Source organism: Amblyomma mixtum, chromosome 2 (assembly GCF_055824585.1).
Source record: "Amblyomma mixtum isolate Tamu chromosome 2, ASM5582458v1, whole genome shotgun sequence".
In the NCBI taxonomy this organism is placed as follows: Eukaryota; Metazoa; Arthropoda; class Arachnida; order Ixodida; family Ixodidae; genus Amblyomma; species Amblyomma mixtum.
In genome coordinates, this window is record NC_143013.1 from 251,054,904 (window position 1) to 251,323,202 (window position 268,299).

At 46.3% G+C, this 268,299-nt stretch overlaps 10 protein-coding genes across 17 annotated transcripts; 6 read left to right on the forward strand and 4 right to left on the reverse strand.

Moving 5' to 3' along the window:
* The first annotated feature begins 12,732 nt into the window (after window positions 1–12,732).
* Window positions 12,733–51,263, forward strand: LOC149363508 (uncharacterized). Its single transcript, XM_089568564.1, has 15 exons — window positions 12,733–12,849; window positions 16,318–16,470; window positions 17,313–17,573; window positions 18,481–18,637; window positions 24,136–24,264; window positions 26,970–27,503; window positions 28,733–28,802; window positions 31,202–31,321; window positions 34,292–34,408; window positions 36,194–36,274; window positions 37,344–37,442; window positions 38,904–39,108; window positions 48,478–48,639; window positions 49,429–49,566; window positions 50,244–51,263. The coding sequence occupies exons 1-15, from the start codon at window positions 12,733–12,735 to the stop codon at window positions 50,379–50,381; spliced, it is 2,481 nt and encodes an 826-aa protein (XP_089424690.1). The 3' UTR covers window positions 50,382–51,263.
* Window positions 51,264–51,803: 540 nt separating this feature from the next.
* On the reverse strand, window positions 51,804–75,199 carry LOC149363509 (thialysine N-epsilon-acetyltransferase-like). Of its 2 annotated transcripts, none has more exons than XM_089573508.1 (2): window positions 75,066–75,199; window positions 51,804–55,002 (listed from the first exon to the last, which is right to left on the reverse strand). In XM_089573508.1, the coding sequence occupies exon 2, from the start codon at window positions 54,947–54,949 to the stop codon at window positions 54,461–54,463; it is 489 nt and encodes a 162-aa protein (XP_089429634.1). In that variant the 5' UTR covers window positions 54,950–55,002; window positions 75,066–75,199; the 3' UTR covers window positions 51,804–54,460. The 2 variants fall into 2 exon arrangements, with proteins under 2 accessions (XP_089429634.1, XP_089429635.1); XM_089573509.1 differs by lacking the exon at window positions 75,066–75,199 and adding an exon at window positions 74,375–75,014.
* Window positions 75,200–75,266: 67 nt separating this feature from the next.
* LOC149363510 (WD repeat-containing protein WRAP73-like) lies at window positions 75,267–82,503 on the forward strand. Its single transcript, XM_089573506.1, has 13 exons — window positions 75,267–75,448; window positions 75,530–75,625; window positions 75,725–75,781; window positions 75,878–75,994; window positions 76,611–76,787; window positions 77,665–77,754; window positions 77,858–77,992; window positions 78,087–78,164; window positions 78,277–78,343; window positions 78,431–78,565; window positions 81,335–81,418; window positions 81,550–81,657; window positions 82,295–82,503. The coding sequence occupies exons 1-13, from the start codon at window positions 75,380–75,382 to the stop codon at window positions 82,396–82,398; spliced, it is 1,317 nt and encodes a 438-aa protein (XP_089429632.1). The 5' UTR covers window positions 75,267–75,379; the 3' UTR covers window positions 82,399–82,503.
* On the reverse strand, window positions 82,474–98,505 carry cpb (F-actin-capping protein subunit beta). Its single transcript, XM_089573507.1, has 7 exons — window positions 98,355–98,505; window positions 97,576–97,665; window positions 95,938–96,059; window positions 92,776–93,031; window positions 91,088–91,204; window positions 86,876–86,941; window positions 82,474–84,155 (listed from the first exon to the last, which is right to left on the reverse strand). The coding sequence occupies exons 1-7, from the start codon at window positions 98,463–98,465 to the stop codon at window positions 83,979–83,981; spliced, it is 939 nt and encodes a 312-aa protein (XP_089429633.1). The 5' UTR covers window positions 98,466–98,505; the 3' UTR covers window positions 82,474–83,978.
* A 311-nt stretch (window positions 98,506–98,816) lies between these two features.
* Window positions 98,817–144,924, forward strand: Pitslre (cyclin dependent kinase 11B pitslre). 4 transcript variants are annotated; one of them, XM_089573502.1, is made up of 17 exons: window positions 98,817–99,169; window positions 100,283–100,410; window positions 102,754–103,025; window positions 105,771–105,949; window positions 110,404–110,510; window positions 111,375–111,524; window positions 118,214–118,447; window positions 118,516–118,551; window positions 126,389–126,541; window positions 129,304–129,519; window positions 132,140–132,261; window positions 135,564–135,791; window positions 136,264–136,371; window positions 139,025–139,141; window positions 139,623–139,771; window positions 140,180–140,369; window positions 144,712–144,924. In XM_089573502.1, the coding sequence occupies exons 1-17, from the start codon at window positions 99,045–99,047 to the stop codon at window positions 144,814–144,816; spliced, it is 2,619 nt and encodes an 872-aa protein (XP_089429628.1). In that variant the 5' UTR covers window positions 98,817–99,044; the 3' UTR covers window positions 144,817–144,924. The 4 variants fall into 4 exon arrangements, with proteins under 4 accessions (XP_089429628.1, XP_089429630.1, XP_089429629.1 ...); XM_089573504.1 differs by having other exon boundaries at window positions 98,818–99,169; window positions 126,389–126,466; XM_089573503.1 differs by lacking the exon at window positions 118,516–118,551 and having other exon boundaries at window positions 98,818–99,169.
* Window positions 144,925–173,698: 28,774 nt separating this feature from the next.
* LOC149363513 (uncharacterized) lies at window positions 173,699–216,370 on the forward strand. Its single transcript, XM_089573510.1, has 23 exons — window positions 173,699–174,055; window positions 175,296–175,415; window positions 176,502–176,639; window positions 178,038–178,166; window positions 178,265–178,404; window positions 179,674–179,806; window positions 181,123–181,325; window positions 183,182–183,365; window positions 184,025–184,147; window positions 185,266–185,394; window positions 187,741–187,992; window positions 189,358–189,537; window positions 197,825–197,953; window positions 198,627–198,755; window positions 204,726–204,851; window positions 206,253–206,381; window positions 206,465–206,590; window positions 207,395–207,523; window positions 208,499–208,627; window positions 209,493–209,618; window positions 212,041–212,181; window positions 212,264–212,312; window positions 214,948–216,370. The coding sequence occupies exons 1-22, from the start codon at window positions 173,851–173,853 to the stop codon at window positions 212,299–212,301; spliced, it is 3,138 nt and encodes a 1,045-aa protein (XP_089429636.1). The 5' UTR covers window positions 173,699–173,850; the 3' UTR covers window positions 212,302–212,312; window positions 214,948–216,370.
* LOC149363514 (cation-dependent mannose-6-phosphate receptor-like) lies at window positions 209,460–251,708 on the reverse strand. 3 transcript variants are annotated; one of them, XM_089573514.1, is made up of 7 exons: window positions 251,488–251,708; window positions 251,067–251,242; window positions 250,811–250,920; window positions 249,426–249,571; window positions 246,530–246,656; window positions 243,344–243,465; window positions 209,460–209,607 (listed from the first exon to the last, which is right to left on the reverse strand). In XM_089573514.1, exons 1-7 carry the CDS (start codon window positions 251,649–251,651, stop codon window positions 209,565–209,567), a joined length of 888 nt encoding a protein of 295 aa, XP_089429640.1. In that variant the 5' UTR covers window positions 251,652–251,708; the 3' UTR covers window positions 209,460–209,564. The 3 variants fall into 3 exon arrangements, with proteins under 3 accessions (XP_089429640.1, XP_089429641.1, XP_089429642.1); XM_089573515.1 differs by lacking the exon at window positions 209,460–209,607 and adding an exon at window positions 238,836–242,464; XM_089573516.1 differs by lacking the exon at window positions 209,460–209,607 and having other exon boundaries at window positions 238,836–243,465.
* On the reverse strand, window positions 213,374–216,660 carry LOC149363515 (uncharacterized). Its single transcript, XM_089573511.1, has one exon. It carries the CDS (start codon window positions 216,562–216,564, stop codon window positions 213,466–213,468), a length of 3,099 nt encoding a protein of 1,032 aa, XP_089429637.1. The 5' UTR covers window positions 216,565–216,660; the 3' UTR covers window positions 213,374–213,465.
* On the forward strand, window positions 216,887–227,681 carry Drep4 (DNA fragmentation factor-related protein 4). Of its 2 annotated transcripts, XM_089573513.1 has the most exons (7): window positions 216,887–217,260; window positions 217,650–217,770; window positions 220,194–220,261; window positions 220,325–220,391; window positions 221,318–221,394; window positions 221,964–222,238; window positions 226,487–227,681. In XM_089573513.1, the coding sequence occupies exons 1-7, from the start codon at window positions 217,078–217,080 to the stop codon at window positions 226,761–226,763; spliced, it is 1,068 nt and encodes a 355-aa protein (XP_089429639.1). In that variant the 5' UTR covers window positions 216,887–217,077; the 3' UTR covers window positions 226,764–227,681. The 2 variants fall into 2 exon arrangements, with proteins under 2 accessions (XP_089429639.1, XP_089429638.1); XM_089573512.1 differs by having other exon boundaries at window positions 216,888–217,260; window positions 220,194–220,391; window positions 226,487–227,671.
* Window positions 251,709–251,966: 258 nt separating the features above from the next.
* Window positions 251,967–258,591, forward strand: IntS1 (integrator complex subunit 1). Its single transcript, XM_089573517.1, has one exon. It carries the CDS (start codon window positions 252,095–252,097, stop codon window positions 258,476–258,478), a length of 6,384 nt encoding a protein of 2,127 aa, XP_089429643.1. The 5' UTR covers window positions 251,967–252,094; the 3' UTR covers window positions 258,479–258,591.
* Window positions 258,592–268,299: the final 9,708 nt, after the last annotated feature.

Sequence of the window (268,299 nt, forward strand, 5' to 3'; positions counted from 1 at the left end):
GTGCAAGGAAATTAAGTGGAGAGGCTGGGTGGGAAGAAGAGAAGGATCCGAAACCTCCCGCACAAAATATCAGTAACCATCGCGGTGGCGACGATGGCGAGGAGGGCAATATAAAGAAATGAGAACAGCGTGTACCGCTCAGAGCTTTTCTAATAGCCTCGACAGCAAGAGCCTGCACTACACAAGGGCTCGCTGGTTCGCCCTCTGGTCTCACCGCGACAATTCGCTGCGCCCGCCACGAAAGTTGTAAGCTCGCCGGATACCTTCCAAGGCCCTCGAGCTGCTGAAGCTGTCTCAGAAGAAAAACTGCAAAACTATAAAACTGCAAGAGAGAGGCACCGACGAGAGTTGAACAGGCGGCCCGACTACAACAGACACATACACACACAATGGTTGCCAGGAACGGACATCCAGAAAAAGTTCAAAGACGACATCGAAGCGAGCTCCTGGAAGAAGGAAAAAAAAAATGGTGGAGGCCAACTCAAGAGGGAAGGCATCTTACAGGCGCCGGCCATCTGCTCAGCGTCAAGCCCTCACATGTTGCGGAATGAAAGTCGGACCGACCGACCGCTTCAAAGGCGCTGCACAGGGAAGGATTGGAAGAAGAAAGAAATTTCGAAGAGAGAAAGAAGAAAAGAGAGGAACTGGAGAACGCAAAGTGGGCGGCTCATCTTTTGAGGGATGTGTCAGAAAGAAGAGGCGCCGAGCTGGAAGGACGCGAAACAAAAGGAAGAAGGTCCTGGAAGGTGGAAGGAAGGAGAGAGGGGGGGAGAAACAGTACGAGGGGGGATGAGGGATTCAAGGGCGCTTGTTGGAGAGTATAGAGAGAGACAGAGAAAGTGGGTGGCTCAAATATCGCGCCGCCAGAGAGCCTCAAGATTGAGAGCTCAGAAGGAGATCAACGAAATCCATAAACGCTGGCGCGTTCCGGCAGGAGGCTCAAGAGGGGAAAAAAAAGAAAAGATAGAAAAAAAAGCGAGTGAGGAGAGAAGAGCGTCGCGCTGCGAGTGGTTTGAAGATTCGCTTGGCAGTAAGACGGGAGGTATGTCTGGAGAACCCTGGACGGCTCTGGATAGTGCGAGTTGAGAGCAACAGAAGGGAACATTGCGAACAAGCGACGGAGCGAGCGACGGAGAAAAAAAGTGAAGATTGACAAGAAGAAGCCTAAGCCAGAAGGAGCTTGTAATGGTTAAAGTTTGCGGAAAGACTAAAAAAAAAGTGAGAAAAAGCATGGGAAGATCCAACAGGCCCCGTATTTGAGTGAACGTTTGGCAGAGGAAGTGGAGAAAGAAGAACAGATCCTCTGCAACCACACCGCACGGAGAATTCATATCCGTCACAACCGAGGAACGCGAGCTGCAAGGCGCGGCGCCAGGCCCCTACCTCGAAACCCCTTTCGGGCGTCCGCATATATGTTTTTGCACGGGCTCAGCTGTTTGGTCGGGATTTTTGGGGTACATCGCGAAATCCGTCGACATGCGCTGAACTCACTATCAAACCAGGCAACATGCGAAGAAAAGACGAAGAGAAAAAGGACTAGAGAAATAGGTATAGGTTGCGTCGAATTCAACGAAACAAACATCACTCCATCTGCTTGTAAAGATAAAAACAAACAGCGATGAGAGAAGGTGCAGCTAGGGCAGAACAAAAAAAAGATGCTGTTCTTCAAAGCGGAGCAGCGGTATGAACAAAACGACAAAGCGCGCCCGACCGAGCGCCGCCGGATCGGCGAATCTGGAGCGAAGCAAGTACCGCTATAGGAGGAGGCGTAAAAATGAAGATGATATGACGGAAGGCAGAGGGAACGGAATCGTGCGATAAAATGCCGGAGTCAATATTAGCATACCAGTGTCCTTTGTCTCAGTTCCTTTGGAAGCAGCGGCCAAAGTAAATGAATAAACGAAAACGAACAAACGGGATTCCAAGCACTCGTATGAAAACACCCACACGCAAATAAAGTCTGGAATAGAGAAAGAAGCAAGAAAAAAAAACAGGAGGTCTTCGGCGTTCCTTTCATTGTCATTCCTGTAAGAATTTCCTCTCCCACTCTTTTTGTTTCACACTCGCCCATTCCGTTTCACTCTTTTCTTGTTTTATCACAAAACAGGTACCGTAGAAGTTTTTTTCCTGTTTTTGTTTTCATCGTGGTTTTGAGAAAGCTGCAGGCGCCAGTTCCAGGCGGCGGGAAAGGGCCCCAACTTGCTTGTGTTGCGTGTCGGAGAACGTCGAGTCTTTTAGAAAACGCCTCTCGCGCGGATCGCGAATTTCAAAGAGGCTCTGAACCCTCTGCATTAATACACGCTGCTCGGAGGAGAAGACGTCAACGAATTACGACTCGCGAGTACTTTCATGCGAAGAAAGTTGATACGGCCGCTTCGCTTGAAACTCCCTTTCCTTCCAGTTTCCCTCCCTTTCCCACTGGACGCGGTCATGTTCCGTGAAAAAGCGCGCACGAATGCAGTTCTTCCTCGCGAGGCAAAGATATGGGCTTTTTATTAGCGTGCGTAATAGGTGCATGCCGGTAGCCTCTCGAGCGAGGAATATTATCCATTGCGCTGACACTGCTCCTGTAGTAGTAGGAGCGCGTCGTATTCGTGAGGCCAGATACCTCCCTTTATCCGCTATAAAAATTCAGCTCCCCGCTCTGTATGCCCCTCTATGCGTGTCTGCCTACGCGCGGAAGTGCCTTAAATTTCCGCCGGATGGGCGGACGAGAAAACAGAATTTGCTTCGCGAAAAGTGCGTCCGTCGAGGTATGCAGGGAATTCAAAACGGCTGCTGCAGATCTGAATTCTAACGCAGCCACCTCTTTTTTTGGCTGGGGTTCTTCCGAAGTCTATGCGTGAGTGTGTGCGTGTTGCGTGCATACGTGCGTGCGTGCGTGCGTTTGTTCTAAAGCCTGCTATATTGGACTTTCTTGTACCAAGGACGAAAATGCAAAGCTCCAAAGATGGCAAAGTAACTGCCGACTCAGCCATGCACTGTGTGCGTTTTATAAACTTGTTTCGCGTCCGACAAGCTGCGTTTTGGTGCCCTTGCCCGAGCGATCGTCCCTGGAGAAAAAAAAAATTAGAAAAAGCATAATTGATGTATTCAACATAATTTTATCAGGTGTCAATTAGAAAGTGATAGAGCGGAAGCCGACCAGGGTCACAAGCCTTGCACGCTTGCTTGCTTTCTTCCTGGCTTCTGTTCTTATTTTTTTCTTTCTTTCTTTGTGTCTTTCTTTCGCGTACTTTCCTTTTACAGCGAGAAGATATTTAAGGAACATTATCCGGGATAACCGTCAGCGAAATTAGTTCGAGAAGACGAATAAGGCGAGAAGCCATTTGCAGTCGCTATCCCAATGCACATTGCTCGCCTAACATAAAAACCCAGCAACAGCCAAACCAAATATCAAGTTCAGAAACCAGTGAAAGGTTCTCGCTGAATAAAGCGCGCCAGTTCATAGCTTAACTGGCAATCCTTTCTTCCTTTCTTTCTTTCTTTCTTTCTTTCTTTCTTTCTTTCTTTCTTTCTTTCTTTCTTTCTTTCTTTCTTTCTTTCTTTCTTTCTTTCTTTCTTTCTTTCTTTCCTTCTTTCATTCTTTCTTTCTTTCTTTCTTTCTTTCTTTCTTTCCTTCTTTCTTTCTTTCTTTCTTTCTTTATTTATTTCTTTCTTTGTTTCTTCCTTTCTTGCTTTCTTTGTTTCTTTCTTTCCTTCTTTCTTTCTTTTTTTCTTTCCTCCCTTCTCTCTTTCTATCCTTCATTCTTTATTTCTATCTTCGTTTAATTGAATTGAATTGAATTTATTTTTCCAGAACAACTGGAAGGATTTCCAGGCAAAAAGCTGCTTTCGCAGCTTGACTGGGCCCGGAAAACCGTTACATACAGTGGCTTAGACTTTTAAGGTGATTGAAATAAACATAAACAAGATACAACAAAAGGAGAACAAAAGTACACACTATTTGAATACAAACAATAAAATACACTTACAATGAACTATACATACATTAAAGCAGAGTACACACATCAAGTTGTATAAAATGATCAAAAATTTTAGAACATAGTGCATCTAGAGAATCAGAAATACATAATGAGTGCAAGAAAACAAAAACATCACATATCAACAAAATACCGTCGCAATTTTTGGAATCTGAAATCTGTGGTATGTTTATATTTGTTAAGTACATGCGGAAGATTGTGTTGCAGTGTTTGTAGTTTATAATTAGTCCTAAAATGAGGAACAAACCAGGTATCCGTGCTGCGGGTATTAGCTGAGGTATGTTTAGTTTTTAAGGACGCTGTTTCTGTAATGAAGGCCTTGTAAGAACTATTAGAAAAATAAAACAAACGTAACATCCGGAAGTCGTACATGTGGTCAATGCTGATGATGTGATATAATGGAAAGAGAATGTTTGTTGGGGATAATTCTTTCTCTCTCTCTCTCTTCCTTTCTTTCTCCATTTCTTTCTTTCTTGATTCCTTCGTTTTCTCTTTCCTTACTTCTTTCGTTCCTTCTTGCTTCGCCTGTTCTTTGATACCTTCTTCCTTCAATGCTTTCCTTCACCCTTTCTTTTTCTCTCCTCATTTTTCTGCTTTCTTTCTTTCTTTCCAACTTCCGTTGCTTGTTTCTTTCTTTCCAACTTTCTTTCCTTGTTTCTCTCTTTCTTGCTTGCCTGCTTTAACTTTCTTCTCCCTGCATTTTTGCTTACTTTCTTTTCGTTCATTCTTCCCTTCTCTGTCGCTACTGCGCGAAGCTGCCAAGCGAAATCTGCGCTCGTTAATGCTCATAACTTGCCCTAACCTCCGCTTATCTCGGCCCGGTGGCACATTCCGGGGCAACTCTGATCACCTAAACTAAACTTCGTGAAACCCTGCTTTCGCGGACCTTCACCATGTAATTAGTTTTGCGAAAGTTTTAACTCGAGAGGCGGTACGTTAATACTGACCGCACGACCGGACATACACACAGAGGTGGCAGCCTCGGCAGCTAACGCTGGAGCCTTCGATGCTTCTTTGTTCGTTATTTTCACACTGTCTATGGATCACAGTAGTTGATTTAGAGCCTCGTTGCCTCATATTTTCTCTGCTCAGATTAACGCGCCTCGTGAGAAGGGGCGGAACATTGTTCTCCGACAAAAGAATAGACACCACATTCCTTTATATTTCTTTAGGCATTGATCAAAGGTGCGCCGCGAAATTAATTATTAGAGTGAATTCTCTCCAAGCAGGAACTCCCGAAGAGACTATACGCGTATGGTGGGAGAACGAAATTATTCTAAAAACAAACAAGGAAATGTACAACGGCTCATAAGTCACTAGAAGCCATTTTCTGAATTCTCAAAATCTCGGTCATTGGAGACGACGGCACAGCTTGATTCGTAAATTTAAGTAGCAAAGTAGTAAAAAAAAAAAGAAATTAATCTGTGTTTCATACGTGGAATTTTTTCCGTGCCCAGTAATTGTTCGTTTTCGTCGAAATGTAATGAATGGCAGGAGGCAGCTATACGGAGTGCGTCGCTTGATTCCCCGCTGTTGTTATTTTAATTGTCCATTAAAATTTAATTTAAAGATCGATCTTTGTTTCCGCCATTTGTAAATGTCCCAGATAAAAGCCCCCTGCGCAAGATATGGGCAGCTCTTCGAGAGCTATAGCCCTAGTTCCGGAAGTTAATAGTAATACAAGTATATAAATAACGTGATACAACTCGGGATTAGATTAAAAGCGCACTTTAATATGTACTCAGTTGTGCAATTATTGTGCAGTTATCGTGCAAGAAGGAGCTTCCACAGTAAAATTGCGACTAGGGTAAAAGATGTGGAAAAGTCAATAGTTTATATCTATTTGTCCCGCTGCTGTTCCGCGATTGGAGAAAATTGTGACTTTACAGCGTCACTAGTAAGGCACGCCTACCAACGACACGCCGCTTCACGTGATGGACACAATGAATGTTGCAGATAATGTTTTTTTTTATATTTTCACTATAACGTTGTTGCTGCATGTCAACTTCCGTGAATAAGACCGCACACCCAACAGGTTTTATACATATTGCCACCACCAGGGATTGTACGTATACGTATACACGATTCCACAGGCGTAACATGGGACATCTGTAATGAGCGGTCGGCTTCGATGTGGTCACGGCACCACCCGACATTAACTTGAACATTGAAGAAGAGCTTTGTGTCTGGCAGTCGCTCCTAATCAAAACTACAATGGATACCCGTAAAAGGACGCTGACAGACATGCAATTAGCTTATTTCTAACTTTACATTACGTTTAATCCTCTTATAAGGAGATACAAAGAATCTCAGAGGAGTAGCCCAGAGCACAGAGTAACCTTCGCTGTCATCACGAATACCACCATGCAGTTGGCACCGGAACACCTCTGCTGCTATTTGCGAAACGACGCGGTGTCTCGACTTCCGGGCAAAAGAGCGCGTGATTGTTGTCCTGGCTCCACGAGGGATTAGGGGCAGCGAGCGTGTCCGCCCGGATGCCCGTCTCTCGCATGCCCCAGCAGGGACGTGAGCGGGAAGGGGGGGGGGGGGGGAGTAAGGGCGAGCTTCTCGACCAAGACCGCGTCAGAGCCGCTCCTCGTCCCCAGCTAGACGCGCAGTGGGTATACAGGGCGCTATTAGCGCGACCGGATCGACTCCGGAGCAGCGGCGGCGGGTAATCCTCGTAGACGGAGCATCCCGTGTTCCCGCGACGAAATGGGGATCGAGGAACATTCGCTTCCGCGAGACTTCTCCCCTCGCACCGTATACGAATGGCTTCACTCGGGTGGCTGCGGTGCTCGTTACAAGAGACTGCGACCACGCTCACTCCGTGGCGCTAAGTCGTCTCTTTCTTCACTCGCTGAGATCGGTGTATGGAGGTAGACATAAGCCGAGTAAGCGAAGACGTCAGCGACGTTGGAGTTAGGTCGGGTTTATTCGCAGTCAGCTCTGTTCAAGGACGGTTGGGTCACAGCCGTTAAGTATGCGTGTGAGACTAACCGTGATCGACCCGGGTGTTAAGACTGCACTCATGCAACAACGCGCATTTTTAATTTCAATTATTCATGTCAATTTGCATGAGAATTAAAGCAGCCAGCTGTCTCTGGAAGGAAGAAAAATATAGGGAAATGCTTTAGTGCGCTAGCTCTTATAGAGTTCCCCGAATTTAGATTGATTGATTGATTGATTGATTGATTGATTGATTGATTGATTGATTGATTGATTGATTGATTGATTGATTGATTGATTGATTGATTGATTGATTGATTGATTGATTGATTGATTGATTGATTGATTGATTGATTGATTGATTGATTGATTGATTGATTGATTGTGGCAGACTGCCCACCTGTCCGCCGGGTTGTGGGTTGCTGTTGTTGTTGTTGTTGTGACTGAGAGAAGGATGAAAAGGAAATTGCACCGGCCTGCCTACTGGCTCGAGCCAAGCCAACACCGCTGCCACGTGCAGATAGAGGAGAGTTAAGAGATCAGAGGAAAGAGAAAAGGGAAAGAAAAGACGCGCGTCGCAGCAACAACTGCGTCCGCCGGAGCGGACGCTGCTGAAAAAACAGATAAGCGGCCGAAGCCGCGCTCGCCGAAGCGAGGACAGATATGCAGGATCTGGCAATGACTCCACGCTACCCAGGTTGGCCTGCCTTAGACGGGCAGTCGCATATGCCCGTCTTCCTTCGCACGGAGGATCTTTGGTTGTGGGCAGCCTGGCCAGGTGTACATATATACACAGCTGGCAGTTGTGATGACGTCACAAGGTCACGTGATTGATATGGCAGGTGGACGACAGTGAAGAACAATGATCCCACAGTGCTAGCGCACCTATTTCGGATTTGGCCTAATTACGCCAATCGACCGCCACTTTTTTAAAGGCTGTGGTGATGAAAGGGGTAACCTGGTAGCTTAATCTAAAGTGACCAATAAAGATCACGTTATAAACTTTCCAACCATATCAACACCTTCGTTAAAAATTGACAATCTCTATGCTTTCCTTGTAACATGACCGTTGACTTAATCCAAAAGTTTATCGTAACAGATCCATCATATCTTATGCCTTGTCTTTTTAATCTGGTTTTAGTCACATAAGTTGGTATCACTGGGTGATTTACTTTCGCTAGTTGAAACGAGAAAAAACACGTTAAAAGGGCGCGCGCATTAAATATGACGAAGGCTACAGGCAGTGTCCCTCAGCTTAACAAACGTCGAGAAAAGTTCTATAGATAGGCCATACATCGCACGAATGGATGACTGGCCACATGCACAACTGTTCTGTGGTTTGTTATGTCGAGGGAGTGCTTCGCAGGTTTTTATCGTTCGTGAACGTCGCCTTCCTGAATGCTACTATAAATAAAGCACGTCTCGTCACCTTTACTGATTAGCCATATTGCTCAGCCTTCAGTCAATCACGCAAAGTCTTTGTGCACGAGCAGTTTTCTGCATGCGGCCCTAGATTCTAATCACATCAAAGAAATGGTCTTGGTTAAATCTTGTTGACATCGCAGTTATGTTGCCATGAGATTTGTAGCTGAAAATAATTAAACAATATACAGGCTTTGGGGGATGAAGCTTTGAGCAAGGAATGCTCTCTCGTGATTCATGAGCAACATAACTTGCCAACCGTAAATAAATGTCAGTCCCAATCCGGTAGTACGTATTTTACGAAGCAAAGCTTCTCAGTTATGTTTTGTTCTTTTCGAGAATAGCAGTAGCATTCAAATGTGCACAATCTATATATATGATAAAAATTTATGATATGAACAACTACTTTCTTGCTTTAGTTTTCCTTCTTTTCGCTTTCATACCGTCTTGCAACCCGCAGTGTACAGTGGGTCACCGATCTTTATCCAGAATGTATAGGCTATGATAATTTTGGCCCACAGACATATTGCAATTATGTTTTGATGCAGTCCGAACTTTCGCCTGAATGCAGGGTGATCTCCAGTGCACGAGAAATTTTAAAATGTTTGATGTATGTGCGTAAATTACAGAAACCTTGTTGACCTCATCTATTCAATGCATGCCTCTTCGTGTTTCTAGCACTTCGACAAGGGCTGAGAGGTGCCTGAAAGTACTTTACGTAAAGGCGCTAACTTTCACTTTGCAGCCCCCTAAAACGTGCTCGCGCTGACTCCCACCTTTATTAAAGCTCTTCAAGAGCCGAGAAACGATGCGACTTTAACCGCACTTATTCGACGACTGCGCAGGTTCTACACAAGCCTCTTTCCGTGGCTGACGTACCCGCGATTTCGTTGTCCAGTATATTGGACAAATTTTCCATCGTCTCGTCTCAGCGATGTACGCGTTTTCATCTCAGTAAAGCGCCAATTTCTTTTCCAGCTGGCTTCCATCGCCAGCCATCGCCGAAAGCAGAGGCCGTTATTCATGCAGCCACACTCCCAACATCGGAGCTACGCCCACTGCTTCCTAAACATTCACCGACACTGCTATCCCATCACATCAAAGCCAGGGAGTGCTGGTAAAAAAAGGAAACAGAATGCAAAAAGAAAACACCGGCCATTCGGTAGCGGACCAAGAGTAGTCGAGGCAAATGCTGATCGCCCCTTCTGCTTCGCTAAGGGCTAAGCCAGTCCAGACGCTGCGCCAGGCGGGTTGCCTGCATGAAGATCGGCAATTTCCTTAGCCAGCATCCCCTACAGCCAAAAAGGGCCCGCGAGAAGGTTCCTGTATAAAACGCCGCCACGTTCTATTGTGTGTGTTTATTTCTTTTCTTTCTTCGAGGAACGTGCGCCTCGCCTTCGGTGTAAGCTCTCCCTATTAGATCGAGGGTACCATGTTCGTATCCGTGTTAGAACTCTGCAGACGCCTTGTTCTCTCCTTGAGGCTGGGCTCGGTTCCTTATTTGCATAACGCGAACTCAAGGGAATGCTCGGCATGCTAAGCAATCTTACATTTTTTGTTGTCGTTTTTTCTTCCGTTTGCTAACGCCCCGGATGCGATAGTTGTGGCCCGAATATCGCTTGCGCATGGCATATATCCCTGAAGGCTGTGGCAGCTGCTGAGCTGTTCCGTATAATTCCGAACTGGTCACGTGGCTTCCTTGTCTTGGCATAGGCCGTAAGTAGTTTCCGTCTTCTCGTTATGTTTTCTTTTCTTTTTTCGTGCTCAGTATAATCTACAAATAGGGTACCGTTATGTTCAGGTTCCGAGTAGTGAAGGAGGTATGGCCACTGTTACGCTGCACCACAAACGTGCCTACTGAGTTTTTGCTGCCATTACTCCAACAGCTGCTGCAAAGCTGATATCATCACGGTCACTACAACTTCTTGTAATGCAATCACTAACACGATTTCTGCTAGAGTTATGGTACTACCACTGCCGATACTACTAATGCAACCTATATAATGCTATAAAGAGCCACCAAGGCTTCCGAACATTTGTAACGCAAAAAGGGAGGTGAGAAAGAGAGGAAAGAACACAAAGACGGAAGGCAGAGAGGTCAAGCGATGGTTAACTTTTTAGCAAAGACCGCCCGTTGTGGACCCGTTGTCCCATTTATTCCAAACACTGTGCACTTGAAAACCGCCCGTTTTCGACGTTCCCAGCATCTCAACTCCTTGATACATGAGCCTCTCCTCGCTACAGCGGATTTTCAGCATTTGGCATTCCTTTGTAGGGTCCGTTTATGCAGCTCACGGCTTGCGCTGCAAAGTACGAAGTCTGAATCTTTCTTTATGCCGATCGAGGTTCTCTCTGTCGAATATTACTGAGTCATGCGGCGATACTGAGAACTCAACCAATTTGTCTTCTCCTGCCAATGGTTTGCTTCGCTGAGAGGAACTTATTTGGAGACCCCCCCCATCAGGGCGTACTCTTTCTATTCCGGTTCTCCTCTCCGTTGGTGCAAGCGCCAGGGAAGGACATGTCCTGAAACCAGCGATTACATCATAGCGCCAGGGAGATTTCTTTGTTATTTGCAAATTTATAAACTGCATTATTTTAAGTCAAAGGCTAACCAACGTTTGCCTAACTGTTCTAGTCAGGCAAACGTTCCTGTTCTAGTTTGCAACGCAGCCTGGCCAATCCCCCACCGTGGGTATATGCCATTCTAACAGAGGTCAACAGTGACAAAAACCAGAATGGTGTTCCGGTTGGCTACCCTGTGCTTGGGGAAAGGGTTGAGGGGATGTAAAAGGGAAAGAGGGAAGGGGTGAGGAACACAGTCAAAATGTGTCACACAAGCATGACGCCCTCAGGTAACAAAACATTGCTTCGCAGGCGTTGAGGGATAAATCTGCTGTGGGAAATCGGGGAGAACACAACGCATGCCGAAAATATTTACTGGAGATAGCGAAGCGGCTTTAATAACGTAGTTCGAGAAGAATGGCGTGAATACTGGTGCGTCACGAATTTCGTTGATAGCTAGTGTACACGAAAAAGTGCGAAATAGGCGCTTTGCACTCGTTCAAACCGCAGTAAGTCATTTTATCTTAGCGTCATTGCCTCCGCGATCATGCGGTGCGAACAAGCCCAAGTCACCATTCTTCTGGACACGCAAGCTAGTGATAATGACCGGTCAGAAAATAAAAAGGGAGTGCAGATAATTATTCATTGAAGACAGAGGGCCAGGGAAGGGGAGGTGTAAACATTAATTGATGTCGCTGATCTTATCAGCGACGTGCTTCCAACGGAGCAAGCAGATAGATGGAGAGCCTAATTAAGCAGCAGATGCACAGAATCTCGTTTGAAGAAAAAAATAAATAGAAACGTAATCCTCGTGTTACTTCCTGTATTTTTCGTGTTGTGTCTGTTGTTATTAGGGTTGTTGCACTATTTGTATTCCCTCGTCGCTGCTATAGACTCATTTATTCGCGAAGCTCAGAGAAACGTCACGGATGTCCTGCAGGCATCGCGAGTGCAGATTCTTATATTTATTATCGCCTGACAGAGCCGCCGTGTGGTTGGCTGTGTAGGCAATTCACTGTCAGTGCTATTATCCTGCGCAAAAATCTAAATAGCGAGCAAGGGGTCACCCTTATGAAATTGCGATTAAATACTTAAATAAACCCAGTCAAATTCAGCTCTATGTTTCCAAATTTGTACGATCCGCATTGTGCCTTATGCGGTGAAGTGGCTAACTTATATCACATGGTATGGGCATGCCAGAAGAACCCACGTATTCCAAGAAACGATAACCCTATAACTGAGAACTGGGAATCGGCGCTGTCCAGCTCACATTCGGAAGACCAGTTTTCACTTACGCTGGTGAACCTGGCAAGAGCGGCGGCAAGAGCTAATGAGCTCCTGGAATGAGGGACCACCAAAGTAACTGCGATTTCCTCTGGGTGCTAAACGTTGTTGTTGTCCTCTGTTGGAGTGGCACGTACCCAAAGTGTGGGAATTGCTCAACATTTTTCTTTCTCTCTCTTGAACCTCTTCTTTAGCACGGCTACAGTGTATTAGAAGTAGACGATTCGCATTTGGCTTGGATTAGCTTGGCTTCTGTTAGCATAACTCTCGATGCTAACAGCTCTCCTATAGCCATCCCCGAGTCTTCGGCCGAATCAGAAAAACAGATCCGACTACACAATTTAAATCTAGAAAGTGGCATGGTGACAATTATGATCGCGATGATGATGTGGCTGCAGCACCACTGACAGCACAATTAACCATCGCGGGCGCATGAACACGTGCCTCAAGCGCCTCGAGAGAAAGAAGAAGGTGTGGTCCGCGCGCATCCCGGGACGCGAGCCAGCGGAGACCTCGCCCGGACCCGGCCATGCTGACCTACCCGGAGTCGACGGACAGCCAGAACCGGCGTCTGCCCAACCGGATTCTCTGCAGCTACGTGGCGCCAGTGTTCCTGTCGCCCATGCTGGTGATATCCGACAACCAGGCGAGAGGGAGTTTTTTTTTTTCATTATCGCTGTCGTGACGACACGGCATTGAACAGCTAGCTGTAGTCGGAGAAATCTCAAGAACGAAGCAGCAAACGTCACTTAAAGAAGGCGTCGTGGTCAACCGCCTTGCAAGTGCTAACGTGGCGTAGCTATAGCGCAAGGCGGTAGACCAGCGACGTCATGAAAATTGGTCGACGCCAATTGCTGTATGGCCTCTTTTTATGGGCATTTGCCTCTTCGTTCTCGAGTGGTATCCGACTACTGCATTGTAGTCACTTCGCTTTCTGGCATAGATGCATTTAGCTTGATATCGCGTTATATGGGCGACTTTTTGGCTCTTCGAGCCTGCATTCGTTTCAGACATGCGCTGTCTCGCTCAAAAGTCCCAAGACCACAGGGTTGTGTGTTGAGAGGCGCAGTGGGGCGCTTTAAGCATATTCGAAAGTATAACGTTCCCAAAGGATGAAGAAAACAGTTCTCACCCTCCAAACATATGAAGGTTCATGGAGTCTAAGTGACGTGCTGCAGGTTCCGGCACCAAAACCTGTGGCCTTGGGACTTTTGACTTAGGCTGGAAAGATAATACCGCACTCAATGTGTGTTCAATCACGCGGTATTGGGTTGGAGCTCAGTTCGCGAGAGCCGAGGTTTTCACCTGTCTGCTGCTGGGAAAATAGGCATTCATCAGCCAATCGAAAGAGTAGAGTCCACTTTGATGTCCGCGCGTATTTAGTGCTACGTATAAAGGCGCATGAGAGAGAACCGGAGTGAGGTCCCTACCGGTGTTTTGCAATGCCTTACATGGCCGGAAATATGCCAAGAAGATGCCACCCTGTTGCGTTAAGGAAGCTTCCATGCTGCTTTGTATTTGGTAGCTGCCACTGCTTGGTATAAACATCAGTGGCTAAAAGAGGAGTAAGCGGCAGAAGCAGCAGCTATATGTTTGGTACACTCTAGACCGAAGACCTCTCCCAATGAGCCCTGCTCTGCTCCAGCCACGTATACCCGAACCCCAGAAAATGTCCCTTGTCTCATATTCCCTTCTGACTTCTGGCCGTTACCAGCTACATTTTTCATCGTTTAAAATCCGCGCTGTTACTGTAATAAACCGTCAGTTATTCATCGCATAACTCATCTCACCCAAGTGCACCTCCTTGTGTGCATATTTGACAGTACATGATTAATGCCAGCTTCATAGCTTCATAGCTCAATAATGTCAGGAAGAGCCGTTACATGCTTTTTAGCTTTGCTCGCTTGATTAAGCTGCCGCTCATAACTCGTGAACGCCCGCAAAACTCGTTTGCCGACTCCGACACTTTCTTATTTTCTTGGCAGTTTCTTTCTCGTGGTTAAGATTTGCGGTCATAACTTGACCTAGATACGTGGATCCCCTGCTGTAGGAAGATGGTTGCGCTTGAGGATTACAAAACACACGGGACCGAAGAAGGGATTAGCATGGACAGAACAGAACACTTCAGATAACGTTTGTGGTCGTCTGGCTGATCTTTTTTCTGGTCCTGTTGCGTTTCGTAATCCTCAAGAGAAACCATTTTTCAGTAGTAATGGCATATCATCTAGTCCACGAATAAGGTCTGCTGAACAGTGTTTTCTCTTACTGCTTCTATTTCCTGACTGCTAATCGTAAACAGCAGCTCAATTCCTAGACTATAGCGCACACTTATAGACCATTTTGTAAGTATATTGTACTGTCTAAAACGTTTTGAAAGTGATCACTTCAGGCTTTTCCCAGTCGGATTAAACTCCACGGGCACGGTTTATTTTCTCAAGAACGCTACATTGAATACATGAGCTTAGCTAGACGAAGGATTTTGCTATCCTGCACCATCATGTTTGTTGCGAACTAAATGACGTCACGCCAGGAAAAGATTATTGGTCTATTTCAGCTGGAACGAATTTGATAACCTTCATATCCCGTTAGACTGCACGCATGGACCTCAGTTCATCCCCTGAGTTGCCTACCAGAGCACTTTCATTTGAAAATTGGAAGCTTCTAAGGTGTTTATTATTCAATCCTACGTGGTTATTCTGCGTGAAACGTACCAGACCTCAAAACTGACTTCCGCCAATTCTTTTTAAAAAAAAAAAAAAAAGAATAGTTGGAGGTTGTGTTCATGGAGTTTCAACGAAGTATTTTTCTGGAAGCTAACTTTTTCCTCTCTAGAGCGTTTTCTTAAGTTTCCACGAAGAAGCAAAAGTTGGTTGGAGCTAAAAATTTTAAAATCAAATGCGAAACAAGGTACAATGACCAATCCTATTTTAGAACGCTTCACTTCTGTTGATCTTTCATCTTATTTTGTTAATGAAGCCACGCAACCATTCTCCGCGTTTTCTTGGTTCTGTAAAAAGCCCTTAAAAAAGTGACGCTTTAACAAAATTTTTACATAATCGTCGTTAACTTCTCGGCCATAATTTTTGTTCACTTTCACCAATTGCTGCCGTTTATGCTGAAAATGCTTTAAAATTGTTAAACAGAGTTCATTTTAATATAAGTGCTTCCAATGTTAGCAAAAAGTGACTTTTTACTGAGATTCAGACTTAAATTAAGCATCAATGCCCTCCAGGTAAAAATACTTGAGACAGCTCATAATACGCACCAACTTCGTTGCTTGTAAGTCATAAATTTTAATTCCAGTAAATATAGCTTAAGGCGAGAATAAAACCCCAAACTGTGGACACAATCTCATGACAGTAAGGAGGTGAATACCAGGTAAACAAGAAAAAAAAGCGCCTTTCCTCTGAAATTAGAGGCTGGAAGAAATGACGGGGAGCCTCCGCGATCCAGCCTCTTCATGACGCTCGTCGCAGTGATGTCACATCCATATTGTATCCTCACGTCACGCTTGCGACGAGCAAGATTAGACAATCTTTGGCTTACATTTACTGTGTCCTTTTCAGCAGCGATAATATATAGTCTACTTTCGGCAATATCTTTTATTACCTCATTGCCCTGTTAATCTTTTGGCCTCTTATAATTAGCAGCTGTTACCTGTGACGTCAGGATTAACAGCCAGCAAACAATCTCGTTCGCATGCTCTGTTGTCAAAGACGCGGTTTACCTGTGCAAAAGAGGCATAAGAAAATTTCTGAAAGTAAGTCTCACAAAGCGCAGCCTCGACTTCGTTGGTTTCAAACCACTGGACTACACGTTTTTGATGAATTCACACTAGTCTTTTCCAGTAGAACAGTAAAAATAGATATTTGCATCCCCCCCCCCCCCCCCGGCCCCCCACCCCACCCCTCCTAACCCAATGCAGACCTAAAGTGCACTAACATAACGCTCTTTGGCCAAGTTCATTTCGCGCCGTTAAAAAAAAAAAATATTATTGTCACCATCATCGAAATAAGTGAGGGTAGCTTTTGTCCAGAACTCCTCCCATGGACGGAATGCCTATAGCCTGACCCCGTACAAGGCCTGATAGGCGACTGGGCTTCCGCTGCCGCAGGAGGCGGTGCGGTACGTGTTCTGCGCCTGCCTGATGGCCGTGTACTGGGTGCTGGAGAGCGTGCCCTTCGTGGCCCCGTCGCTGCTGCCGCTGCTGCTGCTGCCCTTCTTCGACATCATGCCGCCCGACGACGTCGCCAGCGGATACGTCTCGGTGAGCGATACGGATGTATAGGAAGACGTCCGGGAGATTTCTTGTAGATTTTGAGTCGCTGTGGTACTTCTCAGACCTCCATCTGTTAGTTGCAACAAATCGGTTCTCAAAATATTGGGCCGAAACAATTAAAAAAAAGCAAACCGAAGTTAGCTTTCGACCAACCAAGGACGTTACCATGGACCCCCAGTTGACGCTATTGACATGGTGCAAACCACCGTACGCACGTAGGATGATAAAAATGGTACCTGTTATCGACAAACCCCTCATGAAAATGGCTCAACTTACCCTAAAGAAACCTCAAAATTTTGCCGTCGGCAAGCGCGGAGCTCGTAATGTCACAAGTGCATTGTTTTCCGCAGAAATTGTTTTATATGATGTGAAGAAACGAGAAACTTTAAAATCCATGTGCTGAGCATTTAAAACTCCCAGGCATCTCGCCCCATCACGCAGCGAATAACTGACAGCAATAGTCATCCCTAGCCCTCCTCCCCTCTCCTCCGCCTCTATGAGTGCACCCTCTTAAAGGCCAACTTGTACCACGTGACCACCCCAGGCTGTGCGCACTCGAAAGCATCCACATCCGACTCTCGTGTCATTTATGGCTCCGCCCCACTTCGACAAGATTATCTTCGAGGAGGTGAACGTGGGAGTTCATTACAACGCCCGTTATTTCAAAAAGTGTCCGGCGTTGGCATATGAAGCCTCGTTGGAGATAAGGCAAAGTGGAGAGGGCGATTAATGTTCGGTTAATGCGTACATCCGAAGTGAGAAAGCCACCACGCCTTTTCCTCGCTCTGTAACCTTCCCCTCGTCCTCTTTCGCTGTCCCCCTTATCGCAGGAGCCTGTGGTGTCGCTGTTCCTGGGCCTGAGCTTCGCGCTGGCGCTGCGCCACTTCACGAGCCTGTACACGCGTGCCGCCTTCCTGCTGCTCCAGGGGTTCGGCACCCGCGTGCGCTCCCTCCTTCTCGCCTTCCTCAGTTGCACGCTGCTGCTCACGCAAGTGCTCGGGGCGAGCCTCACGGCCGTGCTCATGGTATTCACCGTCGAGTGCGCCATCGCCGAGGTGCAGAACGACGTCATCCGCGAGGAGCAGTTCAAGGTGCGCTGCTGCAAGCGCTCCACTGACGTCTCTTTCACAAGTATAGCTTTCGACGTCTCCAAAGGCATGATGTATATAGCCTACAGGCTTCCTGTGAACACCGACATCTAACTTCGCTCTTTCAAGTTTTCAATACAAACCTGAATGCTAACTACAGGGCTAAAAAGTTAATTATTATATTTTAGTTAAATAAGCCACTGAAGATGGCAATTATCCTTTCACTTTGTGCCTGCCTTGTCGCATAATCAGCCAGATAAACGCTTTTGTGTGCAGTTCGTCGTTTATTTTCTTAAATCTGGAAAGTCTAATTTTGAACACCCTGTATGACCAATTTGCCACAGCCGTACAATAGAACATGCAACTATTGCCTTATTCCGAATTATCGGATAGACTAAAGAACGAGTTGTAGGAAGTTCCAAAAAAGGCTACAAGATTTATCTGCAGCAATTATACACTGACTGACTCACCCACACACCTAATAAACAAAGCCGGGTTAAACACGCTGCAAAAGCAAGCCCAATAGTAATTACTTTTTCCATTAATTAATAGCATATGCAGAATAAGCAAGAAGGAATGAGACAGCGAGAATGCAGAACGGAGGCAAGGAGCAAGATAAAAAGATAATTAATAAAAGAAGGTTCAGGGAGGTAAACAAAAAACGATATAATGACAACTTGCTCCCACACTCCAAGCAAAAAGTAGTAAAAAGGGAATAAGCCGTCCTCTAGCTCACTCTCATAAAAGGGAGTGCTCTAGAGAACACCTTTTTTATTCCAATAAAAGGCGTATTTGTGTTTAAATTGTACTACCGGGCCAGAAAACGCCCCGCTTGCAATGTATGCTACTGTAACACACTCTGTACTTCTTCACATAGCATTCAGTCCCTCCATACCTCCCTCCTACGCAGGCCTACGCCCAGAAGTTCAGGCGGCGCTTCTCAAGCGGTGCGGGCCTCCTCGCCAACCGGCGGAGGACGCGCGTCGAAGAGCCCTCGTCCATATCTCGAACGATGCACAGGCCCCCTGCCGATCAACGGGAGCGCCTCTCGTCGAGGATTTTGAGAAGTACGTACTCCTCGGCCCACTACTCGAAGAAGCCCTTCTCTTCACGAGGCTTACGACAACACTCGCTTTCCAGAGCAAGCGAACGCCCACACGCACTCTTCACTCCCTAAAGGAACCGCTTGTAGTAATCCTTTCTCGACTGCGGAGGCGCGCGCAGAGTCCTCGAGATGCTATAAAGGAACAGCCTTTAATCGACATCGACATCGCGCAGCTTTCGTCGTTGTGCAAGAACGTCTCTTGCGAAGACGCCAGTGTACCGAGGTTGCTGTTGCGATTTCTAGAACAGGTGGACTTTATTCTTTGTTATTTATTCGAGACATACCCCGCTTTGCCCGAAGGCGCTTCCTCGTAGGAGTTGCAGCTTTAAAACAGCCACACACACCAACACACGCACTTTACATAGCAGTACAGATTTGTTTTTCTGGCAAGGGATTCAGTGTCTTGACGATGCCGAAAAACAAAACGTGTGCGTATTGCAAGGACCGTTGCAAAATGCATGTCTGAGATTTCGCTGAACGAAGTCTGAGGACTTGGCAGCCTTTATAACAGCACCATCAACACGAGCCTTCCACAAATGGAGATTCTTGCTGAATTTATAGGGAGTCTTCTGTCATACGGTTTGCCTCATATAGCGTACTGCGTTTCGTTAACACGCCACAATTCATTAACTATTAAGTATGAACTATTCTGTGAAGCACGTTCCAATCATGATAGAATGTACGAAGATTTTAAGGCAACGGACAAACTGCAAGGCGTTCTTCTAAGCAGTGCGCAAACAGCTGCGTTATTGGCTCTGGCTAAGTTTGCGCTGTAGGTGTAGCTTCAAAATGGAGCACCGCTTTTATAAGACTCAATAAGTAGAAAATTGTTAGCAAATGCTGCAGGCAATTTCCTTTTCTGCTACTGACCTGATTTTTATTAGTTTCCTCGTCTATTATCATGTGCGCAAGACGGGTGCGCCTGACAGGAAGCAGGCTATGTTATATTTATGATAACTCCTACACCTGTTGTATAACGTCCCATTTTGGGAATGGAAGAGCCAAATTACCTGCGTGACAGATATTGGCTAAGCTTGCGTACGTTGCGCCGACTGTCCTCTTTTTTTGTCACCTGCCGTACTAAACTTCATTACTTTGCGTTTCGAAACACCTTTGCAACAGCTATGAAATTTTTAAAAGATACTTTTTTCTCTTCTTGTGTGTTCTTAATGAATGACAACAGAGCAGTGTACCTTTCTAGAGCATTAACCACAAGTGAGACGGCAAACAAACCCATTCGTATGGATGGTTGCCATGGTGAGCGCTTACGTTGATGCAGCGCGTGCAGACGACTTTCTTTCACAGCTTATCCTTTTGCAAACTCAAGTTTTTAAGCGTAAGAAGATGAACGTGGACTCCATGGCAGAAAATTGAGCACAAAATAGTTCTTTAGGCGTTTTTTGTTCAACTTTTCAGGCAAGTACTTCTCTAATTTTTCCCATCAGGTTTGACAGGTAACGTATAAGTCGGTAATTGCTCTCAAATTCCGTTGCCACGCTACACCAAAAAAAAAAAACGCGAAAGAATTTTGCTTTTTTTTTCCTGTTTCACTGGGGTAACCTGATTACAAAACCTGCTTTGGGAAAAAAATATCGTTATGTAAAGCCGTCGGCCTAGATGACAGGACTTGGCAGAGCTCTATAGGAAGGCTTTACAGGATGGCGAAAGCTCTATAGGATGGCATTAAGTCTAGAGCAAGCGACGAGAAACGTCAATTTTTCTGCTCTATAGATGGAGTTCCGTTATTGCCGTGGAGATTACGTACTCTAAACAGGATGTTTTTTGAGTATGTCTAGGTACGTATTTATCGTTTCTGTTCTCGCGCTTTAAAAATATATTGATGTGTCCCCTAAGGTGTTATAAAAACGCAACAACCTTCCATCGACGTTGTTTCTCGCTGGGCGGGGAGCCCATATTTCGAACCACGTGCAAGGACAAATTGCTTCCGGCCGTAGTCTTCTTCGCTTTCAGTTTATGAGCCTTCACGAGCACCACATGCTTTTAACTGGTATCACAAAAAAAGAGGTATTCAAATGGCTGGGTTGGGAAGAGTTAAGGATAAACGGTAGTAAGTAACATGCGATTTGCTGACGACATTACGCAGATAACTTATAAGTTAACTTATAAGTTAACAGGTAAGTTATCAGTGATTCAGGGAAGAATTGCAACGCATTATTTAAAACTTAAATGAAGAGTCAAGGTGAGATTAAGAATTAATACACGAAAAATAACAATATTCACTGGTCTTGGGAGTGAACAACAGTTTATGGTATTAGAAACCGTGAGGGAATATACTTATCTAGGGTCAATAAATGCTCACCGCAGGTCCGGACCATGACAGTGAGATAGCTAGGAGAATAAGAATGAGGTACAGTGCAATTGGCAGGCACTCTTATGTCATGAATAGCACCAGTGGAGTTTAAATTTGGAGGCTAGTGAAAAGGCCCGAAATTAAACTGAGAACAACGCAGTCAGCTCTGGATGGAAAATTGATATAGGCGACGTTAAGAGAGAGGGGACAGGTAGAATGGGGTAGGAAACAAACGTGAATTATATCATGCGTTAGATCAAGAAGAGACAACGGTAATTGGCAGGACTTGTATAGCAGCCAGTAGATATGTTATGTTCCATTAGAGAGAGAGAGAGAGTGAGAGAGGGAAAGGCAGGGATGTTAACCAGAAAGGATTCCGGTTGGCTACCCTGCACAGGGGAAGGGAATGAGGGGAATTAAAGAGGAAAGAGAGAAGTAAAGGGAAATAATCACAGTCTGTCAATCAAGGCAGTCGCTCTCAAAAAGCGAAAGAGTGCCTTGTAAGCCTTGATGGCAGCTGACTGTTGTGGCCACGGACCGATGATCTTGGCCTCTGTGAAAGGGCGAGGGTCCAGGCGGTCCAGAGCACATCGCAGCTTATGTCTTTCGGCTACAAAGGCAGGGCACTCACACAAGATATGGGTGATTATCTCATCACAGGCGCAGTTCACACGAGAAGGGCTGTCGGCAATCGCGATCCGGAAAGCATACTTATTCGTGAAGGCAACACCGAGCCATAAACGACACAGTAGTGTTGCTTCACGACGCGCTACATTACACAGAAGACGGAGGCGCAGTCCAGGGTCCAATGTCCTGAGGCGACGGTTGCACAACTCTCCAGAGCTCCACGCTGAAAGTGTGAGCTCCAGCCTCAAGGAACGAAGCCCACACGCTGCGTCAGCTCTCGTTACGGGGATATTAACGGGGATTCCGTCATTGTGGGCAGAACGGGCATCTTCGTCAGCCTGGTGATTGCCATGAATGCCGCAGTGGCCCGGCAGCCACTGGAAAATTATGTCATGTCCTTTCAATGTGGAACAGGAGTGGGTTCCAAGCAAACGAAAACTTAGCATGGTGCGGCAAATGTCACGTGAGCATATGATATTAGGAAGGTAATGGAGACAAGGTGCTCAGGGCTGGCGCAGGAGAGAGACAGATTGAAGGTAAATAGGAGAGGCATTTGCACTACAACGGAACACAGCTGGTCCGATGATGGCAAAAGAAAGAAATGTATTTCTGGTATTGTGCTAATCTGTAGAACACAATGTGACGTTTAATATTTTGTTTCATTTTTCTGGTTGTTGGCGTTGTACAGGGTCTGTTCTGAAAGTAGTAGGACTGGTTTTTTCCTGGGCGAACGGGCGGACAAGAGGCGGTCTGTGCATACAGGATCGTTGAAGGGGGATATTGGGAATGCTGGGGAAAATCGGCAGTCGGCTGTCCGCCGTTGAAGAGAGCAGGTCGCTTGTACTGTGAAACCCTGTCGATACACCTCGTCAGGCAGAATCATGGAGCGTTTACTGGATCAGCGATACGCGATGAAATTTTGTGTAAATCTTGGTAAAACGGGCAAAGAGACTCGCGACATTATTAAGGAGGCCTACGGTGACGCTGCCATGGGTATATCAGGTGTTTTTGAGTGCAACAAGCGGTTCCGAGAAGGTTAGGAAAGATTGGAAGACGACGACCGCTCCGGACGCCCTTCGACCAGCAAGAGCAACGAAAATGTGTTGCGAGTGATACATTTGCTGAACAGTGATTGCAGGATGAGTATCAGAATGATTGCTGATGACTTGAGCTTTCCTCAAACTCAAGTTTTTGAGATCGTGACAGAAAACTTAGCCATGAGGACAGTGTGCGCGAAGTTGGTGCCGGGAGTGTTGTCACAGGAGCAAAAGGCCAACCGGAAAGTCATCTGCCAGGACCTTCTTCATCATGTGAATGAGGACCCTGATTTTTTGCCCAGCACAAGGCGGCAACGCTGCCTCAGGCCGCCTACAGCCCCGACTTGGCCCCGCCAGACTTTTTCTATTCCCGAGAATAAAATCGACGCTCGAGGGGAAACATCACGGATCGGTAGAGGCGGTTCAACAGGCCGTGACTAGGGAGCTAAACAGCATTCCGGTCCAGGCGTCCCTGGAGGTGAACGAAAAGTGGAAAACTCATTGGCAGCAGCGTGTAGGCGCGGAAGGGTGCTACTTCGAAAAATTCAAATCGTTTGTACTATTCTCTTGAATAAATTTTATTAAAAAAAAATCAGTCCTACTACTTTCAGAACAGACCATGTATAACTAACATATTTTCATCTGCGTTTTCCTCGGCTTTCTTTCAGGCCCTAATAAGTCAGTTTCCTCGGTATACTTCAGTCTTTAGTGAGCTTTGTAAACAGTACGAATAAAAATATAGTCACTGGCTGCTGGCACTGTCGTTTATGCGAATACTGGACCTTATTACATCCTCATCAGGACAAAGTTTGACTATGCAAAGCTATGCTCAAATCCAAAATCACGTTTGCCATTTCGGAAAACAGCTCCTGAATTCAGAAAGCTGTTCAGTCTTACGTAGCATTTTGTTACTGGCCAGCTCACGGCCATGACAGTGGTCATCGCAATAGTGAGTGCAGCTGTGTTCAAACCGTCAGCAATGGCGAACAATCCTCGCATGCCGAATGGCTTTACGACTTAGTCTACGATTTTACTTTAAGCGGAAACTAACACAGTGTGTGCCAATGAGTCTGTCTTGTTTGTTTTTTTTTGTGTGTCTGTGTGAGCGAAAGCAGTACTTAACACGGTTCCAACCAAAAATCTTGTGTGAAGCTTGACCTTGATTGTGACCTTACTTAAGACGGTTCAAACCAAGAATCGTGAGTGAAGCTTGGCCTTGAGCGTGATCTTGGCCAACCTAGAGAAATAAAATAAATATTGCCGCGTCTTGGTTCCAAACCAGCTACGGCGCGAACGTATCAACTTCGCTGGCCACTGCACGAGAGCACTATGCTATCGCCGCAGCCGATCACGCCTCGTGTTAAGCTAAACACAAATCAAAACCATGAGCCAACCGGCTAAATATGCTTTGGCGCGTCTACTCGGTTTAACGCCGTTAAAACCCTGCCACTTTTTTTTTATTTTTCTTTTCTTACATCGGAACAGCGATCGCTCTGAGTCCGGACGACGAAGATGGGTACAGCTTCGTCGTGGAACCCGTGGCCATGCCCGAGCCGCGCGTCTTCACCGTGACGATCGACGACCCCCCGGAGAAGAAGGCCAGCAAGACGGGAGGTGCGCCTCATCGGAGCTTGTGTCTGAAGTTCTAGAGATGTAAAATTTCAGGAAATTTTGAATGCCATGAAAAAAAAAACATTTTTTTCAGGGTTTTTTTACGAAAAATTTGAAATTTTGCAAAACGTGACAAAAACAGATTTATTTGCAACAGCACAACGATCACTAATAATTCTCCGAAGTTAAGTCGAATATGCAGTTATAAATGTTATATTGTGAAACAAACTTCTTGTTCTATTGCACCGAAAAGATAAATAATGACTTGCACTTCAGGCGAATATGGAGATATAAATAAGATATTTGTGGAACAAACTTCTTGTTCTATTGCACCAAGAAAGGGAACATGAAAACTGATATATCACTCCATATCGGACTCAGAGTCACTGTCGCTGGATGCGGCACTACGCGCAGCAGCATGGATTGAAGCTGTGTCCACAGCTAGGTTCGACTGCACATACACAAGCTTTCGAACGCGTTCCCCTAAAAGCCTGTTGCGAATCCTTGTATGGACGTTTCAGCTGGCGGATGATGGTGGTATCTGCAGCAGTCGGCAAGCAAGACGGGTTAGCGGCTGGTTGGTGCAAAGGCCTTGGCACCAGGTAGATGGGGCCACTTGCTTCGCTGAAGCAAGTGGCCCCATTGTACTAAATGTCTTGTACTAAATTCCTGAGGATGTCCTGTACTCTGCTACGTTGGAAATCAGGACGCTAGGCTTGTATTTGGCCAAAACCGCTTAAGTGCACAGCAGCCGATGTTACTTATGTCATGTGTGTAGCGCTGTAGAATTTGCAGCCATTTTCTACTTCAGCCGTGAGTTCAAGTATTAGTGTGTTTTTAAGTCAAACCTGGATCTTATATGTGACCTGGCCTTCAACCCGCGTACTCGCAGCACGAACGTTTTAAAAGCACTACCTGGCACCGGCGATGACTACTGCTTTCCCATCGTTCAAAGATGCGGGCTGTAATGGTTTTCAAAGCAAAAACGAAAACCTAAACTAAAAGCAAGCAATCATAAAACCTTGAAATTGCATTGTGAAATTATCGATGTTTCTTTCCATTTTTTCTCGTCTGAAAACAACGAAAAAAATCGTTTTTTTTTTTTTCCAAAATTGCAGTGTTTTTTTCACGCCTTCACATCTGTAGTCTGAACGCTATAGCGTTAAGGGTCCCGTTCAGCGGAGAAGCCAGTGTAGTTGGCGTTGGCGTGTCGCGAAAACTGGTGCTATTCGAAAGGCTCGTGACGTCACAAACATAACTTTGCGTGGGTAATTTAGACACCCTACAACGATCACACAGTACAACAGTGATGGCGTCACTACACAATTTCTCATTAGTCTGCGGTTGGTTTCCCTGCGGCTGAGGGCAACTGCTGGCTGCATTATTCGAGATTGTATTTTAGCCGAGCCTGTGTATATCAGACCCGGCTATATCGAAGTATTGTTTATATCGAACATTCAGAACATCCGCTTGATAATCTCATGTAAACACATAGCACTATTGTTCGCGTATATCGAACTCGCGTTCTGCAGACCATTCGATATATCGAACTATGCGTTACGCCCTTTAAGTGATGCTTTTTTCAACTGCGCTCTTCGAATCCTTTTCACGCGAGTAGAAGTATATACTGCGCAGCCTTGGGCAGCTGCTGACAGGGCTGGCGCTGTGAAACCGCGTGACGAGATGAACGTGGGGAGTACTGGAGTATAACCTGCGGTCTCTTGTACGTACTTCATTTCCATACCACATCGTTGTCATGCGGTGAAGCCGACTTAACTAAGCTCTCGGAGCGACACTCTCGTAGCATGCTTCGCTGCCGAAGTATTTGCTGATATCAACATTTTAATGAGACTATTTCATGTATGGTGTACCTGTAACAGGATCAAATAACTTATGAAAGGCAACGGCCAGTTCGGAACCATCTTCAACTGCATATTCAATGAGAAGCAGGCTTGGCGTAGACACGCCTGGCGGCCTGTGTGCTGCTAGCATGCTGGGGGGCAGCAGGTCGCTGTAAGAACGCGTCAAGCATGGGTGCAATGTATTATTGCCCCTAGGTTATAAAAAAGCTTTTTCATTTTATTTTATACATCGAATTATCGACATATCGAACTATTTCGCAACCCCCTTCGAATTCGATACATCTGGGTTCAGCCGTAGGTGGTTTCCGGGGCCTTATCTCGAAAGTTTTTCTTCAACTTTAATCTGAGCGCGGCCGAGAACGGCGGTGATTCTGTTCTGGACGGCCGCTGAGCGCTATAGCCGCCTAGTTGTTCAGTTCTTTGTCGGCGCAAACCAGCCCAGTAAATAAATCGTTTCAGTCCCACGCTAGTCTGATCGTACTTTATCCATGGCGTTGTCATCTGTCGTCGGGAAAAATAAGCTCGCTTACGCAGCAACAGCCTTCCATTAAACTAGAACAGTACAGCGAAATCTGGTTAGTTAAAACTCGCTTATTTCGAATTTCCGGTTTATTAGACCTGGCGCTGTGGTCAATTCATAATCAGATGTATTAAGAAAGTTCGATGGGGCTCCGTCTATAACGGCATACGCTGTAAGACAATCCCAAGTATCTCTCATTTGCTGAGTAGTCAATGACTGTATGTGACTGAAAGTGTTCTCTTCCTATTTCTTCGGTTCTTCGTCCTGTAGAGGTATGCTCACTATGAGAGGCACGCATTCTAATTCTTGAAAATTTAACTACGCAGGCCAAGCGGCCCTCAAAAAGATAGCGACTACTGGCACGGGCTCAGACACCAGCTCACCGCTGCCATCGGACAAGGTTTCCCTGACAGCCAACGCCGCGAAGCCCAGCACGAAGACACCCACGGAAGCTTGTTTCGGTACACCCGGAATGAGTTCGCTGACGTCCGCGGGCAAAGGCGGAGCAGGCGGAGGCAGCGAAAAGCCCAGGCGACGAGGCACGGTCCACGTGAACCTGAACCTGGACAGCGTCCCGAACCCCCTGGCCAAGAACAAGAAGCGTCCCAGGTCGGCGTCGACGTCGAGCGTGGTGGCCTACCCTTCACCGGTGGACTCTGAGGTCAAAAAGGCGGGACTCCGAGACCGCAAGATATCCATCTACGAGCGCGGCAAGACGCTGCGGCCGGGAGAGGAGGACCTCACCGAGGCGGTCACCGGCGAAGGGAAGAAGCTGCCACGGAAGAAGAGCTCCCTCTACACCAACATTCGGGAGTTCGTCAGTAAGGCGCCATGGTCGCTCACTTGCATGCCTTTTATGCGTAGCATATTGCAATCACTCAGTTCAGCCCTTGGGCGCGGCCGGGCAGCCACCAAACCACGTGAAAAAAAAAAAAGACGCCTGAGCATGGTGGCGGTTGCCACCGCCCCGTTTCAAAGGGGGCGCTCCTATCCATCCATCCATCCATCCATACGTTACGGAGGAAAAGCTGCTGAGAAAATGGAGTGCCGCCAAGCAATACCTCGCGCAAAAAGACCGCGAAATATGCAACGCATTCTTGGCTTAACCAAGCTAAGCCTGGGCATCTTTTTTTCTATACGACGGTAGCGTGCAGTGTGCAGCTTGGACAGAGACAATGTCTCTGTCCTCGTTACGTGTATACTATGGACAGTGGAACAGCTCTGTGGACACAGGGTCAAACAGGTCCCTATGTATGTCGTCCCTATGCCCACATAGTTTCTTAGCACTTAATGCCAACGACAATGTATGGGCATGGCAGCCACTCTGGAGTATGAGAATTAAACCCGCTAGAGGGGTCACAAAGCAGCTTTCTTCGCATAAATTCTTTACTAAACGTCAAACCTGGCTTAGCTCTTCAGAACAAAAATACTTTTCCTCCCTTGTATTGATGGTCAATGGAATCGAATTAGAAATCTAATGAATTGTAGGAAAACTGATAGAATGACGAACAGGGCTGCATTCAAGACCAACTCGATTGATGAAAATTGAGCGCATAAGCTGCACGACTCATTAAACTGTTCGGGAAAAGCCTAGAATAGCAACAATTCTTACTGCCGCTCTTAATGCATGGCGTCCAGCGCGTCCTGATAGGAGAGGGTTGCAAATGCATTGCTACAGCACCGGTCAAGATTTTTTGAATAATAGTCATCATCAGCCTGACTACGCCCACTGCACGGCAAAGGCCTCTCCCATATCTCCCCGCAAGCTTCCGAATTTCATACACAGTTTTAGCACAACGTTATTGTGGATACTGCTGCAGTATACCGTTGACGCTAGCCAGGATTCGCAGATGGCTCTCAACAACGGTAGCGATGGTATACGTGGCGCGAGAGTGTGTTAGCATACCATACGGCGTCCGCGGTTACCGCACACCGCGTCTGCCAGCCTCCAGTGCGCATGCGCAGACGGCCCCGAGGCGCCATCTGCAGTGACAGCAGATGGTATGCGCTAAATGCTAAAAATATATCTGCTATGCTAAAACTCTCTGACATTCTAATTATCTCTCTATTCTTTCTACCTTTATCGCAGAGCGACGGTTCACCACGAGCACCTACGTTGACAGCACCTATCTCCAGGAGCGGATTGCCTGGGAGAAAGAGTGAGCGCGCGCAAATTAAACACGCGGCAGGCGCCCTTCGAAGGCTCAAGTCTCTGAACGCACAGTGTGATGTGGACTTGAAGTGGATTTCTCTGTGGCAATCGCCAAACGCGCGGAGGATCCCGGGTTATTACAGGTCGTCCGGCGTGCCGTTCCATCATTTCCGAGAACTGCACATACGTAGACACCTAGATGCAATATATTCGCGTTTTGCCCTTCAGGTAGGCGGGCGACGACAGTTAGCGGGTGGGAGATGGGAAGAGCAGGTGAGAAGTACGCACTGTGGCTAAATCAATCTGCCTTATCTCTGTATGGATGCTAGAATCCTGCACCGTTTATGAAAAAAATGCGAAAACGGATGAGCAAAAATTCATAGAGACACGTAATTAAAGCATGTGTCGGCATTGCGACAGCATTAAAACTATCACTTTCCCAGATGTGACGTCATTTTCGGTCTGATGATGTCACTTTCCTTCAGCCAATTGGAATGCCCCGGTCGGGTGACGTCACTTCCCTCCAGCTAGTAGGAATGCTCCTGTGTGGCGACGTCACTTGCCTCTAGCCAATCAGCGAATTTTGCTTCCGACGGCACATCCTTTTCCCGGTTAGGCTTCAGACAAACATACATACAGACATACAAACAGCGCACCAATAAGTCAATGGTATCAATATGCTTAGTTTTAACAAATCGCCAGAACTTTTCGGGGTAGGTGGAAATAGCGCTAGTAATAATGTTAAAAAAATCATTTTTTGCGCTTATAAGTACAAACGCGAAAGCCCTGTTAGCCTCGCGGTAGGCCACCGATCTCTCATTACTGCCAAACTTTTTAGGCAACTCGGTAAAAACACTTTATTCTATTTGATGTTATTTTTAACAATAAGAACTCTAACAATAAGAACTTTAACAATAAGAACTCTAACTCACTCTCAGTAACGTCGGGCGTCCCACAGGGATCTGTGCTTGGCCCACTACTGTTTCTTATATACATTAATGATCTGCCTTCAAATGTAACATCTAACATACGCATGTTCGCTGATGACTGTGTACTTTATCGTGCTATTCTTACCACCGTTGACCAATCTTCTCTTCAAAATGATCTTAATGCCGTTCAGGAGTGGTGTAATAAATGGCTAATGGAACTTAACCCACGTAAGTGTAATCTTTTGTCCATTAGCCGTCGCCGTAATCTTTTAACCTTCTCTTACGTAATATCTGAAGTTCCCGTACAACTAATTCAATCATACAAGTATCTAGGCATAACTATTTCTAGCGATTTTTCTTGGAGCCTGCATGTTACTAATATAATATCGTCAGCAAACAAGACATTAGGTTTCCTAAAGCGCCATCTTCATCATGCTCCCCATCATGTCAAGTTATTAGCTTACAAGTCATTAGTCAGGTCCAAACTAGAATTTGCGTCGCCCATCTGGAATCCTCATCAAGCATATCTCATCAATGCCCTCGAATCTGTTCAGAATCGCGCTGCACGTTTCATTCATTCATCCTACTCTTATGACATCAGTGTTTCGTCCTTAAAAACAGCATCCGGAATATCACCCTTATCGCTCCGCCGTCGCATTGCCAGCATGTCTTTATTTCACAAATTCTTCCACAGCCCTATGCACATCGCACCTTATATTCTTCCACCCGCACGCATATCTCACCGCACCAGCCATCGCCTACAAGTTGCCCGTCCACGATCACGCACCGTCACTTTTTCTAATTCCTTCTTTCCTCGTGCAGCCGCAGACTGGAACGGCCTTCCGAACAACGTTGCCATCATCACTTGCCCAAGTCTTTTCACTGATAACGTAGAAACTTTCCTGTCATTGTGAATTTGTGCTTTTACTCTTGCCACCCCTTATGTAACACCCCTTTTAAGGGGCCTTTAAGGTAATAAAATGAAATGAAATGAAATGAAGTACGAATTGTACCACGGGGCTTTTTGGTGAGAAGAGACATCTGGCGGCTACGGCAGCCAAAAATCTCTAAGTTTAGTGCTTCACTTCAAATGATGTGCTTCAGAAGATGGCTCAAACATGCATGAAGAAGTTCAGAAAACTTCGGCCTCATTGTCGTCGCGTCAGACTCAGTGATTTCAGCGCCCCCTCTTTCTGCATTGTCCTAAATCTCCCTTCTCTCAGCATTATCTAGCAGCGCTATCTTCCTGCGATTATTTATTCGCTTCCCAGATAAGCATACTAATGCATAACTCGGTCATAGACTGAGAAGCATGGTAAAGTAGCAAGCGATACAACAGCGGATCGTTTATGCAGAGGTAAGGGGAAATTCTCGAGTGGCCAAGCTAAAACTAATGGGAGGATATCGGAGTATGTGGGAGGTTGCTTGTTAAAACCTGAGCGGAGCCCTCAGTTAATGCCGGGGATGCCCCTTTCAGGAGGTACACCACCATTCAGAAGGACCTCCTCATCGGCATCGCACTGACTGCCAGCGTCGGCTCTATCACCAGCTTCCACGGGAATGACAGCAACATCGTCCTGAGCAAGTACTACGGCACGTAAGTCTTTCCGTCTCATGTCACAACGCATTGCAGCATTGAATTCGCACATGGTCCCGTAGAAGGAAGGATGTTCTGCACAAACAAACAAGACGTAGTCATGTTCACGGCAACCGAGAACATTCATATTAAAACGACGTGTTTTTGGAAAGGATAAACGGGCTCATTCCGTCTTATTTCCCGCGTGACGATGAAGTTCTTGTTTTCTTCCCTGGGAGCTCGGAAAACAATGGAGGTCGATTTGCGCAGTTCGGCCCACAGCGAATTAGGTGCGCCAGCAGTTTGGTTTACACTTCGTTCTGGTGTTAACATCCAGTGTTCGCGGATGGCATTTGTTCAAATAGCAGTAATGGGTTAATGTCCACATATGAGGAATTTGTCATTCTCTACATTCACAGATCCCCGAGAGTCTTCCTACCACTCCTAGCGCAGTGGTACAGTGGTCAGAGGATGCGCCACTGCCACTGCCCTTCTATATGGCAGGTGATGTAATGGATGGGACTAGGGTTGCTTGGGTTAGGTTGCGACTGCGGTGACTCTTCCCGAGCAGCCTTTTACGATTAATTGAGCTGTCGCCTGCCACAAAACAGGCCTCAAACAAACGCACAACGGTTAAATGTGGTGAATGGCCACTATGAGTTTTAGCGCACTAAAAATGTTTGGTAAACAACTGAATATCGATGTCGTTTTCATCACCCATCACTGCGACGTGTGGTAATCAATTCCAGCTGCACAGTAATCTATGACACTACAGGAGAACTGTCGCGTACGAGTACTGTCTCGAAAGCACGAGCTGATGGGCGAGTTGGTTGTACATGATATGATTGAAACAGCGCAAGGCCGAAGGCCAAAAAAGAGAGCAGAGGAAAGGAGGAAAAGGACAACACAGCGCTGAACTAGCAACTGACATTTATTTGGCACGCTGCGCGTATAAATACATTCAGACACCAAAATAGAAAACCACGCATAGAGCAATTCATGCACCAGGATCCCTGCAAGCAAACACAAACTAAGAAGTGCGATTCAGGAAGCGAAGTTCTTTTTGTGATAAAGACACTGATGCAGCACTTACACATGTATCACCATACTTCTTGATATTCGAAGCCTCGATAATTTCCCGGCAAAGCTGGTCTTTGTTCCTAGCAACAACTCGGCAAAAATTAAACTGTGGGGTGCAATCACATTCACGGCAATGCATGCTAAGGTTACGAGACTCTTTGTTACCTACATTGTTGCGGTGCTGCCTGAGCCTATCATTTAAGCACTGTCCTGTCTGGCCAATATAAAACCTATTACAAGTGAGAGGAATGGAATACACGACATTTTTTTGACACTTCACAAATTTGCATTCATGGTTTTTGGGGCAATCGGGGGAAGTTTTCCCTGGGTTGTTGACACGCGTACACAAGCTAGATAACTTAACGGGGGCCGAAAAAACAACATCCACTCCGACTCTTTTACCAACACAGTGTGTGCTGGTCCTTCGAGCCTAGGGCCAATAAACCGTTGCTACCTTACAGTTCCGCGCACTCGAAGCTTGTTAAAAGAGGAATTGTCATGTCAAGCTTCAGGAGTGCACTTACAAAATCCTGTCTACATCTAACCGAACGCAGCTTTAGTAACCAGGTAGAGAGGCTTACTGCTAGTGGCTATCCGCTTCGCGTGCTTTCTTCTGTGGCCGAAGTTTTGTTGAAGAAACTGTAATGCTCCGCCAGTTCTGAACGTCAAACAAGTAAGCGAGTAGCAGCCATTCCCTATATCCACAAGATATCACATAATTTGAAAAGTGTTGGTAAAAGAGTCGGAGTGGATGTTGTTTTTTCGGCCCCCGTTAAGTTATCTAGCTTGTGTACGCGTGTCAACAACCCAGGGAAAACTTCCCCCGATTGCCCCAAAAACCATGAATGCAAATTTGTGAAGTGTCAAAAAAAATGTCGTGTATTCCATTCCTCTCACTTGTAATAGGTTTTATATTGGCCAGACTGGACAGTGCTTAAATGATAGGCTCAGGCAGCACCGCAACAATGTAGATAACAAAGAGTCTCGTAACCTTAGCACGCATTGCCGTGAATGTGATTGCACCCCACAGTTTAATTTTTGCCGAGTTGTTGCTAGGAACAAAGACCAGCTTTGCCGGGAAATTATCGAGGCTTCGAATATCAAGAAGTATGGTGATACATGTGTAAGTGCTGCATCAGTGTCTTTATCACAAAAAGAACTTCGCTTCCTGAATCGCACTTCTTAGTTTGTGTTTGCTTGCAGGGATCCTGGTGCATGAATTGCTCTATGCGTGGTTTTCTATTTTGGTGCCTGAATGTATTTATACGCGCAGCGTGCCAAATAAATGTCAGTTGCTAGTTCAGCGCTGTGTTGTCCTTTTCCTCCTTTCCTCTGCTCTCTTTTTTTGGCCTTCGGCCTTGCGCTGTTTCAATCATATCGAGTACTGTCTCGTGTTCGCCAAGCAGTTTCCTATATCATTATACTTGCTCGTATTGTGTGTTGATTGGTGTGACATAGCGAACGAGCTAGTTGCGTCGTCCGCAGCAAATAAAAATGAAAAGACGGGTCACGAAGAACAAGGAGAATGCTAATAATGCTCTAATTCGTGTGGTAGCAACCAGATATGATTTGGTTATTGCTCAAGCTTCAGCCAATAGGCGGAAATATAAGACAAATGTATGTTTTCCACGATCTCTCTGCCAAACAAATTTGTGTTTTCTACCATCTGTCTGCCAATTCGTTCGGAGTGATTTCCTCTCTGCGTCAATACGCATATTTCGATTTCGCCAAAATGCGTATCGTGGCACCTTCAATAACTACGCAGGTGAACACTGCTTTTTATCAGGAAAATCTCATCAACCACTGTGCACATTTCTCGAGATAGGGTGTGGGACTACATGGATGTGTATTGACTTATTAATAGCATCTTCTAAGTGCGGGCTTTAACAAATTGTTTCCGTTCGCACGCAGCAACGGTGACCGCAAGGAGCTGACTCTGACACGATGGCTCCTGGTCACTTTGCCAGTCGTGGTCAGCGCCGTTGCCTTCGCCTGGAGTCTCCTCATGATGGGCTACCTGGAACGCTAGTGAGACGCTCATCACTTTCTCTGTACCGGTTTCATTCGATGTCACTCCAGAATCCCCCTCTTTTTTTATCATTTTTTTTTGCTGTTTTATTCACTTACCCATGATAATATATTCTGTTGAATTGAATGCATTCGAGAAGCAATTTCAGCTCGCTGGATTTCTAGCCTGTGAACGCACTGTTAGAGTACAGAGCAAACAATCTGCTTCCTAAGACCGGGTTTCTTCCGGGGATTAGAAATGGAATGTGCACTGGTCGACATGCTAAGAAGTACCTTGTAGCCCAGGCCCACCGGCCCGTAAATCTCAAATCCGTAAATCCCTGACCTAGATTCTTAAGTCCCAGACTGTAAGGATCGATAAGAAACCCAGCTGAAAACAATTCTTCTGGTCGGAATGTTAGTCAACGGACTGAGTCTTTCTGCCTTTCCTTTGCTCAAGTCCGTGTTTTCGAAACCAAATTGTCTCCTTTCTTCTATCCAACAAACTACGACGTCATTAGAGAAGTCGGTATAGAAAGGTGAGGCCAGATGAAATTCTAACTTCCATTTACGGCGGTCCGCAGTGCGTTTGCCTTGAAGTAACAAAAAAAAATGTTTGTTGCGATTTGTACTTGTTTTCACGAGTGCAGAAATTCAATTCCGGGGCACAGTTTTTGAGTTTGTGCTTTCTTCTTCTTTCGCGTGCTCTTTATCTTATTCTTGGAAATCGAGAATTGTCTCGTAGGTGCCCGTAAAATGACGTTGTCTGTCATTTGTGCTCACGTAGTATGGCCTCGCTAAAGACAGGTAGACTCAACATGTGGTATGCTGCCTAGTACACTTGCGCAATCACTTGAAGAATATCTTTTTTGCCATGCCCCGTGGCCCTTAATATTTTTTTAGTGATTGTGATTTACCAATGATAACTTACGCTACTCATGGAATTCCACCATAGTAATAGGGTTGCCTGAATATATGTGGGGGTGCCCTCCTCAGACTCGAAATTGCCTTTTCGAAAATGCCAGGAACGAGTGCTCTAAATCATGGCAGAAGCCGTCGGAGAAGACGACGCAGCGTCATAACATCTTTTATGAACACGTCTATGAGCACGTTGACTGCCTATTGTTTTTTATTTGTTTTTTTTTTCTGGTCGATGGTAGGCTCGTGGTTCGTCGAAGCAACATCGCAAAGCTATCAGGATAGCAGTCTCAGTTTTCTGCTCTCATCGTGTATTTGCTTGAGACAAATACATGCAGGTATTAGGAATACAGAGAGATGTCCCAACTCTGGATAGGCTAATGAATAAACATTAACGCATTATATCAATGAAAAGGCTAAATTGAAGGCACGTGTGCGCAGAGGCTATGGAAAATCAGTCGCGCTATTAACTGACTCCATAGCGCTTTTCTTCTCAGACCTAAGGAAAATAAGACTGCGACAGTGGGATAAACATCAGAGCAATGAGATCGACTTATTTCGTCGCACGGCTAATGCAATAGATGTGTGCGTAGCACAAAACCAGACAAGAATCTTCCACCGGTACCTTGTCAAAAATTGCGTTTCTGTTCTACACGGGGTATTTGTTAATGGAATAGTGTTTGCAGAAGTATGTCATCGTTAAGATATTCAGAAATAAAAAGCACTTCGCTGTCCGTTTATTCAGCGGACATGCTGAATTAAACAAGTAAAATCCTGCGATGTATATTTGTTCTAGTCCGCGTTTCCAAATCCGACACTGCTTTAATGCTAGGCGGCAGTGCATAGCCCAAAGGAAAAGCGTTCGTAATTGAATTCTTTTCCTCCCAGCGATGCTGACGAAGACGAGGACGCCAGGTACGCCATCAACCACGCTCTCAAGCACAAGTACTACGAGATCAACGCCTTCAGGTAAGCGGCACTGGGCCGTGCTACCAAAATCTTTGACGGAAAGCTACTAAAGCCAATACGATAACCTAGCATTTACCATCTGTTTCAAGGGAAGACGTATAAGAATTTTTATTGTTGGATTGTACCTACAAGGTAAATAGATGGCTGTTCATGCAGTCTCAATATTGTGTATATGTCTTTCGCGATAACACGGCAGTATGCCTTTCAGCCTTTTAGGGTCTGGTTTGGTTTATGGGGTTTAACGTCCCAAAGCGACTCAGGCTGAGAGACGCCGTAGTGGAGGGCTCCGGAAATTTCGAACAACAGGGGTTCTCTAACGTGCATTGACATCGCACAGTACACGGGCCTCTAGAATTTCGCCACCATGGAAATTAAACCGCCGTGGCCGGGATCGAACCCGCGTCTTTCGGGTCAGCAGCCGAGCACCATAACCACCGAGCCGCCGCGGCGGCTTTTACGCCTTTTAGTAGAGCACTTGTATTTCTTTCGAAGCTCTAAATCTCTAACATGAGGAGAACCTTCGTCCTAAGCTTTCAATATTTTACTCCGTCAACAGTATAGCTTTCTTTCAGCTTAAAACTGTGTTCTGTGTGTGTCCAAAGCTTCCACCTCTCAGTGGACCTAGCGAATCAGAGAAGATGAGGGCTCCTACCTGGCATTATCCAAACGCGGAAGGTGCCTCCTTCAGAGCATCTTCCAGTGGCTGCACCTCTGGGCGCCCATTATTAAAAATGCATCTCTAAGCTAAGGGTACTCCTTATGCTTTCTAGCACAATTTGTCAGAGCATAGCGAATGCAAGATGCTACTGTTTAAAGCGTGCATATCAGACAACATCTGCACGTCATGCATTGAAGAGAACGCTGTAACATGCTTGTTTGGGGTGGTTCCTACTGATGATTCGAGTATTTTCAAGGCTGTTTTCTCTAGTCGCCGCGAGAGACTGAGAGCTGTTCTTTACTGGCTTCATGAAATGTCATGCTATGTCTTAACATCGTTCATCTCACTGCATGAAAATGGAGTTCCCAAGCACATACACCTTAAGACTGCGCGGCACAACGTCCTTCGCAGCTTGAGAGACTGCCTGATCCTGATCATGACGGTGGCCTGGTGCATCAGCAAGTTCGCGTACGCCCACGAGGAGACTCTGACGGAAGACCGGGTCTTGCAGTAAGCAAACTATCCTGCGCTTTGTTGGTCTTCGAACGTGTGTCCTGGAATGAAAAAAATGAAAAAAGAAATGACAGAGCATGACGCTGGTAAAACCAGCCCTCTCAAGCCGGTTCCGTTAAAACTGATTCCCTTCGTTATTCTTTTACCCAAGTGGTGAACAAGACCCAAGGATTGGCGATTCCCGTACTTTTCCTGCATGATTCCCAAAGCTACTGATGCAAGACTTCGCAATCGAGGCGCGCTCTAACAAGACACGGTCTCAAAATTCCACGTGATGCCGTGTCATGAATAGGGGCCGGCGTGAGGCTTCTTCCCTGTTAAACTCCTTATAACTGTTTTGGCTGTAAAACAACCGTAGAGCAAACTGGACATGTCCTTCGAAAAAAGACGAAGTACGTGAAGTACGTACGTTTCCAGTAGCAGCTGTACTGCTTATACGTAGGCTGGAAATTGGGGCGAAGGGAGGGAGAGAGAGAGAAGGTTGTGCTAACCCCGTGTAGCGCCATCACGGTGCTGCCGAGAACGCTTGCACATAAAGAAGAACGAAATTAGGGTTTATGGGGGTTTAACGTCCCAAAACGACTCATTTTATGAGGTACACCGTAGTGAAGGGCTCCCGAAATTTCGACCACCTGGGGTTCTTTAACGTGCACTGACATCGCACAGTACATGGGCCTCTAGAATTTCGCCTCCATCGAAAATCGACCGCCGCTGTCGGGATCGAACCCGCGTCTTTCGTGTCAGCAGACGAGCGCCATAACCACTGAGCCACCGCGACAGCTGGGGCCGCTTTTGGTGCTATTGAGGTGGTTTTATATTTTTGTCTTTCTATAAGCGCATTGATCTTGAAAACTTTGCAGGCATGCTCACTTGCACTTTCAGGATTCATCGGCCATCATGGTACTTCTTAGATGCCCCCGATGCGAAAAAAATTGTCGCCAAATTAGTACGCTATACATTTGGTCCGAATAGAACAGTAGCCCATCAGAGGGTATTTGGGCATAGCTGCCGCCGCCGTGAGCAAGAAGATGGACAGGACCGCAGCGGTGACCTAGTCGTTAGAGCATCCGCCTCGCATTCGGGAGGTGCGGGGTTCGATCCCCAGTGCCGCCGGATACCCACCGGTGATACAATGGGTACAAGCTTTCTCCTGGCCTGGTGCTCGGCTTCTTCAGGGGGAAATGCTTGCGAAATTAGCCCTTGACCCCACCTTGAGACAAGGAAAATACCTTGTGCCATGGCACTCTTTGGCGCTGAGATGCCCTTACGCCATAAAAATTCAGTATCATCATCATCATCAAGATTGGACAGGGCACGTATGGGAGTGCGGCCGCCGATTTCTCTCTGAAGTCAGTATATTAACTCTCTGGTTTTACGTCTCGACTACTAATAGCGGCCACTCGAAGAGTCTTGCAGTACACACGCCTGACATGCGTCGTGTCTTGTGCGCATGCCCAGCGCTCCCACAAGCACGCTGGTGGGCGAAGCTCTGTTCGTGGCCCTGTTCGCACTGCCCGGTGAACCGCTCGCTCGCTGTGGCGGGTCGGGCGACGGCCGCTCCTCCCCCAGCAGGCTGGTCAGCTGGAGTCGCCTGGTGTCCACCATGCCCTGGGGAGTGCTCATCGTATGCGGCGGCGTCCACAGCATGCTCATCGCCTCCAGGGTGCGCTCCGTCCTGTCCCCGTTATATGGAATTCTTGCGAACAACCAAAAAGCGTCGGAAGCCATAAAATCCTAAAATCCGCACCCTACTCCCTCCATTTTTACACGGGTTTCGAGTACACAGGCGTCAATGCAGAAACTCATTCTAGGGCCTGCAGCCCACATTTTAGTGGACTCAATGTTGCGTCAACGCTGCAAAGCTGATTTGAATAATAGCGAAGACTCAAGCTCACTTGCACCCTAACAAAGATCATATGTGTGTTTATACCCAGTGGGCACTAAAATTCCCCTGGATGTCCTGTGAACGTTGTGTGGACGTCCATAGGACGTCCAGTGCAGTTTCGATGACCGTTGGGTAAACGTACAGTTACAGGTGTGTCCAGAGATTGGGGAAGGTGCAAAGGAGGAAGTGCCCAACCCTTAAAAGACATGGCAAAGGGGCGCAAATTTCGTACTACATTGTTCTCTGCTACCCAGAAGACCTGAACTGGCGCTACCATGAACTTTAACCTCCCTTTACGGAGAGACCTGTGCACGCCTATGCGTGCAGTATAGATATGGGCACGTACTGTGCATGCAGCTTGGCTGTGCTGTAGTGTGAGTAGTCCTCATTATTATTGATTACTGTGACTTTTGAAGACGAGAAAAATGAATACAAGTAGTACACGAAAAGAAAGAAAATATTCTGGATAGAATACACGGCCCCACCTGTGTCCTCACTAATCCCACGCAGTGGATACGCGCTATTTATCCCCCGAGAGCTACAACTACTACTACACGGCCCGATTTTCGTGACACCTCCTGTGGAAAGAATAGCACAGAAAAAGCGCGATAATCCGCCTTAATTAGCAAGCGCGTTCGGCGAGAACGCATTTCTCCAGCAGTAACACGAAGTGTTTTATGGGTGTACCTGTCTTTTTTTTTGTTTTTTTTTTCGCCTGCACGGAGATACGGTCCTCTGCAGGCGGAATCGAACGGCCGCCGTCGAGCTCACAAAACATTCGCAGCGGCCAAACACCAAAGCCACTGAGCTGGGGGGAACATGTAGACTACTCTCAATATACTGTTAGACCAAGGGCAGACGTGCCGCCGTCCGTTGAACCATATATCTCCTTAACGCGAACTTCCGAATAGCCTGGCTCGACGCTGTCGACATTTCAGGCACAGAAGGCCAGCTGCTTCCGTTGGGGTACTAGTTAGTTCGGCCGCTTCACCTAATCTAACGTTCATTTGACTTCATAACCTCATAAGCCTCCCGCAAGTATTGACAGGAGAGACACCGTGATCATAAATTTTTGACGGCCACGATGTTCCTCGCCATAACCGCATGAGTGTGTGACGTATTGTCGCTCTGAGACGCAATTTATCAAGGCCAGGCGATCAGCACCGCATATTGCTCTCTTCCTACACAATCTTTACTGCAGGATAATAGCAACAGTTCGTCTGTAACGCTGGTCACGTGCGCAACAGCACCTACCGGTTGGTCCCCCATACACAGAGCAGAATGATATATTGAACCAGAAACTGGGAGGACCTGCAGGCTCATAATGTCTTCTGGATTTTATCAGTCGATGGGAGCGATGTCAGAATATGCGGTGTTCGTTTATTTTTTGCCTTTTAGGACACAATAATTGCATTGAGTAGTTCACAATTGGTAGCGAGGTGCTGGAAGGTGTAAGCGAATACGTCTACTTAGGGCAGGTAGTAGCCGCTGATCTGGATCATGAGAGGGAAATAATTACAAGAATAAGAATGGGGTGGAGCGCATACGGCAGGTTTTCTCAGATTATGAATCGTAGTTTACTAGTGTCCCTCACAAGAAAAGTACACAACTTCTGTATCTTACCGGTACTCACCTACGGGGCAGAAACGTGGAGGCTGACAAAAAGGATTTTGCTTAAGGACAACGCAGCGAGCTATTGAAAGAAAAATGATAAGTATAATGCTAAGAGACCCGAAGCGGGCAGAGTGATTGAGGGAACAAACGCGGGTAAATGACATCGTTATCAAAATCAAGAGGAAGAAATGGGCTTGGGCAGGAAATATAACGCGAACGCAAGATAACCACTGGTCCTCACCGAGATGAGTGTATAAATAATGGCATATTCTGGTAGTTGGCACCCTATAACATCAATAACGAGGGGTCTGCGCCCGGTTTAGGCAGGAATTTATATTTTATTTCGGCGCTAAGAGTCGCGTAAAAAAGCATGGTGGCGACCCCAAACGTTCATTTTGTTCAAGAAAGTGGTAGTCTTTCTTTGTAGAAGCATAAGTGAATATACTACGTACCATTTGTATGCCCCAATGTCAGAGAAACGCACGTTTTGTTCTAGTAAACTGTAGAAGGCGTACCGCTCGCTTTTTCTGTAAATCACATGAATATTTATAGTTACACGTACGCAAAACGCAGGCACATTCCCACTTTTAGTTCAGCGTATGCAAGCAGAGACGCAAAAATAAACTCCGCCTATAGTGGCGCCATCTGGTCGTCAGGACGGGAACCATTGCTGTAAACAAACCGACTCTCCACTTAAGCCTAGGAGCGGCAGAATCGTCACTCTAATTATTAAAATAAAGCAAATTTATCTCTTATATGTTTTCTTATAGGCGAGATGAGACGAAGCGAAAGACAGGCGCCCAATTTATGGCCAGTGAACGCACTGAAAAAGGCAGCAACAACGAGAATTCAGTCCGAAGCGAGAGGTCCGGCTTCGACGGGCGCCGCCATGTTTGTCGCCGCGCGGCGGAAATCCAGATGGTTGCCAGATGAGACTACCATCTCATACAGATGTGTTCCCACATTAATAAATTCTATTTTAAAATGTTCTACCGCACTCCTTGGCACCACAGCTGGCTAAACGGTAATTTGAGTAAAGAGCTATCGGTTGCCGCAAAGAAAATATGGTCGATAAAATTCAGTAGACTGACCCTTTAAGCGTAACAGAGCGGGTTCCAAGAGAAGGCAAGCGTAGCATGGGGCGGCTGAAAATTAGGTGGGTGGATGAGATTGAGAAGTTCGCGGTGATACGGTGGCCGCAGCTGGCAAAGGACAGGTTTAATTGAAGAGACATGGGAGAGGCCTTTGCCCCGCAGTGGGTGTAGTCAGACTGACGATGATGATGATGAATTGCATTTACTCGACCCTTGGTTGCAAGAGCTGAATTAGCAGGCTAAGGTTGTAGACGAGAAAATTGCTCCTTAACGCTCCTTTAAGTGAATATCACTTAACCGTCCTGACATTCTGCGTAGTTTGGCAAGAGGCATTCCTCAGATGAAATATGCCGTATAATATACCTTCATGGAGCGCCCGTACAGACATGTGCGCCGTTATACTTGTCGTTTGCTTGCTGGTGCAATAAGCCCATTGGTGCACAAAATTAAGAAACTGAGAAGTTCCGCTCACGAAGGAGCAAAAAAACAGTACTTGTAAAGAAAGACGCAGCCGCTAGGCTAGACGAATTCTACATGTTCCAATGTTCCAGTGACAGTTTTTGTTTGAGCTTCGATTCCTGTTACCAGCTTTCATAACGCGTACAAGTTAGCGGTATGCACTATCTATTTTGTTCTTCTTGCATCATGAACAGTTCAGCACGCCTAGACCACGCTGTTAGAGCTCGGAACACGGTTATTTGTGGACACGCAAGCAACTCCCCCCTCCCCTCCGCTGTTACTTCAATGCGGTAACAGCGGTACATGGTACAGGGAGTTCTGCAAACCACTGACGAATGACGAAGCGTTCTAAGCAGAACGCATTAGTCGCGGAGTGGGCACTAAAGCGAGCAAACATTGAAGCTGCACAAAATAATTTGTATGTGCATGTTAGGTGCGCTACATCGGACCATATTTGAACACCAACACCCTGAGGCGCTATTAGTAGAGTTACTTTTCGCGGCTTCGGTGTATAACTCGATTAATGCATACACTTTGCAGGAACATCTACACGAAAGCATGAATGGCGTTAGTTGCACTCACAATGGATAAATTGATAAATTGGTTATTGAAGAATGGAAATGGCGCAGTATCTGTCTCACATATCTCGGCGGACACCTGAACCGCGCCGTAAGGGAAGGGAGGAAGATGGGGGGAAAGAAGAAAGAGAGCAACACCATGTTTACAAACACAGGGGTCTCGCAGACGCCGGAGACGGGGGGGGGGGGGGGGGGGGGGGGGGGGGTATCGTCTGCGCTGTCGTCTGCTACAGTGCGCGGTTCGCTTTCGTTCGCTTGTCCTGTCGTTTGCGGACTCCTTTTCACGTAGATCTGTCTAGGCTGTCTAGTTTGAACTAATGTATAAGTAGGCAAATGTAGCGCACACGGCGGCATGTCGGCCTCCACGAGAAGCTTGTGCGATTCGGAGCAAACACCCGGGTGGTAGAGCGCTTGTTGGTGATACGACCGGCTTTACAACGCACATTTATCGTCACGTTTTAAAGAGAAAGCTGCGAAATGACGACGTATACTCTGTCACACTTTTCTTCAAAGCGGGTTTATGGGTTTACGGGGTTTAACGTCCCAAAGCGACTAAGGCTATGAGAGACGCCGTAGTGAAGGGCTCCGGAAATTTCGACCACCTGGGGTTCTTTAACGTGCACTGACATCGCACAGCACACGGGCCTCTAGAATTTCTCCTCCAAAGAAATTCTAGCCGCCGCGGCCGGGATCGAACCCGCGTCTTTCGGGTCAGCAGCCGAGCACCATAACCACTGAGCCACCGCGGCGGCTTTTCTTCAAAGCACTCGTCAGCTGTTAACGAGGGCCTCCTCTGTCAGTGCCTGCGCAACGAGAAAAAAATTAGAGGAACATATTTTATGTGTTTCTACTGATCGCGCTCTGGCCCGGTATGTGATACGCACATGTGTCACGGTGTTTTAAAAATGCGTCACCGTTCAAAACAGACATGGCAGTAATTGAATTACCGTATTTTCTGGTGTATAAGACGCGGCTTTTTTTCAAAAATTTTGCTGGTCCGTCCTATACAAGGGTGCGTCTTATATGCGAATTTTTCGTTGTTTTTTTTTTTGCGAGTTCAGAAGTTACTCACGTTCATGTTCAAGCTTTTCCGCCGAAAAAATATCACTACCAATAACGCGGTTGTAACACGGTCAATACTTCAATACCGGGACGGCCGTGCGCAACTTTTTTAGGTGAACTTTATCATGAAACGGCGGGGATGACGACTTCCGGGATCACAAACATATGGTTGTTTCGGAGGCCCCAAGCAAAAGTAATGTGAAATGCCAAAAGTTGGCGACAATCGCGCTTCTCGCCATTGTCAAGAAAAGCTAAGACAAGCCGACGTTCTTTTTTAGTCAACATTTGCAACATTGCTCTGTAGTGCGAAGAGAATGTTTCAGCCGCGTTGCCTCCAGAAACGGGTGAACTTTTTGATAGCGCATCTGAAGATGAAGACATCGATGGTTTTAAGTAAAACTAAAATGTTTTTGTTATGAACCTAGGGAGAGTTCTTTCGTTTTCTTTCTTTTTTGCTAAAACATGGGCGGCTATGGCGCGAGTGTTGCCTTTTTCGGTCACTTAGCGTTACCTAACAACTTCTCACAGGTACGGTGCATTTCGCAATGGTCGCGCAAGCGTGTTTAATTAAGCCTCGCTAGCATAACTGGGTAAATTTGGGTGCGTCTTATACACGGGTGCGTCTTATATACCAACTTTTTCAATGACAGTCTGCATTTATGGCGGGTGCGTCTTATATAAGGGTGCGTCTTATATACAGGAAAATACGGTACTTTGGGTTGGTAATTTTGAACAAGAGTAATTAGTTACTTTCAAATTGCTTTCATTGAAATGTCCTACTTTTGTATGTGTGGCCAAAGCTGTGGTCTCGTCGTCCCGGTAGGGCGCCTCAAAGGCAGGCATGACGCGCGGCGACTGGGCCAGCGTTCGGCATTGGCAAGTAGAGTCAGAATTAAGTACTTCGACTGTGCGTTCGAGACTGCCGGTGTTCTCCGAACTTTAGTCGGGTCGCTGCCTGCGGGTATTAAGGCGAAAGCCTTTAATGCCTCATACTGTCGTTAGCAGACGCTGTCGGCAGCCGTGTCGACAGACGCGTCGGCAGCGGTTTCGACAGACGCGTCGGCAGCCGTGTCGACAGACGCTGTCGGCAGCGGTCTCGACAGACGCGTCGGCAGATTTGTCAGCCTTTCGGCGTCACTGCTTAAAAAGAAACTGCGCCGAGGGTGGGAATCGAACCAGAGCCTTTGGCATTTGAAGAGGAGACGCTAACACTCCGCCACGAAGGCTTTTTTTTGTCTTTATTGCCTGTTTTGCCACGAAGGCTCAAGGTTCGAGCATGAATAAAGGCGCATCTAGAGAATGCATGGGTTTCATAAATAAAATAAAAGAAATAAAGTGAAGGAAAGGAAAAATAAAAAATAAAAATAAGAAAATAAACAAAAATAAAAACAAAATGAAAATGAGATATGAAAATAAAAGTAAAAACAATAAAAATAAGAAAACGAGCAAAAGAAAAAGTATGAAAAATAAAAAATAAATAAAAACAAACAGTGCGCTAGGAAACCCTTTCGCCTTGCAGCAGTTTAGAAAGCCAAAGTGCCCCCTGAATTTTTCTGTGGGTAGGTAGGACACGTCTCGCGAGCGTCCCCCAAGCAGCAAGGCGCCCAAGAGGCAGTAGCGCATGTCAGCGTTCAGAGCTAGACAGGAGCACGCAAAAGCACTTCCAAGGTTACGTCGGCTAAAGGCAAGAGCGGCACCTCCGCTCGTTGCCACGGGGAGCGGAGGGGAACAGAAATGCACGGTACATGCAGTAATTCTAACATTTCAGCTAGTTGGTGCAGCACCTTGGAAATAGCAGCCCAAAAAGATGACGGACGTAGACAGAATAGACACCACAAGAAATGCGCATGGCGCGAACGTTACCCAGCGCAGGCTGCCGGGGTCGATTACTAGTACCCTCGAAGCAATAAACTACCTTCTTCGGAGGCTTGAAACAGTGTGAAGGCAGCATTCGGCAGCGCCGCTAGTTTTGAGTGCAATGAAAAGTGAAGTGTTTGGCCATGCTTCTGTTTTCGTTGTTCTGTAGGCATTCTTCGTAATAGCCCTTTATCTTCGTAAATGAAAGAGGGAATAGATAGCTAGCTGGGATGAAAATTGGCGGAAGGACCGAAAAAAATTACGCAGTGGCTTAGCTCTGGTTAAGCCTGGATATACAAGCGAAAGGTGCAGTTGTGCTTGGTTTGACGTCATGGCTGTCGCAGTTGGCGCACCATGCACTGGGAGCCCCACGATAACGGTGGAGGCGTTCGGCTGTCCACACACTGCCTGTACGGAGGAGGAGACGCGCGTGTAGTGAATACAGTGCTGTCTTAGAAGGTTGCTTTAGAGACATGTACTTTGGTGTCCATTCCTTTCGAGTGTACACCAAGATATGAGAGACACGCATTTCCTTTTCTTAAAACCAATTTTCATTTCATTTTCCTTAAGGCCCTTACGGCGCGGTTAGGGTTAATGTTGGTTCGGGTATCCACCGAGATATGAGACAGGCGTCGTTTCCTTAAAAAAAAACCAATTTTCTTTTCATTTTCCTTCCCTTACGGCGCGGGTGTAGTTTCCTGGAGCACTGTTTGTCTTTTATTTATTGTTTCATTTGTGCCGCTTGTGACGTCACTCGGTTTTCGTGCATGCGCAGCTGTGGCAAATATTGGCTCCGACGGCTCACGCGAAGCGCGGCTGTGGGGCGGGTAGTGAAGCTTTTCGCTTCAAAAATGTGTGCGTCCGGTATATCCGAAAAAAATTAGCTGCGGTTCAATTACTGCAGAACCTGGTTAGAGAGCGAAAGCTATGGCGTATCGGGCAACTATAAGCTGCTTAGCGTCTGTAACGTTGAGTGCGTTCCGGACACTGGATAGGCAGCGCACCCACCCTGAAACCCTGGCAGGTGTCAGTTAATGGTTGATCGCGAGAGTTCGCTCACCCAATGAACGCTGCGGCCTATTGCAGCAGTGGTGGTGGTGGGTGGCGAAAACATTTATTTAGAAGGGACAGGAGGTATGTTTGGATCAGCCCGTAAGGGACCGATCCTTACAAACACTAGGTGGAGGTCCCTAGCAGTCCCGCGTGTCTGCCTCCAACGTTGTCAGCGCTAACGCATGCAGCCCACATCTATATCTCTCTCATCACCCCACATACCCATAAACGCGATTAAGGCGTCCACTGACCCAAGGATCCAGTTATGCCCACTTCCTTTCCTAAAAAGCATCTGAGTGTAAAAACATTGTCAACGCCAGCGCCAATGAACACAGTGAACGCCGACGGCCTGTGGTAAAATTGGCGAATTGGTTTTTGAGGAAAGGAAAATGGCGCAGTATCTGTCTCACAGTTTGGCGCACACCTGAACAACGCCGTAAGGGAAGGGAGTAAGGTGGTAGTGAAAGAAGAGAGAAAGAGGTGCCGTAGTGGAGGTCTCCGGAATACTTTCGACCACCTGGGGATGTTTAACGTGCCCTGACATCGCACAGCACACAGGCGCCTTTTGCGTTTCGCCTACATCGAAACGCAGCCGCCAACCGGGGTACTCCGGCTCGGTAGATCCGGGTCTAGCTTCAGTACCGCGTTTCTGCCACAACGTTTTCAATGCCAATGCATGCAGCGCACATTTGTCACTACGCCACGTAGCTTAAAGCACGACTGAGGTGTCCATACTGGCTTTCTGACTTCTTTCAGTCTCTCCGACTCACTTTCCATATCTGCCGATGAATCCCGAGCCGTCCCTTCTAACATACGATGCAACGCCGGCTCCTCCTATGTTGCAAAGCGGTTTCACCGGCTCCTCCTCTGACGTCATGCCAGGTGGCGCGGCGAGCGGCGCTGCCAGCTGCGGCGGTTGGTAGGCAACGGCTGAGCTCGCGGTGTGGCCACCGGCCACAGCGAAACGGCGTGAATATGGCCAATGTAGCTCTCGCTACAAAAATTCAGTTTTGTCATTACCTTAAAATGTATTTTTAAGTCGGTAATTGTGGGCGCATTGCTTTGGCGAGCTAACTGTAGCGGAAATGCGTGTAGCGGAAATGCGTGTTTCGAGCCCCAGTAGACGACTTACCTGAAGGGATAATCATCCACAGCACCAGCACTATTATCCCCATGATTGCTGCCAGGTGGCCTGACAGAAATGCCTTCTGCAGCCGATTAAGCGAGAACGAGTCAGAAACGGTTTGTTTCGTCCGTCCGTCCGTCCGTCCGTCCGTCCGTCCGTCCGTCCGTCCGTCCGTCCGTCCGTCCGTCCGTCCGTCCGTCCGTCTGTCTGTCTGTCTGTCTGTCTGTCTGTCTGTCGGTCTGTTTGTTTTCACGACGGTCTGCGCGGGCGTCCAGTTCGACATGTGGGTACTGCGGACTCGCAGGTGTCCGGCTTCTCGGCGCTGGCAGGCAGCCTGGCCCGGAGGATGAGCAACCTGGACCCGGTGACCAACCAGTTAGTCCTGACCGTGGCCGCCTCGCTGCTCACCGAGGTGGTCAGCAGCACCACCACAGCGGCGCTGCTCGTGCCCATCGCGGTCTCGCTGGTACTATGATGCACACGAGTCTATCCTGCCCGCAGGTTGGCATTCACGCAGTGCGAGCCCGCACAAAGCAGAGCATCTTCATCCAGCCCTCCATCAAGCATTCCGAACGAATCCCCCGTTGCGTCCAGTCTATAGTAACCATGATTTCTGCCGTGTACTTTCCAACCTCATTACAGCAGCGATGCAAACATAGCGCACGAACAGTGATGACGGTATGGCGGAAATTTTATCGACAGCAATGGAGCGATTCAGAAAGCAGGTTTTCAGGCAACCTTCGATTAACGCTGCCCTCGGCTAGATGGTTCGTGGTTTGAAACGGTGGTAAATGACATCGAGAAGACAAACACGGATGCGGGAGAGAGACAAGGGGCAAGCGCTAAGCCAAGCTTGTTCCTTTGCGCCAGCGCAAGGGACATGCATTCGGCGGAGAGGATTTGCGCAACTAACAGGGCACGAGGCCTAGTGCTTGTCCCTGTAGTCCCTCTTCCGCATCGGTGTTTGGCCTAAGGCCGTCTCACCCATACACAAGTTTTGTTGAGCTATAAAGGGTACTCAAGTAACGTCACCAACCTCACTTCAACCCCGTAATTGAGTTGCAGTGGTGTCGCAGTAGGCGCTGCTGCCATATCAATTACCGGAGTTGGCTTCATTTTCTGAGGATGGCTGGTGTTGCGAATTTTGATTGATTGATTGACTGATCTATTGATTGATTGATTGATTGATTGATTGATTGATTGATTGATTGATTGATTGATTGATTGATTGATTGGATTTGTTTCCTTCGTGCAGGCAGAGCAGAGCCACGCCCACCCACTCTACTTCGCGATTCCCGTGACGGTGGCCTCGAGCACGTCACTGATGACACCCATTGCCTCGACGGCCATCACCGTGGTGGTCTCTTACGCCGAGATCAGCATCGCCGACCTGGTAATATACTTCAGAACCGCGGCTCTGAAACCGTTCTCCCCGTGTGCACGCGAAAAAAACGCGATGACAGAAAGTCGACCGATTGCTACTATACTGTATGTGCAATCTAGAGCACAGCGCACCCTATAACGACGAAGTTAGTTAGCTCGAGGCGCATGCCACCGGCTGTGTGCACGAGGTGGTCACGTGATTGCGGACGCTTTTTGGCGGTGAACACTACCACGCGTTTGCCGGTAAATTTCACTTTAAACGCTAGCGCTGTCATCATCATCATTATCGCCATCATCCTGAGTACGTTCACTGCAGGACAAAGGCCTCTCCTATACCCCTCCAATTAACTTTATCCTGTGCCAGCTGCGATCACCTCATTGCCTCAAACTTAATCTCATATGCCACCCTTTCTGCCGCCCCCTGCTATGCTTGCCTTTCCTTGGCATCCACTCAGTTACCGTAAGAACACCAGCGGTCGTCTTGCCTTGGCATTACATGCCCTGTCCAATCCCATTTATCTCTCTTGATTTCGACTAGGATGTCGTTAACCCGCTGCAAACCGTCACATATTCATCTGCTGCAAAAGTAACATATAGCAACAACTGGTGTCGGCGTTTATGAAACGTCTTTTGTCGTACGGATGTCAAGCCGAAAGATGCTCTCACATTTGCGCCGACTCTCCGCAGCTCGTTCCGGGGCTGATGATCAAGGCGTTCACGGTGACCTCCGTGCTGCTGTCCGTCAACACCATAGGGGAATACGTCTTCAATTTCGAGCGCGTCTTCCAATCCATGCCGGCCACCACGAACCATTCGCGCATTTAGCCCATCGTCCCTCAGAACTGCGCAGTTAAAAGGGCCGGGCATTCACCACTCGCGAATTTAGCGCCGTCAGCGCTCAAGACTAAATGGAAATATGTGACTGGACACTAGAGACTCACGTTTTAAGTTTACCATTTACAGACTGTCCTAGAAAGTAGGCCATCGGTTGCACCTAACCTATCCTAATGTAACCAATATATTTCTGCGCAAGCATTGTCCTAACCCAGCGCAAGCCGAAGGATTTAAAATATGTATATCCTTTGTCAAAAGTAAAGAGCTCAGGAGGCCTGCTTTTAAGCCGTAAGGCTCGCTTAGAAATAGTGGAAGTTCTTCCGGACGGATGAGGACAAGAGTTCTGTCACCTTCCTAAGGTTTAGAATGCTATACTGAAGCATATTGAGCTTCACAGCATGTCATCAAGGCAACGCCTTGGACTCTTTATTTTGACGAACGATATGCGTGTTGAAGAAATGAAATATACAGGTAGCATCACGGTGCATTGCTGCTTTGCCATGACTGCCAATTATTTATCGACTTTATGCAATAAATGTTTTCAGGTGTATCCCTTGTTCTTCTCAGGCGAGGAATTTAAAGCATTTTCAACTACATGTTCCAGCTTAACTAATCGTTTAAGCGATTCTCAAATCCGCACCTCAAACCAGCGGCTCTTACCGCATCAGCGTACTGGATACTTACTCCAATCACTTGTATATCAAGTTCCTGTCATGCAAAATAAATACGAATAACTACGTGTTGATTTCCCCGGGGAATTGTGCATAAATGTTAGACATGGTTATTCGCTAAGAATATTTTTTTTACTCTACGTGCTGCTGCTTAGTTTTTAGTTATATTCTTTCTCTTACTTCCTAAGGTATTTTAGTGTTGATTGCGATTTTAAGAATACGTTATTTTTGTAAATAAGCTCTTTGCTGAACTGTCGTCTACTGATGTATGTATGTATCCTCGGCACACTCGACCAGTCGGCGACTACTTTATCGCTCGGATGTCTCCCTGCCATCTAACGTGTAGTTGGAAAATAAAATACGATTGTTAAAAAGAATCTCGACATTTTTTCGCGTTCCTTAGGGCAAGCAGGTGCTTTTGTTTGATTGCTTGTTTGTTGCTTGCTTTTACTGAACAAATTATTTTAAAGATACATGATTAAGGAATTCCTTAACAATCGCCTTGCAGTGTTCACATGCCCAGTGGGACGTTAAACCCCATAAACCAACCAACCAACCATATTTATAGTTGTTCCAAAATTTAAAATTAAATAGAGAAAGAAAATTTTAGCATGCTTTTCTAGGATTGGCATATACAGGTATTCTGTATAACTGAGGCGGGTTAGTTTAATTTGTCAACAGCTTTAAATGCACTCATGTTTCAAAACAGTTTCAGACCATCAAAGAAAAACTGCGAATGGTATAGTTTTGTAATAACAGGTTTATTGCTCGAAGTTGTTCTTGCGAGCTCCGAACAAGTGTACAATATTGCAAGAGCCCAGGAACGTTGCTAGTACGTGTAGCGAACAAGAACGATTGTTATAAAACAGAATTCACAAAACGACAAGGACGTGAGAAGAAAAGACGTTGATTGAGTGCTTACTTGCAATGACTTTTATTTAGCGGCGCGTCCGTATTTACAGCATGCGGCAGTATTGCGCATCCTTGCAAGGGCCTACTTCCCAAGTGATGAAGAATGAAAGATGAATCAGCTTTTCAAAGTGCTTAGCCTGACGTCCTGGGTAAAATAAGTCAACTCTCACCCGAAAGCCAGAACGTACAACTGCGTAAGCGTTCTTTCAATCTCTTTTGCAAACTGACTTGAGTGATCTTTCCCTGGTGTCAAGCGGGGCACTTTAAAAAGCTGGCAACACAGCGCTTACTATTCATCGCTGGAGCTAAGCGGCAGCCACTTATAAGCACGCGCAACGCTGCCATGAAGTAATAAATTCAGATTTCTAGCAAAATAAGTGTTCGCCGTCTTTTCTTATACACGTCCTTTTGCAAGTCTTATTTTTTTATTAAAAACTCTGAAACAATCTCCACTTCTAAACAAGCACGACAACTTTGAACGAAGCCGTTCCGGGGTAGTGGGCAGTCTCTCGCAACTTGCACCAAGAACTTGTAAAAAACTGAGTCGTAGAATGCCCCGAACTGAACAAGGGCACCAACGTCTCGCAAGAGGAAAAGGGATCAGATATTTAATTAGGTGAGTCGTGGCCGGGTTGGTGTCCACCAGACTGAAGGTTAAATACAGCTGTCGTTTATTCAAACGCATATCGTGAGCTCTCGTTATAGTCCTGAGACAGCTCTCTCCAAATCTGAGTTGTCTCAATAGGCGACGCAGCATGTCACTAGTTAATGGCTGTAAGAGGAGCAGATATGCGCAAAACTGTGACTATCACTGGATCTATATTTCGTCGTACTTTACAGCCTAGACGATGCTGAGAACTATAGGCGGCAGCGGTTGACGATTTCTTCGTCCACACCTGCTTCCCCACAATGCGAGCCCTCTCCGCTTCTTCGATTCTGAAGCATTGTAAGGCACTAATGCTTTTCTCAGAAACTTACAGGTACATGTCGTTATTTACAGCTAGCCAGCCTACGTTCACAGCAAGAATATGGCCCCTCCCTTTAGCCTCCAATTAACCTTGAGCTGCGCCAGTCCCAGCCAACAAACCACCGGTTATGTTACGCGCATCACACGTCTTCAAGTTCTTCGCTAATCTACCGCACTACACTCCAAACCCGAATACGCCCTTATGGGAGTAAGCTAAGAAAGTGCACTAGAGTACAGCTTACTCCGCTCCGATGGCCCACCACTTTCATACCGCTACATTTTCAAGCGTTGCACACAAATGCGCACCTACCACATTAACAGTTGATTACCTGTCGCAAGTAAGGCACGTTGGGGTGCACGTAGTCCGCTGTGCGACTGCAGCGCTTCTTGTATACGTGCTTCCACGCTCTACCCCATAAGATTGCCAATCTCGTCGAACATTAAGCCTCTGGTGTGCTCTATCGGACCAGAATGCCTATAGTCGCATGCAAACCGCATGAGACCTGCCGCACGCAAACTATCGTTCACAGAGCAAGGAATCGGAGCGATTGCGTTCCTGCTCAAATGAGCACTACGAAGTGCAAGCACACCCGCGGTCAAAAGTTTGTGGAAGGTTACTATGTCGTATAAATTTATTGCAGTAAAGGCATACTGTCCCAGATTTAAAGGTACAGTGCATAATTTGCAAAACAGCAAGTAGGCTCCGCATATTTTTCTGCAAGGTGTATGAAAAGGCACGAAATGTTTTTTTTTTTTTTTTTTGCTAAAATTTCCCTTCATAAACTTGCATACGCGAGTGCTCGGGCTTGAATCCTGCCCAGCCCAGCAGTCTGTTTTGAAATTACACGCGGTGCTGCGCGCGGCTACGTGCATGCTCTTGGTTTTTAGAAAGGATAAATACAAGATATCCCGTGAGCGTCAGTGCACGTCAAAGAATCCCAGGTAAATCAATTCATAGCGCTCAGTCGTGGCTCCTCTTTTTCTCCCTGCCACCTTTCGTTCCCTCATCCATCCCTTCACTCCCGGCGCTCTTGAGGTGTCCACCGAGGGTGAAATAGTTACTGCGCCTTTCTTCTCATAAAACAACAGTATTTGTACTTCATGCGTACTGCTACATCGGCGCTATAGTCGGACACAACTTAAGAATGCAGCGACTTTTCCCAGTCAAAGGATCTCCTTCCATCCAATGGAGTCCACAGATTCTCATGACCCTGGTAGCGTGACAAAGCAGGCAGTGGTAGGTGAAGAGTGATAACCCCTTCCCTCTATGGTCGAGGATAGACCATTCTCCCGATTGTGGCGGCCCCCCCCCCCCCCCCCTTGCATTGTCAGGCTATCGGGGTCATGAGACTCGGCCGACGCCATTGGCTGGAAGGGGATCGTTTTACGGGCAAAAGCCGCTGTTTTCTTGAGTTGTATCCGACTACAGCAGCAGCGACACATGAAGCGTCCTTCACTTATCTACTCCATGGCGTGGTGCTATGGGACGGCCCCTCTTGGCTTCGCGGTTCCCACACACATCACACGGGTACGTCCCAGGTCAGCTTGTAATGCTGGAAGTTGTAGGCGGGCGTCAGGTCCTTGGCTCCGCGCTTCGCGTAGAAGTCCACGGCCTCCTTGTTCCAGCCGAGTACCTCGAGGCGGGAGGCGTCGCATCCCTCGCGCAGTCCCTGCTCGACGACCGACTTCCACAGCGCCACGCCGATGCCCCGGCGACGGTGCGCAGGGCGCACGTAGACGTCCTCCATGTAGGCCACCCGCTGCAGCGTCACGGCGTCGAAGATGACGAAGTAGAGAGCATGGCCCAAGACCTCCTCGCCGCCGTCTGGCGACGGAGCGACGGCGAGGTTAACTCTGGCCCACGGGCGTTCGCAGTCGAACACGTCCCTCTGGAGGCCCTCCAGCGTGATCTTGCCCGGCGGAATGTCCTGGTACTCGTTCAGCTCGGCCATGAGGTTCAACACCGTCTCCGCGTCTTCCCGCCGGGCTGGCCGTATGTGGAAGGACATTGTACGCTGCACCCTAGCTTGAGCCGACTGCGGCTACAGAGTGGCTCCTGCGGCTGCACAGAGAAAGTAACATCTCCTTATTGTATCTCCTTTCGTCTTATCTTTTTTTTTTTAGTGACGGACAAGTGTAGGCCACACAATCCGCCAGCAAGCAACGCGCTATCATTTCTGGAGTCGCAGGACGGAAACGAAAGAAGCGTGTGATAAACGACCGTCTTCGTTAACTGCTACACATAGCTCTGGTGCGCTGATAAACCTCGAGCAGCCTTGACCGTTTCATGCAAGTGTCTTACTGGAGATAAGGACGCAAGTGACACGTGTTTGTGGTCAAATTGAATTGTTGTCATTTTGTTGACAAACTGAAACACATGTGAAATGCATAAAAGCTTAGGCTTTTACAGAAATACCGGCGCAGCGCCCATGTACGTATACATAAAAGCCGTTTAATAGCTTCGCACACGGGCAGAATCGTAAGACAATACAACCACGAGGAACCTTTAGTTGCATGGCGTCAGCTAACCAGGGGCCCAACCCAAGTCTCTTCGCACACAAGGACAGTTCTGAACTCGTACAAGCTGTTACGGATCGACCAAACGGCAGTGGCCAGGCCATTTGCAGAAACAACGAAACAGTGACCAATGGCGACCTTTTTCCATCTGAACCGTTCGGCTCCTTATTAACTGATTCCAGTTCCCACAGCACTGCATGATTTTATTGAGACAGGACGTTGTACATCATGTAAATTGCCTGCTCGAAGACTGCCGCAAACTGGCTCAGTGAGCTACACAGTACGCTGCGCTGCAAAGAAAAGCCTGTTTCGACACTCTCGGTCTTCTCTAACATTAAAGCCCCACCCCTTCGTGCACTGTTTGTACACAAAGCGAAGTTCAAACGTTGTCTCTGTACAACGTGAATTTGGGCAGTTCCAGCTCACCCAAACTCTGCGCTTCCATGCACTACCTGTTACAGCTACCAATACATAAAAATTGCACTTCAAACACTTCATCGACCTGTGGTCTGAACATACCGTGTGAACAAACACCCCTTGCATAAACAAAGGCGGTGCTGCGGTCACAACCGGTGAGTGCCGCAGCCGGAAAGCAAACGCCAGCAAGACGCGTTTAGGCCATCGTTACTCGGAGCACCGATATGTGATGTCCACCTGCGTCACCGGAGGGTTTTCGCGCATGCGCAACACGAGCCAGGCAGTGGCGAGGACCTTTCAGAGCGTCCATCTTTTCAAACCAAGGCACGTTATTTCACTCGCCTCTCCTGCCGTCGCACCGGTCACCGGTATTCAGGAAATATGCGTCGTCAGTGATGATGGCCAACAGTAACGCCGACGCAGATAACATGCCTTGCTTGCTGAGCTATGCGGGAGTTTTCGCTGTACCTTGGCGATGTTTCCTTCTCAGGTCGCGCGCCAGTGCTAGCTCAGACACGTCGCATTGAAAATGTTTTTTTCCGCCTTGTCATTCCCTTCTCTGAAAGATGAACGTGCTCGCGGCATTTTCACCACTGCCCAGCTCGTCCTGCGCATGCGCGCAACCTCGCCACTAACCCAGATTACTATAATCAGACTGTGATCCCTGGCCTAAAGGACATCGATAGTTTCTGATAACAAAAATTGGAGGAACCACTTACGTTCCGCTTCAAGGGTATGGCGCGATAGCGTAATGAATTAATTCTCATATATGCAGTAGGTCGTTCTCTACTTTAAATTCATGCACCCCTGTGAGTCCTCATATCCCTTCCTGGCGCAGTGCTGCAGCAGTTAAGCGATGCACCCCTGCTTTCCGATGGCAGGTGCTCCAAGCGGTGGGCACTGTACGGCCCAGGTTGCTCTTTCCGGGGACCAATTATTAATTTAGCTGCCACCTGGATCTGTGAGAAGTTTGCTTCTCACTATCCGGCGGGCAGGTTGTGATGACGCCCCAAGGTCACGTGACCTGGGTGGCCCACCTGCCTCCTAGGTTGCTCCCTCGGGACCACCTACCAGAGCCATGCCCATGATTTTGGTTTGGTTTGGTTTGGTTTATGGGGTTTAAAGTCCCAAAGCGACTCAGGCTATGAGGGACGCCGTAGTGAAGGGCTCCGGAAATTTCGACCACCTGGGGCTCTTTAACGTGCACCGACATCGCACAGTACACGGGCCTCTAGAATTTCTCCTCCAAAGAAATTCAACCGCCACGGCCGGGATCGAACCTGCGTCTTTCGGGTAAGCAGCTGAGCACCATAACCACTGAGCCACCGCGTTGCGAAAGCAACACTATGCGAGTCGCCGAGCCCTTTCGCGGAGCTGACGCAAGGCTATACTGCGCATGCGCGAGGACGGCGCACAGCTGGCGCGCCGCCGCCGTTATTTTTTCATTTATTTTTCATTTACTTTGAACTGGCGTTAAGCCTGGCAAAGCATTGCTGGTCCAGGCATCCTCTCTCTTTCTTTTATGCTTTTTACCTTTTCTTTTAGAGGACCAATAAAAGGGTAAAAGGGGACCTCTGCCGCCGCCGCGCTCGCCACTTGCGCATGCTCAGTAGCGGCGCATAGCTAGCGTGCCGGGGCCGCCGCCGCTGCCGCGCGCTCTCCATCGCCTCTCTCTCTCTCCTCGTTGCTTACGCAATCCTCCAGGTTTAACCAGGGCTAAACCCCTGCCAATTTTTTCGCTCACACTGCCGAAACCGGCAACGCCGACGCCGGAGTTTCTGGTGAACGGGGCCTTTTAACGCAACAGCGTTAAAAGGCCCATGGGAACGATAAGCTTAACGTCGCTGACAGAGCGCGACACCCGGCGTCGTTGACAGAGTGCGACATCCGGCAAGCTCTTCCTAAAGTCTTGCCCGCATGGAGCGTTTTGCGCACGCGTAAACGTGCCGCGTGTGAAACGCACGCGACCGTTCCGCCTAACTAGCACTATCATTGGCGCCCTTCTCGCGCCCGCTTCTTGAACCCGTAATAAGGGAGTAATTACATTCTTGAACCCGTGATGGCGCAAGTTCAGCAGCGCGGGCACGTGCGTTTCAAACACGGCGCGTTTACGCGTTTACGCTCCATGATACGCGTCGTCCAATGGCAGAAAAGATCTCTTCTTTTGTCAACTTAAAAATTTCCATGCCATCATAAAGGAAAACCGGACTTTTCAACAAAATAAAAGAAGCCCTTTACAAAGAGGCGGAATTTTCAGCGTGCTTTAAATCAAACGTGGGCCGCAGGTTGCCACTTTGGATCAAAATTCCATGCCGTGTTCGAACCTGCGTACTTTCGATTTAGCAGAATCATATGCTGTCATCCGCAAAAGGAACGGTTATCTGCTTGTTTATCGCAACTACGACATCTAGTGTGCATACATTCCAAATGCGGCATTCCAAACAATTATACATGAAACAAAAATTATTGAGAAGAGACGAGAACGAAACTAAATGCCCTTTCACCGTATCAGCGTGTATCCTGTAGTTGACAGCGGTGTTCAATACTCAAATACTCAAATCAAATCATTTTATTTAGCATTTCTTTCAATACAGAAATAAATGCAAGGATAAGAACAAAAAGCTGCTTCTCGAGCAGCTTGACAACGGTTCTTACCCCTTGTTTTCTCTTGGCAACGGATAACAGCAGAAATAATACAAAGCTGCGATTAAAATTGTACGAAGATAAGAGCATGTAGTATACATAGAAACTGTAAACACAAAATATATAGTAAACACAAAATACATAATATACATAGTAATTCCAAACAAAAATGCTGCATATTAGTAAAAAGTAATAATACTGGTTCAATGTAACTGATAGACATGGATTCAATAAGACGAATACTAATACTTAATCACCAATATTTTGCACACTGAAGAACATCTAACGGCGAAATTGATATACGGCTATACAGGACTAAAAACATTTCCTGCTACATTTGCAGGCATAGAAGCACAGACCACAGTTTTACCACAGACAGTGTAATGCAGCCACCATTAAAAATACGTGCACAAAAGGCTGCAATAATAAAACAAGATTTCAAAACATTGACGTTACCTCCCTAAATTGTGAGTGAACAAACACTTAAGGTGTTGTTTCGATAGTGTGTGGATGTCCGTGTTTGAATTATGATAGTTGTTAAGTAAAGTAGGCATAATGTATTGTAGTCTGTTGTGACCATGATTCGTGCGGGAAAACGGCACCAACCATACTTCTCTTGTTCTTATATTGTACGGCACCTCGGGTGGTTTTGTTAAATTGCATAATCGTAGAAAAGGCATCCGATTAAATTTCAGGGAATATTTGTATTTTAATAGGGCATTCAGCTCGTACATATGTGTCACAGGAACAACACCAAGTAAGGGGAACAGGTCACTTGTGTGAGCGTCGTATGGAACATCTGCTATGTGACGGAGAGCTCTTTTTTGTAAAAGAAGGAGTTTGTTGATGTTCGTTAGTGATGTAGTTCCCCATACAAGATTACAATAGTTTAGGGGAGGATTGAAAATAGCATTATAAAGTAGCAGCTTTATTTTGAGTGGAAGAACTTGTCTAAATCGGCAAAGTATCCCGCAAGCCCTGGCCAGACATTTAATCACACAGCCTACATGGATATCCCAGATCAAGTTCTCGTGAAAGGTGACACCGAGCGTTTTCACTTCCTTTGTTATTTCTATCTTCTCAGATCCTAAATAGAGATTAAGATTACGGTCAACAAATTTTTGTGATGGCGAGAAAATGACAGCCTTTGTTTTTTTATTGTTTATTGCTAAAGAATTAATTTTGCTCCATTCTGACAATTTATTCAGGGTAATATTTCCAAATTTCTCGAGTTCCGTCGTATCGTCACATTGAATGAAAAAGCTCGTGTCATCTGCATAAATTACCAAAGAGGCTTCTGGGGATACCCGTGTTATATCATTAATGTATATATTGAAGAGTACCGGTCCGAGGACACTGCCCTGTGGTACTCCGCATGCTATGCTTCGTAATGTGGACTGCTCTTCTCCGATAGAAACGCATTGTTTTCTGTTTTCTAAATAAGATCTTAGGAGAGCAAGGACAATGCCACGAAAACCGTAGTGCTCTAATTTAGCGAAAAGAGTTTGATGATTAATTCTGTCGAAAGCCTTTGAAAAGTCAACGTAAACACCTAATGTTATTTTTCTTTCTTCGAATCCTTTGATAATGAAATCTTTTTGGGTTAGAAGAGCCAGTTCCGTAGACATATTTTGGCGGAAACCAAACTGGCGCTCCGACAAAACATTATGCTTATTACAAAATGACATAATCCTTTTACAGATGACTTTTTCAAATCCCTTTGAGATAACTGGCAGCACCGAAACTGGGCGGTAGTTCGAAAGCTCATTTTTGTTTCCAGATTTGTACAGGACAGTCACTTTAGCCCTCTGCATGTTCAATGGAAAGACACCAGTGGCTAGACACACATTGAAAATATGGGCAATAACGTCTACCAGGAGGTCGACAACAAACTTAATAGGCCTGATTTCCAGCCCGTCTATATCTCGTGCTTTGCTGTTTTTGCAGGACATAAAAACTGAGTGAATTTCCTGTGGTGTAATAGGTTCAAAAAAAGCAGAGTTTGCATTAGGTGCACGTAAAAAGAGTTTTGCATGTTCATTATAGTTGCTATTTGCAAGAGTTGTGAAGTATTCGTTAAAATGAGATGCTAATTGCGTACCAGTTAATTGCTGATCGTTGATTGTGATTTTCAGACTATCATTCTGTTTTGTGCCTGGTTTCAATAAATGATTTATTTCACGCCATATGAGGTCACTGCGGCCAGATGCCTCATTAAAAACATGTTCGTAGTAATCTTTCTTAGATTTCCGCAAGAACTTCGTCACTTTATTTCTGTATTTTTTAAAAGCAGAAAAGTCTGCAGGATTTCGAGTTTTCACGAAATGAAAGTACATTTCATCTTTTTCGCGTATCATTTCGAGGCACTCATCTGTGAGCCATGGCTTGCGAATTTTTTTTGAACTCTTTACTCTTTTCACATGAAAACAACTATCGTAAACATTCTTAAGGACAGTCATAAACGTGTCATATGCTAGATTTCCATCTGTGCATTCATATACAGAGGTCCAGTTTGTGCATTCCACCTGACTTCGAAAAAGATTGAGAGTTTTCAGGTTAATATTTCGTGTAAGAAAAGACATTGGGGGATTGGCACAGTTTTTCAAAACACTATTTTGTTTGCAGATCAGATAAATTGGCAAATGATCACTTAGCTGTGCAGCAACGACACCTGATTTGGCGCACTCCGTTGTTTTGTTTGTGATAAGCAAGTCAAGAAGACTTTCAGAACAGGAGGTGATGCGTGTGGGTTCTGTTATGACGTTACTGCAGTGAAAGGAATCTAGAAGTGTTTGAAACTCATGGGAGCTGGAAGTATCTTCAAGAAAATTTATGTTACAGTCGCCACCAATAATGAGATTCAATTGATTGGAACATGTAAAGCTTAATAACTTATCTAGAAACGTGAAAAAGAGGTCAGGTTTACCGTCCGGTGGGCGGTATATAACGGAAAAAACGCAAATACTCGCAGGAACATGTATATATACATATATATATGAGAGAAGCCAACAGCCACAGAAACCAAGGGACACACGGGATTTTTTAATTTATTGTTTTTTATTTTGTGGTATTGATCAATTTAGAATATTACTGAATATATATATATATACAGTAATATTCTAAATTGATCAACACCACAAAATAATATATATATATATATATATATATATATATATATATAAGTTGGGGAAGTCACATTGAAAAACTTAACAGATTTATTCAACGTTTCGACCAGGGACTGGTCTTTTTCATATATATATACTTCCTACACGTCCGATCTTCGACTCAATGCCATGGATATATATATATAGATCGGACGTGTAGGAAGTGCATATATATATATATATATATATATATATATATATATATATATATATATATATATATATATATATATATATATATACCGGGTGTCCCAGATAAATGTAACCAAACTTTTAAAAAAGGCGAAGTGTCCTAGTCCAGTGAAACCAACTCAGGGTTGTTCGTAGTCGCGTGGCCTAGTCTTGAGTATTTTTTTCGCTCTTCAAAGTTAATTAGTTACGTTTAATTAGCTAACTTTTTAATTATTAACTTCAGGAAGAAAGTGTCAATGCAAAAAGTTTTAGATCACCTCGAAAAACCGCTAGTAGTGCTGATTCCGTCAAGTTACGGTTTACGTCGCTTCATTTATTGGCCTTAAAAGAAAGTTGTCACGTGACCAGCTCTTCGCTCACTTCTCTGCCCCAATGTGCACCCAAAGTCTCATCTAGGAGAGGACTTCAAAAAAATGGATTTTATTCTTTAAGGCGCGTCTTGGCACATTGAAGAGGCACAGTTGTCATGTGGAAGCTTTTTCTTATTGTGCGGGTTATGGTTAAAGGCCGGTAAAAAAACTACTTTACGTAAATATTACTTTGCTGCAAATGTCTCAGTAAGCTGTTTCTCAAGCGATCTACAACTTTTCTATTGACACTTTGTTCCTCAAGTCAATAATTAAAAAGTTAGTTAATTAAGCTTAACTAATTAGTCAACCTTGAAGAACGAAAAAAATACTGCAGACTAGGTCACGCGACTCTAAAGAACCCTCATTTGGTTTCAGGCGGCGAGGACACACCGTGTTTTTTAAAAGCTTGGTTACATTTAGGTTTGGTTTTATGGGGTTTAACGTCCCAAAGTGACTAAGGCTATAAGAGACGCCTTGGTTACATTTAGCTGGGACACCTGATATATACACACACTTCCTACACGTCCGATGTTCGACTCATTGCCATGGATTAGTGAAAGCCGATATCTTTCCGAATGAAAAAACAAATAAACTTGATATCTTTTCTTCTTTCCACCCTGCCAAGCTCATCCCGTTATTCAAATTTCGTCATTCCCTTTCCCCCCTTCATTTCCAAGCCCGCTGCATGGCACAGAATAAAGAGGTTCTTTTTAACGAAACAAAATCTTTTTCATTCGTTACTGGGCCAAGCATCCTAAACCAACCTAATTAGGAGGTCCGGCGCGGACCTCCATTTTTTGCATAAATGATTAATGTTATTTTCCTCTCTTTGCAACGGCGAGACTGCCCTGTAAACATCGCTTTAATTCCTGTCAGTACTTACATGCATTATTCAAAGCGTCCGTGTGGCACAAGGAACAACCGAAATTGTATTTCTAAAAGAGCGAAGTACACTCTTTAGCAAATTTTATTTTTTTGGCGAAACAAAGTTGAGCTAACTTTTAATATACTACCAGAGTCATCCTGTAAAAGTATTCAAAAACTCTACTACAAGTGCACGCTCAGGTTGTTCTGTGCAAATACGTTATGCTAAATATAACCTTGCAAACACTTTAAAGGTAACAATATTTCGATCCACTGGAAGAATAATGCTCGCGATAGGTCGAGAGGCAGCGAAGCAACAAAAGAAAGAGAAAGGAAAGAACGAAGGAATGAACGAAGGAAAGAAAGAAGTGAATTCTACGTACATTCATTGGCAGGAGCTATATGCAGCTGCTTACATTTTGTTCTGATCTTGATATTAAAGGGTATAGATAATGTTTCACATGAATGGGCGTATGCGTCAGAAAAATTATAAGCTTAGAAGGACTCCGTGGGAATAAAAACAGTATGCTCCCAACAAAAGATAAAGATAGCAATGTTATCGCTATACACTTTTACATCAGGCGAGAAAGACTTCTAAACGCCTCCTCTCTAGACTGTCGCAAACCGGTTCCGCTGCCGTTTCCACCGTGCTACCGCCAGGTACACACAGCAGTCCAGCGAGCTGGCCCAGGAAGCCCCCAATGAAGAAATCTATACCACTGCATTCAAATATGTACCCCAGCCAAACTTCCGTTTATGTATCCTTTTTTTTTTTGTCGCCTCCAGAGCTGTAGCGATGCCATAAGTGCAATGGTAAAGAAAAGCGCCTTTTCTCTCTCACCTGTGGAGGGGCGCGTTATGTGATTCGCCTCGTGACGTTGCGTCAGTCCAACCGCGCGACGGGAACCACACGCGAGCGCAGGAGCTCTGTGGCAAAGTTCCTCGACACGACCCTGCTGCTACTGTCGCTAATTGAGGCCAATTCTCGCCCACTTGAGAGGGTTACGACAGGCCACAGCCGCTCGCTTCTTCTCCCGCTGAGCCCTCAAGGCAGCCCTCTTGCCGAAAGCGGGTAACAGAAACGCAGAGGGGGTAAGTTGAGATTCCCTCTCTGGATCTTGTTGAGGGGAATTTGGTTGATGATAATTGTTGGAGGATGCTTGTCGTCTTGCAGATCCGAATTGCTCAATCACATTGCAAGAGGACACTTCTGGAGAGGTTAACTTTTTATAACAATTAAAAGCACAAAGGAAGATACAAGCAAGGAGAAAACATATTTACACTTGACTGACTCGACGTGCCGAAACCAGCCCTCGGTCCTGCCGAAACAGCTGGTTTTAAACCCTATGTCCCCTCCCTCGGTGGGGAGAATAACCAATCAGGTAGCTGCACAAACATCCACCCAATAAATTATTGGGGAAAGGAAAACATCACCAATCAGCAATTTGGAAAGGATAACACAACCAATCAATGATTGGGGAAAGAAGGTAACTCATCGCGGCAAGCACTGTACACATATATGTACACTTTCTACCATCACGATTTTGGAGAATGGTGCTTTCCTGATGCAAGCTTCGCGAACACTCTCACTTTCCCAACGTTCGGTTGACCCAAGTTCAAGGAAAGTCACTTCAACCCATCTGTTCAGCATCGTCGCTCCTCATGCCTGCAGCTAGCGTGGCAATATACTGTTGACCGCGCTTCAAGCTGTCAACGCACGCCACTGCAGACATGGGACAAAAGCCACGCACTGTGACGCGGGTCCGCCTCGCCGCAAGCACGGGCACACAGGATGCGACCTAATGAATCCGTCCCTGAAGGGAGTTTGACCTTTCCCGTAATCCTCCGCTATCCGGCGCCCCCCCCCCCCCCCCCCCCCCCCCTTATCCCGCTGGGTAGCGAGCGTGACACACCCCCTACTCTGCAGTTGTGCGGAGGGCACAGGAGAAAGAACGTAATGGGCAGTCCACTGACGCGAACCGGATGCGGCAAAACAAAGTACAGCACCGCGAACTTCACTGGGTACACGTTCTCAAATAAGTACTGTTCGAACTCAATCCTGGCAACATTTTATAGCGACGTCCTGGCATCTGATTCTCGACATTTGTGAATGGAAAGATTCTGATAACAGAACTTTGACACTGCTTTTGCTACGAGATGGCCTCCTCTAAGTTCTGTTATCAGAATCTTTTAGATGTTTCTGCAGAGGTTAAAGGTTTCTTGTCTGTTATCCTGATGTTGCTGCTTTTTTCCACGTGTTGGGTTAGGAGCGATAATGCGATGAGTGTCATGCCTGAGCTGCAGTGTATGTTTAAATATGCCACCTTTCCATGTAATAAACAGTTGGTAGTGTGCGCATGTGGTGTCCCCTCTCTTGTTAGTGTCCTTGTTGCGCCGCAGTTCATTTCTTCAGAAACAGGGACCTCACATCGATAAGCGGGTTGAGCTGAAAGAAAAATGAAAACGCTAAAGAAAGCTAATCTTTTCAAGAAACTGCTGTGCTTTCGCCATCCTCGAGCAACCCATCCCCCTGCCGCCAAGATTGCATCCCCACTTAAGCGTAGACTACACGATCATAGGAGACGCACTCTAAAGCGCCTGCTCTCGCTGCCCAGGTACATCTTATGTCTCAAAACCATATGGGCAATGCTCTAACGGGCGGCTGGTGAAAAAAAGATAATAAAAATACAGTAGGCCTTCGCTCCAAGAAAGCTACTCATGTAGAAATTCTGTGCGGTGTCATTTTGCGCGAAATTGTTCGACGTGGTGCGAAGCGGTAGGCTTGGCTTGAACATTAGGCGAATTTGCGCTACTCACTTGGTTCACCACGCCTAACGCCTCGAGACGTTATGTAATATTTGGCATGCTGAAGGTGAAATTTTCGGCTGACACCACCTGCGAAGCGGCATCAGCCGATAACTGCGATATAGGGTGATTGTGCTGGTTTCTCTTTTTTATATAGCAGATACCCTACTAGGGTCGGAAACAGCGTTTCAAGAGACACTAGCCCTGATTTGACCATCATAGGAAATATCCTAGACTACGAATGGTCTAACATCGGGGAGCAGTTCGGAAGTGACCACTACGTAATTCAAACGCAAATTAAACTTACAAGGTTCAGCACAATCCAGAGAAAGACAAAAATCACAGATTGGAAAAAATTCCGTGAACAGTTGGAGAATGAAGCCGGAAGAACTGCGATAACGGACATCGAAAAGTGGACCAAACGACTACGGGAGGCCCACAGAGACAATACTACAGAGCTAGAGGTCACCGATGAATTTCCACGTGCGGATAAACGATTGCTACATCTTTGGGAGGCTCGTAGGGGACTGACGAAAAGATGGAAGAAACAAAAACATAACAGGAAATTGAGACTCAGAATAGCTCAGATCAATAAGGAGATAGAAGACCACACTGCAAACTTACTTAGAGATAATTGGCACCAAATTTGCAATGAACTAAACGGCAACTTGGGTAGCGCTAAAACATGGGCGCTGCTCAGGCACCTCATAGACCCGACAAAATCGAAAAGAGAAAACAGCAAAACGATAGAACGTATCACGCACAATTTTCAGGGAACGGACGCCCAGATTACAGATTTTCTTTGGTCCAGGTACGTCGGAAGCACGCAAGTGCCACCCTGCACCATGGTATATTCAGGGACAAGGAACTCGAAGCTGGATGAACCGATAAAAGACTACGAGGTATACGCGGCTGCCAGGTCATTCACAAGGAACACAACACCGGGAAAAGATCAAGTAACAAATGCAATGATCAGAAACCTCAGTGATGACCAAATCGAAAGCCTGACTGGACTAATCAACGAGCACTGGGAAAGGGGCACGGTCCCGGCGGAGTGGAAACACGCTGAGATTATCGTGATACCTAAACCAGGGAAAACACCCAGTTTGGAGAACCTTAGGCCCATTTCACTAACTTCATGTCTCGGTAAACTATACGAGAAAGTGGTCAAGACTAGACTGAGCATTTACATGGAGGACAACGGTCTGTTTCCGGATACCATGCTCGGGTTCAGAACGGGGCTCTCCACGCAAGACGTGATGCTCCAGTTAAGAGACACGGTACTAAAACAAATATCGGGCACTCGAGAAGGCGTAATCTTGGCCGTAGACCTCAAGGGGGCCTTCGACAACATCGGCCACAATGCCATTCTCACAGAACTCTCGACAACAAACTGTGGGGAAAGGATCTTCGCATACGTAAAGGCCTTCCTGTCTAACAGAACAGCAACGATCGGCATCAACAACATTAGGTCAGAAAAGAAGACGACGCCAAACAGAGGGACGCCACAAGGATCCATCATCTCACCTTTGCTCTTTAACATAGCAATGATTGGATTAACTAGGAGACTGAAAAACATCAAAGATGTAGAACATTCAGTTTATGCGGACGACATCACAGTGTGGACGACAAAAGGATCGACGGGAAACAAGCAAGAAATACTGCAAAGAGCGGCGGATGAGATCGGTCAATTTGCTTTATTTAGCGGGATGCAGTGCTCCCCAGAAAAAATCAGAATTTATTAGACTTCACAAAAATAAAGAGGACAGGGGAACGATAGAATTAGAGATAGATGGACAACCCGTAAGAAGGACAAATAAGCTTCGCATCTTGGGAATGTGGCTGCAGGAGAAAGGCAAACGGGACCATACCATCCAGCTCTTGGAACACTCCACGAAACAGATATGCAGGATGTTAAGCCGGATTACGAACAAGAGAAAAGGGGTGAAGGAGCGAGATGCGTTACGGATCACTTCTGCGCTCATCATACCGAGGATGACGTACGCGCTTCCGTACCTACAACCTAACAAGGGGGAAAAGAACAAAATGGAAACATGCATCAGAAGGGCGTATAAGCAAGCCTTAGGCGTCATGACCTGCGCCTCGACAGAGAAGCTGATGAACATGGGGGTGTACGGCACCTATGAGGAGCACAGCGAAACCATGCTCAGATTTCAAATGGAAAGACTTAAAAGAACAGCCGCTGGCCGCGCACTACTGATCAAGCTAGGATACCCGGCAGAAGACGAGGGCGAAGACAAGACAGACATTGACAGCCAAATTAGGAGCACTTTCTTGGTTAAACCAGTGCCCAGAAACATGGACCCGAAGAACCACGAAGGAAGACGGGCGGCGAGATCATTGGAGTTGGACAGGTTCCTAAAGAAGAAACAGATGGTTCTGTATGTTGACGCGTCCAAGTACAGAACGAAGGAAAACGCTAGGGTGGTAGCAGTAGTGAACGCCAATGGGAATATAGTTACTGGTGCATCAGTGCGCACAAGGACAACACAAGCAGCGGAAGAGATCGCCATAGCTCTAGCCCTGACTGAAGCCAATCGGCAGGGACTGAGTTACTGGATAGCCACGGATTCTCAGGCTGCAGCAAGGGCGTACAGAGATGGAAGGATCGGCCGAAAAGCCGCGAGTATCCTCTTCGAACAAAAACAACACAGACATGGAACACAAACAACACAAACATTCAACACACCATCATTTGGGTCCCTGACACTGGGGTTGAGGGAAATCTCATGGCAGACACCGTTGTCCGAGGGTTCACGAACCGGAGGGCGGGTTTGCCGGTGGAACCCTTCAGCACGCCAGAATCTTACGGGGAGGGAATAAAGGCGTTGTTGGGAGCGCGCAAGAAGTACTCGACTCCGGCGGATATCCTCGACAGAGAGCAGGCCACCACGCTCAGACGACTACAAACAGACACCTACCCAAGCAGAGCCATGTATCACAAAATGTGGCCGAACAGATACGCGAAAGAGTGCGTGTGGTGTGGGGGCTACGCCACAACGTACCACGCCACCTGGGGCTGCGAAAAAAGCCCTTTACTACCAAAGGTAAATAGCCCTAGTCTAGAGCAGTGGGAGGCCCTCCTGGCTGACTCCGACCCAAGCACTCAGCTTATGCTGGTGACGAGGGCCAAGGCAGCGGCGGAGGCCAACGGTATCCTGGACTAGGGAAGACCGACCACTGTAGCTCCACATCTATCTATCCCCATCCCCCTACTCCCTAACTCTTCATTTTGAAAAAAAAATAAATAAATAAATGTTTTTACTACTACTACTACTCTCTTTTTTATTTACTTTCCAGTGGTGTCACGCGTTCCAGATGAGGTCAGTCAGGAGATTGCAAAGCAACGAGGACGCCATAGCGTTGGCACAGGCAGACAACCACACACAAAAATTGTCACACACGAAGAAAACGAACGCGGACACTATAAGCAATAGCGCTGACTTCAGCACGTGTGATGCTACAAGCACGTGCTCGAACGCAGCAGAGGACGAATCACAAAGGTGCTCTGCACGTTCCAAAACGTTAAAAAGCTGCAACGTTTTCAAGGAGTCTCTCTGTGGTCACCTCGTCAGGATATTGTGCACTCGTAAGCGGATAAAATCTGCATTTTATGTGCCCCTTTGCCAAAAGTAACCGAGCAATAGGTTCTTGCTTCTCAACCGCACAAAGGAGCCTTTACGGCACCCTCAAAAAACGAAAGATGTCAAAACGTGAGTACAAGGGCTCACCTTACCTTACTCAGAATCAGAGCTTAAGTGCTGTCATAAGTGTTTCGCTACGCGGCAAAGACTGTGGGGTTAAAACTGGGGAGATAAACACGTTCTCCCCGTTTAAGCGCGGCTGAGCCAGTTCAAAACCGCGCGGACCCCACCCCGTGGTCGCTTACGCTACTGAGCGCACGCCGACCACGGCGGGCCGTGCTCTACGGGAACAAAGGAACGACACACTGGCTGACACAAACAAGGCATTTATTGCTATAACAACAATAACGCCAGCTAGCAACAAAATACACTGAGGAATCGAGGAAGTCCGACTCACCAGCACGGCTACGAGCGAACGTTCGCCCACGCTAGGGCAAAGGGATAAGCTCCGAGGCCAGACGGGACGGGGTGGCGGGAGCAAGTTCCGACTACGAGGCGCCCGCGGCCAAGAGCGGAGCTTTGCGCGTGAACGTCCACACGCTATCCTGTCCCAGGGAGAAGAGAGCTAGCCTTCCCCTGCGCGCGAGCGACCAAACACGCCATCCGTGGCGCTGCTGTCGCTGCGACGCGAGCGCCCTCCCCTGTTAGCTAGAGTAACCAAACTAAAGGGAGTGCTTTTCGGGGGCAGCTAACAACAGTGGGGTGCAGTGCGGGAAAGTGAACGCAGGGGCGAAGGCGTCCCCACATCCCCCCAACCTTAAATAGACCCACGCGCCTGCAAGTTACATGCTATGGAGGAGTCTCCTGGTCTTCATGCACTTGAGGCAGGTCGTGCAGCGGAGGTCACGCCGACAGAGTGCACGCAGTCTTCCGCGGTATTCCGAAGGCGGCGTGAAGGTCTCCGCTGGGACGACTCGCATGGCCCGCAGGCCCGCGAAGAGGAGGGCCGGTTGACCACTGCAGTCCAAGATTCCGCAGTAGTCGCCAGGGCAACAGCAGCCAGAGGTGGCTGCTGTCTGGTCTCGCCACAGCTGCCCCGGATGGATGCGGCGAACAGGATACAGGCCGCTCCGTCGCAGCAGGCGGCAGCGAGACGATGTGCACAGGACAGCAAGCCGCAGCGGCTCCGCTGGATCTGAAAGATTGCCAAAACACACTCCGCATGCCTTTAACGTAAGTCACGGGAGGGGAAACGGTGTACACAAAGGCCTGGTGGCTCAATGCTCAACTCGCTAGCAAAACGTGTCGGGCGGCCGTGCAACGCAAAGTTCGAGTGAACAAAGCCCTTTCTTGAGTTGAACGAGAATGCTCAGTTCATGCGAGGTTAAAAAAAACGGGTGGGCCAGCAAAGTGCGCCCCCTCTCAATACCACGGTCCGGTGGTCGTGTCACTTTTGACAAGGTGCAGGCAGCTATGAATAGCCTTAGGCCTCACTACCACTGTGAAGGTCGACGACCCCCAACAAAAGAAAGACCCGAAACGGGTTTCGTGCGCGCAGCCGCGAGGAGACATCAGCGTTGTGGGGTGGTCCTCCCCGCTCACTGCACAAAGCAGCTTCTGAGCGATCGGCGCCCACCGTATCGGACGGTGTCGGAACGCCCGGTGCCGAGCTGCAATACCAGCGAGCTCGTTACGGCACCCGTGGCCCCAGGCCACCCGGCTCCCAGAGTCGAAAAAGAGACAGCGAGAAAATATATACAGAAAACTCGGACCACCCACGCGGCTTCCGTACTCACTCGCTTCGGGCTCGGCAACTCCGCGGGCGCTAGGCCTCGCGCTCCCTCGATGCGGACCAAGTGGTTCTTGAAGAAACTCCAGGAAGAAAACTTCACAAAAAAAACATGCTGAGCATGTCGAAAAGTTCAAACATGCTGCAGCGCAATACACCTCGCACTCAAGAAAGCATGCCGCAGGTCCTAGCGATCAAAATTCACTCTAGGCCTAGCACTTGTCAAGTCCGGACAAAGAGCGTTCCTCGAACCGAACCGACAGTCGTCCAATGTTCCAAGAGCAGGCCCCACGTTGGGCACCAGATGTGGGGTTAAAACTGGGGAGATAAACACGTTCTCCCCGTTTAAGCGCGGCTGAGCCAGTTCAAAACCGCGCGGACCCCACCCCGTGGTCGCTTACGCTACTGAGCGCACGCCGACCACGGCGGGCCGTGCTCTACGGGAACAAAGGAATGACACACTGGCTGACACAAACAAGGCATTTATTGCTATAACAACAATAACGCCAGCTAGCAACAAAATACACTGAGGAATCGAGGAAGTCCGACTCACCAGCACGGCTACGAGCGAACGTTCGCCCACGCTAGGGCAAAGGGATAAGCTCCGAGGCCAGACGGGACGGGGTGGCGGGAGCAAGTTCCGACTACGAGGCGCCCGCGGCCAAGAGCGGAGCTTTGCGCGTGAACGTCCACACGCTATCCTGTCCCAGGGAGAAGAGAGCTAGCCTTCCCCTGCGCGCGAGCGACCAAACACGCCATCCGTGGCGCTGCTGTCGCTGCGACGCGAGCGCCCTCCCCTGTTAGCTAGAGTAACCAAACTAAAGGGAGTGCTTTTCGGGGGCAGCTAACAACAGTGGGGTGCAGTGCGGGAAAGTGAACGCAGGGGACGAAGGCGTCCCCACAAGACACATACCTCCTGTGTCTCGGTTACTTCTGGCAAAGACTCTACATGTTTACTTTCCTCCTTTTGCATCACTGCATGCGAAATTATCCGTTTTTGGCAACGCTGCTTGCTGTTGATAATGACGTGCTAATTGCGAGTTGCCTATTACATGGCCCCGCCGCGGTGGCTCAGTGGTTACGGCACTCGGCTGCTGACCCGAAAGACGCGGGTTCGATCCCGGCCGCGGCGGCCGAAAATCGATGGAGGCGAAATTCTAGAGGCCCGTGTACTGTGCGATGTCAGTGCACGTTAAAGAACCCCAGGTGGTCGAAATTTCCGGAGCCCTTCACTACGGCGTCCCTCATAGCCTGAGTTGCTTTGGGACGTTAAACCCCAATAAACCTAAACCTATTACATGAGCAAGTGCTGTTGGTATAAGCTTCTAAAACCTGCATGCAGGTGACAGCCCAAGTATGCCACCGAACATTACAATAATGCTATTACATGTTATGTAAGTTTTGATAACATTATATGTTGCACTAAAACATAACATGAATGTTAAAAGTTAACAACTAATGTTAAATTTTATACAGAAAACGTTAGTTTAACTTTTAAATGTTATGCTGAAAATTGAACAAATAATGTCATACGTTGCATCATAAACATTAATTTAACGTTCCAGATAAACATCGTTTTACTATAGTCTTCTAAATGTTATTACAACGTTTGAATCATAACTACAAAACAGCATTACATATACTTCCAGGACTGGTTACCAGAACTTTTCCTACTCTTCTCACAGTAAAGATGTTTTTCAACTAGCAGTACTTAGCGACTATTGTGTCTGCCATAGATTGCATGCACAGCCTCACCATTCTTAGTTTACGTTATGAATATTTGTTATGAACTCAGTTTATATAACATATCTTTGTTTCGGTTATCCGGTAGGCCCCGTATCTTCACGTGAGCGGCATTCATTATCAATTTCGAAGATGAAAACTGTAGCGCTCGAAACACAGGACAAAATGAAGAGGACACCACGTGCGCTTTCGTCATGGACACCACATTTTTCGTCATGTTAATCACACTCGCCCAAACAGCTACCCTTATTTTCGATTTGTTCGTTGTCTGCATGATCTCAAGTGTGCGAACTTGGGCAGTCCCTTGAAAATTTTTGCTCGTCATTTATAACTGCCTGCTCAAATACTTGGTGTCTAGAGTTTCACCCAACTACATTGTGTAGTTTTTAAGGGTGTCCGCAAACCCAGTATCGACCCACACCGCTTCAGTGATAAGTGTCTTACTTTTTTTCCCCCACAACCACTTTTGCATAACTGGTTGAATCGTGGGTATTTGAATAAATCTATAAAGATAGAGCAGGTGTGATGAGAAAGAGGAGCAGTTTTTTGTTATTGTTTTTTTAGAGGAAATTGAGGTTACCCAATCGCAAAGACCGATTTCAAATTTCTACAGTTGGAACTGTTGCCTTCAATTCGGCTCCAAATGACTGCAATTTAAAAATGGTTTCAGCTATGCTTCTCGAAATCTGAATTTATCTTCTTTAGTGGTTGCAGAATTGCGGTTGGCTCCCTGGTGAAAATTTTTCTCAGTCCAACTGGTTTATGGAACAAACTCAGGTGGTTCCGGTCGGAACCAACTAGGAATTCACTTGGTCCTAGTTGGAACCAAATGAAACCAACTAGCTCTCATATGTATATGATCAACTCAACGTGATAAAGTGCGCACCACTGCTGTGTATATTTCACATCGAGATCGACAAATATATTCGTTTGAGGGTGAAATTTGTTCGTCGATAAGCTTGCGGTTCACAATTGCACGGTAGGATAACAAACATGGGTATAAACATCTGTTTTTCTTTAGAACCCCAGGTGGTCGAAATTTCCGGAGCCCTTCACTACGGCGTCCCCGATAGCCTGAGTCGCTTTGGCACGTTAAACCCCATTAAGCCAAGACCTTTTCACATTCACCTGTTTGAGCGCAGCCATGTTTATACTGGGCTGCGCCAGCAGCGTTCTGATTGGCGGATTTCACGCAGGTATCTACTGCGCATGCGCAGCAGTCCAACACGCACGGGCGCTCAGTCAAGCTGTAAACAGTGAAAATGTCTATATATATATAGTGCTCATACACACCCATCCTCTCAAGAACGGCTGTTGACAGTAAATATAAACTCAGAGTGCTTACCCTGACAGTCACCAACTCAAGAGAACGCTCATTAAATTTTCTTCTGGCATCTCCAACCACAACGTTCCTCCTCGATCGTGAGCAGATTAAAAAAAAAATTAAGGAGAGGGGCAGGGTCAAAAAACTACTGCTACCGCATCTTCCAAGGGCTGCCCATATAGCTCCTGATCCATGTGCACCTGACAGCTGCGATGGCTTAATTGCTTTCCAGCAGTTCGTTAACATGTATGTTCAGCGCCGCCTTCATTAGCATATATATGCTATTCAAGCCCACTACTTTTTTGGTTACTGCTGTAGCAGCAACAAAAATAAAGTGCTTTTTCTTTCTTTTTTTTGTATATTGCCTACTGAGGCGGCTTTCGTATGCTGCGAGCTTTCTAGCCGACTACCTTCAGCGACGCAGTTTCGCCGTGCAACGTGGCAGCTCGAGCGACCTATAAAACTTAAACCGCACACATTCACAGCTTCCTGAAGCTAGCGGTATCACGCGCAGGCACGCAAGGGAGCACGTACTAGGCTTTAACACTTGCGCCCATTTAGATTTACATAAAATCGCTAAATGTATTTAGCCAATGACTTAACGGTGATAAACACTGCAGCCGACCAGCGTAATAGTAGCGTTCGACAAGTGTTTTAATCCACGTGGGGCTCGTGAAACGAACGAGTTTGCAGACCCTGCCTCGACACTCGCCAGAAACGTGTGAAAGGTGGCCGCCAGGAACTCAAATATTCTTATTTTGAGGCTATGCACGCAGGAAACAGAAATGGAATAAGAAATATACTCCGGTGGGCGTTACCAGTCTATTTCCGTCATCATGGTTGCCATCATCATCAATTACATCCTGTTAAATAAGGGTTGTGTGTATTTTCACGTCTCCCGTCGACGTAAACCGCGTTGCAAATATTCCCGTCTAGCGCGAACGCGCGAACCCCTGTGTTTTTAACTTGTTCACTGCGGGAATGGTTGCTAAGGTGCCATTACCTGCTTCCAGAAAGCGCTGAACGATGAGCTTTTCCCGGGCCGTGCAAGAATATGCAGCGCTGAGCGCATTCTCGCCGAACGGAAAACACTTGGTTAGAAATTGCAGCTTTTCTGCAGCGGTCACTGAGCCATTTCATGTCGTGAGCTGGCGTGAATTCCTTCTCTGTTTACAGGCGGTCCCATTCGCCACAAAAGTCACCATATACAACGCCACTTCCTTCCAGGAGATCACTACGATTTCTAATGTGGACAATGTCGAACTCATCGAGGTTAATGCTTCCTATCGTCAGCTTACTATTTGTTTATATCGGAGCGACGTGCAGTACATTGTGCAGATAATTGCATAAATTCTTCTTGCGTTTCAACAGTGGTCACCTGATTCTAAATTACTCCTGTGCTTATCGCTGAAGCGCAAGTTGGTTCAGGTAAGTAACTGCATTAGACTTACAGCGCAGATTTGTTTTCGCTTTCAATGAGACTTGTTCAGCGTAATGCGCTACTGCTAATTTTTTGCCGTTTAGGTGTGGTCACCCGAAGACTCAACTTGGAAATGCAGAATATCAGAAGGATCGCTGGGGCTGATTAGCGCGTGCTGGAGCCCAGACAGTAGACATATCTTAACAACTGCCGATTTTCAGGTGAGCGTGTTGATCTTCTTGAATCGGACCCATAGTGAATGAGGTACCTGATACCCTTTGCAAAATCATGCATCGAGAGAGAGCTTATTTATGTATGCGGCGCGACCAGGTGACGTTGTTCTTAATAGCGGTTTTGTTTTGCTTTGGTTAAAGCACTTCGAATAAATATAATCTGGGACCTGAGGCTGAGTTGTGGAATGCTCTCAGTCTGAAGACAGTGTCCAAACAGCCTCAAAGCCGTCTTTCTATTGGTCGGCCATGACCACGGTCAGGGCCAGTCCTCGTCTCTTGTAGCACGCATTATCTTGCTGCAAGCATTGTGTTTCAGTTCGGCAGCTTCAAACTGTTTCCTGTGGAGCCTTTATGGGCGGTGTTACAACCATGCCCAATGGTTAACACTACTTCCATTTTACAGTTCGTAATGTTGCAGCATAACTGTAATAGTATAAAGGCTATAAGGACTTGTTGTTCATCTAGTTGGTACATGCTTACGAAGAGGATACAGGTGTGAAAAAGAATGCGCACTCAGTACAGAGTATGCAGGATTACCTCGAGTGTGTGCTCTCTTTTGCATTCGAGTGCTTTCCCGTGTTTGGTTCCGGGCTCCCCTTTTCAGATCAGGACAACGGTGTGGTCTCTCACTGAAAAGTCTGTGCTTTACCTGAAGCAGCCCAAGTTACTTCTGTCACAGAAGTCGTTCAGTCAGTCTGGAGAATACTTGGCAGTCGTGGAACGAAGAGATGCTAAAGACTCGGTTAGCATTGTCAACTGCAATACATGGACCCTTGAACAGGTATAATTTAAAGGGCTTTTTACCTTTAGAAGTGTTGTGTTTCAAATTCTTCTGAGGTGATGATTTAGGGCATTATGTGCAGCTGTTGGCTACAGCTGGAATATATTTCAGCAGTACTTTGTTTGGTGTCAAATCTTATAGCCAAGTAAGCCAAGCAGTGTGATGAAGAAACTTATCACAAATAAATTACTATACTGCATGTTGGAGCGCAAGCTGTTTATCCAAAATAGACGCTGAATGCAGAGAAGCAGGGAAGGTGTTTATTGCAGCTTACAATAAACTCTTAAGAGATATCCCATGCAGAATAAAGAGCAAATGAAGTGAAAATGAGATGTGGGGGTTTTAACAGACAAAAAAAGAACTAGATCGAATATGTCCTGTAAGCGCAATAAACTTAGTCTTAAAAAGGCGAAACTTACATTATTCATTGTCTTAACCCTTCAAATGAGAATGTGACATAATTAAAGCAGCCACCTTTTGAAATGGACTGCCATACGTTAACTGAGAGACAGTTTGATGAATTCCTGGTGTTTGTTTAACATTCAGTGTCTTCACAAAAATAGAAACGTGTGCTAAGAACAACCATGACCTTTTAGGGCTGTGTCACATCTTGAGATTTTTCAGTTGGTTTTTGAGAATGAACTACACTGCAAAACTTGCATTACTTAACTTATGGAAAACCTGCTTTGCTTTAGCAATATTTCAATGCATGTGTATAAATATCTCTTGTGCGGTCTTTTTTTTTTTCAAAGCATGCACGTCTGCAGTGGAACTCGACATATTTTCGTTGCCCTTTGCTACTGGTACAATGTTGCATTTGCATACAAGGCAATATTAATAATTTTATTATGTGCAAAGACTGAGTCAGTTTCAACAGAACTTTCCAGTTGCAACCCAAGACCTGGCTGGCCTTTGCTGGGCTCCAAATGCCGAGATATTTTGTATATGGGAATCACCAAGAACAGGAGTGAGTCCAAGAGCCATCATTACTGGGCTTCCTGAGCTGTGCATATGTACTCGTTCCTTCTAACCTTCCTTTTCTTTTTTCTTTTTTTTTTTTCAAATTGCAGTTTCAGCTGTTTGTGTACCAGACTGGTGGCGTCCAGCTTGCATCATATGGCCTTAATGAAGAAATTATTGGCATTAAATCTATGTCGTGGTCACACTGTGGGCAGCTGGTGTTGCTTGAGAGCTTTGATGACAAGGTAATTTGGACCATAGGTTTATAGCGGGCCTGAAGAAAAAAATGAATAGATTCGAACTTTTCTTTTTCATCATTCATTTCCTTTATTCTTGCAGCTGATGATGTTGGAAACTGTTGCATGGGGCAGACTGTTTGACTTCGTGCTGCCTGAAGACCTAACAGATGAAAGTGTGGCAAGTACATTTATAAACCAGAAGCAGCATGCTGTTTGAAGCCTTTTGTTGCACAGTAATTAATCAGCGTATTTCATTGTACTATAATGGGCATCTTTTTCAATTTTTGTAGATTATCTACAAGGAAGTTAAGACAAAACAAGTGATAAAGAAAAAACCAAAAGCCATTGAAAGCCACTGTGAGTGCACGAAATGAATTCTGTCTCTCCTTTGAGTTTCATCAAGTTTATCACATCCGCATTTTGTTGACTTCTGGTTGCTCTCAGACGAAGTTGTGTCGACACGACCTGTGAGCCTCAGGGACGTGGCAAATACCAATGTTGCCGACAGTGCAGACATGCTGTCTTGTCCTACAGCTGTGAAGCTCAGTGCAACTCAAAGCTACGTGGCACGAATTTCAGGTTAGTAGCCATCTGGACACACTATAATGTTGTCACCTAATGCTTTGATTGTGTGAAGTATTGCTGCGGTGCACTTGGCTAGCGATCTGAGCTCGTCAGAGGGCCTCATCCATTTTGTGGTGTTGTATTCTTATAGAGTGCTTTCTTCAGGTTTTGAAATGCAAATTTAGTTGAATCTCCATCACCAAAGCAAGCTTCACTACAGTGCTCGAAATCTTTCTGTCTCTGGGGCAGACAAACTTTGACTAAAGAAGGTGTTTAACAGCTGCGTATGATGGGCAGTGCTTTGCCGATTTTCATGACCTAGAAGGGGCACCTTAGTTGATCCAGTGTGGTGTTACGAAGGACTTCTTCCGGGGTGAACCTGTGTGGAATCACACTTGTTCTTTTTAAATTTCATGTTAAACTCGCACTTGTTTGTCGGTGGAAGCAACCTCGTGTGAGTCGGTCTCTTTTCTCGACGGTGTAGAGTAATAAATGAGAAACAACGAAGAAATTGCTATCCGACATCTGAAAACAGCCGCATGAAGGTGGAGTGGTAGATGCTAAAAGCACGCTTTGGAGAGAATTTAAATCAGTGACATAAACAACTAAATATTTTGCGCTGTGGGTGCATGACAAAACCAGAAGATCATACAAGCAAGACCCAGCAATTTTCATTTTGCCACTCTGCTTCGCACAAAACAAGCTACAAAAGTTTCGTAGTCACTGTTGCTTGGGTTTTACCTGATAAAGCTATGCCTTTTTACGTTTGCTCATGGTCACACATTTTATTAAACATGTGCTACATTAAGTGTGTACAGATTTGTGACCGTATGTGCTGGTGGAAAGCAACGGCAGTGAGGTTGCCTTTTTCACATGCTGTCTTGGAGCAATTATCCGCATACCTTGTGCCCCCTGCTAGTTTGTATGCAGTAAATGGAAGGCATGTAATGAGTGTAAAGCAGCTACATTACTATATTGTTTTTGTTCATTTCTATATTCGATTGTCATCCGCCTGTCTGTCTGAATGGTTGCAGCGAGTGCATGCCACAATTCAAATGCAAAAATAATCAGAATGGTATCGAATTTGAATGATATCATTATATCATCCCCCCTTCCTTCGTGAATAAGAAACGTAGCTGTAACAAGGTCTGCAGTTGTGCAAACAATTGTTCGCGAAACTCTTCTCTCTTGAAATATGCCTGTTAGTCATGTGTGCTCAGCAGTGTTGTTTCAACATATAGCACCTCATATTTATAATGCCCCTTTAGTTCAGGCAAATCACCTTTTTAGAAATATAGGCTGGGTGCTTGGGAAGTGTTCTGTCATGGTACTACGAATGTTTCACTGCAGCATGGAAGCCTCATTTTCACATGCTCCCTGTATCACTGGCACCAGAAAAATTATGCAATGGCACCTAGCAGCTCTTGTCTCATTAGCTTGCAGGTATCCAAGTAACAACACACTCAGGAGATAATTATTTTTGCAGCAGAACTCTGACTCCATCTGAACCACTCAGGCAAAGGAACAAACGATGCAGTTTTGCACGCCAATCCTTCTTTAAATGGCTCACGGCACCGTCACAGTGTGGCATTGATTTCTTGAAAATCGCCAATAAAGTAGAACCTTAATGTGTTTCAACCAGAGGATGCAGGTACAGTGGTGAGCAGCCTTGTCTAGAGCGCTTGAGCAGTGCGCACTTGGTGACAAAAACTGAAATTAGAGAGCAGCCCCTCATTACAGGGCAAAGTTTTCGTGCCTGCTTTGTTTACGAGGCTATCTGGCGCTACTTCCGTGCAAGCGTTGCAGCTGGACCCTAGAGGCTGCCACAAAATCTGGATTTGTTTGCAAGGAAGTGCACCGCCCGAGCGCTCTAGACAAGGCTGCTCACCACTGTACTAGTGCTCTAACCTTAGTACAGTGATGACATTGGATACAATCGGTCTAAATCTTTCTGCATGCCGGAAGGTGGTGCGAGGTATTGAGTGTGAATGTATTTGTATAATGCCAGATGCTAAGCATCCAACTGCAAATATGCCATGCTTACACCTGCTCTTACTGATAAGGTAGTCCAGTGTTTATTTCTCCTATTACATGTTACTATATACTGCACCTTTTTATTTGCCTTGCTGGCACCTTCTTCCATGATTCTTCACCACCCTCTGGCTCGAAATTCAGTACTAATACATAGGTATTTCTCTCTCTGCTCAGGTCATTGACAAGAACCGGAAGGAACTGCTGTAAATTGAAATGGGGTGGTTAAATTATTCTTGCCCATCACCTTGAACACAATCTCATAGAAACATTGACATGCTTACAGCAGTGATGGGCAACAGAACGTTGCACTTTAGAGTGCAGAGCGCAAATGTGACAAATTACATTGATCGAAAAGCAAGCTTCACAGTTAATGTTCTGTTGCGAGTTTGCTGGGGTACGGTTTCATCCATCTCGGTATAGTTGTTGACACTGTGTAGAAAGGGCCGTCGTATTGCAGCTTGTAACTTGAAGCGTTTTCATGTTCTACCAGCGCCAAAGTTTGTGGGACACTGGATCCACGAAAAGTGCCTATCATTGCACATCCTAAACAAGCATCCCCTAATTGATGGGCATACTGTACAAGCGACATGTACCTACATACGTACATTAGGACTATTCAATTCTATTCTTATAGCTAAGGGTACAAGATAGTTGACATTTTTTTATTGATTTGGGTCCCCCACAAACTTCTGCGTCAACATTACCTTGGTGAGGTGCTTTCATTGACAGCATCGCTATTTGTCTGTGCAGCAACATTTCCAAGCATCGTTTTCATATTGGACATCAAACGACTTACCCTTGCTGCCATCTTAGTCCATCTGACGCCCGTAACCTGTGAGTGTTTTTAATCAACACAGTGTGGTTGTTGTTCAGTGTAGTGTAGCTTCAGGCACGGCTGCTTCTGCCGCTGCTTCTTTAGCTTTTCGCTTACATTCACAGAGAAGCTGGCATTCAAATTTTTGCAGGTATTGCTTGGGACCACCAGTCTGACAAGCTTGCCATTTGCACCAATGCAAAGCATCTTTGCATCTGGTCACCATCAAATGCGGTCACTCTGGAAGTGCCACGCAAAGGTATGATCTATACGAGACAGAAATGTGCGAGAACCGGTTCACTAGCATAGAAGCTTTTTTTCTTGCAAGAAAAACTGTCAGATTGTTCAGGACAGACTGAGACAGAGTGGAGTGATAGCCAACTTTCATATTATGGAATTCGGAAAAGTATCCCATTTAGTGCACCCTTTTGCACTGCTACCTCCTTATATAATTTGCATTGTTAAAAATATCCAGGCAGGGACAATACTTGGGCTTTCCATCAATACTAAGTACTCTATTCATATTATTCCTGGCAATTCGGTGACATTTGAATGCACTCAAATGGTCAAGTAAAAAATATTCAAGCGAGCCACACGAGTGCAAAGAGTGTTCAACTAGATTATCTGAACTTCCTCTTTGTGGCATCTTCATTAAATGGAGAACTACAATGCAAATGTAGCATACTACTCTATTTGCTTGCGTAATGAACACTCACATAATCAATACGATAAAGTTTTCGAAACTTTAAATGGCCATAATGCATCTCCTGTACTAGCACTAATTTGTGAGTAATTGCAGTAAAGATTGGTTTTGCTTGACACATTGTTTTCCAGATGACATTCTTGCAGCAAAGCTATACACTTCCTGTAGTAACCATCTGTTTTCTATTTGACAGGCCCTTTTCCCATCAAGTCGTGCCACTGGAACCCGAGAAGAAAAAGCCTTGTGGTGCACAGCCAAGACATGGCTGTGCTTTGCAGCCTCAGCCACCAGGACTAAAAAGTGCCAAGGAAGCGAAGTGCACGCACTGCAACAAGCAGCCTGCACCTACAAAAAACGAAACCACACACCTCCTTTTATATGAATATAAGCCTTTTATTGTAACATCTGTGATTTTTTTTTTTCTCTTAATATGCACCTTTCCGCTCCTTTAATGTACACCTCCCATTCTTTTCGCTTCGCAAGCAGAACAGGAAGACGACCACTTATACACCAGCCACCAGGAAAAAAAAAAGTGTTAGGCTCAACAAGTAGTCCATCATTAACAAAACGCAGAGCAATGTGTGTGCCTCGTGGAGAGTGCGAGTGGCGTCAAAAGAAGAAACGGGCCCACGCCCATTGCTGCAGCAAGCGCCGTGCGCTAGCGAGTGATCAGCTTCAACGCATTCTTATTTTAACCTTTCGAACAGTTTATACCGCGAGCTGGAACGCGGCAGAAAGAATAGCTAACACAGCAGTGACTGCATAGGTCAGCGACAATAAATTAAGCAAACAATCAAAAAGTCGTCCGAAGAACATATGTTACATATATGTCTATGACCAAGGCAGGGAATCAGCAGGATCAATTATGATGTGGGTGCGGACCAAAATTTAACGCAACTACAAACATGACCCCTGTAACCAAAGGTCTGGGCTGTAGTGATGTCTACTTAAGCATTTGCACATTTATAGCACTTGTAGGAATTGTAAGCCTTCAAATGCAGTGCAGCACAACAATAAAAATACATTGGCGAGGGTTCAATGCTAGCTCGCCAAGTGTGCGGCAAACAAACACACAAACTGAAGTGGTGGTGTTTTGACAACAGGGTAAGTTTTGCAAACACCGGCCTACAACTGTTTTTTTTTTTCTTTTCCTCTGGGAAAAAGGCAGATATAAATCGTAGAAAAAAATTACAAAGAGCAGAGAGCCCCTTTTGGACCATACAAGCCAGAAAAGTGCTTTCCCATTGGTCAAGACCGTCTCGTGAAACATAGCGCAGGCATAATAAGCTCCATTGCGGCAGATTAACAAAGACAGCATCAAAACGAAAACTGCATAACATTCAATAAATGACACTTTTACACAGCAGACCACACTCGCTGTGGAACTCTTGGGTGGTAAATAAGCAAGCTGTAGACAAGAAAAGCGAGAGAAAGAAAAAAAAGTGTAGACTTTATAAGTTTGCTTTGCTCGTCTGGCCATCTCTCTGAACGCTGTTCGCGCCCCCGTGCAGAAAGGCAGAGCGCCCGCCCACTGTGACGCCCCGCTTCGCCTCTCGCATGCCCCGCTTCGCCTCTCGCACGCCACCATTTCCCTTTCTCCCGAGCACGCCAGAGTCCTTTTGCACACACTTTCCCCCGGTTTGATGCATGTAATTCATGGGTGCAGGTGAAACATTGTCTGCGTGTGTCGACTGCCACCTTGAGGTGCGGAACTGTTGGGGAGGGCGCGCCCTTCATAACTGCAGTCGTGTCGGCGACGTCGGTCGAGGGTGAAGGGGCGGCACGATGTCGCCCTCCCGACTCTGACGGCAGCCGTGGCAACGGAGGCGGCCACCCGCAAATCTGGCTGCTGCTGTCGTCGTCGCTGCCGGCAGTCATTAGCTGTCCTGCTTGGCCTGCTGACGGTTTCGTAGTGCCTGCGCCAGGTCGTTCCTGAGGGCCTCCTGCTGCTTGCGGTCCTGCAGCGGCTGCAGGGAGCGCAGGCCGTTGACGATGTCCTTCGTCTTGCCAAAGTAGATCTCGTTCAGCGTCGTTCTGATCTTGTTCTCCATGTCCTGCCAAGAGGACAAACATGAAGTTGCTTTATGCAAACACACGGACAATTCAACGCCGGGCTAAGACACCACTTCATGCAACGTGTGTGCACTTACTTTTTAGTACACACTGCACGCCTCAATTATAATAAAAGGAGTTCTGCACAGCATGACACCAAATGGAAAAGAGCAGACAGAGGAGAGCCTGCTTGTAGTGGCTACGATCACAGCTGCCCGCCGGTAGGGACAGATCAAAGGGCACCTTTTGGCATGTTCCCCCATCACTCTACCCGGCTGTCACTGCCCTTAGAAATGGCTGCAGTCCTTGCTTCAAGTCAGTGCCATGTTCACACAGTTCCCACTTTGAGTTATTGAACAATTCGCTCTTGCTGTACCATAAGTATGCCGTCCCCGTTAGCACGGCTGATAGAGCAACTGCTCCAGTGAAGCGGTGCTACCGGGTTCGAACCCCTGACCAGGATGAATTTCTCTTCAATTACGAAGCTTGTGAGAAAGCTGTATAGCTTTCCCTTGTAGCCGTATGGCTGCACTTGGGTGGCTGCCATTGAGTAATTACTCCCTTAATACAAATCTACTCCACCTTGGGGAATTCCCCTCGACCATGGGGGTGATCTGTGTATACTAATGCCTAACGCACTACCATTTGAAAGATGAAAACATGCAAGCAAAAATTTGGTGTCTATATACCATATAAACGCGTATAAGGGCTGCACCCGTGTATGGGCCGCACCCCGTTTTCCCCAAGGAAATGCTAAAAAAAAAATAAATCCATGTAAGGGCCGCACCCCAACTTTCCATGACCCAGGCAGGAATAGCCTTCTAAATGGCCTCCGCGATCAGCTCCGGCTGCGAGCAACGGTGCGCTTGATCGCGGAGGCCACGTACGCACTCGGGAGCTTCCAAGTGTCGTCCATGGAAGGCGCCCACGGCCGAGGTCATCATCATCATCGTTAACGTTTTTTCCGCCGCAACCTCCCGCTATCCACATCGCCATCAGTATCGCCTGCTCCGGCCTTTTGTGGCGCGTTCACCGTAGTCGTCGTAGTAGTTGTGGTGGTTGTGGCTTTCGCGGGCAGCTGCCACTGAGCGTTGCAGTTTTAGCACGATGGGCAAGCACCTTAGTAGCTACATGGCGTGCGAGTTTCCAACTGGAAAAAGAGCTGCTTTGCTATGTGATGGAAGTGCAGAACAACGGCTATGCATTGACAGTGGACATGCTGCGCAGCTTCTTTTGGGATGAGCGTGCACCAGAGAACAGCACCAGCTCAAAGTTGAAATACTCTGCGAGTGATGATTGAACGTAGGATAAATGTCGCTCATTCCCTGATTGGTGCGTCTTTACTTAAAAAAAAAAAAATATTCGCACATCGCGTGTATGGGCCACACCCCGAAAATTGGCCCTCGAATCTGAAAAAAAAAAAAAGTGCGGCCCTTACAAATGTTTACATGGTACTCCTTTAAGTTTGCGTTACATATTGCACGAGAATTTTGGTGCAACGCACATGGTAAAGTCTTAAAAGCTTTAGCCTTCAACTTGCTAGCACTCACGCCTTTGAATTCAGCTTCTTGCCTTGTACTGTTTACTAGTAGAATTTTATACTGCTGGGGAGCACCTGTCTCTTTCTTGGTCCCTTTGGCCTTATGCATTTTATTTCATTAATGACCACTTACACCATTTGTTTTTTCAACTGCAGTGCAGTGTGCACTGCAAAGTAGAGCAAATAGAAGGCCTGCATTTTTACAATGCACGATTAGTACACTCTTGAAACTTCCACTTATTTTGAAAATTTTCCCCTTACAAGACTTCAGGTTAACGGGGGTTTACTGCAGATCTAACAGTGACCATGGCTGGTTTCCCTGTTCAAACCATTCAAATGATTTCGGCACTGATTAGTTCGTCGGTGCTCCAAGACAAAGAATAAGTTCAAGAATAAAATGAAGCACTAATGAATGCACAAACAGCTTAATCAGTACAAGTACAGCACTGAAGGCGTGTATAAGTGTGCAGTATCCAAATTTTGCTGTTTCCAACACTTTAAAACTGGTTCTCTAAAGACACCTTAAGGTGCTTTCTTTTTTCTTGCTTGTTTTATAGGGTTTAGTGTCCCAAAGTGACTGAGGCTCTGAGGGACGCTGCAGTGGAGGGCTCCAGATAATTTCGACCACCTGGGGTTCTTATAACGTGCACTGACATCGCACAGTGCACGAGCCTCTAGCATTTCGCCTCCATAGAAAGCAACCGCTGTGGCCAGGATTGAACCCACGTCTTTCAGGTCAGCAGCGAAGCACCTTACCCAATGAGCCACTAAGGCAGCTACCTGAAGGTGCACTCTCTTCGCTGTTGCCAGCGTTTTGCAGAGTTTTGGCACAGAAAATTTTGTACTTTGCACAACCCAATCTCAAACAGATATTGCAGCACTTACACCTACCTGAATGCACAGTGAGCAATTAACTAGGCTATAAGCTTGTGGCCATTTTTATTCTGCAAAAAGTAATGAAGTGCCTGTTATTATAATGTAAGCAAATTTTGGGTTTACAAATATTTTTACGGTAATACACATAAAGTAAACTTTCTTCAGCTGCAGTGACTTATGAGAGGCAACAACACGTAAGCAAGTAAGCACACTTGTGCAAATGCTATGGGCACTGACTGTACCAGGAGCATCTCCCCTTATTTAATTAAAAACGACACCTTTCGTATAGGCACGAAGTGAACATACCTCAACCATTTTGCCAATGTTGGCAATATGAGGAACTGCTTCGCTGACAGCACTGTCTTGCTCCATCTGCAGGGAATGAATCGAAAAAACACGCAAGATGTACAGTTGCCAGCAGAAGCTTACGCTCAGTTGTGTGGTATTGACACTACAGTAGAATCTCGATAAACGGAAATCGGTTAAACGGAACTACCGCTTAAACGGAACAAACGCCTCGCGATTGGTTGGTTTTGTATTAAGCCAATGTAAAAAAAATCTCGTTAATCGGAACTCAAATTTTGCGACCACCGCGTTAACGGAACCGAAAAACTCGAAACCGCAACTAGTTGGACAAGCGCAGTGCCATCGCGGTACGCATCAATGCTCCCCTCGTTCTCCTCCCCGTGTCACCTCTCCGGTTTCCGCCTCCGGCAGTTTCCGGTTTGCTCGTACACTGCCCTCCGCATCGCTCTCGCGCGTTCACGGCGGTTGTGTTCAGTTAGGCCTAAGCCCTAGAGCTTTTGTTCGGTCCGATGGCAGCGCAAAAACGACCGCACAATGCACTTGCGTTGGAAAGGAAGATGGAGATCATCAACGACTTCAAGAGTGGTCGCTTCACGAAAACGGCGCTAGCGACGAAGTACGCCGTCCCCAAAAGCAGCCTAACAAGAATTCTTCAGGACAAGGACAAGCTGCGGGAGGCGTTCGAGACGTCACGCTTTGGTCCTCAAAGAAAACGACTGCGAGCGGCTGACCACGAAGACTTGGAGAAATGCCTGGTGCTTTGGCTGCGCAGAGCCCGCAGTGAAAACATCCCAATCAGCGGGCCACTAATTCATGCAAAAGCGGAAGAATTTGTTCTTCACCTCGGCATCGAGGGTTTCTCGTGCAGCGAGGGGTGGCTGACCCGGTTTAAAGAGCGCAATGGACTGGTGTTTCGTGCTGTTTCAGGGGAAGCTGCAGCTGCTGACGCGACGGCATGCGGAGACTGGCGAGAAAGACGGCTGCCCGAGATTCTGGAGGAATACGATCCAGAGAACATCTACAATGTAGATGAGACTGCTCTCTTTTACAAGTTGCTCCCCTCAAAATCGCTATCATTTAGAGGAGAGAAATGCGCCGGAGGGAAACTGAGCAAGGACAGGCTGACCGTCCTTATCGGTGCCAACATGACGGGCAGCGATAAGTTGAAGCCGCTAGTGATCGGCAAATCGAAGCATCCTCGTTGCTTCAAAAACGTCGCAACCTTGCCCGTTTCATACCAGGCCAATGGCAAGGCGTGGATGACGCAAGCCATTTTTAGTGAGTGGATTTATCGCGAGGATGCGCGCTTCTCTCGCAACAAGCGGAAAGTTTTGTTCCTGGTGGATAACTGCCCTGGACACGGAACTGTGCCAGGTTTGAAGTCCATACAGCTGGAATTCCTGCCAGCGAACACCACAGCACTGCTGCAGCCTATGGATCAGGGTGTGATTCAAGCGCTCAAGTCGCGCTTCCGCAAAACTCTTCTTAGGAGGATGCTGTTATGCATGGACCAGGGGAAGGAGTACAAGGTAGATGTACTGCGTGCCGTTTACCTCCTGGATGATGCTTGGCGGCAGGTTAGTGCAACCACCATTGCCAGCTGCTTCAGGCATGCGGGGTTTGCCGCAACCACGGAAAAACCCAGCACACAGAGTGAGCCTGATGATGTTCACGACGCAGCCGAGGAAGATTTGCTACTAGAGAATTGTGCTGCGATGGGCATTCAACTTGATGAATATGTCCAGATCGACAGCGATGTGGCAACATGCCCAGAAAATACCGTGCACAGCATTATAGCTGATGTCTGCCCCCCTGATGAAAGTGAAGACGAGGAGGAAGAGCTTGAAAACGAGACCGCTGACTCTGATCCTGTGGTGACACCTGCGCAGGCGGAATCGGCAGTCCAAATGCTGAAGAGTTTCTTCCAACGAGAAGAAGGTTCGGAAGTGTTTCTGCACAGCCTGTCAAGTATGGGTGATGCCATTAACAAAAAACGGCTGCGAGAGCTCAAACAAGCAAACATAAAATCCTTTTTCACTAGCCAATAAGTGGTAATTCCCACTCTTTTGACATTTTTTTTTTAATTTCAGTACTATTACTACTGGAAAAAAAAATTCACTGCTTATTTTTCTCTAATAAAGTTTGTTCTCATAGTGTACCGTTCTCCTTATTACCTAGATTTCGCAAATTGAGATCCGCTGAGACTGCCAACTGCGCGCGCGCGCGCGCCAGCCGCGTAGGGATCACGCGGAAGCGGATTGCGCAATGCTGAACCTATTCTCTCTTCAAACGAAACTCCTGATAAACGGAACATATTTTCCCGGTCCCTTGAGGTTCCGTTTAACGAGAGTCCACTGTAGTGGGTGAAGCACGCACATTCCTTCATGCTTGCCGTCATTTCAGGCAATTTGCTTGTACAATGGCACTGCAATACATCTTTTTCCACACACACCTGTATCCCATCAGCGTCTGCCATCTGACATCATATGCAAGATGTCCACACATATATGTTCATGATCAGCATATGGACAAAAGTCAGTACTGTTCAGTACATTGTCAACCAAGATCACCTTTCAATTACTATACGCCCCTAATGAGGAATTTTTTGGTAATACGGAAGCATCATGTAACACAAGTCAAGGCAAGCATGTCCAGCACCTGGTCAAGCAAAATAGTGGACTTCTGCACCTGACACACTTACTGTTGACTTAAGACTCAATTTAAGACTCAATAGCTGCAAAATTTGATGTGTTTTACAACCCAGCCACTCATTTGCCGATGCGTTTATTGTGTTACGTTGCAATACACTGCTGGCCTGTGGGCCAGAGACCCGGAAACTGTTTGTGCTGTGTCGCGTTCCGACCCATACTTGGCGTCGCAGAGTGCCGGCCTCGTCACGGACGCTGGTCTCATGTTCGGTGTTCGAAAACGCAAACGCAAAAGCCGAGCGACGCGAATGCGTGGACACGGCGTTCGAGAGCGCGACCGTCAGCGCAGAGGGACGCTTCCTCCCGAGAACGCCCAGCTAGGTCACGTGGGCACGGCGTTCGAGGGAGCAGCAGGAACGCACGGAAGCCAACAAGGAGAGTCTTCCTCCAGCAGCAGAAGAGCGCAGCTGCTCGGGGAGCCAGTCTGCACCTTCCAAGGGCCTGGGGCCCTCTTTTCTTTTGGGTCACATTTTCTTAATAAAGACCCAATTCCCAGCCTTCACCGAGTCCACAGCCCGTACCTCGCAACAATTGCCACTCCCAAAGCACTGGCATCAGTGCTATACAGATGGGCACCGGTAAGCGCACTTGGGTTGAGTGAAGCGAGTTCACCGAACTCACCTCCAGACAAGTGCATTCTGCAGCATGTGTCGTTAAAGTCTGCCATGTAACAATGCATGAATGATGCTAAAGACAAGTGCAACTTGTTCAAAGCGACACTAAATCTGCCCACAACCCCCAGCAGACGAGCCAGGCCTGTCATAAACCGACTGTCAATTCTGGCAACCTATGTTCAGTAAGGTAAGCAAGGCTTGTCCAAAGCATGTTTTTGGTTTGCCAACAGATTCCAGCAGGGTTACTAGATGACCATTTTGGTATCATTTAAAAAAAAAGGCATCCATTATGGGGTTATTGTGCAAAAACAAGCACAAAAGCTGAAACAACAGTGCACCAGTAGCAATTTCTTTTTTTTTTAATCAGAGACAATTGTTCAGCATCCTGAGCCGCTTTATAAGTGCTTCCTCAAGTTCTCCTTGCCTGGCTTCATGAGCCTGCTTTTTCCCTCGCATTGGCTTCCATTTTCTTGTGCTTCGAAATGATCAAGTTCACTGTCGATGCCTATCCGTTTTCTTTTTTTCTTTTACATTTATCATGCAGCTAGGAATCGGCAAAGTTATGAATGTCCTTACTGGGAAACCATGGTATCCAGGAGAGTGTGAAACGAAAACGTATTTTTACTGCCACATTTTTACTGCCCAGAATTCTGAGCATACAAACCGAACCGAGTGCACATCAACAAGGTTCTACTGTACACAGAGATCAAGCAGAGAAACATCACAGGGAAAAATCTCAGCTGGCTTGATTTCTAAAACGATTCTGAAAAAGCCGCTCCTTGACAAAGAGCGGATGGTGGCAGACTCAGAGCCAGAGACAGAGCACGAAAACAAAAAGAAGCCAACTTGAAACCATGGCCTCCAACGGCTATGCACTCGAAGAACCTCACCTGTCTCGTGAGGCTGCCCCCAAGGTTCATCGTTCCCGAGCCAGGCTTTTTTGTCTGCAGCCACAGCATGGCAGTTGAAGTCAACTTGTAGTGTGCATTCCGGCCACTCGATTTCTCCTGAAAGAAGCAGCATCGTAAACACGCGATGCTGACAACACAGAGAAGGGCACTGCACAAGTGGCTCGCTGCGAGAAACTTCCCAAGGGAAGTTTGCACGCTCTCCTTTTGAAAGAACAGTGAGGACTACTTCATCCAGTTTTTGTTCTTGGCAAAAACTGACCATCTGGTTCTTTGTGGCTTTGCTGATGTTTGTTTGAGAGCAAACGACTCACTTATTGCTGAAAAAATTTAACAGAAATATGAAACACTTTTACACTATCATTCGATTTGGACTACTGATGTCAATAAAGTAAGGGTCACCACTTGAAAGTGAATGGCAACATGGCCAAGCCTCAGAGATCTGCAACAACAAAACTAGTCTCAAAGTCACTGCAGACTGCTCGTGAAAAAAGCCAGCGGCGATATCTGCAGAGTTGAATCGCGATGTTACGAACACGGTTGATACGAATGCGCACAATTCCCCAGGTGAATTAGATTGCGTACAATGTGCAGAAATGCAGGTGTTCCGAACACTCTCCCATGCCACTGCAGATGATACGAACGCGCAAGCAGCGACTGCACCCTCGAACACAAGTACTGCCTGCCCATCAGCAACGTACTATCGCCAGCACATGGCCCATGTCGTCACCAAAGAAGCAAGTGAACGGTGAACACTGATGCACGGCCCGCGCATTTCTGACACCGTAACCACCAGTCGCAAGAGTACGAAGCCCGTTACCCTTAGCGGCATGGACCGCGACACTTTTATTTTGCAGTCTTATTTCATTAGTCCCACCACAGTATTAGCTGCATAGTGGGCACTGCAAGCAGCGAGCAGTGGTTCACAGCCCGCACATTGCTGAAGTCGTAAGTGAGTGGTGGCATAAGACCATGCGTCCCCGCAGACATGATCGCCAGTCGCTGAGATTAGTGAGCAGCTATGAGTGGCTGCTAATAAATCCCGTTAGGCCTAAACAGGTCTGCGTGAACGTTTCTCATGTTTCTATTCACAGAATTTGTCCGTTCTGTATGATACGAATATCTTTCACAACTCATATAAGATTTGTATCATCAAAATTCCACTACAGTTCATTTTTTGTCTTTTGTAGCTTTTAAAAGCTCTAGTTTCAGCAAAAATAGCTTATTTCTAACCTCCGAAACTAAGTGATGCAAGCTTGCAACACAAAACTATGACTTGATGCAAAAATAGGCGACATACAAAGTGCTGTTCCAGGCCTCACAATTTCAGTTCTATTCGCCCTACAATGGTTGACAATGTCCTTCCAGTCATGTCATAATTCAATATTACTGTGCCTTTTTGAAAGCCTGACTCGTCTTGTAAACTACAAGGATAACGATGATACTTCTCTGCTCAGACCGATTAAATAGTGAGAGAACAAGTGAGAAGATTTCAGAAGATAATGTACGTCAAATGAGCCGCATCTCAGAAGGTCTCACTCAGAAATGAAGAAAAAAAAAAAGATGGTGCAAAACAAACCACTGTCCTTACCTACTTTCACATTCCTGTATGTACATCTAAGTTGACGCCCTAAAATGAGCTTCAAGAAAGGAATGGTTGATGGGCTTACCTGCACTTCAACGACATGGATGGAGTCCCAGCTGCCCATGATCTTCTTGGAGCCGTCGCCGCCCTTCTTGATGAGCACCACGCCAGCAAAGCCGTGGTCCAGGTCCCAGAGGTAGACGGACGAGACCCCGCCCTCAAAGTACATCTCCCGATACTGGTCGAACGCCTGGTTGGCGTCCACTTCCAGCTTGCGCAGTCGCTCTGATGGAAGTGCGCCGTCCTCCAGGGGGGGTTCGTAGTTGTTGCTCCACGGGGACCTGCAACACAAAGGATAACCATTAACTCTATCGCTACCGTGCCATAGGCCATTGGTCATATACCACCAACGTTTTGAACCTGCTGCCAAAAATTCAAGTCTGCAATCCTGGGCAAGCTGCGCAGGCTAGTTTGCTTCTATAACATCAACTGTTTGGTTTCAGTTTTTTCCATTTTCTAATGCGAGGAGGTAATGCGCGAAAACTTACTTTGACCGGACGTAGTCTGCCGAATGGTGATTGTGGCATCCGTATCACCACGTGCTCCACAAATGCGAAAGGTCACACCGAGCAATTTCAGTCAGTTCTTATAGTCATTTTTTTTTCTTACAGTGATGTTAGACAATGATGTGGAATTGTCAGATATCAGTTCTGGTAGTAAGACCATATCAGAGGCCCGGGACATGGCACGTGCTCGCATGTTTCATTTTGCCATTCACGTTGTATTTTATGTAGTGTGCTTGATTTTTGAAATGATGAGAGTGGCTTTATTTGATGCGTTCAGTCCTTGCAACATGCTGCCTAGATATTTTACCAAATGCACAAGCAGATTTTTGATTATGATGATGTCAAAGAAGGCCACAATTCCTTTTCACTGCCAGAACCCATTCGCTACCAACCGGGAAAAAAGAATAAGAAAAATGAAGAAAAGGACGAACTGTAAACTCTGCAATACTCTGCAATAAGAAACAAATGAACTGAACTCGGAGCAAGTGTAACGTGCAGCACATTCCAGATTTACTACCAGTTCACGTCCTCATACGACAGCTTTCTCTAGTGGCACAGCAGTCGTATATTCCCTAACTTGAAAGGCCACAGAAAGTGCAGTCCATTATTATGCAGCTGAAAATCACAAGAAAGAATGGTAGCTAAGAACATGTGCAACATTTTGTATGTTTCAATTCCTTTGTAATAAAATTTTGGATCAGTGCAGCGGCTTATTTTTGTTTTGCTTGCATTCTTTTCTGTGTTACCAGCCCATTTAACCAATAAATTTCTGAAAAGTTTAGCACACACACAACTCTGGCCTTTTTCTCTTTCGTTCGGAAGTTCGTTTGATGCAATACAATGTGCAGTGCATTTGGCACTTCTTGAGGAAATAATTTTTACAGCAGGCTCCCATTAGGATAAGATGAACAGGTGAGACCACTTGGTTGGCTACCCCTAGGGCTAAATGTAATAATAAAAAAAAAACGCTCACGACGAACTGTTCTGCATGTCAGTGGTTAAGACTAACTTTTGCAGTGACCACGAACCACGGCGACCCCATGCAATGGCATTGAACTGAGATATCATGGGTATATCTGGCTACTGCCTCGTGCATATACCATATCTGGTGCTTGTCTGGTGCATTGCCTGCAACGGACGGAAAAGCATGTTGAGCACCTGCCTGTAGAGTTGGTAACATCTATGCTGCAGAGCGATGAAGCACTTGGAGCAGGATGAAAAGTAAAAACTAAAAAAAAAACACATCCAAACAGATGGCAGCTGCTGTCGGACACAGTGAAAAAAAAAAAGGTGAAGAAAAAAAACAGACAATGCTATTTTCAAGGCAGATCATGTGAGCTTGTTTCATACCCTCAGACTTCAGCTCACTCCATGCACAGTGCAATAAATGCTCTCTCTGCAATTATCCTCTCTCTCTGAAAGGCTATATTTTATTCACTGTTGACATGTAACATGTACAACATACCCAGCAAGCTGGCATATCTTTTTTAGAGGCACTTCTGTCAAGATGAACTTCTCATAAGACAAATTTTCTGGTCCCTTCATGTTCATCTAATGGGAGTGGACGGTAATACTATTTTCAAGCACAAAATCGGTCATTTTTCCCCGGTAGTGAAAGAGTTAACAGGCGACCATCAGATAAAAAAAGAAATCCAGGTCTGTCATCACAGATGATTCAGGAGAACCCCGTAGGTCAATGCCTTGGTCCTAATCAACATTAAGTGCACGCAGCAAACATTCAAGCAAACATTCAAGCATTCAAGCATTCAAACATTCAAGCAAGCAAACATTCTATCAAGCAGTCACTAAACCAAATAGACAAGTGTCAGATTATGTGAGCCAACAAACTATGCACCGTTGCGAATTTCTAGCTTCAATCACTAACAAGGATTTCCCCAACTGTGCAATGAGCATATTCTTGAAGAGTACTGCTTTCTATAGTCACCATGGCAAAAGGTATATTTCGCAAAAAAAAAAAAAGTTGAATCTCCAATCCTCTATTAAGGAAGTTTTTTATTTATATTTATTTTATTTACATAATACTGCAGACCTCATGTGGTCCAAGCAGGAAGGGCAGATAACAAGGCATGGTTACAAACGCCATAAAGTTAGTACATAAAGTTATGGATACAAACACTACTGGCAAAACACCTGCTATCCGTGACGGAGAAATCTATCTCTGCGCACAACAGGAAGCAAAAAAAGAAAGTTTCAAGAGTTATTTACAAGCCGCACATAGCTGCCAAATAAAGGAATCACAGCATGGCATGATAAAAGCAAAGCTTGTAAGAGTTTTTCTTTTGCGTTTTTTTGCCATTTCTCTACTGCAGATAATTTCTAATACCTTCAAGAATAAAAAAAATGGCCCATAATAATGGGACTGAACTGTACCAATGAACTTCTCCAAAGGCATGTTCCCATAAAAGAGGGCCATTAAAGTACTCACAGACACAGTCACCACAAAAGAACCATGTCAAACAAGCCAAGGTTTTGCACTTTCGCTACGCACTTGCTGTGGCATTTTCGTTTCAAGTTCCTATTTTTAGGATGAAAATGAAAAAATTAATTCAACTTGACAGCAGCATGTAACTTGGGCATCCTGGTGTTTTCTTTTACACAGAAGGGCTGCACTGAATCACGTATCTCGGTAAACCTTAATGCAGCAAAATTATTAATGTTACCTGTAAGAATCGCCATCTCTGTTGTAGTCGCAAAGCAGATAGTCCTTGCCACACTTTTTATCGGTGGCTATCTTCAGAGGTTGGTCGACTGACGACAGAAGCTCTTCACAAAGTCCAGGCACCTAAAAATGAAATGAACAACTTAGCAAGCATTGCAAACATTAAAAAAAAATTCATGCTAATAAAAACATTAAAAAGGCAGTATGAAACGAGCAGAAAAAGGAATGTTCATGCAAAAGCAGTTTCGAGCCAATGGAAGATAAAAGATACCACAGACAAAGCCCAAACATTTTATCTTAGTTGCCACTGAATAGGTAGATAGATCTCTTCACGATTATATATGCATAATTCATTTTTAACGAATCAGTCTTTCATGCTGCAGTGATTGAAAACACTTGTCAAGCACGACAATTTATGCGTGCCTGCCAGGACATCACTGGGACATTCCCCCCCTTTTTAGTAACTTTTTGCTCTTTTAAAACATTAATATAAAATAACCATCCATAAGCAATAGATTACTTGTCTCGTGCTCTAAGAACAAATTATGAAGACCAGCCACGTAACATACTGACAGAACACATCATTCAGAAAGTGTACGGTAGATACATAGTGAGTTGCTACAGTTACTTGACATCCATGTCATTAGATCTTAATAGAGCACTTTTCTGGGCAATCTAGACTGATTATATACGGGAATTTGTTGCACCTTTAATATGAAACATTAGATTAACCTGCAATGATAAAAGGAAAGCACTGCACCATATAAACACGCTTGGACTAATTAGCAGTTAGAGGGAGAGGAGAATAAGATAAATGCAAAGCCAACCGGGATGTGGGCAGTATGGCATATAAGCACATATCAAAATTATAGATAAACAGGGCAGATAGCCAAGTGGGATGTGGGTATTATGGCATATAAGCACATATAAAAATTATAGATAAACAGGGAAGATAGTGCACAATTTCCCACTGCAAGCACATATAAAAATTAGTTTAACAGGGAAGATAGTGCACAATTTCCCACTGCAGATAGTTTTCATCAGGGACATATACCCTGTACTGGCATACTTCAAGCACTTTTTCAGTTAGCTACGTCTGTTATCCAACAAAATCCTTTACAAGAATGAACAATTAAAAGAGCCTTATTCAAGCTCCCAATACAGGCGTGCCTTTCAAGCTTGTACAAATCTGTAACTGCGACTTGCAGAACAGTACACTGCTTATTTCAAACATCGCATATACTTAGCAAATTTCCAACTTAAGAAACCAGACAATGCTAAAGAATTCTAAAACAACCTTGGAGTTGACTGCTTCTGACAACAAATCCTAAAGAGCTATCGAGCAGCTCATTAAAATACAAGTTTTCTCCTTGTTCACACAGCACTTCTAATATCTTTACATGGCGCTTGATTGTAAGAAGCATGCTAAAAAGATTTTGACCGAGTTAAATGCGAACTCGCTGAGCTTCTTAAGGCCGAAAGAACACTACATACAAATTTCTGAAAGAGCGAATCGCGTCAATGAGCGTGGTAGTAACATGCATTTCTCGCATACCATGACGCTTTTGTATTACTACCGACACAACACTGAAACACACCAAACAATACAGTAGTTAAATGTGATCATTAATGAACCCACCAGGTCTATTAAATCGCTCAGGTTCTTCTCTATCTTCTGAGGCGGCAACCTCCTCATGAGGTCGAGGGCGGAGTCGAGCTGTTGATCTGTCTGTAAAGAGAGGCACCACACACACACAGGATGCTCACAAAAGTGCCAGAGTACGGACACAACTGCAAACATGCGCAACACGGATGGCTCGAAATAGCGCAACGGAAGCAGCGGAGCTAGACGTAGTAGAAAAATACAAAACGAATGCCATGTTTACATTGCAAATGAGATTGTGCCAAAGATTTACTACGCGCTGTGTGTTGCCTTCAAAGCACTCCGCTAGTCCAGCTGTGCTCCCGGCAACAAGTGTGGGCTATCCTTAAACGTTATCGACATTTCGTTCTCAGTAGCGTATATTTCTGCTGCCGTCAAATGCGACGATCGTTGAAATCCCTGGCACGGTCCGATATCGCTCGAAGACGTGAGTCGACATTTAAAAAAAAAACACTACACGAACCAGCGTCAGTTCAACGCGCAGGTTTGATGGCAGTTCTCCATGGCATTAAACACCTTCGCTATAAGATATTGATCTTTATGAATAAGGGAAAATTAGACGACAGTGCTCGCTGCTTTATTAAACATCACTTAAAAGTGTGCCGGCGGTGCTGACTTAGGCTTAATCCTGCCATCTCCTCCTAGTTTTATCGGCTTACATTAGCAACGACGGGACAAGCAAAGCAATTTCAACTGTCAATGGCAGGCTGAACAATTTCTTAAGCGCGGATCGCACGGGCGCCGAATAAACTTACCGTCATTGTGAACTTTGCGAGCAGAAAATAATTTGCCAACGCCCTCTGAAAGCAAACGGAAGTGGTAACACCGCAGCACTCGGATCGGCCCAAGGGCCAAGTCGGCCTCATAAACTACGGAAGTCAACAAGCGGGCAGATTAGCCAGAAATATTCAGGGCCCGTTCTCGTTTTCCGTTATCATTTGTGCAATATTACATAGATTTCACCTTACTAGCTCGCTCAGAAATAGTTTGCAATTTTTTGGAAATATTTTAGACTCGGCTTACATTTACACGGCGTAAATAAGCCCCATACGTCGCAGAAAATTGAGAGAGTTTATGCGTTGATGTGAGCAAAATTTTTATACATAAAATTAGATTTATTTATTTTTTCTATTTGTTGCTGATTGATAAAGTGGGCTAACATCTGTTAAGTCTTTTCTCAATAAAAAGCATCTGTGACACAAATGGCGGGAACTAGCTAGCCATGCTGGCCACGATGAACTTTCTCTAACACGCAATGGCGTCTGCGCCGTGATCAGACAAGCGCAGCGCAGTGAACAGTTTTGTGGTAGTTTTTCTCAGATAGGATTAACTATAGATGGTTTTTATTAATCTCTGAGGCGTCACTTGCTTGCGCCATAAGAAGCCGATGCTTTGCGCCTGAAGGAATACCCAAGCTTTGCTGACAGTCCGCTGTAGCCGCCGCGATGAGCCGTAGTTCCAACGATTCCGAAGAAGATGGTGAGATTGATCGCGAAGAAACACGCTATAGGATGCTTACGAGCAGTGTTCCATCTCCCGCAAAGGACTACATAGACCAAGCGGATGAAAGGTAGGCTTCGGTATTTGCAGCGTAGTTTGTGATTCTAGTGCAAACACAGACGAGAGAACCCACAAGCGGTTCATTCGCCTCTTCCTAGTCAGTCCTCATTGGGTTGGACGTTTGCCGTGACGAGTAATCATTTACTGGAGCTCAGAGTATGCTAAAGCTCGTACCTTTGAGCCTAATGTCGCTGTTGTTTGCCGATTGTCCGTAATCAAGTGTAACTGCTGACGCTTGGAATTTACATTGCTAGCATAAGGAAGTGGCCCACATTGCGTTTGCTGTGACAATGGCTCTCTTGAAGAAGGTTTCTTTCATATCTGTATGAGTGCACTCAACGATAAAACGACACTTCACGGGCTCCTGGAAATTTTTGTTCTCTTCTCCTGGAAAATGACTGCCAGTACTCTGAACTTATTTTCAGAACGTCTGAAGCTGTTTGCTAATATAGATATTTGTTATGGTATGCCTGGTACTCATTGGAGAGAGCCACCATAGCGCTTCTGCTGAAAACAGGATTGCATTGAAATATCAGAAGACTGGTGTCGTACTACATCATCATCAGCAGCAGCAGCCTGATTGTTTGTTGTTAGCTTATGTTCTTGGCTCAGTGGTTATGGTGCTCGGCTGCTGACCCAAAAGACGCGGGTTCGATCCCGGCCGCGGCGGCTGAATTCCGATGGAGGCGAAATTCTAGAGACCCGTGTACTGTGCGATGTCAGTGCACGTTAAAGAACCCCAGGTGGTCGAAATTTCCGGAGCCCTTCACTACGGCGTCCCTCATAGCCTGAGTCGCTTTGGGACGTTAAACCCCATAAACCACCCAACCACCACCGCTTATGTTCTGATCGGCCAGTCATAACCAAACAGTGGCATGGCAACACTTGGTCTGATGTCAAGTGGTGGGAAGAATCGGAATGGAATCGCCACAAAATCACCGCCTTCGTTTTCTTTCATGTGAAGCACCCATTTCCTGCAGAATAAGCTTCTTCAAGTTTTTCCTTATTGTTACTGTTCTACAGTTGCGTGCTTGTCATTTTTTAACCCAACACGCAAATATTATGTATCTTGCATAGCGAAGTTTCGCTCGGCTCATGTATTCTTTGCATGCTCATTGCACAGTGACAGCTATGACACAGAAGATGGTGGGGAGGACATGCTGAATATACAGCCTCCCCAGGCGACCATTGTAGTTCCCAAACGTGACCGAAGGGACCGCAAGAGAGATAGGCATTCAAGAAAACACGAATGTGAGCAGGACACCATTTTTCTTTCATTAATTATGCTTTCTCTTTTCTAGTTGTCAGTGCTTTATTGGAACCATGTTTTAATTTAAAGGGCCCCCTATGAATAGGAGGTATTCACTGAGGCCGCGCTACCAGACGGCGCGAGCGTCGTCGCGGCAAACGCGCCATGTTTGTGGTCGTTTCACGCCGTCTCGCGCAGTGTCACGGTGCGCCGTGAGTTACCCGGCCTGACCTGTTAGTGATCCGCAACATATTTGCACGTTGTTGAATGCGGCAGCGACCACTTATCTTTGTGGAACGCTTATTTTGCATGAAGTTTGCAGCAGAATTCTTCTGTGCCGTGATATAACCGAGCTGCCTGCAGCAACCCGGCAGCAAAACTGGCTGGCTGCACTGCACGCAAGAATGTACATGACTTGCAGCTTTTAATATCAGTTGATAACTGTCAGCTAGTCATGCAGGGCACATCGTGGATAAACAGCACGATTAATTACCGAAATCCCAAAACTGCCGCCGCAGAAACTGATAATTCAAGCGCCTGTAGTCCGCGAGCTGCTGACCCTTCTCAGACGGTCTTTCAGCAAAAAGGCAAAGCATAGCTGCCTTATTTACATGACAGAACGGTCAAACAAATACTGTCATGCGCTCGCAGCACGAACGGCAGACCCAGCGAGAATGTTTTGCAGTTTTGACTGTAGCTACGTAGGGCTGCTTCGTAGGCACAAGACGTCTCGCTCTTTTGCAGCAACACAGTGTGCAGCCATTCCACTAGATTCAGTAGTAACACGTCACTTTCAGCAGATAGAAATGACAAGTTAAGCTACAGCTAAGTGACCAGACCCTTCGCATTACTCACCTCTCCAAAAACGGCACATCGGCCGTCGGCACCCTCAGCAAGGCTCTTGGACTCACCCGTTGTCCAAGTAATTGCACCCTCTCATAGGTTTGTATGCTTTGATTCCTTGGCCTGCCAGCCAACTTAAGCCGTGCACAAGGTGGGCCTCGATACCGGCGAATTCAACGCGCGGCAGCAGTCCTGTACATCTCACACCGCGCCGGCGCCTCCGCTTTCCTACGGGTCGACCTTTTCACTAAGTGGAACCTTTTGAGCGTGGCCGCTCTTTTCTGCTTCGCGCGGTTCCCGGAACACCCACTCAGTAGCGCGGTGTTACGGGTCGGACAGTAATTATCTGTGACGAGACGCAAAATACACTCACATTTCACACATCACCAGCTATTTTAATGCTGCAGCTGGCTGCGGCGGCCGCGCGCGCGACCACCAACATGGCGAATGCCGCGCCGGCCGCTAGCGCCCCTTGCAGATGACGTCATGTGAATACCTCCTATACATTTCAACATTTTAAATCATCAAGCTCGTTAATTAGAATATATGATCATAATCATCTTCGCTGTACATTATTGCTCCACACATTGTAGGGGTACTCAAAAATGCAAACAATATACTGTAGTGGCAAGATGTCAGCAGGACCAGGCTTTTTTTTTTTTCTGTTGCTGCATCCGGCGCTTTTATATAACGTGCTGTGATGATGTGCTCGGAACGTAGTGTGATTGGTCAAGAAACGCCTCATGAAAAAAAAAAAAACAGCCTATGGAACCATCATAGTAGAGATGGGGCTTGAGTGGGGCACATAATGTGGCGGAAACTAAATAAAGCACTACCATGACATGGCACTTCAACATGGGCCTGTGCAAGCCTGAAGGCACTACATTGTAGGGTGAGTGTGAACATCAAGGATGAAGCACGGCAGTATGTAACAAGCAGAGTTTTGTTGCTTCGGGTGTCTGTAACGCTGCTATATCTTTTTTTTTTAAGACTTCTAATAAATTTCTTTCTCAGCACTTCGAAGCCATCAGTTAGAGATTATGGGATCTTTAGATTGTGATAAAAAGAAAAGGTACAAATTGAAATATTTTTCAGTGCATTCTGAACTTTGGACTGTGTGCTGGGCAATGTCCAGTATGTAACAAATTGTAAAGTCCACTTACCTTTCGTGACTGCCTTGGTAAAACCTGCTCGTACTGACTCCCATCTTTGTGAAAACTGCTGAAGGGGTGGGAGATGATGAGGCTTCAGCCATACTCAATAGATGGCAGCACAGATCCTAAAGAATAGCCAGTGAACAGCTTCCTGTGACACAAAACCTCCTTTCATGACTGCCACTCTTGTAGTTTCGTCTTCCAATAGCTTGACAAATTTTCCATTGCTGGGGGTCTCTCAAGAGCGTAGTGAAGTAGTTCAGGTGTCCCTTTAACATCTCTCTGAAGGGATTAAGCTTCTCTACCACCATTGCTGCAGTTAGAAATTTGCCATGGATTATTTTGCAGCCTCACACAGTCGGAGCAAGGATCGCCAGCCGAGCAGCAGAGATCGGAACGGGGGACATCGGGAAAGCCGGCGTGGTGGCACCGACAGCAATAGCCACAGCAGAAGCAGCAGTAACCGAAGTCGCGAGAACCGCGAGAACCGTGAGCACGAAAGCCGACACCGACAGGCCTACCGAACAGAGGAGAAGGCGGCTCGGCCGACGGAAACGTCGTCTCGCTCTGCGAGGAACGAGGGCGGCAGCAGCAGCGGCAGTAGCAGCAGCAAAGAGCAGGTAAGAATTGTTCGGGATGGAAGAAAAATGACTAAAGCTGTGAAAAATAAGTCAGCTTTGTCGTGATTTTCAGGCGGTACAGAACACTTTTTCCTTAACAGGCCTTATTGCTGCTTTGAAGCTGCCTGTGAGACCTGCAGGGAGCTCTACACATAAGATTGCATGTTCCGCATACAAAGTGTGTTTATTCTATTAAAAGGGTTATTGATTATTTATTTGCTCTGCTCGAGCTTATTTAGCTGGCTATGGCATTGTGAAGTTGCAGTGGGCATTCTGCCAAATGTTATAAAGTGCTTCTATGTGTGTATCATCATTTTGCATTTCATTATTCGTGCACTGTAATTTTCTTTACACTGCATTTAGTTATTTTGGTAGTTAGATATGTCGTAGTTATGTCACAGGCAGATTATTTGCTCTTGTGTGATGACTGGTTTATACGTGTATTTCCCCACTTGACTGCACTCTATCACCTCTGGATGAGGGTCAGTGACAATTCACTCAGACATGTATTCTGATTGAGTAGTTTTGTAGAGGCTGCTTCATTCAGAAGATATTGGGTGCACCATTCAATTGGTTTGAAAACTCTGTGCACACCAGTCTGTTAGAGGTGCATACTGTAAAGAACCGAACGCTGTATGTGTATAGGAAGGGACCTCTGAGTACAGTATGGGCTCCCAAAAAAATACAATTAGCGCTGAAATTGAAGTCATTAGTATTGAGCATTGTGCAAAATTAATGTCTGCTCAACCTTGTTTCAAGCAAGAGAACGAGCATGTGTATTCTCTTTCGTACATAGCAGTCAGAACTGCGGAGGGTGCACAAGTAGTGCGTCCATTAAACCATATTACTGCACCACATATCATTCATCCTTCTAGAAGTCTTTGTAAGTGTCGGACGAAAACAGAGTGTGGTATCAAATGAAGTGCTAGCTTAGGGAACCACTGTCTAAGCTGTGAGGTGCTCAGTGTTCGGGTCCTCTGGCTATAACTTCCACTTATTGCGAACTGGTTTTTAGGCATGGAAGGAGTTCAGAGTGATTCGCCCTACCAACTGTGTATTATACCACCACATATGATTCTTAGTACTTCTTGAAGTATTGATGATTCGCAGGATGAAAATGGGGCAAGAGGTAAAACGAAGTGGAGGAGGTTGGCAGTCATGGTACTTGAGATTTGTCACAGTGAAATATGCCTGGGTTCACTTTGGCTGTGTGGCGAACTACTTTTTGGGCGTGAACTTAGCCCTTGCGAAGAGGCGGGCTAGTTTTAGCAGCATTGACTGCAATGTAAGAAACGGAGTATAGTGTGCATAATGATTGCTTGGCCAGGTTATTCAAAGCATACAAAAAAAGAACTGCTGACTTTTTCCAGGTGGCATGCTAGGCAAAGTGTCTAAAAGAAAAGCGTTTGAAGTTATTGAGACAGCACAAGACATTTGATGAGATATTGATGAACGGGCCACTTAGTGCCTTACTCAGCGTCAGCCCTCTTATCTAACAATCAGCCCACCACTTTTCATGTTAACAAATGCAAGCAATGCAATCATTCTCGGCTGTAATAATAAAAAAGTAGGAACATGGTTAAGTGAAAGTAGGCTTCAAGCGAAAGTTATTAAGTGGGGCTTGGAAAAAACAGTTAGTGTTATGTACTTCTGTAGTGACCAGAAATAACATGGCATGATAGCCGTTAGTGCAGGATACAGGAGCATGTTTCTAGCTACAGCTATATTCAGAGAAAAAAAAAACTGCATTGCTATTTTATGCAGTTTGTCTATGCAGTTTTTTTGGGGGGTTTCTTTCCAGCTGCACCGTTCCATTGCAGATCTGTGTACACTGCCAACAGTTTCGGTTTTAAAGAAACGGCATATGCTTGTTTTGTCTCTTGTTTTTGAAAGCTGAAAGGTTTTAGGTGCAAAAGTATGGTACCAAATGTTACCCATCATAAGTGGACCTTTGTTTTGTTTTTTCAAGCACAGAGTGCCTCAAATTGCAGTGCTCAGCCCACGTGCAGAGTTGACAAATGTGCGCAGTTAGCTTGTCCGTGGATTTGCTTTTTGCGTTTGCTTCCTTATTGAATATGGCACTGTGGTCCAGCCCGAGGCGCAGACACAAGGAGGATTACAATATCCAGCACACACAAGCTGGCCGGCCTTGCAGTGCACAGCTGCGGTTGCTAGTTTTGCTGTTTGCTGTTATGATCCTAGGCTTAGCAGTCTCCTAATACTGCAAAAAAAAAAAGAAAAGGCTGTCACAAGTTTGCTTGTGCTATTGTAGCACAGCAGTGCAAGTGGCAGTAAAGCGTGTATAGTAAGATAACTTCTAGTGATTTCACGTGACTTGTCATTTCCCTTTTTTGTTTGTTTGTTTCTTGTTTCTGAACTTTTTTGAACTATGGGATTGAAATAACCAGTCGTCAGTCAGTGTTTTCTCACAAAACATGCCCCCATAGTCATTTTGCTTTTTATTGATGCCTCAGTAGGAAAGAATGCACCTGTTGTTGTTTTTTTCGTTTGTCTCACAAATCTCGGTGGACACCTGAACCAAGCTGTAAGGGAAGGGAGGAAGGTGGGAGTGAAAGAAGAAAGACCTGGGTTACACCTGGACATTCAGAATTAACCTTGCCATAAGCACCTATTTCACTGTGGTGCTCAAACACATGACGATGGCTGTAGATGTGTGGGCAGGGTTTGTTTCCCTTTCACTTTCACATTGTGCACTGACAGGTGTCAATGGTGGGTGTGGTGCAGGTGCGAGCCCCTCCTCCACCCCCTGCTGCTCCCCCACGGGACTTGGGTCGCAGCGTGCAGAGGGAAGCGAAGGAGGCCAGCCGCACTGAAGTGCGGGATGCCCGGGAGAAAATCCGGGAAGCTAAGGAGGCCCGGGAGCAGAGGGAGCGGGAGCAACGGGAGCGGGAAGAGCGAGAGCAGTGAGTCCCATCTCCAGATTCCACTTTCCTCTTCTTGGTTGCCCCGCCGCGGTGGCTCAGTGGTTATGTCACTCGGCTGCAGGCCCGAAAGACGTCGGTTTTATCCCGGCCGTAATGACCGAATTTTGATGGAGGCGAAATTCTAGAGGCCCATGTGCTGTGCGATGTCAGTGCACGTTAAAGAACCCCAGGTGGTCAAAATTTCCGGAGCCCTTCACTACGGCGTCCCTCATAGCCCGAGTCACTTTGAGATGCTAAGGGTCAGTCTACTGAATTTTATCGACCATATTTTCTTTGCGGCAACCGATAGCTCTTTACTCAAATTACCGTTTAGCCAGCTGTGGTGCCAAGGAGTGCGGTAGAACATTTTAAAATAGAATTTATTGATGTGGGAACACATCTGTATGAGATGGTAGTCTCATCTGGCAACCATCTGGATTTCCGCCGCGCGGCGACAAACATGGCGGCGCCCGTCGAAGCCGAACCTCTCGCTTCGGACTGAATTCTCGTTGTTGCTGCCTTTTTCAGTGCGTTCACTGGCCATAAATGGGGCGCCTGTCTTTCGCTTCGTCTCATCTCGCCTATAAGAAAGCATATAAGAGATAAATTTGCTTTATTTTAATAATTAGAGTGACGATTCTGCCGCTCCTAGGCTTAAATGGGGAGTCAGTTTGTTTACAGCAATGGTTCCCGTACTGACGACCAGATGGCACCACTATAGGCTGAGTTTATTTTTGCATCTCTGCTAGCATACACTGAACTAAAAGTGGGAATGTGCCTGCGTTTTGCGTACGTGTAACTATAAATATTCATGTGATTTACAGAAAAAGCGAGCGGTACGCCTTCTACAGTTTACTAGAACAAAACGTGCGTTTCTCTGACATTGGGGCATACAAATGTTACGTAGTATATTCACTTCTGCTTCTACAAAAAAAGACTACCACCTGCTTCTACAAAAAAGACTACCACTACCACAAAATGAACATTTGGGGTCGCCACCATGCATTTTTACGCGACTTTTAACGCCGAAATAAAATATAAATTCCTGCCTAAACCGGGCGCAGATCCCTCGTTATTGATGTTATAAAGGGCCAACTACCATAATATGCCATTTTTTATACACTCATCTCGGTGAGCAGACTGACCCTTTAAACTCCAATGAACCAATGAAACACTTTCTCTTGATGGCTGCCTGGGTGGTTCTCAGCACTCCTTGCTTTTTTCCCCTCATGTTATCTGTGAAATGGTCTTCAGTCATGCGATGTTGCATTGTAGAGTGTACAAAAAAAAATTGAATGCTTACTAGAATCATATGCGAGGCAACAGAAAATGACGCTTTGCTGCGCTTTCTGTTCTGTTCTTTGACATTTTTCAATTTGTTCATTGTTTTTTTTTTTAAATACCTCTCTTTGTGATGAACTTCAAGTGAGCATTACAGCATCTCTGAATGAATAAGTAAATTCTGACCACGGTTAGAGGCAGGCACAGGCACCTCTCTTGTTGAAGTAGCTGGTTAGGTGGCACATGAATGTGACATTTATGGGCTTGCTTTGTTTTATGCACCGTTTTTTGCTGCAGTGCTAGCCTTTTGCCAAATCTACATGAGTTGAAGTTTGGCTTGGTTTATGGGGTTTAACGTCCCAAAGTGACTAAGGCTATGAGAGACGCCGTAGTGGAGGGCTCCGGAAATTTCGACCACCTGGGGTTCTTTAACGTGCACTGACATCGCACAGTACACGGGCCTCTAGAATTTCGCCTCCATCGGAATTCAGCCGCCGCGGCCGGGATCGAACCCGCGTCTTTCGGGCCAGCAGCCGAGCACCATGGCCACTGAGCTACCGCTGCGGCATGAGTTGAAGTGCACTGTTGTCTACTGCCTTGCCTCACTGTGTAGAGTAGCAAAGATGTCTTCTCGTATGAAGGTGACACTCCCACCTTGCCACATGCACGATCATGATTTCCGTGTTGATTTGTCACCAGAACTGAGTTCGAAACTTTCAGGGCTACTTTGGCGAAGGCCGCTGAGCTTAATGCTGTCAGATCAAACGCTGAATGTGGTGGCTGCAGTTTGGTAGAAGTGAAGCACCCATGTGCTGTGTGATGTCAGCACATGTTTAAAAACCCCAAATGGTCAGAAGCAGCATTGAACCCTACACTTCGGCATAACCCACAGCCTGTGTGCAGTTTTGGGACCACATACCGTACCGTAGCGGCAGAACTACCATGGTCACTTTTCTTGCTATCGTGCGGAGCACTGCTAGCTGCTGCTACACTGCTATTTTGGCAGTTGAGAAGACAACACACAAGTTTTATACAGTAAGCTGCAATGATGCAGCATCACCTGCCTTTACCTTCTCAATTTCTTAAAGATAAACTAGAAAAGGAATCCCAAGTTTAGTTATATTGAAAGTTTAGTGATCTGAGATCGCTAATGGGTCATTCTTATCGAGAACAGATCTTTGAATAGCCAGAAAATCACGTAAAAATGAAATACATGCCGCGACGCCCCTCAAGAATTCTAGTAACTGCACCTTCTCGAGTGCCGTCATTGCTAGCCACAATTGGCTCGTTGCTTGCTCATACAGTGCTATTCAAAATAGGAAATTAGGGAGCGAGCACAAGTGTCATTGAGATACTATAAGGATGCGAGCAACCTTGAGTTAGAATTTTTCTCCCTTCTTCTGGTATAACAATGGATGAGGCCCCTAATTTTGTGCGGCAGAATATTTTAAATTCCAGGAAATGGGAACAAAGATTCTGCAGTGTTTTGCAAGAAGCCTCTCCCGCGCAACACATAAGGCCTTTCATGCAGCGGTGGGTGTCATGTGTGGCTTCTGGCCTTGTAGCATTGTTACATGCTGCACAGTTCTGTGGCCGTTTTTTTTTCCCCCTCTCTACGCTTCTCATGGCACTTTCGCTGCCAGTTTCTTAGTTCTCAATGGCCTGTGCCACCTTCTTTCCATGTGTGTTGCAGCTTTCTCAGCATTGCGTGCCGTGAGCTTCGCCTTGCTGGTTCATCTTCGCCGATAAGCTGGCTTTTTCTTGTAGCTCATGAGCCTGGCGTGTGAGCTCACTGTAGGTGCCTCAAAATGTGCAGGCAGGGCAATTGTTTTTCTTTAGCTCAATCTAACCTCTGTAGGTGCCTCAAAAGAATAGCGAAAAAAAAAAATACGCCATGTATTCGTAGCTTGGTTAACCCTTTGAAGGTTTTTGCCGTACTATATGTACGGCGGCGGTTTTCTGTCACGCAAGGTCTTTGCCGTACGGGTACGGTTTCGATCTTCCGTTTGAAATTTTGCACCAAAAGAAGAATGCGTGCTCACTGCGGGGTGCTGCCACCTCTTAGGACTTACAAGAAGTGTTTGAATGTTGTGCTGCCTTCTTACGGAGATAAGCAGAACTTATGTCTAGCTTTAGCGCGGCGGCACAGACTGCAGCAACACCCGTTTTGTAGTTTTGGTTTCGCCGCGTGATCGCAACGGAGTCGCGCGAAATTTGAGTTTTCTTTTTGTCAGCACTATCTTGCAGGGGCTGCCGAAGTTGATTTCTATCTTTATTGGCGCTGCTCTTAGCTTGCTTATCACCGTTGCTCGCGAGGTATTCTCGCCCTCTGTGGCAACGCGCGTACGCAGTTTCCATTCCGCCTCGGGATCGCAACGGAGTCGCGCGAAACGTGTTTTCTCTTTGTGGGCACTGTTTTGCAGAGGCGGCGAAAGTTGATTTCTATCTTTATTGGTGCTGCTCTTAGCTTGCTTATCACCGTTGCTATTCTATTCTATTGAACATTTTCTAGTTGTGAGTGATGCTGTCACCAAAGTACTGTTCCTAATTTTTTTTTACTATTCTCGATTATATACATTTTGTAGATTCAAGATCCGCAATAAAGTAATTTGACCACCTGGGAAAGTTTTCTTCAAAATAATTCGACCCTCAAAGGGTTAAAAATATAGCACAAGGTGCTTTCTGAAGCAGATTAATTGGAAAAGAAACTAACATTTTATTTGTGCTAATATGCTACTACTACTTTCAGCACGCACCAGTATCATGAGTTTTGATGGTTAACCAACAAGTGAGTCTTCCCATGCAGGCTTGTGAGCTCTTTGCTGCCAGAGCCACAACTGTTGACACTCTAGCTCGCTTGAGCAGACGGGGGGAAGAAACTTGTCAAGGCATCAGCAGAACTTCGTTCATTACCAGATATATTACCTCAAGAAATAATTACATTCCTATCATTTTATAAATTCCTATTGATGTCCACAAACACAGTATCACCAAAAAAATAGAGGTTCTGCTAAGACAGTTCCGCAAAAAATGCTAAAATTCGTCATTTTTTTGCCAAATCGCGGGGAAATAGGAGCCTTAACAGTGGATGTGCTGGATTGGGGCTCAGTGCTCATTTTTAATCGAAAGCTTTGTTTGTTTGTTTTTTTCCCATCTTATTGTCACAAAACCAGAGAACGCCTGCAGCGAGAGTGGCGCAAAGAACGGCTTCTTATAGCAGGGCAGTCCGTTGCTCAGCGGGAAAGGGACCGGGAGCAGAGAAAGGCGGAGTCAGTGCGCTGTGAGTATGCTTCGTTTTCTGGCCTTGGAGGTCTCATTCCTGTTGCACATAATTTTCATCATTCACCTACTTGCCGATCATTTTGTGAGCCATCATTCTGGGGTTCTTTTGTCTGTGTTATGCTAAATTTGATAAAGCACTCCAGCTTTTGAACATTTGCACACTTTCAGCACATGAACTCACTATGTAGAGCAGCTGTCCAGAGCTATCTTGGCTAAATATGGACAACAGGCTCACTGGATGCAAAACTTTGCTTGCCAAAAGTAGAGGTTTTTCAGTGAAAAAAAAAATAATAAAGCGTTGTAAGGAGGGCTATCATGACTTCTGGTTTTTTTCAACTTTCATGCTGGCCCTTATCTCTCCACAGCCTTCCTTATCTTTCTTGGCCTCCCTTAGGCGTTTAGGAAGCTACTCAGATAGCAGAGGGGTGATAACCACCTAGTGTGAGGAGTACTGATGGACTGTGAGCAGAGTTTCAAATGTTCCTGCTTAACTTTACCGTTCCTTCGCCTCTTCAGAGAATGCCTCCAGGAGAACATCGCTTGGTCAGTGCCTTCAAGCCCTGGGCAATAAAATGCTCGTTAATAGCTCATTTCCAAAAAATTCTCTTGAAAGAACTCATCACCCTCTTCCTTACGTTCCTCCCATATCTTCTCTCATCTGTAATTTACAGCGTACCAAAGCAGTCAGCTTCGGAACAATCATCTTTTTGTTTGTGCTGTTGACCTGTTGACCTTTTCTGGCAGGTTTCTTTGCGTCTGATTGGAAACAAAAATTCAGAAGTGGCCATCACTATTGTTACACGAGATGGCTTTAAGGGCTTCACGTGGCAATTGCACTCACTCAGTGGCGTGATTCTGGCAGCTGCAGCGGCAGCGGCGGCAACGGAAGCTTCCAAGCCCACGGCTAGAGACCGGAGCCGCAGTCCTCTCACGAGGACATCTTCCATAGATGACCGGTCCGACCTGCCAGAGATCTCTCTCATGATTGAGGACGAACGGCTTACCGACATCGGTGAGTTGAATCTGTGACCATTTTCATCAGTGCTAGGGTGTGGGAGCCCTTTATGCGCGAGCCATTTGGAACGGGCCTTGAGAGATATTGAAGAAAAGGTCTTTTTTTCTTCTTTGCAGTTTAGCGATACGCTTTTTCTCCGCAGTTTCTTCACACAAGTGGCATTTATGTGTGGGAGCCTTCGGGATGAACAGAAGGGAAGAAAAGAAAAACATATGCTGAGAGAAGGAGAGAAAATTTTAATGACAGGAAAGACAGAGAGGTCGACCGGTGGAAATGTGACTGTTTTCTGCTATACTCCACTCTTAAGTCCAGTTCAGTTCAGTTTTATTTCTTTAAAGACCCACATTCAAGGGGGTATTACACATGAAGGGTGGGATTACAGTTCAGTATCCACACTAAGTCTAGTTCAGTTCAGTTTTATTTCCTTAAAGGCTCCCATTCAAGGGGGTATTACATGAAGGGTGGGATTAGAGCTGAGTATGGGAAAACAAACGGCAATGATTATTTAACATTGATGATGATTGGTTACGCGTTCTTGGAGAGCAGATGATGAACTAGTGGCTTCTACACTCATGCTCAACATCTACAGTCAGCTTGGTGCCGCCTCAGGAACCCATCCGAATTAACCAATGCCAGCCCTGGAGCATCCAAATAAGTTAGCTTCTGACACCATAGACTTACATTAGCAATTGGCAGGACTATGGCAGTCCGAGTTGAAATGAATTCCTGAATTAACGGGGGCTGAATTAATGAGGTTTTATTGTACTTGGATATTAAAAATGGCACACTTGTAGGCAATCAGCCAACTGTAAGCTAGCTTCCCATCGAGGGCAGTATTTATTGTGATGTGCTGCTACTGGCAGTAGAGTTTGTAGTGTCTCTGTGACACCACTGTATGCATTGCACCAATTTTTGACCTTGAGGCTATGCTGTACTTGCCCTGAGTGTGTTTTTTTTCTTTTTCACTACTTTGTGTCTTTGGCTAATTTGTATGAAATCATTAGCAACATATGCGCAGAGGAAGAGTTGTGGTTTAGGCTTTGTTTTCTTGATGCATTTGATTCTAGGTGTGTTGAATTCAAGGTGAAAAGCACAGATGTTGGATTTATCAGTAATCCTATTTGCATAGTAACGTGCTGTTGTGAGATGTGATAGAAACTTTTTATGCACTCATAGTCCTGAGGTCAGAGCAGATGGGAGGTTACAATTTCGCTCATTGATGACCTGTCGGGTTGTTTAGCTGCGGGGGACGTTGTTATTTTTGGTTCAAAGTAGGTGCGTTTTCTTTCGCACCATATTTTCAATAGGCTATATTTCTGCGGTTCAGTGGACAGCTCTAAATACTGCCATGTGAACAGAATGAAGCAGGTTTGACAGTGCTCACCAGAGCTTCGTATGTGTACCAAAAACTAAAACGAACAAAACAAGCTAAGATATGTGCCTCATGATAGCACTCTATGATATTTACTCTGTGTTGCAGCTTTAAGCACAAGCTTTCTTTTTTCTGGGAATTATTGAGAACTAGACCATTAGTTAGCTGTTAAAGGTGCACTGAAGAGGATTCTGAACATGTCTTTTTGCCGCGGGAACTTGATCCATACGTTCCTAGCATTCTTAGAAACAGTGACTTATTGCCCTGTGTGGCCGATTTTCCCAATTAAAACGAATTAACGTCCGGCTCCCGCCTTTTTTTTTTTTTAATTCTGCCTCGTACGGTGGGCGGAGTCAACCAACGCGTGGAGCGCCTTTCACCCAGCCCCGTGGAGGCTTTGCTTTCGCTTTATTTTGTTTTTTAGGTTTCCATGAATAAATAGCTTCATTCGCAGATAATATAGCCACAAAATAAGCCAAGAAATAAAAATACGCGCGGACTATTTGCTACTACGGACTACTGCGTATTACTCCGCCGATGGTAGAGCGGCAAGCCGCCACGGGACTGGGTGAAAGGCGCTCCACGCGTTGGTCGACTCTGCCCACCGTACGAGGCAGAATTTAAAAAAAAAGGCAGGAGCCGGACGTTAATTCGATTTAATTGGGGAAATCGGCCACACAGGGCAGTAAATCGCAGTTTCTAAGAAAGCTCGGAACGTGTAGATCGAGTTCCCGCGGCAAAAAGACAAGTTCAGATTCCTCTTCAGTGCACCTTTAAGGGAGTAGAGGCCACAAAGTAAGCAGATGGCCAAACTAAGGCAACTGTGCTGTGCGTACACTGCAGCGACTTGCTCTATGCCAGATTGCACTTGCTTGCTTCATGTCTTGGGCGTTTCATTTTTTTTTTTTTTACTTGTCTGCATTGCCCAAGTGCTTGTATGTGTGGAGCTTTGAATTAGAGGAGGAGCTGTGCTCTGCTTTGCTTGCACGCTTGTCACTTGCTTTGGACTCTACAAAGACGCTTGTTTCTGGTGGTTTTCAGTTAGCGAGGAGCGAGGTCAGTATACAACCATTGGTACTTGCTTCTTCCCACGTTCGAATTTATGTTGGCCAGTGCACTTAACACATTTTTACATCCACTTGATTTCACAGTCAGGCTAGCTGCCTTCTTGCTTTTGTTAAAACATGTATGGCCCACTTTTTAGTTTTTTTTTTTTTTTAAGTTTGTGCATACCCTTAAAGGGACACTGAGGGCAAATTGAAGTCGGCCTGTTTGGATAACTTCATTGAAGATGGCGCTTTTATAAGCTAGAAGAAGCCACAAATTAAAGTACGGGTAACGCCACCACTGGCCGTATTCGCAAGCAAACTGCAGTGACATGAAGAGCGATTTTAACCATGGATCTTTGAGGCTAGGCTGCACTGCCAATCACTTCCGGACAGTGATCACGGAGTCTTTTTCAGTCTTGATGTCACAAGCTCGAATTGTGTGGCAGGAAAAAGAATGTTCTGTTTTTTAAGTCCAGTTTTTCTCTGCAATAAATGCAAACTATTGTTTTTTTACTGGGAACAAAAGTTGCACAGAGTTGTCCTCACTGTCCTTTTAAATGTAAGTGTTAGAGAAGGCAGGGAACTCCAGTGTCTTTTAATCTCATAATATACACGGAGCATCTAAATTACAGTGTAAAAGCTCGTTAATTTCATGTCCATTAAATTGGAGATCGGGATAATTCGAACTACCAGCTCGGTCCCGGCCAGCGCGCATTTGAGTCGAAGGCATTGGACGTCCACTAATTCGGACGCTGCAGGTCTCTTGCTGGTTATTTCAAACGGGGTCCCAAAAGGAGGCCGCATTCAGGTATAACCTGAGTTCCATGAGGCAGAGTCACTCGCACACCTCTGACGTGCACGAGAGGGCAGGTGTGGCAATGAACGGACGGCCCCCCATCTCCGAGAACAGTCCCACTATTTAGTTTCAGCTTCGCTCTTCTGACCTTGGCACCAGCATCAGCCAGTGAACCTAACCCAGCTGAGCACCGTTTTAGACACTGATTGGCGTGTTGCTGATGTTCTCTCTCCCCCCCCCCCCCCCCCCCCGCACGTTAATGAGCCTCAGGTGGCCAACATTTCCAGAGCCCTTCACTACAGCGTCCCTCATAGCCTTAGTCACTTTGAGATGTTAAACCCCCATAAACCATAAACCAACCTAACCCATCTGAGCACCGTTTCATACACTGATTGGCTGATGTTTCCTTCCTCCGCCCCCCTTTTTTTCTCACTGCTTTGATGCCGCTGAGCCGGTTCCTTCACTTCCATCCACATAGTTCTGTTTTACAGCGCATCAGAACTGCACGCCCATCAAGTGTCATTCATGCAGTGAAGCCTCCTCACAAACCACCGCTTGTGACGTGGTAATGGTGGTGCTCCACCACGTCGCACCGCGAAGGATGAAGGAGGCCCTCACGATTTCGGAGCCGCTCTGCTTTGATGGTCCCAGCAGTATGCATGCAATGAAGCATTGATTGAAATGCAACAAATAGTCATTGCTGCACTTTTCTCATATCAGAATGATGCATCCATTGCCCAGTCTTTCTCCAAATAAATTTACTGCGATGCGAGTAGTTCTGCACAGTTTTTTCGAGATCATTTGATAGTTGAAGCTTTCAGATAATTCGAACATTTTTGCTGGTTCCTTGAAGTTTGAATTAACGAGCTTTCACTGTACACATTTGGCAACAGTGCTCATGTGGTGACAGAATGATGTTATCTCCTGTGCAGTTGTCGGCGTTTCCTATTAAGCAGCTTTATGTTGCACTGTCTTCGCTTGGGACACATCAAGCATTTGTACTTCAAGCATGAGCTTGTGAAGTGTAGACTCGTAAGGGCAGGTTAGAATGGCGCTCCTTTCTTCCCGGCTTCTTTTCTTTTTCTTTTGTTTTCTTTCACCAGCATCTGTGTGCTTGATGCATGACTGCAAAAATAAGAATGGCAGTTTTCGCAGTAGCTCAGTGGCTGTCTCATTTGGCTGCTCAGTCTAAGGTCGCAAGGTTTAATCCCATCTGTGCCGGCCACTTTTCAATAGAGGTGAAAGTGAAAAATGGTCAAGTGCTCTAAAATATTGCTGCATGTTTAAGTTCCCCAGGTGGTTTAAACTAATCTGGGGTCCGCCACTATAACATTCTGTGCATGTTCAGGGCTAATGAGCCTCATACCAGTGTTTCTCAATTATCTTTTTTTTTTTGACATTCGGAGGAACCCCGAAGACTTTCAAATGGTGCCGAGGAACCTCGTGGATCTTGGTTTTCGACGCTTCACTCCTGACATCTGTGTAAAAAAATATACATGTATATATATATATTGATCCGGCAACACTGCCTCAATGTTCGACTTAAGAGCGTTAGCTGCGGGAGCTTCAAGTGTTTACATCAGTATGCTCAGGAAACGTGAGAAGACCAATTCCAAACATCTGCGAATGTTTTCTTTCCGGAAACATCTCCTTCTAAGACACAAGCGGCGCCGTCTACCTCATGGATTTTGCACTACTATCGCGATTTACAGCCACCTTCGCTATGTCCGGTATATTTCCTCATTATGTCAGCTAATAAATTTTATAAACATGTTCACCACAACGCAACAAAATGTTCTACACCATCTGGAACCCCCTGCGCCAAATGGTTCAGCCGTAGTGGTCATCTGAAGGTCCTTGGAATGCACAGTTTGGGGGTGGAAACGTCGTCAGTGCAAATCCCACACATATTTTGGGCTTCATTTCCATTAGTAATTTTATCCTCAGGAACATGGCAAGTCATTTGGCACCACCTTGAACATTCTGCGTCAAATGGGTGGCCCCCAAATTTTATGCAAATGGTGGTCCGGAGGGGGGGGGGTCCCACTTTAATGGCCGCTACACTGGCACATGTATAGCAGATCGAAAGTATAGGCATCGACTGAGGCGCTATGCGCCCACTGTTGCTATTTGATATAGTGTGGTCATGTGGTAACTGTATTGGTCAATTTGACCCTCATTGCAGACAGACGTTACCTTTACATACGTAAGTAATGAAAGCTAACTTTTTTTTTTTAAATAAAGAGCATGCAGATGTAATGGCCCTCAAAAGAAACGGGCATAGTACGCAATTAATAATGACTGGCTGCATAGTGAAACAGTCTGCTGCAAGCAATTACGTCATAATTAGTCTCAAAATAAATTCTTTGAAAGGAAAATTTAGGGGCTTAAGGCATGCAAGGATTTAGGTGCTCAGGGAATCTAAGGTTTCCGCAGAATCAGGTTTGAAAACCTGGCCCACTCCTTACCATTGATCATGGCACATCAGAGCCTGTATAGAATACAAATAGCAGGACTTCTGGCTAGTTGGGATGCATTCAGTGAGGAACATCAGCGAGGCAATGAAGGAGAAGTGCTGGGACACAGCTGTGTAGTTGACTAAGAGGACCTAAGTTTGGAAAATTGAAGCAGAACGACTTTATTTTGGTAGGCAGCAAGGCAAGTCTTTCACTGCATGCAGTAATCAGAATACCTTTTGTGACAAACTCAACTTGGAAGATTAACAATCGGGTTCAGACTTTGATGATCGCATCTGCCATGGGCTACAAGCTATAGTTCTCATTTAACCTCTCCAGTAACATGCACTGTCGAAATACCACAGACTGAAGCATTTGTTTATTTTGTAAGAGTTGATAAGGGGGCTTGATAGGCCCAACCTAATTTCTTTGCAAGGCGTGCAGTGACCATGTGACCACCATTAATCGAAACAGAGTGACAAAGGGCTTGCTGGCTATTACTGACTTTGTGGCAAAAGTTTACTCTTGCAGGATTCGCTGAGCCTGTTATCTGGAAGTTTACGGATCTCTTATCAGAGAGGTCTTGAGACACTCTCGTTCTTTTGAAACTCTTTTTCTCTTGTTTTGTGACATTTCTTTCTTTTTTTTTGCATTTTGTTACTACCCGAGTGTCACTATGAGCTATTTTATTGTGTGACAGAGAAAAATATGTGCATGACCACATGGAAAAAAAACGAAAATTACAGTAATGGATAAAGAGTACGCATGATCACGTGTGGTTTGGCAAGTAGAGGGAGCGCCGCTTGGACTGATCCAATGACGCCGCAGCTGCGTCGTAGCTTTCTAGTATAGTGATAGGATAGTGATAGTATAGTGATAGCATGCTAGTATAGTGGTGAAAGTGTGAAAGGTGAAGAATGGCACAATCCACGCGAAGTCATTTTGGGGGGGCCTCTCTGTTTATTCATTCTATTTTTGGTTTGTTTGTTTATTTTCTTGTTTATTTCTTTCAGAGGACGAAGAGCCGAGCCCTCCAAAGACAGCAGCTGCTGGAGCTCAGGGGCAGGCTGACATGAGAACAGGCGCGGGCGAGCCAACTGTCAAGGAGCAGCCGCCGCCACCACCTCGTGCAGTGGCTACAAAGGGCTCCGACGACGACGACGACGACGACGATGATGACGATGACGACGACGATGGGTCTGACGCTTCTTCCGATTCGAGCAGCGATGACAGCAGTGACTCCGACGGTAAGCGCAATCGCCGTTTTCCGAGGCCAGTAAAGTGTGCTAATCCATGTCTGTTCTGCTGCGCACAGGTTTGGCCTTGTTTTTCAGGCCAGGAGATTCTACAGGTAAACGTTTTGGTTACTGGTTGTTCTAGGTTTTTCTCTTGTGTTATGGATGGGTCTTGTGTTGGGTCCTCTTCTTCTGTTAAAAGCGAAAAAAAAATCAACAGGGTTCCTTTTTTAGTATATTTTTATATCATTCACGTTAAACTTATTTAATGTCAAGTTATTTGAGAAAAAAGGTCATGCGCTTTGCCCCTGAAAAATGTTTTTCAAAACAGCCCAAAAAGTGACAAGAAAGCATAATAATCGCCAATGCATGGAAGTTACAAAAAAAAAAAGGTCGCTTGTAGCCATGCAGTCACCACAAAACAATGCATCTCTTGTAACGTGTGGGAAGCTTTGCCGCAGTGTACTGTGGGCTGGTAGCCCTCAGCATAGTGTACTGTGGGCTGGTAGCCCTCAGCATTGGTTACCCTGAACAGTTTAAGCTCTCATATTGTGATGGCATTATGGTTTGTTTGTTTTTGTTTTTTTTTTGTATTTACTTGAAGCCTCAACCCCCCCCCCCCCCCCAAAAGAAGAGAATTCTGCAGATATGGTGTAGATTTTCATTAGGACAGAAGGCAGTAATGGGTTTGATGCGTGCTGGCATCATATTTACTGTGCAAAAGCTACCGGTCACTATACCCCCTTCATGTGTTGTGTTCACATTTGTGCACACAATTTGGACACTATCACATTCTCGTATAGCACCAGGCGCAATGCTCACAACAAATGTAAACTTAGTGAAATCAGCTGAAATCTGAGAAACCGCGTAGAAACCTATCAAGCCAGGCATGCGAGATTAGTGCACAAAATTGTTCTTCAAATGGGTGCCTCGTGTGTAATGGTAGCTCTAGTGTGGCTTCAGTGAGCGCGTGTTTTCGTTTGCTTGTTTTGCCAGCACGATAATTTTTAAGTGCCTTTTCTAGAACGAATTCATATGACAGGAATTAGTCAAAAGAAGTACTGTTTGGTACTTGCATATTGAGCCCACTGTTTTTGCAGAAAAGTTGGCAATTTGAATTACCAGGGGGAAAAAAAGTTTTGGCAGATTTTTTTGTAAGAGTCAGAATGTCATATTCTACATCTTCGTGCTCGCCCATCATCAACAAAAGTGTGTGGTCGACAAGTTACGTCAGCATATTGCCCGCATTTGGGTCACCGGTATTTGGCATCATTCACTTCAAAAGGCGTTGGCTGTATCTGGTGCAATCCGATTCAACAGCTTTGTGATAATCGATGGTTACAGCCAAACGCGATGATATCAAGTGAACAAGCTAACCACCAACCCTGAACGTGAGGTGTATGTTTGTTACGTGATTCAAAAAAATAAATTCTCTCTACAAAAGTAGGACATGGGTTCGTTATGTGAGAGGCTTCACTACATGAGTAAATGCGTTTTAATTGAGACCCTATATCCATTGTTGCATTGTGCCGTAAATATTTGAAGACTGGACAGAAATTGCATAATGAATCACCCGGGAAGAGGGGAATTATTAAAAAAAATTTTTCTCTTTGAACTAGGCATGTCACGTACAATCTGAAATTTTGAAAATTTTCTCCGCACTGGGTAATAATTAGCACGTGAAGGAGATGCATATGCACGAACTGCTGCATCGCCAACCTTGCTACTGAGAAAGCTTTGCTGTGTGACATAAATGCTCTTCAAGCATGTGATTCAAGACCTGATAGGTTCAGGGCTCCTGTCACGGCTGTTTGTGTCACCATGGTGTCATCGCATTCTTGGCTAAACGAGGCATCTTCGAATTGAAGTGGGTGCGCAAAGGAAGAAAAAAAATAAGAGAGGGGGAAGCAGTCTAAGCTGTGACCAGTCCAAGGTTGCCCGTCTTCATCCTTGTACTTGACAGGTCTAAGCCAAGCTTCATGGCATTGCCGGTCGTGTTTCGCCTGCAGAAACAAGAAAAATAAAAAATATTCCTGCTGTAAGACTTTGAGGCTGTCAACTGTAAAACATACATGGTCCACATTACGCTAACAGGTTAAAGATTTTGCCAAAAACTGTCTACACAGGCTCTGGCTGCAACTTTTCTACAGGCTTGTATGTGTCGATTCAGAGTCCTGTGAAGCATCAGAATGTGCATAAAACTACTTACCCCTTCCTCCATTGCGCTGGAAATTAGAAGTTGACATGAAGTGATTGTTAGAGTGAAATTTGATTTGTTTTTTTTTTTTTTTTTTTTGACGTTCTCGCAGTCTGTAGAGAGTCCAAAAAATCGGTTGGCGACTGTACTCGGGAAACATGTATAGACACCGTGCTTAGTAGCAATTTTGCACAGACTGAATGACAAACATGGTGTGCGGCAGGCTTCCATTTTCCACGTGCACTTGAGTTGCACGGTAGACATGACTGAAAGAGATGTAACATATCGGACGTTCAGAATATGGCTTACTGTGACACTTAACTTTGTTATCGGCCATTTTGTTTTCAGCAGTTTCGCAAGTAGCGTAACACTTTGAGTGTGCAGTAAATTTTGTGCAGAAAAAATGTAGTATTTTTCCTTTCTTAGGCTTTGACAATCTTTTGCAGTTCGTAATCATCATCATCGTCAGCCTGACTGTTCCCACTGCAGGGCAAAGGCCTCTCCCATGTCTCTCCAATTAACCCTGTCTTTTGCCAGCTGCGGCCACCGTGTTCCCGCTAACTTCTTAATCTCATCCGCCCACCTAACTTTCTGCTGCATATAAGCTAGAAAATGACTTCACTAATTGCCTCTGCAACTGCTCAGTCGTTATTGTGCTCGGCTGCTGACCTGAAAGACCCAGGTTCGATCCCGGCCACGGCGGTCGCATTTCGATGGAGGAGAAATTCTAGAGGCCCGTGTACTGTGCGATGTCAGTGCACGTTGAAGAACCCCAGGTGGTCGAAATTTCCGGAGCCCTTCACTACGGCGTCCCTCATAGCCTGAGTCACTTTGAGAAGTTAAACCCCTTAAAGCAAAGCAGACTTCACTACTTATTCAAGTGAGATGCCCTGCATCTGTATGGGAGCGTGAATCCTAATTCCGGCTAGAGACTGAGACAGCACAGAAGACTGCGCTCCAGCAAGCTGGCTGACTCACACACAGCCACACGCACTTTCTCCTCGTTGTCTGCTTGTCCATTAGTGTGCAGCAATGTTGTGATGTATTGACAACCTGCATCTAGATGTGGAGGTTACAGCTGCAGCTGCCGAAGTTGTTTTAGTGCCAAGATATGGTAAGCAAATGCACTGCGTGGTGCTGCACTCACCTTCAATGCTGTGACTGCCATGGCTCTCCTTCTTTGAAAAGATCATCGATCAGTTAAAGTGGAAAAAGAGAGCTTTATGTGATTAATATTAGAGATCTGATCTACTACAGAGGATAGCAAAAAGAGCTGGACATAACAGTCCTGTATGGCATGCAGTTATTGGCAGCATTGTATGCTTTCTTAATATCCTGTACAAAACTGTGGGGTGCCCATGCGCTCCATACCCATGCTCGTGTCTCATTTGTTTATTTGTATTTTTAGTCACTTTCTAGACTCATTGGACACAGTGACCACGTGCGTCCACTAAATTCTAAACATCTGGCACATTCATCAGCCATCAGGCACAGAAGCATTCAGGTTGAATGTTCACGTTTAAAGAACAAAACATTTTGTAATACTTTTATTAGCTGTTAGACCGCCGAAAAATACCCATTGGTTGCCCTAGGCAGTAAAAACATGAAAGTGTTTTGGTACAACTGAACCATCCTTCTGTAAGGACCGACAGTTGATGTCAGAGACTTGTTTTATATAGAGAAACAGAAAGCTTAAGGTCTAGAATGTGCAATTCTTGAGCTCAGGCTTCCAAAATTAGGCACCGTGGCAAAATTTTATGAGATATAGATTCGATGTCTGCTTCATTTCTTAGCTCTTTGCTCATTTGAACATGTTTCACTTGGACATCAAATTTGAAGCCGTTTATGAGCATAATGCATAGCTATAAGCGAATACTTCGTGCATGTGTGTTTTTATGTCGTTTATAACATTCGACACACTCAGCTTTTACCACATGCACCTTTCATAAGCGTGTGGTAAGCTCAATTATTGTAACCTGCAGAACGCCATCTCTAAGCATGCCACAACTAAAATTGAGTGTAGTGCTGTTGTGTTTAACACCACCAAATCAGCCGTGTGCAAACGCGTGCCTGTTGATAAGTGGCTAGCAAAATTAAGCCGCCAACGGAAGGTGGAAGAAGAGCTACTGTTGACTACTGGGAGTTGATAGCATTTCATCCTTAGGGTTTTGGAAAGCGCTAACTGTACACAGGAACATACACACACACATGGCAAAGCGCTACTAACAGCTGTTTATTTTTCGGAAGAGGCATGAGTACAAAAACACTCCACAGTGTCATACCATGCGCAACAAGAGGGGCACATGATCTACGGCTACTGCATCTCTTGTTGCATGTGGTATGACGTTGTGGCATGTTTTTATACTTATGTCTCTTTGAGAAATAAAAAGTTGTTTGTAGCGCTTCGTCGTGCGTGGGTGCACGCTCTTTTTTTTTTTTTTAACAGGAGGGTTAGGGTTGTTACGATACTGTAGCCGCCCTCTTGTTAGTCCAATATGCAATGTGGACTGGCTGTGCTGCCAAACTTATGAGCTTACTTTCACCTGTATTTATGTGTTGTAGGTAAAATGCTGTTCATAAGTACTGATTAACTTGTGGGCGGTGTCTCAGTTTTTGCCTAATTTCTTCGGAAATAAGAGTCTTGCTCTGAGAACCTCGATAGTAGGGGACACCTACTTCCGTGTGGCTCATAACTCATTTGGACTGCGGCATTTTTCAGCTCACCCTTGTGACAGTGCACGCGTGTGCTTCGAGGTGAGGCCCATGTTAATTTTAAATCTTTCAGGTGACCATGTGGCAAGAGTGTGGGGTTCTACTTCAGTGCACTGTGCTTCCAGAAAGCAATGCCTATCTTCAATTGCACCGTATATTATACTACATCCTTCAAGAGTATTGTTGTTCTGGCTCAGCATACGCAACTTCGTGCATGCGAGCCCAAGTGGGTCTCACGCCCAGCATATCTTGGCACTTCAGAAGTGTCATCGTTTTGTCCTATTGAGCTTAGTTTTGTGGATGCATTCTACAAGTTGCACTACATGATACTCTGTATGAATATTTTTTATTTTTAGCTTATTATCACATTCTTAATTGCATTTTGTGATCGTTTTCTTTTTTTTTTTGAGGGTAGAGAGGCAAAGTAGTTTTCTTTCACTGTGCACTTTGTCTTATGAAGGTATAAAGAAGCATACAGAGGCTAACAAATAAAGTTTGGCTTAATTTGAGGACGGCGCAGCAAGCTACGGAAAGGAAAGTGATGGGTGTAACGCAAAGAGACAGGAGGAGAGCAGAGTGGTCCAGGGAACAAATGCGAGCTAATAGCATTCTAGTCGAAATCAGGAAGAAGAAATGGGCTTGGGCAAGGCACGTAATGCGAAGGTAAGATAACCGATTGTCGTTAAGGGTAACGGACTGGATTCCAAGAGAAGGCAAGCATAGCAGGGGACGGCAGAAAGTTAGGTTGTGGTTGAGACTAGATAGTTTGCAGGGATAAGACGGCCACAGCTGGCAGCACAGGAAAGGGCTAATTGGAGAGATACGGGAGAGGCTTTTGTCCTCCACTGAGTGTAGTTCGGCTAATGATGATGATGATTACATCAGTGAAACATACTTCACTAGGTTGCAGCCTGTTCCATGATGCACATCAGTGGGCTGGTTAATGCTCTATTTGAGCATTGAAGCTTCAGCATGCTGTAAAATAAGACCCGAGATGAGACAAATTGGTTGCTGCTGCTGCTGCTGAGGAAGCATCATTCAAAGGGCATCATGGTTGGGCATTCTTCAGGTCAAGGAGGATTCCATTGACTTTGAAAACTGGGCAGAGACATTTTACGAACTTGACATAGTGTTTACCAAGTGTAATTCTGTGGTTTAATGTAATGTGCCCTCCCTTTTATGTCTTGGACAGCTGAAAACACCAGCCTTCACACCACACTGTAAAGGGCTTTGTTATACAGTGATGGTGGCTGGTGGGGATATAGTTTTTACTGCATGCCATCTGGCATGAGCATTGGGTCTTCATGACATGAATATGGTGTCTATGGCCGAGTCCCTGGCCATGATGTGCTGTGTTTACCTTCTTTCTTTTTTAATATCCAAACTTTTTACATCAGGTTCTAATGTGTAAGTTTCTTTCTTACCTGACCCATTGGCTCTGAGCCACAGAGCTGTGCTGCACTTTTTCTACGCATGATAGAGCAGTAAAGCAAATATATACTACACGTGCAAAGCAAAGGCCCCTAACAAAATGAGCTACTCCCATTGGTTTTATGTGTTTTCTGTAGCCTACCAGATGTCACCTGTGCCTACACTCAAGGGTCTCATAAAAAGCTTAGAGCATGAATGAAAAGAAAATAATCATACTTTGAAAAACATGGCTTGTATCCCTGCTGTTATGCACTTAACCCTTTGAGGGTCGAATTATTTTGAAGAAAACTTTCCCAGGTGGTCAAATTACTTTATTGCGGATCTTGAACCTACAAAATGTATATAATCGAGAATAAATAGTAAAAAAAAAATTAGGAACAGTACTTTGGTGACAGCATCACTCACAACTGGAAAATGTTCAATAGAATAGAATAGCAACGGTGATAAGCAAGCTAAGAGCAGCACCAATAAAGATAGAAATCAACTTTCGCCGCCTCTGCAAAACAGTGCCCACAAAGAGAAAACACGTTTCGCGCGACTCCGTTGCGATCCCGCGGCGGAATCGAAACCGCGTAGGCGCATTGCCACAGAGGGCGAGAATACCTCGCGAGCAACGGTGATAAGCAAGCTAAGAGCAGCGCCAATAAAGGTAGAAATCAACTTTCGCCGCCTCTGCAAAACAGTGCCCACAAAGAGAAAACACGTTTCGCGCGACTCCGTTGCGATCCCGCGGTGGAATCGAAACCGCGTAGGCACATTGCCACAGAGGGCGAGAATACCTCGCGAGCAACGGTGATAAGCAAGCTAAGAGCAGCACCAATAAAGATAGAAATCAACTTTCGCCGCCTCTGCAAAACAGTGCCCACAAAGAGAAAACACGTTTCGCGCGACTCCGTTGCGATCCCGCGGCGGAATCGAAACCGCGTAGGCGCATTGCCACAGAGGGCGAGAATACCTCGCGAGCAACGGTGATAAGCAAGCTAAGAGCAGCGCCAATAAAGGTAGAAATCAACTTCGGCAGCCCCTGCAAGATAGTGCTGACAAAAAGAAAACTCAAATTTCGTGCGACTCCGTTGCGATCACGCGGCGAAACCAAAACTATACAAATGGGGTGTTGCTGCAGTCTGTGCCGCCGCGCTACAGCTAGACATAAGTTCTGCTTATCTCCGTAAGAAGCAGCACAAAATTCAAACACTTCTTGTAAGTCCTAAGAGGTGGCAGCACCCCCCAGTGAGCACGCATTGTTCTTTTGGCGCAAAATTTCAAACGGAAGATCGAAACTGTACCCGTACGGCAAAGACCTTGCGGGACAGAAAACCGCCGCCGTACATATACGGCAAAAACCTTCAAAGGGTTAATATGCCAGCATCAACTGCTTGGCAGCAAGTACTGCAAGACCATCGCATAAAGTCATACGTACTAAGCTATCTCGTGTTGGTGTAATCTTTCTTGTGTGTGTATGCTGGCCCATTTGTACATTTGTTGCCTTTTCTCTTGTGTGCATATGTTGGCACATCTGTGCATTCATTACCGTGAGCATTCATCACAATAGGTGGGAACCAATGCTTGACAATGCTTTAAAAAGCGTTGCACATGGCCTGTTTTCATTGCAGACAGCAGCAGCAGTGAAGAAGATTCGGAGGAAGATGAGAAGTATTCGGAAGAGGGGAAGGTTGACGCTGCCAATGTGGGTAAGGGAGGACCTGATTGTGCTGACCTCGAAAAGCTTCTGAAGAAATGTGACAGATTTTTGAATAAGTTTGCAAGTGAGTACACAGCAGAAGAGTATCTGTTCGCTGGAGTTGGGTAATTTGTCAGTGTTATCAGCAAAGCTTTAGCCATTTCCCACAACACACTGAAAGCTGTCAAAAAGGCTTAGCAAGCCCCCCCCAACTCCCATCATTCGTCGTCATTGGTTCCTGGGCAAGCTTACAAGAAAGATGATCACATATTATGTAGTGGTTCGTCGCAGAGACATGCAAGTCCTTTAGCTTTGGATTGAACTCACACTTTCTCACCAAGCTGGTATTTGGTTCATTATTTGGATTCCTAGCATTGGTATTTGTGTATACTATTATGATCCCTTTTGGACGGCCATGGGGCCTTTTGTATTTGTCTCACTAGAAGTGTTGCTGCATCTTGTGTTCCCGTCTTGTTTTTGTTACTGTTCTGTTGCCATAGTTGTGGCTGTTCTTTGGTATTTTGCACTTCTGGAATTCACGCTTGTGTGATTTACACGAAGTGAGATTATGCACTGTGCATGCAAGCCGTCTCTTCAGGCTTGATTCAGGGTCCGTTTAGCATGGATTTCGTGCAAGGAAAACATCTCTGATGTGCATTTTTCACTTCTGAATCGACGCTTGATGCTGTGCGAGCCTTGCACTTACATGTGTTCTTCAGTTGCACTGCTGATCCCCAGAATTAGTGGATCAATCATACAGGGGCCTAAGCTTTATCCGCAGATTGTGGAGATTGCTTTGAGCGATATTTTGACTTGTGCACATTCTAGGTCATGTGTGATCGCTGCTCCTACTCTCTTCCATCTCTTCCCCTTTCCACCTGCTTCATCCCCTTTCTTTGCGGAATGGCTGTGGTTTCAGAGGCAGTTTACTGGGTTTTCTCCTCTCTTCATTGTCTCTTCCTCCTTCCCTGTCTGTATTCCCATTGGTGTTGGCTCAGTAGTTACTTGCTACTGCATGAATTGCAGGAAATTCCTGCATATGTATCTGTTCTTCAGCCAAACTTTAAAGCTGGGCTTTACAGCTGAACATTCTGTTGGTCAGTTAGGTTTTGTAATCAGTGTGTTAACCGAGTGGTGATGCGGAAGACGCTGTCCAAAATGTTGCACACATAGAGACAAGTGAGCAGCCTCATGCCATTAATTTTTCAGCCTTCGCCTTTTGTACTCGGCTGTCTTTCATATGTCTTGGCGTTGATGCCAGGTTCACTGATGGAGTGATTTTCAGTTCAGTGGAAGTGAGGCAGCATTTTCAGGGTTGTAGACTGCTCTTCTTCTTCTTGCCACTGAAAACTCTTAAGTGAACTTTTTTCTTTTACACTCAATATTACTCTTCACTTCACTTTTCTTTGCCCACTACCTGTCACAATTCAGGTCAAGCGGAAAATTTCAGCTTGTGCTTGCCCCCTTATTTCATTGGCACTATGAGGCAAAACGTGTGCAGTAAAACCTCGTTGATCACGTTTTTAAAGACACTTTTGAAGCCGGCATTGTGAAAGTAGTCAAAATCTCTTCCTCTTCATTTGCGGATGCTTCACCCCCCTTACGCCCTATGCACTGCAGCTGAGGCTATGAGAGACGCCGTAGTGGAGGGCTCCGGAAATTTCGACCCCAGGTGGTCGAAATTTCCGGAGCCCTTCACTACGGCGTCTCTCATAGCCTCAGTTGCTTTGGGACGTTAAACCCCAATAAACAAACAAACAACTTTCTGACCCAGCCTTTATGCTTTTTATGCTACATTTCCCAGACCCAGCCCTCCCCCCATATGTAATCACATTGTTGTAGTTCTCAAATGCTTCGCCTTATACACCAAAAAGAAACAGCTGCATTTCTCTTATTCATGCCCCCCCCCCCCCCCCCCCCCCCCCGCTTTTTTTTTTGTGCATATGTGCAAAAATTTTAAACATAGTAGCCGGGTAATTGTGCTATCTAGGAATATATTAACTGAGAGAAAAATAGGGTAACTTTATGGGGCATTTCTAATGCCCACGATTTTCAGCTTAGGAACAGGGAAATCGTATAAACCAGGAGCATATCAACGAGGTTTTACTGTATACCTCGCATTGTCAATGGTGAAATTGCTTTGCTGACAACAATGGGGTGGTTCATCTATGTCTTTGTCACGCTTGGGGCAAGTCTGATATCAGCTGCTAGGTCAAGTTTGCTGCTCGGTTGCAGCAGGCATTGCACGGAACTGAAGAGAAAACAGTTGTTCAGCCATCACTTTCCGTTGAGCCCACTTTTGATTTTTCCCTGTTTATAAGCAATGTTACGTTTCCTCCTTTCCCCCTGCCCTCCTCCTCATCATCGTAATCATCTTCATGTCTCAGCAGACATCACTCTTGCTCCAATCTGTCTTTTTGTTTTGTTTTTTTGTTTGTTTGTTTGCTCTTTGCATGGGCGTTTTTGTCTTCGTGAAATTATGAAGTGAATGACGATAAAATGCTGCCATTGTGGAAATGCAAAAGCAGTCAGCATCCAGAATTGTGCATGTCCTCCCTGCTAGCTTTTGTTGGCTGAGCATCAGTTGTGTTATGCACGTCATGTGAGTCGTTACTAGAATTGCCTCATAGAAGCAACACACTCACCCCGCTACTGCTCTTCAGCAACAAACTTCCTTTTGCATGCACCAGCGGCATAGTAACGCTGTTTTGCCAAAGTTTTCCTGTCTGACAAGCAATCTAACTCACTTTTCATTTTTCTTGCTTTTGTTGTTGCTGTTGTTTTTGTTTTGTTAACCATGGGCGGTGAAGTCAGCAGTGTGTATAAGGTCACCCCCTTGCTTTGTAGAAATGAAGGAGGAAATAAAGGCAGCGGCGGAGGTGCCGGATGTCAACATGACAGGCGAGGCTTCACCGCTGAGTGAAGATGACGATGCCTCGGTGCAACTGCCTCCGTATCTGCCGGCCATCCAGGGCTGCCGCAGCGTCGAGGAGTTCCACTGTCTCAACCGCATTGAGGAAGGCACATACGGTGTGGTCTACAGAGCAAGGGACAAGCAGACCGGTGAGCACAGAGCAGGTTTTTTGTACATATATACAGTCAAGTCCACTTATAACAATACTGGTTATAGCAATATATCGGATATAACAATGGTCAGTCATGGCACCATCAGCTTTGCCATGTGTTCTATGGTAAAATAAACTGCTTATAGCAATGCTGTCAAGGCACATTATTGGTTATAACAATTAAATCTGGTAATTGAGTGTCAACCATTATAGAAAAAAAAAAAAAGAAATGCTACAACCACACCAGCAAAACCATGCTTACAACACAAAAGCGTAAATGTGTGGAGCCGACCAATGGACTAAGCTGGCGCAGCAACGCCACGAAAGCAAAAGAGGCAGGCGTCATCACGTCAGGAGAGCTGCTGCATTGCTGCATTGGCTACGCACGCCATGCGTACCCCTAATCAGTCAGTGCAGCGCACGTGCATGCAGCCAGCACGGTTTTTCTCTTGTCAGCTGTCACCGCACCCTTGCTTCTGTATGCTTCTTGAATTTCCCATAAGAATAGCTTCCAAAAAGCCGGCTTGATTCCTGTGACGTGGAGGTGCACAAAGCTCCCGGTGGCGCAGTCATGGCGGTGCTTTGGTCATCAGTGAACACTGTTCCGGTTCCCTGAAGTTCGATTTAACGAGCTTTTACAGGCATTAGAACAATCAAACCCCTCTGGGTATTTACTGTCAATAAATGCTCTGAAGTTTGTCATCCTTTCTTTTTTTTTCGGCACAACCCTGTTATAACAATTATTGGTTATAGCAATGGTATTTCCATGGCACTTGAATATTGTTATAAGTGGTCTTGACTGTATACATATATATACATACATATTTATTTTGTCATATTTACACATGGAAGTATGTGTGCCCGTGGAAGCACAAGACAGGGCGCTTGTGGGCGGGCCACGGCAATCAAACAAAGTGCAGACTCAGTACTGACAAAATTGCATGGTTTGCAATATAAAAGAGGAAAAAAAAAGAAGAAGAAAAACACATATTGATAGGAACAACAATCACACTTGCACACACTGAAAAAGTAGGTTAAACACGTAGATTAGGAGGATACAACAACAAAAAAAAAAAAGCAACCGTGCTTCATAACACATGTCAACAAGACCTTCAGAGTGTTTCGAGCCATTATGTCTGTGTACCGTTTTAAAGTTTCTAAACGTAACTAGCCAGGATTTTACTTGTGATTTTACTCGTGGATTACTTGTTTTTTTTTACCTTTTGATTTTACTTGTGGATTACTTGTTAGGATTTTACTTGTGAATTTACTTACAGGATTTGTGTAGCGAAAGCTACACTGCTATAGCTGGGACACATTTCGCCATGAGCCTCCGAATGACCTTGAAACGATCTTGAGATAAGTCACGGCTAGTGTTGTTGTGCACATATACCTAACCATGTGGTCACTGTTGACCTTCAACCTTGAATTTCGACCTTGCAAATTATCGGCAAAGGCAGTAAGAAAGCCACGTGGTAATCGCGTTGTGTCACGTGATTCAATTCATAGTTTTGACGTCGGGTATGGGGTGTATGTATATAACCAGAGCTATGCGCTTGACTCAGTCAGACACACTGGTGGAAGGGGAGCACGCTTAAGAATCCTTCTACGTGTGCAACTATCCATGTTCCCTTTGTCAGGCTGTCGTAACGGCGTCAAGATCTTAGTCTCTGGCATGAGCCTGACCATCGATCAGTCTTTGTCTCCATCAAGCCAATCAATGAAGATGAATAAGCAGCTGTGAAATGTGGGGGAGGGGGGGAATTGAGGAAACAAAAAATGTACCAACGATAACCTATGCTTAATCATGCTTATGTAGCTTTCACTACGTGAAACTCAGTTCGGCGAGTTGAACTGCTGCATTTTTTTTTTGTTTACTGAAAAAGCAGGGCTAGTGTATCGCTGAAGTGGTTATGTCTAAGTGGTTACATCCAAGTCATGCCTCACTAGAAGCTCACTTTTTGTCAAATTCACCATCATTTGATGTGCCAGTGTCATCAGCAGCACATTGGCTGTGAGGGACAACATGAGTGCTGCCGCCGGTGCATTTAGTGCATGTTTTAAGAATTGAACTAGTATGGAAATTGGACTGTTTGTTGAAAAGCGCACTTATTTGGCCCAATTGCTACATTTTTTCCTGTCAGAGTAAACAAAGCGCTTGGGGTCAAGATGACAGCACCAGAGAGCACACTCTTTGTCTTCTGCTGTTGTTTCACCCTCATGCTGTTTTACTGCTCTTACTCTAAATTGTTTATCCTTTCTAAACTACTGTCACTCTGAAAAAAACACTGTGACCCTGTGGCTTTTGGGGCTGCGATGCAACACATTAAACAATTGAACCCCAGGGCCTCAGGGGATTAAAGAGCGCAGCACACCGAGAACACCACTTGTAAGACAGCTAAGCTTTTTGGATGGCAGCACCAAGGGCCTGAAGTTGTCGGTTTCAAAGCTATGCGGACAGCATGTTGACTTTCTCTCTCACTCTCTTTCTTTTCCTAGTGGGGAATGGGATTGAGATTGTGTTATTACTTGTGTAGAGGGCACCTGTGTGCAGTGCATCAGAGTGAGTTCATCGATTTAGCTTTGACAATGTGTCATCGTTTTTGTGTCCTCCCCAGACGAGATCGTTGCGCTGAAGCGCCTCAAGATGGAGAAGGAGAAGGAGGGCTTTCCAATCACGTCCCTGCGAGAGATCAACACCCTGCTGAAGGCACAGCACCCAAACATTGTCACAGTCCGGGTAAGTGCCTCTGGCGTCAGTCTTGCAGCTGTGTTGACATGCTCACTTTTGACAGCTAGCACAGTGCTGCTTACCGGCTATGCCATCGCTTCCTCTTAGAGCTTGATTCCGTCAACACAAAAGCAAGGATTGTTTCCTGAACGCAATCTAAAGCTTGTTATGACTTGTTCTAGCTTTGTAGTCCAGGACCTTGTGAGGTCAGTGCTCGGGTCAGATTTCATGATGTCATCGTACTCCATTGTTAAAAGCAGTGAATACGCATGTTATAACCTTGTTTTATTTTTGTTTTTGTATGCATGTTCTGGGAATGTGAGAGATCTGGGTACAAATCGCATTTCATAATGTCACAGTGTGTACATCATTGTGGAAGGCAGTGATTAGAGAGAGAGACACTTAGACTGGCGACTTTGGCACATTTTAGAGCAAAAGCTGTTTACAGGAAGCCTTGTACAAAACATGCATTGCCGTGTCGCACTAGTAGGCAATAGTTAGAACACTGTACACCAGGAGTGCTGCATGTAGCGCAAGTTTGCACCGCCACCATAGTGTGGTACTCTGGGTGCTCGCTTTAGAGACTAAAGTGAGGATGAGGTGAGCGCAAGAGTGAGGCGGCGTGTACAGGCAAGCTTTCAGTGAGTTCAACAATTTACGCAGTTGATAGCATAAACATTGTGCCACGGATGGAGTCAAGCAATAGAGTGAGGAGGAGGTGCACAGCACAGGTTAGAGGGGTAGCATGCTTGCTTGACGCCATGCTTGCATTGTGCGTGCAAATGAGTGTGCACACAAGTCTCTTATGTCATACCTATGTTATACAGTGAAAGCTCGTTAATTCACAACTCGTTAATTCGAAATTTTGGATAATTCGAAATAGTTGTCGTGGTCCGGTCCGCAGTGCATAGAAGTCTATGCGCTTAACAGCTCGTTAATTCATTCAAAAATTGGCGCCGCCACCGATAATTCGAACTGCGCGCCGCCAAGCGTCGCTGTTGGAAACCATCGTTGGAAGCTTTCACGGCAGAACGATAGATGGCGCAACCATCGGGGCGCCGCTACTGTGCTGGAACAAGTACCAGCCAGTCTTTTGTGCAGCAGCTCCTTCGGGAAACGGCGTAGTTGGAACTCGTTAGCCCTCGTTTTTCACGTCGCTCGCAGTGAGTTTGTGTCCGCGAGATGTGTTCGCGTGGGAAGTACTGCGCCAAGACGGTGAAGGAGAAAGTTGCGATTTTACGCGAAGTGGACGAACGGAAGGCCAGCAAAGTGGAAATCGCGAAAAAGCACGGAATTCCGCCTAGCACGTTGTCGACGTACGTCCGGAATCGAAAGGCTATCGAGGATGCCTACGAAGCCGAAGATTTCGCCAACAGCAGGAAAAGGCTCCGATTAGCAAAGTATCCAGAAATTGAGACTGCTGTCATCACGTGGGTGAAAGAAATGAGAAGCGCGGATATACCGCTGAGCGGCCCAATTATTATGGCGAAGGCGGCCGATTTCGCCCTGCGCATGAATGTGCAAGATTTTGTCGCCTCCGAGGGGTGGTTTCACCGCTTCAGGGACAGACATAATCTTGTCTTCCGGGTGTTGTCCGCTGAAGCAAGAGAAGTAGACGCGGAAACGTGTGCGACGTGGCGAAGCGGTGCCCTGCAGCAGTACTTAGAGAGGTACTCGGCACAAGATATATTTAATGCTGATGAGACGGCTATATTTTATAAGCTTCAGCCTGACAGAACAATAACATTTAAAGGGGACAGTTGCGCTGGCGGCAAGCGCAGCAAAGAGCGTATTACTGTTTTGGTCGCCGCCAATATGACCGGGACGGAGAAGGTCCCACTTTTTATAATCGGGAAGGCACATAAGCCTCAATGTTTTAAGAACATCCGAACACTGCCGACTGAATACGCCGCCAACAGCAAGGCGTGGATGACGGGCGATTTGTTCAAAAAATGGCTGCACAGGTTCGACCGGAGGATGGAGCTAGCCAAACGACAAGTTCTCCTCATCGTGGACAACTGCTCGGCACATAAAGTCGACGCCGAGCTGAAAGCCACAAGGCTAGTCTTTTTACCTGCCAACACGACTGCGGCCTTACAGCCGATGGACCAGGGCGTCATTAGAAACATTAAATGTTTCTATAGGCGCCACATGCTCGAGCGCATGGTTTTGTGCACAGAGAACGACAAAAGCAGCACCATCACATTGCTCACAGCAATGCATATGTTGGTGCGTGCATGGGAGCAGGTCACGCCGACCACAATTGCAAACTGCTTCCACCACTGTGGCTTTGCTGCCGAAGATATACAAGACAGTGGCGATGACGGAAGTCAGGAGCCTCTGCCTGCGGCTGTGCGTGCCGTACTTCAGGAAGTCAGTTTTGCCGATTACGTCGAGGTAGACAGCGGTGCAGCAGTGTGCGGTGTCCGAAGTGACGATGACATTGTCGCTGAAGTTGTTGGGGAGCAGTCCGTCCCAGAAGAGGCAGAAGACGAGGACGACGACGAGGAGCAAGAGCCCGTGCGTCCGTCCGCGGCTGAAGTTATGGGAGCGCTGAATGTCGCGCGCCTCTTCTTCAGCTTTCAAGAAGGGGAAGAAGACTCCCTACGTAGCATTCGCGCGCTGGAAGACCGAGCGACTACTCTGGCTCTCAGAGAAAAGAAGCAGAAGAAGATGACAGATTTTTTTGGTAAATAAATGTTTTCCATGCCCTCCGGTCTTCAAACGCGTACATTTTTGCTCACTTTCATTAGTTCGAATTCGGGTTAATTCGAACTGACCTGGCGGCCCCGTGGAATTCGAATTAACGAGCTTTTACTGTACCTTTAAGCGGATGACATGAACGATTTTCCAAAGGCATGTGTAGAGGCACTGGTGTACGCTGCATTAACCAACCGATGTGGATATGACAGAGTGTGACATCACAGTGCTGATGTAAGCAGTAGTTTGAAGCATCGTAGACACCAGGGTACACTGCATGGTCGTGCTGTGTGTACCAAGCTTTCACTGAGTTTAACGATTTGCGCAATAGCATAAAGATGATCATCTTAAGCTAGATAGACGAGCGCGAAGTTTTTGTTTACTTTCTGAAATTCGCAGTTTAACGTTGTTGCTTAGTGTCAGCTTCAAGAATGCAGAGTAAAGTATTGTCATCCTTGTTGTTGCTTCCACTCTTTTTTGTGTTTCATTCTAAAAGTGATGTGTGAGACCTCGGGCATGTTTTGGGTGGATATGGTTCTGTGGCCATGGTTGAAGATTCATTTTTAATTTTTTAATTAGTGGTTCTATAACTGTGCACAATGTCTGTGCAGGAAATAGTGGTGGGCAGCAACATGGACAAGATCTACATTGTCATGGACTATGTGGAGCACGACCTAAAGAGCCTGATGGAGGTGATGAAGCAGCCCTTCCTGGTGGGTGAGGTGAAGACGTTGATGCTGCAGCTCCTGAAGGCTGTGGCCCACCTGCACGACAACTGGATTCTCCACCGAGATCTCAAGACGTCCAACCTCCTGCTCAGTCACAAGGGCATCCTCAAGGTCAGTTGAACTGCATGGAGCATTTATGAACATGTAACACGGCCTTTTGCTTTACTTGACGTGATGCTATTTCAACTCTCTTAGCACTGGCATCTTGCACATTTTTTATGGCAAATTGCTTGGCGCTCATTTCCTGAATCTAGAGCCTTCCACTATGACGTCCTCCCTCGTAGCCCTATGTGCAGTTTCAGGGCTTTAAATCGTACCGTTCCAAGTAACCTGCTACTCAAAACACTGAGTTACTCAAGTACTACCCTGGTGCAAGATGGATTTCAAGAGGATGTTGGTACAATTGCTTCCATAAAGAATGTGCCCAATTATTAAAAAAATAAAACACGGGTGTGTTGTGCATTGCCTTGATAGAGCTGAGCCACTGGTGTGTTGCTAGCCTGTGATGTTACTGGCTTAGCCATTATTTCCTAGTGGTCAGTTTTGGTATGCCTTTTTCTCTTTTTTTTTTTGGCCTTTTCAGGTGGGCGACTTTGGTCTGGCTCGAGAGTATGGGTCACCCTTGAAGCACTACACCCCCATCGTTGTTACGATGTGGTATCGAGCACCAGAATTGCTTCTTGGGATCAAGGTGTGTATAATTCCTTTTATCACATGTTGCATTGAGGTGGCATTTTGGGGTTGGACTAGTTGGTATAGGATGACCAAGTTCAAAGGAATAGCAGAAATGGCATGCAGGTAGCCTCTCTTTTAAAGGGCCCCTGCCCACCCCATAATCCCAAACACTCTCTACCTCACTTTGAGCGAGCCTCCTCTCCTTCCATTCCCTCCTCGAAATTTTTCTCTCCCGCTCCTCGTCGAGTAGGCTCGGCAAGGCAAAATCACCCCTTCCTTCTCCTGTGTAAGCCGGAGGCGTGGTGTCTGTGGAGTGCGTCACAGGGCGACGTCATGGCCCCGCCTTCAATAGAATTCTTTTCTTGGTTTTTGCATTTTCTCCGCACACTGAACGATCGAGAGGCGCGATCGGCTCGACCACCTAGACTTGTTAGCGAGCGCATCCTTTCATACATCTGTTTGTCATTCCCAGTTAACGAGCCACCTTTTCATTTTCTTTTAGGCCTCCCCACCGTTTCACGAGCGGAGGGGCGGAAGTCGGTTGTGTTCGAAACACACGGCGAAGCGCGGACCCGGCAACCGCCCGTTTGCTTTTCTCCATGCGTGTTTGTGTTCTGTGTGTTTGTGTCTTTTCTCCGCTCCAAAGCATATGTCATTCATTGGAGTCAAGGCGTATGCAAGATGCACGAAAGATAAGCGGTGTGTGTGCGGAGCGGTCAAGTGGGCGAACGAGGGAAAGGCTCTGCTGCACTAGTAATTAAAACCTTGTTTTGGAGGGCTTGCATAGAAGAAAAAAATCTGAGAAGGGAGCGCGTACGCAGAGCGGTTCGTGAGGTGATCACGGCGGGGGGAGGGGGGATGGGGGGCGAACCAACTCCCTCAGTTTTACTATTTTTTACTTTTTATGGCTAGGGTTCAAGGCTGTCGCCGCACGCTCCCTCCGCAGTTTTTTTTTTTTTTGTTCCTTCATGCGGGTTTGTAGGCATGAGCCAGAACAGAAGGCGCTGCGGAAAGCCTTGTGCAGACGACGCGACGCCAAGGCTACGCCCAACCTTCTCCCGTCAGTCAGAACGATGCACCAATGGAGTGCCTTTAGCGAAAGTAGCCCCCCTTGACGTCAGCGGGGTTCAGAGTAGTGGGCCGGGCCCGTTTTTGTTGAAGGAAAGAACGAGCGGGCTTTGATTTGAATTTTCACAGCTTTTCGGGGCGCGCATGGCTCTAGTATTTTGCAGAGGTTATCTTCGATGCCTCATCTATGCAGTGGGCTTGTTTTTCAAAAATGTCCAGACCCTGGGCAGTGGCCCTTTAAATGCCCCTAATAGTGTTTGCAGTCTTGGAACGATCGTTCTGCACTCTGAGGTCACTTTTGCCATTGTTAGAAGAAACTACAATTTTTTTTCTTATTTTAGCTTTTTTTTTCAGACCACATGCACAGAGTAGCCAGCTGATTTTTCGGACTCTAATAATTTGAGCTTGCGTGATAGTTCGGACCTCACTGAGGAACTGTCACGCACATCATAGGAACATGTAGTAAATTTTTCACAACTGATATTTTGGACTTTATGGAGTCGAAAAGTTCAATTTGTCAGACTAAAATTGACGCCGGCAATACTGTGGAGATCGTTTTTCAACTGAAAATTCGTTTTTTCAGCTTAACATAGACGCGATCAGGCATCGCTGCCAGAACCAACCGGTTCTCCACCGCTCTGAAAGGATAGAGTCAATTGGACAGGCTGGCCTGGATAGGCTTGACTATTTGTTCTTCATGGCTGGCACTTGAGATAATTGTGCGCTGTTCATTGCCATCGAGATGGCCTACAACGCGCGCACATGATTGCTTCGAAAACGAGACAGCTGCAGTATCCACTGCGGCTTGAATGGCACAACCCGTGGTGTGGGCGAGGGGTAGGGGTTGCGTGCATTCTTTCACTCATGTCTTCCCATGACTACCTCTCTCGGTCGTCACAAGCGTCGTTGCCCATGGAAACTGGCTGTTCTTGCTTCACAAGGCACATGCATTCGTTCACGGCATGACCTGGGGTCGCGTCGCACTGTCTGGTATCGTGACGTACAGTGATTCTTTCCTGACGCAAGGTGGTGCGAACATGACGAAAGCATGACACAGGCGAAACGTGGGAAGTGGCGAAGCCAGTTTCTCGCAGAAGGATTATTTTTCGAAGCTCACAAATTTTTCGGACTGTTCGATTATTCGGACCATTTTCTGGGTCCCACCGGATCTAAAAAATCGGTCGGTGACTTTAGTCACTTTTTCATGCTCCTTCAGTTATGTATGGCACCACACATTACGTGGTAGACATGCCACAGCAAATGCTCGTAGATTTTGTTCGCATTCGTAGCTGATGCGTTAGGTTGTGTATGCAAAACAGAATTTTGGCCTCAAGTTTGGCGTTAGAAAGGTTGTCAAGGGAGTGCTAAAATGAGCTTCAGTTGTGTGTGTGTGTGTTGTAGAAGAATCTGTATAAAAAAGCATTGGACATGTCGACTGTGTGACTGGCTCTCATGGTGCTTTAAAAGACATCCTTGAAACTAAAGCTTTACTAATTATAGGGTATTTCAGAATTTTCAAACAATATGCTGTGCTCGATGTTTGTGTTTCTGGCATGGAGCATGCTGGGACAGTTGTGCAAGAACTGCATTCCCCTTCGCAGGAATACTCAACACCTATTGACATGTGGTCCGTCGGCTGCATATTTGGCGAGCTGCTCACAATGAAGCCGCTATTCCCAGGGAAGTCAGACATCGACCAGTTGAACAGAATCTTCAAGGTGCACCATGCATTTGCTAACATCTCTTTACCTTTGCTTTGCTCTTCAGTTTTTGTGGTTCCCAGTAATGGATGTCTTGTGGAGCCCTCAAGCATCAATAAATGAAAAGGGACTGGAAGTAGACGTCTAACGACAACAGAGGATAGTTTGTGCATATAAGCAGTCGTGGAAGATTGCACAGTCTATATTTTGGCTTGTTCTTCAGTCCATTATTCTGCAGCATTGGAACACTCAACATTTTAATGATTTCTTTCTACATGTGCAATTCCCAGAATGAATCGTATTCAGTCCATATCTACTTGATTTGAATAAGCACACACTGTTCATTGAATTTTGTGATCTAGCCAAGAGAAGAGGGCCTTTTTAGTAGTTCTGTGCCCCACTCCCCCCCCCCCCCCTTCTTTATGCAAAATGACCAATTCGCATTTTGTACCATTGTCAAATGCTTGCAAATTTCTTGTTTTTTTCTTGCCTTGAATAGGACCTTGGCACACCTAGTGAGAAGATTTGGCCCGGCTACTCCGAGCTGCCACTGGTGAAGAAGGTCACCTTCACCGAGTACCCCTACAACAACCTGAGAAGCCGGTTCGGCCACACACTCTCAAACCTGGGCTTTGACCTGCTCAACAAGTGAGCGCACTTCAACTGATGCGCCTTGGTTTGCGCTTGCTTCGGCTCACTGTCGTGGCCTGTCTCCAGGGATGTGAAATGTCGGCGAAGCTTAGTATTTATTGTGCATGCAATACGCAGTGGACATGGGAATGACAAATAAGGTGAGGGGCAGATAACCACTGGTTCTTTGGACCAACAGAGCAGATTCCAGAAGCAGGCAAACGTAGTGGGAGGGTGGCAGATAGTCGAGTGGGCAGATGAGATTAGGGTGTTTGTGGATGAATGGGAATAAGGATCGCCTCTGCTGTTACAAGATAGACGCCATTAGGAATCAATTGAAGTGGCCGTTGTCCTGCATGGGATGTAGGCGATCCGGCTGACTTTCGTAACACTTCGTAGCTGGGTTCAGTGAAGCTGTTTGCGCAGGTTTTTGACGTACTATCCAAGCCGTCGCAGCACAGCGGAGGAAGCGCTGCGTCACGAGTTCTTCAATGAAACCCCGGTGCCCGTGGACCCCTCCATGTTCCCCACGTGGCCTGCCAAGAGTGAGCTCGGTCACCGAAAGGCACAGAGTCCGAAGCCTCCCTCTGGTGGCAAGCAGTTTGCAAAGCAACTGGCAAGTGGATTGCCTCATTACTACTTGTCTTGTGGCTTGTCTTGTCTTGCGTGGTATAGCATGCGCTCATGAGTAAAACAGGTGAAGTCATGCCACCTCACTTCTTCACAATAAGGAAAGCTCTGAATACAACAGGACCGGCTTTTTAGCACTGTATGCTCAGAGGTGCTGTTTACAGCTTGCAAGGAGTGAATCAAATGAAGCCAAAATGATCTTATACCCATAGGGGTGTTTTTTTATGATTATGATTATTCTGAGCCTGCTTTATTGCCTGATTAGTACAGAAGCGGCAGTTGCAGATTGATGGAGATTCTGTTTTGACCAGTCAGGCAATTCTGTGTTCTCGGAGCACAAAGCTTTGGATGGGATCAGTGTAAAGCACATAGGTCAGTGCTCGGTTGTTTGACTGAGAAAATAACTGTGATGGCAAAGTGGTATGTTTCATTGGTGTGTAAAACACTGGGAAGTAAGGCGCTGTTCTTGGGAATTTGTCTCTAGCGGACAGCCTCTCTTTTTGAACATAAAATGCTCAGAGGTGATGTTCAGCATCCAGTATGCATTTAGCGATTCCGTAGTGTATGTTTCAGAGTAACAGGGATAGTGTCTTTCTTCTCAAGGGCATCAGAGTCTTGCTAAATTATGTTCCAAATAGTGCCACTGAATTGGCAGATGGTGGAGTAGAAACTCATTCATTCATTCATTCATTCATTCATTCATTCATTCATTCATTCATTCATTCATTCATTCATTCATTCATTTTATTTCTACTCTTGCTATACAAATTACCAAAACACTGACTGAACCCATAGCCAGAGGCTAGTGTGGGGTTCAGAAACAAAATATATGAAGGCAATGACACAGCACTTGTGAAAAATGAAAAGCACAAAATCACGGCGAAAGACCCAAATACATCATACAAGGAAAAAATAAAATAATGTGCATTTTACAGCAGAATGAAAAAAATATTTCATGAACAACATGGTACAACAGACACAAACCGAAGACAACTGTCACATATGTCAAATAAGGCTCATAAAGTATGTTCGCAATGCTCTATTTGTTTCATGGGACTGCTTTATTTCTGGGGGTAAAACATTCCAAACCTTGGCTCCTGAAAACTGCACCAATCTTTCGCTGTAAACGTTATAATTCGGTGGTAGATTAAAGTTACTATATGTAAGGTTTCTTGTGAGTCGAGAAGATGAGCGAAACAGGGAGGCATTGAAAGGTTGATTATATTTGACTATGTTGTTTGCACACACCGCTATCTTTAAAGAGCGCAAAAGGTCAAAAGGAAGGATATTTAATAACTGGAAAAGTGGTTTACTTGGCTCGGTATACTTGCTTTGTGTTACAATTCGGATAGCCCGTTTTTGTAATTGCCGGATAGGATCAAGGTAAGTATTGTATGTCAAACCCCATGATTCTATACAGTATGTTAAATGCGGGCCTGTAGTAAGGCGTAACAGCCTGAGGCCAACTTCGAACAGACGGCGTTAATCTGATTTTTCCAGTGAAGATGTCCATCTAGAATGACTCCAAGATACTTAAATGAGTGTGTTCATTCAAGTGAGTGGCCATTAATAAAAATGTTAATTTGGTTGCTATGGATGACTTTTCCTCTTGAGCTAAATACTATATATTTGGTTTTGCTTGAATTAATTGTTAGCTTGTTGGTAAAAAACCAGCTTGAAATTTTTTCCAATTCAGTGTTTGTTTTTGCTTCTAGATCCTCATGGTTGTCAGCTGTAACTATGATCGCAGTGTCATCTGCATACATTAAAATATCCGAGCAACTTAGGAACTTCGGCAAGTCATTCAAATATAACGAAAATAATATGGGCCCTAAAACAGATCCTTGAGGAACCCCTGTCTTTAAATATTGAAGGCATGATATAATATTATTCATAATTACAGCTTGTTGACGGTTTTCAATGTAACTGGAAAGTAAGCGGTAGACTTCACCGCGGAATCCATAATGGTTTAATTTGTTGAGCATAATAGCGTGATCCACGGTATCAAACGCTTTCTTTAAATCAACAAATACAACGGCGGCCAGTTTGTTTTCATGTAATGCTGTATTAATTAACTGAGTCAAACTTAGGACTGCAGATGCCGTTGAATAGTGTTTTCGAAATCCATGTTGCTGTTGACAGAGTAAGTTATACTTTTCTAAAAATTTGCAAATATTGTTAGATAGAATCTTTTCGTAAATATTATTAATAACACTTAGGACAGAAATGGGTCTATAGCTTGACGGGTTGGATCAGTCTCCATCCTTGTATACCGGGACAACTTTGGCAATCTTTAGTACGGAGGGGTATTTTGCACATTTTAATGAATGATTAAAAAGTTTGCATAATATGGGTACCAAGATATCAGTGTTGTCCTTAAGCAAGCGTGGGTAAATTCCATCCAGTCCGGCAGATTTATTACCTGGTAAGCTGAGAATAATGGATGTAATTTCATCGGGTTCGATCTCAAACATTCCAAAAGTATTGAGAACTGGACTGGATGCAATATATTGTTGTTGCGATTCAGGAAGTTGAGCAGCTAATGACGGGCCGATATTGGTGAAAAAGGAATTGAATATTTCTGTAGTATTGCGATCTATTCTCTCCGGAAGAATCCGCCGCAAACGGGGTTTGCCAGCGACTTCATTTATTATTTTCCAGACCTTATGTGTATTGCCGGAAGCCTGTTCAACGAGACACGTGTAATATGATTTTTCACGTGCCCTCATCATCGACACGGATCTATTGCGCAGGCTCTTAAATTGGTTTAGATAGTAAACATTATCTTTGTGTTGCCTCCACTTGCGGTACCACGTATCCTTTTCTTTTAGAACGGCCAGGATTGGCTCAGTCATCCAAGGGCATAGTGGCACTTCGTAAGAGCGAACACTAATATTTCTGCTGCACTTAGTAACCATTTGAGAAAGCATGTCTATTAGGTTACTAAATTCTGTATCAACATCATCATGGTATATTAGACTAGGGTCGACGGCCAATATATTTTCATTCAGTAGTGCATAATCTATTTTAGATACATACTTCTTGCTCTCACTGTGTCAGGCAGTCCAGCCCTTGATGAAAACTCGAAGCTCGAGTCAGGGAGCAGCAGTAATGCAGGAATTAAGAGCAGCCTGTTTTCTTCAGCACAGCAGCACATGGTGTTCTACTAGCCACTGCCTGAAATTCCGTACTTACACTCTCAACAATGAGGTCGCCTGTAGACTACCTTTTATTTGTTTCATTAATAGTTTACTATCATTTATTTGTTTCATTAATAGTTGTCCTTGGTAACGTAGTCACAGCTGCTAAATTGTTTGCATGACGCTCAAATTTAAATACGGTATTGCAGGAAAGTGCTACAAACATGCATTGTTTCCTCCTTGTTCCAATCTGCAGTGTGTGCAAAGAGGTGCGAAAGTTGTACCTGAACTTACACTTGTCGGTTGCATGCAGTCACCTAAAAGTACATCTGAAACAAGCGTCTGTATTCGCAGCTGTTCTTTGAGCTGAACCTGCTGTCGACAGCCAATCTATGACTCTTTTTTTATTCATCTTATTGATCTGTGAGGTTGTTTTTTTTTTGCACATTGGGGGACAAGGACCTTCATTGAAACAATGAGTCATTGCAATTGGCTAGTGAAGGTGGCTTATGATTGCAATATATATTTAGCATTTCATTTCCTCATTCTTCCTAGCTTGTGAAAGCTCTGTTCTCATTGAAGTTGGCCTCTTTCTCACTTGAACACGGTAGTCAAATGATTTTGAATAACTTCGCTTTGTCCTTAGTGTCCCTTTGATCGCAGTTTGCTGTATAACGCATTCATATTACTAGTATATTGTTCGTCGGGTATACTTTATGCTCTACCAGCTTACCCAAGCTTCCACCCTAGCAGAACGATAGGAGTCCGAAACTAATCTAGAGCTCTCTACTACAGTATGTATCTTAGCCTATGCTGTGTTGTTTTGGCATGTAAAAACTCATGAATTCATCCACCGTGTCTTTTTTGTGCTGATTTGGGTCACAAAAATTTACCATTTCCAGCCCTTTGTGTTTGCTTCCCTGGTTTTTTGAGATCCTGCTTTCTTGCATTCCTCATGTTAACATCATCAGCTGTTCGGTTAGGTTTGTGCTAGTTTAATTCAAAAACTGTGCATACTTGTGAATGCTATCATGGTGCACTTGTTCTCATCATTCTTGAGTGAACTTTGCTGCTCACATATGGACCTTGAGAGATTTGCTGCATTCTTCTTAGTCTTCACTTTCTTGTGCTTTTTGGTGGTGAAAATTTCACTGTGTGATCTTGTGCATTTTTTTGTTTCCTCTTCAGGGCGAAGGAGACGACGAAGGCCTTCTGGCGGCAGCAGGTTTTCACATGAATATTCCCAGCAAGGGAAGCTCTGCAAAAGGTACAGGCTTCAGCCTAAAGTTTTAACATCACCATAAGCGAACAGTCAACAGGACCACTCTGTATATACACAGCATTATAAAAATACACCCCACAATTGGCCAAGAGACCATTGTTAATAAACTGTCACTTGCAGCCCGCTGGCTTTTGTCCGATCTCTTTCTTTTCTTTTTTTACTTGAATGTCTGGAAGAGGGTCATTCATTTGCAGCGAGACGCAGAGACAAACCAGTGATTGAATTTATGCAAATGGATGGAAAAAAAAAATCCTTTATCGGTTTGTCGTGCATTTACATTTGAACCTCGATGTTAGTCAAACGTTTTGGGAAGTCTCCCTAAGATGAAGTAGCTTTTTAATAAGGGAGTAATTACTCATTAGAATCCACCCAAGCGCAGCCATACGGCTACAAAATTCGTCCTGTTTGGATGTTCGAACCTAGGGTGAGAGTGAATTCAATTCACTCTCTCATTAAAATCTGCTAGCTGTACATCGCCGACGCCGCGATGGCTAGTCGCGCGATATGAAATGCGAGTCATAAGCGTTGGCATGTGGCCGTAAACAAATCCCGTCAGTCGCAAACAGATCTGCGTGAATGCGTATTATTGGGAACCACAGGAGATATTCTATTGTTCCTGGTGTGAGTGCTCAGTTTGTGAGATTTTTTTTTGTTGTTAAATATGCGGGGCTTTTCTTTTTTCTAGTGCAGAATTTTTTAAATTAAAAAACGCTACAATGGCTAAAAAGCGTATCATTTCAAGTGGGGCTATCTGGTCAAGCTGATATCTGGTTTAAACCTATTTGTTAGGCTTATGCAAAGATTCGAACATTTCGAAAATTGAAGCAATTAATGCAATATTCAGTTTTGGCTTAGGTGTGAATAGCATATTCGTAACTGTGGAGTATCTTCAGAGTTTTTTTAAATTTGAGAATGCGGGAAAATAATCCCTTTATAAGGACAACAAAAGAAACCATTCATCAGATGCATTCGGTGACCGATTATTCGATCTCTATCACTCAGACATATGAGAAATAGGCTTGAGCCGAAGCATTCATTTAAACTTAATTTCCAGGTCGCTGCTGGAAGTAGTCGATTGTTTTATGCGCTGTCTGACACTTCCGTGCGATAATGCCACTCAAGGTATCGGACCACGTCGTGCTCACGGACAACGGCACGACCACCAAATGGCCTTCGATGGAAGTGAAAATATGGATGTGGAACTACCAACGTGGCTGTGTTAGCCGAGTTTATCGCTGTGTCGGCGTTGGCTTTCATATCGCTACGGTGTTTACAACTGAAACTGAACTCGTCAATGGTATGTAATTGTTTGCACCCTTTGGTGGCACAATTTTGATCATACAAGAAATGCCAGTCATCGTAAGTGTTGCGATGAGAGATTCGGGACCACCAAGCATTTTTTCACGAGTGTTCAGTCTTCGGCAACGCTTGGAAGGTCCAGCCATTTCATACGTCAGCGCCTAGGAAAGCCAACCGGAGCATCGTATCGGCCGTATCGTTGTCATGCAGTGGTACCCAGCAGAAACAAAAACTTCCTGACCAAGCGGTATTCAAACCACCGCCGGAAAAAAAAAAGCAACTTCATTCGCCGGTGCCTCAGAAAGTCTGACCACAACTGCATCCTCCCACTCTGCATGTGCAGAATGTGTTCATTTTTTTTAACACCAGCTCTCGTCCTAATCACTAGGTGTGCGTTTGAAACCGAAACTGAATGGAGTTTTTTTTACTTGCTATTGGCTGGCCTTTTGGTGTCGTGGGTTTTTATGTTGCCATTTTTCGAGTCCACGCCGGGTTCACGGCTGAACGGAACTAATGCTTTCACATTTAAAATGGAATATTCTCTGTCCCCGCCGCGGTGGCTCAGTGGTTATGGTGCTCGGCTGCTGACCTGAAAGACGGGAATTCGATCCCGGCCGCGGCGGCTGAATTTCAATGGAGGCGAAATTCTAGAGGCCCGTGCACTGTGCAATGTCAGTGCACGTTAAAGAACCCCAGGTGGTCGAAATTTCCGGAGCCCTTCACTACGGGGTCCCTCATAGCCTGAGTTGCTTTGGGATGTTAAACCCTAATAAACCAAAGCAATATTGTATGTAGTTGAAAGCCCAAGTCATGAAGGTATGAATCTGACCCACCGTGGTGGATTGCAATAAATACGGTCGCGGTCAAAGAGCTCTGGTACCTCCTCTTCGGCAAGTGGCTGGCGGCTGGCGCGCGGGTCATTACTAGTGCTTTAAAGGGGCTTGCAATAAAGTTGCGGCATACCTGGGATGTTAAAGGATGCCGCTTCACGAATATCCTCCTTTAAGAATTTTTTTTAAGTACTTTGTATAAGCTGACTTATTTAGTCAAAATTTGAATTTCAGCATCTGTGCACCTTTCCCTCTCCTCTTGTCACTTTTTGCACGTTGAAAGGTCGGCGCTCCTTTGCCGGCCCCACCGCTGACACACGCGGGAATTCCCCGGGGGGGGGGCGGAGCTTCCTGAACCGCTGAAGCGACGCGGCTTACTGGCTGCGGCTATCCTAGCTGCCTGACGTCTGAAAAAATCTAACCAAGCTATCTGGCATACGCAGGAGCGTGACACGAAGGAGGGAGCGAGTATGAAAAAGTCGCCACAAAGTGCTCACCAACTTTCGCAACGATTGTGCGGTCTCCGCTGTGTGTAGTAATGTATTATTTGGCTCACGTGTTCATGACAACACAGTGTAATGATTGAGCGAGTTTGTGCACTCTCCTCAGAAGGTGTTTAGAGCCCCTTTAAATGACAAAGTGTTTTTCTGGTGCTACGTCTCTCGCTACATTTTATTTTATTTTTTACGGCACCACGCCTTTTGGCACAAAGACACAGGTTGACGCCAACTTTCTGAAGGATGTCCAGAAAGGTGCGATGGTAGGACCCCCATACAATTCAGAAACACGATCGTCGCACAATTATGCGCTGCAGCAGCATTCAAAACGCATGAAGTGATAGCAAAAGCAAAGCACATGTGACCACTTGCCGCTGATCATCCGCCTTCCTAGGGTGTATTTGCTATTTGATTTTTCCATCCGCTGAAGCCAATAATTACAGTATAAAAAAAATTGGCTTCCAATTTACCTGGTTAAGCTAAATGCCTACACTTCACCTTGGTTCTGCCTACATGCCCATGTATGCGGAATCGGTGGTACAGCAGATGCGCCACTGCCCCGGTAGGTGGCTACTTTAAACACAGCCACCGCTGAGGTGCTGAGGCTTGTAGGTTGCTCTCCCCAAGCAACGTCTCGCGACAAATCATTAACTGCTGCCTGGCACGGTGGGCAGTTTGGTCACAATCTGTAGGGCAGGTTGCCATGACATCTGTGGGGCTTAATTGGGGAGATAAATGCGTTCTCCCCGCTCAAGTGCAGCTGACCCAGTTCAAAACCGCGCGGACTCCACCACGTGGTCGCGTACGCTACCGAGGGCTCGCCCACCACGGCAGGCCTTGCTGTGCGGGAACAAAGGAACGACACACTGGCTGACACGAACAAGGCTTTTATAGCTATAACAACAATAACGCCAGCTAGCAACAAAATACGCTGAGGAATCGAGGATATCCGACACGCCAGCACGGTTACGAGCGAACGTTCGCCTACGCTAGGGCAAAGGAAGACTCCGAGGCCGGACGGGACGGGTTTGCGGGAACATGTTCCCACAAGGAGGTTGCCCACCGGCGAAGAGCGAAGCTGCGCGCGACATGTCCGCGTGCTTTCCCGATCCCGAGCCGAAGAGAACCGCCCCTCCCCCGCGCGCGCGCAGCAAAACGCCATTCGTGGCGCTGGTGTCGCTACGATGCGAGCGCCCTCCCCTGTTAGTTAAAGTAACACAACTGAGAAGAGTGCGTTGCGGGGGAGCTAACCACAGTTGGGGTGCATTGCGGGAAAGCGAACCACAGGGGACGAACGAGTGCTTCCCCACACGTCACATGGTCACGTGTATGGCATGGACCCGTGCCTGCCCGTGCGTGGCGTTGCAGTGCCTGTAGCGGCGTTGACGGTTCGAGAAGCGTGGTGAAATCTTAACTCAGTGCGGACAGAGGGCGCGTAGCCTTGAGCGTGCTGAGTGATGTCCTCTCCACTTCGCTCGCGCGCCGGATCGGAAAGACGCAACTCGAGTTTTCTAGAAGCTTCTCTCCACGCCTGACCAATGGCGATGCGCGCCTGCGAGAGGATGAGGGAGCAATTGCACAGTTAATACTGTATGTGCGCGCCTGCCTTGGCGTAAAGTAACGAACTCACGCGGCGTGCCCTAAATACGAAGAACGCGTAGCACTGTCTGTCAGCCCATGCCGTCGTTTAAAGGTGCACTAAAGTGATTCTGAGCTCGTTTTTTTTTTTTTTTTTATCGCGGGAGCTCTTACAACATGCTCCGTGCATTCTTAGAAATTTGGAATAATTGTCCTGCGCGAACCGATTTTCCTATTAAATCGGTTTAAACCTCCGGACTCCCGCCTTTTTTATAAACTGACCTCCGAGTGTAGAAGTCAGCCAACACGTGGAGTGCGTTTCAGCCAGTCGCGTGTCGGCTTCGCTTTCACTGTTTTTTTTTTTTTCGTTTTCGTGAGTATAGTTTCAGTCGTAGCAGCGTAGCCGCAAATTAGGCCCACGGAAAAAAAATACGCATGGGCTCTTTGCTTTCGCAAATCACTCCGCGTAATAATACGTGTCACTCCGCCGATGGCAAAGCGGCAAGCCTGCCCCGCGAAAAGGCACTCCATGCATTGGCCGACTCCTACTCTCGGAGGTAAGTTTTAAAAAAAAATGGCGGGAGCCGGGACGTTTAATCCGATTTCATTGGAAAATCAGCCGCACAACAATAATTCTAAGTTTCTTAGATTGCTTGGAGCGTGTAGATCGAGTTCCTGCGGTACATACATTCTCAGACAAAACTTTTGAAAACTGAAAAATTTTAAGATACTGTTATGGAAATATTGAAGGTAGTGGTCCATTCTTCTGATATGCAGCAAGATCACATTTTTTAAGTGTTTCCATTGATCGCACCGGATAGTTATAACTACCCTAGAAAACCATATGGGGATCGCTTTCGACGATACCAAAAACGTTAAAGGGGTGGAGACACCAAATTTGTGATTGGCGCGTTCTTTGTTTCAAACGTTTCTTGCTGCTCCAGGAAGCATGGTACGCACTCGAAGAATCATATATTCACCGTGAATAATTTAATGTCGCATTTTTAGGTGAACGATTTTCGGTTTCTGAATGCTGCGTTGTACAGTGACGTCACTATCCAGGATAACACAATCTGGCGGGCTAGTTGGTGGGAATCCATACGATTTCAGCAGCGCAAACACGGTTAGGAAAAGACAGAAGGCGGACAGGACAGAGCGCTGATATCAGCGCTCTGTCCTGTCCGCCTTCTGTCTTTTTCTACCCGTGTTCGCGCTGCTGAAATCGTATGGACTATCAGAATGCTCAACTACTTTGCCTGTAATACAACATTTTGAGCGAGTTGGTTACGTACATTCATTATTACAGCGCAACGACGGCACAAAACAAGAGGGGGACACAACAGCGCTGACTGTCAACTAAATTTTATTCGAGACCAGTAGGGTTTTTATACCACCTGGCGATCAGAACAGCGCTGTTGTGTCCCCCTCTTGTTTTGTGGCGTCGTTGCGCTGTAATAATGAATGTACTTTGCCTGGTCACGTGGGCCCACAAAGTTGTGGCGCACCTACTGCTGCATCGTCTGCTTTCTCACACACGTGCTGACCAGCGCATGAAAACAAATTACGGCATGGCTAGTCCCAGCCGCTCGGATTTTGACGAATCTGATTCCAATGAGGACATCGACTTTTTTGATTGCAGGCTAATATCGCATTCGCGGGTTCGCGTGTGGATGCGAAGCATTTGCAAAATGCCAGTAAGCATGGCTAGTTCGGCAATACGTTGACAAAAACTAACCGAGCGAGTGGCGGTTCGCAGCAAACGCGGCTCGCTGGTGCGTCAACTGCGCTCACGTGGCTCGTCACTTGTTCCTCACGGTAAAGATATTTCTAGTTCACTATCACGGCTGCGACTGTGGCTGTGCCCCGCTCATCGTACGTCACTATATTTTGGTATGACGTTACTAAAACGTTGGTTACTCTACCAGCGTAGTGACGTCAGCGTTGATCGCGCTAGCGATGGGTCTAGATCGTGAGAGTGAGCATTCAGGTAATATTTGGAACCGAATTAAAATATTTTATAAACGTTTGTTCTGTCCAAGACCTGGCTGTGAGTGCCCTTGCGTACAGAGGAATCCCATAGCAGGCGTTTTCTCGCCTCATAATTTGGTGTCTCCACCGCTTTAATAGAAAAAAAATTCAAGACTGCCGTCGGGTGATCTGTGGATGTATTGGTTGTAGTGGTTGTTATAGTGAACTCTTGCATTACATGAGAAAGTTGTGTTCATCAGTGGTTTCGAGCTCAAAAATGCTTTTGTCCAGAATTGGGTATGAAAAGGCAAGTTCTGAATCTTCTTTAGTTCACCTTTAGGCTTCGGAGAAGCGCGCCTGCAGAACTCCTGGGTCGACACCACTCCCAGTCACGAACCAGCGAGGCAATACACACGTCTTCGGGACGGCCCTGTCGTGATCCTCCGGTGTTCGGACACAGTTCTGTATTCCAGTCTCTCTTTGCATGTGTTGCATTGTTCCGTAGATCACTTAGTATGTTTTCTTACGAGTGATTAGAAATTCTTCAGTATCGTCTCATTACTGTATAAATTTTGTTTTATTTGTGAACCTTTGGCTCCGACCGATCCTCTGGCTTGCGAATGGAGGAAGCTGGGCACCAAACCACCACACCCCTTGTCACTTGGTAACTCGTTTGTAGCTAAGCTTGCCACGCTGAGTCGAGGGCGTCTCCTCCGAGACCACTTCCCCCGCACGCTCAATGTTGTATGAGAGTGCACGGGACAAGTGCGCTCAGGTAACTATCACCAGCCTCCTTGCGCATGCGCAGTAGAGCGCGCCGTGCATGCGCACAGCTGGCGAGCTGGCGGCGCACGTAGTGACGTCACTCGGCTTCTTGCGCATGCTCACAGCTGGCGAAGCGGAGCGGTCGGAGCTAGAGCATACATGTATACAGCAACTCTAGTCGGAGCGGCGGTGAGGCACGCGCTGGCTGCGCGCTGTGACCTCACTCGGCTCTTCGCGCATGCGCAGAACTGCACCTGTTGGAGGTACGCGAAACTGCGGCCAATGTAGCTTTCGCTACAAAAATCGCCAGCCGAATGCTTCATCGACACTTCGCCTGCTGAACGCGCTAAATTCAAAAATAATAGGATGCTCTGAATTCCTGGCTGAAATACTTAAACTTGCGCGTCATTTTTTGGAGTGTCTGTCGGCCGTGCTGGATTCCAAAATCGGGCAATTGCAAATAGATGAAAACAACTTGGACCGCACGGCCTGCTTTACGTTTTCTTCTGGCATGGACAAGGTACTTAACACAGATGCAAACGCCCTAAAGAACTTGTCACTACTGACTTCAAACGCGGAGTGTCAGATCGCCTTATCGCAGGTTTCCATGGCGAAAACCGAACATATATGAACAAGATATATGAAGCTGATGTGGTACTTGAGGTAATGCTGCGAATGAAGTTATCGCTATATATCGGGCGATATTATTTTGAGCTCAAACTCAAGTACAAATCGGGTTATTTTACAGAGAGTTTCATGATTCCATGGTTTCTCTGGAGCTTTTTCTTGCAGGTAACAGCAATTTACTTTAAGCTTTTTTTTTGTGAAGCACATAAAATCCATTATTTCATTAGCAACAAGTAACTGGCAGGTTGAACTAAAAATTTGTTTGTAGAAATTGTAAATATTTGTAAAAACCAAGCAAAATTTTTTGTTCTTATCAGTTGCAGTTATTTCGTCGTGTTCAGTACCAGCCTCCTGTGCACCACGTTTGCGTTCGTGGAAGGCCTTCCCGCCTTGTATGCAGCGAACATTATAGCGGCTATATAAAACGTTCAAGAGCCTTGGATCAGGACCTGGTTAGCTTGGATAGCTCATGATACAACGATGCCAATGAGACGTCTGGATGCTACCTGTGTTTTGGCCTTTTGTTTCTTAAATGTCTTTTTTTAAACTTATCCTGAAATTGAGCCGGGTCATGAATAAATTTAAAATCGGCACTTGACCGAAAATATCCCCTGGAACAAGCCCAATTATGCGCAAATTTTCATGCGGTGTCTTCAGCTTTGACGGAAATAGATGACGCCGATCAAAAGAAAGGAAATGGAAAACGTTTCGGCTACCGTGGGGGAGCCGAAACGTTTTCCATTTCCTTTCTTTTGATCGGCGTCATCTATTTCCGTCAAAGCTGAAGACACCGCATGAAAATTTGCGGATACCTTCGCAGCCGAAACGTCTTTCCATCTCCTTTCTTTTGGTCGGCGCCATCTACTTTTGTCACATATGTCATCCCGACCAGACCCTCGACGTCAAGCATTTCTTCAGCTTCATGCGCTGGAAAACATACACGTTAAATCGCTAAAAGGCGCATTTTCGGTTATAGGTATAGAAATCAGGTTTAACCCTATTCATAACAAACTTGTTCTGGGTGCAACAGTCAAGTTACATAGGGTTTTACCCGAAAATGATGGGTCCTACACATATTTTAAGGGTTCATAAACGGGCGTTATTCGGCCTGAGCGCGAAATGTGCCAGTTCAGGCAAGAAACGACTCTCCGCGCGGGACGTTTTGGCCCTAAACGACCGCGCGCTCTCGAGTCTGGCGGGAAAGGCGGCTTTTAACGCGATATCCTTGAAGGGAAACTGCATACTTTTTAGAAATCAACGAGCTTAAGAGTGTCGAATGTGTGAAACTTGCAGGTAAAGCATGCGAAGTCTTTTTGTCCTAGCACTTGAAATAATCGCTGATTAAAATCCGGACACCCTTCGAGCTTTTCTGCAGCCCACAACACCAAGTTGGGGGCGCATGATGACGTCATCGAAGGTATCGTACATTTCCAACGCACAAACGCCTGCTTTGAAGGAAAAAAACCAACGCCATCGAAGACGAACCTTGCAGAGAGCTGTTTGGCAGCGTCTAACGAGTCAGGGCAGGACGTGGCAGACGACAGTGGTAATTTGAAATCATACCTTCCGTGACGTCACGCTGAATCTTCCTGCACGCCTCCGGTGCATAGAAAAGAAGCGCAAAATTCAATCGTCGATTACGTCACTGTTCTAAATGCTAGTGCAAAAGCACTTGGCATGCTTCACCTACAGCCTATATAGATTTGAATCCTTGAGTATCGCGAAATTCTCAAAAAAGTGCTGCAGTTGCCTTTTAAGCGCTCCGTGTCGCAGAAGAGCCGGCGTCGTCGTCGGCGTCGTTGTTCGTGAGCGAAAAATCTATACGAAAAATCCCCAGAGGAGCAACCTATGGGGCAGGTGGGCCACATAGGTCACGTGGTCTTGTGACGTCATCGCAACCCGCCCACCGGATTGTGAGCGAACTGGCCACCTTGGCAGGTGGTAGTTAGACTAACGATTGGTCGCGAGAGGTTGCTCGGGAAGAGGAACCTCGGTCTCACAAACCCCGCCGGTGGAAGCACCTGCCACCTTAAGCAGTGGCGAATCGCTTAAGCGCTGCACTACTGTGAAAGGAGTGGTATGAGGACTCCCAGCGATGTATGAATGTCAAGTATAGAATGATCGATTCCACACACACCCTTAAAGGGCAACTCCGGTGATTTTTCGATGTTCATCGATCGAAATGAAATTTTAAGTTTGTATTGATTATGGTAGTCTGATGTCCCGTGTAAAATTTCGCACCTGAAAGCAGCGCAGTTTTTCCGCAAGTGAATTTTGAAGACAAGCGCTCCTCGACGCGAGCGGCACTCATTTATCGAGAAACTTCTGCAGGCCACCCTGCCATGTTACCACCGGCCACGGTGTGCCACCGGCCGACCTCTCCACCTTTCCCTCATTAAAATTCCTTTCTCTCTCTCTCTGGCGTGCCGGCGTGTCAAGCTGGTCGGGCGCGCGCTGGCGTTGGCAGTGCAGGGGAAAACTGGAAATTGGTTTTGAGGAAAGTAAATGACGCAGTAACGGACACCCGAACCGCGACGTAAAGGAGGAGTGAAAGAAGGAACGAAGGAATGAAAGAAGAAAGGAAGAAAGAGGTGCCGTAGTGGAATTATTTCGACCACCTGTGCAATTTCGCGCCGTCTCAACGTGCTTGATGTGTTGTGTACGCCAGAGTGACGGGTCACGGCAACGTCTGTTGTGCTATGGGGTGCACAAATTCTTCATCTGTGACAACGGGCGTGATCTACCACAGGTTTCCTAGCGATAAGAACCTTCGCGACAAGTGGGTGAGAGCTGTCCGCCGTGTCAACTGGTCTCCGAGGAAGCATTCCCGCTTGTGCTCGGAACATTTCGCGACAGATTGCCATGAAGACAGCGTGTACTTCAGAGAGAGCTTTGGACTCGCTAAGGCTTCACTCAACCGGCGCTTGAAGGCATATTCTGTGCCAACGTTATTCGAGTACAACCGCCCATCGCAGCGGCCAGCTGAACGAAGCGCGGCCGTCAAGAGGAAGCGGTATGTTGGATTGTAGAACTGTAGGTGGCGTGAACTCACTTCCAAAAGCTCGCCGTCGAGACAAAGCTTCGCAAAGAGAGGACTGTTGGTGATGCATGCTCCTGCAAGAACGTTATGCACCGCGGCAACGTTCCAGCAGCGGATTCTTTCATCAGGCTGGGTCGGCCGGCACTCGCCAAACGAACAGCTGTCAGCGGGAACATCACTATAACTTTTGTTCTGACGACTGTGTCACAAATTCATGCACGAGAAATGACTCAAGTAATTACTTCTCCGAGTTCAGACTGTCTCCATTCTGCAGGGGACGCGGCCTGTGGTGTGATTCGTCTGGCTCGCGCGGCGGTGGATCATACCTGAAAGGCGACTCGTCCAGTCCAAAATCGTCGAATGAGACGTCTTCTAAAGACTCGCTGGTCACGGAAAAGCTGTTCTCCACGCTTTCAGTCATGTCGACAGCGCGGCTCAAGGTAGTTGCAATATCTTCGGGGACTTCACAGCGCGGCGAACACGCCAGTTACGTCACAGTCAATACCGCACGAAGGCATCTTCGCGGTTTCGGTTTTGCGGTTTCAGTTTCAAGTTTTGCGTTTTTTGCGGTTTAAAAATTATTTTAGGGTTGCTTTTGAAAACCTTGTATCGTACACATTACAGGAGGTTCTTAGGAACACAAAACACAAAGAAAATTGGAGTGAGGTGTGAATCGAACCTGTGCCTCTTGGATTTCGAGACAGATGCATGCACCCCTATAGGGCACCGAGACAATTTTTTTTCTCTCTTGCGTAGAAGTAAAACAACACAGGCTTCAGCCACATCCCGCGAACCTATCATACATAGTCACACCAGCGTCCTGTTATCACTCTGCCCACACATCAAAATTCCGGGAGTCCCACACTTGCGCCGAGTAAAGGCAGCCAGACACGAGGTCGATCTTGCACAGCATATCTTGCCCTTGCACCAAAGCACACTGCTCTCTGAACAGAGACTTCGATGAACGTGGAGGCTGAGTGTGGCGATCTATCATGCTGCTCTTCCACAGGCTACACAGCTCCATGGGCACAAAAAGATCGCACACAACCTGCCATTGTAGGCATAAATCTTATAGCATAGAGCGTGATCTCAACGTCCTTTTTGAGAGTCCATTGATGAGTGTTTCGAAAAAACACGACATCAAACTTCACACGTCGACTTTACCTGTCAAATACGTGGCTTCGTGCTAAAAGGACGTTTGTGCGACGGTCAGTCCCCTTACCAAAATGTTTTAGACAGTCTATAGAGTGTCTATCGACTTCTGGTTTGGTTTGGTTGGTTTATGGGGATTAACGTCCCAAAGCGACTAAGGCCATGAGAGACGCCGTAGTGGAGGGCTCCGGAAATTTCGACCACCTGGGGTTCTTTAACGTGCACTGACATCGCACAGTACACGGGCCTCTAGAATTTCTCCTCCAAAGAAATTCCAGCAGCCGCGGCCGGGATCAAACCCGCGTCCTTTGGGTCAGCAGCCGAGCACCATAGCCACTGAGCCACCGCGGCGGCTCTATCGACTTCTGTCTATAAAGTCCATAGACTGTCTATAGACAAAAGTCTATAGGCAATACAAATACCATAGACAGTCGATAGACAATCTATAGATTTATGGCCATGCACTTTTAGTAGACTTTTGTCTATATACAGTCTATAAACTATGAATACACAAAAAGCAATATCTATAGGAAGTCAATAGAGTGAATAAGAAGTCTATAGACTGTCTATAGACCATTTTTATAAGAACTGCCGCCAGCTGTGTCAGCAACTGGAGGCTATTGATTTGTTTAAGCCACCGAGGCATATTCGTTCGTTCTGAGGAGGCCTTGCGTGCCTAGTCCGACAGTGTCCGTGTCTGCGAAGAGGACCCTAGGCCTCTGAAGGGAGCCATTACCGCTATTGCGTCATACCCTTAAGGTGAAGCCTAAACGTCCTCCGAATTTTTTTTTAATGCGAAAGTACTATATCACGGGCTCAAACCAAACCAAGAATACTGTGGCGTCTCTGACTTTGTGGGTGAAGAAGTAAAACAAATATCACGCGACTGGGTTTCGAACCCGCGGCGGCGCGAACAGGCCTTCTTCGCTGGCCACTGCACGAGAGCACTATGCTGTCGCCGCAGCCAGTCACGCCTCGTTTTGATGACGATGACGATGATGTCCTCAGGCTTAATGCCACATACCCACGGTGGGGGATTGGCCAGGGTGCATAGCTTAAATTGAAACACATTCTCGCGCTGTGCATTGCACACTGTAGTCTTCACCAACTTCTGTCTCCGGCGCGAACCGATCAGATCCGCTTAACCTCGACCAGAGCTTAACCAGAGTCTAACAACATTGCCAGACGTGCCGACGACCCAGCAGAGCAAAACCATGAGCCAGCCAGGATAAACACATGCTTTCGCACGTCTACTCGGTTTAACTACGTTAAAACCCTACCAGTTTTTATTCTTTCACAGAGGGAAACTGGTAAACCGCTGTCATTTTCCCGTCTATACAGTGCGGCCACGTGCTTCGGTGACGCACAGCTGTGGTGGCGGGAAGAGTGAAAGCATTTTTCTTCCGGCCCTGGGTTTCGTTTCACTCCGCTCAGCGGCGTGCTGGCTGGCGGGTGTTTACCCGGCCACCCTCTCAACGCCCTCCCCCAGCGTCATTACCTCCTCGCTTTCCGCACCAGGAGAGCAGCGCCGTCGGTGTTTGTTTTCCGTGATCCCGCGAGAACCGAGAGCGCGTTTTGACGGCAGAGCTGCAGAGAAAGTTTGGTGCCCAAGGTTCCCCGGATGCACGCAAGAACCCGGTAAATTTTCTTCCATAAATTAGCATGCGCTTTCGTTTATCAGACACCGCCATGGTTAAGCATTAGGCTTGTATTCACGTATTCAAGGAAATTCACCAAGGCCGAAAAAAAGTGTTAGGGTGTCAGGGTTTTAACGTAGTCAAACCGAGTAGACGTGCGAAAGCGTGTGTGGCTCATGGTTTTGCTTTGCTGGGTCGTCGGCACCTCTCAGGTTAAGACTCAGGTAGACTCAGTTCAAGTTCTAATCGTGGTCAAGCTGATCTGATTTGTTCGCGCCGCAGGTGGAAGTTGATGAAGAAGACGATATGCAATGCACTACGCTAGTGTGTGTTGCAGCTTAACACGAGGCGTGATGGGTTGCGGTGATAGCACAGTGCTATCGTGCAGTGGCCAGCGAAGCTGGTCTGTTCGCACCGCACGGGGTCTAAATCCAGTCGCGGCAATATTTATTTTATTTCTGCACCCTCAAGGTCAGGGACGTCAAAAGATTCTTAGTTGGGTTTAACCCCCTTGAAGCAGGGTTCTCGCACCAAAAATTTCTACCAAGGGGGCATTTATTCAATAATATCCGCCCAAGCATCCAAACGGAGTACAGCCATGCGGTTGCACTCCGGTGGGCGGGAATAAGTAAATACTCCCTTAAGAGGTTTACTTTTCTAGCTTAATTATGGCGCTTTTGGTCGGACGTATGCATGTGAATGACCTGGCCTGAGCATCAGTGATCTACGCGCCATGTGCAAGCAACATACTTGGCGAGGAAACCATATATTCTGATGATCGAACTTGGGAGGCAAGAAAGTTAAGCATTCACTCTGGTGCCGAGTTCTCATGGTGGACCCAATGCTTCACGCTGTCTCAAGGTGAGTCATGATTTTGCACTCCGTGGAGCTGCTAGCTCCCCCACTGTGCGGCAGGCCAACCCAGTCAGTCAGTGCAGTTTTATATGATTGGACTGCCGTGCATGCAGCTACAAGTCCGCATTATCTTTATTAATGCGAAAACACTTCTAGACTATGTCGGCGGGTCGTGTCCCCAAAACGTGTCCGCAAAACGTGTCACCAACACGTGTCCGCAGCAGTTGTGACGTTCTCAGAAGGAGTAGCATCAAACGAGTGGTCGTGATCGAAGGAGGATGATGTGAGGATGCTGCGCAAAAAAAAGAAACGTTAATAGGATGATTAGTTATTAATTAGATCCAAATATCGAAAAAACGTCGAAACAGCGCGGACGTCGATATATTGAGTGGACAGGAAAACAGCCGGGGACGGCAAAATAGGGAAAAAATAGGCAAAGGAGTGAAAATAAAGTTTGAAACGATTTGAAATGTATTTGATGAGTAATAGTTAATCGAACAAAAAGTTTCATTGACATAGATTAATTAATTAATTATCAGCAAAAGCCATTGGACGGTTGAATAAGCTGGACGGGGATACAGTAAGTTTACAAGAAAGCAACCACTGCGCCAAATTTGGAAAACGAAAATGGTTGCTTGAGATAAAAGAAGGTATAATCAGAGTAAATAAATCGATCTTTAATCAAAGCATAAGATAATTACGCTAATTCAGTAGTTAAATTAACAAAAAAGAAAATGATAAGGAGAGGCAAAGAGAGGCGACGAGTGTCGAGGAGGCATCAATGGTTTCGCATTCTCCCAGTGCGGGTCGCCGCAGTGATCTCTAATTTTTTAACGCGTGGCTTACCGCGCATTTGTCCAGCTGGCACGATGGACGTTACAGGAATTCATCGCTCTCTATCACCGACGGGCACAGACACCCGTTTGCCGAACCGTTATTTAACTAGCGGGGCACATCTCCGAACACAATTGGGTGTGCTGATTATTAAGGCGAAAGCCTTTAATGCCTTATCGTTGTCGACAGAAGCTTGGCGACATAAGGTTGTCAGCAGAGGTGACACGCTTTTCGGTTGGTCGAAGTGGTTATGATGTCAGAGTGCGCGGATTCGAAGTAATGAGGTCTCCCACAGATGTCTGACGCCCCCTTTTGGAGCAGACGACAACTAATAAAATAGTTGTCGTCCGCTCCGACAGGGGGCGGAAGGCGTCCGTGGGTTACCACATTACATACCTCATTACTGCGAACAGAGCCATAGACACAGCTGAACTCATCGAAGCAGAGAGAGAGTCGTGCTAAAGAAGCAGTCAAAGTCGGCAGTCAAAGTGTTTAGTTGTAATGTGTAGACAAAGTTTGTAGTCAAATGAAGCACTAGTACAGCACAAACAGTCTCGCAGTCAATGCCAAACAGTGCGCCAGGAAAGGCTTTTTGCCTTGCAGCACTTTGGAGAGCCAAAGTGCCCCTTGAATTTTTTAGCGCGAAAACACTCATACGCTCACCAACACCGACCAATATTCTTGTCACGTACGTACGCACGTCAGTAAAAATAAATCAAATTGATATCCACGGCTGGGAGTCCAGCCCGCGGCGGCGAGAACAGATTAGCCTCGCAGGCCGCTGCGCGAGAGCACTGGGATATTACCGCAGCCGGACACGCTTCATGTTGTTGTCGTTGTTGTTGTTGTTGTTGTTGTTGCCTCGGTGGCATGGAACATACCCTCGACGGGGGATTGGCCAGGGTTCAGTGAGGAGAGCCCAAAGAAGGTAAATTGGTGCCAAGCTAACGGATTAACTTTGGTTGCCAAGCTAAGGATTCAACTTTGGGTAAGTATTGCGAGGAATTAAGATGGAATTATAGATTTTAAAAAATATTTTAATGTTAAAGTATAACGCACTCTCGCGCTGTGCATTCTACATTGTCGTCTTCCATCTATGGCGCGAACAGATAAGATCAGCTTCACCTCGATCACAGCTTAACCTGAGTCTAATATCGTCGCTAGATGTGCCGACGAACCAGCAATGCAAAACCATGAGCCAGCCAGGCTAAACATGCTTTCGCACGTCTACTCGGTTTAACCATGTTAAAAACCTCATAATTTTTCATCTTGGACCTTTTTGACGCGGGTGCATTGTTTTGTAGTCGCCTGCATAAGCCAGTATAAGAGAAAAGAAAATAATTTGTTACCACAGACGCTTCAGCTCATTTGTTTATAGCTAGGGAAATCCGGCCATAGTTTTTTCAAAGGTGGCCGTATTTTTTTCTTTCCGCCTACAGCGCACAGAAGGAGGCCCAGTGACCGTATCTCTGGCATACTCTTCATCGCGGTGGAGTTAGTTGCAGAGCTATGCGTCTGTTGTGGGTGGTGGTACCGTACCTGCAAGTTTGCGCCGTCATCGGTGTTGTGCTTGGCATCAGTGACATTCCACTTAGACCGACCATGTGAGTTCCTCTGCAGTCTATAACGTGGCATGGGAAATGTAAAAAAAAAAATAAACTTTAAAGGGCAACTGCATAGGCTTTAGAAATCCTCGATCTTAAAGGGGTAGAATGTGTGAAACTTGCAGGCAAAGCATGCGTAGTCCTTTCGGGCTAGTATTTGAAATGGTGATGTAATCATCGATTGAAATCGAAACGGTCATCAAGCTTCTCCGCAGCGCACCGCTACAAGTGGGAGACGCATCATGACGTCATCGAGAGTGCCAGTACATTTCCAACGCATAAACGCTTGCTTTCAAGGAAGAAAACGAACTCCATCGAAGGTAAAGGCCTCTGAGTGTTGTTTGGTAGCATTCAACAAAGCACGGCAGGGTGTGTTTGGAGGCAGCGGAAATTTAAAATCTTATCTTCTGTGACGTCACACCAAGCTTCTCCGCACTCCACTAGTGCTGTGAGGAGAAGCCTAAAACTTCATCGTCGATTACGTCATTATTTTAAATGCTAGCGCAAAGACACTTGGCATGATTTACCTGCAGCCTATATAGATTTCAATCCTTGAATAGTTCGGAATTCTGAAAAAGTGGTGCAGTTGCTCTTCAAGGGGCGTTCACTTGCTATGAATTAATTTCTTCGCCAGCTATGTAAGTGCAGGGAATGTGGAACCACATGTGGTTCTTGTCTTGTATCACGTGACACGTGGGCTAAGCCAACGTTTTTAGATCCCTTTCAGTTTGCAAGCTCCCCCGCGCCGCGCCCGAGAAAGCGGCCCCCGTCCGCTTCCACTCACCACGCGGCGCTGCTGTCGCTGTCGGCCCGGAGGCGCCGGAGCACTCGCGCTTGGCAGTTGCTGTGACAGCCTGTTCTCAGCCGCGATAACATTGGGAGCGAACACGTCGAACTCAAATTTGCTGTACTTTTGGAGCTGTCAAGGTGAAACTTCGGTCTCATGGTTAAAGAACTGTTTCGCCTGACCAGTAAGGGTGAGATAAAGAGCAGGCTGTTGCCAGTTCGCAAAAAACCAATCGTTTAAATTGCGCTTTATCGCATCACGTTTGAGACGTTTAGCGCTGATGATATGCGTATATTGGAGTAGAGCTATCAATATTTCTTCGGGAGAATGCACGAAACATTAATGAAAGGATAAAACTAGCGATGTTCCGCTTCTAGATCAGTCACGAAATTCCGCGCTATATTATCAACGAAGCACCGCACATGCGAGCAGCATTTTGCACGTTCTTTAGAATTCCAATTTCAGTGAACACAAGTATAAATGCAGAAACACTTAGCTGGATGCAGGGAGGGAATAACTATAGAAGAGCTTTTTGTTTGCAATGATAGCACAGACAGGAGCAGCGTCCTGCACTTTCATTTTTAGAATGTTAATTGCATTGAACACAGACAAGCATTAAATGCAGACACACTAAGTCGGAAGCACGGAGGGAATGGCTACTTGAAGGCGAGCTTTTTTATTTGCAATGACAACATTTTCTCTGTTCTCTAGCCGACGGTTCACGTCTTTCGCAGAGAAGTGCATGCGTGTCACTATGACAAAATGCAGCACTTGGCATGTAAAAGTGGCCATATGCTCTGCACATCCAAGCCGAGCAAGGTTTTGCAATTCAAGCTCGTCTAGCACCTCCCAAAAAACGTCCCTTTCAAAAACGGGACCTTCCTTCAAAGAAATCGGGATTGCTTTGTTTACAATGTTGGTAAACTCTAGCATCTTTTTGGTGGGATGCTTTAAGCACCCTTGCTTGAAGCTTTTGTATACTGTAAGATAAGCGTCGCTGCCAACAACTGGCACAGGACAGCTGATATCTTCTATGCTGACATCTGCTGGCTGCTTCAAATCAGGCGGCGGCGACGATGGCGCACACGCGAAGGGCCACGCTGGTCGGGCAAACAGCGTGGCGAGCGCCACCGCGCGGAAGGAAACGGAAAGGCGACAATCCGCGCACCGCAGCTTTCAAACTGAAAGGGATCTAAAAACGTTGGGCTAAGCGGGCTATTGAAAGGGGTCAGGTGACCGAAAATAAAGGGTCATGAGACCTTATATATGATGAAGTATTTTCCTGCATACGATGAAAACGGCATCTCGGGAGTCTTGCTATTACAGATACGCTGCAAAAAATGACTTTCACTTTCACTATTCGTGGTACTTCATCCTCAAAAGGCATTGCTACAAGGAATGCCCCTAAACTACATCCAGGCTAAACGAAAAGGCAACGAGAGAGAGTCTACTTAATGCATACGCTGCAGAAGTCTGCCTGGTAAAGAGCCTGACTGGCTATTTCAGACGACAGCGATGAAACATGACGCGAAGGAGTGTACCGGCCATTTATGAGGACAGATAAAACATGCATACTGTTTTGCTGTACCACTCAAGCATTCTTGTGTGACATAAAAAAAATCTTCTAAATGCAATGAAATTGCGTAGTGACAACGCAGGTAGTTTTTTGTGATTTTTCTGTCCCCCTGACGTATAGTCCATTTCAGTTACCACTGTGAACTCATATTTTTCTTGATTTGAGTTGATTTGTTAGTAACATTTATACTAAGCTTCTTTTTGTGTCTTTTGTAATCCTTAATGGTGATATTCTTGATAATTACAATATTCCTTTACAATTATCAAATTCACCCCTTGTGCCTTGGATATACTGGCAACATTGAACTCAAAACTAGCCGATGGCAACAGGCGTGCGTTGTTTCGATTTCAATGAAACGGGCGAACCAAGAAAGAGACGCGGGCGGGAAAACGAACAAAGAATTCTGGGATACACACGGGACACGAACACAATGAACACTGCTCAAAGAAAGACGAGCAAAGGTGCATGTTAGGGCTCGTCGATATTCCATGACATACTAGTTAAGCAATATACACAAGAGACGAATAATAGAAACAGAATAGAAAAGAGTAAACTAGAAATATAATAGAATAGAAACGCCTGTGGTGTGTGTTCTGTTTTCCATCTCTTTTGTACTTTGCGCTACTGGTGTGTCAGAGAGGACCATATACAAGCGAATGGAGACTCATATACAAGGTGCCACTGTTGAGACGCAAAACCACTGTAACTTACGCAAAAAATTAAAGCCTTAGCTTTATTAAAGGTTGCCTTAGAAGGTTAGAAATTAAAGGTTAGTTTTATTGTCAGGTTATGAATTTGCTTTTCACGGTCCAAGCATTCTTACTGCAGAAGAACGGTCACAGAGGCTGTTTGTTCAGTGACAACCTCAAAACGATTGAAATGGAATGTTTATAATTCGTCATAATGTGTCAGTTCGAACAAACCGGAAGTTCGTATCAAGCGAGTTATATTTATCGGAATTTTATTTTTGGTGACTCGCTGCATACAGCAAGTGTTTTGCTGCGAGCGGCCATATAGGGCAGGGCAGCCCCAATGTTTGTGATAGAGGGAGCTATCTGCTTGTGCCACCTTCAGTCCTGAGTGATAAATCAAATCTATACTCTGTTTTCTGACAAAGGCCTGATGCATACAAGGGATAGCTGACTATCGGCTAGCACTACGGAATAGAAATTGGTTTTGTTTATTAGGGTTTAACGTCCGAAAGCTACTCAGGCTATGAAGGACGCCGTAGTGAAGGGCTCCGGAAATTTCGACCACCTGGGGATCGCACAGTACACGGGCCTCCAGAATTTCGCCTCCATCGAAATGCAGCCGCCGCAGCCGGGATCGAAACCGCGTCTTTCGGGCCAGCAGCCGAGCGCCATAACCACTGAGCCACCGCGGCGGAATTGTTCCCACAAGGTGCATTAAACTGCTCACATGCCTGCGGTGTGTTCTTTTACTGAAAAACAGGAGCTCTTAAGTTAAGAAGTCCTTGTTGTTACTAAAGGAAGCATTATATCGCGTTCGACGAATCCTGCGAACTATTAAGATCACATCTCATAGCATTTGCCGCCGCAGTGGCCCTATGGTTACGGTGCTCGGCTGCTGACCCGAAAGACGCGAGCTCAATCCCGGCCGCGGCGGTTGAATTTCTTTGGAGGAGAAATTCTAGAGGCCCGTGTACTGTGCAATGTCAGTGCACGTTAAAGAACCCGAGGTTGTCGAAATTGCCGGAGAACTTCACTGCGGCGTCCCTCATAGCTTGAGTCGCTTTGGGACGTTAAACCCCCATAAACCGATCTCATAGCACTTCCTAACCCAAGGGTATCAACGGTTGTTTTTCATCCCTTGCACTATACAGGCCCAATGTCTGCCCCTATCGAAAATTGGAAACCATTCGCGTTACGAGGCCCTGCCGGCGAACCTTCACTACTATGGTGAAAGTACGAACCTTCAACTGCTCCCGCGGATGGCAGGAATGCTTCAAGTTAGAGCCGAGGTGAGGTCTCTTGTCTTTTGTTACGAACTGTCAGACCCCGATTTTACGATTTTCCTGACATTACAAATGAACTTTGGTTCCCCGACGGTGAGTTTTTGCAGTATCGTATATTCTACATAGTAGAATACAACTTTTAAATAAAGACAGTAGTTAGTAACAGTGGGCCAGGGCACGCGGCGTTTTGTGTTACTCAGCTGACCGATCGGAACAGCAAGCGAAATCAGCTTTTTAAAGTTTGAATGTGCTAAAAAAAGAGGGGTAATTAAAATTCTTGAGCTTGTAATTTCGTCTTGTGATTAGCTTCTTGAGGTAACTGAAAAGGTAGCAAAGGGGGACTGGGACTACTTTTTGGTCGCGAAGGAGTCCTGGACTGGGATTACTTTTTGGTCGCGAAAGAGTCCTGTGCTGCGATCCTGAATGTGGCCGGAGCATCACCGCAGATTTATGTTGTATGTTGTATCCTACTGTAGTACTCGATCTCATGACGCACTTGACCGCCTGTACCTGCACTTTATGAAGAATCCTCACAAAATTGGAAAAACCGCTCAGATTAGCTTAGACTGCCATAAAATGGGGTGTTTGGACGGTTAAACCTAACTTACGACTGTTGTTTGGCCCAAACTCTCCCATTTTTATGGCGCAACCGAGCCATGGCTGGGTGTACTATAAAAGTGGGAGGGTTTGGGCGTTAAAACATCATTTGTAAGTTAGGCTTAACCAGCCAAACACCCAATTTTTATGGTACAACCAAGCCATATACACAGAAACCTGTGTATATGCCTCGGTTGCACCATAAAAATGGGAGGGTTTAGGCGATGAAACCTCAGTTGTAAGTTAGGTTTAACCGCCCAAACATCCCATTTTCATGGGGTGTACCTTACCTGTTAAATTAATGGCAAAGCGGTTCCTACCAGGCAATATACAGCGGCGCTGTCATACAGAAGACACACTGTGCATGGCTACCGATAGAACTGAAACGTTTAAGCCAGTGCTAGGAATTCTTAAGTGCGCTAGTCCTGCGGAGCAGAGGAAAATGATGAAGGTAAGGTAGTGTCTTCTTTGCCTGTATCACGCTACAGACCGCAGAACAACCGGCCCTTGCGCATATGTGAGGCGTTCATATTCGACCTTTGTTGAAGATTAATCGTAATACGCACGCAATCCTCCCGCGCCTGAGGGAGGGTGGGTTTTATAAGGTCGACCGAAGGCTGGTGGCACAAAAAAAAAAAGAATACGGAAATCACTTGTGAAAGCAAACGGAAGAAAAAAACAGTAAAAAACAAGTAAGTAGGCGAGTAACGATATATCCTCCCCGTGGGCCCGCCGAAAATCCAGTTTCCGGGTTGCTAGCCGCGCGGCTCTCATCCAAACAAACGGTCTGTCATCGGCCAACGGGCGGCTACGCCAGGAGAGCGCCGACGAGCGGGTGCGGCACAAGACGGAGCAAGTGTTTGCCGGGCTGTACGTCACAACGGCGGGTCTCTTGCCGATGCCGCATCGCCGTTCAGTCAGCCACGTCTGTTTCTAGGCGGTTTCTGCGCTGATCCTACCAATGTGACGAGTATCATTTCTACTTCTTCGCTGCTGCAAGTGCAACGATATCATTAAATACTGCATTTTCTCGATTCTAAGGCACATCTACGATAATTTCTACGATAATTTAGTCCCATATTGGCATGCATGGGACAATCGGATACAATACCGAAACAGCGGCTCCCGCAGCGAAAAAAAGATATCTGGAGCTCGGACATCTACGGGCGCTACCTGCAACTGTATACACTGATGGCTGAGCGAGTTTAAAAACCAGCAGTCATGCTCTCTCACTTTCGTATATCCTGGTTGGCTGGTAATCATCAAAGAGGGGTTTTCTGCCGCGGCTGAATCTGTGTCCACTGAGATGTCCCTTAAACGGCTCTTTCTGTGAACCAAAGAGTGTCGTTTCATGACTCCAAACCAGCGCTAAAGCGCTTCCAACGCGGGAGCCCCTTGAACAAATTTTGCCTTTAGTCACTAATATGGCTAACACCATCATCATTATCGTCAGCCTGACTACGCCCACTGCAGGGCAAACGCCTCCCCTATGTCTCTCCAATTAACCCTGTCCTTTGCCAGCTGCGCCCACCGTGCCCCCGGAAACTTCTTATCCGACCACCTATACAGGGTGTTTCTCCTAAGACTATACGGAATTTTCAAAAATAGGCTTTTTGAGTTAGAAGGGCGCTTTTTGGAGGCATAGCACTGTCAGCGGTGTAGTACATCAGAATACAGCTTGGATAAGGGCTAAATAGCAGAGGCTAGTTAACTAATATTGATTAGTTATCTTTGTAACTATTACGTTAGGCTTCTTAATTATTGAGAGGCGTGTAGTCCACTGTAAGTAATACCAGTATCAGTTTTTACAACTTCGAAACCGCGATTACCTTCGGCGCTGTGGCTGAACAAATTTTGGCTATTTTTAACGTTTTATGCGCACTGTAGAAGTTGCTTTGCCTGCAAGCTTCTCGAAAGCGCATGCATTTTAGCGCGTCTATGTAAAAACGGTATATGGGGCGTATATAGAAAAAGCTATATCCGTCTGTGGTCTTTTATCAGCGTCTATACGCACCCAAAGCGGTGTCTATTGTCAGCTATTGAAAATTCTATGCCACTTGTGCTATAGCTTTGGAAGCATACAACTGTTTTTAGCTGTCTGTAGAGAAGTATATCCGTCTGAAACTACAGCTATTGACGTCCATAGGAAAGGTTTGCAGCTATTTGAGCCAATTACCTATAGCCGGTCGTAGGACGTTTTTGTATTGGACGGTAAAGATTATGAGCGGCAGTTCCTACGACACTAGAGATTGTTGTGGGCGTTTTAAGCACCTTATCTAGGAAGTTCACTCTCACCTTTTAATCGTGCGTGCCCGTCAACAATGACCACCGCCGGCCAAGTAGTTTCTGTCTGTTGCGTGCAGAAGTTTCCTCAATAAATCGTTACAGCTCTGCGCCAGCGTGACTGTCTTATACGAGTGCACCTGTCGTCACCACCCTTGACACCAAGTAGGCGACAGGAATTCTAGAACAGAGCAACGCGCACAGCGGCAGTCGATGCTGCCTTATCCATCCCTCTGCAACAGACAGTTCGTTGTGCTCTGGAAAAAAAAAAAAAAAAAAAAAAACTTCGCAGGGAAGCTCACAGGTGGCGCGACAAGTACTGCGCTCGAAGACGGCGCTTTCTTTAAATTTGGACATCAGCACAGTTGCGTGTTCTGTAATTTTCTTTACTGGACAGTGCACTACATAGCTTATGATTTGCAGGACAGTGCACTACATTGCTTATGAATACCACACGGAGCGTCGGAACATCACAGCTTACCGGTGCTGCGACGGCTGGACCCGACGAAGACTCCAGTTTGGATGCCCGCATAGTAAGTTTCCAGTGTTTACTCCTGAAGCAACCAGCGCACAAAACAACAAAACAAAAAACACGTGTTCCGCCTTTTTCTTGTCCGTTGTGTTTTGTGCGCTGGTTCCTTCAGAAGTATGTATTACCAACTAGCCCAACAACAAGTGTTGCTCAGTGTTTACTCGCAGCCTCCGTGACCTGCCTGCTTTATTCTATCAGTCTATCGGCGAGAACTGAGAGTACCATTGAGATTTAAGGAACTCAATGAAAAAGCAGCGAGATACTGAGAGGATGCTGTAGGAAGTTGGAAAAACAAGGGACAGTCTGCTGGAGACGCTCAGTGACTACTACGTTTGCAATTCTTGCTTGAGCGGCCCCAGCAACAACTTTTTGTCGTTAGTAGGCGCCCTAAAACGCTCTCTTTCTATACGCTAGCGTACGTTTTCTCTGTGAGGCTTTCCCTCCGCCCTAAGCATTTCTAGTGGGCTAGAAAGTATGGGAGCAATGTTTTAAGAACAGCACCACTGATGCTCTGGCAGCCATACGTCGTTATTAATCAGTTTTTGGTGAGGCTAATGAAAAAAATAAAATTAGTGTTGAGGAAATGGAAGGGCGTATAGGGTCTCGTTCGTCTATGGACAGCGGACAGGAATGAAGGAATGAAGGAGAGAGTGACGTAAGCAAAAAGAGGTGCCGTGGTGTAGGACTACGGAATAATTTCGTCCATCTTGGTATCTTTAAGTGGCTTTCTCTCTCGATATTTCTCGTGTAGGACAAGAAAACAGCAAAGGCGAACGAAGTGAAAAGCATTAAGCGCTGTTCCACGAGCTGCTTCAATTCAATTGCATTCAATTTATTTCGGACATACATAATTTTGAATGCAGACACTAGCTGCGACTGAAGGTCGGGATTTGCATTACATGAAAACGGCAAGATTCTTGTATAGAAGCTTCCACTGACACCGGACGCGCTGTTTTCATCAAGGAGGCGAACTTGGTTAAAGATACACAAGCTAGACAGTATGCCTTGACGCATGATGTTATATTCACTTTGACCATAAACAACGCGCGGTAGCTGGTCATACGTGGCTTCAAGGAGCACCGCGGGCTTGGCGGTGCTGAAATGTTTTGCGTTCGCCTGCCATCCGAAAGCCTATAGAGTTCCCTATTCTGTATCCGCGTGTTTTGTGTTGTGCATATCGGGGCATTCTGTTGTATTAAAACGCAAACAGTACTACGGAAGACATCGGCATTTTGCAGATTATAAATCATTTTAAACATCCCTTTTATACGCCGCCGCGGTGGCTCAGTGGCTATGGTGCTCGGCTGCTGACCCGAAAGACGCGGGTTCGATCCCGGCCGCGGCGGTTGAATTTCTTTGGAGGAGAAATTCTAGAGGCCCGTGTACCGTGCGATGTCAGTGCACGTTAAAGAACCCCAGGTGGTCGAAATTTCCGGAGCCCTCCACTACGGCGTCTCTCATAGCCTTAGTCGCTTTGGGACGTTAAACCCCATAAACCAAACCAAACCAAACCAAACCAAACCAAATCATCCCTTTTATACGCTCGTTTCATTTAATTAGTGCTACCACTCCCTTTAATCGTACGTTTTAAAGAAGAAGAGCGAGTTGTGTGAGTTGGTACCGGTCCATTATGAAACAAGAGCGCGGATTAGGACGGGGACGAAAGTAAAGACGGTAAAACGAGCGCTGACTCTCAACTAACCTTATTTGAATTGAAATGCAATTTATACGCATGAGCGTCTGAAAAAAATTGGCAGTGGTTTGGCTCTGGTTAAACCTGGAGGATTGCGAAGGCAACGAGGAGAGAGAGAGAGGAGATGGAGAGCGCGCGCAGCGGCCCCGGCCCCGGCACGCTAGCTATGCGCCGGCATGCGCAACTAGTGAGCGCGGCGGCGGCACCTCTGAGTCACCCGCGCAGCGACGGCGGCGGCGCGTCAGCTGTTGCCGTGTGACGTCACTGCTCCTCGCGCATGCGCAGTATGACCTTGCCTCAGCTTCGCGAAATGGCTCGGAGACACGCGTAGTGTTGCTTTCGCAGCAAAAAATTGCGCGTAAGGAAAAGGAAGAAATAGTATAGCCACAGGTAAGGAACAACATACAATCCACTGAGCCCTCAGCTTGTGCCCAGAAATGCGAGCTCTTTATCTCTAAGAACTATTGTGGCCTTGCTGATGCACTTGCCCCAGCTTTTTTGCGATATCGCATTATTCCATAGCTTCTCGGGCTGTCTTAGTCGTGTGTTTATGCAGTAGTATTGCTGTGTTGAAAAAGGGCGAGCACCCGCTGCACGTGAGACAGTGCTTGACAATGTGGGAGTCTGGGTGGTTATTTTCGCCATTTTTGTTGTGTTCCCGAAGGCACGTGTTCAGACATCGTCCAGTCTGGCCTGCGTAAATGGCTGCGCATGATAAACTCATCTGATACACTACGCCTTCATTGCACGCAACGAACTGCTTCTCATGGCGTATGATGCAATCTCATGATGACTCTGATGCACCGTTGGACAGATGCGCGCCAGTTTCAAGGGAGCGGACAAAAAAGACGACGCCAATTTGATACTGCTTCGCTACGTTCTTCAACCCATGCTGAGAGTCAGCGCTTGTTGTGTCGTCTTTACTTTCGTCCCCGTCCTTATCCGCGCTCTTGTTTCATAACAGACGTTTTAACGAAGCCGCATTATGCGCTGAAACAGATTTCTTCTAATAGGCAGGTGGGAGGCTATTGTGCCCATTTTATCTGCAGTCTTTCTGCTTTGGTGCACCATCATTTGCTGTCGCCAGGTTTCGCTATGCTTTAAAGCGCTGCGGTGAAGGTGCCCCCGCACGTCGGTGCGTAAAAGGTGTCAGTTGTTTCCGCAAAAACTTATTTTCCGCCACTAAGCTATAGCTGATTCCCATGAATTATAACGATCCTTGCTGCGGATTCGCTGCGAGGCCCGAATGTTGAGAATATGCGTGAATTCTGCTTTTCTTACGCAGGTAGGAATGCTTTCATGAACCCACAAGTACGAATTAAGTGGTATGGAGTAAAGTACAAAACCAACGATGGAGTGCATTATCGAGTAAAGAAATACTCACAGACCGTCTTTTCGACTCAGCTCTCGCATACCTCACAACCAAAGGCACTGCAGACGCTCACTGCTACGCATGCAGGCAGTACATCGAAGGAAATCACTAGTTCTGCTGGTATATAGAGTCGGGAGTCGAACCTTAGACCTAACCGTCTTCTATGTCAATCAATGTATTCATGTGCTCAGCACCTGGAGCGGGAGCCGTAATGCAGCTGGACGGACGCGACGGTGAATGCTGAAGGACGAATGAAATACCACACAAGAAACTGCCGCAAGTAAACTTGGCAGTTTTCGATTACGAGCTACTACGACGGCGACGGCGTTTACTCCGATGAACCTCCTCTTCTACACAGCTCTGTAAAACGCTCCAACTTCTCGCTGAGAAAGACGATTATGACGGCGATGTTCAGGCTGACGATGGCAATGATGAACAATATAAGAAGGCACAGGGAATGGGAAGAAAACGAATTTGAGAGCCTTGTTGAGGTGCTAATGATTGACTGCTCACGCGCGCCTAGCTGTTTCGCGCTTAGTTCCAATACTAGCATAAGGCTATGGGATAATATGAAATGTTCACAGCCTTAATTTTTTTTGGGGGGGGCTCGATCCACACCCACTAACAGTCTACGCACCAGTGTACCGCGTTGGCTCAGTGGCTATGTCATTTCGACTGCTGAAAACGAGGTCGCTGGATCGAATCTCGAGCACGACACTCGCATTTCGATGTGCCCGAAACTCAAAAGCCGTCCGTGAGCCGTGCGATGTCAGTGCATCTTGAAGAACCCCCAGTGATCGAAACTGACCCGAAGCTCCCCACTAAACAAAGCCTTTCTCCACTATGGTTGTGATAGACACATATATATGTTCATTCAAATCAGCTTTCATATTACTTCATGTGGACTAAAACGAAGGCTGATCTGGATTAATAACGGTACTCGTATAGAACCTGTAGCTCAAGATATACCGCCGTTGCCAGGAAAACGAAACGGGGCCCATTTCCTTCCCTCTCCTCATGCTTCTCAGGCGCGAAATTTCGCGCGCGATTTCCGAAAGGCAACGGTCGCGCCCACAATCCGGCGAAGTCGGACGGACACCGCCCTCCACACTTCGCCGTCTGCTGCCCCCGCCAGGAATGCTCGAAGCGAGTGCCTGGGCGGCCGATCCTATTTTTGCTAAAGCGCGCGCTGTTTTGGCGTCGCCCCAGCGCCGGGCCGCCGAATTACGCCAACGGCCGGGCAGCGTCTCTCCCGCTCCCTCTTTCACCCTTTCTTTTTGTGTGTGTGCGTGTGCTCCCAGATCTATCAGTCTCCCTCATGCCTCTCTCTCTCTCTACCTCAAGGAATGCTTGCAAAAGCACTCTCCTCCTCCCTACAGCTGACGCTAGCGGTAGAGAGCGAGCAGCCATGTGCCTTCCGTCCGTGAGAAGACGTCTTCCCTTACTGTGCCAGGTGATGATGAATTAAGGGTGAGAGTACGCGGACGGAAACGTAGTGAAGGAAGGAAGCTGAGCGTGAACTTGAAAACTTGGGAAACGTCGGGATGCGTCCGCCCGCGCTGGGACTGGCGCTGCCGTTCGGCGGTTTCTGGTCCTTCATTTTGATCGGATGTTGCTTGGTCCACCTAGGATCCCTGGCCAACGCCTCGTCATGTCTGAATGGAGGCCGCAGTCGTCGACACAGCCGTCAGTTCGGAGAACCGCATTGCATCTGCCCGCCCGGATATCAGGGATCTCGATGCGAGTCCGGTGAGTATTTGCTGCGCATGCCGTTATCTTTTACTGTACCCGGTATCTCTCCTCCGTTACTGCATCCCTTATCCGTTACTGTATCTCTTACTGCTGTCAGCTATTCCTGTAGCGCTAATTTGTGGGAGTGATCAAGGAGGCTATTCTTGGTACTGCGATGGCAGGGCTCACCGAGTGGCGATAACATTGTGAAGCGTTGCTCTGGTGATTACGAAAGATAATGAAACGGTGAAGTAATTCCGGTTAGAGGCAGAGTAAAGGTAAAATGCGAGCGAGAGCACTGACTTGAGTAATAAAGAGTAACACTTTACAGGTGACTACGAATTAAGTCTTAGGCCGCTATTTCATAGAGACAGCGGCGAATATCAAAGTCAAAAGATGCCTCACTGAAGACTTGTATGGACACGAGTCATATTAAGCTTGTTGGTATTTCTCGAAAACGCTTTGTTAGTGATGCTTCGTTGTACACTGCGGCGCCTACGTATTCACGAAGCAGAATGTGCAATGCATTTTAAACCAGCACTCTCTTTTAGCGCTGAATACAACACTAACATTGTCAATAGCCCTCCATTCAATACCCGTTATGACTGCTGTGGCCATCATCATCTCGTTTATTATGTAGTCGTATGCCCTGCTAGGCTATTTTAAATCGAACTGATAACACAAGGCAGCAAGCATCCCTGCGGAACTCTTCTTGTGTGCTTTGCATTTGTTCATATCTGCTTCTGCGAATACTTAACCGCAGTTGACGTGTCTGAGGGCAGCCGTATGCTAGAAATATACGATTACCCCACGCTATACCTCATCCAGATTCCCGGATAGAAAAAACAACAACGGGCTTCCACCGTGTTTCGATGTATTCACACAAAGCACATTGTACTTTCACTTCAATATTGCTCGACCATTCTAAGTTAGTGGGCAACGATCGTCGAGATAATTGACTTGTCTAATCGTATAGAGCGGCACGTACAGCCTTTGTCGAAAGTTTAGAGCCCAGGGGTGTTTGCTTCTAGCTCGTGTCTATTCTTCGGAGGGTGGAGTACTAGAGTTCCTTTTACCTTCAAGAGAACTGGAACGCTGGGGCTGTATAATGACCCACATGATGGCATCCAGAAGCAGACACCCTGATGGGCTCTACACTTTTGCGATTGGTGCACTTCCACGCTTTGCCGCGGACACACGTGGCTTCCGGTGCATATCGCTCAGCATGGCGTGACACGTAGCTATGGTGAACTTGCAGACGTAGACGAATGCTTGTCCGATAACCGATGCAAGCACGACTGCATCAACACAGTCGGCTCGTACCGGTGCTCCTGTTACCCGGGCTACCAACTCGCCAGCGACGGAGCCTCCTGCTTCCGTAAGGACAACAGTACCTTTCAGTTGTTGACTCATTGTACATCCTGTTACTTTTTTCTCACTTGTGACGACACAAGTTGCACTGCCAGTTGGCAGCCCATCTGACGCGCGTTGCGTTAGCGTTCAGTCACCGCGACGCCCAGAAGTAGAACTCTGCTGTATACCGCTGCTTTTTGACTTTTTCTTTTCATGTGAAGCTGAGCTTATTCACGCCGAGCGTCTGTCACTAGAGTATGTGCATGGGTCAGCAGGTTGCAGTCAGAGAGGCAGTTGGTATACCTGCGTGAGTTCACGGCAATCATTGCTGTTGACGGTGAAAGGACAGAGCTGGCGTATAGGCTGCGTAGTACAGACGCAAACTGCCAATAAACGAGCCAAGCTTCTGCCGCTTCTTGGGCACACCTTGATCCTCAGCAGCATGTCGTTCGATAAACCAGTGTCAAGGATGCGCAGCCCGTACCTGCGATTTCTTTCAAAAGGTATTGCTGAATGTTTTAGAGATTTGCGATAAATCAGCCCTTTACCGCGAGTTTGTTTCCTCCCTTACAAAAAAAGTTTTAGACAGTCTATAGAGTGTTTATAGACTTCTGTGTATAAAGTCTATAGATTGTCTATAGACAAATTCTAGAGAACATTCTATAGGCAATACAAATACCATAGATAGTCTACAGACAATCTATAGGTCTATGGCCATACACTTTTAGTAGACTTTTGTCTATACATAGTCTATAAACAATGAATAGACAAAAGCAATATCTATAAGATGTCAATAGAGTCAATAAGAAGTCTGTAGACCATTTTTATAAGGGCTAGCATGTTCATTCAGTAAGTGCATAATTGCCTGTTTGCTGAATGCTTGCTTACAGCTTCCGTTCCCTATTTACTTTTTAATATCGTTTTGTGCTGATAGGAGGTTTTCTAAACCACAGGGGAAATGATTGTCATGATATATTTGCTAGCCGCGTCATTATAAGTTGGTGATAGTTGAAATGTAGCGCAGTGTTACATACAAAGGAACGCTACGTTCAAATAAACACCTCCGTTGAACAGCAGTCTTTCCTGTCGCATAAGTCGCTCGTTATTTCAGGTATCGACGTGCAGGAAATTCATGATTGCGGCGTTGACAACGGCGGCTGTGAGCAAGATTGCCGCGTCACAAGAACCGGGCTGGAATGTTCCTGCCGGCCGGGCTACCGGCTTCTGACCGATCGCAAGTCTTGCGAAGGTGTCTGCTAGACATTTTTTTCTTGTTATTTATTTTAAAAACGGACAAAGACAGCGTGCGGCTTACGAATTTTTGCCAAGCGGCCATTAAGAACGCTAATGCGATCTAAGAAATGAACTTTTTTTCGTTTTTTTCTTTTGCTGGCAAACTAAAAATGAGGCATACTTAGATGCTAAACAGAGCGCTTTCTACATTTATCGTATATTCTCACAGTGGAAGCCTCTTTCCGAACGGACGCATTGTCTCTCCTAATATCAGTTGCGCACTACTACAGACAGATACAACTTAGGAACGAAGCGGTGAACACCTCTCAAAGGAGGCTCTCCAACCAATGGCGTCGACTTTTGTCATGACGTCACGGTTAAAGGGGCTCAGAAACACTATCTTAGTTGACTATTTTGCCTGTTGATCGCATACAGTAAGTTACAATGGTGCTATTAGCGTCGGTAATACCGCGTATATTCCGTTTTTTAATATTTTAATGTCCTCCCAAAAACAAATTCATGGCTCTTATGGTGTCCCCACACAGTGGCGGGTTTCAGCAGCGGATATGACATCACCTGGCGCGAGCTGATGATTGTACAAACAGTAAATATACTGCAAACTGTGTGAATAAATAGAGAAACATTTTGTCACATGTCTGTGTTTTATATTAGATCAACAAAAGCAACTTGTTTGTCTTAGATATAAGCTCTGCAAAGCAAGTAAAATAAAAATACACCACCAGGGGCTCTGGCACGGAAATAACGCTGCCAGTCTCAGCAAGAACGAGTTACAGAGAGCAGGCAACCATGGAGTGCAAACTTCCGCGACGTGCTCTGGCAGGCTGTTTTGATTGGTTGCGCCAGGTGCCGTCATCGGGAGAGCGAAATAGGAGTGGGAAGCCCGGCCAAAATCGAGTTGAGGGCAGCGTTTTGTTTGCTTGTATTTTGAAATTTCTTCTTTGAATAACTCCTGTGCATCGATTCCTGTAATTCTTTTTAAGTCAGCATCTGTGTGATATAAAGAATCCACCTGAAGTATCGCCGGTATCCCCCCAAGCAGTGTTTCGCAACCCCTTTAATGGCCTAGCGTGGCATCGCAGGCGGCTGGCAAGTACCACCGTGAAATGAGATTAATCGCGACAGGGTGACAAATGGCCGACACCATTGGCTGGAAGGGCGTCCTTTGTCGGAGAAGAACTGCTTCGTGCTTGAGTTATATCCGACTATGGTGCAGTTTAACGCATGTTTTTCGTACGATCATTCCAGTGCGCATTTGAGTCCTGTGCAGTTTGAAGCAATTGGAAGTCTTTCAATGCTACTAAAGATGGCGAGATTTAGGTTCGTGGACGTCGGTGCTCAAACACCTAATATGCTTTGCTATCTCTTTCTCTCTCTCCCTTACGCGCTGTCGTAGACATCGACGAATGTCTGGAGAAGCCAGATCTGTGCGAGCATCACTGCCAAAATTTAGACGGCTCTTTCCGTTGCACGTGCCCGGCTGGCCTAAAACTGGCTGAAGACGGAAGAACGTGCGAATTAGATCGTAAGTCTTAAAAAAACAACAAAAAAAACACCCTGATGCTGCACGCATGACGACTTTTTTTTACTCTGTTTTTCCTTTATTTTCTGCACTCTTTACAGAATGTCCGAAGGGTCTGTTCGGCGAAAAATGTGAGCACCTATGTCGTGCCTGTAAACGCGGCTCGTGTAACTCTACAGCCAAGAAATGTCGATGTGAACCGGGATTCACCGGAGAATTTTGCGACGAGAAGTGTCCTCAGGTGAGGCGCTGCAGCTCAAATAGCATTGTGTGCGGTAGTTGTATAGGTGAAAGGCTGTGCCAAGGGTGAACGGATTCGGTTCGCAGTACACTAAACGCCTGGTCTTCGTCGAGTTTTCAATACACAATCCGTTCGGTATATTTTTTGCGACAGTAACAACTATAGACCAGCAGCAAGTTCTCAAAAACTGTTTCCCGTCACAGCAACTGACGTGCGCTTTTATGTGTAGTCTACGGCTCTTTTCCTCTAAACGTTAGTGTGTAGTGCTACACGTTAAATAGCCCCAGGTGGTTGAAATTAATCCAGAACCCTCAATTACGACACCTTTGATAACCCACGTGCAACTTTGGAACGTTCATCCCCCCATACCAGACAATTTTTTCCTTTCTTAGACTCGTTAGTGTTGTCTTGAATGATGCATCACAACCAAGAGCCTCCCTATCCGCCCTTGAAGTAAACGTTCCCCCCCCCCCCCCCCCCCCAAAAAAAAAAGGCAGAATCATGCCCAGAACACAACCGAATGTTTTGTCTTAACAACAGATATTTCCGTATCATTGCAGTTTCTTTCTATAGTACTGTAGTATTTTTGCAGTATTTTTCTGTAGTTGTGTTCTTACAGCAATAAACAGCCGATACTACAGAAGATTATGTTGTTACTTCATGGTCACGGCCAAAAATACTACAAAAAACTGTTGTGACGACAAAAATTTTTTGCTGTGTTTTTCTACTGGGATTAACATTTGATGCCTTTGATGGCATTGCAGGACAATACAAAATTCAATGAGCCCTATGTCGAGCTCAGCAGCACTCTTAAGACAGTCGGTGAAAATTACACGCCTTTCATTTTTACGCAGGCATGTTCCGTTTATGAAAGGATGCACGGCGCGTCATTGTACGAATCGCAGTTAACTGCATATGCACCCTCCTCTGCGGTCGAAGTGAGAGAACACTTCATTTTATCGAAGTAATTTCATTATCGGCTTATTTATATGATTTCAGCCTTACTTGTAAGCAATGTTGTTAGCATTTATTGTACTGGATTTCGCTTTAGGCTAAGGCCTACGACTGCGCCAACTAAAACAACTAATACTATGAGACACACCGTCACGCCGACAGCAATTGTAGTAAAAAGAAATTTGGCATCACGAACAGAAGTTTCAAGTAAAAAATGCGCAGTTACCTATTGGGTAGTACTAGCGCGCGGGCTCGAAGCAGTGTTAATCTCGACGGCGAGAAAGCCTAAAAATGCCATCGCGTCGCTCTTCGCAGGGCACGTACGGTGCAGACTGCAAGGAGAAGTGCCTCTGCAAAAGCGACGCCCTTTGCCACCACAAGACGGGCCACTGCAGCTGTGCGCCCGATGCGAACGGCAAGCACCGTTGCAACGACGTCTGCCCTTTCGGTGAGCACATTTCGTTTTCCCTCTCTGTTGTACAACGAATTCACGTGACGTCAGCAGCTTCGCTTGAGCGCCACGTTGCAGTGCGGAGGGCGGAGCAAACATGAAAACTGCTGAGAAGAAAATGACTTGTACAGCAGCTGGCATACGTGCAAATTGGACAGCCTCCCGAAGAACTATTTACCGTATATTGCCGCGCATAAGTCGACGTTTTCTTTAAAAATTTCCTTCCAAAGTTGGGGGGGGGGGGGTCGCCTTATAATCGGAGTTATATGCGGAGTCTTAAAGTCGGCCTATATGCGGGATCAAAAGTAATTTCGACCGAGTCGCGGATAATATCACGCCGCGTGCGCTCGTAATTTTATAATAGTTGTCAGACACGGTGCGAAAGTGGATCTGCTTTAAAAAAATGAATTTAATTGAGATATGCACCAAAGGTTTGTTTTAATACGATAGTAACTTGTTATCACAAGCGACGACGAGTTAGAGATGTCTCGGGAGCGAATGAATGTTTCTTTATGACTCGGCCTACTGAAAAACTTTTTGGGCGAGCTAGGACCGCAGGGTGCAGTAGCGTCGATCTAAATTCAGAGTCTAACTTTTTTTTGCCCAAAGGGGGTCGCGAGTTTGGGGGTCGACTTATAATCGGAGTCGACTTATAATCGGCAATATACGGTACTCAAAAATGAGCCTTACGGGAGCTATGCCTTCTCCGCATTACTCGGAAAGGGCAAACTGAGGTCTCACAAGCCCCACCGATGCTTGCGTTTGAAACACCCGCCTACAGGTGCAGTGGCGCATCGCTTAACCGCTGCACCACTGCGCTGGTAGGGCACGAGGACTCGCAACAGTCTATCAATGTGACACGTGTTGCGAAGTTACCACAGGCGGAGTTAACAAACAACCGGAGATGGCTAAATGGGTAGAGTAAAAAGGAACCGCTAGAGGAAAATAATTTCTCAGACAACAGCAGATCTGCTTGCAAGTATTGGACAGCCTCTCAAAGAACTATCTGCGCAAAAATGAGCCTTGAGGGAGCTATTCTTTTTTCGCAATCACTTCTCCGCATTGCAAGAAGCAACAACGAATAGGAGTGGAATAAGAAGAGAATCAGAATAGAATCAGAATTGGAGTAGAGGAGTAGATTGGGCAGTAAAAGACAGTGGACTCATAATTGGAATCAAATCAGATTTGGAATAGAATTACAATTGGAGTAGATTGTCGAGTGAAAGAAGAATGCTAGCGTATTTCCTCCGCATCAATCCAATTGATCGCCCCTAATTTTTGTTTTTTTACCCACACGTGTAAAATGCATGCAGGCAGGTACGGTGATCGCTGCGAGCGGCTCTGCCCCGACGACTGCCCGAGCGGCCGCTGCCACCGGCGTTTCGGCCACTGCGAGTGCCCACCCGGCAGCCACGGCCGCTTCTGCAACATGCCCTGCCCTCCCTTCACCCACGGGCCGAACTGCGTGAAAGCCTGCAAGTGCGACAGCGCCAACACCCTACGATGCGACCCGGTGGTAAGCTCGTCTCCCTTCTCGAGGTTCACTTTGCTTAGCGGTCGTCGCAGGCACACAACGTCAGCAATGGCCGTCACCCCACAAGTGCAGGAACAAACGATAACATAAACGTTTCAAACGTTTCATCTACTGTTTGCGCAAGTTTTTACCTTTGGAAATTATGAACCAACTCGCCCAGAAGAAAGTACTTATTTTCAAAGAAGAATATGACTTAGATAAAGTAGTATACTTCCTATTGAATGATATGAACACTAGTCGGGTTTACATGAATGTGGACCTCTAGGTCACTTTTTGAGGGAAAGTGCAAAAACGCCGAAGAAGAGAGTAGACGACAAGGGCTTTACGAGTTACGCCTTTCCTTCTCAAAAGCTACTCTTTCTCTCTCTACCAATTAACCTCCCCGCCTTTCCTCCCCCTCCGCCTCCCTCTCGTTCTCCTCCTCCTCCTCCTCCTCTTTTCTAAAAATAGGCACAAGACGCTTTCTGTCGCATTCATGTAAACGCGTCTACTGTTCAAGTTTTACTGAAGCGACTTTTCTCGGCATCGAATCCGTCTGGTATTTCAAGCACGATTGAACCCTGTCGCTGAGGTTATAGCAGCGGATTGTGCGATGGGGCCGTACTTTGCAACGACTCTTTTCTCGCTTCACATTCGCTTGCATCCTCGCCATTGGTCAGCTCCGCCTTCGATATATAGTCCACGAATTATATTGCTTGCCGTGACGTCAGAGGCGGTAGCTGCCAATGATATAGGGGCAGAAGAAAGAACCAGGAAGCGAATCGTTACAATATACGACCTCTTGTACGATGCGACTTTCAGAAGGCGTGGTCGTCAGTGACGATTCGCTACTTGAAACGACTCGATCTGTTGAGGTTTTGAACAATGATATTCCCATGATATAATGTAACAATTTGTTGGTATAACGGAAAGGGGTTTCCCGAAGTTTTGTGTTTCAATGTAAAGATCGGGTGCCAAGTGTAAATGAATGAATGAATGAATGAATGAATGAATGAATGAATGAATGAATGAATGAATGAATGAATGAATGAATGAATGAATGAAGCCCTTATTGCAAGCTAGGATTGTCAATCAACCGCTGTTGAGGAAATAAAATTTATTTTCGTGAAGCCGCACCATGTGAACTCTGATCCACGACTGCAATTTACCTAATTACTTTAAGAAAACGTGGGCAAGTCACTTCCCCGACCACAGTCGGAAGGCTACCAATTTCACGCTCTGCCTTCAGTTTCGTTTACTTAATTTCACTGACCACTTATAGCGCGGCGGACGATACATGAAGACAAGAACACCCGTCCTGTCCGTGCTCTTGTCTTCACTTCCCCTTGGTTTGCGCCTCATTTATTGCCTTAATACAACTGGCTGTCAACAATTCCAACTCGAAAGGGCACCAGAAATGAGTTCAAATCATAGGTAGTTCGAATTTGCAGGAACCTTTCTAATACACTTCACGTTGACAGGACCAAAACGTCAGTTCGAATAAATTGAAACTTCGAATTAACGAGAGTTCACTATATTTGCCACCAACCGGTCAAACATTCCAGTCTTCAGTATATACGGTTAATGAACCGCTATTCCGTCTTGCTCAAAGGATTCCTTGCGCGTCACTGATTAGCTCTCTTCGTCTTTTTATTGCGTAAGCAGTACTGCGCCAGGTTTCGAGCAGTCGCGTAGCTCCCGGCGGTGGCCACGGTCGACCTTTAGCCGCAGCGAGGTCGAACAGATGGAGCGCTGTTGCCATAGCAACCGTTTCAGCTGCGCTCTACCAGGCTCCAGGCTGCCTACCCGGTTTAACCAGAGCTAAACCTCAGGTTTTTTTTTTCTTTTTTTGCGTACAGAGTGGAGAGTGCGTGTGTGGGGCGGGCTTCACGGGCGCCAAGTGCAAGCACCGCTGCCCGAAAGGCTCGTGGGGCCCCGACTGTGCCCTCAGGTGCAACTGCTCCAGCTGCGACCCCGTCACTGGAGGATGCAGCTCGGAAAGCCCCGCTCATCATAGCAAGCGGGCCGGAGATCGCAACCAAGGCAAGTGGGACGCGTTCTCTTCTACTGAGCATTGTACAGCTCCCCGCAAAATCTACCGTAAACACATGCATACATACGAACCTCGTTACACCGAAATAATGGACATAACGAAGGAATGACGATTCCCCTTGGAATCTCGGCCAACACGAGCTATAACGAAACTACGGCTATAACGAAGTAATTGCCGGGCCTTTTCAGCTTCTGTATGTTCAACTGTTTCCCTCCCAGATGTCCTCGTCCTCATATATTTTACGGCATTGCCCAGAACGTAACAAGAAAAGTTAATTGCCAAAACTGGGAAAACAAAATCTGACTCTCTTCGGATATATGTGGCTGATTCCAGCAACTTTAGCAGACCATGTAATTTGAACCACATAAATCAAGCGCTGCATCTGCACCAAGACTCAAAACAATGGAAAGAGGCCTTGGAGAAAGAGTTTCTCGTAACTCCTTTACTGCCCAATAAAGTTTTGTTCTTTTATGACGAAACTGACAGACGGGCGAAAGTGGGTTTGTGCATTTGTAACGACGAAAGCAACCGGGGTCCGGTTATTTGCGTTGAGATGAAAAACTGTACTCGCCGCGTTGAGCACACCACAAGAATCGGTGCACTCATATCTGGAATTGCATTTTTTTTTTTACTGTCGTATTCCGCGCAGTTGGCTGCCGGGGCGAAGACTGCGCCAAGCGTTGCAAGTGTCGGAACGGAGGCATCTGTGACGAGAAGAAAGGGGGAAGATGTCGTTGTGCCCCAGGCTTCAGGGGAACCCTTTGTGAACACAGTGAGTTACGATGAGTGTCGTTCCACGCGAATCGTGTAACAATGCTCACTCCTCCGCAACTCAAAAATGGCAGTTTTGGCTACTTAGCTTCATATATTAGCGGTTGTCGGAATAAATGCTCTGTCGTGAATAAGTGTGTCTCCAGAACATCAAAAAAGCAATCTAGAAGCATTCGTGCCATGTACGCCGCAGATCACCCCATTTAAAGGTGCACTGAAGAGGAATCTGAACTCGTCTTTTTGCCGCGGGAACTCGATCTACACGTTCCGAGCATTCTTGGAAACTTCGAACTATCGTCCTGTCCGGCTGATGTCCCTAATTTAAATTGGATTAAACGTCCCGGCTCCCACTTTTTTTTTTTTTTGAACTCACCGCTGACGGTAGGAGGAGTCAACCAACCAATTTTTCTGCCAGTCCCGTGGTGGCTTGCCGCTCTGTTATCGGCGGAGTGATACGTAGCGATAGGCGAAAGCAAAGAATTTACGCGTATTTTTATTGCTGTAGGCCTAATTTGAAGCTGTGTAGTCTCTGACTGGACCTATTTATTCACGGAAACCTTAAAAAAAAAACAAAACAAAAGCGAAAGCGAAGCCGCCACGTGACTGCCGGAAAGGCGCTCCACGCGTTAGTTGACTTCTCCTACCTTCAGCGGCGAGTTCAAAAAAATTTTGAAGCCGGGACGTTTAATCCGATTTAAATGAGGAAAATCGGCTGCACAGGACAATAATTCGAAATTTCTAACAAGGCTCGGAACGTGTAGATCGAGTTCCCGCGGTAAATAGACGAGTTCAGATTCCTCTTTAGTGTACCTTAACATCTACACTTAGAGCATGTGCGTCGACTTTAACTCACAAGAGTGGCCCCGAGCCGACGGCTAATAACGGAGCTATTGGCTTGATGTTCCGCTCACGTGTCCTGGAGACTTTTGTCCCCGCTAGTCTAACATGGCGTGATAGTGACTTCCAACGGCTACTTTGAGGAACTAGTCCGTGGCGTTAGAGGTATCTTAGCGCTGTCAAGACACGTCCTGCGTTTGACTTGAACTGGCGGCTGTTGATGACGCTGATAATGGTGGTGGTGATGATGATCGCGATGATTTCTGGGCTTCTGCTGCGCAGCGTGCGTCCCTGGAACTTTCGGCGCCAACTGTTTGAAGACTTGTCGCTGCGCCAACAACGCTGAGTGCGACCGTGCGACGGGCCAATGTCTGTGCACCTCCGGCTGGCACGGTCCTCATTGCACAATGCGTAAGTGGCAGTCACTCCGCCGGGATTCAACCCAGTGGGAGTTTCAATACGTGCGAACCATTTTTATCCCGGACATCGAGACTTTATCAGTAGGTGAAAAGGCGTGGTAGAAATTATCAAACTGTGTCTGCCAGGCAGCCGCCGAATGCGAATTTTTTTCGTGCAGGAACATTTTTTTTTTGGAGGGCGTCTTAGAATTCATTCATTCATTCATTCATTGTGCATGTAAATGCTTTGGCCCTACTAGGAAGGAAATTACAAAGAGAAGACAAAAAAAAACTGAAAGGTGAGGAGGGTACAAGACAGCACCAAAAATTAGGCTACAAACGCAGCTGAAATCCGCCATCTTCGCTTGACAAAAAAGACATTCCAGTTCTTTTCAGAAGTCGCTGGACTTAGAAACAATTTATGGCAACTCGTTTCATTTTTTCACTGTTTTAGGGGGGAAAGCAGATTTTATACAGGTTTGTTTTGACTACTGTGGTTGGATCGCTCACCGCGAGGCATACGCCTATCACTAGCCACTCCAGTAGGTCGGGCACCTTTGTGAACTCGGTCCTTGACTGGCGTGAGCCAGACCCGGAATAATGCGACTCCATTTCACTTCTATTCCAGTTTATTTGTTTTGCGCTCTACGCCATTGTCTAGGTCAAATACATGCTACCCCCCCCCCCCCCCCCCCCCCCCCCTCTTGCCCTATTGTGGAGATCAACTGGTCTGTGAGGTGGACGGTAAGGATGGAATGGAATGGAATCGGAGAGAATCGTTACATTACACCGGCCTAGTTCTGTTTCGCCTTATGTTGCACACGAACGGTGAGGCAGATGCTGTACGGTTGCCTCAAGCCCATACGATTCCATTATCTCTAGCAGCCGAGAGACAGAGAGAGAAAAAAAGAACCCTTTTTTTTTTTTAAGCTTTAATGAAAAGTTGTGATTTTTGCCGCGGTGTTCAAAACATGCTCTTGTGCGCACGTGAAGGTTTTGAAAGGGTAAAGGATGCTAAGGAAGGCGTGGCGCTAAATGCGGGAAACAGAAATGTGTAGAAAGAAGATAAAAAATTGCGTATATAGAATTCAGTGGTATAGAAATCTGCAACTGCGGCGCAACAGAGAGACAGAAGAAAGGAGAAAGGCAGGGAGGTTAATCTGGCAACGCCCGGTTAGCTACCCTACATGTGGTGAGGGGGATAAAGGGAGCAAGGGAGCGTGAGAGTAGACAGAATTAAAGTCCAGCTCTCAGCTGGAACGCGTCCATGTTGTCCTTTAGTCTCCAGCTATACAAAGGACAAGAATGTTAAAAAGGCTTACATTGTTCTGCGTACTGCGTGAAACGGGAGAATATCTGGGTATAGTTCACTATAATCTGGGGGATATCTCTGTCCATGTGTGCAGTAACCGGGCTGATTATCATATTCGATGGCCTGAATAGGTTGACATGTCATTAAAATATGCTTAAAGGGGTGGAGACACCAAATTTGTGGTTGGCGTGTTCTTTGTTTCAAACGTTTCTTATTGCTCTAGGAAGCATGATACACACTCGAATATTCATATATCCCCTGTTAATAATTTAATATCACATTTTTAGGTGAACGATTTTCGGTTTCTGAATGCTGAGTTGGACAGTGACGTCACTATGTAGGATGCTCAACTACTTTGCCTGGTCACGTGGACCCACAAAGTTGTGACGCACCTACTGCAGCATCGTCTGCTTTCGCACACACGTGCTGACCAGCGCATGAAAACAAACAACGGCACGGCTAGTCCCAGCAGCTCGGATTTTGACGAATCTGATTCCAATGAGGACACCGACTTTTTTTTGATCGCACGCTAATACCGCCTTCGCGGGTTCGCATGAGGATGCGAAGCACTTCGCAAAATGCCAGTAAGCGTGGGTAGTTCGGCAATACGTTGACAAAAATAACCGAGCGAGTGGCGGTTCGCAGCAAATGCGGCTCGCTGGTGCGTCAACTGCGCTCACGTGGCTCGTCACTCGTGCCTCATGGCTGCGTCTGTGGCTGTGCCTTGCTCATCGTACGTCACTGTATTTTGGTATGACGTCACTAAAACGTTGGTTACTCTACCAGCGTAGTGACGTCAGCGTTGATGGCGCTAGCGATGGGTCCAGATCGTGAGAGTGAGCATTTAGGTAATCTTTGGGACCGGATTAAAATATTTTTTTAAACGTTTGTCGTGTCCAACACCTGGCTGTGAGTGCTCCTTACTTACAGAGGAATCCCATAGCAGGCTTTTTATGGCCTCAAAATTTGGTGTCTCCACCCCTTTCACTCTTCCAACTGAGTGACAGTTGTGACTCAAGCAACTGTTCCTCCTCTTCATCATGGCAGCGTGCCCCTCCGGTTGGTACGGGCGCAACTGCAGCCGCCGGTGCGAGTGCGAGCCGAACGCGGCGTGCGACCCCATGGGCGGCGCATGCATCTGCGGTCCCGGCTGGGTGGGCAGCTTCTGCGAGCGCCGCTGCCCGGAGGGCTTCCACGGGCCCGAGTGCCGGCTGCGCTGCCACTGCCCCCGGGGACGGGGATGCCACCACGTGACCGGACAGTGCGGGTGCACTGCCCCGGACGGAGACTGCGCGGATGGTGAGGATGCTGAGGGAAGGTCGCGGTCAGCGGCCTTTCTAACGGAGATTTCAGGAAAACATAAAGGTCGTGCAACCGCGATTCCGGCTCCACAGCTGTGTAGTTTGCTTTTGAGCACCCCTAGCGATCGCAGTTCGATAACTTAGAAGGATGTGGTTGTAGGCCAATTGGTAGGACATCGTGAGGAGGACAACCGCAGAACAGGACAACACAGAGGCAGGCGGCAACACAGGGTGGTACTGACAACTGAACATTTATTGAAGAACAGCAGCGCTTATATGGATCAGTAGCGCATGTAATCTGGCAAACAATAGTAAAATGAATATGAAACATGAGAAAACAATTCAATGCAACCATGACGAACAATCAGCACGTGCTGAGTGTTTTCGTCATGGTTGCATTGAATTGTTTTCTCGTGTTTCATCTTCATTTTACGATTACGCGCGCGACTGATCCATATCAGCGCTGCAAGTTCTTCAATAAATGTTCAGTTGTTAGTACCGCGCTGTGTTGTCGCCTGCCTCTGTCCCGTCCTGTTTTGCGGTTTTGCTCCTCACGCAATTCGATAAAGATGGGGTATGAAAGCATTTATGTGCAAGGAGTAGATGCCGAAAGAATCGCAGAAAGTCGTGATTTATTCATGGTTTCCTCATAGACTACTATTTTTTTTTTTTTTTTGAGTCGGGGAGAGAGGAGGAGACAGGGTATTCGAATTCGTATATTACTGTCAGCTTGAAGGGCGTTCCGTTAATGGCGACAGTGAATCAGGTTAAATGACGAGGATAATAATGAAATGGGTATGTTGGCGGTCATTAGAAGAGGCTCTTGCCCGGCACTCTATAGACTTAGATTGATTGATGATCATTTTACTAGATCCAATGCCCCATCACCCAAGCGATATTCGTCGTACATGTATACTATGAGCGACTACGTTTTCGTTCACTCCGTAACTCCTGGTTAACACTGTGGCATATACATTACGTGCGGTCAACACTATTAGCTCAAGGCTTCTTCCAAAGTCGTTTTCGGGTTTAGTAATTCCTTGTTGTGGTCAGCGTGTAGTACGTGTCTTATCAGTGTCACTTCTGATAGCACAGCCATGCTGAGCAGGTACGAAAATGTCACAATGCAACCACGATGACGACTCCCTGAATAATTAAGAGTAACTTGTAGAGGACATAAGTGACTGCAGCGGGGGCGAAGTCTTGAATATACTCCAGGAAATCGGTTTCTAAGCATGAGACCCTGGCAGTGTGCAGAAGACTGGACGACATTGGTCTAGGTTTTCTTCAAGGCAGACTTTGGCGCTGCCCCCACAAGTAGAAACGGGGACTCTGTTTCACATCCTTTCCCGGATTTTTGCAGCTTCTTCGCAAGAGCTCTCTACCGAAAGTACTCTTCCCACTGAGACTCCGTTGCATGCGTTAACAGCCATTCCTATGAATACGAGGCATCACTGCCGTTGTCAGCACGGAGCCACCTGTTCGCAAGTGGATGGCACATGCCATTGCAGGCCAGGATTTCAAGGCACCCACTGTGAATCAGGTGCGTGCAAGCGTGGCTTTGCTTTTATTGTTATTTTTTTTGCTGCGAAAGCAATACTACGCTAGTCGCCGAGCCATTTCGCGGAGCCGAGGAAAGGCCATACTGCGCATGCGCGAGAGGCAGTGACGTCACACGGAGCACAGCTGGCGCGCTTCCTTCGTCGCTGCGCGGGTGACTCAGAGGTGCCGCCGCCGTGCTCGCCAGTTGCGCATGCGCAGTAGTGGCGCATAGCTAGTGCGCCGAGGCCGCCGCCGCTGCCGCGCGCTCTCCATCGCCTCTCTCTCTCTCTCCTTCAGTAGCGGCGCCCAGCTAGCGTGCCGAAGGGCCGGGGCACCACCACCGAGAACTTGCAAGGCCGGCGCGCCACCTCCTCTCACAGGCGCCTACGTCACGACCGCGGGATGGAGCCGGGAATAGTCAGGGGATGAAGCTGCTCACGCTGACGAGTTGAGTCGTTGAGTTACTACCGGTTGAGCCGGTTTGGCTGTCACCATACAGAACTTCTACCGGGTCGGCCGAGTGGCGAGGCGACGGCATTCCTTCGGTGGCTGTGCTGGTGCAAAATTGTCGTCGAATTCTCTCGTGTTGGTTGTCAATGGTGACAAAAAGGTGCTTTTGGAAATAGGAGCCGTGCGCAGGCACAGATCAGAATGCCTGGCTCATGTTGTGCCCCAAATTGCAAGTCTAACTACGATCTGAAAGTCTCAAGTGTCCGCGTCTACAGGTTTCCGAGCGACCCGCAGCAGAAAGCGGCGTGGACAAAGGCGATTTCTCGTGAAAATTTCACGCCAACAAAGCATACTGTGGTAAGCATCGTTTGTTTTTTGGTTATGCTCTATGTATATGTAACATAAAACAAGCGCTTTTCCTTACGTTTGTTGTGCGTATTGCGGCACACTATCTCTCTCGCCTGTAGGTATTTGTTAAGTCTGTGTTCATGCTCGCTTCGATCCGTTTCCCGTAAGCGTGCATAGAACTATACATTACTCTTTTTTTTTTTTCAGCTGTGCGAGAAACATTTTGTCGAAGCAGACTTCGTTAGAACTGCAACATACACAGATGCGCAGACCGGCAAGGTGATTGAAGTGCCGCTGGAACGCGTTCGCCTAAAGCAAACAGCAGTGCCCAGTGTGTTCGCCGACTGCCCGAAGTATCTATCTCGCCCGACAGCGTCCGGCCGGGAGGCACCAGAAGAAAAGAAAGCTCGATTAGAAGCTGCGTCGCTGCGAAAAGCTATTGAGCTTTCTGTTGCCGCACAAGCAGAAGAAAACCGGAAGAACAAAGTAGGCAGTTTCAGGGAGTTTTGCGATGCAATTTCAAACTCCTCGATTTCCGACTTCTGGACTGTGATTGTCAAAGAGTCAAAGGTCCTATTCTTGGATCTGTCATTTGATCGTGCTCCCGCTGTGCGTAGTTCGGTGACAGTGTCAGCAGAACTGTGCGTTGAGGTGTTTATTGGAGAATCGTGCATCAAGAACCTTTCCACTGTGAATGTGCCTTCACACTTGCAAGACCTCAGGCAGCTAAATGAGGTATTGCAGTCGGTTGAGCAGCTACAAAGTGGATGCTATGCGGATGGAAACCGAAAGGCTCACCATCTTCTGGAAACTGCGTTGCTACTGCTTCATGATGTGTGCGAGGAGTACCAGCAACAAGAAAATCAGGGATGGCACTTGGAAGTTCTCAAATTTGTAAGCAGTCAAGTAGAGCTTGTTTTGAAAAATGCTTTACGTTACTCTTCAGACATGCTTGTTTTTGCGGGACTGCTGTACACAATATCACCGCATGCATATAAGTTTATCCGAAGTTCTATGAAAGTGAAGTTGCCCCACCCTGTAACAATAAGGCGCCTCTGCTCTTCATATCAGGTAAACCCTGCCCTAGAGCAGCACGACTCTTCCTTCCTGAGCTATACGAAGACAGTGTTGAGCGTGATGAAAGAGCATGAGCGGACTGTTACTCTGATGATGGACGAGATTCATCTCCAAAGCTACTTTGATTATAAAGGTGGCTTTATCACAGGCGCTGCAGTAAACAGCTCAAGTCCAGCCAAAACAGCTCATGTTTTTATGATACAAAGCCTTCTTTCAAACCACAAAGATGTTGTTCACATTCTGCCCGTAGCTCAGATTGATGCAGAAACTCTTCATAAATTCTTACACAAACTAATAGGGAATCTTGAATCACTTGGACTGAAAATTATAGCAGTTGTCTCAGACAATAATTCAATAAATCGAAAGGCTATGAAATTTTTCGCAAGTCCGCCAAAGGCCAGCATTGTCTATCAGCATCCAGCTGATTCTTCTCGGCCACTGTTTTTCATTCTAGACCCAGTTCATGTGTTAAAGTCGGTGCGAAATAACTGGTTGAACCAGCGTAGCATAGGCAAATGCATGTATTTTCCAGATCCGAACAGCGCTGAACCAAAGCCACCGATTCTGACAGCATCATTTAAAACTTTGCGGGAGCTCCACGATGCAGAGAAAAATGAGCTATTAAAAGTAGCACCAACCCTATCATTAAAGGCACTAGACCCATCGAATATGGAGCGGCAAAACGTGAATCTTGCACTTCGCATTTTCAATGACTCCACAGTGGCTGCACTGAAATCTACCAACATACAGCATGCAAAAGAAACTGCTGATTTTATTGCTACAATTCTGACTTGGTGGCAGATAGTCAATGTAAAGACGCCAAGGAAAGGTCAGCGCCTGCGGGATGAGATGCAGTATCCTGTGAGTTCCACGTCATGCCCTCAGTTGGAATTTTTGAAGAAGATGACAGAGTGGCTTGACTACTGGGCTAGCCTAAAGCATGATGCAGGGCGTTTCACACCAGAAACACACATGGCTCTCGGACACACAAGCCATGCTCTGCATGAAATTTCACTTTACTGTTTAGAGGAGCTTGGGTTTAAATATGTCCTACTTGGAAAGTTTCAGACAGACTCTCTAGAAGAGAGGTTCGGAAAATATCGCCAGCTGAGCGGTTCTCAATATCATGTTTCGGTTCGGCAGATTTATGAGTCCGAGAGCAAACTGCGGCTGCAAAAAGTCCTAGATCTTCCCGACTTAGATGTCATAGGACGGCCAGTGTCGAAGACAACTGCCAGCTCATTTCACGAGCAGTTTCCAATAAAAGTTTACAACGGAGACATTCAGAAAAAAACTTCAAGGATGCCAGCTGTGACATACGTTGCTGGATATTGTGCGCATGCTGCGTTGAAGAAGCTCATGTGTACATCGTGTAAAGAAATGCTTGTTTTAGAAAATACAGATTTAGACAAAGATGAAAACGTACTCATTGCAGGCATGACAAGAGGGGGTTTGAAATTCCCCCAAGCAGTGGTCGTCAATGCGGTGCTCTTCACTGAGATTGTCCTTGACAAGCTTAGAAGCCAGCAGTATTCTTCGCAGTTTCTTGCTCTGGCTAATCAAAAGGAGGCACTGGTAGCACTCGTATCTCATGCTCTTGATAGTTTTGAGGTGCCTGACTACTGCGATTCGGGGCATTCTCCGCAGGAGGTCATGCATCACATCCTCAGTGCGGCAGCCAATACACTCCTCAACAATCTATGCAAAGCAGCCAACAACAAACTGGCTATGCCAAAACCAAAGCGAAAGCTGCAAACTGTACAGAAATGAAGTGACTGCACGCAAAACTACTGGAATTGTTAAAAATGTTGTTAAAAATGCATAAGAGGTGTATTGTTTCATCTTGCTGTGATTATGCTGCATTGTACATATTTTCCTCAATTTTGTGTTGTTTACCGTAATAAATCACTCGTTTCTTGAAACACTGTAGCCATTCATTCCTGGCTTCCTTTCTTCTGTGTTGTCAACAGGCTGTGTATTTACATTGCTTTAAATGCCGTGTATTGATTCTTTGGTGACTGAATTTATATTTTGTGGTAAATGGCCTGGCCAGAACATTTCCATGCGGACACCGCGGCGAAATTTACTTGCGGAAGTAAGACCCTATCAATCAGCGCAAAGCACACTAATTTGTGCATACGCTAAATAAAACCACAACATTAAAAGTGATTGTGTTTCTGTCGGTAAAGTATTTTGTAATAGTAGTTCTTATTACTACTGGTCCTTACATGAACGAAACGGCATAAACCGACGGCCTCGGGGTAAGGAGCGCGCTGAAGATCCGTCGAGGAGTACCGCGCGAGGTGAAGCCGACTTCCAGGCCCATCCCGCGAGCGTGACGTCACGGCGGCGCGCGGAGGCCTTGAGTTACGCCAGCTGTGCGTAGTGACGTCACTTGCTCCTCGCGCATGCGCAGTATGGTCGTGCAAGAGCGCGCGAAACGGCGAGGCTGTGGGCAGTGTAGCTCATGCAACAATATATGGCTACGCGCAGATGTTGCTTTCGCAATCCTCCAGGTTTAACCAGAGCTAAACCCCAGCCAATTTTTTCATTCTTTGTGCGCCCGAGATCCGGAGTGCAAATGTTGACGCTTTAATTTAATAGGTTACGATAATTTGGGTGCAAAAACAAGTTTGAAATATATTTTGCTGCATTTCTAACTTTTCACTGTGCGCCGGACCATGCCAGATATCTACGAAATTATGAAATTTCGGAAGCACACAGGAAAGTCGGAGCCCTCGTCCTCAAACGGGTGCTTGTGTGTTGGTTGCACTGTTACGAATTCTAAGAGATGCTTTGCTAAGAGGTGCTCCGAAGTGATTTAGCGCAGGTTTAAAGGCACGTGAACCCACCTTCATTTTTTTTTAATTTTTACTGCCACCATAAAACGTGCTCGGGCTGACTCCTGTTTTTTTTAGGAGCTTCTCACCAGAAGGGAATGCCATTAGACCTTACTCACTAGACACGAGCAGAGGTTCTAAAAGTAGCTGAGAAACATGACCAGAGCTCTTTCCATGCCTGCTGCGCCTGCAGTTCTATGTTGCAATATATTGTAAAAGTTTTTCATTGCCGGGTCTCCGGAGGCTTTTTCCACCTGTCATGTTTTGGACTGCTTGTTTTTTCACGGTACATGAAAGCGCCATTTTAAGTACAACACAGGGTTGTGAAAAATTAGACGTTGATAATAAACTAAAGCTCCTGTAGCGGAGAAAGAACAGAATGGTTGTTTAGTGGGCATGCTGTTTTGCAAACTTTAAAACTAGATGACCAAGAGTTTGAACCCAGTGCTTTGCCGATCACTGCTTTTAACGAAGTCCAAAAGACAACGCAAAATTAAATGATGAACAAATAGCGCTAATATCAGCCGATATAGAAGAAGTAATTGAGAAACGCCACATGGAAAATTGGGATTATAATCAGTTGGAACTGCTCATCGCTACAAAAATGAAACAAGTGAAAGGAGTTAACCGCTGGAGAGGAAAGAGGAAGCCACGAAGCTGGTGGAATATGGAAATTAAGGAGGCCATCGAACAACGACGGGTGGCTTCAAGGGAACACAGAGAAGCAAAGAGGGCGCAGTTATCTGTAGAGGAAATAGGAAAAAAATGGGAATCTTATCGACAAAAGAAACAGCAAGTTCAGGTCCTAGTCCAGGCTAAAATAAAGCAGTCCTCTGATAAATGGCTGGCTGAAGTTCGCGAGGCAAATAAAGGGGGGCCAAGAAAATTCTGGAACCATATAAGCTGGTTGGGAAAAACAAATCAAAGAAAGCAGGAACAGATTATAGATTTTGAGGGAAAATGTTTGGAGGGAGACGATGCTGTGGACTACATTACGTCATTTATAGCTGCGTCTTTTAGCGACGCCAATGGGGTAATCTCCCCAAGTGAGGCGGCAACACAGGACAGCACAAAAGAGAACAGCTTAGAACTGACTAGTCTTAACTGGGAAAAGGCGGAAGCGAATATTCCTAAAACCACATCCGCAGGGATAGACGAAATTCCAATTAAGCTGATTAATGAACTTGGCCCAAGAAGCAAGGACGCGCTGATAAAAGCATTGGAGGCAGTCATAACAAATAAGCAAATTCCGCACAGCTGGAGACAGAGTACAATGAATTTGATTTATAAAGGGAAAGGAGATAAGATGAACATAAAATCCTTCCGTCCGATTACGATAACATCTGTTATGTACAGGCTGGCAATGCAGGCGGTGAAATTAAAAATGCAGTCATGGGTAGAAGGGAATAGGATACTCGGAGAACTTCAGAATGGGTTCAGAAGGGGTAGGCGGTTAGATGATAGCCTGTTCGTGCTTACCCAATGCATAGAAATAGCTAAGGCGGAAAATAGACCTCTGTTTATAGCCTTTCTGGACATAAGCGGTGCATACGATAACGTGAACAGGGAACTCCTGTGGAGCATATTGAAAGATTTAGGTATTGGTGATGAGGTAATTGATTTTCTACAGGAAATCTACCGAGATAATGAAGTTGAAATTACATGGGAAGGGAAAAAAAAGTACCACAACTGTAGGGGTGCACAAAGGATTAAGGCAAGGTTGCCCTCTATCACCGCTGCTGTTCATGCTTTACGTGATAAATATGGAAAGAAGGCTAGAAGAAAGTAATCTGGGTTATAATCTATCGTACAGATTAGGCGGAAATGTAGTTGAGCAGCGACTCCCGGGTTTAATGTATGCGGACGATATTGTACTGTTAGCAGATAGCCAGGAAGATTTACAAACTTTGGTTAATTGCTGTGGAGACGAAGGAGACGCTCTAGGATTCAGTTTTAGCGCAACTAAATCAGGTGTGATGATTTTTAACGATACAACTGATCAGGTGCTTACAATACAAGGCCACGAAATACCCAAAGTGGCCGAATACAAATACCTTGGGATATGGCTAAACGAAGGGCAGATATACACGGAAAAGCATGAACAGGCTCTTAGGGCAAAAGGACGAAGAGACGCCGGGATAATGAAACATAGGGCATTATGGGGGTACAACAAATATGAAGTACTAAGAGGTATTTGGAAAGGAATAATGGTGCCGGGACTTACTTTCGGCAATGCGGTTCTGTGCTTAAGGGCAGAAGTTCAGTCGAGATTAGACGTAAATCAGAGAGCTGTTGGAAGATTAGCACTAGGTGCCCACGGCAAAACCACAAACGAGGCAGTACAAGGGGATATGGGCTGGGCATCGTTCGAGGCACGGGAAGCTAAGAGTAAAATACTATATGAAGAACGCCTGAGGAAATTGGACGATAACAGATGGGCAGCTAAGGTATTTAAATATTTATACAGAAAGAACGTTGACTCACAGTGGCGGAAAAGAACTAGAAAACTAACCAGTAAGTATGCCGGTCATGAGGACGGAGAAAGAAAGAGCATTAAACGACAGGTCAAAAACGCGGAAGTTAAAAATTGGATGAATTCAATGGAAAAGAAACATAGTGTAGAACTATATCGATTCTGGAAAAGGCAGATCAGGAAAGAATTTTTCTATGATAACTCAAGAGGCAGTGCCCTACTTTTTGAAGCTAGATCAGGGTGTCTTAGAACGCGCAGCTACAAAAAGAAATTTAACGAAGAAGATGACACATGTGCAGTGTGTGGTAGATCTGTGGAAACAATTGAACACCTCATAATCAAATGTGATGGTATCCATCCGGATGTCGATGCAGGCACAGTCACTCTTTCTGAGGCCCTAGGGTTTAAAGATAACAATGGTCATGTAAATAAATCTGCAGTGGAAGTCAGCAAAAAGCGATTGGAGGATTGGTGGCTGAAAAGCAGAGATGTGGAATAAGGTTAGAATAGTAGGAAACCGTAGGCAAAGTTGATGGAGAATCTTAATGAGAATTGCCAACACAGTAAACAAAAAGATAATAAATAAAGAAAAGCTGAGCATGGTGCCAATTGCCACCACCCCGTTTCAAAGGGGGCGCTCCTATCCATCCATCCATCCATCGACACACGCGTCGGCAGCCGTGTCGACAGACTTGTCCGCCGCCGAGGGTGGGACTCGAACCAGAGCCTTTGACATTTGAAGCGGAGACGCTAACACTCCGCCACGAAGGCTCAAGGTTGGAGCATGAATAAAGGCGCATCTAGTGAATGCATGGGTTTCATAAATAAAATAAAAGGAATAAAGTGAAGGAAAGGAAAAATAAAAATAAGAAAATAAACAAAAATAAAAACAAAATAAAAATAAAATATGGAAATAAAAATAAGAAACAATAAAAATGAGAAAAAGAACAAAATAAAAAAAATAAAAAAATATGAGAAATAAAACAAATAAAAACAAACAGTGCGCCAGGAAACGCTTTCGCCTTGCAGCACTTTAGAGAGCCAAAGTGCTCCCTGAATTTTTTTTTCATTTTCCGGCTCGCTCTTGATCGCGAGTGCAGTGTGCCCGGAGGGCTTTTTCGGACACGGCTGCTCGCAGAGGTGCAACTGCAGGCCCTGGGAACCCTGCGATCACGTGACCGGATCCTGCAGCTGCCAACCCGGCAAAGAAGGGCCGAGCTGCGAGCAAAGTGAGCTAGGTCTTTGTTTATCAGTGAGCTCTTTGCTCTTTATTTCTTTATTAGTGAGACCTCCGCGTTATTAAGGCGAAAGCCTTTAATGGCTTATGCTCGCGGCTCCCACGAGGTTTCGCCCTACTGGCGGAGAGCTAAGGCCCGCGCCGAAACGTCCGCACGAGACGAGTTCCCGAGGCCGAAGAGGCACGCGACAGTCATGCCGTCTGTAGGCGCCCTCCCTTTTCAGTGAAGGTAACTAGGGAGGACAACACTGAGGGGAAGCAAACCCACGGGGTCAGAGCAGGGCGAGTCCCCGCAGACTTCAACAGTTTTTGTTAGTGTTCTTCAAAACACGGTACACCAGCATAATCCTTATCGCCAAAATTCTAAATGTGAACTTAGTAACTAATATTCTGGTTTTCATAGTGAAAGTTAAGCCTCATCTAATGAAGTTGAGTGGGATAACACTCGTTTATTTCGTTGTTGCAGGTACACTCAAGATTTTACTTAGTACCTACTTGATGCGCAAATTTTATCTGGTTAAAACAGGTACACCATATCTGGACTCCTGGACGGGTTCCAAGGAAAATGACGTTCGACTCACTTAACAAACCTAATTTCTTAATATAGCGTTTTGTTATAGCAAGGTTTACCGCAACTACCTTTTTTTTTTCTTTTCCACTTGCAGAGTGCAAGGATGGTTGGTACGGCCATGGTTGTTCACAGCGTTGCAATTGTCCGGCCGGAGTTAGCTGCCATCACGAGAGCGGAGACTGCCTATGTCCCCTTGGCTTCAAGGGAAAACAGTGCAACGAAGGTAACGCTGTCGCGAACACAAGATTCACTGACTCATTCTATATATAGAATAGAAAGTACACTTCGACACTGACGTTTATCTGTCCTCGTTTCGGCCGCAGCCAGATCTTCCTCAAGCGTGTATGTAAAGATAAACCTATACCGGCAGCTATTCCTTCGAATGATTCCGAATGCAAACCGAGCTACCAAGCATTTTTTTGCCCGAGGTTTTCCGCACTGAAAGTGGCCAGGTCGCAAGTGTTTCAAATTTGCCGCCAGCAGCCCGCAGTTGATATTGCTTTCCTATTCGAAGCTCTGGTGAATGAGTGAGAGTGTGAGTGAGTGAGAGTGTGAGTGAGTGTGAGTGAGAGAGTGAGGGAGTGAGTGAGAGTGTGAGAGAGTGAGTGAGTGAGTGAGTGAGTGAGTGAGTGAGTGAGTGAGTGAGTGAGTGAGTGAGTGAGTGAGTGAGTGAGTGAGTGAGTGAGTGAGTGAGTGAGTGAGTGAGTGAGTGTTAACAATTTATTGAGAAAATAAATGGTCACCCGAAGGGCGTGGCCCTCAGTCCACGGCTCCAACAGCTTGTGCTGTCCGCTCTTCCCTGTCGATCAGCCGGAGCTGGTCTTCGAGATTCGTGTTTGCCAGCGCGACGTCCCATGCTCAGGAATAGGGTTGTGGTTAATCGGGGCAGCCCTCAATTTGGGGATCTTGACTATGCTTTGTGGTATATCGAGGGGGTACTCCCCGCATGTTGGGCATTTATTACTGTATACAGTTGAGCGGATTTTGTTTAGAAGACCGAGGTTTGCGTAGATATTAGTCTGCAAATGCCACCATGTCGCCGATTGTTCCTTGGTATGTTTCTGGTGTGGTTATGGATAATTCGTATCTGTCAGTAGCGTTAGAGGATTGCGCCGCACTGTATGAAAAATGGAAACCGTTCGCACCCTTCTCTCCCAGACGCGATCTACACAGTTGACATGCGCTCGAGCACTGACGTTTGTGTTCAGGTGTCCCTCAACCGACTCGTATCTTGGAGTCCATATTAGTGTGCCGTTCCCAAGGCTCTTCTTTGATATTTGACATGTGATAGTTGAGTTTTTGCCCTTGTTCTACCTTCTGCACGCTTCTTGTAAATCAGTCGCTATTTGTTGCATCGAGTTTTCTGTTTCCGTGGTTATGGCAAGGGGTACTGCCATCTCCTCTGCCTCGAGACTGCTACAGGCTCTGACCGATGCACCGTTGATTTCTCTATCGGTAGTGGACTATGTCCCCGGGGATGTCTCGTATAGTTCCTTCTTCCACTGCATCGCCCGAGTAAAGCGTACTCAGTAGATATCTGCCGGCCGGAGTATGACTGAGCCTTTGTCTTTTAACGGCTATATGTGTCTCAGCATGTTCGCTACCCGTACTGCTAAGCCTAATTGGAGTAGCTTGTCCGTCGACGCGTTTGGAGAGTGCGGCTGCGTTCGCAAGTGCCACGTTTGAAAGCGCTTCTATCGCGGCGCACGAGAAATAGTCACGTGGAATGTTTCATATTCCGCGGGTTTTCTTTTAAACGCAGGGAAGAATAATCTAAATCAAATGTAAAAGCAAAAATTTCCTTCCTTTGTCACATTAAAAAAAATGGAGGTCTAATCCTTGTTGCGCTTGGATCACCCCCCACTGCAGAAATGCATCCGTGCTGTTCATTGTTTTGATCTTGTGCCAAGATAAGGAAGGTTATCACTACAGGAACCTTTTTGCACCGTTTTCTTCACGTCACTTGTAATCACCCACATAGCAGCAGCGATGTTGCGTATACCACGTGTCTACTTAGATTATTCGCCTCGGTGTCGGCGTTCGGCGAAATCATTTGTTTTTAATTTAATTTACTTTCTAATAGGGAAACACGCTCAAGTTGAGGTCAATCTGGCGGATGCAACGAATGAGGATTCCAGCGTTGGTACATGCATGCTTAGACATTTTCTGTTCGCGACAGCGGCAAATCAAACACACACAAAAAAGTGTCACATACAGAGATGATGATGATGACGATGAAAACATTTTAATTAAACCTAAAATTAATGGTCGGTCTCCCTATTCCGGGGGTCCACTGGATCGTGCAGCCTTTCCGGTCAGCTCCTGCTGAACTTTCGGGTCTGAGCTGGGTAGCATTTCCTCCCACCGCTCCATCGTCGGTTCCTTCATCCTTTCTACTTATGTGTTGTTTTGGCAGGCCCATAACATGTGGTACTGGTCGACCTCTATCCAACAGTGCGCGCGTTTTGGCTCATAGTCTTCTGGGTAGATTGCGTGAAGTTTTTTTTGGGCTTGAATATGTGTTTGTACTCTTATCAGTGTTGTTACCCAATCCTTTTCTAGTTCTTCATCCGGTGTCTCGCATTCCCTTCTGCCTCGCCCATAGGTGGTTGGTTAGTAACAACTTTATTAGACCCACTTCAGCGGATCAGGTGAAGGAGGGCGAAGGGGGACGGGGTGAGAAGGACTGCGACGGGCCCTCGGACTGCTCTAGATGACCGGACACTGTTGGGCCGCGGCGACCTTCAAGGTCCAGCCCACGATGCGAATCTGTAGTTCTGCTTGTGAGCTGCGCAGTAGAGCACTGCACGGGCCTGAATTTGAGGCCCGAGCCCGGCCCGGGCCCGCGACCTGAAGCCCGAGCCCGGCCCAGGCTAAATTATCGCTCTAGTGAGCCCGGCCCGGCCCGGGAATCCCGGAGTGGAGCCCAGCCCGAGCCCGGCCCGGCCCGTTTCACACTAAAGGCCGATTCACACGACGGTCCGTTCGCCCGCGGCCCGCGCAATACGTGTTCAATGCGTCAGCACTTTGAGGGGCGCGCTGTCGGCCGCCATCCATCGATCCATCCATCCAGCGCGCCTCTCAATGTGCTGACGCATTGAACACGTAGTGCGCGGGCCGCGGGCAAACGGACCGTCGTGTGAATCGGCCTTAACTGAGCAAGTAGACTGCTACTACACCGATAAGGAACTGGCCGACAAAGGTTCTCAAACCGCAGTTTGGCTTAAAGAAAGTTGGTTCTTTTTAACCCAGAAGGAAGTGATGAAGAGTAGTTCTCGCCAGGCCCGTCTTTTGGAGACTGATAACGTGTAGGTGGGCAAAGATAAACTCGGAAGTTTCGAAAGTCAAATAAAAAGGGCGCATACACGCGTATTTGTCTACTCTGCGTTCCCCCATGATTGTAATCAGTTATATTATGCCGCCTGCGAAGTATAAATATTAAATCTGCCTAGCAAGCAGTAGGATGACATTTTTTTTTTTACTGAATGCGATCTCACAGGTTGAGCTCATAGCCGAACTGGTCACCTTTCAGCAGAAACGAAAAGCTAAAAGGCTTGAGTATTTCATGGTATGTGCTTGAAGACCATAAGCGTCCTAAACTTCCCCAATGCATTTCTAATAGTGTATAGGTATGTTTTGGGAACGCGAATGATCAATGGCCAATTAAGGCCCGTTGAATTTTACTCTTACTGCACCGCGGCGTGGAAATAAGGAAATAAATAAGTCAATGAATAAAGCTTAGTCTTTTTCTCAGCGTGTACTATAACTGATAGCTCATCCGTGTCGCTGCTTCAATGCCACAGTTCTGCACTTCACTCTGCAATATTGAATGAAAAGTCCGACACCAGCCGTTTCTGTACAGACCGAAGCCTGGCTCGGGCCCGCAGCTTTAAGCCCGAGTCCGGCCCGGGCCCGCAACTTCAGGCCCGGGCCCGGCCCAGGCCCGGCAAAATAAATCATGTCCCGGCCCGGGCTTTCGGGCTGGCCCGAGCCCATGCAGTGCACTACTGCGCAGTGCAGCCTTCCATTGCTCCTGTGATTCCATCCCTTGCAAAGGATGTTTCGGTTTGTTTGGGCAACTTTGATAGGTGTGTTTAAAATCCGCTCTGGTGCTTGGGCATATGCGACAGGCTGGATATTTTCCCCTCTATAAATGAGGGAGAGAAGGAAAGCGGATGGCGTGGTGGCGGTTTGTAATCGACGCCATACCTCTTTACTCAGTTTTGGTCAGGGAAGGGTGAGGAGAGGGGTAGATTTGGCGGGAGTTTCTATAATGCATAGTGATGTCGTAATAGGTGAGGAGGCGGTCCCTCGCACTTCAAAACGAGGGCAGCCCGTCCACTGCCCGGTTGACGAGAGCTAGAGCTTGCTCGTGGGTGGCCGTGTTGCCCTGGTGTCCGCAGTGCGCTGGAACCCAGACGAGGGTGATGTTGCGATTGCGAGGGGAAGCAGATTGGAGGATGTTAGCGGCCGAGGAGGGGATTTTTCGTTTTGAAAAATTGCAGATGGCTGTCTTTGAATCGGAGCAAATGAATTCTGTGGAGAAGTGGGTAATCGCAAAGACTATTGCCGTCTCTCCCGCTTCGATGGACTGGGTCGAGTTCCGAATCGTGGTACGGGCATTTACGAGCACTGTCCGCCACTGCAACAGCGAATGAGGACTGCTGAGGATATTCGGTGGTGTCCGCATTGACGGCAGGGGTGGATTGGGGGTAGAGCTTGCGAAGGGCCTTAGCTCTGGTAATGCGTCGCTCGTGATTGTACTCCGGGTAAGGGGTGTTCGGGAGTGGCGGGATGTAAATATTTGCGCTGGTGGTTTCGGGAGGGGAATACAGAACAGTGATTTGACCAGGTGAGTTTGTAGTCGATTTAAGAGTCCGCATGTGGTATCCTGAGCACTCCTGCCTGAGCAGCCTGATCACTTTTGTCACACACAGAGAACAACTACAGAGAGAGCTACAGCACAGAGAGCTACAGCACGTACGAATTTCGCCCCAATTGGAGGCTAACTACTGCATCAGCAAGTGCTCCTTTGCAAAAGCTTCTACTTCTTTTGTCACATTCCAACACAGCCAACGTGCTGTGTGGGAATGTCTTGCCAATCAAGATTTTAAATATAATATGCTGTCCACAGTAATGCGTACACAGGAGGAAGCGTAAGAGTATGTAGCGAAAGCTGCAGCCTCCTGTGAAGGCAGATCAATATAGGGTGCGAAACGGGCCCAATAATGAGCTTAGTCGGAAAGCCATATAATATCCTGTTGCCACCTCTACGTACTTTGACCTGCAATTTCATCTTCGTGAGTTGCCAAAGGTGATGTGTTTCATTCAGAAATAGAGGGTTAAGCTTAGCGCAGGAGGAAAAATTTTACTGAATCAAAATAAGTTGCTTGAGCTTATGGGTGCATGAGCTTATGGGTGGGGCCCCCATTCCTGTGCTCCACTGGCTTGAGCTGTCCTGCGGACCTGTTGTATGAGGGCCCGTTAATCCTCCAGGTTATCGCTGGTCAGCAGCGCCTCCCATCGCTCAAAAGACGTGTTTTGCGTCTTTAGATTGTTTGGTTTGACCCCACATCCCCACGAAATGTGGAAGAGTGTAAGGCAGGCCTGGCGCCAAGGACGTGTGTCGGCGCGTAATGTTGGGTGTATGAGATGTAGTCTGTGGAGGATTGGGAAAGCGTCCGTCTGTATGTACTGCCAAGAGATGGCGTCTGAGGTGTCTAATTTCTTATAAAACTAAATTTAGAAAAGCGAACCAAAAACTACCGCAGCGAAAACAGCATTCGCGGCTCACGTTCTCAACCTTCACCCATGCCATCGTGTATGTGCCTACCTGTTTTCGACGGAAGGCAATATCTTGTCGCAGCACACAATCCACTCTGTTAACGACGACAGCGTTGCTCGTTATTAATGCGATAGCATTAGAAGCTTTAAGGGGCCAAAATGCGCCGTCGGTTACAGTTCATTGGCTGGATGAAAGTGACGTCACCAGGCCTGAGCATTTCCATTGGCTACGGGAAGTGACATCACCAGACTACCGGTCGAATGACGTCACCAGACCGGAAGTGGCACCACTTCCTGTAAAAGCATCGATATCTGCTAATTCTATCGCATTGCCAACACATGTTGTTATTAAATGCCCCTGCGAATTTTTTTTTCTTTGGAGTCCTGACATTTCCGTTTCCTTTTGCAGCTTGTCCGAGCGGCACTTACGGTTCGGGGTGCAAGCGGAAATGCCGGTGCGCACACGGCTATTGCGACAGAGCATCTGGAAAGTGCGACTGTTTCGCGGGCTACACGGGGAGCATCTGCGACCAAGGTTGGTGCACGACGAAGCCTATAGCTACTTGAAATTAACGCTCACCGCCAGTTCACTTATATACTGGGTGTTTCAGAAAACATCCAGAGTAATTAATATTTTAGACAAAAAGACTTTCGAGGTGATAGTTTCTTCGGCGTAGTGTAGACTCAGGAGTGGCGGACGTCATAAAGCAGACGAGACGTGTTAATCAGTAAGCAGGTTAACTGAAATCGGTTAATCGTTAAAACTTCAGATGCCTCATTGAATACAGAAATTTTAAGTTGCCGTTAATGATAACTCTAATCACTTGTTAAATATCGAAAAATACTTTATCTTCGGTGTTGTGGCGCAAGGACTGTCTACATCGAGTGAAATGGAAACCTGGGGGCCGAAGGGGGCGCACAGCCACGACCACGGGTACACGTACTAGTAGGTGTATGTAAGTACGTGTCATTTGCGCTTTTTTGTAGCACGTGTGGTAAGAGTGCGGGAGTAGCCCAGGTGCCAGAAACACAAGTTTAAAGCCCAGCGTCTGCTGCCGTCCCACAATGCAACCAGGAAGGCGATAAGCAGCCTCGGAAGGGTGACGAAAGTTCACGCTGTCCGTACTGTCTTCACAAGTCGAAAACATCGTCTAAGTCCATCTTGCAACACTACCTAAATTTTCGCCGAAACACCCAGTATATCATACGCACATTTTAAGTCTCGTCAAAGGCGTGCGAGAGAAATTCTCGCAAATTTAAGTACCACTTGCCATTCTAACTTAATTATTATATTGCTTCATGGAACAGGGCTAAAGTGAGTGTTTTTACGATTAGCCCATTTCTGTTACAGTCTGAGTATCGTTCACATAATAGGTATAGGCAGTTATTGGGTGATTATTTTAGATGAACCAAAGCTGTTTAAACCATGAAGCCTGTCACCCCTCAGCTTTTTATTCGTTCGCATGGTTTTACATCACCATGATATATTTTATAACTAGTGTGATTTGTCTAGCCTACAGTATATGTATCCGCCATTTTTTTAATGGGAAGCTATACTAGGCTTTGACAAACACTGTAAGTCATCCCCTTAAATTGATTAGATAATTCTGCATTTTCGCGAAGCACGCGTCAGTAGATATCTGTGCGTTAAATTCACGCGCTTCAGGCATCCTTGCATTTCGCTAGCTCCCTGTTTGAAGACACCACAGAGCCAAAAATTGCCTCGTCTCTGCAAAACAAGACTCGTCATTTTGTGGCGCCCTTTTAATCACGGTTTCTGTTTATCACTTGTTTTCAACCACCACAGTATACAGTTTTGTTGTTTAGGTTGTTTTTTTTGTTTTTTTTGGCAAGCACTCTTGCCCGCATTATCAGATTGTTTCATTTCTCCCCATATGTAGTAAAAGGTTCACCTTACCATCCCTACCTTTTACAGTGTGTCCGAATGGTACTTTCGGAAGCTACTGTTTGAACTCCTGCAACTGCAAGAACGGGGGCGTTTGCGACTCGACCGACGGGAAGTGTCGGTGTCCCCCAGGGGTCACCGGAGAGCAGTGCGAAAAAGGCACGTCTTACTATGTCAACCGCGACTCTTCTCAACTTCCCATGCTATAAATCTACGTGTTGACGCGACTCGGTGCCTTACAGAGTGCCCACCCGGTACTTATGGCGTCAGCTGCTCTTCTAACTGCTCCTGTGTTCACGGACGCTGCGACCCGAAAACAGGGGCATGTTCTTGCACCGCTGGCTTTTACGGAACGAGGTGCGACAAGGGTGAGCGTCTATTGCACGCCGTTTCGCTGCTACTAAATACCATAAGCATGCACACATCCTAATGCTGGCTCTCAGTCACAGGGGCACAGAGAATTAAGTTTGGGAATACTTAGAGGTGATTAAGTGCCTCACAAAGTCTTCACACAAGTATCCGCAATACTGAACGACCGAATCTACACTTTGTTGGATAAAACTGCCACGTAGAGAAGACAGTATATATAGTTCAGCGTATCCCTAACACTCGAGATTGGCTACTTTCGCTCGAATAGCTGCTGCAATAAGACTGTCGAAAGAGAGAGAGAGACTCTGTAATGAAATACAGAGAATTTAGCCGGCGTTTAAAAATTGCTGGCATGCTACTCTGCGTAGGGAGGGGAATTTGGGAGATAAAGACAGAAGGAGAGCAGTGTCGTAGAGGTTAAAAAAAAAAACGAAGATAAAATGCGGCCATGAAATGGGTACTAAGGATGCAATGACGAGTATTGATGTAACCTATGGAATGATGGAGTGCATAGTCCGACAAATGGGCTGACGAAGTTCACTGCATGAAGAATGCATGAAGGTAACGTGCAAGTGAATTTAAAGCTTATCGAGATGTCCAATGTCTTTTAAATATGTAAATAGAAAGTTCATTGCAAGTCTCTGTTGCCTAAGGCAGGCTAAGGCCCTAGATTTGCACCTGCACTTCCTTTCTCCCGAGCATATCGCTTGACCATACGAGTGAGTGGATGCACGCACGACAGTTCCAGGTGCAATCAGAATTTGAAGTATCGGCTCACTGCTGTCGTCCAACGCTTCTCCCAGCCTGCTCTCCAGGCCACTACGGACCGGGGTGCTCGCTGGAGTGCGAGTGCCGAAACAACGCGTCCTGCGACTCGGTGACCGGGGCCTGCAGGTGCAAACCGGGCTTCTTGGGACCGACATGCTCTAAAGGTAAGGCGGTTGATTATTCGCGATGGGCGAGCTTTTGAAACCACGATTTTGTCCTAACCGCGCGTTCGCAAATGAGTCAAGCGAAATTTCAGTAGGGATGAGGAGCCGTTTCAATTCGCGCGTTCGCAAATGAGTCAAGCGAAATTTCAGTAGGGATGAGGAGCCGTTTCAATTCGCATATTCTTACTGTCTTTATTAGCCACGGCTTAAAGTTATAAAGTGGAGTGAACAGCAAACGCGTGCCATAAAAATCGAAAGGTGGTTTATTACTAACCCTTTTTATAAGTTAAATCATTAAATAGACTGAGGGCGCGCTGGAGATGAACACAGTGATAACATTCCACCTCCTTTTGTACGACAGTTCTAGGTCAGTGTTATAAGTGTTGAAGTGCGAGTTATTTGCAGAGGTGGTGTTGACTACACACGCAATCACAATCACGCACGCACACACACACACGCGCACGCATGCACACACACACGCACACACACACACACGCACTCACACACGCGCGCGCACACACACACACGCGCATGCACACACACACACACACATACACACACACACACACACACATACACACACACACACACACACACTCTAAAGCATATGAAATTCACGCATTTTCCTTTTGTTCTAAATAGCTTTTCTTTGGGCGGATCATGTCCCTGAGAAAGATATCTTTAGGTTTAGTGTAAACGTAACAGACCTCGTCCTTTCATGCAAGCTTACTGTTCCTTTTCACACTGGAGCTGCCTGTATAAGTAGAATGACACTCGAGGGTCTATGCTGCATATACTGCAAGCTGGTTTCGCCTACTAATTTAGGTGCGCTTTAGGAAGAAAACTTTACAGGCGACTCAAGCGTTTGAGGTCAGTGGCTTTTCTCCCTCGCTGTCTCCCTCTGTCTTTAATTTATTTTTTAAATTTTGTAGATCGTGGCTAAAGAGTCTATTTTCTCTCTTTATGGCCTCACAGGATGCCCGAAAAACACGTTTGGAGAATACTGCGCTAAGAACTGTCAGTGCCAGAACGGTGGCTATTGCGATGCAAAAACTGGACACTGCACCTGCGCTGATGGCTTCACTGGAAACTTCTGTGAAGAAGGTTCGTATGGCGCAGACATATATATATATATATAAAAATGCTACAAAGAATAGACGCATGCTTGAAGAATCCTCTTTGTCATACTGGGGATCTGACCTCGGTAGGTGCAGGCTTCGATCCCCAGTGTGGCCGGGTACCTACCGGTTCCCAACCGGTACAAGCTTTCCCCTGGTCTGATCCTCGTCTTTTCCGGGGCTAAATGCTAAGAAAAATGCGTCTTCCACCCCACCTTGTATGGACGAAAAACAGCTTGTGCCATGACGCTCCTTGGCAAAAGATGCCCATGGACCATTAAAATACGTAATCATCATCATTAGCGTCGTTGTCGCACTTTGGCGCTTGTTAGTCGTACACGTGCACTGCAAATCGGAGCTTATCGTAAATATAGTAGATTGTACGTGAAGAGTGAAACGCACCAATTTTTTCGCATTACAGTAGTGTGGGCTCAAAACTTAAGCGTGACAAGGCGCACTCACAGCGCATTAGCGCGCTCGTGACTCTTTTCTCGCTACGCACAAAAAACGCCATTCTGTTTAATGCTCCTTGTTTTTTCTTCAGTTGCACATTGGTTCTCAGGGGAAGAGTGAATTTCGGTAAAATTCCTAGTGTTGCTGATTTATTTACAAAGCTCGAGACTAATGAACAATCAAATTTAACTTTATTAAGCAGCCTGCTCAAAACCATGTTTAGTTGCTTGACAAAAGACGGCAAGTTTTTCTTACCGTCTCTTAAGAAAAAACTGGAGCGTGTTTTCTTGTCATTCGTGTCTCAGCATTGTGTGCACGCGTCTTTGACCTTTATTTTGTCCACGTGCATAGTGCATACGGTTGCATTAAGAATGGACGGGCTGCTTTGAATGTTTCAGTATGCGGCGAGGGCCGGTACGGAAAGAACTGCGCACTCCCGTGCTCGTGCGGTGACCATGGCTGTGATCCCGTCAGAGGAAAATGCCGGTGTCCCCCTGGGCGCTTTGGTCCTCACTGCGAGAAAGGCAAGTGCCCGGCGCATGGTTAAGCGTTCAATCGACTGCGGTAACTAAGCACCTGTACTAGTTTCAACGCGCAACAAACTTTTGTCGCAAGAGAGCTGTGTGTACGAGATTCTCGTTGGCTAAGTATGATGCCCGTTGTGGTTGCAAAAACCAGCGCTTGTTTACCCCTTACTTCATTACGAGCGCCTTTAACGTTTCCGTGATGAAAGTCAACTGCATATAGTTGCCTTCCCGTCTTCCCTGAATGCACGGCTGCAGAATTTGTGTATCGGGGCTCCCGCAGCTAGGTGCATTGACGATACTTGTAATGGAAGTAACTGCTGCAGCGCTCCATGACTTTGTGCTGTTTTCCGTCCAAACGAGCTAGAAGCTGAAATGACTGCTCGTATTATGCAGGACGTCTTGCGTAATGCAAGACAAAGGTGTAAAAAGTACTGGCGCATATATTTTGGCGAAAGGAAACCATGACAGCGGTTCTCAATTACATGCCGAGGGCATTCCGTATGGGACAGCATGACTGACGGGGACTCCGGGGTACGGCTCGGGTGGCTCACGACACCATGCAGCGTCGGTGCAAAGGGGCCCCAAATAGCGCTCAAAGGCTGCGCGGACGTATAAAACGTATTTGCAGACTCCCATCAGAATACCATGGGTCTAGGGCAAGCAGTAGTAGTTTTATTCCTGCTGATATAGGAGTATTTTAGCGTTTGGGGAGCAAAAACTATATTGGTGAAAACAAATGATTAAACTCTTAAATCGCTGGAGAGACATGAAGTGTCGAGTGGAAATTTATAGGAACTGCAAATGCAAAAACTGCACAAAAAAAATGGCAGTGGCTTAGCTCTGGTTAAGCCTGGATATACAAGCGAAAACCTGCAGTTATGCTTTGTTTGACGTCATGGCTGTCGCAGTTCGCGCGCAATGCACTGGGAGCACCACGATACCGGTGTAGGCAAGCGCATTATATAGCCCTCCTTGCGCATGCGTAGTAACTGTGGTAAACACGCGGCTGCAACGAAAGGTCAAATGGTGGCGAGGAGGCGAGCGCGCAGTAGTAGCGGCGGTGAGGAGGCGGCGCACATGCGCAGTAGCGTGCGGTTGCGCCGAAAGGTCAGGCGGCGGCTGTGGCCACCTGCGCCGCGCGTGACGTCACTCGGTTTCGCGCATGCGCAGGTGTGGCAAACTTGGCTCCGACGGCTCATGCGAAGCGCGGCTGTGGTGCGGGTAGTGAAGCTCTTCGCTTCAAAAAATTCACAGTGGTGCGTATGCCACGTGCTCCTTTCGCAGCGAGCGCCTGAGTGGGTGTGACGAGCGGACAGAGGACACGTGACAGGCGCGTCGACGAGTGACGCGCGCTTGTAGGGGGGACTAGCAATCTTTCTGGTCGTGCGGTTTCAGTTTTGACCGTGTGCGGCCCCAAAACTGCTTGGGCTGCGGCGGCCACAAAAATTAATGGTAGTTTCGAAATTATAAAAACTGTTATGGATATCAGTTGCGGTGGGCAACAGTCCTAAGGTTTTATGGGGGTTTAACATCCCAAAGCGACTCAGGCTATGAAGGACGCCGTAGTGAAGGTCTCCGGAAATTTCGACCACCTGGGGTTCTTTAACGTGCACTGGCATCGCACAGTACATGGGCCTCTAGAAGTTCGCCTCCATCGAAATTCGACCACCGCGGCCGGGGTCGAGCCCACGTGTTTCGGGTCAGCAACCGAGCGCCATAACCACTGAGCCACCGCGGCCCAATAAATAAGGAGCCTAACATTAATAGTGAAAAGTTAACTATTCAATATTAGTTAACCAGCCTGCTCATTTTCATGTTTCAGCTCTATTTTGATGCACTACACCACTGACAATGCTATGCCAAAAAGCACGCTCTTCTAAATCAGAGCCCATTTTAAAAAATTCTGACTCCCTCCCAACTTTTCAGCAGTCCTGTCCACTGATAAAACAGCATATAGAAGCATAAGCTCCTACATTCAGAATGTGATCAGCTCAGAGCTAGACCCGTTAATGCAAATTCCATTGATATATAAAGAAGAAAAGACGGGCTGCTCCGGTCTTGCACGTTTTCTCTCCATGGAAAGCGCCCATCTGGAATTTCGGCTAGCCTTTGTGGGCCACGCTTACAGTAGCTTGATCCACAACTGTGCAGTGTTTGTTTTATTTTAAGTAGCTAGTTTTCACTTAGTATGTCCTCATGCAGATTAACTGCACAGCTAAGCTGTTCGCCTGTCGTGCTACTGACAGTGCAGACTTAATTGCAGCTCTGCTCGCACGCTCAGCGTGCCGCGCTTGAACAGAGACCGTACTGCTGGTCTAATGTAATGCATGGGGCTTCGTGTGTGCAGCATAGTTTCAGCACAAGGTCCCAAAGTCAAATGTTGTTCTCTCCCCCCCCCCCCCCCCCCTTTTTTTTTCAGTTTGCTCCGATATGTTTTACGGTCCGGGTTGCAATCTATTGTGCAAATGCCCTCGAGGTTCAAAATGTAACCCAACAACAGGACAGTGCAGTTGTCCTTTTGGACTTTTCGGCCCACTGTGCACAGAAAACGATAAGGAAGGTGAGCGCTTTGACACTTTGTTGAAACACGACTATGCTGTTGGCTCTATACGAGTACTAACAGCATGGTACTTTTTGTTTAGATGGCCTGCCTGAAGAACCAATGAGAAGTTTTACATGAGAGACGAGAAGGTATAAACACACAGCCTGTTCATTAAAGGGTAACTGCAGCACTTTTTTCAGAATTTTGCGATATTCAAGGATTCAAATCTATATAGGCTGTAGGTAAAGCATGCCAAGTGTTTTTGCACTAACATTTAAAATAGTGACGTAATCGATTATTGAATTTTGCGCTTCTCCTCAACGCATCGGAGAAGTGCAGGAAAATTCAGCGTGACGTCACGGAAGGTATGATTTCAAACTATTGCTGTCGTCAGCCACACCCTGCCCTGACTCGTTAGACGCTGCCAAACAACTCTCAGCAGGGTTTGCCTTCAGTGGCGTTGGTTTTTTTTTTCCTTCAAAGCAGGCGTTTGCGCGTTGGAAATGTACATATACCTTCGATGACGTCACCATGCGCCCCCCACTTGGCGTTGTGCGCTGAGGAGAAGCTTGAAGGGCATCCGTATTTTAATCGGCGATTACTTCACTATTTCAAGCGCTAGCCCAAAAAGACTTCGCATGTTTTACCTGCAAGTTTCACACATTCGACCCTCTTAAGCTCGTTGATTTCCAAAACCTATGCAGTTTCCCTTTAACTATTTGTCATTTCAGCATGAAGAAATTCATGGAGCAAAGCAGATAATTTATTCACTAAGTTTTTGAGGCAAGCACGAAAGTTAAGCAATGTGAAAAAAAAGTATTTATATGTAATAGTGGCATTTAAATTATTTCAAATTAAAAAATTCAGCTTGTTATCGAGTAATCCAGATGCTTTGGTGGTTATACATGTGCAGCTTGCTTCTATATTTTTTTGCAAACTCGCAGTCACTGACACGTCCTTCTTCAAGTGCTAATGGCAGTGGCAATGCTCAGTTATAAGGCTAATATGCTTGCTAAGTTAAGAATGCCAATTAAAATTAAGAATATTTAAATAAATTTAAAACTGTGTAATCTGCTTCTTGCTGGAAAATGTTTGTCTTCAACAAATACAACATACTTTGATTCTTTTTTAGAGTATGCACAAAATTTTTTGTACCAGCAGTGTTCCCGAATTAATTTAGTTTACCGGTGGACTAGTTATGCCACAGCACCCAATTTCAATAACTTTAATTGCTAATAACTGATGACGAAGACAAAAGACAACCATCACTGTGCTTAAAACAACTCTGCATATATTAAATAGCTAGTGTGCATACATATGCAAGCTTTTCTGAACCACATTTTCATATTGTTCAAGCAATGAACTGATATACTGTGCATAAGCGGCAAGCTTGAAGTCGCGTATTTCCACTTCCCTCAGCATGGCAATGAAGTGAAACTCATTGACAGCTTGCAAAGCCTGTTGTTCTATGTGTTTGAGCATCGACAAGCAGACAAAAAGCAGGCTTTTGCCCCCAAGGGTTATCACCATGAGTAGCACTGCTGCAATCTCGTCGAAGCTAAGGCAGCCCCAAAAGAACTGCCCTATCCAGTGCTTGAGAACATTGCTGGGCTCGTAGCTGTACATCTTGAATGCGTGGTACAGTCTTGGCAGCTGGTCTCTGAGGATGAGCGCAAACAGCTGGCAAAAGGAGGCGCACACCAGCGTGTCACAGATACCATCCATGTCATGAAAGTACAGGGTGTAGCAGTCCCTGTCGCATAGGAACTTATGGAGCTGCGATGACTTCGCTACGCTTCCCCTCAAGAGCAGAAACACTGTTGCAAGCAAGAAATCATAGCTGTCCTTAGAGCACGATGAACCATAGAAGTGGCGGCCATTGTGAATGAGTCTTTCGAGGTTCTTCGCATGGTCCTCACTACCGGATGATAGAAGCCCTGAGCAGAGGCCGCGTTCAACAGTCAGTTGAACACCACAGCTCTGCTCAGCCGTAAGTGACCTTGCAGATGGAAGAATGTTATCCTTGTCACTGTCATCGAAGTCAATAATGTCGGAGAACGCTGAAGCTGATATTCTGTTACTCTCTAAAAGGGCTTCAAAGTCCTCCTTTTTGTTACTGGCATGCTTCAAACTAATTACACGAACCTTTTCAAGACCAGCCAAAGCTCGTGACATCTGCGAAGGTGCCAGTGGCCCATTACTGTAACAGGACTTGATTTTTTCTTCAATTTCACTGATTTTGGACGTCACTTCACTGAGAATAAGGTTCCCTTCATCAGTGCAAAACTGGGTAGCAAGTTCTTGTAGCCTTTGACAAACTGAGTATTTGCTGTGAAGAAACAAGTAGGTCTTTAGGCAGCACACGAGTCCCTTGAGCACGTTAAGGGCAACCACCAAGCATTCTTCTGAAAGGCACTGTTCAACAGCCAGAAGAGTAACTGAATTCCACAAGGTGTCAGAGGAGTCGCTGACACTCTTTCCAATTAGGGTTTTACATTGTCGGAATGGCGACATCATATGCAACAGCTGTTCCTGAACTCTTTCAGGGCTTGACCTTAGTTCATGCTTAGAAGTCCAGATGCACATCCTTGCTGAGAGAACCAAGTCGTCGTGCGAGTAGTGGGACGGCATGTGCACAGTACAGTACTTCACTTTCTCAGACACGTCCGTAATGTCTAACACAATCCTTTCGTAGGCTTCAGGGATGGTGCCAACAGACAGCAAGGCAGTTCCCAGGCTGGTCGAAAGCAAAGCTTTTACAAACCCCGCCAAACTATTTTTCAGATCCTCCTCCCTCGTCGCGGCTGCGAGCTGCGACGCCGACGACAGCAGCCTGACGACTCCAGCACAGCCTCCGGACAGGAGATATTCTGGCTCCCGGACTATCTGACCACTTGCCCTCAGGAAATTGGACATGCACTGGGTGCAGAGTCCGTGCTCGCTGCGCCTTTCTATTGCCCGCTTTGTCGAAGACAGTATTATCTGAGGCACTTTGCAAGCTTTGTATGTGCAGTTTGTGATAAGGGCCAAGCCAGGGGCTGATGAGCACATCGCGTTGAAGCACTCGGACAGCAAGTGTGTGCTGCACTGGCCATTCGAGCTGCTTTTGCTTGACTCCACCAAAGTGCTTATGAGGCTTTCAGCCTGCAAAGGAAGGATCGGGCTCTCGGTGAGGCCGCAAATCAGCGACACCACTCTAGTCAAAATAGCTAGGAATGCTGGAAATTTTTCGTACTTAGATGCCCAGAGAACTTTAGCGAATTGAACAACCTTTATAAAGACGTCAAACCATGTTTTCTCCGTGTTTCCACCAGAGCTCAGAGAGTCGAAAAGCTCCCTGCCAGACTTGTACATCAACACACGCAACAGAACACAAGCGGCGTAGACGTAGCTATCTGTGTTACGTTGGCACAGGTCCGGAAACTTCCTGTAATTTGTCACGAGCTGTAAAGCGTGGAGCAAAATGTTCGTGTGGTCCGCCAAGCACTCGAAGACGACAGCACGACTTTCGGCTCCGTGCAACCAGCTGCCAAGCCACGTTGCTTGGACGTCCACGGACGCGAAGGACTTCCATATGCGCGAAAAATTGTCGTAGATGGTGTCGTCCATCAGCACGAGCGCCTGTTCTATGACGTGCCTGACGGCTTTGCGAGGAAATCGAAGCCAGTGGCGTGGTAAGTTTCTGTGGTACATGTTCAACAACTCGACGACGTTGATTGGCGCTGCTGTGGAGCGGTTGCGGCCGTGCTTTGGCGCTGACGACGCGTTCTGCTTGCACACTTGGTCTCTGACGGCCAACAGCAAGCTGGTGTAAGTCTGCTCAAACACTATGCCCCCGGTGGAGAGCATTGTCCAGAACAGACGCAGTGTCTCGCGCTTGATGACGGTCGAAGGGTGGAGCAGCAGCGACCTGATCCACTCTTCGAGCACGGGCCACTCGTCGCATGCGACTAGATTCTCGTAGTTGGAAGCGTTGTTCAGAATGTCGATGGCGTGCAGCTTCGAAGACGGTGACGGCGACCGTATGAGGTTGCAAACCTCACGGATGTTATCGGGGGACAAAACCACGTTTCCTCCCATCAACGAACTTTCGCTTAGCATGCTAGCGAGTGAAGTCGTGCTGTCTTGTCGAATCAGTTTATCTATCGGAGTGTTCACTGCCTCGCAGCGGCTTCTTGCAATAAAGTCTTTTTCCTCTCCGTGCTCATCTGGGTCCATGCGTAGTAGGTACGACTTCTGAAACTTGCGCCACGTCTCCGAGCGTGTCATCTGCGCGACAATGTGATCGACGGTCTTTACGTCGCTTTGCGTTATGCATTGCTCGATGTCGCTGGAAAGCTGCCTTGTAATTACCTTCCTTAGCTCCTCGAGTTGATTTCTGCGGCTCATTGCTCGTCGCATCCAGAACTACTGATTTCGATGTTTTATCTGAATCTCTGAACGGCAAACTCAGCCGGCGATCAGCGCAATAGCTCCATTGTTCGTAAACAAACACGGTTGCCCCAAGCAACGGAGCAGTGGTGGTAAGTAGCGCCACGGGTAACGCGAACGTGCTGTCGAAAATATGCACTTCACTTGCTGTACAGTTTATTTGAAATTTTGAGCCATGTTGTAATTAATATTTTAAATCATATGGATTGTGAGTTATCTGCCACAGACCAGCCAATTTACATTGGATCAGCTGGAAGTAGCCACGTGACCAAAACAACACAGGACGCCATGCAACATGCGGCTCAAGGGAATGTGTCATCCGGTATGCGTGTCACCAAGAAGTTTCCGAGTTTGCTTAAAGTGAACTAATAGTGGTTCATCTGAACGTATCGCGTGCTTAAATTGAACCAATAGTGGTTCATCTGAACGTATCGTGTAGTCGGTTGCCGTAGTTTTCATTTGCGATAACGTGACAACTGAATAATGACCGGAGGTGTAGCTCACAAGTCACGACAAGTCCATGCTGCTCAACGCGTCGAGTGTAAGCATGGAGCTGTCAAGACAGCGTCCAGACCTTACATCATCAGCAATTTCAAAGGCCAGAGAAAGCTGGTTACGGGTTCGACGTGCGAAGATCTCCTGTCAAGTGGCTGCAAGCTTTTTGATGTAAGATATGCGTGCTGTCCATTGTATACAACTGATGGCTGTTTCACGAGTTCTGTTTTGCACCACCTAAACTGTCCATAGCGCGACGTAAAGAACAGTCGAGCTATAAATTGAACGAAGAGTCATGCTAATGTATCCTACAAATAAACTTGTAAAACAGGAGTAATTACTCATTAGCGTCCACCCAAGCGTATCCATACGGCTAGTCTAGAAGTTCATTTGCTACGGACTGTCTGGTTACACATCGCTTCTAAATTTCTGTCAAAATATTTTGTCCTTCAAATGTAGTCTTTTGTTTAAGAATCTTCCTCCTAATGAGGTTAGGGGCAAGTTTAGCAAGAGGCCGCCTACTGAAATTTAACACTTTCTGCGCAAATCGATCCCTGTAGGTGCGTCGTGCGGACTGCCGACTTGTCCTGGAGGATGGCACTGAAATTGACGACGAGTACCTTGCTACGTGCGGCGATTACACTGTTCTGGTTATCCTGAGAGCATCAGAGCAGATAAAGTGTACGTCTTTCGTGGTCATATTCTTTTTATTTCTCCTGGTTATTGGACACTGTTTCTACATTACTTGCGCACAGTTGCCTGCGTAGCCGGATTTTCATGTACAAAACTATCAACAAGACATGCACTAAACATAGTGCATTAATGCAGCACCTCGCGGAGCATTGAATTAGCGCCTGAGAGCACACCTAACATTCTTTCATGACTGTGTCTGCTGGCTTGATAGAGTGACAGCAGTTTCAAAAATAACAAGAAACTTGTCTTAAGTTATACATTCTATGTTTGAAGCAGAAATGTATGTCATGAACTGCAAGAGGGGCTGTGGTACGACGTAGCGGAGTGGACATTTTGCTGCTGAATTTCATTCATGTTGGGCGACAGTTCCACAAGGCCGATTCACTCATAATGGTACATACTTGGCATTGTTAAGTTAACAAAGTTACTGCCTTAAGCGCCTTAAGCGAACACTTAATTTCAGGCCACATTTTGCTGTATTCTAGCAAAACTGACAGGACTGATTGATACAACCTGTTGGGCAAAATACGTTTTTAGTAAGGTCATGCTACTGGCCAACAAAAGCTGCAAGCCCTTTTGCATATTGCCAGTCACAAATGACATTTTTTAGAAGAAAAACAGCATCATGCGGTGGTCACCAGATTGCTGGTTTTGACATGCCACCACGCCGTATGTTTTAGTCTAGTGGTACTCTCTTTTGCTGCTACATAGTTCCTGGTTGGAACTGTGTGGTGCTAAGGTTTATTTTTTTCCGATTAGCTGTATGAGGAGCTGTCTGTGTGGTAAACAGCATCTGTGTTGGTGTAGTACTGATAACTGAAAACTGAAGCATTCTGTTGTTCCCAATAAAAATGTCATCTGAGTTGGTCACTCACAGCCCCAAGGGTTGCTGACTCTAGGGAGGGCAGTGTGGGATGTCAGAGGTTTTCTTTTAAAATAATAATAAAAGGAAAGTCAAGAAGACTCGTCAGTAGCATGGGCATTAATGAGACTCTTAACAACAAATTTAAATTGGCTTGTATAGTTGGATTACAGCATTCTAATGACAATGAGGGCACAGAGCTGAAAACAGAGCTTTTATTACAGTGACGAGAAGACGGTTTCTTGCTTGTGGATCCGTGAAGCTAGGATACACTGCCATTACTTTCCCGATGGTGGTTGCAGAGTTGTTTTTGGTCTTTCCATCATGACTCTCAACCAGAAAAAAAAATTTTCTACGTCGAATAACCTCGGAAATAAACGCACTTATTTTGCTGCCAGACAAACAACAGCATAGCCACCACCACAAGTCAAACAGTGGATTTTTGCTAATAACGAAAAGTGGATAGAGTTGTCTGCAGTGCTCCTTCAAGAAGGCTCGTCTTAATTCTAACACTGCCTAATCTGAACAAATTTTCTTCCCTTTCGGGTTGGAAATAATTGGGAGCCTTCTGTATATTAATGCACGTGACAGATCTGAGAGCACTGGCTAGGGCAGCAGTCAAACGTCAATAAACCTTGTTTATTTGGAAGCTCCTGTTTCATCACACTTCCCACTATCATGCCGCTTTTCAACACCCCCTTTTGCGTAACGTGCGCAACAGCTTTAATTTGCAGTCTGTGAATGCAGTGTTCAAGACGAGCTTCTGGAGCTATAGTGCGATGATACAATGACCACATATGCTGGTGCTTCTGCACGCTCTTTGGTGGTGGTGGTGGTGGTGGTGGTGATGATGATGATGATGATGATGATGGTAAGAAGGAGAGAGAGAGCAGATGCTGAGCATAGTTTGATAGCACTAGAAAGAACACTTATATAGTAATAGATGGTATTTGAAACAGTGCCTTTTTTGAATTTTAGTTTCAGTGCTACTTTAAATTTGTCTCATGTGCAGAAAGATTTGGACAATTCCAGCTCGTTTTCTCGTGCCTTATGTGCCACTAAACAATGGACACAGAGGAGATTTGGAACAACAACAAGGAATAAGTACTGCTTGCAGACTTTTAAGATTCAGTTCTCCAACTTCATGCCGTGACTTGCATAGCAACGAATGAGTGAAGTTGTTGCGTAGAATCTGAGTGCACTAATAAATTTACTGCCAGCATAGTAAGTATTACATTCATTTTCCTTGGCCTCCGCGGTGGCTCAGTGGTTATGGTGCTCGCCTGCTGACCCAAAAGACGCGGGTTTGATCCCGGCCGCGGCAGTTGAATTTCGATGGAGGCGAAATTCTTGAGGCCCATGTACTCTGCATTGTCATTGCACGTCAAAACACCCCATGTGGTCGAAATTTTCGGAGCCCTTCACTATGGCGTCTCTCATAGCCTGAGTCGCTTTGGGACGTTAAACTGCATAAAACATAAACATGTTTATTTTCCTTGTTTTGAAGCTGCAGATAATTAATCACATAATTTTGCATATTATTTTACAGATACTCAAGTGAAAGCACAACAGATGATTGCCAACATTGGCAAGATGCTTGCGTCGGACCCCCGTGAGGTGAATAGAATATTCAGCCCTCTTAAAGAGGAACTTGTCACCAAGATGTTGGATCATATACAGTCACTTGAAGCTCCCCGAGAGCTGGCAATGGCTGATAGCAGAGAAGAAGACCCAAAGTGGTTTGAAGGTAAAAATGTGAAACTTGTGTTCACATTTTTTTCCCCCCTTCTTTCCCTGGCGCATGTGTGTACATAAGAAGTTTAGACTGCCACAACACTGCTCTATCATTTTGTCTTTTGTGGGCTTCCTTATTTCATTGTTCTGTTGGAGTCATATTTAGTATCACTATTTTCTACACGTCTATATGAAAAAGTGTAAGGATTATAGTTGTATACAGTAACAAAGCTCCGTAATTTGTTTTCATTGTATTCATAGAAAGAAATGTGGCCCCAGGTAGCCATAGGTTGTGCTAAACATCTAGTAATCCGCTGAAAATGCAGTAATTAGTAAAGTTATCAGTGTTTGTTCCTTTCTAGCCACGAGACTACAAGATATGAGGTGGTAATGCAGAGGAATGCTGATATGACAACAGCTCACTGGTTCCTTTCTAACCACGAGACTATGACATGAAGTGATAATGCAGATAAAAATGCTGATATGACAATAACAGCTCAGTTATCTTGTCAAATTTTGGTTGTTGGTTCCAGAAATCATTACAGTGTTTCTGTGGTATTAGCACAGTGTCTGTTAGAGGGACTTGAGTGAAATGTAGTACATGTAGAATCTGTTTGGAGCACAACTAGTTGATGGCCTGAATTCGTAGCAGTCATTAAGCATGCTAACCATTTAACCTAACTATCAGTTCAGCATGAACAAATGTGGGCAAATTGCTTTGGAAAAAAAAGGGTGCTTGACATGACTTCGTGCAGACCAAGGAACCCTCTAGCCAAGTTGCCCTTGGACCATTAAAAGCCAAATCGTCATGATCATGATCATCATCACCAAAAAAGATGGAAAGGATATAATGGCTCCGTCAACTTGTTGTGCTTGCACTTCTGCATGAGACCTTGTGTCCTTCAAAAAGGCCCTTTCTGACCTGATACTGTGATCTAGGTGAAAAAAGGGCGACATCAAAAAGGGCTGTTCTGCGAGAAAGGGCGAAAACCCGAATCAAGGGCTACTACTACAAGGTAGGCTTGGGCTTTGCATAGCTGGCTACGGATTGGCTTTTGGCTAGCATCTTAAAATGCAACCCTTAAATGTGCGCTTTAAAGTGGCACGCGGGACTGAATTCGAACACAAATAAAAGGACTTGCTTTTTGCACAAATGGAGTATTAACTGGAAAATTTAAAAAAATTCTAGACCCACAGCACCGAGAAAAAAAAAATTTAGGTGTGTGGCCAACCTTATGTATCTTGCAACACTGGTCAGCCTTGCATTGGCTGACTTTAGATTAAAAAAATGTCTAGCTTTTGAAACTCTCATGACTGAAGGTTCTGAGTTGTTCTACGGAACTGCTGGCTCCTAAATTAAGAATCAATTAAAAATTGATAGTTGAGGGACGGACGGAGGAATACTACAACATAGACTCCAGTAGGAACACGGCAATTAAGCCAGACATAATGCTACAATATCTATCTGTTTAGCATTCAGTGTCAATAAGCCACCCACTGCAAACATTTGGTATTTAAACCTGATCTGTATGACGGACGAGACAAACTTGTTTTTTTTTTCTTTTATTTCTCCTGCACTGATTAGTCCAAAGACGAGATGAAAAAGCGGCTCGGCGACACAGCGAGCGATGGTTGCGTCCGCCACCTGTTTGAGGAATTTCTGCGGCTTCTGAAGCAGAGGGACCACAATGGCCACTATTTTGTGCGGGGCGAGACAGGTGCGCTATGCCTAAACGACGGGAAGTTCAATTGCCAGGGGACATTCAGCAAGGACCTCTGCTCTGGGAGACTGCATGTGATTAATCCGTACACGAGCAGAGAGCAGCTGGTGTTATTCAGTACCTGGAACTTGGACCACAGGTGAGTGACTCTCGTTCGGGATGTGCGTTTCAACTGTCACTCCCCTTTCTCTTTTTTACATTTTATCTTCAACTGAACCATGCACAGTGGTTACTTCATGCTAACTGAGCCTGGGCAGTCTGCACAGAAAAATTTGAAGGTCACATACAGCACCCAATTCGCACATGTGACCTGTGCAAAACTCGCATTTTTAAATCTGATTGGTTCAGAAATAGTTGTACATTAAGCTGCATTGCTTGTATGACTCATTGGGCAGAATTTGAAAACAGCTGTCTGTCTGTGAAACTGCCTCCTGAAGGCCAATTTGCAAATTATTGGCAGTACTACCATTGGCACGTGTCGGAATATGTGTGCAGCAGGGAAGCCTGGCATTTTTTTCTGTGGTACTTTTTTCCCTTCCTGTCAGGAGAATAAAAGACAGTTCACTGAGCGGTTTAGCTTGTCTTTCTTTATCTGGTTGAGTACTAGCGCCGAATATGAATGCTTTTTTGAAAACATTGGCTATAAACTCATCCATTTGAATATCACAGGCATTAGCGAGCCAGGAACATGCACACAGTAATGCAGCTTCCGTCAAAAATTGACAACTTGCATGCCTGGCTACTACTAAGCTGTGTACCCCTAGAAGTGCCCTAGAAAAACCCTTAGAAGTGCTAAGTACTAAGCTCTGAAGGAATGAAGACAACAGCTCCTCTCCTGTTTGGGAGATTTGGAACATTGGCAGTGCAAAATGAGCCACACTGCATGGCCTTGAAGTGAACCTGATATGGTGAACTTTATATTTTACAGTGACTGCTGTTAGCAGCTCAGAACAGCAAATCTCCATCGCTCGTGTCAGTAAGTGTGGAGATCTCATAGTGTGAGCTGTGAGGTGGTGTTTCATCACGGTTGCAGATATGAGAGAAGTAACGCACATGAGATGGTTAGATGTGCATGCCTGCCGTGAGCTTCTGCCGGGTGCGGCGAGTGTGTCATGACAGATGTGGTGCTTAGAGAGAGAGGTGACTAATGCCGAAGCCAGTTACAGTTGGTATTGGAGGGTAGCGATCGGTTGCTACCTACATCTTTTGATGTGAAGAGGGCGACACCGATACCCGAGAATAAAAATTGGAGGGTATACTCAAGCTCCACCTTAAGGGTATGATGCGATAGCTTTAGTGGGTTAACACCCATACATGCGGAATTGGTCATTCCCGACTTTACATTTGTAGATCCCTGGGAGTCCTCATACCACTCCTAGCGCAGTGGTGCAGCGGTTAAGCAGTGGCCCAGTGATGGCAGGTGCTGCCACCGGTGGGGCTTGTGCGACCCAGGTTGCTCTTCCCGAGCAACCTCTCGCGACCAATCATTAAATTAACTGCCACCCGCCACGGTGGTCAGTTTGCTGAAAATCCGGTGGGCAAGTTGTGATGATGCTTCAAGGTTGCCTGCCTAGGTTGCTTTGCCAGGAGTTTTAGTGCGTGTCACAAAGTGCGCGCATGCTTTATTTTTCTTCTTTCTTCCCTGACCAAAGTGGCCACGGCTGGCCACGGCGCCGGTGGTATGCGGGCATGTCGCGACGCAGCGGCGATGATTTTGCCTCCCCCCGCGTGGGCGGTTGACCCCTCGCGACGCTGGGGGGTCAAGGCTACGCCGCCCCCTCCTCAAGATTATCCCCAGGAAGCGAGTGCTTTCACGAGGGGGGGAGGGGACGGGAAGCGGCCTGTGAATGCCCTAGCACCCGTCCCAACCTTGGGAAGTTAACATCGCTCCTCGTTAGGACCATACCTTTCCTTCGCGTCCCCTTCAGTTTCTTCATGTTTCTTCTCCCCCCTTCTCAAATTCTGTAAATCGTTGGTGCACGGGGCCGAGAGGATTCGTTTGCTTTTTTTTTTTTTTTTGTGGTTTGTCACGGGAACGCGGTGGCAGGAAAATCACGACCGAGTTAGTTGGCTTAGAGATTTCGGTGCGTGCGGACGTGTGTGGGGTCAGCCAGGGCAGTGGTCGGCAAGCGAGCCTAGGCGGTGTCTGACGGTAGAGCGCGGCGACGGCGGCCCCGAAAGACGCGTGGAAGACGCGTAACCCGTGTCCCAAGTTCGCCCGTATCCGCACCCCCCCATCAGCACCGCACGCTTCCGCAGCCCGACGCTCCCTGCGACCGGACCTTGCCACTACGCAGCTAAGCCACCGTTTCTCACCACTCGCTCCACTCTTTTCTTTGTTCTGTCGCTGTTCTCGTCCTATTCTTTTTGTGCTTGTTGTTCGCATCGCGCCTGTGCATTACCGCTATTTTGCTTGGCTTGTTTCGTAACCGTTGTTCTTGTTCTTACCCAAGTAAAAGGGTTGCTAAGAAACTTGCCTATACGCCTCAACCCTCCAGTCAACGGCTAATCAGGCGTGGCCCCTATCGCCGGTCAGCAGTCTAACCTCATATTCCGCACGCGGGGTGGAGAAGTTTGTCGCTCCACCCCCTCCTAACTTACGGAGAGTGCAGTGGTGGGCAGGTTGGCCCGATTAATTATAACTTCGGTGCCAATCAAACATCTAGCCGCCCACCATATCGTGACAGTGCGAAAGCACTAAATTCCAGCCAAGTATTTTGTGCGAAGTATCGGAGTAACTCATGTAAGCTCGGGCTAGTTAGGAGGAGTATCGCGCAAGTTGCAGCCATAGAGAGGAACCTGGGGTAGGTTCGGAGCATCACACCAGCTGTACCCAATGGGAGGGTGACCAAACCTAGTATAGCAACAGCCATTGCAGAAATAAAATGAATACTGCTGCAACTGGGTTTCGAACCTGCAATGGCATGAGCAGATCAGCTTCGCTGGCCACTGCATGAGTGCCCTATGTTATCACCGCAGTGATCATGCCTCGTGATAAGCTACAACTCTCTCTCGCACTGTGCACTGCGCATCGTCATCCTCGTCAACTTCCATCTGCGGCGCGAACAGTTCAGATCAGCTTAACCTTGATCACAACTTAATCCGAGCCTCTGTTGTCACCAGACGTGCCAATGACCCAGCGATGAAACAGACAGGCTAAACTCATGCTTTCGCACATCTACTTGGTTTAACTAGGTTAAAACCCTACTACTTTTTTCGCTCACAACTCTGGTATCACCAGTGACGCCGGCTGGATTTTCTGCCCAATGGGAGCCTTAACACTATCACGTTAAAACAGCTGCATAACGTTCCTGTTTTCAAATCTCATGGGAAAGCCAGTGATAAAAGACCCTTTTGCTGCAGAAGCATTATGCCTCCAGCTGTTGTTGAATTTTAAGTTATGTTTCTGTAACCATGGTGTTGACTTTTGACAAAGGCTGTACAAATCTTTTAGCATTGTCAATAGGAAGAGCTGAACAGTGGCAGGCAAACAAGCGTGCACAGAATAGTTGTGACATAGGTGCCCACCTAGGTTTATGCAAAATATTCAAGCAGGCACTCTTTGGTGCTGCCTGTGGCCTCCGAGTATCTGTCTGCAGTAAACCGAGCTCAAATTTTGGATATAATCTCTCAACATGATGTCTTGCTTACTTTACTAAGTTGCAGCTGAATTGGAAGAGCAGCACAGAACCTCAGCATACAAAAAAAAAGCAAATGTAATGTGCCAAGTGTGTTCACATGTTTGTTCACTTAATGGTTAGATATTGTACGCTATTTAGTATAGTTGTGCCATTTACCGTCAGCTTTCATATCACTGTTATTGTCCATGAAAAGGTAACAGTCTTATTTTGCCTTTCAGTTGGCAGCAGTTGTATCATTTCTTTGTTGGGAAACAGCCATCCAATATTTTGTTTCTGCTAAAAATTGATTGTTTGCTTTTTGTGATTCTGTTGATGTTTTCCGGCAGCAAAAGACGCATTTATTGCTAAGAAAATTTGACGTCTAAAACTTTTTTTTTTACTGCCACTCGCTTCATACTTATGATGTTGGTGACAAAATTGAGTCTGTGATCATCAACTGTAAATATAGTGGTGCGGTCTTGCCTCAGATCCACAAACCAAAAGACCATTGACATCAGTGCAGTTTGTTTGTGGAAACAGCATGTGCTAGGTGCACCTGTATTTCACTCATTGGCATTGTCTAACTTAGTAGCTCCCTTTATCATTAAAGCACATTAATCAGTCTGTATAAGCCAACTTCAGTTTGTCTTGGGTGTCCTTCAGGTGTAAGTGTTACAGGCATCAGAAAGCAGTGGAGTAGTGACACCTATGCTACAGCTGCTTTTTAATGGATCACTTGTGAGCAAGACGGCATTCCTCTTTTCCAGAGTCGAGAGGTCCAGGTCCATTCTGCCAACTATTGTCAGCGCCATCCAAGATGCTGGTGGCAGAGCCATCAATGTAGACTACTTCTACAGGCTTCTGTTCACGACGGAAAATTTGAAGCTGGTTCACCCCGTGTGCCACATAAAGTCGGAGCACGACGGCTACAGCTGTGACCCCAGAAACTGGTATATTGACAGTGTCATGCAAGAAGACGGACATGGAGATGAAACCACAATCAGGCCAGGGAAGGCAGAGCCTGTGTTATCAAGATGCAAGTGATAGAAATGTGGAGTCTACCGTATTTACTCGCATAATGAACGCACCTCCCCCATTTCGGTTCTCAAAATGTTTTTTTTTTCCACACATAAGGAATGCACCCCTTTCTTTTGGCACGCAGTCTGCTGATAATGCTAGCAGGTGCCCGAAACAACTATGCAGTAAGTAAAACTTCATTGGTACATTCCCGGTTAACACAATTTCCCGGTGATGCGCTCAAAATCACGGATGATAAAAATAACCCATAGAGTTGCACTATTCTTTTTCTTGTTGATACGCTCCTGTATGACACGATTTGCTGGCTGCTATGTTCAAAATTTCAACAAATCGTCGCAGTGGCTCAGTGGTCATGGTGCTCGGCTGCTGACCCGAAAGACGCGGGTTTGATCCCGGCCGCGGTGGTTGAATTTCTTTGGAGGAGAAATTCTAGAGGCCCGTGTACTGTGCGATGTCAGTGCATGTGAAAGAGCCCCAGGTGGTCGAAATTTTCGGAGCCCTCCACTACGGCGTCTCTCATAGCCTGAGTCGCTTTGGGACGTTAAACCCCATAAACCAAACCAAAATTTCGACAAGTTTTGGTTGTACAATACTTTTAGCAACCAAACGCACATGTGCAAATATACAAGTTGGCCGAACTTGGGTGCACACAGCAAGAACTAGACTGCCAATGTCTCAGTGTGGTAGTTTCTGGAATGAATAAATGCAAAGGGGAGAAGCATTTAAAACTTAACTGCACTAACATACGAGCAGGCCGTTCCAGTGGGAATGCGACATGAGGAAAGAAATGCAGCTGTTTCTTCACAGTGCCTAAAAATAAGGGGGCAAAGTGTGGGCTGCTACTGCGCGCTTACATACAAGCAGGCCGGTTTTGAGGAATGCAGCATAAAAAATATCAGCACTGTGACCGTCAGCTACCTGGTGGCTTCCCTGCAGTGCAGTATTGCAAGGAGGCAAAGCATTTAAAAACAACACAGGAGATCCCGGTTACTTTCGCCTTTGCCATCGGTTGACCAGATGTGGTATAAAGCTTCTTTCACGCTAAGGACGACGCGAATATGGACTGTATTCTGTGAGCTATAAAAAAGGAGCAGTTCAGGCTTTAATGACATTTTTATGAAGTGAAAGTGTGGTTCAAAAGTGTACTTCATTCAGCAGTTACATTTTTGAAAATTAGGTGGTTTGGGTCATACGTTTTCCCGGGTGGTACTTTTTTTTTCTGAGCTTTTTAAAAGTTTCAGTGAGGTTTTACTGTAATATAAAATCCTAGCTTACTATAATTCACCAGGGTGAGACGTCACCAATAATGTTCCACAAGGAATCCGAGAACCAATAAAAACCATACCCGGTCGCAAAGGTTTTTCTGTTCAGTCTATTATATTAAGAGTTATAGCAGTTTGGTGTGGTTGCGCTGAGCGCAGTGAGTTGTGCTAAAGTCAATTCTATTTGTCTTCTCCTTGGACAGAATATCGGGTAGCTACGCGACTTAAGTTAAGCCCTGCCACGATGGCTCAGTGGTTACGGCGCTTGGCTGCTGACCCGAAAGACGCGGGGGTTCGATCCCGGCCGCGGCGGCCGAATTTCGATGGAGGCGAAACTCTAGAGGCCCATGTGCTGTGCGATGTCAGTGCACGTTAAAGAACCCCAGGTGGTCGAAATTTCCGGAGCCCTTCACTACGGCGTCCCTCATAACCTGAGTTGCTTTGAGACATTAAACCCCAATAACCAAACCTAACCTATATGTGCAGTTAAGATAAAATTTGTCGACTGTGCTCTCAAGCACAAAAACTGTGCTAAAGAATGCAGTTTGTCTTATTTAGGTAATGTCACAGTGGATGAAATATTTATTCTACCAGCCTGCTTTTTGTCCCACTTTTACCACTTTAAAATTTTCTGCATATTTTACCCCGCATAATAAGCACACCCCCCAAATTTTCAGATTTTCTGGGAAAAAAAAGTGCATTCATTATGCAATTAAATATGGTATTTTATACATGTTTATTTGTGAAGACTCAGTTTTCGAGACCATTCCTTAAAGGAAAACGTGCACAGTTTCCCAGGTAATTTTGTGCATTCAAATTTACAGCGATAGCTGTTAAGGCCAAGTTTCCTGGTTCTGCAGCGTTGGCGTAACACTGTGCCATGCTGATTGGTCAGCATTCACATATCACGCATGTCACTGCAACGCTTCATGGCAATGCGGTAATCTGAGTGTCTTGAACACGGTGATGTCATGTACAGCCTTTGTCAAAAGTTTAGAGCCCAGGGGGTTTGCTTCTGGGCCACATTGCTTTGCTCGTAATGCGTCCTCAGCGTCCCAAATCTCCTGAAGGTAAGAAGATTTTTGTTCCTGCTTCCTCCGATGCGTAGGACTTCCACAAGTGCTACAGGAGCGCCACAACAGTGCTTAGAAGCAAACCCCCTGGGCTCTAAACTTTTGACAAAGGCTGTACAATCCTTTAGAGAAGAAGACATATAAATATCATATTCACCACCACAAAAACTGCCACTGAATCTCGCATTACACACTGGTAACCATTCCGCGAGGTTTTTTTCTTTCCACTCCTCTGACAGATTGTTCATTCAAATGAACTTGAAAGTTCTGAAGAAAAAGTTGTGATCTCAGAGTGTCCTTTCATAGCGTGCCTCTCTTGGACACACTATCCCATCGAAGTGGAATAGAGTAGTTATATCATCGCATGAAAGGTTTTGCTTGCCAAATGCACTGAAGGAGCTAGAAGTTTGCATGCATTTTCTGTGAAGAACCTACACCATCACCAGCCTCGTTCTTTCTTTTCTTTTCTACGTAGCTGCACGTAGAAAAGAATGTTTACAGACTTGTTGTGATCCCAGTGTGTGCTTTTACAGTGTGTCTCTTGTGGGCACACTATCCCATCGAAGTGGAATAGAATAGTTATGTTCACAGACTTGCAATTTTACAGTGGAGAAGTCGTGAATGTGCATTGTGCCTGTTTTTACTTGCTAGCAGTGCTACGGATGCTCACAATGATTTTTGCTTTGGTGTCATGTCTTTCTGCCGGCGACATTGCGACACCTGTGAGCGACCAAATGCCATAATGTGATTCCACTGAAACCATAACTGGTTCTGCATTGCTTTTGTGCCGGAATGAGCTTTTTTGTGAATAATTCATAATATGCTGCCACTTCACAGGCATGAGCCCTGTTTTTAAGTATCTGTTCCGCACTGTGATGCTGCTACTTGCTACTGGTAGCATTGTCTTGCCTCTTTCTATGTGTGTAGATGCTTCTGAATAAAAGAGACTAATGTTTTCTGACGTGCTGAGTTTTCTGGCAGTGTTGACGTGTTGAGAATTGTGCAGTATTTTTGCATTATTCTTCCAGAAACTAACCCAGGAAATCTTTGTAAACTTGTTCGTGTAAAGCGTAGCACAGCAATGGGTGCATGGATTTTTACTCCGTTTGTTTTGTTGTGATCACTGAAGTGTGGTCTGCGTCGAGACAGTCTTAAATTTACCGTTTAGGCTCGCATGTTTTTATTACATGGTAATTAGAGCATGATACATTCTAAACATAAAAAAAGGTGCATGTTGCATCCTTTAAAAAAAAAATAGCAGAGAAATTTTATTAAAAAATCGAGTCTTGATTTGCACCACACTTCTTAGTATATATTGAAAGCATTTACAGACCTGTAGCCTCTCTTTTTTTGTCATGCTGGGCTTTCCACAAGCAAGCAACATGGGGACAACTTTTAAACAATGATAAAAGGGAGCCTACTGAAGCTGTCATTGTGAAACTTTATATCTGATTGTTTGATGCTGTTTTAAGCCAGCCTGCCAAATTTCATCACTCTAAGTCGAAAAATAGACAAGTTGCCTTTAATCCCCTCATCCCCCCTCACTTTAAAAGCATGCACTACATTCTAACTAGAGACGAAAGGTAAATTAGCCCTATAAAGGCCTCTCTGTATTTAATAGCAAGCTCTAGGTTGCAGGGCACAAAAATGGAATGGCAGTAATGGTGGTGACACATTGCGCGTTCATGCAGCTTGATAGGATCTTGTGCACCTTTGCTGTTAGTTTCATCAGAGCGAGAGGTACACAGAAAACGGTCATCACAGTCGCTAGCAACTCAAAGGCCATTTCAATGTCTTCATTGGCGGCACTCGGAAAAGCTTGTTCTCTCGGTTGAGTCGCCACAGTCTGCATTTCTTGCCTAGCTCAAGCACTTGGTATATAACTTAGCATGGATAGCTCCACCTGTTGCTAATGCTTGTACTGTGAAGAAAACCACAGTGATAAAAGCCAGTGGTACACAGAAGGAAAACGCCCAGGTGCCAACTTGCTGAACTTCATGCTTGCAGGTCATGCTAAAAGATGCACTCGTATGCTTGTGGTTACCGCCTGCCACAAACCTGTTGTAAACCAAATATTTAGGGGAATCCCCCAAGGTGGAGTAGATTTGTAATAAGGGAGTAATTACTCATTGACGTCCACCCGAGCGCAGCCATACGGCCACAAAGGAAAGCTATACAGCTTTCACAGAATCTTCGTAGTTAAAGAAAAATTCGTATTTTTCTTTAACTACGAAGATTCTGTGAAAGCTGTATAGCTTTCCTTTGTGGCCGTATGGCTGCGCTTGGGTGGACGTCAATGAGTAATTACTATTTTTCTTTAACTACGAAGATTCTGTGAAAGCTGTATAGCTTTCCTTTGTGGCCGTATGGCTGCGCTTGGGTGGACGTCAATGAGTAATTACTCCCTTATTACAAATCTACTCCACCTTGGGGGATTCCCCTAAATATTTGGTCAACACTGTTCCCACTTCGAGTTATAGATCAATTCGCTCTCGCCCTACCACAAGCTTGCCGTCCCGGTTAGCTCAATTGGTAGAGCGACTGCTCCGGTGTAGCGGTGGTCCCGGGTTCGAACCCCGGACCAGGACGAATTTTTCTTTAACTACGAAGATTCTGTGAAAGCTGTATAGCTTTCCTTTGTGGCCGTATGGCTGAGCTCGGGTGGACGTCAATGAGTAATTACTCCCTTATTACAAACCTGTTGTAAACTATTACTAAAGGATGATTTGTTGCATGGCTTCTACCCATGCTACTCCTGTGGGTGGAGTCGTTGATCATGGGGGGGTGTGGGGAGCCAACCACATGCCTATGTAGGCTTCATTTTTGGTCTGACATACGGTCTTTGTTTTCTTCTCAAAAGTTCAGAAAATTTTCAATGGTGTATCACTGCTGATATGTGTTACGGTGTCCGGTGTGTTGGTCATTTTGTTCTGCCTCCTTCACAAGGGGAAGTGCCAAGTGATGAAAGCAAGTTGTTCATCATGTTTCTGACCCATTCTCACTTTAAAACAAAGCAACTAAAACCAGTTTGACAAGCTAGATGTGATCTCTAATATGCAAAGCAAGGGTATTCTGGCCTAGAGCTGTGCACGGGCCGCCAATTTCAGCCCGCGCCCGGCCCGAGCCCTACACTACTGACGGAGGCCCGGCCCGACACTGAAGAAACCTAAGCCCGCCCGGGCCCGGCCCGAGTTAAGGCCCTGCCCGGGCCCGGCCCGACCTGCAAAACTGAAATTGAAGTGACGATGAAACAGAAAGGTATAATTTAAGGGGGGACACTGGTCTTGAAAAAAAAAAATTTATTAATGAAGTCACAGTTACGAAATCTTCAGGGCATATGTATTTTTGTGTGCTGATTCCGAATATATCATTTAATTTCTGTAAAGCAATTCCTTGAGCACTTATGCAATTTTTATGCTAGTATTTTGCGGAGAGTTTTGAAGAAAATTTGCTGCGGGAAACTCGCTGAAATGTATGCCATTGGGTTCTCTTGACACCAAGGAATGCAATAAGGGTGAAATTGTCTTCCTGCCTATCAAAGAACTTCGGTTATAGAGTTTTGAAGTTGTCGCTTCAGAAATGAGAATAAAAGTGTGTATTCCTGTGTGTGAAGTGGCAGCTTCAGTACCTTATTACTCAAGTTCGATGAGAGCCAGGATGATAATTTTACCCTTATTGTATTCCTTGGTGTCAAGAGAACCCAATGGCATACATTTCAGCCAGTTTCCTGCAGCAAATTTTCTTGAAAACTCTCCGCAAAATACTTGCATAAAAATTGCATAAGTGCTCATGGAATTGTTTTACATGAAATTAAATGACATATCTAGAATCAGCGCACAAAAATACATGTGCCCTGAAAATTTCATAACTATGACTAAATGAATAAAATTTTCTTTTCAAGACCAGTGTCCCCCCTTAAGGAAAATCAGTTTATTTCAATGTTTTTAAAATGCTCGGCTCTCATGGTCTAGATGAAAATTAGTGAGTATATGCAAACACGGCTCACGTAGAGAGTTATCACTCCAAGTTATTATGTAAAAACAACAAATCGTCCATTGATGACGGCTTGAGGCAAGTGCGGCGCTCCTGCATAATGAACCCGGCAGCGCTGAAATTTCTCTCGCTGCTTGAACTGGTAGCCGGAATGGCTAACACTTTCTTGGCAAGAAGAGAAAGCTTTGGGTACGTCGCTGCCTTGCTTCTCCAAAACTGTGGCAGCTCGACACACCTCACCTTCCTTTGTGCAGTGTCATTTGGGCTCGTGAGACCACTCATGTGGAGATTAGTTTCGAACCTTGCAACAGTAGGGCGGCTGGAGCCACGCAGGAGCAATCGCGAAGCCCGGCCGGCCCGTCCGAGACAAATATACTATGGCCCGAGCCCGGCCCGCGGGCCGGGTACGGGCTTTCGGGCCGGCCCGAGCCCGTGCACAGCTCTATTCTGGCCCAACACACGCTGCAAGGACTCCCAAGACAGCCACAAATTAGGCTTGGAAGTTGAAAAAGTAAAAGAAAACAGTTGAGGAAGACTTGCTCTATCTCTGGTCAGAAGGCAGAATGATGCCAGCTTTACAGTGGCCGGAAACGAAAACGACAGAATGGTATAATGGTGGTGCTCTTAGTCAGTGTGTTAATTAGTCAGTGTGTTAATTAGTTAATTAGTCAGTGTGTTAAATGTAAAAAAAAACACTTTATGATTAAAGTATGTCTGTGCATACTGGCCATGAGTTAAATGGAAGTTGCACCTTTCTTGGGAGCTCCGCATTATCTTAGTTGTCATTATCTTTTGAAAAATGTGATGCAGTATGGAGCACCTCGTGGCCTATGAGACACGTGATGGCCGCTCACGGCCTGATGATAGACCTCCTGCAGTGATTTCCGACATCCCATGCACCGCTAGTGCATCTGTACTGCTGTCTCTCAGAGTAGCAGAAGCTGAAAGCGTATTTTTGACAACCTTTCATGCATTACGACAGAAGGTAATGTGCGTCGACCAGTCACATTGGCAGTATACAGAATGAAACCACAAAATCAATAGACTGTTACTGAGACATTTGCATTTTTGCTCTGCCTCTCGCTACACTCAAAAGACATATCTGGTTGGGGCAGACAAGGTTTATTGTCACGATCGTCCATAGCGCGACAAAAATACACAGTCCCGAATGGGCTCTGTAAATTTCCACCCTGTCCATTGTCCGGTCGGCGAGTTGCCGTATTATTGAGGCAGAAGTGCATTGAAAAAGTTTGGTCTGCAGAAAAAAACTTCATAATTTGAGTCATCTATATTAACGGAATACGACTGTAGTTTTCTTTTTACCTAGGGTGAAAAAGTAATGATGGTTACGGTCCATGCCGCATGCATGTCTGTACATGTCTGCTCACATCCATGCTTGGAGATCCACGGACATTTGTATTTGTATTTATAAAAACAGGAGCAGTGGCATGGAGCTGGAAATGTCGGCTACTGAAAGTGGCTCTGGTAGAGAGTTAAATGGCGCTACTCCTGAATAGATGACGCTGTGCCATGACTGCTGCGTCGGCCGCGTCGGACGTGGAGCATCTTCGATGTCTGCTCGTTAGCGGCTTGGAAACAGCCAAGTAAGTGGCAGTCTGGGACAATGGTATCTAGATGTGCGAAAGTCGACTACAGTGTTTACTTATGAAGGTGCTATTGTCTTTGGTGAACTTTCTCTGAAAGCAGAATACTACGCACTAATTCGAGAATTGGGTACTGCGCTTCAAGCTGCTTAAGTATAGTACACCAGCGCCATTAACTCTATGCCAGTGCCCTTGTAGGCAGTCGACACTTCCGGCTTCACGCCACAGCTCCCTTTCTTCCATTACCCTACTTTCAGCTCACTAACCCTCACCACCGCATGTTGCCAGCTGAAGAATTGGGAGTTTTCATCTGTGGCATACGAAAGCAACGACGCCGCTTATTGAGGTCCCTTGTCCAACTGTCGGAAGAGGGCGCTCAGGCAGTAGCAGATTTCAGGTTTAGATTCCCTTGTTGGCCAGAACATGTTCACCTTTTAAATAGTGCAGGAATTTGACAGATAGAATCGTTACAATCATTGAACAGTACTGGATCCAGCCAAGATCTAATCCAGTGACCCATTGACTTTCCAACGTGTTGGCTTATGCCTATGGGAAACACAGCTATACTACTAAAGTTGCCAAAGCTTACGGCCAATGGCTTTTAGCACTTCTTATAGCCACCACAAGATAACATGTTGATTAATCAAAGGATGCGTTATGGTTTTCTGATAGGTGGCAGGAGTGGGTCCACTTTTTTAAAGTACTTATAACCTCGTTAATTTGGACTTCAAGATAGTGTAAGAAAAGTCTGAATTATAGAATAACACCTCAAAACTGGCAAAAACCGTTAGCGTGAAAGTGAAATTTATTCAATGCGACCCTGGACAATGGTCATCTCCTTTTAAGGTGAAGACTGCACGACAATGCCCCTATGTAGCAATTCCGTCAAACAGTTCAATTCGTGCACCCTACTGAGAGTGTCGAAAGCAGAGCTGCTCCATAATGCAAATGGTATACGCAGCTTCTTTCAGTTTGCGATGGAGAAGCGCTGCAGCTTCTTTGCATGAGGCGTCGCACTTGAGGAGGCTTCACCGCACAAATGGTGAACATCACTTGAAGGCAAGATGTCTTCAAAAAATGAACACACAAAAAAAAACGCACCACATCAACAATTTGGCAACCATTGGTCTAAACGATGTGCGACTCGGCTGGCTGGCTAATATGCACAGCCGATAGCCGCCGTCACTGTGGGCTGGCGACAAAGCTCCAAAAACGAAACTATGCAGCTACATGTTCGGCCAATCAAAGGGGTCATCTAGTCAACGCACCTACCGTTGTTCAGCAGGCCATACCGCTTCGGAAGCCTGTCCGAACAACCGACATCAGCTCTGGGGCGTCCGAATAAACAAAGTTCCAACGCTGTAGACTTGCGTGGACATTTGGTGGGACTTAGCGGCAGCCAAAACAATACGAATTAATAGGGTTCAAATTAACAAGGTTTTACTGTAATTTACTGTTTGCTGGCATACCAGATAGCAAACACGGACGCTGTCTTTCTAACGAAAAAAATTCAGGGGGAGCACTTAAGTCACCTATGTGCAGCGAGGCGAAAGCCTTTGTGCCATCCTGCTGAGCTCTCTGGAACACTTCTGATTCTTCATTATGTGCATTTATTTGGTGTTATGCTCATTATAACCATTTCGAGTTACGACATACTACACCTCCGTTATATCTGGCGTGTTCGTTATAACCGATTTCGAGTTGCGACATACTACACCTTGGCTGGCAACATATACAGCGCAAGAAGGCAAATCATTTGACATGCTTCGAATGTCCTACTCAGTTAGTTTGGCCATATTGGACGTTTGAATTTCAAGAAGTCACGGTTTGGGGAACCAAAGGTTGTTGGTGCGAATCCCTATGAAAAGCTACGCTTTGATTCAACTAGTTATCTTATGCTTCGTAACATGCTCAATCGTTTGATACCACTCCGAACAATCTATGCCAATTAGGTGGTCCATAGTCTATGTACCAATGGTACCACCCACTGTTCCCACTTGAACTCCTCACACACTGTAGTATACATATAGGGGAACGAAGATATACTACCATATGTGAGGTGCCGTGCTGATTAACCAAGTTTGATTGACAGCTCGCGTGACTTTGCATGACGTCGACTCGTGATGTCACACGTTTGATTGACAAGTTCGCATGGACCGACGGAAACGCTGGAGAGCCGTGAGCCATAAAGGCTTTCACCTTAAAGGTGCACTGAAAAGGAATCTGAACTCGTCTTTTTGCCGCGGGAACTCGATCTACACGTTCTGAGCATTCTTAGAAACTTCGATTTATTGCCCTGTGTGGCTGATTTTCCTAATTAAATCGAATTAACGTCCGGCTCCCGCCTCTTTTTTTTTTAATTCTCCCTCGTACGGTGGGTGGAGTCGACCAACGCGTGGAGTGCCTTGCAGCCAGCTCCGTGGAGGCTTTGCTTTCGCTTTATTTTGTTTTTTAGGTTTCCGTGAATAAATAGTTTCATTCGCAGATAATATAGCCGCAAAATAAGCCCGCAGAAATAAAAATACGCGCGGACAATTTGCTTCTACGGACTACTACGTATTACTCCGCCGATGGCAGAGCGGCAAGCCACCGCGGGACTGGCTGAAAGGCACTCCACGCGTTGGTCGACTCCGCCCACCGTACGAGGGAGAATTAAAAAAAAAAGGCGGGAGCCGGACGTTAATTCGATTTAATTAGGAAAATCAGCCACACAGGGCAATAAATCGAAGTTTCTAAGAATGCTCGGAACGTGCAGATTGAGTTCCCGCGGCAAAAAGACGAGTTCAGATTCCTCTTCAGTGCACCTTTAATAATGGATTGTTTACAACAGTGCTGTGTCATCTTCTTAAGGGTAAACAGCGCGAATGATTTAGAAAGAAAGCAGTCTTGCCTTTTTTCTGTCGTATCAGCTTCTGTGGTGTTACACCAATGTTAAATTCCAACAGACTCACCCGACTTTCCATCCTCCTTTATTACAGTCATAATGATGTCAAATGGAGCAACGAAAGCAACTTTCAACATATCCTTCTGGTCAGACAAGCAGCAGCACTGATGTAGAGTCATTATGCAACGCATTTACTACAGCAGTATAGCATGCACATAACAAATGGATACTGGATTTCAGGATGTAAATGAACATATTTTGTAACTAGTCCTCTGCAGTTTTTTTCCTAGATGCCTATTTTTAGGTCAAAACAAGCATTCACCGAGTACTCGTGCTCTTGGTGAAAAATCAAATCAGTTAGGAAGGCCCAGCAGAGCTAAAAAAGATCTAAAGCCAATGGGTTAAGTTCAGACATGTGTAAATAGTGGTTTTTTGGTTCAAAATGAATTTGAACCAAAAGTTAATATTTCAAATAATTTCAAAGTGAATATTTTGATACTTCTGGTACACAAAAAAGGTTGAACAGCACAATAGGCACTTTCAAAAACGTGCATTTTTTTAAAACGAGGGGCATTTAAATGAAAAGAAAAAGAAAAAAAAATGCATTGAAGCTTTGTCACACTCACTGAAGCTGTGTTAACTTCCTGCAAAAATGTCGATCCAAAAGAGGGCGAGCTGACCTACGTGCGGTGCCGAGATATCTGTGCGGTGTAAGAACTATATCTGGGGCCTTAATTGCCGCTCTTAAGATTGCGGCGTTGCGCTGCTGTTTCTTTTAAGCAGTGACTCCATGACACCTGCTAGACATACGCACCACCACGCACCCAGCGCCCAGCACCATTCTGTGTCAGTTTGGGGTAGCTACCCTTGAGACGAATACTTTGAGATTTCGAATACCAAACATTCGGATCGAATCGAATTGAATATTCGCACGTCTAGTAAGTTGGCCGGAAAGAAATGGAAACTCATAAGCTGCAACGAACGCTCCAGAAAGCGTCTACTGTGAAAGAGTTTTCTGGGCAAATGTTTTGTCTAAGACGGCTGTTCTGTCAGTTAAAAAAAACGTTTTTACTGCCTTTTCTATATGACAGTATTCTGTTTGTACCATGTGCATTGAGACAGTGGTCATAAAAGCACTCAATTTATCTGCAGTAACCTTCCGGTCTAGTGATAAACCCCGTGCATTATTTTTCTGTACTAGAACACCCTGCAAATGTGTTTTTTAGCGTGAAAATTTCCAGATTCCATCATCACACCGAAACTTGTGAGACGTGTGTCACATTTATTATCCATGAAACCAATCGTACATGCAACCAGGCAAGCAGTCTAATAACACTGCCAACGTATTTGAAAGCAAACAGACAAGACACATTAGGTTTTCATCTATAAATCTCTAAACATAAAGCCTCGCCACACAAGTAGTTGGAGACAGGAAAAATCCAAGTTGGCTATGGCAGGAAATGGACCAATTTACTGTTAAAGGCTGCTGGCACCCAAACAGTAGATGGGTGCTCCAAAAAGCTTACAGCAACAACAGCATCAGACAGGAAGCGCAGCAATGCTTTCTTTGCGGAAATTACGGACTGCACGCCACTTCACTCAAGCTGTGAACGTGACCACATTCGGCTAGCCTCTGTCAACACCTGTTGCTCAGATGAAACAGCCTTATCAACACAGTGCCAGACATGCAGTATAATATGCGATAAACATATTCACGAAAATAATATGCATTCAAACAACAGAACCTACAAAATCACAGAAATTTTCTGTATAACAACAAGACAAAAAGGAAAAAAAAAGAGAGAGAGAGAGAGAAACCATAGTTCATCATTCACTGACTAGTATAGAGGGTGCTCGATGTCAAGGCACCAAGATACGGAACTACCTTCAGGCTAAAGAACCAAAAGGACAGTGCTCTGAACACAACTGCTCGTAGGAAATGCTGGTTTTCAAGATGTGTAGGACACTTTGAGAGGCCATAGTTTATAATGTCACCCTTAGGCCCGTACTGGTTTGACATAAAGCTTAGCACAAAGCTTTTAGCAGGCATACCAGACAACTTAGGCCCGTACCGGTTTCACATAAAAGTTCCGCACAAGGTTTTCAGTAGGTCTACCAGGCAACAACGATGCAACAGGTGACAGTGCCCTCATACAAACTGCCCTAGTGCATGGCTTTGGTAGGCTTTGGTAAAAGGCATTCGATGTCGCTACGTGCCTACTTTTATGCAAGATGCACTTTCACAGAACCCAAACACAACTTAGAAAAGCATAAAAAAAAAAAGGCAGCAACCGCTGAAACTAAAAACTGTTCCAGGCCTCCGGAAGCTGCTGCATACAGCTGGTACTCCTCGTAATGCCCAGTTGCACTTTTGAGAAAATTAAAGCACAACCCTTTTGCACGTTTCCATGAGTCCACTATGACACATGACACAGACACCACAATGCTTGCAATGAACACTGCCACACAGTAGTTCCACTATGGCACCAATGGTCTTGTGTAGCAGAGAAAGTGAATGCTGTTTATGCAGTGCCCAAATACCAGGCTCTACTCAAATACAACTGAACCTCAAGATAACAAACCTTGCTTGACTGAGATGTGTGACGAATTTCTTTCCTTTACTCTCTTTTCTGAAGGCAATGCATTTTGTCTTAACGAGGCAAAGTAATTTTACATGGCAAGAAAAAAAAAAGGAGAATTTGACTGCAACAAGTTTCACCATTTACCTATGTATGAGCACCTGTATAGATTTGACAACCGAGTGTAGCCAAGTTTGTACTATGGGCTTCTGGAATTGATGCTGTTCAGCCTAATAGGAATGTAATGAACATTGGGATGTCCAAGTTCTGATAGACGGTTTTTGCAATGCTTTAAACGGCCTCCAAGACTAATGATGCAACTTGCCGGGACAATTTAATTTCACTGATTCTATACCGTATACCCGAATACTATTGGGCACTGCTGTAGTAGCTGTACAGAATGAACACTGACGAAGACCTTCATTATTGCAGAGCTTCCAGCTAAACTGTAAATTCCTGCTGACAAAATGCCTTTAAAAAGAAGACTACTGCGGCAACTCAGACAATGAATTTGGACATTTAACATGCAGAAGCTCCTGCCGAATAAAATGTGAGGTACTGATGGTTTTAGAATAGAAGTACAACTTTGTTATGTTGAGGTCCAATTGTACAAAACTTTTACCACATATACTGTAAAAGACTAAAAGCAGCCTGCATATCAGCTCCAAGCCCACAGCCACATTATTAATGCAATACACACACAATGAACAGAAACTGGCTCCACATGCATACATATGGCCTACACAGCACCAAGCAAAACCGCTACGCTCAAAGAAGATTATGAAACAACTTGCCGCGCTCATGTAGGTAGTTATGGTCAGGCTCAAAAAACGTGCTGCTCGAGCCTCGCAACGTGTGCTTCACATTTTTATTATTACGACTATAAAACTTGTTCAGAAATGGCATTGACGTGTGAAAGCTTCTTTGCCGTATATGGAAACTGAATCGGGACTTGCCTGTGTGTAAAGTGAACGTGAATCACGGCGCTGCAAATTGGTGGAGCATATAACTACCACAGGTGGTTAAGCTTCACAAAACAAACAGGGCGGTGGTTACTTGCACTGAAAATTGGTGGGGCACAAAACTAGCAAATATAGTTAGGCTTCACAATACAGTGTGTTGGTGGCTAATCGCAACTCTTTTCATAGTACTGAGAGTAGAAAAGTATCACCATAACCACCCACACGTAAAAAAAAAAAAAAAACTCTGGACACTTCATTCAGCATGTGCACAAGCCCACAGCACATATATAGCACGCACACTACAGAACAGAAAATGTCGCACATTTCGACATTCAGAGCATAACACGTGACCAACCCTCAGGACTACAACCACCTAGTACCCTAATTGCGCATCAACAAACTACATAAAGCTCTGTTCTTCATTACTACAGTCCCTGTGCTACACTTTTCAAGGCAGTGGAGATGGGTGCAAAAGAAGCAAGACCTGTGTGCAATAAAATAAGAGACTCCTTCAAAAGAAACAAGATGTGCACCCCTGCATGAGAAAAAAAAGGACAAAAAAGAGCCTTTTTCTGTCGCAAAAGCCTTCATGTTGTAAACTTTGCAAATTAATGTGAATGTCTACTAAAGTGCACTAGCGATGCCTCAACACCATTATCTATCATCACAGGAGTGCATAAGGGAACTTTTTTTTTTTTTTACAGTGGAGGTAAACCACCATAAGCACTTTTTCACAGCGATCACCCCCTAATCATGAACCCAATTTTCTAACAACTGGGACTACTGCTCATTTTATTCGCCAAATTAGAACCTCCCCACTTTTAAGCGCAAAGAGAGAAAAAAAAAAGGAAGGTCACAGGAATAGCTTTAATGAAAGCTGCTTTCCCTAGCCCTATGGAATGTGGAGCGCGCACATCTATAAACAGCTAGTACTCAACAGTACACATGCCACGGATTCTCTTGAAAAAGAAAGAAAAAAACCAACAATTTCCTTCCCTAGAGGCCATACTGCCTGCTAAGATAGCAATAAAGTTTTCGACACTGCTATTCCGTTTCACAATCTTCAACCCAAAGGGCAGGTTGTTCAGAAACAAACGACCAGTGCGCAATGTGTGAGCGAGCTTCTGTAACAGCACTGGTCACGTAGCTATCACATTTCCGACTGTTTAAAAAAAAAATAAAGCAAGAAAAAAGGAAACGGAGGAGGGAAGCGAAAAAGCAACATGCCTGCAAGACATGGCAAACTCCCATCCAATCAGAAACAATGTTTTCACACTTCAAGGAACTCACGGGCAGAGATCGTCGAGCGGCACCCGCTCCTGTCACACAGCCACGCCAGTGGGAGGGGCACTGAGGACAAATTGAAGTCAGCCAATATTGATTGATTGATTGGTCACCGCATTCCAATGGCAAACAGGCTACTTTAAAACACAGCTTTCATAAGCTGAAAACGGTCAAAAGAAGAAAAAAAATGAAATAGAGGCGATCAGTATCAGTGGACAGTGATCGGCAGACCACTATCCACTTCCAGCCAACAATTACGTACTTAATTTGATGCCTCTCGACGTTGCCAATGTTGCAAGTTTGACTCAACGGGCAGAACAAAACTGTTTAATTTTCAGTGCCAACATTCTCGGCAATAAATATGCCTTCTGCTAGCAAACAAGCGAACTGCAAGAAGAAGCCAAACCGAATTTGACTAAGACCAGAAATTGAACGGAATTGTCCTCAGAGTTCCTTTTAACTGAAGAGTGCACTACGAACCACCCCGCCCTCTTTCTGCTGATACCGAACAATGGCACTCAAGTGCAAGTGCTGCTGTTGATACGCGAAGCACAAAACAAGGATATATAGGAGGGCAGACCCCGCTCTCTGCAACAGTGCGGCGGAGTCACAGATGGCTCGGGAGCCGTTCGAGCGCTGGCGACACCTGGTGGCCGGAAATGCAACCACACCCCACACGGCCGTTCCACTTTCGCAGAAACTCGGTAACCCTCACCACCACCAGATGGCCACCAGTGCACACACACCCGGTCATCCCTCATGCTAACACTGACGAGGAGTTTCACCCCCCCCTGCAACTCTTGCTCTGCGGTAAAGAGTGAGCCAAACTGGCTGTGTGAGAAAAGGGCAAGAGACTGCGCATCCTCGTGTAACACGTTTCAGCGAAACTCGCTGGCAACGAAGACAACAAAAAAAAAGAGGAGAAAGTGAGTTTCACCAGCCTACATGGTCAGCAGCTGGTCGTCCCTGTCCTCGTCTGGACGCAGGGGCCTGTCGTCAATGTCTCTGTAGGAGCGGTGCTCATCGGAGGAGTCACACTGGCATCGGCAGATGTAGTTGCAGCCATCCTGATGAAAAACAGAACAGTGCAGGTTCGTTTATTCGATGCTGCCTGTGCCACAGGTGAACACTCACTGATACGCAGAGAAAAAGCACTGTACGCCTGCAGTCTTCGTCAAAAGTATGCCTGCCACTTTTGCGTGTGACCAGCGAAGTGGATGGGATTAACAATGTGATTCCTGTTTCGCTGGTGATAGGCAGGAGTCCTAATGAAAAGGACTCTCAACCCCGTCTTTATTATTAGGCCCTCGGCAAAGAACAAGCCTCTGCCCACGCCCCGGCAACATCATCAGCCACATGCGACGTACCCTGTGTACCTTCATAAACAACCTCACTATAGAAGTTCAGTTTTAGCGGGAAAGCACTAATGAACATGGTCCCAACCGAGAATCTTGTGTGAAGCCTCGGAGTAAATCGGGTAAGCTCAGTTTAGTTCAGAGGAGCGCGGTGCAAGCTGCAGCCAGTGGGAGGAAGCTCGATAAGTTAGGAGCGTTGTGCCACCTGCATACGAGGGGGTACCCAAAAGAAACCGGACTAAATTTTTTGCTCGGCAAAGCTTCTGTGGTACCGCGTTTTGCCACTAGGAGCGCATAGAACGAACATTCCAGAGTCAGTAAGCCGAGTGCCGTCGTTGAAGGAGGTCAGACTAGTTTAGGGAGAGTTTTAGAGTGACGACTGTTTTGTGTGAACGTCGTTTTTGCAATGGCTGATTTTCGTGAACAGCGTGCGCCAGTGAAATTACGATTTTTGCTCGGAAAAAGTTGAATGGAAACTCTTGAAATATTAAGAAAGACGTACAAGGACGATGCTATGGGGACAACTCAAGTGTTCCTGAATCGAATCCTGAATCAAAGCAACAATCATGCCAATGAAAAACTTCAAATTCACCTCGCCTCAAGAAAGCTCGTCAGGTGAAACCAAACCTCAAAACAATGCTGATTTGTTTTTTCGACGTGAGAGGAGTCGTCCATTGAGAATTTGTCCCGCAGGGTCAGACAGTTAGCCAGGCTTTCTACTTGGATGTTTTGAAAAGATTGGGAAACAGTGTGCAGTGGAAGCGGCCAGATTTGTGGCGGTCGGGTGATTGGTTTTTCCATCATGGCAATGCCCCTGCTCACACCGCCCTGTCTCTACGACAATTTTGGACCAAAAATGGCATGACCCCTATTCCTTAACCCTCATACTCTCCTGACCTTGCCCCGTGCTACTTTCTTTGTTTCCTAGAATGAAAAAATAGGTGAATGGAAAGCGTTTCGCTGATGTTGCTGAGGTGAAGAAAAAAACGACGGAGGCACTGTGAAGCCTCACAAAAGATGAATTTAAACAATGTTTTGAAAAATGGAATGAAAGATTCGACAAGCGTATCATTGCAAGTGGGAAATACTTTGAAGGAGATTGAAGGTCTGTGCTTAAAAAGTGAAGAAATAAGTTCAAACAAAAATAAGTCCGGTTTCTTTTGGGTACCCCCTCGTAGAGGGTGACCTTGAGGGTGACCTTGGCCATACCAAGCACAGCAATAGCCTATGCATAAATAAAATAAATTCTGACGCGACTGGGTTTCGAACCCGGGGCGGCGCGAACAGATCAGCTTCGCTGCCCACTGCACGAGAGGCCTATGCTATCACCGCAGTGATCACACCACGTGATAAACTGCAACACACTCCCGCCCTGGGCACTGCACATCGCCATCCTCATCAACCTCCATCTGCGACGCAAACAGTTCAGATCAGCTTAACCTTGATCACAACTTAACCTGAGTCTAATATCGCCACCAAACGTGCCGACGACCCAGCAAAGCAAAACCATGAGCCAACCAAATAAACAGATGCTTTCGCATGTCTACTCGGTTTAACTACATTAAACCCTGCCACTTTTTTTTTTTTTTCACAGGCACTGTGCTAGAGTAAATATATCAACAACAATACATTAGAATAGTGTTGCGCATATCATCAATCCCTTTGTGCACAAAATCCTATGATCCTCTCAGAGTAAAAAAAAATTTATATTCAACACACAGCCTTTGCAAAGTAATAATAATAACAAATTAATATTCAACACCTATCCAAGAGCAATGGTTTGAATAAAGATTAAAGTGGCGAGTCTCAGGAAGCAAATTTAAGTTGTTGGTACAAAATTACCACCATGCATAAGTAAAGTCAGTAAACAAAAACAATGACACATGTCTTAACAATCTTTCCCACACCAATCCAGTATTGTAGTGCATGCGATCAAGTGTGTGCAGTCAAGTTCACTTACAAATAATTAGGTGATGTGATTGCACACAAGGATAAAACTGCTAGAGTTACCTTTAGGTATACCAGAGCAAAATATCCGTACTGGGCATTTGCGTTCCTAAAAATGCACAGAAGTTACTTTCATTCTGAACGCTTTAAGAAAACACAGCGAGGCCAATAGATAACAGAGCTCATGCCGTAGAACAGAAAACGTATACACATAGACACGCTTACCAAACGTCACATGGTGCGTTAAAGAAAAACATTTCCGCACGTGTAGGTTTTTGCATCATTGTTGCCGTTCACTACAATGAAAAATCTGCCTGAAGTAAGTGCTACTTTTCAGGAGCATTCAGGAACTATAACTTCCAGCAAGCAATATCGTTAAATCTTACTGCCTTCCTCACCTTGCTACCATGAAATACAGATTTAATTTACAACATTCTGGCAAACAGCGTTTGACAGTGTGCCAGAGACACTGCACCACCAAAAACAACACCATTCTTTATTTAACACTATTTCGCATACAACTAAAGAAATGCTGAGAAGAAAGATAAGAACAAAATGCTGCTATAAGCAGGTCGAGGAGGTTCTTACCACCATTTTCCTCGGCAGTGATGAGAATTTAATATGCACATTAAATATGGTACATTTGCACGTTTTAACATAAACGCCATACATATAGCTGCATATATTACATAAATTCAAAAACCATATACAGGCTCACAGGTTCAGAACCACGTACACAGGCATAACCGAAGTTCTAAAAGAATTTAAAGGCCCTGCTGAAAGCGCCCATTTGGAAACGAAGCCCTGAGGGAAAGATAGCTTCACTCACAGCCTGGAGGTGGCCACAGTCCCTCCAGAAGCTGTAGTTTGGAATCTGCTCCAGGCCTTTCGCTCCCACCACAATGCGCTTGTACATGAAACCTAAGAGCAGGTAGCTGCCAGCCACCGTGAAGAAACTGCAACAGAAAAAAAGCAGGTGTAATTTCACCGATGAGCAGCCACTGTGGATTCATGCTGTGAAGCTATGAATGCAAGTCAGTCATTTGCCAAGACTGATTGGACAGATACACACAGTGCTCATACACTCGGTCACTCTGTCTCAGCTACAATAAGCACCTAGCCCTAACCTTGAGCACGAAGTGTGCTAATGTTATGACTAGGGCCCGGAACTTCAGGCATTTGCCTAAACAAGCCTACAAATGCCTAAACGGAGGGTTTTTGCGCTTGCTTGCCTTTCTGTCATTTTTTACGAAATGCTACCTATTTAACCGCACTTTTTGCCTATAAATGCCTAAATCCGGTATTTCGGTCCTCGGTGCCGTTTTTAAATTTTGATACATCTGCTAAGTATGGTGAAAGGCGCGCGCTGACGTGCACAAAAGCCGCGGGTTTCTGCAAACGTTTTTCTCATAGTGTAACTTGAGCAAAGCGTTTTTCTTGAAGTGTAGCAAGAGGCGAGTTTGGAATGAGACCTGACATACATAGTGCAAACTTTCAACATTGAGGGCGAGGATGGCAAAGTTGGAAATATCTGGACTCTCAATAGATGAATCACTGACGGCAGTCGCCGAAGTACCAGCAGCACTTCAGGGACTGGAAGGAAAGGGCGCTACTGCTTCTACAAAGATGCAACAATTGGTAGAAAAAAATAGAAGCCTATAAACAATCTCCCAAATCAGAGACTTTCTACACGGAGACGTACGGCCACCTTACCCAAGGCCTGAGCCACTATCAACTCTCATGTTTTAGGTTCGCGCCACTAACTTCATGTGGCGTCGAAAGAAGCTTTTCAAAGTACAAAGCTCTCCTTAGTGAAAACCGAAGAAGCTTCAGGTTCGAAAACCTCGCAATGTGCTTTATTGCTTCAATTGAGGACTGCGTACGCTCCGTGCTTGACTGACAAATTTTGTACTAATAAATAATGAGTATTATTCAAAGCGCCTATTTTTGCTTTATAGCGCCTATTTCAGTATTTTTTAGAGCCTAGATGCCTGCCTATTTCGGGGTTCTTTAGTGCCTAAATTTCCGGGCCCTAGTTATGAAAATTCCAAGAAACCATGAGACTTCATTTCTACAAAACGATGACTCATGGAAAACACAGAGGAGTAGTGTAATTGTGTACGGCAAATCACAGGAGCCAAGTTATGCAATCATAGTTTCGTGCTGCCACATGTTCCACCCGGTCTGTTTCAGTAAAGGTAGACACAGATTTGTTACTAAATAAAAGATGAGCCGCTACAGCTGTGCCTAGTTATGAGGCATACACTATATTAGCACCGAGAACAATACTGACGCAACCTGACGGCACAACCATAAACTACTTAAGAGGCATTAAAAGCTAGCTGAGCAACTGGATACTGGTTTTTGTGTTTGGCATTGCTCAGCTTATAATAACTATAATGAACCTCACGGTCACGTGAATTACATTCGTTGTACCTCAGGTTCATAGTAAGTAGACTTCCCATGTTACAGCCAAAATTTCAAAGTCGGAGAGTTTAAGTCCTTTATGCATGCCTGCTTATTCAAACTAGACCCTCTTACAGCACTTTCCAAGCTCTCCAGAGCAGTCACATGCTCCGCAATGGTACCCTTGCTACAAGCAAGCTATCTTAGGGACCCAAAATAACTAACTGCAGTGGACATACCCAGAAATTCTGGACAAACGCATTTTTTCAACGGGAAGTTTTTTATGAAGGAAATATTTTCACATATTGCAAGACTGCAAATAACACTGCATTCACAGATTCCCTTTCGGGATGATTGTACTTTTCTGCTTTTCTGCTTGCGCTCTGCAGTGAGTCCCATCTGTGGGACTGCATCATTCTAAGGCGGGGAGCAGAGAAATTCGAACTGGGCCAAGAGTATACCTGTCCTCCCATAAAACCCACAATTCGCGTCGAAACACAGCAGCCATTTTCGCCTCCAGTGGTCAAGTGCTGTGCGATGTCAGTGCACGTTAAAGAACCCTAGGTGGTCGAAATTATTCCCAAGTCCTCCACTGCAGCACCTCTTTTAATCTCCTTTCGCTACAACCTTTCTCCCTTCCTTCCGACAGCTGAGGTGTCCACCGAGAAGTGATACAGTTACTGTGGTTTCTCTTTTTTCATTTCTTCAAAACAAATTTTTAACTTTCAACTTTTCACACAATTTGTGCGCACACAACAGTCATTTTGTGTATTCCTTTGCACAGCACAGTTCACCCACTGAACATAGTTTTATTTTAACGCTTTTCTGGCCATACACAGTCAACTGCCCACACCGCTATCATGCAGATTACAGCTTATCAGGACACTGAGGACAAAGTGAAGTTGGCCTACATCATTTGATTACTAATCACAAAGAAGGTACTTTCACCAAAAACAGCTCTCTCAGAAGCCAGGAAAGGCCAAAAAACATAATACAGGTATCGTTGCCACAACCCATTTTCACAAACAAAATGTAGTGACATTAAGCACTTTGTACTTGAGGATCGCCGAGGCTAAAGCACACTGCCATCCCCTTCCAGTAAGTGATCACAGAGTTCATAATCCTCTCGATGTCATCCGCACCACACATCTGAACCAAGTGGAAGGATAAACAATTTCATTTTCAACTCAACATTCTCACTATCAAATGTGTTTTTTGCTGAGAAAACGAAGCCACAAACCCAACTAGCAGATTTTACTAACAACAAAAAGTGGATAGACTTCCCCTAACTGCCCCTTTAAACATTTAGTTTTACTTACAGTATGCAGAACACGGCTCCGCCACTGAGACCACGATGATGCTGCTCATGTTTCTCCTTGGAACAGACAACACTGCTGCTTAGTACAAAAACGTAAGAGCAGCTTGTTTCGCCTGCGCGACCGCTGGAGGCAATTTGGAGAGATCCCTGAAATTCACAAACAAAAGGAGATTTTTCCACCTACACGACTGGACAAAGATACGCTTCCTCATGCTACTGAGAGGACTTGAGCAGCCACAAATTTCTGTGGCAATGCCACACGTATTTCACGCAGAACAGTGTCATACATGAACAAGAGAGGTTCAAATTACACTTTTAAAAATTTACTTTCTGGCGTTGCGGTTTGTATGCCAAGAAAATGAGTACCTGTGAATGACGAGTTTTCTAATTCACGATAAGTTGCAGGTGTTAAGTAGGCAATGGCTGTCGACAAGCTGAGCTTAACAGATAACGAGAAGGGCAAAGCAATTGAGAAGATTAAGAAAGCCGCCCTAGTCGAAATCAAGAGGAAGAAGTGGGCTTGGGCAGGGCATGTAATGCGAGGGCAGGATAACCGCTGGTCCTTAAGGGTAATGGAGTGGATTCCAAGAGAAGGCAAGCGTAGCAGGGGGCAGCAGAAAGTTAGGCGGGTGGTTGAGATTAAGAAATTGGCGGGAATATGGTGGCCGCAACTGGCAAAGGACAGGGTTAATTGGAGAGACATGGGAGAGGCCTTTGCCCTGCAGTGGGCATAGTCAGACTGATGATGATGATGATGAAAGCCGTCATTGACCACATGCTTGCCCATGCATTTCCTGTTAATGAGGTTGACAGCGCTGCACGCTACTGTAGCCAAAAACATCTGGCTTACATGGGTGGACAAATTCAATGGCACTGGAAATGCAACCACGTTAAGCACGATGCAGTAAATAGTACAGTCGTGGGCAATACGAGAGGGGACAAAGCTAAAGCATTCATTTGTTGATTACTTCATAATTATATGCAACATGCACAGTTGTTTTATGTTTTCTAAATACTTTTCCTCTTTGGGCATAATATTCAAAAGTCAATCTCAAATTCAGTGGAGTAATAACCAGAAAATTCGAAATTTTGTGCAGAAAGCTTGTTTTCTCTAAAATTGCTCACGACTGTACATGTGATACGTGTGGTTTAGGTAAGTCTGAACATAAACAAAACAAACGTTTTTTTTAACAGTCAGCACAGCATACATTGAAAGTAACTGCTGAATTAACACAGGCATACAGGAAGACTGGAAACGGTGCACTATGTCTGTACGCTTCCCGAGAATCATCGGCACGATGCTTGCGCGGTTTAACTGAAAATGATGCAATATTCTTCGCGTCGCAAGCGTTTCGGTAGAGTCGATTCCCTCCCAGAATAACTTACGTGATGCTCGTCTGGACTGCAGATGACGACAAATTGAACTTGTCGTGAGGAGTTCTCACAGGATCCATTATACTTATCGCCATCTCTGTACGTGACTAGAGTCCAGCCGGCTGAAAAAAAAAAAAAAAATTGCGGCGTCAGTTTACGCGGCTTGTCAATGTCAACGTTGTTAGTTTATTTATGACGTAAAAGCACACACATCTGAAAGAAGAAGAATTTCGCGAGTTCAGACGCAGTAAGGAGAAATCCGACTCACGGGCCCCGACTAGCGTCGTTGCGTTCAGCTGCCCCAATACGATTGTCTTGTTGGCTTTATCGCCAATAACATGTTGAACAGCCCCAATTAGAGGCGCCGACTTGTTTACGCTTGCGCAGACGCCGATTTCGTAGACATTCTTCAGTTTGCCGTCTACTTTGTCCTCTACTTTGAAACTGAAACGAAAGAAAGAGGCAGATCGGTTTGCGCACATTTTGATCGCATCGGTTACGAGTGCTTTCCACGGACGTTTGAGCACTATTCCACTACAGTCATGCGAACTAAATAAAGACGTACAGGATCTCAAACAAAGAAATTAATTGAAACAGAAGCGGCGCAGTCAATTTTATTTAGCTGTGCGTTTTGCAAAGCGTTTCGCAAAATCATGCATGAAAATAGAAACTCATACATGGAAGCTTACGTTTCTCCCTTCAAGTCGTGCAGCCCGTCTAAAAGCGCTTTTTCGGATTTAGAGTCCTTGTTAACCAGTGTGCAACCTGATGTTTCAGCGACTACACATTGCAAAAATGCACACGAAACCAGAAGTATTAATAAATACTCGTTGTTTATGCTGCGCGACAGCATGCTTGCACATCACTTGGCCCAACATGCACTCGCAGGGGGGCTTGGCTCAAAACGGCTTTGCGTTTCAGTGAGATGCCGCTCTGAAGCCTCTGGCGCCAGCTGTAGCGCGTTTGTTGAATGATCGCTCGTAGCAACCTTTTAAACAAAAATTAAAACAACAAACCAGTATTTTTGAATACCTTACTTTTTGTCTCACTTTTTATTCTTAATGCTTTCGCATTGGCTTGCATGCACAATGGAGTGCGCAATACCTATGCGAAACTATGGCTGGCGTTCACAACAAAATGCATATGGCAAGTATGGCTACTACTAGTATGGCGCCGGTGAGGGCAGGTTGTCAGCGGACGCGTGCATTTCAGGTTATAGTGTTGAACTGTTGTGTTCCCAGCGGACAAGAAATGAGTTGTGATGTAGCTACGTAAAGTGAACAACTGCGATCCGACATGGAACGAGAGAAAGGGAAAGGGTCTCAGAAAAGAGGCCCTAACAAAGTGAAGGCTCTGTTCCCGTCTGGCGACTTCATCGCTCTCGGATCGAAACAAAGATCGACGCCCGACGTGCCTGAACCGAAGCCGCCCGTGAAGCAGTCGACGTTGAGCAGCGCAAGTTCCAGCAATGAGCGGAAACGGCCAGAAGCCGGGGGCGGAACTTCGTTGGTGCAGTCCAAGAAGCCGAAACTCGCTGCCGCTGCCCCGTCCTCTCTCGCCCGCTTAGGTCCCGGTGGGTCGCAGATAAAGCGCGAGACTCCTTCTAACAAGAGTGATCAGTGGGACGTGATCGCCGTAGAAGTCGACCCGACAGACTTTTTGAGCCGTGTTCTGAAAGCGGAGGACATCGGCGATGATGAGAAGGTAGAGTCGCTCATGTGTGGTGCGGCGAAAACGCTGAAAAACACACGACCAAAGCCAGATCCCATGCTCTACCTAACTTTGATGTTCCTGGCCAAAACTCGACCGAGGATATTTGACTCCGAGGGTTCCGTCGAAGCCTTCACGAGCTTGCTGAAGCGCGACGTCACGGTGAACTTCAAGACTAAAGGCAACAACCTGATCTCGGTGCTAGCTTGCAACCTCTTGTTGGCTGCATTTCAAGACAATGTCAGTTGGCCAGATCAGTTTGTGAAAGTTTTTGTTGAGGACTCGCTGGGAGACCGAGTTTGGGTTGACCACGATGAGTGTAAAAACTACGTTGACAATGTGCTCACGGCGTTTAATACCAGGCTGCCGCCCAAGAGCATGCTTGCGCCGGACCTCCTCTTCAAGCCGGACGCGTGCCCCAGTCCTCCAGCGCAAGCAGTCGACGATGACGATTCCCTGTCGAGTCTGCACCTGGACCTCAAGGAGAGCCCGGAAAATGTTGCCGTTGTGCCTCGATTTGCAGGCTCCAAAGGAAACATTGAGCACTACATTCTGGAAGTGATCCACGAACAACTGAATCGACGTCAGCCGATGGACATCTCGAAAAACCTGTTGCGTTTGCTGGTGTGTGCTTGCGGAATTAGCGAGGTGCGTTCGTTGGTTGCCCACCGTCTGGAGACTTGGCTTCAGAATCCCAAGCTGACCCGTCCTGCCCAGGATCTGTTGCTCACAGTGTGCATGAACTGCAACCAGCACAACAAGCACGATGTTGAAGTGATTGGCTGTCTGATCCGCATTCGGCTGAAGACGAAGCCGGTTGTCAACCATTTCATGCAGTGCATGAAAGAACTCTTGGGTCAACATGTTGACAACCTGAGCACTGTCTTGAAGCACTGCATTTATAATGAACTGTCAAACTCGAGGAATCCAAATAACATGCAGCTCCTCTCGGTGATATTTCAGCACTCGCCTGAAAAAGCTGCCAGAGTTCTTGCCGAAGTTTTTCAAGACCTTCTGATCAACAGAGATGACTATCTGCGGTGTCTGCGTGCCTTGTTCCGAGAGATCATACGGTCTCTGCGCTATGACCTCAACTTCACCGCTTTCTGTCTCGGTCTCATGCAGGAGCGAAAAGAGACGCAATTTCAAGAACTTGACCAGCCGTTGAGGGAGCGGCTGTTTGTGTCGATAACGGATCTCATTGTGAAGGCTATCTTCATGGCAATCACGCCAGCCGTGCGTGAAGCAGCAACAGCACTGTTCAGGGGTGAAAAGAAAGATATCTCTCCCCTTCGGAACTACCAGATGCAGGTGGCCACGATTCAGCGAGACACAGTGTGGTGGCTGCACACTGTCGTTCCCAAGATGTTCAAGCCATCCAGGAATGAATTCCTGCATTGCTTGCACAAGGCCTTCTTCCTCGAACAGTTAGAGCACTACTGCAAGGACAACTGGCCACCAGAAAGTGACAGACACTTGATGCTTCGACTGGCCTCAGACGTCCCTGCATTGGAGGACACACTCATTCGAATACTGATAATAGGGATGTCAAAGGAGCACCCCCTCAGCCCGTCTGATGCTATGGAGCTTGTAGATCAACTCATCAAAAGGGCAGCTGCAATTTACAAGGAAGATTCACACCCTGTGCTCGTGGTAGAACGAACAGAACTCATTGAGATCATCTTTCACTTGTGCGCTTATCACCACCCTGACAACTACACACTTCCAGCGGGCTACACGCCACCAAATCTCGCAATTGCTGACTACTATTGGAAGGCCTGGATTATGCTTCTCATCGTGGTGGCCCACAACCCTTCTACGTTTGGGGAAATGGCTTTTGCAAGTCACCCGACGCTGCAAAGTATGGTGGAGATGTGCATCACTAACCACTTTGTCTTCCCTCCACCGACATTAGCAGTAGGCGAGAAAGCTGATGAAATCAAAGCACGGGAAATGCAGATTGCTCAGGTGGAGAAGCAGAAGATACTGGAGTTTGAAACACATCTTGCGGCTTGTGCTGAAACAAATCTTGCAGGGGTACAGATTACTGAAAGCAACAGTCTCTTGCTGTCTAAGCTGATAACGATGGACCCTCAGGGCGTGACAAGGAGGCCTCCGCCGCAGGTTCTGGAACAGCTTAAAGCTCTTAATGAAACTCTGAAGCTTGGGCACCTCCTGTGCAGAAGCAGAAAACCCGACTTCCTTCTGGGCATCATCCAAAGACAAGGCACTTCTCATATGCCTTGGCTGGCCGAACTTGTCGAGTCGAACGAGGGCTCCTTCGACCTCCTCCCCGTGCAGTGTCTGTGCGAGTTTCTCCTTACGGATGCTCTAGAGTGCAGGCAGGGAGCCGCAGAACTGGAAGACGAAAAGCCAGAGAAAGGCAAGGTCAAGCCTCCGCAGAGCAAAAAGCGCAAACAGCAGCAGTTGTTGCAGCACTTACAGAAGTTGCTGAGGAACCCGGACGAAGATGTCCAGGCCACGTGCGAGGTCCTAGACTATTTCATGAGACGCCTCAGTTCACAGCAGCAGAGTGCCCGCACACTTGCAACCAAAGGACTCATGGTTGTCCTCAGTCAGAAGCCCCTAAATGCAGAGGGTCCGCAAGATTCTGATCCAAACAGTCATGAATGGCTTCTGAAGGAAATTCCCTCGCTACCTCACTTCAACGTTGTGCGCCAGGACATCAGTGCAACTCTGCGGCAGGCGTGTCAAGTGGAGAATGATCCCTTTGCTGTTACAGCTTATGTTAAATTTCTTGCAACCTATACACCCGACGACGGACTCTCCGAGCTCTCACTTGACATCACTCAACTCATTATTGACAGGCCAACAATTGTAAACTGCATTCTTCTGCAGGACTCCGTTGGCTTTGATTACAACCAACTTTTCCACTGCTCATTGCTCGACATATTCACGCGATACCTCCAGAATGCACGGAAACCTTCTAAAGATGTCTTTTGGTATGAGTGTCAAGATCACATAACACTGCAGTGGGCATCTGGTGAGACAGCAACCATGTACATACTAGTTGTCCACTCCATGATCATTTTGCTCACGTACGGTCCCCCTCAGAGCGATCCTGAAATGTTCAACGCACTTTTGGAGACGTGGTTTCCAGAGGGAGGAGACCCACCCCAAGCTTTTCTTGTGGACACATCTGAGGAGGCTCTCCTGTTGCCAGATTGGCTAAAGCTTCGTATGATCAGGTCTTCAGTGGACGTTCTCGTCGATGCTGCTTTGAAAGATTTGGAGCCGAACCAGCTTGTACTTTTCATCCAGTCTTTTGGTATTCCAGTTCCCAGTATGAGCAAGCTGCTTTGCTGCTTGGACAGAGCTGTGGAGTATGATGAGGCAGCTGTTGTCCAGGCAGTTGTCGACAAGGCGTACATGTCGCAGCTCGTCGAAGTACAACACCAGAGGGGAGCGATTGGGGGCGAATTGTTTTATCGGCTTCTGGGCGAGAGTGACGTCACAGACGCAGCTGCCGAGATGGATGACATTGAACCGGTGCCAACGTCAGTTATTCAGCATGCCCCACCGCGACCAGGAGAGGTGTCTCGACTAGACTCGGTCCCAATAGCTGTTGTTCAGTTGTTTGGTTTGGACCCGATAAAAGGAAAGCTGGGAAACAAGCAAGAGCAAGAAGTGTTTAGAGGCCTGCAAAAGGCGTTTTCACACGATGTGCTCAGAAAGTGCCTCTTTGGTGGTGCTTTGGCAGAGTTTATACACACCTGCGAGCACCTCCTTGAAAGTGAGAAGCGAGACATGTTTGTTAATGCACTGTATGCAAAGTCATTCATAACATGCTCTCTCTTCAGACTTGCCATTGCAGCACAGCAGAGAGGAGCCTCAAACTCGCCGCTTACTTTCAAGTTCCACTGGGTTTGCTCAAAGATCTTGGAGCTGAGCAAAGCCCAGTCACCCCTTACAGCCATCTTGACTCAGTACTGTACATCACATTCATCTTCGAGGAACAAGGATCAGGCACCAAGAAGGTTAGCGTCTGGTGATGCGAAATCTGCCAACATTGTAGAAGCTCTGACATCTGTGGCACGAAACGAGTCTAAGCGTTTCGAGGAGGCACTCTGCGTGCTTGTGCAAAGGGCGATCAAGATGGGCGACAGTCAGCAGCTGATTCATGCACTCTCGAAAATTCTTTGTGAAAACATGTTTGAGTCGGAGAAGGTGACCACTAGCTTTGTCATTGTAGACTGGCTAGAGCATTTGGAGCCAGAATGTATTTCTTCCTGTCCAGAGCTACAGCAGCAGTTGCTTTTTCACAACAGCACGAAAAATGAGCTCCTAAGAACAACTTTCCGGCCATACCTGCTGGCTCTGCTCATCCACAGGGCACACTGGACGACATTGCATGCAGCCATCAATGAGATTCTTTCTCAAGCATCCACAAAGAAGTATGACCCTTCTGCTGTGCTAGACTTCCTTCAGGCTTGCATGTTCATACCAAAGATATGGCAAGGTCGGGACAAGAAGATTCCTAAGCATTACACGCCGGAGAAAGTGTTGATCTTTAGCCCTGATCAGGCTTGTGCGATGGCAGACTATATCATCAATGAACACATTTCAGCGAGCACAGCTTCAGAAGGTCAGCCAGCTCCCCAGGAGGAAAGCAGAGTGAAGATTTCTACACGTTTGCCATTGCTGGAGCAAAGCTGTGCTGACAAGACTCTGATCTCGGCTGTCGTGTCTCACCTGGCAGCCATTGTCCAGAACGAACCTGGTCGTCGTGCAGCTGCAAAAGAGATGCTCACGCAGCTATACCTGTGCATTCCCAGCATTGTGTTCACTTCGGATGCGATTGCTGAAATGTTGAAGGACATAGGACCGCAGACATCTGGTCAGACAAAGGTGGACACCCTCTCGCACACACTTTTGCTGGCGCTGTCCATTGCCGACTATGACAAGCAATCATACTACAAGCTGTCAGACCTGCATATTGCTACTAGGAAGCTTGCAGCAACTCATCCGGAGCTAATGCTCCGTCAGCTCCCTATGATGGCCAGCCTTCTCCACAGTCGTTCAGGTATGGGAACGTTAGTTTTTGGTACACGAAATCATGCGTCATTTTTTGTGCACATGCTGGGGACGCTGGAGTTGCTTGTTCCACACCTCTTTCTTGACATTCGAGTGTCTGCGCTGAATGACATACTGGACGTTTACGTGGATGCCTTTCAGTGTCATATTCACTATATGCGTAATCATGAGAGAGAGCGCATTATGGGCTTGCTAAACAGGTTCCTGCTTCTGGTTCATCAGTATGTCTACCACAATCCATCTGCAGCTAGGCAGTGGGTTCTGAAGCACCATGGTGCAATGCAAGATGTTGCAGGCATCTTCCCAGACCTGCTGAGCCTGAAGACTCTTTTGGCTGGCACTTGTATTCTCCGACTGCATCCTGAAGGGAATGAAAATGCCCCAGAGAGCGGCAGTTCAGAGCCTGGCCCTTCTACAAGGAGCTCGGTTGTGCGTCCAGTGTCACAACCTCTGGGATTCGGCAAAGGTGGCAGTAGCCGGGATCTCAGGAGCCTGCTTGACAAAGATACGGTTGACCCAGAAGAGATTCTTTCGGCACTGAAAGACCTGGACGTAGTTTCATCGAGGAAGCCCGAAGTCCTGGAAGCTTATCAAGACGAGCTACAGTGCGTTGTGCTGACTAGCACAAACATATCGTGTTGCAGCTTGGCATTCAGGCTGCTGCTTCAGAGCATCAAGAATAATCCAAAGACTGCAGGGCAATTCATTTCGGGCTACTTGCAGTGTCTTGCAAGTGATCGCAGGGATTTGGTGTTGCTTGTGCTCGATCACCTTCCGGAATTTGTGGTCCTCGCCCAGGAGCATGGCAGCATGCTTTTGCGAAAGGCATTTCAAGTTGGAATCAGCACCAATGTAAACAGTGCTGTGCCCATCACAGACACGTTGCTACTTCTGAACATGCAGTACGGAAACTGATCATCCTTCCATCACTGTTAATTTGTGATAGTTGTTTGAGTGTTGCCAGTTAATGGTGAGCATGCATGCTGCTTTGTGTATCTTGTTTCAAGATAAACTGCTCAATCCCGGTCTTTGCTTGAGTAGTGATTTTTCCTAAATTACTGGGTTGCAGTTGTCAGTTTTGGAAATGGCATTTTTCATGTTCTCGCAGCTTTTCTCTAAAATTCATTTCTTTAAAAGAAACAATAGAGTAATAAAAGGCCATTAGAAATGGTGTGAGGTAAAGCTTGTGTTACAGTTGATCCTTCAATGCAGGCAATCCCATTCTTGTGCACTCTTGCATGGTCATAATATGGACACCAGCTGACCCATTGAATGATTTCATTACTAGTTACGTTGCTGAGGGTAACCATTGGAACACATAACAGGCATTGCATACCTTGGACTAGCAGTGCACATTGAACTGACCCTGTACCTAGTGCACCTGTGGCATGAGGCAGGCAAAAGGAAGCCCGTAAATGGCCAGCATTTTAATATTTCTGCCAGAGAACCAAGACTGTTCACGTCACTGTTGCTCCCCATACGGTTGCAAGTGTAAAAGGCACACTTTTGTGTCCAGAAGCAATCTTTGGTGTTTTGTTTAGTACAGCAGCCAACTCTAAGCAATTTCGCCTTGCGTGAAGATTGAGTGCATGATGGCTGGTTCGTGCAAGACAAGGTACAGTGTACTGGGGACAGTGTTGTCTGCTGTAAACTATTTTTCTTCGCGCAATTTTTAATGAAAAGGTGGTCTTTGCTCCCGTTCTTACTGCCATAAAATTCGGGAACACAAGCTCCGCTCTAAGGGTATGACGCGATAGCCTTAGTGGGTCCCTTCAGCAGCCAGGGGACCTCTTTGCTAACAGGGACACTGTACTTCTTTTTTTTACCTCAAGGCATATGAGGTAGAACGAGCGTTCCTCAGTAGTCGATTGGTAGCGCTCCCGGCTCACGATCACTTTTTTTTTACCGCTATTGCTTTTCTTCAGAGGCACTACGTAATGGTAGTAGAATGACATTATGACCCTATAGGCTTTTGGTTTATAGGGGGTTTAACGTCCCAAAGCGACTCAGGCTATGAGGGACGTCGTAGTGAAGGGCTCCGGAAATTTCGACCAGCTGGGGCTCTTCAACGTGCACTGACATCGCAGAGTCACGGGCCTGTAGAGAGTCGCCTCCATCGAAATTCGACCGCCGCGGACGGGATCGAACCCGCGTCTTTCGGGTCAGTAGACTAGTGAGAAATTGCATAGTGACGTCATCACTGTTGTGCTTTGGAAGAGTTTGAGGTCCCCTCGCGGGAGCATGTGGTGGTGACGTCACGATCCTCTCGACCAATCCCGATGTTCTCTGCACGCCAATTACGACGCCATTTTGTCCGCTGAACTGGGCCCTCAGCGCTATCGTGAGTTGCTCATTAATCCGCCCCTGTATGCTTGCTATCTCGCTTCATCATTATGTTCTCCTGGTCAAGAAGCACAAAGCTCTAATATGCTGCAACGGCACATACGGTGCGAAATAGGTGAAATTACGAATATCATGCACTGGCAAGCGATTTTCGCCTTAACGGCAATTTTATTCTCTTTTCGGGCTTCACTTTTTTCTGGTGTTGTGATAGCGTCAAGTGCATGACGCGTCACTTTGCCATGACGCGCACTGATAGCAGCAGCGGATAAGCAACCGCTGCGTATAAAAGAAGCGTCGGACAAATAAACGCTGATTCCTTGTCCTGCACCGGTCTTCGCTGGTTCTCTGCTGCGGCCGCTCAGCTGCCGCACGCTACTACATTACACTGGCGACGAGGATGGGATCGAGGCGGCTGGCTGCTTTCTTCGGTTGCTGCTGAAGGCTACTGCTTGGCGAATGCTGCAATGGCGAAGGTGGGAAAAATTGATACTTTTGACGAAAGGAGCGACAGTTTCGAGTCCTACTTGGAAAGATTTGAGCTTTACGTCTTGGCAAATGATGTGGCTGAAGGCAAGAAGCTAGCCGTATTCCTGACTGTAGCAGGACCTCGAGTGTATGAAGTATTGAAGAACCTGCTAGTTCCGAATTACCCTGCCAGCAAAACGTATGACGAGGTCACGGCGCTACTGAAAACACACTACAGTCCCCGAAAGGCCGTGATTGCGGAAAGGTGCCGATTTAACCGAAGATTGCAACTTGAGCAAGAGACTGTAGCCGAATTCATTGTGCAGCTGAAGCACCTGGCCAGAACTTGCGAGTGTGGCAAGTTTCTCGACGAAGCGCTTAGAGACAGGCTAGTCGCTGGGCTACGCTGCGTCGACACTCAGCGTGAGCTGTTTGCCGCTGAAAAGCTGACGTTCGAAGAGGCGTGCAAAATTGCGTTAAATCGTGAACTAGCAGCCACCCAGACTCAACAAGTAAAGCTAGAAGAGCGGAAAAGTATACCACAAAGGCGCTCAGGACTAGAAGTTGATGTTCTGAGTCAAGGCTACCGTGCTAAGGACAATTATCGAAGCAAGACTGAGCCCGTAGAGTGCTTCCGTTGCGGTAAACGCCATGCGGCCAATAATTGCCGATATCGCAAGTACAAGTGTCATAACTGCGGAGAGCAAGGTCACTTGAAATCAAAGTGCAGGAAGCGCACAGGCAAACCGAACGCGCTGAATGCGATCGATAGCTCGGCCGATGAGTCTGACGAAGAGCAAGAAATATACAGTATGACAACAAATAAGTCTGCATACTATGTCACAGTTCTGGTGGAAGGACAGGCCTTAAGGATGCAAATAGACACAGGGGCGTCCGTCACCGTCATGCCGAAGTCAGTTTTTTTTCGTAAGTTTCCCCATCTGACAGTAACGACGGCTACGGTTCCTTTACGAACGTACACAGGAGAACTAGTGCCGGTCGTAGGGTCGGCTGATGTGCGTGTTGAGCACGCTAATCAAACTGACATTCTACCTGTTCTGATAGTAGATGACGGTGGGAAAGTGTTGCCGTGTCTGCTCGGCCGCAACTGGCTGAGGAAGCTGAAATTAAACTGGCAGGAAGTTCATGCTATACAGCAAGACGACGCCGTGGAGGACCTTAAGAAGAAGTTTGAGGCTTTGTTTTCACCGCAGATGGGGCTGATAACGGGCTAGCACAGGTCCTCTTGAAGCCAGACAGCAAGCCAGTATTTTGCAAGGCCCGTCCCGTGCCTTTTGCATTGAAGCAAGCTGTGTCCGAAGAGCTAGACGCCTTGGAACGGGCGAGGGTACTGAAAAGGGTCACCAGAAGCGATTGGGCGACTCCGCTGGTAGTGGTACCGAAAGACGGAGGAGCAAAAGTGCGGTTGTGCGGTGACTACAAGGTCACGGTGAACCCTGTGCTGCTGACTGAGCACTACCCGCTTCCCTTGCCAGAAGATTTGTTCACAACATTGGCAGGCTCAAAAGTATTCTGCGTCCTAGACCTTGCTGCCGCTTACCAGCAAGTAGAACTTGCCGAAGATGCAAAGGCGATTTTAACTATAAACACCCACCAAGGCCTTTACCAGTACCAACGGCTCCCTTACGGCATTGCCAGTGCTCCTGCCATATTCCAGTCGCTCATGGACCGTTTTCTCAAGGGTATCCCTCAAGTAGGGTGTTATATTGATGATGTCATCATTGGAGGTTCAAGTGAGAATGAATGTCGGAAAAGGCTGGAAGAAGTTTTGACACGATTGCAGGAGCACAATGTGACGCTGCGCATGGAAAAATGCAAGCTCTTTTGCAGTGAAGTCCGATATCTGGGCCACATAATTTCAGCGGATGGAATAAAGCCACTGGGCTCGAAAACAAGGGCAATAGAGCGTGCACCGGAGCCTACAAATGGTACTGAACTGAAGTCTTTCCTGGGAATGGTAACATTCTACTCCAAGTTCCTGTCGAACTTGGCGACTGTGGCTGCGCCGCTCTACGAGCTCCTGAAGCAGGGCACGCGTTGGAAATGGACAAGCGAGTGTTCTCGTGCGTTTCGAAAAACAAAACTTGCTCACGACCAGTCCGGTACTTGCTTACTACAATCCGAAGCAACCCTTGGCTCTAAGCTGTGATGCGTCGCAGTATGGGCTCGGCGCGGTTCTTTTTCACATACTTCCCAGTGGGCAAGAAAAGCCTGTCGCTTTTGCTTCCAGGACGTTATCATAAGCTGAGCGTGGATATGCCCAGATCGAGCGAGAAGCGCTGGCAATAATTTTTGCTCTCAAGAAGTTTCATCGTTACCTATATGGAAGGGCATTCACGTTGTTCACGGATCATCAACCATTACTAGGCATCTTAGGGTCACGGAAGCAGGTCCCATCTTTGGCGCCTGCTCGAATGCAACGGTGGGCGTTCATCCTGGCTTCTTATCGCTACGACTTGAGATATCGGAAAGGATCTCAAATGGAAGTGGCGGACGCGCTGTCCAGACTGCCTGTTGCAACCGAAAACAGCGTTGATGAGACACATACGCTCGCTGTTTTTGAAACTACGCCACTGACGGCTAAAGACGTTGCCAAAGCTAGCAAGTATGACGGCATTCTCAGCAAAGTCTACAGATATACGCTTGAAGGATGGCCAGCACAAATCAAAGATCCTAACACTAGATAACACTAGATTCTCTGAACAAAATAATATGCTTCTACCAAAAGTGAACACAAATTATGGAAAACAAACTGCTTTTTTCTCCGCTATCAAAACCTGGAATTCATTACCACTAGCAATCAAATCCGCACGTTCGCAGCCCGCTTTCTACACTTTACTAAAAAAAACATCTCCTATCAACCCATCCAGCTTCATGCCATGCTTAAGGTTGCCTTCATCTTATTTTATGTTCCCCACTCTGACAGCAAACGGTCATATTGTTAATCTTCTGGAACCTCTTTTTTTTTTTCTTTCTCCGCCTGTGTATTATATCTGCATTTATTCAATGCCCATTGTTATCTGATGTCTTTTTGTGTTCTTTCTATTGCTCTTATGTTTTGCTATTTTATGCCTTTTTTGTTAAATTATGCCCGCTAACTATTGTATAACTTATTCATTGCCGCAAATTACACTAATAGGTTTTAACTTGATTGTATACTTTTATAGCTCCTCTGCCAAACTTATGCACTTTCCTTATGTATTCCTGATGGGAGGTCCCCCAGACAGTTTTCACTTTGGGACCTCCTACTGTACTAACTTTTTTATGACACTTACAACTCATTTGTATTTCGTTTTAATAAACCTTCAAACCTTCAAACGTGTCTATCTCTGTACGGGCTTTCGCGCTACCTTCGTAGTCTTAAGGGGAAAGATACTTACCCGTGATCACGTGACCATCGCCTGCATGTGTACTCGCGTTTCGTGCAACTTTTGTTGCCTTTGTCGTCATGGGATGCGCGATCTAAGATGAAGCCAAACGCTTCGAAACGCCTCTAGGCTGGCCCCGAACGCGTCGCTGGAGAATATTCGAAAATATGCGCCCACACATTTCACAGCCAAGAAATGAGAAATTCCTGGGAGCGCTTAAGTGTACTGCGATTGCGTTGCGGTATTAGGTGGTCGCATAAAGCCCCTGAACTATCGCGAACGTTCATCAGTGATCATGGGGTGCCACGCCCGGATCACGGCCCTAGGCTCGAGTCCCGACTCGACCACTTTTCTTCTTAGCGCAATTGCTTTTATTTCCTAAGAGACACTATAGGTAATGGGGGTGAGATGTCGTCACGATCCCGTAGTCCAAGAGGAATTGTGTAGTCGTGTCTTCACTGTTGTATTGAGAGATCGTTGTGAAGTGTTTAAATTTTCCGCGCGAGGTCACGTGGCTGTGACGTCACGACCCTGTCGACCAATGCGAATTTTGCGACATCACTGGATTTCTCGTCGGAAGGTACCGATCGCGTTAAAAAATGGCAACATTCACACCATGCTGCGTAATGTGGGAAACGCAGAGACAGCAGCATCGACTCTCCGCGCTGGTTAAGCTTCACACTTTATTCGTGTAGCACAACTCGAGGCGCGAGCGTCCTCACTACTCCGAAGCCTGGGAGAGTGGGTGCGGGAGTAAAGAGAGCGAGCGACCATCCGCCTATCTTATGTAGCCGGCGTGCCTACCGTCGGCCTCCCCGGGGAAGAAAATTAGTGGTTTTTGAGGGGCAGAAATGGCGCAGTAACTCTCTCTCTCTCTTCTGTGTGGACACTTCAACCGCGCCGTAAGGGAAGGGAGGAAGGTGGGAAGGAAAGAACGGGGGATGATGGTGAAAGTGGCGCTAACTTCAAACGCCATACGCGACGAGGGCCCCACAACCGTTCTGAGGTACGAATATTAAATTAGGCTAATTAGGCCAAATGCGCATATGTGCACTAGCATGATGTGTTTCGTTGCTGCGCTGCTCTGCTAGGTTAAGGTGGTCGTGGGTGCACTGGGACACAATCTTCCTAATGACCAAATCACGTCAGTTGTCGGTTGCAGCTACGACCAACAAGTTGGTACCAGGCTACCACCCAATTTGCACCCCAACTCATTCCGTTTAGCTACCGCCTAATTAGCGCCCCAGGTTCTCGCCTGCTTACCTCCGGCTACACCTTGGCAAGTAAGCCACCTGGTGGGCAGGTGAGCAGCCTGCCACGAAACCGGTTTCAGACGAACAAACAAAAAAAATTAGCTGTGGCTTAGCTTGGTTAAGCCCGGTAATTGCGAAAGCAATATCCGTACCTACGCCATGGTACAGCTGGTAGTGTAGCTGGTGGTGGTTCTTGTGGTTAGACTTGTGGTGATGCATCGGTTATACAATCCAAACCAATCCCATCCAATCCACTGCTATCCAATCCAATCTAATGTAATCTACTCTTATGTAATGTAATCCAATCCAGTCCAATTCAATCTAATGTAATCCAACTAATGCAATCAAGGTCAAATGAAGGTCAATGGTGGTCACCGCCGCGGCACGATGGTGGTCACCCTGCAAAGTGCAAGTAGTATTTCTTTCGCAACACACAACACCCAAATGCGGGGAATGGGCACTGCAAGTGCTAGCCCAATTTAAAAACCACTGTTGCGATGTTTGTGGTCGAGCAAAGTCCCTCAGTAGCAAACTGTCGCCTCCAAACGAATGCATCATCATCATCACCATCTGCAACATCAGCAGCTGCCTGTCTATACCCACTACAGGACAAAGGCCTCTCCCATATTTCTCTAATTAGGCCTGTACTGTGCCAGCCGCGGCCACCTTACCCTCTCAAACTAACTTACCCTCGCACCTAACTTTCTGGTGGCGGTGGTGAAAACATTTATGTAATCATAGGGAGAGGTGTTGTTGTTGTGACCTGAAGGGTCGCGCCCTTTCTGCCGCCCCCCGCCACGCTTACCTTCTCTTGGAATGCAGTCCGTTTCCCTTAATGACCATCAATTATCTTGTCTTCGCATTACATGCCCTGCTCAAGCCCACTTCCTCTTGATTTGGACTAGGATGCCATTAACCCGCGTTTGTTCCTTGACCTACTCAGCCCTCTTCCTGTTTGTTAACGTTACACCTATCATTTTCCTTTCTACAGTTCACTCCGTTGTCCTTAATTTAAGCGGAACCCTTTTAGTTAGCCTCCACGTTTCTGCCCTATAGGTGAGTTCCGGTAAGATACACCTGTTATAGTATACTTTTCTCTTTAGGGATATTCATGATCTGAGAGTACCTGCAAAATGCGCTCCACCCCATTATTTTCCTTCTAGTTATTTCACTCTCGTGGTGCGAATGTGCAGTCACGAAGGCGCAGCGGCAGCGAAACATGGGCGAAAAGGCTGGCATATAGCGTGGACTTCGCCGGGCCTCGCTGTCGTCGTGGTGGTGGTGAAAAACTTTAATCGAAGAGAGCTTGAGGGTTAAAAAAAAAGTAAAAAAAAAATAACCCTGCTGCATGGTCGGTATCCTTAGTCCGGGACACCGCATGACGAGGCCCCGTCTCGCGCCCGCTTGACCAGAGCCCTTTGGGACTCCAGTGTGGAGCAGTTGAGGAGGGCAGTCTCCCATGCCTCTCGGGTGGGGGTGGGGGAGGGGGGAAGGTGAGGATTCTGAGTACATGCCCACACCATGTGAAAGATATCGCAGATCTCTCCACAGTGCGGGCAGCGCCCATCTGTGTTCGGATCGAAGTGTTTTGCTATTGCAGGACAGAGAAGGGTTCCTGTCTGCAGGCGCCGCAGAGTTCGCTCCTCCGCCTTACTCAGCCCCCTGGCAGGTGCCGGGTAGAGACGGTGGCTGTCGCAATAATAAATTAGGATTTCGCGGAACCGCAGAAGCGGTTTATGAGCTTCTGAGCCATGAGAGCTAGGATGAGGAGCCCGGTGTGTGAGCGCTCGGGCGGCCGCATCAGCGGCCTCATTGCCTCGTAGACCCTGGTGGCCAGGAGCCCAGATCACTTTTGTGCGAGTTGGATCGGCGAGAGCGCGTCTTAGAATTTGCGAGGCCAGAGGTGATATTTCGCCTGCAAGATAATGTTCACAGGCCCGGCGAGAGTCTGTGATAACCGTTTTCGATTTTGGATCGGCGGCAGCGAGAGCTATTGCGACTTCCTCCGCTCGTGTTGAATTTGGGTCCCGAAAAGATAGCCCATCGACATTCATTCCCCGGTGGACTACGGCAGCCGTGAAGAATCCCGCGGGCGACGGCCCTGTGATGTCCACGTAATAGACGCCCTCTTTATAACCATATTGCCTCTCAAGCGTGCGAACCCGCGCTTGTCGTCTGCCTTCATGTGAAGCCATGTCCATGTTACGCGGGAGCGGAGCGACCAAGAGCATGTGGCGCCACAGCACCGGGATGTTCTCCGTCCCCTCTGGTATGCATGTGTGTTGGATGTGTAAGCGGTTTAGCAGGCGGCGCCCAGACACCGTCTGCGATAGCCGCGTATATTGGTTCACGAGGTGGGCCTCCCGCAACTCCTGATAGGAGTTTACCACTCCCAACGCCTTCAGTTTGGCGTTGGAGGTAGCCACCGGAAGGTCCAGTGCTCGCTTTGTTGCCTTCCTGATGATGGCGTCAATGCGCTCGTCTTGTTGTTTGGTGGTGCGTAGGTACGGCACGGCGTAGAGGATCCGGCTGGTCACGAAGGCATAGGCGAGCCGCAGCGCGTCCCTGCCCCGCAGACCACCCCGCTTGTTGGAAACACGGCGGATCATGCGCCCAACCTGTTCACCTATGCTCTTTAGTTTCGCTATAGTAGAGTCCGGCCTAAGTTTGTTATTGATGAACAGACCCAGGATCCGGAGCTCCGCCACTTCTCTGATGGGACCGCCTGACAGAGATATGTGCAGAGACGTGTTGTCCTTGTGGTTTGTCCTGACGTGTAGAAGCTCTGATTTGGCGGGAGCACATTGGAGACCACAGTCGGCAGCATATGCTTCGACTATGGTGGCGGCCTGCTGAAGGCGGTCCTCTATCTCCCCAAGGCTCCCCTCGGTGGTCCAGATTGTAATGTCGTCTGCGTAGAGTGCGTGTTTTATGCCATCTACCTGAGCCAGTCGGCCGGGCAGGTGCATCATGGCGATGTTGAAAAGGAGCGGTGATAACACCGCCCCCTGTGGTGTACCTCATGTACCCATAGAGTACGGGCCGTACTCCTCGTCCTCGATCCGGAGGAGTGCCTGACGCGCAGAGAGGAAGTCTCTGACATAGGCGAAGACCTTCGCCCCGCAGTTAGTGGTGTTCAAGTTAGAGAGTATGGTGGCATGTTTAACATTGTCAAACGCCCCCTTAAGATCGAGGGCGAGAATGGCCTTGTCGTTTTGTTGCATGGCTTTGGGTCGTATTATGTCCCTGTGTAGTTGGAGTAGGACATCCTGTGCAGACATGTGCG

Coding starts and splice junctions, on each gene's coding strand:
- LOC149363509 (XM_089573508.1), bottom strand. CDS start 54,949: ATGTCCTTCCACATACGGCCAGCCCGGCGGGAAGACGCGGAGACGGTG.
- Drep4 (XM_089573512.1), top strand. CDS start 217,078: ATGACCGGAGGTGTAGCTCACAAGTCACGACAAGTCCATGCTGCTCAA. Junction 217,771..220,193: donor AGCATCAGAGCAGATAAAGT/GTACGTCTTTCG, acceptor ATTATTTTACAG/ATACTCAAGTGAAAGCACAA. Junction 220,392..221,317: donor AGACCCAAAGTGGTTTGAAG/GTAAAAATGTGA, acceptor ACTGTGATCTAG/GTGAAAAAAGGGCGACATCA.
- LOC149363513 (XM_089573510.1), top strand. CDS start 173,851: ATGCGTCCGCCCGCGCTGGGACTGGCGCTGCCGTTCGGCGGTTTCTGG. Junction 174,056..175,295: donor GGGATCTCGATGCGAGTCCG/GTGAGTATTTGC, acceptor GTGAACTTGCAG/ACGTAGACGAATGCTTGTCC. Junction 209,619..212,040: donor TGGTCCTCACTGCGAGAAAG/GCAAGTGCCCGG, acceptor TTTTTTTTTCAG/TTTGCTCCGATATGTTTTAC.
- LOC149363510 (XM_089573506.1), top strand. CDS start 75,380: ATGAGCTTTTCCCGGGCCGTGCAAGAATATGCAGCGCTGAGCGCATTC. Junction 75,995..76,610: donor TAACAACTGCCGATTTTCAG/GTGAGCGTGTTG, acceptor TCCCCTTTTCAG/ATCAGGACAACGGTGTGGTC. Junction 81,658..82,294: donor TCTGGAAGTGCCACGCAAAG/GTATGATCTATA, acceptor TCTATTTGACAG/GCCCTTTTCCCATCAAGTCG.
- LOC149363508 (XM_089568564.1), top strand. CDS start 12,733: ATGCTGACCTACCCGGAGTCGACGGACAGCCAGAACCGGCGTCTGCCC. Junction 36,275..37,343: donor TACGAGATCAACGCCTTCAG/GTAAGCGGCACT, acceptor CGTCCTTCGCAG/CTTGAGAGACTGCCTGATCC. Junction 37,443..38,903: donor ACGGAAGACCGGGTCTTGCA/GTAAGCAAACTA, acceptor GCGCATGCCCAG/CGCTCCCACAAGCACGCTGG.
- cpb (XM_089573507.1), bottom strand. CDS start 98,465: ATGAGGCCGACTTGGCCCTTGGGCCGATCCGAGTGCTGCGGTGTTACC. Junction 97,666..98,354: donor TCGCAAAGTTCACAATGACG/GTAAGTTTATTC, acceptor CTCTCTTTACAG/ACAGATCAACAGCTCGACTC. Junction 84,156..86,875: donor ACATTGGCAAAATGGTTGAG/GTATGTTCACTT, acceptor TCCTCTTGGCAG/GACATGGAGAACAAGATCAG.
- Pitslre (XM_089573502.1), top strand. CDS start 99,045: ATGAGCCGTAGTTCCAACGATTCCGAAGAAGATGGTGAGATTGATCGC. Junction 105,950..110,403: donor GAGCGGGAAGAGCGAGAGCA/GTGAGTCCCATC, acceptor TCACAAAACCAG/AGAACGCCTGCAGCGAGAGT. Junction 139,772..140,179: donor GGCTTTGACCTGCTCAACAA/GTGAGCGCACTT, acceptor CTGTTTGCGCAG/GTTTTTGACGTACTATCCAA.
- LOC149363515 (XM_089573511.1), bottom strand. CDS start 216,564: ATGCGACGAGCAATGAGCCGCAGAAATCAACTCGAGGAGCTAAGGAAG.
- LOC149363514 (XM_089573514.1), bottom strand. CDS start 251,651: ATGCTGTCGCGCAGCATAAACAACGAGTATTTATTAATACTTCTGGTT. Junction 251,243..251,487: donor CACGACTTGAAGGGAGAAAC/GTAAGCTTCCAT, acceptor CTTTCGTTTCAG/TTTCAAAGTAGAGGACAAAG. Junction 246,657..249,425: donor GGAGCCGTGTTCTGCATACT/GTAAGTAAAACT, acceptor TTTCTGTTGCAG/TTTCTTCACGGTGGCTGGCA.
- IntS1 (XM_089573517.1), top strand. CDS start 252,095: ATGGAACGAGAGAAAGGGAAAGGGTCTCAGAAAAGAGGCCCTAACAAA.